A 273794-nucleotide genomic window follows, 5' to 3' on the forward strand; every position below is an offset into this window, starting at 1 on the left:
GGTGGCTCACACCTGTAATCCCAGCATGCTAGGAGGCCAAGGTGAGTGGATTGCTTGAGCTCTACTAAAAAAAGGAAAACTAGGCGGTTGTTTTGACAGCTGCCTATAGCACCAGCTACTCAGGAGGCTGAGGCAGAAGGATGGCTTGAGCCCAAGAGTTTGAGTTGCTGTGAGGTGTAACAGGGAACTCTACCCAGAGTGGGATAGAGTGAGACTCTGTCTCAAAAAGAAAAAAAGTCGTGGTGGCAGCAGCCTCTTTTTTTCCCCTGAAGCTCCACCTCCTGTCTCTAAGCTAAGCATTTTGAAGCTTTCAGCTCAGAGATACCAGGGAGATGCTTGACAAAGGCAGCACTTGCTATACAGATGAAGGTTTCAGAGGGCTGGGAGGGAGATGTCCTGGCACCCAGCCTCCCTTAGACCATGAAGCCTTTTTTGGTTGAGGTAAATGCTACCTAGCAGGCCTGCCTCCTCAGCCTGCCCCAGTAATCTTCATCTGTTTATTGTCCCCAAACACCATAAAAAAGGCCAATGTGATCTATACTGCAGAAAACTTGCCCTATCACAGAATGGAGCAGGGGCTAACATGTGACACTGCTGAGGGACTTGCCCCCTGGCCCCAGTGCCAGGGCCAAGCCACCTTTCTTCTCCCTGTGCTCCTGTGCCAGCCCCTGGATCCAGATGGATTTTTCTAGTCCTGACTGAAATGGAAGGCTGTGTGGGGCAAACATTTCTGCATTGTTCAGAGGCTACCCCAGGGTCACTGCCTGTCAGGGGCAGTTTTCCTGCTCCCGACTGTCCACACCAGCCTGACCAGCCTCCCTTGCTTGGGTAAGCAGCAGAAATAGCCCTGCAACCCACCTTAATATAAAACCTTTCCTGGGCGGCGCCTGTGGCTCAGTGAGTAGGGTGCCGGCCCCATATGCCAAGGGTGGCAGGTTCAAACCCAGCCCTGGCCAAACTGCAACAAAAAAATAGCTGGGCGTTGTGGCGGGCGCCTGTAGTCCCAGCTGCTCCGGAGGCTGAGGCAGGAGAATCACGTTAAGCCCAAGAGTTAGAGGTTGCTGTGAGCCGTGTGACGCCACGGCACTACCAAGGGCGGTACAGTGAGACTCTGTCTCTACAAAAAAAAAAAAAAAAAAAAACCTTTCCTAAATCCTTCCAAAATTTTTTTTTTTTGAGACAGAGCCTCAAGCTGTCACCCTGGGTAGAGTGCTTGACATCATAGCTCACAGCAACCTCCAACTCCTGGGCTCAATCGAGTCTCCTGTCTCCGCCTCCCAAGTAGCTGGGACTATAGGCGCCTGGGCTATTTTTTGGTTGCAGCCCTCGTTGTTTGGCAGGCCAGGACTGGATTCGAACCCACCAGCTCAGGCTTGAGCCAATCCTTCCAAATCTTGATCTTACTTGACCCAGCCCCCACAGAATCAAGTTTGAAATATTAAAAGTGGCAGGACTGGATCTACTCAGCCACTCCGCCTTCCCTGACCCAGGCACCAGGTTGTCTTGAAGGGCACTAAACCAGACCAGGCTGATACCAGGAGCCACACCCAGACTCTACAGAGCTACTATTTGATCCATTCAGTGACTGCCATATTCCTTAAAACCTTGTCTAAAAGCCATCTCCAATCCCACATGCAGCTCCCCAAGGCTCTTCTTGCTGGCAGCCAGCCTTCAAAAAATTGTCCCATTACTTGTGGACGTGCCTTTCCAGTCTGCGGCCCTGGTAACAAGCAGCTTTGTCAGCTAACAGTCCACTCATGAGCCCTTTGACAAATTAACAGCCAAACTGCCTGGGTCTCCTGGCTCTTCAGGTTGGTTTGGAGGAAACCAACTACTTGTCTGGTATTTTGAGGGACAGTTGTTCCACAATCCCTGAAACAAAGCTGAGCAGCACCAACCACGGAACATTTGCCTTTTCCAGGCCTTTCTATCCCACCCACGCTGCCACGCCCCCAAATAGGAGCCAGCCATTGTTTACTGCAGCACTTTATTTTCTTACACAATGACCGTGTTGCTGGGGCCTAATGTTTTCACATTAACAGTAGAAAACCAAAATTTGTCATCTCTTAAAGAATTGAGAATTGCGTACAAAAACCTTACATAAATTAAAAGAATGAATAAATTTACAGGTGTAAATGCAAACTGCTTCCAACTCAAGCCAAGTAATCACCCATGGTATTCCGACAGGAAGACATCAGGCAAGAAAGGAAACTGGGTCCCAAAGGCTTGGACTTTTCCAACCCTGTTAGACCGGCAAGACAGAAGTGACAAGTAGTCAGGAATCTTGCCAGCCCCTGGAGATCAGGAATGGTCAGCTCTGCCTTAATACCCTGCACAGATCGAGAGGATGTTGGCCACACATATTCACCAGGCCACAGATTTCTCTTCCAAAAGAACGTTCTCACACCTCAGCCAGAGGTGACTGAGCCACTTCTCAGGGGTTTAAATCAAAGACACGTACAGGGCATTAAACATCAAGGGAACAGTAAACTTGAATACAAGGTCAAAATCAGCAACAAGTTCTACAATCCAGTGCTGATACCAGATACAAGCTTCAAGGACAATTTCTTTTCAAAGGCGTATTCCAGTTTCTTGAGGCCAGCATGAGGTGTGCATTCACCGGAGCAGATCTGTATTTCTGAACCAACTCGTGCAGCAGGCGCTATACGTCTGCTTGCAGTCTGTTTAGAAGCATTTACGGTGGACAATGGAGGGCCCAGACTCATCGTACTCCTGCTTACTGATCCACATCTGCTGGAAGGTGGACAGTGAGGCCAGGATAGAGCCACCGATCCACACCGAGTATTTGCGCTCAGGGGGCGCGATGATCTGCAAAGATAATCACACCCGCTTCAGTTCACACTGCCTATCCAGCTAGACCCCCCCCCCAGGAGGCTGCCCAAGCAATTCACCTTAATCTTCATGGTGCTGGGCGCCAGGGCAGTGATCTCCTTCTGCATCCTGTCGGCGATGCCGGGGTACATGGTGGTGCCACCGGACAGCACTGTGTTGGCGTACAGGTCCTTACGGATGTCCACGTCACACTTCATGATGGAGTTGAAGGTAGTCTCGTGGATGCCACAGGATTCCATACCTAGGGAACAAAGCCTTCCCTTAGCGGTCCCGAATCACCTTAGTCTTCCCCTTACTGGCATGTTCTCTCTGGACACCTACCGAGGAAGGAGGGCTGAAAGAGCGCCTCTGGACACCGGAACCGCTCGTTGCCAATGGTGATCACCTGACCGTCGGGAAGCTCATAGCTCTTCTCCAAGGAAGAAGAAGATGCAGCAGTGGCCATCTCCTGCTCGAAGTCTAAGGCGACATAGCACAGCTTCTCCTTGATGTCTCGCACAATCTCACGCTCGGCTGTGGTGGTGAAGCTGTAACCACGCTCGGTGAGGATCTTCATGAGGTAGTCAGTCAGGTCCCGGCCAGCCAGGTCTAAACGCAGGATGGCATGGGGGAGGGCGTACCCCTCGTAGATGGGCACTGTGTGGGTGACCCCGTCTCCAGAGTCCATGACGATGCCAGTAGTTCGCCCAGAGGCGTATAGGGACAGTACAGCCTGAATGGCCACATACATGGCCGGGGTGTTGAAGGTCTCAAACATGATCTGGGAAGGACAAGGGAGGCGCAGTCAGAGGCAGAAGCCCACAGCCACCCCACGCCCACACTCACAACATGCTGGCATGCCACAACGTGATGTATGGAGAAAAGAAAAGAACGCAAGCAGAAACCAAATGAGAAACCTGGAAGCTTCAGGAAGGAAATGCCAGGAGAAGAACAGAACCCTGGAAACAGTGAAAGAAACACTTGAAATTTCAGAAAATAAAGCGGAATAGAAAATGACTTGTGAAATGCCAGGGTGTGTCACCAGCCAGCTTAGCCTCACCTGGGTCATCTTCTCTCTGTTGGCCTTGGGGTTCAGGGGGGCCTCCGTCAGCAGCACCGGGTGCTCCTCAGGGGCCACACGCAGCTCGTTGTAGAAGGTGTGGTGCCAAATTTTCTCCATGTCATCCCAGTTGGTGACAATGCCATGCTCAATAGGGTACTTTAGGGTCAAGATGCCACGCTTGCTCTGGGCCTCATCCCCCACGTACGAGTCCTTCTGGCCCATGCCCACCATTACGCCCTGCGGAGGAAGGCCATCAGGGTCAAGGTCCACTCAACGCGAGGATCGCGTCGGCGCCCAAGGACTCAGGAACACGCAGATGCCCTCTACTCACCTGGTGCCGGGGGCGCCCGACGATGGAGGGGAACACGGCTCGGGGAGCGTCATCCCCAGCAAAGCCAGCTTTGCACATGCCGGAACCATTATCAATAACGAGCGCAGCGATTTCCTCTTCCATTGCGATCTACGAGGAAAATGACTCATATGGAGCCCGAGGCGCGCCCCTCAAGAAGAAACACCCTCTACTCGGCCTCGAGGTCCCGCCACCTCTTACGAGAGTAACCGCATGGAACGACCACTGACCCTTTCCCGTAACGCCCCCCGCCCCCGTGCCACGGCGCCAGGCACTCCGCCCTGGGCGCCCGGCCCAGGCCCACCCCGCCGGACCATCCTTTGTTTCCGGGCCCGCCACCACCAGGCCTCTCGGAGCAAGAAGGAGGCCTCCGGGATCCGGGAGCGGCGGGCCGTGGCGTTTCGCTCATGTCGGAACCGAGACCCGGGTGGAGAGCGGCGCGGGGAACTTACCGGCGGAACAGCAAAACGGCAGAAGAACACACAGCACAAGCCAGCGGCAGCGAGTGAGACCGACCGCCGCCTCCCCCGCCGCTATTTAAGCGGCCGCGGCGCGCGCGCGCGCCCGGGCGGCGCGTGCGGCCCCAGAACGTGTCCATATATGGCGATCTTTCCGAAAGCCGGGCGCCCATTGGCCCGCCGGGCCGGACACGTGGGGCGGCGGCCCGCACCGCCCCCCCAACGGCCCCGCCCGCACCGCCCCCGCAGGCGCCGAAACCCTCTGCGGACCGGCGGGCGGGGCTGGCCAGCCAGTGTCTGGGGGTCGCCCGCAGAGTCGCAGGGCGACTGGTCGGGCCCCGCCTTGGGGCTGCTACACTGTAGGGAGCGCCGGACTGCGCCCCGAAACTACGTGGCCCGGGGCGGGTGGGCCTCGTGTTGGGGTGAGTCCCCGCGGCCCCGGCCCTGCTGGGGGGGCTTTGCTCCTCTAGATGCCCCCTGCGAGTGTTTCCTTCGGGCCCTGTAGGGTAATCCTGGCCGAACAGGCCGGAAATCGGCGGCGGTACAGAGCTGGGGGAGGGGCAGGGCTGGGGTCCCAGCTGGCCTTCCTCCGGGTGTCCTAAGGCCTGAGGCTTGAGGAGTCTTCACTTCTCCCCAGTGGCAATGGGAAGGAGTTGCCGGTCTCCCAGGGCCCGCTCAGGCCGTTACCTGGGAGGAGGGAACCCACAGCGGTGCGGAAACGGAGGCCCCACTCTATCCGGACACATCCTGTCCCTCAAACCACAGGCCCAATTATCCCCTGGTGCGGGCTGTCCTCTGGGTTTGGGGTGACCCCACTGCCTCCATCCAGAAGGAGCCGTGGGGCTGGGACTTTGTTTTGTTATGGTCACCTGGGGACATTGTAGGGAAACTGAGGTAGGGAAGGGGAATCCTGACTTTCCAAATGGCTATTCTTCTCGTCCTGAATGTGCTAAAAGGGGAGGACTCTCTTCTGTTCGCGATTCTAGGAAAGTGTCGGTTTATGGCGCACTGACCCCAGACTGTCCCCGGGCAGTGGATTTTCGTGATAGAGTGTAGAACATGTCTTCTGGAGTCTGCACTGGCACGATGGTTTCCTGGGGTTTGTGAGCTTCTGGAATTACTTAACATGGAACTTAAAATATCAGAAGGAGCGTATGGAAAGAGCGATGGCGGAGGACGCTTGGCAGTGAAGTGACAGACCCGTCCAAGGTAGCAGGGAACTCCGTTTTACCCTGGCACGTTGGGGGACTGGGCCAGGCAAGGTGTTATCGCCTTCCGGCCTGCAAGCTTAGCTGGAGACCCCACGTAGGAGAGTGATAACACTGGACACGTCCCAGGTCACCTGCCGGCTGCAGTCACCCCTAACGCCAAGACTGCGCCTGTGGCCGCTGTACCACTAGGCCTAGTTGGGAGGGTGCTGGGCCCCGAAACCCCCAGACTTTCCAGAGCCGCCGGTAAGGCTGGCTGTCAAGAATGTGCTCCCCGTGGGAGAACTGCAGACTAGGCTTCCAGAAAACCCACCCTGACTTGCGCCCCTGGGCAGAACCACAAGCCTTGTCCCTGGGCATGAGACATGAGGTGGCTTCCACTGGGGTGGGGCGATCCCAGAATAAGATGTCTCATGCCCAGAGACAAGGGCGGCAGAACGTATCCAACCCTTGTCCACCGCACCCCCCAAGTTCTTCTCAACTCCGGGCGGGGTCTGCCCCTCCTCGGACGCCGATTTTCTCTAAAACTCCTTTGTTCCAGCGGGTGCCGGGAGGGGCTACACGCGGCTTCCAGCACAGGCGGGGAGTGGACTGCGAGCCTGAGAAGCCTCGGTCCTCATCCCACCCTCCCCTCAGTTCCACGGCGCATTCCTGGGATCGCGGGGGCGGGGCGGCTGCTTCCCCTTCCGAGGCCGCGACTGCGGCCGGGGTCAGGTGCGGCCCAGGTGCGCGGGCGGCGGCGAGGCCATATTTGGTGATCTGGGCGCTGCTGCTGCCCCGACCGGGCCGCCGGGAAGCCGAGCCCAGGGCAGCGCCGTCCCGCCCGCCGCCGGCCTTGAGTCACGGCGGGCGGGGGGCGGAAGTAACGGGGGGGGGCGCCTGCCCAGGCTCCTAGCCTTATTTAGTCAAGGAGGCCACCGATTGGCCAGCGAAGCGCAGGGGCGGGGGCGGGCAAGGGTTGGGGGCACCGCCCTGGATACCGGACGGCGAGTCCTGGGGGCTCTCAGGTGGATTAAGGCCCAGAGCCTGGCGGGGTCTGGTGGGCACGGTATTGCCCGCTATGATTTTTCTCTTGTGCAGCTGGGCAGCTCAAGGCCGCGCGCCCAAGGTCACTTTGTGGCCTTCCTGGGAAACCGGTGCCATAGGGCCGCCCCCACTGCTCGTGGCACCAGAGCCGGAGGGAGTCTGGTGGCCTAGGCCTGGGAAGAGGAGAGTCAGCAGCTGCGCTGGTGCTTCCTTTTCATCTTAGGGAAGGAGTCTTCTGGCTCAGAGAAGTGATGTGATTTTTTTTTTTTTTTCTGATTTTGTGTTGGCTCTGGTAACTTTTTGTGACCTTGTTGGGTCTTGTTTCATACTCTGCCTGAGAAAACAGCGGCCCAGAGAAGTGGTGTCACCTTGGTAGAAAATGTGGCAGAGCTGAGCCCCCAGGCTCTGGCCCTCCCACCCTCCTAGTTGTGGCCCCCAGGGCTTTCACTGCCTTGTGGGTCCTGCCCTGTTCTGCTTGTGTACAGTGTCAGACTGTCTTCCCTCAACCTCCACCTCCAGAGTGTTCCTGGACTCTGGCCGGCTCCGCCTCCCACCTCTGCACTACCTCCCAACTGCACTGGGACGTTGGCCCCACTCCTGGCTGTGCCTATGTCATTTCACCTAGGAGGAATGTCTTTTTTTCCTCCTCCCACCAAATACAACTTGAGATCCTGAAAAGAGGACAGTGGCGCCTGGCGAGGGTGCTTGTGCCAATAGTCCCAATCACTCTGGGAGGCCCAGGTGGGAGGATCCCTTGAGCTCAGAGGTTCCAGACCAGCCTGAGCAAGAAATAGACCGTTGTCTTTACTAAAAACAGAAAAACTGGGTGTTGTGGTGGGCCCCTGTAGTCCCAGCTACACCGGAGGCTGAGGCAAGAGAATCACCTGAGCCTGTGAGTTTGAAGTTGCTGTGAGCTAAGACATCATGGCACTCTGTTTCAAAAATAAAAATAGAAAAATTAGGCGGCGCCTGTGGCTCAAAGGAGTAGGGTGCTGGCCCCATATGCCGGAGGTGGCAGGTTCAAACCCAGCCCCGGCAAAAACTGCAAAAAAAAAATAGAAAAATTAGCCAGGTGTGGTGGTGGCACCTTTAGTCCCAACTACTCAGGAGCCTGAGTCTAAGAATTCTCTACCCAGGGCAAGAGTGAGACTAAAAAGAAAAAAGACAGTAGTGAAGCTCAAATAGTGTGTGGAGTTGGTAGTAAGGGCCAAGGTGAACCTCTCAGTTATGACAATTGGCCCACGATTCTGTAAGATGTCAACATAAAGGGACACTGAGTGAAGTATGTATGGGAACTTTCCTATGGTAAGTCTAATATTGTCCCATAATAAAATACCAATTTGAAAAAATCCAAGGAGAGGCGGTGCCTGTGGCTCAGTCGATAAGGCGCCGGCCCCATATACCGAGGGTGGCGGGTTCAAACCCGGCCCCGGCCAAACTGCAACCAAAAAATAGCCGGGCGTTGTGGTGGGCACCTGTAGTCCCAGCTACTCAGGAGGCTGAGGCAAGAGAATCGCTTAGCTCAGGAGTTGGAGGTTGCTGTGAGCTGTGTGAGGCCACGGCAGTCTACCGAGGGCCATAAAGTGAGACTCTGTCTCTACAGAAAAAAGAAAAAATCCAAGGAAAACACTTTTTACCTACTTCCTCAGCCTGCTTTTCTCCTCTTTGCAGACAGATCAAATGAATTGTAATGAATTGTCCTGTTCTTTTTTTTTTTTTTTTTCTGACCTTGATGATCACATTTATTGGCAATGTTGGAGAAAAATAAAAATGACGTTTAGCTTTAGGAGTTGTGAGTTATCTACAAATTAACTCATTTCAGGAGTGGAAGAATCCTTGGTCATTTCTTAATATAGAAATGTACGCAGGTTTCTCCTTTGAATGTCTTTCACATTTAAAGCGGCACTTGGACAAAGTTTCCTTGATGATAAATTCTTTGTATCAGCCAACTCTCAATGGAGGGGCAACCAGGACAACGCCATCTCCTCGGACAAAAAGCATTGGAATATTCCGTTTTGTTGATTTATATATCTCTTCATATGTTTCTTCATCAATTTCTATAGTAGTTACAGTTTCTTCCACATCTCCCAATATCATATTTAAATGTTGATCATAAGCATGTAATCTGCCCCGAAGCTCTCGGTCATTTCTCATTTTCACATAAATTCGCTCATCCAGGCTGAGCCTGATAAGATCCAGAGGCTCCTCTACAGTGTTGGTAGTTTGTTGCTGGTCCACGTCGTCCGCCATGTTTCAAACCCTGCGCTCTTTCTGTCCTGTTCTTTAAAGCCTTTTCCAGGACACTGGGCTGGCTCCCATGGGCTAGGGCAGCCTTGGAGTAGTTTCTGTCTGTCTGGAACAGTGGGCCCAGGGGTTGCCCTGGTGAGCAAAGCCAGATTACTGTGGCTTGGCCTGGCCACCTCTTAAGTTTGACTTAAAAGAACAAGGTCAGAGTTGCACACCTCAGCCTCCTGCCTGCTGCCCATTCTGGTTGGATTCTGCCCACACTGCACAGACTAAAGACCAGAAGGTTGGGCTGGCTGGAGTCTCCTTGGGCTAGAGCGCCCCCCATGGAGTCTCTCAGGTGGTTGTGCTCCATCTAGTGCTGCAGGTTTATGCAGATGCATCAGACCAGGCCTCTGGGTGTGTCCTCCAGTTTTACAGATGGGGAAGCTGAGGCAGTCTCCTATGTCAGGGTAGTGAAACAAAATCAAGGCATGTTGCATCCTGGTAGGTCAGAAGGTTCTAGGGAGCAGTATGGGCACCCACATGAAGTTTGGGGGTGTTGGGTCCCTTGGCCCCACCCTATGGTGTCTCACACCTTTTTTTTTGGAGACGGAGTCTCACTTTGTCACCCTAGGTAGGGTGCTGTGGTGCCATAGCTCACGGCAACCTCAAACTCTTGGGTTCCTCAGCCTCCCAAGTAGCTGGAACTACAGGCACCCACCACAACACCTGGCTATTATTTAGAGATGGGGTCTCACTCTGGCTCAGGCTGGTCTCAAACTTGTGAGCTTAGACAATCCACCCGCCTTGGCCTCCCAAGTGCTGGGATTACAGGTGTGAGCCACTGCACCTCCACTTCTGGGAGTTCCTCTGAGGCCCCCCATCTCCTGTCTGAGTGTAGCAGAAACCAAGGAGGCCCTGGAAGAACCCTGAGGTGGGACGCTCTGGTTCTGGGCCAGACCCTGTTCCTGCTGTGCAGCCTCTTTGGACATCCCTTCTGTCAGAGAGAGGAGACGGGCCAGTGACATGAGGTAGGCGGTCCACCAGGGGCTCTGAGGGTGGCAGCTTCCTGCATGAACAACAGGTCTGGGGACAGAAAGCCATCAGGTCACCTCTTCCCAGGTAGGGAGTAGGAAGCCTGAACACCTGGATGTGTCAGGACAATGTCAGACACTCGGGGCTGCCCTCACTGCTCCTGGAGTCAGAGCCAGAGACTGAGGCTCAGTGGGCCAGGTGACTTCCTGGGTTTCCTTACTGGGCAGGGGCAGGGCTGAGACCCCTAGCTCTAGAAAACTTTGCTGGGGTGCAGTGTGATTCGAGTGCAGGCACAACTGTGCCCTCCTCCACAGACTCGGGCGTGCCTCACCCCAGGAGCACCCTGCTCCTCTCCCCACCCACCCCCTCCAGCAGTTATGGCGTGGAGTCTGTGTTTTCACCTCTGCACAGTTCTGACTCCCCGTGGAGCCTTTACAAATTGCATAGGTAAAGAAAGATTAAACCCAGCAGTCCCAGCCTCTGCGGTGGCTTCCCCACACAGCCCCCCTCCAAAGCCAGCCAGCTCTGACTGCCTTTCCACCCACACCTGCTCCTGGGTTTGGCCCTCCTCTCACCAGCCTGCACCTGCCTCTGGCTTCCCACAATTGATCCCCCCAGGTTGCAGATCATGTCCTGCAGCTGGCTCCCCAAGGCCACACCCACCTTATGATGGCAACTAAGCCCCTTACCCTGGTGCTTGCCTGCCCTTCCACCTTCACCTATGCACCCCTGCCTGCTGGCCCAGACCTTGACCGTGGCCTGGCTGTTCTCTGGCTGCCCACTCCCTGCAGGCCCTCACACCTTCCCCTGGCCACCATTGAGTCCCATTGATAATTCACTTGTTTTTCCCCACCCTCTGTCCCAGGGCATAGGTTCCTGGGACACAGCCTTGTCCTCCATGGTGAGGCTAGTGTTGTCATCTGTACCTGGAAGAGTGCCTGGCACCCACAGGTGGGTAGGAAATCAGAACGGAAGTGGAATGGAGAAGGTGGGGTTTCCAGCCCTGGAGGAGGAGAAGAGGAAGCCAAGAAAGCAGGGCAGGTTCTGACCCCCCTCCATCCTGATTACAAAATGCAGAAGAGGGGCTATGGGTGGGGGTTGGGAGGGAAGAGAGGCATCTTAGACGCCCTCTCTCTCCCCACAGTTGGTAGGCGTTTCTGGCTGTCCGGTACCCGCAGGGAAGGGGGAATCTGGGATGGGGGAGGTGAGATGAGAAGACCCACGGTTAATTCTTCTTGCACCTCCTGCTCTGGCCAGGGCTGCGGGGAGCTCTCAGGGAAGCTGTGCACAGTTTGACTAGACTAGGTATGACCCCCGCCCCCGTGACAGGTGTCCCCACCCTCCAGACGCCTGGAAACGAGATAAGGGCAGGACGCCACTGCTCTGGACACTCTGCCCCTTACCCACTGTCCCAAGGCCTGCAGCTGCTGCGCGCGAGTGGAGTGAGGTGGGGCCAGGCTCGGGACCACAGGGGCGGGAGCCGCACCTCCTTCGCCTGACTGTCCGCAGAGTGGGCGTGGCCTGGCCGGCTGTTGGGCGGGGCAAATTGGAGCCTGTGCTCGGCGCTCCTCAGTGGAGGGCTCCTGCTGAAACCTGTGGGTGGCACCGAGGCCTGGGGCGCTCTGGTCCTCCCAGCTCTGGAGATGCGAGCGGGGCCACCCCTGCCCTGCACGCCGCCGCTCCCTGGGAAGGGCAAGGCCTCGCGCTCTGCACGCACCTCCGCCGTGGTTCCCCCAGGCCACTAACTTGGAGATCTGGTCTAGAAGGTGGCGACGCGGCGTGGGCCTTGGGGAGGGCCCAGCCACTGTGGTTCCTGGGTGGGCGCCAGGTGGGCCCTGCTAGCGCCGCTGGGCCAAGAGAGCGGCCGATGAGTCCCAGCCGCCGGGGCAGGGCTTCCGCGGGTAGCGCGAGAAGCTGCACTGACCACAGCTAGTGCTGATGCGGATCGGGGGGTGCAGGATGGGGTCAGCCTGCATCCAGGGCAGGGCATGAGGGAGGGCCGGACAGGCCAGCTCGGTTCAGGGGCTGACAGCAGAGGAACCTCCAGCCGGGCAGCCTAGACCTGGTGTGTCTGTTGAATACAAGACTGGTGTTCCTAGAGGCTCAGCCACCGGTTCTGTGTGCTTACTGGGCACCACAGGATTTTTCCAGCCATTCTGCCACCTTTATTTTTATTTATTTTTTGAGACAGAGTCTCACTATGTCGCCCTGGGTAGAGTGCTGTGACGTTGCACCTCACAGCAACATCAAACCTCTTGGGCTTAAGCGATTCTCTCAACTTAGCACGCGCCACAATGCCCAGCTATTTTTTTGTTGCTGTAATTGTTTAGCAGGCTGGGGCCGGTTCAAACCCATCAGCCCCAGTGCATGTAGCATGTGCCCTAACCTCTTGAGTTCCTGGTGCAGAGTCCACTCTGCCACCTTTAATAACCATCATTTCCCAGAAAAGCAAAGGGAGGTTCAGAGGTGCTGAGAGACTGGTTCCAGGTCACACGGCAGGAAAATGTGCTGCTGGGGCTGAATGGGTGGGAACTCTGGGCGTCTTACTACTACACGCTCCTACTGGGGACACAGAGGGCTGTCCAGGGGTGAACTGTGTTAGGTGCTCCCCAGGCTGTGAGCTGTGGGCAAGGTTGTTTGGGGCTGGGCTGGGCCCAGGAAGGGAGGTGGGGACAAGACAAGATAGCACCCTCAGAAAACCTGAGTGTCACCAGGACAGCCACTTCTAAGGAAGTGGGGAAAGCAGAAGACTGGGAGGTGGCCCTGAAGGTGAAGAGACCCACCCTGAGAGAAGGACTGGTCAGCCCCTCACCTTTGTGACTGCAAGAAGGAGTCATCCCAGGAAGTCCCCATATGTGGCCCCTGCCCACAAGCACCTCAGGCTCTCTTGTTAACTGCTGGCACCTGAGGGAGCCTGTTTCCTGCAGACCTCACAGCAAGAATTGTCCTCTCATAGGGAGATTGAGGCTCAGAGGGCCATGTGACTCCCTGGGTCTGCTTACTGGGAAGGGGCAGGACTGAGACCCCCTAGCTAAAATTTTGAGTTTGCATATCTGCAAATGTCTTTATTTCACATTCCCCTGTATGGTTACTTTGGCCGCAGGGAATTTCAATTTGAAAATCAGCCTCAGGCCTACCATGGTGGCTCACACCTGTAATCTGCACTTTGGAAGGCTGAGGCAGGAGGATTGATTTTTTTTTTTTTTTTTTTTTTTTGTAGAGACAGTCTCACTGTACCGCCCTCGAGGCAGGAGGATTGTTTAAGGCCAGGAGTTTGAGACCAGTTTGGGCAAAATAGCAGGAATCCATCTCCATACCAAAAAATATATATATTTGGGTGAACTCTAGGGCAATACAGAATAAATAAAAATTTAAAAGTTAGGGCAGCATCCATAGCTCAGTGGGTAGGGCACCGGCCACATGCACCAGGGCTGGTGGGTTAGAACCCAGCCCAGGCCTACTAAAACAAAAGAAATAGCCGGGTGTTGTGGCAGACACCTATGGTCCCAGCTACTTGGGCAGCTGAGTAGCAGCACTTAAGCCCAAGAGGTTGAGGTTGCTATGTGCTGTGACGCCACGGCAGTCTATCGAGGGTGACATAGTGAGACTCTATCTTAATTTAAAAAACAAAAATTAGCAGGGCGTGGTACCTCATGCTTGAGCCCTGGAGTTCAAGGCTACAACGAGCTATGATTGCATCTCTGCACTTCAGCCTGAGCAATGACTTGAGGTCCTGTCTCTAAAAAATTAAAATTAAATAAGAAAGAAAAACTGGCCTCAAATGTTGAAGGCTTAGCCTACTTCTCTTGCTGGTACTGTGCTATTGAGAAATGAGTGCTATTGGATTCTCAGGCTGATGTACGCAATTGTTTTGTGTTTCCCTAAGAGCTTTTTCTTGTTGATGTACAATTTCTTTTTGTGTGTGTGTGTGTGTGTGTTTTTTTTTTTGGCCGGGGCTGGGTTTGAACCCGCCACCTCCGGCATATGGGACCGGCGCCCTACTCCTTGAGCCACAGGCACCTCCCGATGTACAATTTCTTGATGTAGTGGGTAAAGCTCTCTCATTCATCTGGTTGGCCACATCCCAGCCCCGGTTCTTGGGAATTTGCTTTCTTACTTCTTTTTTGAGACAAGAGTCTTAAGCTGTCCCCTGACCATGGCATCATAGCTCACAGCAACCTCCAACTCTTGGGCTCAAGCAATCCTCTTGCCTCATTTTTTTCTATTTTAGTAGAGAATGGGGTCTACTAAAGCAATCCACCTACCTCGACCTCCCAGAGTGCTGGGATTACAGGCGTGAGCCACTCCACCTCATCTGCTTTATTGTTTCTATTCTCTTTTTTTGAGACAGAGTCTCAAGCTGTCGCCCTGGTTAGAGTGCAGCTCACAGCAACCTCAAATTGTTGGGCTTAAGCGATTCTCTTGCCTCAGCCTCCCAAGTAGTTGGGACTACAGGCGCCCACCACAACGCCTGGCCATTTTTGTTGTTGTTGTAGTAGTCGTTGTTTTAGCTGGCCCAGCCGAGTTTGAACCCGCCAGCCTCAGTGTATGGCCAGTGCCCTACCCACTGAGCTCCGGTCGCCACCTACTTTATTATTTCTTTTTTTTTTTTTTTTTTTGCAAGTTTTAGCCAGCGCCAGGTTTGAACCTACCACCTCCGGCATATGGGGCCAGCGCCCTACTCCTTTGAGCCACAGGCGCCGCCCACTTTATTGTTTCTTTAATAGTTTTTCTTCTTACTTTTTGTGTTTTTTCACCTTGGGATTTCTATTAATTGGACCTTATGCTTCCTAAATTAATTCTCTAATATTATTTCTATGTTTGTTTTATTTTGAGACAGTTTCGTCACCTTCAGTAGAGTGTTGTGGCATCTAAGCTCACAGGAACCTCAAACTCTTGGGCTAAAGTAATTCTCTTGTCACAGCCTCCCAAGTAGCTGGGACTAAAGGTGCCCGCTGTAACACCTGGCTATTTTTAGAGATGAGGTCTTGCTGTGGCTCAAGCCTGTGAACTCAGGCAATCCACCCACCTCGGCCTCCCAAGTGCTAGGATTACAGGCGTGAGCCACCACACTTGGCCTCCAGCCCCCATTCTTATTATTTCTTCTACTTTTTAACTTTTTGAGACAGAACCTCACTTTGTTGCCCTCAGATTGAATGCTGAGACATCATAGCTCACAGTTCAAGCAATCCTCTTGCCTCAGCCTCCCAAGTAGCTAGGACTACAGTTGCCTGCAACAATGCCCAGCTATTTAAAAAAAAAGATTATATAATGTCCTCTTTTATTTTATTTTTGACACAGAGTCTCACTTTGGGTAGAGTGCTGTGGCATCATAGCTCACATCAACCTCAAATTCTTTTTTTTTTTTTTTTTTGTAGAGACAGAGTCTCACTTTATCACCCTTGGTAGAGTGCCGTGGCGTCACACAGCTCACAGCAACCTCCAACTCCTGGGCTTAAGCAATTCTCCTACTTCAGCCTCCCGAGTAGCTGGGATTACAGGCGCCCGCCACAACGCCTGGCTATTTTTTTGTTGCAGTTTGGCCGGGGCCGGGTTTGAACCCACCACCCTCAGCATGTGGGGCCGGCGCCCTACCCGCTGAGCCACAGGCGCCACCCCATCAACCTCAAATTCTTAGACTCAAGTGATTCTCTTGCTTCAGTCTCCCAAGTAGCTGGGATTACAGGTGTCCGCCCCAAGGCCTGGCTATTTTTAGAGATGGAGTCTTGCTCTTGCTCAGGCTGGTTTTGAACCTGTGAGCTCAAGCAATCCACCTGCCTTAGCTTCCCAGAGTGCTAGGATTACAGGCATGAGCCAGCACACCCAGCCAATTTCTTCTATCTTTTTTAAAAAAACTTTCTGGGATATTTTCTTTTTATTTTTCTTTTGTTTTAATTTCAAATTCATATGAGGGTACAGATTTTTAGGTTACATTGTTTTCACTTCCAGGATAACGTTCCAGTTGTAAAGAGTCCCCTAACCTAGAGGGCATGTTATATACACCCTCACAATGTACACATTAGGTGAGATCCCATCTCATGTCCTCCCCCAACCTCCCTCTACCCCCGTACTAGACTATATTTATGTTTTATTGTTCATCTGAGCATGTAATTGTTTATATTGGTTTCATATTAGTATGGAGTACATTGGATGTTTATTTTTTCATTCTTATGATACTTTACTAAGAAGAATGTATTTCGGGCGGCGCCTGTGGCTCAGTGTGTAGGGTGCCGGCCCCATATGCCGAGGGTGGCGGGTTCAAACCCAGCCCCAGCCAAACTGCAACAAAAAAATAGCTGGGCGTTGTGGCGGGCACCTGTAGTCCCAGCTGCTCGGGAAGCTGAGGCAAGAGAATCGCGTAAGCCCAAGAGTTAGAGGTTGCTATGAGCCATGTGACGTCATGGCACTCTACCCTAGGGCGGTACAGTGAGACTCTGTCTCTACAAAAAAAAGAAGAATGTAGGGGCGGCACCTGTGGCTCAGTTGGTAGGGCGCCAGCCCCATATACCAAGGGTGGCGGGTTCAAACCCAGCCCCGGCCAAACTGCAACCAAAAAATAGCCGGGCATTGTGGCGGGCGCCTGTAGTCCCAGCTGCTTGGGAGGCTGAGACAAGAGAATCACATAAGCCCAAGAGCTGGAGGTTGCTGTGAGCTGTGTGACGCCACGGCACTCTACCGAGGGCCATAAAGTGAGACTCTGTCTCTAAAAAAAAAAAAAAGAAGAATGTATTTCAGCTCCATCCAGGTAAATGTAAAAGATTTAAAATCTCTATCTTTTAATGGCTGCATAATATTCCATGGTCTACATATACCACAGTTTGTTGATCCATTCATGGGTTGATGGGCACTTAGGCTGCTTCTATGACTTGGTAATTATGAAATGAGCGGCAATAAACATGCTGGTGCAAATGTCTTTGTGGTAAAATGATTTTTGTTTTTGAGTTTTGAAATAATTTCAAGCTGGCCAGGCATGGTGATTCATGCCTATAATCCTAGCACTCTGGGATGCTGAGATGGGTAGATTGCTTTAGCTCAGGAGTCTGAGACCAGCCTGAACAAGAACAAGACCCTGTCTCTACTAAAATAGAAAAACTAGCCAGATGTTGTAGCAGGAACTTGTAGTCCCAGCTACTTGGAAGACGGCAGCAAGAGGATTGCAAAAAAAATTAGGAAATTTAGTACCCTGCCATCTACAATTCAGTAGACTGAATGATTTCAATAATGACACATATAGCCAGGTGAGGTGAGTCAAGCCTGTAATCCCAGCACTCTGGGAGGCTGGGACAGGCATATTGCCTGAGCTCACAGGTTCAAGACCAGCCTGAGCAAGACCGAGACCTCGTCTCTAAAAAATAGCCAGGCGTTGTGGGGGGCACCTGTAGTCCCAGCTACTTAGGAGGCTGAGGCAAGAGAATCGCTTAAGCCCAAGAGTTTGAGGTTGCTGTGAGCTGTGACGGCACAGCGCTCTACTGAGGGTGACAAAGTGAAACTGTCTCAAAAACAAAAAAACAACACATATCCGATGACATCCTCCACAGCAATTTTCCCTGAGTTAATCCAGGATCATGGATTGCATTCCGTTATAACGGTCATATTTTCAATTCCCAAGGTCTCTCTCTTACTCCATACAGTTTCATTAACTGTGAGTAATGAGACGCTTTTAGGAAGCAGAGCAGGATGAATCCCTGGAGCTGAGTGGTGTGACACTGCCCCCCACCCCACCCTTTGACCCCATGATGGTGGGCCTGTGTGCAGCCAGAATGAGGGTAAAACAGGAAACAGCCCATTTCTGGTTTGTCTCAGAAGTCTGAGATAGAGTTAATTCCTTTCTAGGTCCCCAGCAAGGTTTCTGGTCACAGTGGGTACTTACTAAGTGCTTGTGATTGTTTGATGTGGGAGGTCTGGTCCTTGCATGGGGCTGAACTTCTGCAGAGAGATGTGGCAGGGGGGTGCGTGCCAGTGTGTGTGTGTGTGTGTGTGTAAGAGAAGACACATGGACGGGGCTGGGCAGAGTCTGGGCTCATGGCTGTCCATACCAGGTGTTGACACATCTGGGCAGTTTACTTGCTTGTCTGTAGGCACATGTGGGCTGCAAACATGGTCTGCTTTCTGGAAGTTGATCTGGTCTCCAGTCTGAGCCCCATGCAGCCAGGACTCATACACAGATGCTTTTGTGAGCACTCCCCTCCTGTCTTGGCATATGCAAAGATCCTAGGCATCTGGGCTTGCTGAGATGCCCTCACTTCTGCCTTTGAAGTCTTTTCAGGGACTTAGAGCCACCTCTGGACTCTTCCTCCTCACCCATTGGCCTCCACCCACACTCTTCCTCCCTCCCTGTCCAGGAAACTGTACAGGTTAGCGGGGAGTGGCTGCTGAGCCGGGTGCTCCCAGGAGCAGGCAGGGGCCACACTATACTGCAGGGGGCCAGGAACCCTTCCCCAGCCCTTTATCCCAGCACTCCCCTGCCCTCACCTGGCCTAGTGGAGCCTGTCACCCTAAACCCAGGCCTGAGGCCTCAGTAAACCAACCCAGGCCAGAGTAAGAGAAGTGCGGGCCCCTCACCATGTAAGTGGAACTGCAGCGAAGAGAGAGCTCAGCCATGAAAAAATCATGAGGCAGCCAAGCTATGGGCAGCACCCTGGGCCCTGCCAATCTGGACCCTGGCTGGGGTCAGGTGACAGGTCCAAAGTGAGGGGACCAAGCCCTGGCCTGTGCCCAATAGCATCTCAGGAGCCTAGGCAGAGAGGCCCAGCAGGGACCAGGGAGAGTGGCTGGGTTTGGGGGTGGAGTTGGGGGCAGGGCACCTTCTGGGCACTGGGAGTGTCCTCTGGTCCCCACAGGGAGGGCTGGGGCACTGCTCAGAGCAGGGGGTCCTAGGCTGTGACTGTAAAGGGTGCAGGCCCCAGCCGCTGGGCTGCCCCGGCTCTGTTTCCCAGTTTCCAGGGCTCCAGGCCAGCTGAGGTGGGCAGGGAGCCACCTCTCCCAGCCTGCACACACAAGCCTGTGCCAGCTCACGCCACCAGCACCAGTCGCTGGGCACCCAGCCTGGAGCACACACCAGTCACCATAGCAGCAGGCAGCCTGCTGGCAGGAGCACAGGCTGGGCTCTAGCATCCAGGGCCAGCGGTCTAGACATGGTGGGCGGGGGAGGGCTGGGGCCTTTCCCCTCCTAGCCCTAGAGGGGCAAACTGGGTGGGGAGGAGAATCCTCTGCTGGCTAGGGAAGCCCATTCCCCAGCATCTCCAGAAAGGGAATAGTTTCCTGAGGGTTCTGGAGAGGACACCGGGGCCCTGGAGGCTTTCAAGGCTCTCTCTGCTCCTGGCCCTGGCTAGACCCTCGTGAAGGGGGTAGGGTGTGAGTCTCAGACTCTTGCCTTGTCTGCTGGCCTACAGCTGAGGCAATCTTGCCTTCCAGACCCAACTGTGGCTATGTCCTCTGCTGTTGTCTGCTCTCTGAAGAAGCAGGCTGGGGCTACCGCTCACCACAAGTCCCTCAGCGCCCATCAGGAAAAGGTGTGTTCTCAAGTTAAACGTACTTAAGTCGGTGCATCAAGTGGCCTGGTGTCTGTGCCCATGTCTGGTCCAGTGGCTGGAGATGGCAGCTTGGGCATCGGGCACACAATGTGCCCCTATTCCCCCCCACACTGGGCTCAGAGGTGGGCAGGGCGGGTGAATAGGACTTCAAGACTGCCGACAACTCAGGATGCCCCCATAGTGCAGCTTGTTTTTTTTTTTTTTTTTTTTTGGTAGAGACAGAGTTTCACTTTATGGCCCTGGGTAGAGTGCCGTGGCGTCACACAGCTCACAGCAACCTCCAACTCCTGGGCTTAGATGATTCTCCTGCCTCAGCCTCCCGAGTACCTAGGACTACAGGCGCCCGCCACAACGCCCGGCTATTTTCTTGTTGCAGTTTGGCCGGGGCTGGATTTGAACCCGCCACCCTCGGCATATGGGGCCAGTGCCCTACTCACTGAGCCACAGGCGCCGCCCAGTGCAGCTTGTTTTTATGTTTTGGTTTTTTTTTTTTTTGCAGTTTTTGGCCGGGGCTGGGTTTGAACCCACCACCTCCGGCATATGGGACTGGTGCCTCACTCCTTTGAGCCACAGGCACTGCTCCTCCCATAGTGCAGCTTGGACAGGCCAGAGTGGCAAACATGTTTGTATATCCCGAGTGGGTGGCTACATGGATGCCGTCGGCCAGGGGACTCTGTGCAAGAGGTGATCCCTGTCACCTAAGTAAACTGAAGGGGCTGGCACACCAAGCCACCAAGGGCTCTGTGAGCAGTGTACACCTATGGGTGAGTGGGACCCTGGGGCAGTGCATGAGCTGCCCTGCTGGGCAGTCACCACTGGGCTCTGAGGCTGGGATTTGGGACAACATCTTCAGGGGCCGGGCCAACCCAGCCGGTGTCTGTGCCAACTCCAGTCCAGTCTGGGACACGTGTACTCTCACTCCCACACACGTGTGTGCACAAACACACGTGCTCCACAGATGCGTGTGCACAATGCAGCATCTCTCTGCAGGAGCTCAGCCCATTACATAGGAACTATATCCCGCCCTTGGATAATCACAGGCACTTATTAAGTACCTATTGTGTTCCAGAAACCTTGCTAGGGACCTAGCAGGCAGCTGGGCAGGAGCAGGGGCCATGAGGTGGAGGCCAGGAGAGCACAGATCACTGGCAAACTGCTCCTTCCCAGGGTGCCTGGGCTTGTGGCCTTTCACCCCCCTTCCCTTGGCTCACACACCTGGGCCAGGGCCAGGCAGCCCACCCGCTCTGGGGGCGGTGGGGCTCCAGAGTTAAGAGGTGCTGCTGCTTCCGGCTCTGCTGCTGAGGGGCTGCCCAGCGCCAGCCCCAATTAGTGCCTGGCGACCAGGCTTCCTCCACTGCACACCTGATGCCAGTCTACACCCTGTCAGCACCAGGCAGTGCTAATGAGGTGTCATGCTAATCAGAGGGACAGGATGTCCCAGGCACCTTCACAGCCTGGCTAAGAGTTAGGGTGTGGAAGAGCAGCCAGTCCCCACACGCAGGTGCCAGCTCCCCACAGCACACACAGACCCACTGAGCTGTCCCAAGACCCAGCGAGCAACTGAGGTTCAGGCAGTATCACTGGCATTGAAACTAGGTCAGGACCCCCCTTCCCTGGGAATTGTAGGGAGATTATGTGGGTACCATGGCATCATCTCCTAGGGGGTATAACCACAGACTGCACCTCTGTGAGATGGTGCCTGGCACAGACTGGCCATGCAGAGCTGGGGCTTATAAATGTGTGTAGATCACAGAAGTGGGCAAGGCCTTTCCACAAGGCAAGCTCCCCACTGTGTGTGCATTTGCCTGGCACAGATGTTGCTCAGTGCTTAGAGAATGGGGGGGACTATGGACCCGTGCACTCCCCACTATGGACCCTGTGCGCATCTGCCTCTGCCTGTCCCGGGGCCCACATGTCCCAGCCACCATGGTCATCAGGGGATGGAGGGCTCACGATAATGGGGGTGCGACCTGAGGCTGTGGCCAGAAGTGCCCTGTGTCCCCCACTCCTGATCCCTGGGGGGTCTGAGGGTCACACACTGTGATGAGGAAGAAGACAATGAAGGTGGTCCCAGGCCCTCCTGGGCAGTTCTGGTTTCACTCCTTGTGTCCTGGCCATTGTGGCAGAGGCAGGAGATGAGCCAACAGGTACAGCTGAGCAAGGCCCACCGAGGTCCGCAGGCTGGGGCTAAGGGCCCCGGGGGTTGTGGTGTGTCAGCTTCTAGCCTCTCTCAGCCTGCTGGTCTCATCCTCTGCCAGATTCCAAGGGCCACCCAAGAACACAAGGTAGACTCTGTCCCACGGAATGGTCCCCAGGAATCCATAAAGCCCCAAAGCCAGGCCAGTTGCTCCAGCAATGGGAGCAGCAATTCCAGGGTCTCCAAGGTGACCCACTGAGCCCACCACAGGCCAAGTGAGGCTGGCTCCATCCCCAGCTTGCCATAGAGGAGGGAACACATGGGAGACTCACTCAGGGCACACAGGTGTGCTGGGGGCTGGCAGGACCCGGGTGACTGCCATGGGGGAGCTGCCCAGAGGACTGTGGGCTAGCCTCCTGCATGTGTGAGTGTCATTGTCCCCTGTACACATGGCTGCACTGCTGCATCCCAGCCAGGTCTCCAATGGGAGTCCATGGGATCCTGGCCCCCTCATTTCTAGCCCACAGCCCAAAGCCACCACCAGGGAAGGCCAGGCCTTAGGGCTGCAGGCTGGGGTAGGAGCAGAGAGCCAGCTGGGGGTGATCAGGACAAAGGCTGCAGGCTGCTGGGTGGGGGCCTTGCTGTGCTCCTGGCAGCAGGAATCAGAGAAGTGGTAACTAGATCCTGCTGGGGACCTGGCGGCCACCAAGGGTGGAGGGCTGCGATCGGGTTGCCGCTGTGAGTTTTCCACCCAGCAGCTTTTTCTGCATCGGGAAAGTGCTGTGCTGCTGTGCTGTGCTGGGGGTCTGCGTTGAGCATCTGGAGCCCTGAGGTGGTGGGCAGGAAGGAAACAGGCCAAGAGCTGTGGGGGCCCCAAGGCAGGGTTGGGCCCACACCAGGAGCACAAGGAGGGGTCCTCCTGCTTCCCAGCCCTGCAGTGCAATACGGGAGCAGCTGAAATCCAAGCTGGGGCAATGAAAGGGGCCGAGGCTCCTAAGCCGGCTCGTCTCTGATCCACCCTCCCCGCCCGCCCTCTGCTGCCCACTGCCCTGTGAGAGCGGCTCAGACAGCTACGGCTGCTGCTCAGAGGCAGCAGCAGAGTGAGCAGTGGGTCCATGACGCCAGCTGGATCTGGGGGCTGCGGGCCAGCTAAGCTGAGCTGGGCCTCTGGGGGGCCGCGGATGCCCTGAGGACTTAGAGAGAGTTCTCTAGACCCTTGAGGGGACCTGGCTAGTTCCAAAGATGCCGACCAATGGGCTGCGTCAGGTACTGAAGATCCAGTTTGGCCTTGTCAATGACACTGACCGCTACCTGACGGCTGAGAGCTTTGGCTTCAAAGTTAATGCTTCTGCGCCCAGCCTTAAGAGGAAGCAGACATGGGTGCTAGAGCCTGACCCGGGGCAGGGCGCAGCAGTGTTGTTCCGCAGCAGTTATCTAGGTCGATACCTGTCTGCCAAAGAGGATGGACGCGTGTCCTGCGAGGCGGAGCAGCCAGGCCAAGACTGCCATTTCCTGGTCCTGCCACAGCCTGATGGGCGCTGGGCACTGCAGTCGGAGCCGCACGGCCGCTTCTTCGGTGGCACCGAGGACCAGCTTTCCTGCTTTGCCACGGCCATCTCCCCAGCTGAGCTGTGGACCGTGCACCTGGCCCTGCACCCGCAGGTGCACCTGCTGAGTGTGAGCCGGCGGCGCTATGTCCACCTGTGCCCTGAGGAGGACGAGATGGCAGCTGACGGTGACATGCCATGGGGCGTGGACGCCCTCCTCACCCTCATCTTCCAGAGCCGACGCTACTGCCTCAAGACCTGTGACAGCCGCTACCTGTGCAGTGACGGCCGCCTCATCTGGGAGCCTGAGGCTCGTGCCTGCTACACACTTGAGTTCAAGGCAGGCAAGCTGGCCTTCAAGGACTGTGACGGCCGCTACCTTGCGCCCATGGGGCCTGCTGGCACGCTCAAGGCTGGCCGAAACACTCGGCCTGGCAAGGACGAGCTCTTTGATCTGGAGGAGAGTCACCCACAGGTGGTGCTGGTGGCAGCCAACCACCGCTATGTCTCTGTGCGGCAAGGTAATCTCAGAGGGGGGTGTGGGGCCTCCCAGGCCAGTGGCATCCTATCCGTGTGTTTGTCTGTTCTGGGCTCAGACGTTCATGTGGACTTGTGTCTGCTCACAGTGCAGGGTAGTGAGCCCTGGGCTGCGCCTGGGGCTCCCCACTGAGGACTGAAGCAATGGGTCCAGACCTTTCTCAGGACAGCTGGAGAACATCTCCAGTAAGCCCTGGGCTTGATGGGCAGCTATCTAATCTGAGATTGGGGACATGTAGGCTGGGGAGGCCACAGCCTGGCTTGATGTTGCCAGGGGAAGGTGGGGAGGAGGCCTCATTCCTCCCCTTCTCTTTCACCTGCTTTTTGGATTTTAAAGGAAGTTGGGAAGGAGGCCTGGGCCTCAGGAATAGGGGGCTTGCCATGGAGGCAGGCAGTCCTGTCCAGGGCCTGAGCTCACCATCTCTGTCACAGTAGGGCATGGCTTGTCTCTCCCCATTTCCCCAGGCATGGGTTACCTGCCTCTGCTAGCTCCCTCAGCAGCCTGTGGGGTAAATAGGCACTTCCTGCTTCTCCATGCAGGAGTTGAGGGTCCCAGGTGGCCCCAGGGGTAAGCTGAGGGGTAAGCCCTGGTCCAGTCACAGTTGCTACCCACTGGGCTCTTGGCTCCACATGCCCCAGAGTGCCCAGGCACACCCTGGCCCAGGGGCTCTGAGGTCAGGAGAAGACAAAAGGAGAGTATGTTGGCACCTAGAGCCCTTCCCTTGATTCTAGCTGGTCACCTCCCTAGTCAGGCCAACATCAGGCAAGGGCTAATACCGGCCAACATCAGGCAAGGGCTAATACCAGCTCACTCATCTCCTGGCAGTTCTCACACGTCTACAAAACACTGTCCCAATGGACAGCCAGCCTCCCAGGAATCTGGGCCCACTGTTGCCCCTGGTCCAGCTAGTGGAGGGTCACACTTGAGCACTGAGAGGGGTGCCAAGCCATGGCTATGGGGCCTGTGCCTGCAGTCAGGGTCCTTGGGCCAGTCCTGCAATGACAGGAATGTGAGTCACATTGTGAACACCTGTCCTGGCACATGGCCAGGTGCTAGGGCTCCATCATAGGCCACTTTCTGGCCTGGGCCAACGCCATATGCTTGGCAATCCTTAGTTGGTTAAAAGAGTGAAATGAGGCAATGATAGCAAGAAAGCTTCCTTTGTGCGAGTTGAAGATAATGGACACAGTATTTGTAAGTTGATAGTTTGCAAAAGAGACTCATGGCAGCGGTGATGGTAATGGTAGTGATTGTAGTAGCAACGATGATGGTGATGGTGCTAGTGCAGGAAGTGCTGGTGATCCTGGCGAAAGTGATGGTGGCAGTGGTGATGGGGATGGTGCTAGTGGAGGAAGTGCTGGTGGCAGTGGTTGTGATAATGGTGAAGGTGGTGGTGATGGGGATGGTGGTATAGTGGAGAATATGCAGGTGGTGATGCTGGAGAGGATGGTAGTGATGGTGATGGTAGTAGCGGTGATGAAGGTGACAGTGACATGGTGATGGTGGTTGTGACGTTGGCGATGTTGTTGTTGCAGGTGACGGTTATGGCGACAGAGGAGGTGGACAGAATGGTGGTGATGGTGGAGGGATAGTGACTGTGTGGTCCATTTTTCATTCTCCTCACCACCTTGCATCTAACTCTGTCCCTTCAATGGGAGAATCTCCTACTAAGGGCCCGTACTTGCTTCCCACTTTGGAAGCAGGAAGTACTAGACTCTCATCTCTCTGCCTCCCCTGCAACAAGGCTGAGGGCATGACCCAGCCCACCAGATGTTTCAGACTTTGACTTGCAAACCAGTGATATGAGAAAGTGGGACATAGCGTCTCAGTCAAAGAGGGGAGGCAGAGCTAGTGGAGGGGGGAGATGGAACCCCTTGATTCCAAGGCAGCTGGAGTGGTGGGTGTGGCCTCAGCTTCACCCCTGCACAGCATCTGTGGGGTGCAGGGTGGCAGTGCCATGATTCCAGTCACCTCCCTAGTCAGGCAGCCCATGAGCCTGTCTACTTCCCCCTGGGTGTCTGTGAGCATATAGGTTCGCCCGAGTTCTCCCAGGAACTTTCTTTGCTACCTTTATCAGCCAGTTTGCTTGTTTTTGCCTTCAGCAGTGAGGACGGAAAGCATAGTCAGCGTTTCTCCAGTAATAGAAAATTGGCCACAAGCAAGAAAGGATGCTGATTATTTCCTGTAAATGAGAGTCTGAGGTCCAGAGGTGGTAAGATCCCAGGCAGGACACCAGCACCAGCTCAGTGGCGTCACCAGGGCCTCTATTGTTACCCCTTGCTGAACTGCTCTACTAGGTCAGCTCTGACCTCAAGACGACACCCTCATGATCACAAAATGGCTGCTGCTGTTTTAGGCTTCACATCCAGGCAGGATTAAGTCCAGAGGAAAAAGAGGCTCTGTCTCTGATTATCTTCTCAGGAGTAAGAAGACTTCTCCCACATTCCAGCAGACGCTTCTCCATGCTCACTGCCAAAACAAAGGCACCCCCTCCTACTGCTCAACCGGCTCCCCTAGAACGGAGTAAAACCAGCCTTGCCCAGACCAGTCTGGATTCCTACCCCTGCCTCTGCAAGTCCAGTTCCCTAGAAGCAGGTGGCTGTATGAGGAGGACCTCCCTGATGGCATCCTGCCTGAAGGAAGTGTGTGTGGGAAGTCTTGGGGCTACACCGACAGCACAGCAGTGTGGGTGACGTGGCAGTGGCCAGAGCCGTGTGAGGTGCTGTGTGACCCATCCGGCCCAGGACCTCTGACCTTTCTTCTCTTCAGCTCCTGCAGGATAGTGCTGTCCCCCAGCTCCTGCCCTGTGAGGGCGCCCTGCCTTGGCCACTGCGCCATCAGCACTGAAGGCCTGTCTAGACTCCTCTGATGTCGTGTCTCCCGTGGACTCTAGGTGCTGTGTCTGTCTTGCTCACTGCTGGCTTCAGAGACATTCCAACTGCCACTTAGTTCAGTATTTGTTGGTGGGATGATGGAGTTGGCAGTGGTGGTCAAAACACTATGCCACCTTTCAGGGCACATGCGGCTACTTCAGGGAGACACCTCAGCCTGGGGGCTAGGAGGAGCAGCCTTGGGGAGCTGGTGAAAGGCAGCAGATCCCACCTCTCCACGGGAGGTCACTACCTGGTGCCCTCCTTCCTTTGAGGCAGCCCTGCGTTGGGTCTGGCCCCCACCCTCAGGCCTATTCCCCGGGCCAGACGCACCTGGAGCCCTGGCCTTATGGGAACTCTGCAATCTGCGACAGCACTCAGAGCGGCCAGCTGTTGTGCAAACAGGGATGTGGTTTGTGGGAGGGAGCCAGGGACTCAGGGTATGCCCCTGTGCCTGCTGCTCCACACCTGGGCACAGGTGCTCTCTGCCCCTGAGGAACTCTAGACAGAGCCCTGGGTGGCCTTGTCCTACCTTAGGGCTCCTGGGAGACCAAGCACAAATGAGTGAGAGGGCCACAGAGGTAAGAGGGGGCTATCCCCTGTTTGGTACTAGCCATGGAATGGGGAAGGACAGAGACCTTACTGTGCCCACCTAGCGGCTTAGGGGTGAGTTATAAATAGAAGCTCGTGTTAAGTCCTGGATCAAGAAAGGAGGAGCAGGCAGATTACCCGATTAGCAGAGAGTGGGGAATTTGCTGCACAGAAGGGCTGGTCCTGGGGCTGTGGGGAGAGCTAGGTCAAGGGTCCCTCAGGGCAGTGTGGAGGATCTACAAAGTGCACACGTGGTCCTGGGGACAGGGCTCCCAGGCTGAGGGGTGTCTTCCAAATGTTCTCAAGAGAGTCCTAGCTGAGACACCCTGGATTTAGGGGTGCCCCCAAAGCATGCTGCCCCATTCCTCGCTGCCCCCAGGAGGGGAGTGAGGGGCTTCCCCATATCCTCCCTCTAGGGGTCAACGTCTCAGCTAATCAGGACGAAGAACTGGACCATGAGACCTTCCTGATGCAAATTGATCAGGAGACCAAGAAGTGTACCTTCTATTGCAGCACTGGGGGCTACTGGATGCTGGTCACCCACGGGGGCATTCAGGCCACAGCCCCACAAGTGTGAGTGTACCTCCCTGCCTCTGCCACCACCTGCACCACTATCCACCATCACCCCTATCCTCACCCCCTTCACCCCCATCATCACCATTACCCCCAACCCCACCATCACTCCCACCTCTACCATCACTATCACCAACACTGTCCCCACCTCTGGGACCACCATAGCAGTACAGTCAGGAGTGGGGAGTGATTCTCAATGGTAGTGGGTGTGTCTGAAAGGCAGGCTCCTGCCTTATACCTTGGAACCTGAAGGGGCTGAGGGGTCAGACCCTGTACCCCACCTTCTGCTGCTCTGAGAGGACCCTGCCCTGCTCCCTCTAGCTCTGCCAACACCATGTTTGAGATGGAGTGGCGTGGCCGGAGGGTGGCACTCAGAGCCAGCAATGGGCGCTACGTGTGTATGAAGAAGAATGGGCAGCTGGCAGCCATCAGCGATTTTGTGGGTGAGCCCTACCTGCCTGCCTGGGGGCAGGGGCTGGGTTCTCCTCCCAAGGGCAATGCCCAGTGGGCTGGACACTCCCTCTCCCCACAGAACTACTGGCCTCATGGCAATAGTTGTGCTTGCTGGTCAAGATGATCAGCCTCAACATTTGGCGAGCAGTTAGATCCTACAACTTATGTCCCCACTGTACATCTGGGGATCCCCCAGGTTCTACAGCACCTTAACACACTAGGCAATGGCAGATCCTGGCCCCCAAGTCCAGGGCGTGGCTCTTCCTAGAGACTGGACAGGGAAGGTGGCGGGAGGGTGGCACCAGCAGCGCCTTCTCCCCCCAGGCAACGACGAGGAGTTCACCCTCAAGCTCATCAACCGGCCCATCTTGGTGCTGCGTGGCCTGGATGGCTTCGTCTGCCAGCGCCGTGGCTCCAACCAGCTGGACACCAACCGCTCTGTCTACGACGTCTTCCACCTGAGCTTCAGCGACGGCGCGTACCAGATTCGAGGTGTGCAGCGGGGCTGAGAGTGGGGGGTCGCGGAAATGGGTGCAACAGGGAGTGAGCGCCCCCGCAAACGCCCGGTGCCCCCGCAGGCCGCGGCGGGTTCTGGAACACCGGCAGCCACGGCAGCGTGTGCAGCGACGGCGAGGCCTCCGAGGACTTCCTCTTTGAGTTCCGCGAGCGCGGCCGGCTGGCCATCCGGGGCCGGAGCGGCAAATACCTGCGCGGCGGCGCCTCGGGGCTGCTGCGTGCCGACGCCGACACGCCGACGGGGGCCGCACTCTGGGAGTACTGAGGTCTCCTGGCCGCATTAAACCATGTCTGTCATGCAGTTGCTCATGGGCTCGGGGCGGCTGTTTGGGTTACACACGGGACACCCGCTTGTTTCCCCAAGCTCCTCCCAGCCCCCAGGCAGTACCACCAGGAAGGTGGCCTGCTGGGGGGCGGGGCCAGTGGTCTTGAGGACCGGGACAGAGGTGGCCAGTGGGTGGGAAGACAGCCAACAGGGATGCCCTCAAGCTACACCACCCCTGCCCTGGGAGCTGCTGCTAGTCTAGCCCTGGCAAAAGGGTCAATTTAGGGACAAAAGGCCAATGTGAATCACATGGGCTAGGCAGGTCCCAGTCAGCCCCGCCAGGACCAGTCACCTCTTACAGTGTGAGGGTATGAGGGATAGGTGGCCTGCAGAGCCCCCTGGTGGCGGCAAGGCTGAGACAGCAGGCAGAATCTTAGGGCTAGACTCTTGGACTCCAGGCTCCCTCATTCAGCAGGATCTCCAGGGGGCTGCCCTGTATGCCCTGCCAGCGGCTGGAGGCAGGGCTGACGTGCAGAGGGACTGCCCTCCCAGGGTGCCACTGGGGGTAACAGACCGCTGGGAATCAGGAAGAGGCCAGATGGGCAGGGAAGGGGCTGAGGTGGGTGGCCACTAAGTGCAGGAGGCAGCACTCAGGCCAGGGGTGTCTGCTGTCTGTGGGGCAGGATGAGAAGGGGTTGTTCATCCCATCTAGGGGCCACAGCACCAAGCCAGGACCTAAGCTGCAGCAGGTGACCAAGGATCCAAGCCTTTGCTGGGTTCCTCCTTGGCCAGCAGGCCCTGCCCACCTGGTCACCAGAGAGGGCCTCGCCTGAGCTTCAGGGCTAAGCATGCCCAGGAGGCTGGTGGCCCTGAGCTGCCATGCCATGGGGGTGAGGGTGTACCTTCCAGAAACAGCTTCACCTAGTTCCCCAACACTTCTGTGTCCCAGCTGAGTTGAAGTCCCCTGTGGCTCCCTTTCTGCCCCATCAGATTTCTTGCTCATCATTCCACATCACCTCCTCTCTTAGCTTTCTAGTGTACACATTGGCAACTTTTCCCTTCCTGGACACCAGTGTGCTGCCTCCACCTACAACTGTTCACCCAAGGTCACTCTCAGGTGCCCACAGGGGCAGGGAAGGCATCAGGCCAGCAGTAGGCATGACAGTCTCTTCTGTGATGCCTTACAGCTAGAAAGCAACTGCTTTTTAACCAGACCAGCACTAATGGCTCCATGCGTGATCCTGGAGACATCCTGACAGAGGTCAGGACAGCCAAGGCTGCCTCTGCCAGGGGCTGACTCCAACCTGGCTCTCAGACCCCCAGAGGGTCTGCACGTCCCTGTGCCCTGCTGGTGCCCCTTTCCCAGCTAAGGCCAACAGCACTGGGCAGCAGGTCAGATGGTGGCCCTGTGGAATGTTCCTGTCTGGTTCCCTGGCTCCTGAGACCTACTGGCATCCAGCTGGGGCCTGCATAGGTAAGTCATGCAGGCAACCCAGATCTGTCAGCTCTGGGACTACCCTGGTCTGCAATGGGGAGTGAAGGCAGGCATGTCAGGTTGCCAAGTCTGACGGAAGCCACCACACAGCCTTGGCCATGTCACCCTCCCAAGGTCGGAAGAAGCTGGCCCTGCAGATGTGGTCCTCTGCTAGCTCATCAAGGGCCTATCTGTTCTGAAGTCCCATGGGCTGGCCTGGCCACTCCATCTCCCCAACCTGTGCTACTGAGAGGAAGATGGGCATAAGGCCGGCCAGCGGATGGAGCCTAAAACTCAGTGCCCAGTCCCTCAGTCGTTCCTGTTTCCTCTGCTGTCCTCCCTTCCCTTCCTCCTGCCAGGACATAGCTCCTGGCCCGACAATACTTGAGGGAGAATTTCTACTGGGTTCCTCCCTGCTACTGCCTATCTCTTGCCTGTCCCCAAAGAGCCTCCCTCTGCTCAGATCCAGACTCACCCTGCCTGCTTCTCCCAGACCTGCCTTGGTGCTGCTGTGCAACTCTGGCAGGGCCTATGTGGAGTGTGTGGGCAGCTCTGCTCTCTGAGGAGCCCAGACAGCTCCCTGGGGTGGTAATGGTGGCCCTCAGGTGCAGCTGTGGATAGGCATGAGGGGTCGATACAGTAAACCACCCAGAGCTCTAGAGAAGGCAGCCCTCCTAGGGACACTAGATGCTGGCCCTTATTAAAAGAGCAGGTTTGGGGAAGTGGGCCCACTCCCTCCCAAGTACCCTGAGAGGGAGACAGACCTGACTCAGCACCTGCTGGCCCCTCCCTCCCTGGAGGTGAAGGTGTGGTGGGGACGGGCAGGTGGCTATGGTGGGAGCAACTGGGCGCTTCAGGGAGGCCTCTTTTTTTTGCACTGCCCCAGAGCTGGGGGGTCCCAAGCAGTGGTGGCTCTGTCCAGAGCCCAGGAGGGTGGATGGGGTTGCCAGCTGACTCAGGACAGTAAGGGGACAAACACAAGGCAAGGACTGAAGTTTAACAGACAGTTGTTGGTCACAGCAAAGAAGCGCCTCATGGCTCCCGCATCTATTACGGGGGCACTTACATAGGAATGGCGCCACAGCACCTTGGGGGGACACAAAGACATAGTTGTCCCTTCCCAAACAGTTAAAACACCAGCACCTGGGGAGGGAGGAGGCTAGGGCTAGGGCTGGGGCTGGGGCCCTCCACAGCCCCCCAAGGACTGTGAAGACAGTGCAGTGCTGAGTGCAGCCCTGGCCAGAGGCAACTAGTTCAGTTCTGGCCACAGGCCACCTGACAGCCCTCCTCGCCATGGCAGGACCTTTGGCACCCGTAGGAGCCCCTACGTGGGTGTTTGTGCTTTGGTTGCAGGGAGCCTCTCCTACATTTTACCTCAGAGTGGGCAGGCAGTGCTCTTGGTCTCGCGGTACCAACGACAGCAGCAACACAGATACTGAAACCCACCCAGAGCCCCAGGGCCAAAAAACCTGTTTCTTGTTGGCCTCCCTGGCTCAGAAGTCCATATGGGCCCTGGGACAGCCTTGTTGCTCTGGTGGGAGACTGCCCAGGAGTGACCAGGCCACACACTGCTGCTGGAGGAAAGGGTGATACAGAGAGGGCAGGGAGCTGGGGCAGGATGACCGGCGTGGTCCAGAATCCGCTTGGCACTCTTGTGTGCGTTCTGCTCCCAAGTGGCCAGAATTCACCTCCTCTGACCTTCCATAGCTCTGGCCAGGACTGAGTGCTTCTTGAGTCAGGAGCCGGGAAAGTAGCCTCTTCTGTCCAGTTTTTCTCTGTGAACCACAAAGGCACTGTGGCTGTCAGAAAAAACTGGGGAAATGCAGGGGGCGAGGGGCTGGGCGAGGGGCCGGGCCTACCTGGTCACAGCAGGATGAGGCTGGGGTTTCGCAGCTGTCTGTACACCTGCAGGAGCCTCTGGGCAGTGACACATGCGCTGGCTTCATCCTCCGTGCACAGCCGGTCACGCAGGGCTTGTACCTCCCGCAGCAGAGTCTGAAGATGGAGGCAGCCACAGTCAGGCCCTGGACCTCTCCTATGTTCATACTGGGGTCCTTCTAGGGGAACTGCCATTTGCAAAATTGTACTTGGGAGGTGGCTGGCAGTCCAAGGAAGAGTACTCATCTGTGACCTTAAAACAGAAGACATACCACCTGGCCCAGCACCCACCCCTCAGGTGGGAGAAGCAGGGCAAGAGACAAATGTGACCCATATCCTGAGACAGGCCTAGAACTGCACCCCCCAGGTGGCAGTGGCTGCAGGGCACTGAGTGCCTCACCTCGTGGTTGGTGTGGATCTCACGGAGATACTGTATGCGGAGGTCAGGTGGGCTGGAGCCTTGGGCAGCTTGCTGCTTGACCATGGTCTGCAGGGACATAGGGTGGGGGACACTAGAGAGGGCAGGAGGCTGGTAGGATCCTGGTGCTATCCTCTATACCCCTTGGAACAGGGTGACCCTCGTCCTCTATCTGCCCTGGACCTCTGCCTGGTCTTCATTAACACAGTGCCCACTCCCTCAGCCGTTCCTGTTTCTTCCGCTGTCCTCCCTCCTTTCCTCCTGCCAGGACATAGCTCCTGGCCCGACGGTACTTGAGTGGGAATTTTTACTGGGTTCCTTCCTGCTACTGCCTGACTCTTGCCTGTCCCCAAAGAGCCTCCCTCTGCCCAGATCCAGACTCACCCTGCCTGCTTCTCCCAGACCCGCCTTGGTGCTGCTGTACAACTCAGGCAGGGCCCACATGGAGGGTGTGGTGTCTGCTCTCTGAGGAGCCCAGACAGCTCCCTGGCCTTAGATCTAAATTCCCAGAGGAATCTAGACATCAAGGCCCCTGAGTGAGCACAGCTCCTCTGGGGCAAAGTGACTGAAAAAAAACCCTGGTACATCAAAAACTGCCCGACAGCAGCCTGCCTAGGACCCCAGCAAGTGCTGGTGTGAGGCAGACACTGCCCATCTGGCAGGATCCTGAAAACCTTGAGCTGTGGTCAGGGCTGACTGAGACACTCCTGCTACGTGGGGCTGGCCTCTCAGAGTGGGAGACACACAGGTCCACAGGCAATGAGATTCCCACATAAGAGATAGCAGCAGCACATGACTCCTGTGGCTGACCCGTGTCCCAGACTCCATGTGGAGGCCTCAGCCCACGCCACAGTGCAGGCGACTAGGATGTGGTCATTGGGGCAGCCTGGTCCTTGTAAGAGAGATGTGGACATAACATAAGGACTGTAGGGCGGCACCTGTGGCTCAAGGAGTAGGGCGCTGGTCCCATATGTCAGAGGTGGTGGGTTCAAACCTAGCCCCGGCCAAAAACCAAAAAAAAAAAAAAAACAAAACAGGACTGTAGCTCTGTTCTCAGCAGAGAACAGGAATTTCATGGGACCTGGTGGCCTGTGGGTGGAGCCTCCTCTAATGGGCAACATTGCTGCCAGCTCTGAATGGTCAAGAATAGACCCCTGGGCGGCGCCTGTGGCTCAAGGAGTAGGGTGCCGGTCCCATACGCCGGAGGTGGCGGGTTCAAACCTAGCCCTGGCCTAAAACCACACACACACAAAAAAAAGAATAGACCCCTGAACCCAGGCAGCACCATCCTGGTGCCACATGAGGGAGTCACTAGGATCATGGCACTGTGAGGTCACCAGGGCCATGGTGGAGTCATGGTGGATTGTAGCACTGTGTGACCTGATATGCTTATCGCAACCAAATATCTGAGCTCTCAAGTGGTACCCACATCCCTGAAGGTAGTTTAGTGCCACTCACCAGGGCTGGGGCAGAGCCACTGTTGCTGCCCACATGGGCATCTGGCAGCTCATGCAGCAATGGTCTCCCTGACCTTAGGAAGACCTGTCTAACTTCATAACTGCCTTTTTGTGGCCACTGTGGATGCCTCCACCAGGACCAGGGCCACGCCACAGTCCCAATGGGTGGGGTGGTGACAGCTGCCCTGCAGAGGGCTCAAGTTAGACTTTCACTCGGAACATGGGGAGTGTCGTCTCAGATCTGGTGGCTGTTGGCCCAAGCCAGCCCTGGGCAGAGCACAGAATCCCAGGGCTTTGAGGAAGGCTGGCTGCTAACTGCATTCTTAGCAGAGACACAGAGGCTCACTGCAAGGAGACTTCTTTGTCTTGGGAACCACACACAAGGCACAGCCTCTCCATGAGGGCTCTGCTTAGCTGGGGAAAATAAGGACACCTCTGGCTGAGCTTGGCAGATGAACAGAAATCTATTGGCCACAGGGGCTCAGATAGGCCTTGGACTTAGGGGTGCCCACTGGGGTCCAACAGCACAGCTGGAGAGCAGTATCCACCACTCAACTGCACAACACTAAACTGGGCAGCAGAGAGAAGGTGGCTCTTCCCCCAGCTACCTACAGGTGGCCAAAGTCCCTACTGCCAGCAGCCGCACAGCCCAACACCCTCAGAGTCTCCTTCCATGCAGGGCCACACTGGCCCACGTACCTGCATCCGCCTGATGACAGCATGGTGCACCCTGCACATGTCAGCCAGGGACGAGCTCTCCACTTGTATCTCCACGGCCTGGATGGGCCCTGCCAGGCACAGGTCAGTCACAGCCACCTGCGACACAGGAGGACCATCATGGTCTGCCCACAGCCCCGCCCACCAGCCATTGCCAGGCTACACGGGCACCTCCTACCACCAGTGCATGAGGCCCCATCCCAGTCCTAGGTCTTTCCACCTGAAGAACTGGCCGGCCCCTTTGGAGACAGATGTGTCCAAGACCCAAGGAGCTCACCTGGGGCTTTGAGCCACATCAAAGCCCACCTAGACAGAAGCAACCTCTATGCCCACATCTCCACGGACATCGTGACCTGCAGCCCTGCCCACGTCCTCAAAGGCTTGCAGGCCCAGATGCCTACCCCAAGCTGGGCAGCATGGATCGATCACCTGGCAGCAGGGCAGGGTTTTTGTGTGAGCTGCTGTGCCCATCTAAGGGCTGCGAAGCGTCCCTGGGAGGCTGTGACTGCTGAGCTGGACAACAAAACCTGGCCAGAAGCCCTGGCTCGTTCTCCACACACGGAACACAAGCAAGATCGGGCACCTGGAAGCTCAGGAAGGACTGACCACAGAGCCACTACCAGACCCCAGCATCAGGGTCCAAGGATGTCCAGACCTAGATGCTGACCTGGCCTGAAAAAGCTGGGGAGGGGGCGCAAAAGGCCAAGAAACTTGGCTCTAGGAGAGGGCCATGGCTTGCTCCAGATGCAGACCCAAAGCTGGGCAGGCTCATCCACTGGGGACACATATATGTCCTGGCAGCCTGGGATACTCTGTAGGAAGCTATGCCTGTGGGACACGAGGGTCTGCTGGAGGCGACCCTGGGCACCACAGCCAGAGGGCCACAGAAGGCAGGTGTGCAGAAGGTGGGGTTCAGCAGCACCCCCTGGTGGTGCAGGTTAGTGGGCCGTGGGCTGGGGACACACCCTTCCCCAGTGGCACCAAGGGAAGTCTCTTTGGTAGTGGGCCAGGGAAGGGAACCTTGTGGTATAGAGTTGGGCAGGGCAGTCCTCCCAGAGACCTGCCTGAGGGAGGTTTGCTCAGGTGCAGGTGGGTCCCACCACCCCAGAATCCTCTGGAGAGCTCACAGACAGGCCCTGGGCCCACGCCACAGCAAGCTGGTCTGTGTGGGGCCCAGGATCTGATTCCCCCTGAGCCAACCCAGGGAGTCCACTCTGATAACTGCTGGTGTCAAGGTGGGTCTCCCCACAGACAGGAGCGCTGACCCCTGCTTGCCTCACGGACGATGAGTTGGACGTCAGCACCGTCTGGGGCCATGCCCTGGATGGAGGACAGTGCTCGGGCCCTCACAATGTCCACAGCGGCATTCTCAGCAAGCAGCCACTGCAGGGTGGCACAGCACAGGGGCACACCTGGAGGAGGCAGCAGCCGAGAGCTCAGAAGGATCTCACCACACAGAATTGGGTGCTCACCCCACAGTGCCCCTCCAGGAGCCAGTGGCCCATAGCCCACCCTCGGCAAGCATCCTGGACAGCTAGCTGGGAGTCAGAGCGTGCCCTGACTCTCTCTGGGGAGGAGTTTACCGCAAGGTGGCCTTCTGATTAATCAAGGGGAGTGCTAATCCCCCTAGGAACGACCTGGCAGTGCTCCCCACAGGGTGGCTGCAGCTACCCTTTGTACAAACCCAAATCCATTAACTCCCCAAAGACATTTGTAGAACAATGACATTTGCAACTGGGACCCAATCCTGCCACAAGATGCATCAGTCACATAACACAACAGTCTCACACCTGGGAGAAAAAGCTAGCCACAAACAAGAGAGAGATGCTCACTGACCCCAGCCCAGTCCAAAACAGCGCTGCTGACCAGGCCCTGGGCTCAGGCGTGGCTGCACTGGCTTCCCAGGTACTCACATCATGGAAACTCACGGAGCCCACCCCTCCACACAGGTCTACTTCCCTGTATTTAGGTTACAATTCCATACTGGATTTAAAAAAACACAATTTGACTTAACGCCCGTAGCACAGTCACATGCATCGAGGCAGGTGAGTTAGAACCCGGCCCAGACCAGCCAAACAATAATGACAACTGCAACAAAAAACAGCCAGGCATTGTGGCAGGTGCCTGAAGTTCTGGCTACTTGGAAGGCTGAGGCAAGAGAATCGCTTAAGCCCAAGAGTTCCGAGATTGCTGTGAGCTGTGACGTGGATTCTACCGAGGGCAACATAGTGAGACTCTGTCTCTCCCCCAAAAAATAAATAAATAAATAAAAATTAAAAACAAAAAACAAAAAACAATTTAAAGTAAAAAGGTAGTGGGACAGCAACGTGAGCCCAGAGCCCAACAGACAGCACAATGCAGACGCAACTCCTTTCCTAACAGAGCACCGAGGACCCACACGAGAGGGAAGAACAACCCACATGAAGCCAGGAAGTGCCACCAACCTGAGCTGCCGTCCTCGAGAGCAGCCCTGAGTAGCTCCGCAGACACCTTGATGCAGGCTACTGATGGGGGCAGGTACGCGGCCCTCAGGGAGGAAGGTCCTGCCAGTTGGCTGCCTGGCTCTCGACAAGCTGCCAGGAAGGTATCCACGGGGTCCGTTGGGCTAAGCAGAGCAGAGGCCTGTGTGCAGGATGGGGCCAGGCCAGGAAAGCGGAGGGTCTGCAGCATGTCGACCGTGTGTCTGCTGAGGGGCAGGCAGACGCCCTCCTGCTCGGGTAAGAAGTCAGGGGGCTCCTCGTCCAAAAAGGGGTCCTCGAAAGAGTCTGAGGGGGCAAGGGCACCACCCACAACTTCCCGAAGGCTGTAGAAAAGTGTGCAGGACACGGTGGCAGGCAGGTCGAATGTGCCGTTCTCCCCTGGGCCCAGAGGCAGTGTCACCTCCCGCCAGCTGCCAGGGCCGAGCTGGTCCACGGGGATGGTGTAGGTGATGGCTGAGCCGGCAGAGTCCAGATCCAGGGCAGAGGAGCTGGTGAGCACCTCAATGCACAAGGCCCAGCCCTGGCCCAGGCTGAAGGTGCTGCTGTTCTCTAGCAGGCAGGTCACTGTCAGCACGTCCTGTAGCTGTAGGTGGCTCCAGTCTGTGGTGGTCGTGCAGGAGATGGGCTTGGGGCCCTCCCGGCTGGATAACAGTGCACAGCTCACATTCATGGCCTCGTTGAGGCTTGTCAGGGCCTTGTTCCGCTGGTCAACTGCTTTCTTCAGAAAAGACACTCTGCAAAGAACAGATGTGGCACCCAGGGGAGAGGGAAGAGATACCCAAGGCTGGAAAGAACAGGAACCCAGTCCCATAACAAGTATGAGGTGGGTGTGAGCCTCTCTGAGGAACGAGCCTCCCTCCCCGGCCCCAGGGGAGGACAAAGATGGGGCTGGTGCTGTGCCTGGTGGGCCTGGCTAGTCCACTGGGCTCCCTCAAATGTTCCCAGCTGGCATCTCTTCTTTGCAGACTCCACAGGGATGGTGGGGGTTGCAAAACTATGGAAACAGTTCCAACCATTGAGACCTAGAGTCTGCAGCACCTTTTTTTGCTCTTAGGACCATAGCAGCCAGATGAGGGGTCCCAGGGGAACCCACATGTTCTCTCTGTATAGCCCTTGTGGGCCAGCACTGAGGGAGGATACAGGGGCCTCTGAGGAGGGGGTGTCCAACAGGGAGGGTACAGAATCAGCAGGGGACGTGTCCCATGACCCTATTAGGGAGAGGGTATGGGGGTGCTCAGAAACGGTACCCCTTTCATCTTCCAGAGGCAGCAGCCTTGGGTGCAGCCTGTCACCAGGCAGTGCAATGTCTGAGACTCTCAAAAGGGATCAAAGAGGCAAGTGCCAGTCTGGCAGTGCCCACCACCTGAGGATGCCAGACACGGAACTGCCCTACCCACAGATGTCAAGACGAAAGGAAAGCCCCCGCAGAATGCTACCTCTTTTTTTTTTTTTTTTTGTAGAGACAGAGTCTCACTGTACCGCCCTCGGGTAGAGTGCCATGGCGTCACACGGCTCACAGCAACCTCTTTACTCTTGGGCTTACGCGATTCTCTTGCCTCAGCCTCCCGAGCAGCTGGGACTACAGGCACTCGCCATAACGCCCGGCTATTTTTTAGTTGCAGTTTGGCCGGGGCTGGGTTTGAACCCGGCACCCTCGGCATATGGGGCTGGCGCCCTACTCACTGAGCCACAGGCGCCGCCCAGAATGCTACCTCTTACAGACCACAGGACTAGCCTCTGCCCAGCCAGAGCCCGGCTACTTACCTCTCAGAGACATTGCCAATTCCAGAGAGCAGTTCCTTAATTTTCTGGCCTGTGCTGGCCCTGGTCATCCTGGGGCCAGGCGCCTCTGAATTTAGGTCCAGGCTGCAAATCATCAGGCGGCCTTTGGCAGACAGGGCCAGGAGCTCGGTGCCACCTGGTCATGGACACACATGGGTCCTGCTCAATACTTGGCAGGGTTTCCCCTGAGGCTCCAGGACAAATGTCCAAGTGAGGAAAAGAAGGTCCTTGAGACAAAGGCGCTGCTTTCCTGTCCCTGAGCCCAGGCTCCTACTGCCTCCCCAGTGTGGGCGATACCCATGTCCCTCTCCTCCTATGCTGGAAAGTCTGTCTTTTCCCTTCAAAGCATTTCTTTCTTGTTGATGTTTTCCATGGCAAGATGAGCAAACTCAGAGTCCATCCTAACAGGAAAATATGCTGGGGAAGGGTAGGTCTTTTCTGCTCACTCCCATATCTAAACCTCTCTGTCTCTGTCTAGGGAAAACATACAAAACTCAAGCTGTGTGCTGCCACCCACCTCTAGTCAAGGGTGGGCTCACAGGCAGGGCAGACAGGTGTTTTCCAGCCTTCAGAAAATGCATAAAAGGCTTGACCTGAACAGATCTGAGTTCTCCTGGACAATACACTGTGTAAGATGCTGGGTCACACAGACACAGGGAGCTTTGAGCCTAAGACCAGCCCAGGACCAGACCCCACCCAGGCTGAGCTGCATACCTCTCAACCCATGGAGGACATGCACAACCCCCCACACCAAAACAGGACGTGAGTTAACCACTAGGCTGTACCAGGTGTGGATAAGCCTGACCTGCCAGGTTTATAAAACAAGAACCAGCCCTGGAGAGAGGACAAGCCCATTCACAGAAGACAGCCAAAGGGAGGGGCCCCCCAAGCTTTCAGTTTCTCACGTTTAAACAGGAGCTTGTACCTTCAGAAGTCCTAGACACGAAGAGAGTGAGGACGCTGCAGACGCTCAGACTGGCTGGGCACAGCAGATGGGGCAGGCCTCCTGGGCCCCCATTAAGCTTTGTCGGGTCCAAGGGGGTGCTTCCTGGAGCAAGGTCCACCATACAGAGGTCTGAGGGGGTGCTGTGGTATAGGCGGCTGCCCTTGCCACAGGCAGCACAGAGCACGGGGCCTGGCAGGCAGTACTCCCGAAGCTCTGGCACCAGAATCCCAGACTTGTCCCAGCTGGCTTTGATGGCAAGTGTCCGGCCATGGTGACCAAGGGCCACCAGGCAGTCAGAGTGCACATCATCACCCAGTGGCGTCTCCTCCACAGTCTCCTCAGCTTGTGGATCTGTCTTCAAGGCCCCTATGAAGATGACAGGCTCTTCTAGGTGATGGAGGATCTTAACAAGGGCTTTAGGGTCACCTGGGGCTGACCTGGAGGTGACCAGGGCCTTCAGGACCATACAGCAGAGCTGGCCATCAGGGAGACCGCAAAGGATCACAGGTGACTCCAGGAGGGTGGCATCAGCTCCGAAGAGGAGCCCAAAGAGGGCCTCCTTCAATGTGAGACTCCCAGAGTCCCAGAGGCAGCTGTGTCGGAACCTAGAAGCTGGCAGTGACACACAGCACAGCACTGGGAGGAAGTGGGGGTCTGCGGGTTTCCCCAGGACCCCAGCTGGAGGGGTGTAGGTAGACAACTCCACCTCACCAATTTGGCCTCCCAGCTGGGGATCCTCCCCTAGACAGGAACACTCAAACAGCTGCATCTTCCACTGGGTGGGGCCCTGCACCAGGGTTATAAGTGTGCCGTCAAGCACAGTGAAAGCACACAGTGAGGCATCAGGGAGGATGCAGGCATCAGGGCCCACTGGGATCACAGAGGAAAGGAATTCACTGTCCTCACTGTCTCCGTCGACCTGGTTTATAGACCTTTGAAAACAAGGAAACCGCTGGTCAGGAGTGGGCAGTGTAGGACACACACATTCTTTTCATGATAATCTGGAATGGACCAAGATGGGTCAGAGGTCCTCATAGGGTCTGATTTTGAGACACTACAGTGACACTCACAGCCCATAACAGGCTCCCTGGACTCTGCCCAGCACCGGTCAATTGAAGACATACTGGACATGAAATACCCAGGTTTCCAAAAACAGCATTTCAACAGACAGTTCTGCACTGAGCATGGTGGTCTGAGGCTCAGACCACGAGGTGGACGTGCCACCTTTCTGCGGCTTAAGCTCACAGTCAACACATGCATAGTCTGAGCTTTGTGCTGAAGAGAGGGGCCCAGCTGCCCAGTGTTTGCTTCCTTCAGACCCAGATAGTCTTTGCCGATCTTTGACTCTGGTTCATAGCGCCTTTCCTGGGGCTACAACCACAGCCTCTCCTCCTTTTAGAGACCCTCCCCAGAAAGGTGTATTTCACCAGAGAGGACCAGGCCACCAGGGCCCAAGGGGCAGGATACTGTTCCCCCTGCACACTTAACCAGCTGCACTTTGCTTGTTAAGAGCTCTCTGAAAGCAGATCTTAGAGAAACAGTTACATCGCCTGGCGGACGGGGTGGGGGGTGGGCCGCAAATACAGCACGGATGGCGCTGGAGACTCGGGAGCCCACCCGCACCCCACGACCCCAAGTGCAACGACGGTGAGTTGCTCATTCTCAACCAATCCGGGGCGATCTCCCAAGCGTGGAGGTCAAAAGATGTTATCTGAGGAAGCCAGGGAAGGGGTGACAAAGGCCAGGGCGACCTCGGGGCGGCGGGCTGGGACGCGCATAGGGCACGCCCACGCCTCACCTGCTCAGGCGGTCCAGCGACAAGCAGTAAATGCCTTTCTGGGCGCACAGAACGTAGAGCGCCCGGCGGAGAGCCAAGAGCTCCATGTGCCACACCCGGCTGGGGAACCGGTACGCCACCTGGGTGCCAGGAGAGCGACGTCAGGAGGTCGGTGCGATCCTCCACCCTTTACTTTCCACAAATACGACTTCTCCCGCCTTCTCCCGTCCCCGCCCCGGCCCTGTCCCGTCCGTCCCGCCCCGCGGGCCCGGCGCTCACGGTCAGCAGCCCGCCCTCCTGGTCGGACACGTAGACAAACTCGCTCCCGGCGGACAGGAAGATCTCCGCCTCGTGGCGCAGCACTTGGGGCCTGCCCGCTGCCAGATCCCCGAGCGGGCAGCGGAAGCCCGCCAGGTACTGAACCCGAGCCACGGCGCCCGCCATCGTGGGGAAGGGCGGGCCAGACGGCCAAGCCTGGGCGGCGGAGCGCGGCGTCGCATCTGACCCTTTACAGCCACTCACCACGCGGCTCGGCCTCCGCCGTAAAGCGCTCGGCGGGGGCGGGGCGACAGCCAGGGCCGGGGGCGGGGCGGGAGGCGGGGGTGGGGCCCGGGCTGGAGCGGAGGGAAAACCGGATCCGACGCCCCTGCGCAGGAGTTCCTGGTTCCTCGCGGACAGACCGCGTCTCGCAGTGAGTGGACACAGCAGTTTCGCAGGAGTCCAACCTTTACAGAAAAACTCAGCAACGCCGAGGGTCGTCCTTGCCATCCTGCCTGCAGGACTCCCTCACCCAGCGTACTGCGCGTTTCAGGTCGGCCCAGGCCCAGGCCCACGTGAAACCTTTCGGCGGCTCCTTGGCTCTGGCCGCAGCAGAAACCCGCCAAAGGGGAGGGAGGAGGGCCCTGCTCTTGCAGAGTCTGATCTTGGGCTGGGCTGGAACCCGCTCCCTTCGGGGTGGCTTCCCAGAGCCCTCCTCAAGCTTTTGTGTAAGCACCTCAGTTCTCTGGGGTTCCAGAGAGGAGTTCACCTGAGGACGGGGTGCGGCAGTGCCGGCTCTTGTCACCCATGGCCGCGCCCACACGGCTCTGTGTCCAGGAGTTAGAAGTGCCCCTAGACATGCCTAAACATGTGGGGACGAGTAACCCAATGGGATTTGTGAGTTGGGGTCGGTCAGCGAACACAAAGAAGATGACTGGCTGCGCCCCAACGCTGAGCAGGGGCTAGGGGGCGAGGGTGAAGCCAGGGTGGGATATCTCCCCTTCTGGGAAGCTCTGTCTCCCCCCTGCTACAGAAGGCTAGAACCGGCAAGGCCCCTGGAGGTGGGTGCGTGTATAAAAGACCAAGAACCGGCTCCTACTTTCTGCCTTTAAGAAGCCACCCTGAAGTGGCGGGTTCAAACCCGGCCCCGGCCAAACTGCAACAAAAAAATAGCCGGGCGTTGTGGCGGGCGCCTGTAGTCCCAGCTACTTGGGAGGCTGAGGCAAGACAATTGCTTAAACCCAAGAGTCTGAGGTTGCTGTGAGCTGTGCCACTAGAGCACTCTACAGAGGGTGACAAAGTGAAACTGTCTCAAAAAAAAAAATCAGCAAGTGAGAACACAGTCCTCTTAAACAGCATCACTTTTGGGTGTCCGCCACAGGGCACAGGTATTCTCAGCTAGTCTTCTGACCACCAGTCTTAACCCTCCGAGAATGCCCCCAGTCCTTGAATCACAGGCTCATACACACATCTCACCTGATCCTCCCAGGTCACCTTCCAAAACTGAGGCCTAGACTGTCCTAGAGAAAATGACCATACAGGGGAGGAAGTGGATTTGGGAGGAGGCAGGCTGAGGCCTCAGCCTGTGGGTCACCCCTCTGTCCCACTCCGTTCTCCTGGGAGTTGGGGGCTGGCAGGTTCCACACTGTTACAGCCACACAGGGGACCATGAGCACAGACCCCTAGGGTGACTCAAGACACAAGGACCCAGATATTGTAATGTACCCAGCTGAGGCAAGACTTGGCTAAGGGGTGATAGGGAGTGAGCCCTTTGCCACAAATATGGAAGGTCCACCCTCCTAGCAGGGAGTCTGCCTGGCACATAGCAGGGTCAGTGTAACTCTAAAGCATGTTGGAGGTGGTATCATCCTCGCTAAGAACAAATTATATGGCGGGGGCTAATGCAGAGTCAGACTCCTGGTGTGTGTGTGGAGGGACTCCTGTATACAAGAAGCTGCAGGCTGAGGTCCTGAGGTCTCATCTGCAGGACCCCATCTCATCTGTAGCACCACAGCCAGGTAGGAAATACACGTGCAGGGTGGGGACCTGAGTCTTCTGTCCAAGTACAATTGGCGGGATTTGGGGGGTGGGGTGGAGGAGTGTCCAGAAGCTTATCATTTCATAGCACCTGGGAGCAGGAAAGGGGTTTTCTTCAAGGACTTGAAATGGCAAGAACCTACTCAGACTGGACCCAGGAGCAGCAGTGATGATGGACTACACTGCTGCCCAAACACAAGTCACGCTTGGGGGCAAGACAGCCCAGGCCCCCTTTTCACTGGCCTATGGGTCTGCCTCATCCCGCAGATGCTCTTCAGACTCAGTGGGATTTTTGTTTTTTTCTAATTGTTTAGGGAGCAATAGATCATCTGGTCCAAGGACAAGGCAGTGCTGGCGTACAGTGGGAAGGCTGGGGCCTGAGGGTCATGGTGCTCCCTGGCTGTCATGTGGGAAGGACTTAGGCACAGAAGGCAGCATGTGGCCACTAGGCCTCACTCCTGGACTCTTGTCCTTCACTGGGGTGCTTGGCCAGGTGCATCTGTCCAGTGATGCAGAGACCCAAGAGTAGCCACAGACCCCCAAACATTGAGAAGAACAGGCCCAAGGAGCCTAGGCAGGTGGGGGAAGTAGGGTCCCTACCCATAAATGATCCAAACACAGCTGCAAAGGACAAGTTGTTAAATCACCCTCACTGAGCAGATGCCAGACACGACTCACAGATAATGGAACAACACGCCAGGAGTAGGGCAGTTGATTCAGGCGCTTTATTAGGTTCCACTGCAGAGTTGGTCCAAACCCGGCCAGGGAACACCAGCCAGCCCAAGATGGAGCTAAAGCAGGAGCACCTGTATCCTGGGAGCACCTGCTCAGAGGTAAGCTGGAGTGCTGTGTCCCAGGAGCACCTGCTCAGAGGTGAGCCGAGGTGGGGCAGGGTGGGCGCCAGGGGACATGGCAGCTGCTGTGTGTTGATCTGGGCAGGTATGCTCTCACTCAACCCTCACTGGGTCATGGTACCTAGTAGCTTGAGGGTGTATCCACACCAAGGGCAGGAGAGAGAACTGGAGGTGTGGCTGAGGCCTGCACCCTGAAAAAGAGAAAGCTGAGCCTCCCAGAGCCCAGGCAGGGCAGGACTCACCCCCAGACTTTATGCTTAACTCTGACTCTCTTTGGACAATAAAATAAAGTGCATTACTGAACAAAGAGTACTCAAAACCAGAAGCAGAGAAATCACAACACTATTTCTTTAACTAAAAGACAAAAGAAAATATAAATTTTGTGAATGCCAAAACTTCACAGGAAGGGGACACTGCTGTGGGCGGAAAGGAAAGTAGCGTGGGGGGCAGAGACAGAGCGGGTGGAAGAGCAGCTTGGAAGCTGCAGCAGGGTCCCCAGAAGTTTGTGCTGTCCAGCCTGTGCGAGGGGGTGGGAGGGGAAGAAGTGTGGGCACGAATGGCTGGGAAACAGGCAAACAGGCATGCTGAGGTCACAGAGAGCCCAGGCCACCCAGCTTCCAGGATGACCATGGGCCCAGAAGCCTCAGCACCTTCTTGACAGCTGCAGGCCAACAAGCTGGGGTCCGCTCAGCTCAGATCTTCCCCACCGCCCTGCCCCCAGGAGAGCTGTGCTGCAACCGACCATCCCAATTGGACCTTGGTACCAAAAGCAGACAAACTGCCTGGGCCTTTCACTTGGTGTCCCCAGCCAGGTGGACCTGGAGGTGCTGGCCATGGCCCTAGTTACATAAGAGGCAATCACTCTCTGTCCACAGTGCCAAGGATGAGGGAGGGTCACACAGGCTTCCCCCCCAGGTGGACACAAAAGTCTCCAACCACAGTCTGTGGCTGAGCCAGCCTTGCCCAAAGGCATGGGGCAGCTCTGACACGACTATCTTTAAGGCAAAGCGGCACTGAGATGCCCACAGCTCCCTTGGTGGGGGCAAGCTGCAGCCCCCTACGGAGGAGATTTGGGAGGCCACAGAGCACACACATAAGATCCTACCACAAGTTTGCCTGGACCTCACTGTCTGTACAGTGTCAACTGTCCAATCCGCACAGAGGCCCTAAGTGGCCCTCACAAGAGGCCAAGCCCCTAACAGCCTCACCCAGGCCGGTCCTGGTGGCCATATGGCTGTACCAGAAGGCTGGGGCCAAGTGGCGCAATGGAATAGAGAACAGCAAGTGGGGAGGGGACCAGAAAATCTGGTCCCAGGTTGCCAAGCTATCCCCACCCGGGCCATATGGAGGGGCCGCCCACTAGGTGAGAACCACCATGCCACCCCGCCTCCCTTGAGTTCAGCCAGCAATGTCTATAGATGTCACAGATGTGTGGCTTGGTAGAAAAGTCTCAGGCACTGAGGTTTACTTCACAGGAGACCTGACTGTGGGGCCCCTGTCCACATGCCCACCCTCCACACACCCTCAAGGGGCTTTACTAGAGGAGGGATGGAAGTGGAAACTAGTCTCTCTCACTCCCCTTCTGTGCAGTTTTATCTTAAAAAAATAAATAAATAAAAGTCTTCCAGGTAGGAATTACTGGTAACTGTTATTGTAACCAACGCAGGCTTTAGATCCCAGCTGGATGTCGGACATAGGAGGAAAAAGGCAGGTGGCCAAGTAACCCGAAGCCCACAGGTCTCAGCAATGCCACTCGTGTTCCCCCAGGCAATGGCTGTCAGAGAGGAAAAGTGGCCCTCACAGGCAGGGTCTCTGCCCCAGAGCAACAGGGGACAAAGGCAATAAGCGCTCCCAACCAACCAATACAGGGTGGGAGACAAGGTCAGAAAGCGTCAGAAAGGAAGGAGAAAGCTGGGTGGTGGTAGCAGGCCCCACCCCTCATTCCAGGTGGCGATTTAGATATGCAGGTCCTCCTAACACAGCACGGGGGCTTGTCAACTGGGCCAGGCAGGTGGGGAATTCTTGGCTGGGGACCACTCTGCACTTCCAGTTTGGAGATTCATTTGACCTGCAGAACACCAACACCAGCTGTGGCTCCCTCTCCAGGGAAAAACGTGCTGAGAAGCTTCAGTGGGTCAGAAACCCAGTGCAGCCAGCCCCTGCCCTTCAGGGCTGCCCACTACAGGGCTGTCACAGGCAACATGTTGCACCACGCTCCTGGCTTCAGAGGGCTGGGCTGGGCCCAGTCCCACCCAGCAAGGGCTAGAGCCCTAGGTCCTGGGGAGGCTGCACATCTCGCAGTGGCCCGTGCCTGGCTGGTTCATGAAGGTGCAGTGCTGACAGGCCCACATGGCAGCAGTGGCCACGTGCACAGAGCCCCCAACAGCTCCATACTCCTGGAGGCCTGGGAGCTGCACTCCAACTGTGCCTGCAGGGCAGAAGAGACAGGGTGCTAGTCAGAGAACACATTTCAATAGGTAGGAGCTCCTGGACTGGGGGCGGGGGTGGGAATGGGGAAGGGCACAGAGAACCTGCCATGGGTCACTCTTTTTATATCTGGCACTCAAGCTGAAAGTATTCTTTCCAGACTTTAATGCCATCAGCTATGACAGACTCAGAGATGGCTCCCTGACCTCCACCTGCACTTGTCTGTCCCCTCTTACTGCTGAGGAGTGCCTCTAGCTCTGTGCCTCCAGAACAAGGCTGCCATGAGTATTTATTTATTTAGATCATTTTGTTGTTGGAGACAGAGTCTCACTTTGTAGCCCTCAGTAGAGTTCTGTGACATCACAGCTCACAGCAACCTCAATGTCTTGGGCTTAAGGGATCCTCTTGCCTCAGCCTCCCAAGTAGCTGGGACTACAGGCACCTGCCACAATTCCCAGCTATTTTTAGAGATGAGGCCTTGCTCTGGCTCAGGCTGGTCTCCAACCTGTGAACTCAGGCAATCCACCCGCCTCAGCCTCCCAGAGTGCTAGGATTACAGGTGTGAGCCACCGCACCTGGCCCCTTGAGCATTCTGGTACACTCTTTGGTGGGAGACCTGTGTTTTCATTTCCCTTAGGCAAAAATACTAGGAGTGGGCCACACTCCACACGTTGCTGGCTCACAAGTTAACTCTATGTTGAAATTTCTGAGAAACTGACAAACTGTTCTTCAGAGTAGGTATGCTGTCCAACACCCCAAGTGGGATATGAGGGTTCTGGGTGCTCCACATCCTCATCAGCACTTGACATTGTCAAGTTTTTATTTTTTTTTAGCCACTTTGATGAATGTTTAATAGTTTCTCACTTGTTTTTTTTTGTAGAGACAGAGTCTCACATACCGCCCTCAGGTAGAGTGCCGTGGCATCACACAGCTCACAGCAACCTCTAACTCTTGGGCTTACGAGATTCTCTTGCCTCAGCCTCCCGAGCAGCTGGGACTACAGGCGCCTGCCACAACGCCCGGCTATTTTTTTGTTGCAATTTTGCCGGGGCTGGGTTTGAACCCGCCACCCGCGGCATATGGGGCCGGCGCCTTACTCACTGAGCCACAGGCGCCGCCCAGTTTCTCACCTGTTTTAATTTGTGGCCAAATGTGGTTGCTCACACTTGTAATTACTCCCTGCACTCCAGGAGGTCTGGGTAAGAGGACTGCTTGAAGGCAGGATACTGCCTTTGATACTAGCCTAGGCCACATATCAAGACCTTATGTCTCTGAAAAATGAAAAAAATTAGCGAGGCATGGTGTACCTATAGTCCCAGGTACTCAGGAGCCTGAGATAGGAGGATGGCTTGAGCCCAGCAGTTAGAAGCTGCAGTGTAATTGCACCACTGCTCTCTAGCCTGGGTGAGAGAGCAAGACCTTATCTCAAAAAATCCCTCCAAAACCCCAAAAAGTTTGCATTTCTCTGGTGACTAATAATAGGACCTGTTCCTGTATTTCTTTTTGTAAAATGTTTCGGTCCTTTGCCCAGTTTATTATTCTTATGCTTTTATATGATTTTCAACAGGCAGAGCTCTCTGTGTGCTCAGACAAGCCTTGCGCTGTGTGCATGCACTCCCAATACGCCTCTCTACATTTCTCCTGGTGCCCTTTGATGAACAATGTCTCATTTTGATAAAACCCAATTTGTAATGGCCAGTATTTTTCTTCATCCTACTCCCAAATCATACTTCCTGGCTAAAAAAGTCTTTGCCTTGCCCAACGTCCTAAAGACATTCACTTAAAAAAAGGCATGGTGGCAGAAGGATCAGTTTAGCCCCCAAGTCTAAGGTTGCAGTGATCTATGATGATGTGCCATAGAGAACTAGAGTCCTCTAGCATAGGTAACATAGTGAGGCTGTTTCCAAAAAAAAAAGAAAAGAAAAGAAAGGCTCAGGACCTGTAGTAGCACAGTAGTTACAGAGCCAGCCACATACACACATACATTGAGGCTGGTGGGTTCGAACCTGGCCTGGACCTGCTAAACAACAATGACAACTGCAACAAAAATGTAGCTGGGCCTTGTGGCGGGTGCCTATAGTCCCAGCTACTTGGGAGGATGAGGCAAGAGAATCACTTAAGCGCAAGAGTGAGGTTGCTTTGAGCTGTGATGCCACAGCACTCTACCGAGGGCAACATAGTGAGACTATGTCAAAACAAACAAACAAAAAACAGAAAAAAAGAAAAGAAAGCTTTGCAGTTTCAGCTCTCACCATCGGGCCTATAGGCAACCCAAGCTGTCCTGCATCTGGGTGTCCAGCAGCTTTTTTTTTTCTGAGACAGAGTCTCACTTTTTCACCCTCAGTAGAGTGCTGTGGCATCATAGCTCTTAGCAACCTCAGACTCCTGGGCTCAAGCAATTCTCTTGCCTCAGCCTCCCAAGTAGCTGGGACTACAGGTGCCTGACACAATGCCCGGTTATTTTTAGAGACAGGGTCTTGCTCTTGCACAGGCTGATCTCGAACCTGTGAGCTCGGCCTCCCAAATGCTGGGATTACAGGTGTGAGCCACCTTGTTGGGCCTAATTACCCATTCTTGACTATCCATGGGGTCTATCTGGTTATCTATCCTAGGCCAACCTGACACTGGCTCAATCACTGAAGCTCTATGGTTTTGAAATCAAGCAGTACAATTTCTCCAACTTTATTCTTCTTTCCCAAGACTATTTCAGCTATTCTAGGCCCTTGACATTTCCAGACAAATTATAGTCTTGTTTGTTTTTATGAAGGAAAAATGTGCTGATCAATTTCGGAAAAAACACCATCTTTAAAATATATGGTGTTTCCATGCCATGCAAATAGTGTGCTTCCTGTTTCCTTATTCTTCCCTCGGTAGGGTGGTGGTGTGCTCAGCACAAAGTTGTCACCTAACTTTCATTTACACCATTCCTGGGCACCTTGTTTTCTGTGATGCTTTATAAATGCTACCCTACTACTAGTTCCATTACCAATCCTATGCATAGCTATTTAAGCATTGCGAGTATCTATATGGACAGGAATTGATAGTCACAGAATAAACTTTTCTGCAAAGTGAGTGTTGAGGAGCTCTGCACAAGCTGCAGTAGACAGGGAGCCTATCTGGGCCACTGCCTCCGTGCTACCCTTGGACTCACACAGGACTCACATAGGACTTCGCTTGGGTTTCTCTGCAGCCCATCCGAGTATGAGAGGTGAAGCGGGCATCTAATGGGGATGGCAAGACATGCTAAGTTGTCCTGACAAATGCACCCCTGGCTTTGGACCTTATCTCTCCAACTCAGGCCAGCCTCTTGGATGTCCTGCCCTCCTTTCAGGTCCAGGGAGGTGTCTCTGAACTCACTTGGCCACCCTGTCCAGTCTCTTGGAATCACTACAGATTGAGAGGGTGGGCTCCAAAATATCAAAGCTACTGCAATCAACGTTTCTGCATGAGGAATCCAAAAATCTAACCAGGGAGGAGACCAAGGAGATGGGACAGGGAAAAACACTCAAAGAGCCCACGGGCCCAAGGAACCCACAGGCCTCTGTGCTCCCAGGGCTCACGTAAAGTAAGTCCCTGTTTCTCTAAGACACTGATGGCTCAGAATACTCCTAGGGTACGTGGGGACTGGCATCCCTGGTGTTAGCATTTATAAAATCCACAGAGCTGTGAACCCAAGACCTGTGACCCACACAACACATATATCACATCATGAAAACAGCCCTGTGCCCAGCAGAGAGGCCTGGTCTACCCTAGTCCTATCCCACGGTGCCACCAGGCCATAGCTAGGGTAGGACCCAGGCACGATGTGCAGGGTAGCCTGTACAGGCATGTTCTCCCCAGTCCAAGCCATGGGGTGCGACACTTACTGCAGAGCTGCTCGATGGTGGCCCACTGCTCAGACCTCTTCCACGTCTGCGCAAGCTCTTCATCTCTAGTCTTTACCGCCTCCAGAAGCAAGCTGATGCTGTCCTGCAGGAAGCAAGAGGAAGGTTCCAGCCCACTGTCTCAGGTGAACAGATCCTTGCTAATAGGTTTCTTTCTTTTTTTTTTTTTTTTAATTTTTTTTTTTTATTGTTGCAGTTTGGCCAGGGTTGGGTCTGAACTCACCACCCTCAGTATATGGGACCAGCACCCTACTCACTGAGCCACAGGCACTACCCGCTAATAGGTTTCTTCTTCCTCAACATCAAAATATACTTCAGAGGAAATTTATAATCTTACAGGTTGTCACTATAAAATGTTAAGTGTTACAACATAGGTCTATAAATGTTAAGTGCTAAATTGAGCTAAAATTTAAATTCTTCCCAAATAGGCCAAGCACAGTGGCTCACACATGTGATCTGGGAGGCTGAGGCAGATGGATTGCCTAAGCTCAAGAGTTCAAGATCAGCCTAAGCAAGAGCGAGACTTGTCTAAATAGAAAAACTAACTGGGTGTTGTGGTGGGCACCTGTAGTCCTAGCTACTCCAGAGGCTAAGGCAAGAGGACTGCTTGAGCCCAAGAGTTTGAGGTTGCAGTGAGCTATGACAACAGGGCATTCTACCCAGGGTAACAGAGCTACATTCTATCTCAAAAGTAAACAAATAACTTTTTTTTTTTGAGACAGTCTTATTTTGTCACCCTTGGTAGAGTGCTGTGGCATCATAGCTCACAGCAACCTCAAACTCTTGGGCTCAAGCAATTCTCCTGCCTCAGCCTCTCAAGTAGCTGGGACTACAGGTACCCACCACAACACCCAACTATTTTTTTTTTTTTTTTTTAGAGACAGAGTTTCACTTTATTGTCCTTGGTAGAGTGCTGTGGTGTCACACAGCTCACAGCAACCTCCAACTCCTGGGCTTAGGCGATTCTCCTGCCTCAGCCTCCCGAGTAGCTGGGACTATGGGCGCCTGCCACAACGCCCAGCTATTTTTTTGTTGTTGTTGTTGCAGTTTGGCCGGGGCTGGGTTTGAACCCGCCACCCTCGGTATATGGAGCCGGCGCCCTACTCACTGAGCCACAGGCGCCGCCCAACACCCAACTATTTTTAAAGACAGGGTCTCGCTCTTGCTTAGGCTGATCTTGAACTCTTGAGCTCAAACCCTTGAGCTCAGACAATCCACCCACCTCTCCCTCCCAGAGTGCTGGGATTACAGGCATGAGCCACCATGCCCAGTCCTAAATAAATTTTAAACAATTAAAAATTCCCAAATAGCCCATCTGTGCCTTTCTCGGCTTGGGCTGACAAAGAGCCCAGAGAATAAAGCTGGCACCTTGTGTCCTGGTGGCTGAAAGACGGCAAGAGCCCTAGGTAGTGATCCCCTCTCTCCTCACACCTAAGCTTCTGCTTCACTCCTTCACCATGTCTGGAAAAATGCATACTACTCCCTAGGGTTCCCAGCCAACACGCAGAGAACTGACATCACGAGAGCCTTCTGGGACTTGTAGCACCCTGGGCAATGTCCCAGACAGTGTACGCTCACTAGAGAGGCAGCCCAATGGGCAGGGGCAAGCAGCTAAACCTGGGACCAGGAGTGCATGTCACCGACAGTGAAAAGAGGCACAGGTGCCTGATGTCAAATATCAGAGTAGGTGGTGTGCAGACAAAGTACAGACTTAAGGTAAACCTAACAAGACCCAGGAACAGCTATAGTTCACTTGACAGAGAAAAGTCTTTCTCTGGCTCGGTGCCTGTAGTTCAGTGGCTAGGGTGATACACCAGAGCTGGCAGGTTGGACTCCAGCCTGGGCCAATTACAACCAAAAAAACACAGCCGGGTGTTACGGTGGGTGCCTGTAGTCCCAGCTACTAAGGAGGCTGAGGCAAGAGAATTGCTTAAGACCAAGAGTTTGAGTTTGAGGTTGCTGTGAGCTGTGATGCCACGGCAGGCACCCTCTACCAAGGGTGACATAGTGAGACTCTGTCTCCAAAAAAAAAAAAAAAGGAGAAAGAAAAGAAAAGCTTTTCTCTGTTCTGTCACGTTCAGGGAAAGGTGTTGAGCCAGTGGTGTCAGCGGCTTAGAAAGAATTTGTTCCTTCCTCTGACTTTTCACTGAGTCTCAGGCAGAGAATAAAGGGCCCAGGTAGGGTACCCACAACATGGCACATGCAAGGGGCCTCCCAGCTGGACCTGCCATCCCTGCCCTGCCCTGTGTAGAGTGCAGCCACAGTCTGCAAAACACCTGCCCTCTTCTCCCCCAACAGAGTGTCTTAAAAATGCCAATTGTGCAGCCATGAACTTGGTGCCTGGAAGCTAGCCAAGCCTTCTGGGCCAGGGCTGTAAAACCAAAGCTGATTCGGGAGGAGAGTCATCAGTGAACAGCAGAGGCTGTGAATCTGAAAGTGTCAGGACAGGAAATTTTTGAATTGTGATTCACAGTACAGGAGAGTGCTTAATCACCTCTGCTTTCCATGAGATTATAACAAACAAAACCATCCTTCACCACGGAGGGCACACTTGGTGAAAAATTCATCTTTTTGTCAACAAGCTTCATATGAAAAGCCATGACTGCACACCCTCTGCCCTAGGCTATGACACAGTTTCTCAAGGACATTCTGGTTCATGAGAAAGAGAGTGAGACAAAGAGCATCTCTTTACAGCCAAAGCCCATCTGGGGACCACCAAAGCCAGGTGCTCAAGTGGATACCACATTAGGGCCTGTACCTGTAGGGGCATGACTTCATTGGTCACTAGAAACAGCAGGAGGTGGAAATCTGAGATGGTATCCAAGAACATGGACGAGGTATTCTGGGACAAATAGGTGGCCAAACTATGGAAGTCCTAGATGGAAGGAAATAAACATGAATATCCCATTACAATTCTCTAGTGCCAGATCCAGAAAAAGAGCTGTTTGCTACTGAGACAAATTAAATAAATTTAATGCTGAAAGAAGTCTCTTCCTCATTCTACACCCAACGATAGGCTCTGAGAAGGAAGCACACACAGCTGCAGGGCCAGCTCAGGACCCTCTTCCAGGAAGATGCTCTTAAACATTTGCCTTGCGGAGGTGCTTCCAAGTACATGAGAAGCACATCTATAAAGCTTGTGTCAAGGGGCATTTATTGTCTGTTGGGCAGTGTCTCTCTGGGTGTCTCTCCCTAGGGTTCCCAGCCAAAGCACATCTATAAAGACACCCAGAGAGACACTGCCCAACAGACAATAAATGCCCCTTGACCTCCTGGTGGACAGTGGGCTGTGGGAGGAGTGGAGTGACTCAACTGGCCTTTCTGTCTAGCCACCTTCTCAATCGAGGGCTGTGGGACAATACAAGGGGGACGTGGAGGGCAGCGTCACACACACAAACATCTCTAGCAGGAACAAACACAGGGTCTTCCAGAGTGTACCCCACAACTGGCTCTGTCCTCTGAAGGCACTCCATGTTCTAGTGCAGGTGGGCAGTGAGAGGACCAGGACATAGAGAGGCAGTATCAGCCACTTGAGAAAATCTCACGATAGACATCATTTAACAACCTGTTGTCTGAAATGTCTGCTAGAAAATCATGGCCTAAGAATAGACATGCTGCTCATGTGGTCTGCACAAGGCAGTAACAGTAATTTGGGTCTGGCTTGATTTGCTAGTGGGAGCAGAGGGTCAGATGGAGGCCATAATAAGTGAGCAGATCAATGCCACTTGCTCGAAGGCCCAGGGGACAGGCCATGTGGAGTCACTGAGGGTGCTGAGCAATGAAGCGGCATGACAGGCAGGGGGAACCAGATCATATCAACAATAAAAAAATTGTTTGGGCTGGAGCCGTGGCTCATGCTGGTGATCCCAGCACTCTGGGAGACCGAGGCAGGTGGATCACTTGAGCTCAGCAGTTCAGGACCAGCCTAAGCAAGAGTAAGACCCTGTCTCTACTAAAAATAGAAAAACTAGCTGGGCATGGGGGAGCCTGTAGTTCCAACTACTCGAGAGGGTGAGGCAGAAGGATCACCCAAGCCACAGAGTTTGAGGTTGCTGCGAGCTACGAGGCACGGCACTCTACCCAGGTCTACAAGGTGGGACTTTGTCTTAAGAAAAAGTTGCAGAAGACACAAAGTGACAAATTTTGGAAAAATTAAGCCAACTAAGAATGGTACTTGTAGCAAATCTGCAGGCCTGAGCACTTCCCAGGACTTGCTTCGCAGCGTCTCTCACCTGGCCAAAGAAGGTGTCTATGTGTGCAGCAGTGCCCTAGAACAGGGTAACAGCTGGACTTTTGTCACAAGAATAAATCAGGAGAGTTGGAAAACTTACTACTTTTTGGAAAAATAATACCAACACTAGATACTTGTAATCAGCAGTTACTTTATATCATGTTTCTAAAGACAAGAGCTTACCTGTGTCTCACCCAGCACATCCCGGTTTTCAATAGGAAATGGATTTTGCGAAATAGAAAAAGTATGAACTGGATCCTTGGGGAAAGTTGTTGTGATCTGACAAACGAAACAGAAACTTGTGAGGAACCAGGCTACACACAATATGAGTAGCTCCCAAGTAGCCCAGAGCACCCCTGAGCCTGAGCTAAACACAGCGATCCTCAGAGTCCTACAAAGTCTACATAAAAAGGAACAGTTAGTGTTAACAATCACTGTCGCCCCTAAATGAAAAATTTGAAACTTTGATATCTGAGAAGCAAAGCATAGAATTTGTTTTTGAAATTGCTCCTAATGGCTGGGCATGGTGGCTCACGCTAGTGATCTAGCACTCTGGGAGCCTGAGACAGGAGGATCCCTTGAGCTCAGTCTGAGCAAAACTGAGACCCTGTCTCTGCTAAAAATAGAAAAACTAACCAGGTATTGTGGTGGGTACCTATAGTCCCAGATACTTGGGAGACTGAGACAGACAGGAATTTGAGGTTGCTGTGAGCTATGACTCAATGGCACTCAACCCAGGGCAACAGAGAGAGATTCTGTCTCAAAAACAAAACAAAACAAAAAAGTTGCTCCTCATCTGGGCAGTTTCTGACTCTGTACACAGGCCTCCAGGACACCAGCTTCTTAGGACCACCTGTGCACAAGCCTCACCTGACAGGTGAACAAGCTGCTCTCCCTCTGCTGTGGGGAAACTAAAGAAGGACAGAGAAGAGAATGCAGGAGCTGAGTGTTCAGGGCGCAAAGTTCATGGCCCTGGGTTTTGAGGGCATGTGCAGAGTTAGCCAGTGATGGTTTTAAAAAAAAAAAACAGTAGCTCAGTACCTGTAGCTCAGTGGGTAGGGTGCCAGCCACGTACACCATGGCTGGCAGGTTCAAACCCAGCCCAGGCCAGCTAAAACAACAATGACAACTGCAACAACAACAACAAAATAGCTGGGCGTTGTGGCAGATGCCTGTAGTCCCAACTATTTGAGAGGCTGAAGCGAGAGAATTGCTTAAGCCCAAGAGTTTGAGGTTGCTATGAGCTGTGATGCCATAGCACTCTACCAAGAGCAACAAAGTGAAACTCTGTCTCAAAAAAAAAAAAAAAAAAAAAAAAAGACAACTACAACAAAAAAAATAGCTGGGCATTATGGCAGGTGCCTGTAGTCCCAGCTACTTGGGAGGCTGAGGCAAGAGAATTGCTTAAGCCCAAGAGTTTAAAGTTGCTGTGAGCAACTTCCCAGGACACACCACTCTACCAAAGGTGACATAGTAAGACTCTGCCTCAAACAAAAAAAATAAAACAATTTAAGAAAGACACAAAACAGCCTGGAGACAGCCTGCTAAGCCCCCTTTTGAACACTAGGGAGCTGCTCCATGTAGCCTGTGGGCTCCTCCAGGCACGGACTGGTGAGGAGCACAGGGCACTGCCCTCTGTGGAGCCAAGAGCTTATGTAGAAATATGAGCTTAGTCCTAGGCCCAGACATGCTATAACAGCAACAGAGAGCATTTTAAATCTAACAGAGTCAACAGGAGATACAGGGACAGTGGCAACTGTGCAAGAGTCGATGCAGATACACACTTCCTTCGTCTGGGCAGATGCCCCTCCCCACAAAAGCACCCACTTTGGAGCCAGCAGCCACCTTTTGGTTGACCCAGCTGTCCTCTGCATATAACACTAGCAGCAGCTGACCATACCTCTTATAAATCTAGGACAGCAATTCTGGCTCCTTTGGGACTATCTCTAAAAGAATGACTATTATTCATTGGTGTATTTTCCACGTCAGCAGAGGCAGTGAGCTGTTAACCGGCCCAGGGCTGCTATGCCAGTGCTGGCCACTCTGGAAGGCCAAGCTGAGCCACAGGGAATATCCCTGACCCAGGCCAGCAGGTCCTACTAAAGTGCCACATCCCAGCACAGCACTGTGCACTGCAGCACAGCCCTCACAGTCAGAGACTCAGGCCTGGCTTTGCTCATTCAAGATAAAGAACAGAGCACTAGGCTGGTGTGAGGAGGCAGCGCACCACATGCAGGGCACTCTGGCCCATGGCAGAACACTAGCTGGGTTGGGGTTCTGACAACAGCAGTGGTGCTGACCACACTGAAGAGATAGGACCCAGGGTATGGCTCAGCCCCTCCTCCAGGGAGGGCAGAAACAGGAATGGAACCGCAGCTATCAAACACTCATTGCCAGCCGGGAACAGTGGCTCATGCCTGTAACCCTAGCACTCCGGGAGGCCAAGGTGGGTGGACTGCCTGAGCTCATGGAATTGAGATGAGCCTGAGCCCGAGCAAGACTTCTTTGTCTCAAAAAAAGGCACCAGCCACATACACCAGAGCTGGCAGGTTTGAATCCAGCCTAGACCTGCCAAAAAACAATGACAGCTGCTACCAAAAAGCAGCCAGGAGTTGTGGCAGGTGCCTATGGTCCCAGCTACTTGGGAGGCTGAGGCAAGAGAATCGCTTAAGCCCAGGAGTTTGAGGTTGCTGTGAGCTGTGATGCCATGCACTCTACCCAAGGCGACAGCTTGAGGCTCTGTCTCAAAACAAACAAACAACAACAACAACAAAAAACAGCCAGGCAACAAAGTGAGACTCTGTCTCAAACAAAAAAAAAACAACAAAAAACCCATTCATTGCCAAGTGTACTACAGAGTTAAGGACTTCTGCACTGGTCTTATTAATTGTTCTGTAGCAAACGACAGAACCAAAGTTCTCATGGCCCCAGGGAACCATCCCAGATGCCCCAAGGGAGGGGACCTCGGGCGCAGGGCCTTGTCTCAGGCTGAACCACTCTCCCTATTCACATGTATCAGCTGGACAATGCCTGACACCTCTACAGAACCCCAGCCTGCAGCTGCTACTCCATCAAGGCTTGAGAACATCAGAGAGCCCCTTTGGGCTGCTAGGCAAGGAGCTGAACATACTTCTCTGGGTGCCTACTCTCAAGGGACTTCCAAGCCTCACCTTTACGAGGATAGAGAACTTGGGTATCACAGGACAGAATGCTCCCCTGGCAGCCAAGTACTGCTGACAAAACCACACCAAGGCAAAAAACTTAACTTCCTTTAAAATAGGAAGAAAGGGGTGGCCACTGCAGGGCAAAGACCTGAGAAGGCTGGTGTTAAATCAAACTGACTCCTCCTGAGTGTATTCTCCATCAATCTGCTTGCATCTTAATTACACTCTAGGTAGTCTAAAAAACAGATGCCTTTACAGCTTCAGTAATAAATATGTTCTTGGGAGCTGTCAATTGGAAAAGAGCATCGATAGGCTTGGCTCATGGGGACCCGCTGCTCCAAATGCAATATTTCACTGCCTAAATCGCATGCCTACCCAGGTCCAAATGCAGCCTGAACAGATCCTGGCCTGGCAGCAGTGCAGGAAACAAGGTCTCCTGCCCTTCTGGACAGAGCTACGACAGCAATGGCTGCTTCAAATGCATCGTGCTCTTGTCCTGCCACACAGGCTGCCCTTGGCGACAGCACAGCCACAGACCACCTCCAGAAGGGACCTGAGACTGTGGGAAGATGCAGTGGAGCAGGGCCCCTACTGGGCTCTCAGAGTTCCACTCAAGGACACTGAGGCATAGCACCTACAGGAGCCTGGCGGCTCTAGTAGCCACAGACCAAGCACAGCATACCTGGTGAGGCTGCCTGGATATTCATGTGACCCAGGACCCAAGGACTGAGGCTGATTGCCTTCTAGTTGCTGATTGGCCTAGAGTTCGGGGTCCTTAGAACTAATATGGGAAAAGGTCACCCCTAGGTCGATTTCAAGGAAAACTGAAAGAGTCCTTATAATTGTGAGCTTTATCAGGAAGGCTGGGTGTGTGATGATGTGAAAGATGTTCATGGCCACCTGCTCTATGTGGGCACTGCAGCAGGCGAGGGCTGTGACACTTACACCTCCCCAAGCCACCGCCTCCTCCCTCGAGCAGCCACCACCCAGCATCCTGATCTCCACACGCCTGACTCGTCAGCCTGCTAGGCTGAGAGGGAGCAGCACTTACATCTATGATCAGATACTCCACGGGCAGGGGCCGGGCCAGTTGGGTGATCTCGTTACCAAACTTGTCTATGTCCTGAAACAATCAAAAGTGAATAGAGGTGAGTGAAGGTGACCAGTGATAATGTTTTGTTGTTCACAATTTAAATTATTCTAATTCTTTTTTTTTTTTTTTTTTATAGTTTTTGGCTGGGGTTGGGTTTTTTTTTTTTTTTTTGTAGAGACAGAGTCTCACTATTTATGGCCCTCGGTAGAGTGCCGTGGCCTCACACAGCTCACAGCAACCTCCAACTCCTGGGCCCAAGCGATTCTCTTGCCTCAGCCTCCCGAGCAGCTGGGACTACAGGCGTGGGGTTGGGTTTGAACCTGTCACCTCTGGCATATGGGGCCGGTGCCCTACCCTTTCGAGCCACAGGTGCCGCTCAAATTATTATAATTCTTGTTGGGGTCTGTGACCAGCAGAGAGGAAAATACATGCAGAGAATACACCCCCTCCATTTCTTGGAGCTCTTTAACTACAACCACAGTCTGAGAAAGCAGCTGTGCTCCTGGCACCGGGGATTCCCTGTAGAGATGCACCAAAGCCTCCAGCCCTCTACCCCTGGTGCTCGGCCTGGCACAGCCCTCTGAGAGGCAGAGGAAGAGGCTCTATGCTCCCCTCAGGCTAAAACCTGTGCCCCTTCTAGCCCCTATAGACACCTTAAGTCTCACAGTCTGAACGCTAATTCTTAAAGATCTTATACTCTGAAAACCCGACTTTAGGGAAATTTAGTACTTGTATATTAATAAAATAAGGACATGCACTCTCATACACACACACACCCAGACGTGGAAAACCCCCACTCCCAATCTGTCAAAGTCTAAACTTGTTTTGCTTTGTCAGATGCATGGAACATAAAGTTTAATTATGGGGAAAAACGGCCAGCATATGTTCATTAATCATAAAATGACAATTAGACCTGATTTATGTCAAACAAGCTGAGTTCAAACAGAGCCTTAGAAATAAATTCATAAGAACCGACGCTTTTCATTAAAGATTCTGCAAGAGGGGGTCATATTTTCTATCTAAATCATCACTTAACATCATATAAATCATTCATGGAGTCATGTATAAATTATACATCCATAATTTCCAATTATACGGCTTTACATAAAAGTTTACATTTATCGAAGCCCTAAGAACCAACCTGGTGGCCAAGCACATCTCCCTGAGGTGTGTGAGGTGCCATGGGGCCACCCCAAGTACATCTACACCTCACTGGGACATCAGAGAGAATCACTACAAGCTTTTCCTAAGTCAAACCAAGTATTCCATCCTAAAGAGACACCCACAGGCCCCCTCTGGTCCTGGTTCCTTGCTTAAAGATTAAAATTTCTAATCTGAAAGACATCTCAATTTTCCCCATATCCTGCCTTCCTTTTCTCTACTCACATTTTAGGGAGCTGCCCATAACAGCTTGCCTCTTTGCCCTCTCAGAAAAAATAGTCCAGAGGTATCTAACCAACTGGCTACCAAGGGAGCATGGATTTGACTACTTTCACTTCAGGTATTGGGTCTGCCCAACCACCAATCACCAGGATTCTTCAAACACATGGCTTTGTTCTGTCTACCTTCCTTTGAAGTTAAAATTACTTTACACCCAATTCCGGGGAAGGATCATTTGTCCTTCCATATGACAAGTGGCTGTTGCAATTAGGACAGCTCCACATTCTGTGGCTCTGGCGGAGATTCCAAAGACATGGGGCTGCCAAGTGATCCTGGGACCCCAGTAGAAGCGAGTTCTCAATGGAGGAGGTTTTTAGGCAGTGAGAATCAATATGTTGAACCTAAATCACCATTTCCAAAAATATATGCTTGCCCTTATACAAAATAACCTGCAACAACTCACACATAATTAGCCCATCTGGAATTCATCTTCCAATCTAATTAAGCTCTAATATGCAGAAACATTTTTCTAGCACCTGTTCACTTTAATCTTCCCCTCTGGGGATTTTCCTTGTTAAATGCCCCTCTCTTTTTGTGTGTCATGCTATTCTCTTTCAAATTTAACTACCCAACTGTACCTTTTCTGTTCCCCAAGAAAATAAAGGTGTTGCATCCTCATTTCCTCCCTGTGGGGAAAAACAGGTAACTTAGATCTCTCCCTCATACCTTCACTCAAATGTTTTTGCCAGCCAATCCCTAGCCCTATGCACCATTTTAAAAGGCAATTACTTTTTATGGGTTTTAGCAAATGTCAGACAGAGCACGCTAGGAGGAAGAGTCTTAATTCCAAGTTTGGCAGCTGCCAAAGTGTCAGCAGTTTTATCTCCAGCTGGAGCAAGACACTGGGAGAGTCAGAAATTGTGGTCCCTAATGCCTCACTACCCGTGACAGGCCATGTCTGAAAGCAGCACCAAGGTCTTGACAGCAAAGAGAAACCCAGATTACTGCCTCTGTTAGCTCGAAGGCACAAGGGCTTCATGCGAGGGCAATAGCAAATTCCACTGATTGTATGGCATAACATTGCTTTCAAAAAGGTAAATAAAATCCTGAATGTGTTGCTCTTCTCTTCTAAGAACTGGGTGTAAGAAGGACAGCAAGCAACAACAGGATCTGAAATTTCACAAGATAACATGGGAAAAAAAAGAAGCTCTCAGAAAGTTTCGTAAAGAACCACTGCTTGGGAACATCTACAAAGCGCCTGTCAGATGCAAACAGAACCCACAGCTGGCCTTTCTCAGGGGGTTGCAATGTGCACATAACAACATGGACCTCACCTGCCACAGGCATGACCGTAGTCCCCCCCACAGAGTGAGCAGCAATACACTAGTTGACCTCCCTGGGACCTGTCAGAGACCCAGCACACCTGCACTGAAAGCTCATCTCCTGGCCTCCCCCAGTACTGGCACTGTGGGGTCAGGGCACACTCAGACCAACTCTATCTCGGGAAGCCTCCAAGTCTGGTGCTAAAGGAAACTTGCCCTGAGCAGGACTCGCCCTTGACCACATGGGGAAGAATGAAAAGCATGCTCAGGGATTTCAGGGACCACAAATCCTTCTCCTAGACTGGGCATGTGCCAATGTTATTCAGAATCTCATCTCCTGTTGGCAATTTCTTTATTTTTCTTTCTTTCTTTGAGACAGAGTCTCACTGTGTCACCCTCGGTAGACTGCCATGGTGTCACAGCTCACAACAACCTCAAACTCTTGGGCTTAAGCGATTCTCTTGCCTCAGCCTCTTAAGTAGTTGGGACTATAGGCGCCAGCCACAACACCTGGGTATTTTTGTTGTTGTTGTTGCAGTTGTCATTGTTGTTTTAGCTGGCCCAGGCCAGGTCAAACCCACCTACCTCCGTGTATGTGGCCAGCACCATAACCACTGCACTATGGGCACCAAGCCGTGTTGGCAATTTCTTAATTAATTGATATGATGCTGGAAGGAAACACAATCTTCTATGATTGAAAATGTTGACCAAAGATGCATAGTAAGGGGTATTGCCCTAACAAATACAAAGATGTGTCATTAAGTTTCAATAAACAGAGTAGTTTGATAACAACAAAGGAACAGATGGTCAGATAAGTGGCACAGGGAATGAGGTCCAGGAGTAAGACATAAGGGGAGACAGGGATACCCTGGTCTACAGTAATGGGAATGGCGGGGTGGTGCCTGTGGCTCAAAGGAGTAGGGCACCAGCCCCATATACCAGAGGTGGTGGGTTCAAACCCAGCCCTGGCCAAAAACTGCAAAATAATAATAATAATAATGGGAATGGATCAACAGATCAAACATAAAACTAGATCCCTCCCTGTGCCAATATACTGCATAAACAGTTCACGGGTCTCTAAGTAAAATTAAACCACAAAAACACTAAAAATATATGTAGATAAATATATACCTTGGGGGTTAAAGACCCTTGTGCAAAATGGGTCCATTTACAATATGATTTCTCTTAACCAAATACAAATTGAAAATACAGTGTTTGGGCTCAGCGCCTGTGGCTCAAGTGGCTAAGGCGCCACCCACATACACCTGAGCTAGCGGGTTCGAATCCAGCCTGGGCCCACCAAGCAACAATGACGGCTGCAACCAAAAGTAGCTGGGCGTTGTGGCGGGGGCCTGTAGTCCTAGCTACTTGGGAGGGTGAGGCAGACGAACTGCTTGAGCCCAGGAGTTGGAGGCTGCTGTGAGCTGTGATGCCACAGCACTCTACCCAGGGCAATAGCTTGAGGCTCTGTCTCAAAAAAAAAAAAAAGAAAGAAAGAAAAAGAAAATACAGTGTTTGTAGGATGCCAAATTCAAATACTGAGGGTCGGCTTTGGGACTTGAGCATGTAACGACTTGGGCACACCTGCACAAATGGAACTGAGAGGCCACTGCATGATGACAAAGGCAGAAACTGTAACAAAACAAGACTAAAGTATCTTTGAAATCAGAAACTACTTTCCCCCCTCTGTACAAGGAAATGAAAGCTTCCATGTGTTTGCAACATGTGCCAAAGGGGAGAACAGTCAACAAACACAGGCCACTCTTGTGGTGGGACGGGGGCCCTGGCCCTGGAGTTCAGAGGCAGCTGAGGCAGGCAAGGCACCACAGTGCCACCCGCCACAGCACTCCTCGGAGGGGACCTAGGTGAACTCAGAGAGCACAAAACACACACGCATCCTCTGACAAGTGATCCCTGCTTGGGGACATCATCCCAAATAATGCAGAGCGCAAAGAGCTAGTCATAGGGTAGGCCACAAAGCCAGAGCCTGAGAATGAGGCCCAGCACCACATAGTCCTTGCCAAGGCTGTCAGCACAGGGGTCAGGACAGCCAGCAACCCCCATCCCACCATCGCCTGTCACTGGCTGTTCCTTCCTGGGCCCTCGTCCTGCACTGGCCTCTTCGAAGCAGTGCTCCTTGGCACTGCAGATGGTCTCATCTAATTCCAGGGCTTCGATTTAGGCTTTCCCTGCAGATGGTCCTAAAAGGGCATCATAGGCCTGGGTTTCTTGCCTAAGTACCAGGACCTGACCACTAGCTACTCACTGGCCATCACCTATCTCGGTCAGTCATGACACTCTGAACGTCAGCATTAGGACTCAGCAGCCTCCCACGTCACCCCACTGCTCTTATACCTGGAGCCAGCTCCAAGTTGTTGACTCAGCACCTTCCAGGAGATCCCCATGTCCCTCCAAATAGTCCCCAACTCTCCCCCAGCACACATGCCACTGTGCCAACCAGCGTCTTCCCCACCCTGTGGAAAGTCCACCCTCCACCCTCCCAACCTACCACCACACCCCACTGGCCTCCACAAACATGGAGCACCCTCACCATTCAATGTACCCTGAGAACCCCACATGGCCTGAGTGCTCATTGTGTCCCCCAAACACTGGTGGAGGGACACACGAGAGCACCTGAGGAGGGAGAGGGAGCAGGTTCAGTGACAATGCACACCTCCCTCAGCACCGTGTACAGGACCACCCTGCACATTCACCCTGAATGCTACTCCCTGCGGTGGCACAGCAGACACTGTCATGAGGTGACACGGTACACACTCTTTTGACATGCTTGTGTGCATTTCAGCTGAAATTTGTCTGAAACTTACCTTCCTAATTTTTTTTTTTTGCAGTTTTTGGCCGAGGCTGGGTTTGAACCCACCACCTCCGGCATATGGGGTTGACGCCTTACTCCTTTGAGCCACAGGCGCTGCCCAACCTTCCTAATTGTAAGAGATACTAGTGTGACTTTTTGGAGGGCAAGCTGGGAATATTTGTCAAAACTCAAAGACCTGCCCAGTACTTCTGCTGTGAGGATGTGCTGGAGTGCTGTGTGCAGCAAAAACAACCAAAGCGGTTGTTCGGCCACTGACACCAGCCTGCCTGAGCTCATCCTGACCTGGCCACAGAGTTAGTAAATGAACTCATTTGTCCTGTATGATTACAATTGTATTTTTAAACTTATTTTTTTTTGGTTTTTGGCCGGGGCTAGGTTCGAACCTGCCACCTCCGGCATATGGGACCGGCACCCTACTCCTTGAGCCACAGGCGCCGCCCTTAATTTTCTTTTTTATTCTTTTTATTTCCTTGTGTTTTTTTTTTTTATTTTTATTTTATTTATTTATTTTTTAGACAGAGTCTCAACTGTCGCCCTGGGTAGAGTACCGTGGTGTCACAACTCACAGCAACCTCAAATTCTTGGGCTTAAGCAATTCTCTTGCCTCAGTCTCCCAAATAGCTGGGACTACAAGCGTCCGCCGCAATGCCCGGCTATTTTTTTGTTGTAGTTGTTGTTTAGAAGGTCTGGGCGGAGTTCGAACCTGCCAACTCCAGGATATGTGACAGGCGCCCTAACCAATAAGCTATGGGCACAGAGCCTGCTGTTGTTGTTGTTAAGACAAAGTCCCACCCTATGCCCTGAGCAGAGTTCAATGGGATCACAGCTCACTGAAACCTCAGCCTCCAGAAGCCACTGGGACTACAGGCATTTGCCTTGGTGCCCAGCTGGGTTTTTCATTTCTTTTACGAGTTGGGATCTCACTCTCACTCAGACAAATCTTGAACTCCTGAGCTCAGGCGATCCAACCGCCTCAGCCTCCCACAGTGCTGGGATTACATGAGCCACCATGCCCAGCTGTATTTTTTTAATTTAAAAGAACAGAAACTACCCTGTCCAGGGGTTCTCAAACTACGGTCCATGGGCTACATGAGGCAGTGTGATTGTATTTGTTCCCATTTTTGTTTTTTTACTTCAAAATAAGATATGTGCAGGGTACATAGGAATTTGTTCATAGTTTTTTTTTTTTTTTTTTTTGTAGAGACAGAGTCTCACTGTACCGCCCTCGGGTAGAGTGCCGTGGCGTCACACAGCTCACAGCAAGCTCTAACTCTTGGGCTTACGCGATTCTCTTGCCTCAGCCTCCTGAGCAGCTGGAACTACAGGCGCCCGCCACAACGCCCGGCTATTTTTTTGTTGCAGTTTGGCCGGGGCTGGGTTTGCACCTGCTACCCTCGGCATATGGGGCCGGCGCCCCACTCACTGAGCCACAGGCGCCGCCCCATAGTTTTTTTTTTTTTAAACTATAGTCCGGCCCTCCAACGGTCTGAGGGACAGTGAACTGGCCCCCTGTTTAAAAAGTTTGAGGACCCTAAACACTGGTTCTCATGCAATACGTTGTCTTCATCTTTTTCTGCAGGGAACAAGTGTGCTACAACAAACAAATTTAACATGTTTTAAATCATAAAAGGTTAATTCACGTGGTGTGACAGTAGCACATAAAGACAAAAAGGTAGAAGCCTCCACCAAGGGCCCACCAGAATGCCCCAGGGACAAGCATGGCAGGCTCCCTTGAAAAAAGCATCCTGCCCTCACACAGCCATATATATGCACCTAAACTCTTTTACACACACGTGGAGGCAGGGCGTGGTGGCTCATACCTGTAATCCCAACACTGGGAGGTCAAGGCAGGTGGATTGCTTGAGCTCTGAAGTTCAAGACCACCCTGAGCAAAAAAGAGTAAAATCCCATCTCTACTAAAAATAAAAAAACTAGCTGGGCTTTTTGCTAGGTGCCTGTAGTCCCAGCTACTCAGGAGGTTGAGGCAAGAGGATCACTCAAGTCCAAGAGTCTGAGGTTGCTGTGAGTTATGCTGAGGCCACCTCACTTTATCTGGAGGACAGAGTGAGGCTCTGTCTCAAAGCAAAAACAAACAAACAAAAAAAACTTATTTTTTTAAAGAAAAAGGAGGCGGTGCCTGTGGCTCAAAGAAGTAGGGCACTGGCCCCATATACTGGAGGTGGCGGATTCAAACCCGGCCCTGGCCAAAAACTGCAAAAAAAAAAAACAAAAACAAAAAAGGAAGTAGGGCGGCACCTGTGGCTCAGTGGGTAGGGTGCCAGCCCCATATACTGAGGGTGGCGGGTTTGAACCTGGCCCTGGACAAACTGCAACAAAAAATAGCTGGGCATTGTGGCGGGTGCTCCAGCTACTCTGGAGGCTGAGGCAAGAGAATCGCCTAAGCCCAAGAGCTGGAGATTGGTATGAGCTGTGATGCCATGCCACAGCACTTTACCGAGGGCGACAAAGTGAGACTGTGTCTCTAAAAAAAAAAAATGGAAATAAAACAAAAATAACTGGATTATACTCTCTATATTGGTGCACTTTCGATTTATCTCAGCAAACACAAGACATTAGTGATCACATACTATTCCGCCATACAGATTTATTATATATTTAATACCTCTTGTTACTGGACTGTTCAACTATTTCCAATTTTTATTACCACAGACAACACCCATGACAAACAATAGTCTTAGACAAATACCGGTGCAGGTCTTGTTTACAAGGCACATTTTAAATTCAACCACAGTGTCCACAGGAAGACTAAAAGGATTACTTAAACGTTTGCTTTTATATTTCTCTTTGCTCAAACTGGTATTTTCCTGAAACATGAAAAATGACTGTCTCAAATTCCACAGGGCTATAAATAATTTGGAAAGTACTTCTAGCCTGTTCTAACAGAGGGCAAATAAACAATCAACCACAGAATGATTAAGGAAATATCACACATTTCATGACAAAAGGAAGCTTGATTCATAGATCCAAGAAAATTACAATCAGACCTAGAAATAAAAAGGTAAATCTCCAACCTGTCAAAGAGTATCTAAAAATACCCCCAGCACCACAGAGTCCCACTGAGGGCCCAGGGAACCAGGGGCAGGTCGCCATAGTACCCCAGCAACATTGGGACAAAACATGCCAGTGATGTTGCCTCTGGCAAGTGTTGGCCAAAAGTGGAAACCAAACTAAAATCAGACCAAACAAACAAAAAAATAAGACCCTCCACTGACTGAATGGACCCCTCTCAACCAAGAGAACTCCAGAGAAGCTTTAAAACTCAATTTGGGCTCAGCACCTGTAGCATAGTGCTTATGGTACCAGCCATATACATCAAAGGTGGTGGGTTCAAACCCGGCCTGGGCCAGCTAAACAACTGCAATGACAACAAAAAATTGCCAGACATTGTGGTGGGTGCATATAGTCCCAGCTACTCGGGAAGCTGAGGCAAGATAATCACTTAAGTATAAAAGTTCGAGGTTGCTGTGAGCCGTGACGCCACAGCACTCTACTGAGGGTGACATAGTAAGACTCTGTCTCAACAAAAAAACTCAATTTGAAGCCCTAATGGGATAGGAGATCAAAAAAGCATCATTCTACCCACCCACCCCCAAAGGCTACTCAGGCTTTACTTTTTTTTTTTGTTTGTTTATTTTTTTGTTTGTTTGTTTGTTTGTTTTTGGCCGGGGCTGGGTTTGAACCCACCACCTCCGGCATATGTGACCAGCGCCCTACTCCTTGAGCCACAGGCGCCACCCACTTTTTTTTTTTTTAGATGGAGTCTCAAGCTGTTGCCCTGGGTAAAGTTCCGTGGCGTCACAGCTCACAGCAACCTCCAACCCTTGGGTTCAAGTGATCCTCTTGCCTCAGTTTTTCTATTTCATTTTTATTTTTTTTTTTTTGAGACAGAGCCTCAAGCTGTTGCCCTGGGTAGAGTGCCATGGCATCACAGCTCACAGCAACCTCCAACTCCTGGGCTTAAGCGATTCTCCTGCCTCTGCCTCCCAAATAGCTGGGACTACAGGCGCCTGCCACAACGCCCGGCTATTTTTTGGTTGCAGCCATCATTGTTGCTTGGCAGGCCTGGGCTGGATTCAAACCTGCCAGCTCAGGTGTATGTGGCTGGCGCCTTTATACAGCCTCTTTGGAAAGAAGTAGGGAGAATCCTCAAAGAACTCAAAATAGACCTTCCATTTGATGCTGCGAACCCATTACTAGGAATCTACCCAGAAGAAATAAAATCATTTTATCATAAAGACATTTGTACTAGATTGTTTATCACAGCTCAATTTATAATCACCGAGCTGTGGAAACAACCTAAGTGCCCATCAACCAGCGAATGGACTAATAAACTATGGTCTATATAAACGATGGCGTATGTATTTTGGCTAATAATGGAAAGGAAGAAATATGTATTTTTAATAGAGATGAGGTCTCACTCTTGCTGAGGCTAGTCTTAAACTCATGAGCGCAAGCAATCCACCCGTCTCGGCCTCCTAGGGTGCTAGGATTATAGGCGTGAGCCACCAAGCCTGGCCTTAGGCTTTCCTTCCTAAGCACCAGGTCAGCATTCCTTCCTGATGAAAGACCACCAACCACGAGTGGTTTTACCCTCCCCAGTACACAAACACAGAATGTTCCCTGAGCTGCTTCCCCTGAGAGAGGGTGGCCATTTCTAACCACAGCCCCTTCAACACCGTCTGTGGCTCAAGTAGTAGGGCACTGGCCCCATATACCAGGGGTAGCGAGTTTGAGCCCAGCCCTGGCCAAAAACTGCAATAAAATAAAATAAAATAAACCTGACTCCACTGCATGGGCACACAGTCCCCTTTCATACAAACTCACAACTCCTCCTGTAACTTGTAAAGACCTTTAGCCAGCCACCTTGCTCTGTATGAATTCTTGTTCCCATTGTCCCTTCCTCGAAGTACACTTTCCTGGCTATGGTCAGGACCCCTGTCTCCCAGCCTGCCTGAATGGCCACCATGGACTGAAAACCTTTATGAGAAATAAAGATCTCCTTTCCTAAATTAAAAAAAAGGAAAACTACAACAAACTTATAATTAATGACGAATTTAAAAACCACTTCTTTTATGGCCAGAAAAAAAAGATTCTGGTAGCCTCTACTGTCATCAGCATCATTTGGGAAACTCCAGCCAGCACAGCAAGCCAGAAAAGAAAGGGCTAATAATGGAAAGAAAGAAATAGAATGATTATTCATGGATAACACAAGTGTATAGTAAACCCGAAAGACTATAAACACAGATTAGAAGAATAAATACCAGAAGCAAAGTTTCTGGACAAAGATTTTACTTGTTTCAAATAGTAGAAATTTGGAATGTAATTTTAAAATGACGCTAATACCAAAAATAAAGATAAAATTCCTAACAAATGACATCATAGCCCTCAGTGGGAGACATGAAGGAACCCTAGGAAATGGCAGCACCAGACCCATTCACAGGAGGAAGACTCAGCCCTGAAAAGCTCTCAGTGAAATATAAACACAATTGTCTCATTTTGGTGCAACGTGAAAAGCTGACTCTAAAATTCAATTGGAAGAGGAAAAGGCCAAGGACAGTCAGTGCTCCTGAAGAAAAGCAAAGTAGGGCTGTGACTCAGTAGGTATAAAGAATAATTACATGGCCAGGCCCAGTGGCTCATGCCTGTAGTCCCAACACTTTGAGAAGTCAAGGTGGAAGGATTGCTTAAGGCCAAGAGTTAGACACCAGCCTATGCAACATAGTGAGACCTGTCTCTACAAACAACAGAAAAATTAGCTGGGTATGGTGGTCCCAATAGTCCTAGCTAGTTGAAAGGCTACAGAGGCTGAGGTAGGAGGATTGCCTGACTCCAGTTGAAGGCTGCAGTGAATGGTAATGATGCCACACAACTTTAGCCTGAACAGAGCAAGACTCTGTCTAAACAACAACAAAAAGAACCACAGTGATAGTATCTAAGAAAGTACGATGTTCACAATTACAAGAGGGACTTTATCTAACAAATGCAATCAATGTAACCTGGTTTCCTGTACCCTCAATGAATCCAACAATAAATAAATAAATAAATAAATAAAATTAAGTTAAAAAAAAAAAGAAAAGTATGATGTTGGCATGAGTTTAGGAAAACTGGCCAACAGAATAGAACAGAGGCCACAAACGACACCCACAATTTACAGAGATGGGTGATGACAGTGATGCATCACAGATTATCAGGCCTAAAGAGATTTTTGCTGCAGTGACAAAGTCAGAGATCCAGGAATTTCACAAGTGCAACCACTCTCTCAGATATTTGCAAAAATTCTAAGGTGCACAGGAAAGGAGGTCCACTTTTTTTTTTTTTTTTTTGAGACAGGCCTCAAGCTGTCACCCTGGGTAGAGTGCTGGAGCATCAGAGCTCACAGTAACCATCAACTCCTAGGCTCAAGCCACTCTCCTTCCTCAGCCTCCCAAGTAGCTGGGACTACAGGTGCCCGCCACGACGCCTGGCTATTTTTGGTTGTACTTGTCATGGTTATTTGGCAGGCCCGGGCTAGATTCAAACCTGCCAGCTCTGGTGTATGTGGCTGGCACCTTAGCCACTTGCGCCACAGGCACCAAGCCAAAGAGGCCCACATATTTAAGCTGCATGAGGCAGGAGCAAAATCAGAAGCTTATGAAGGACAGATTGTATCTCTTGGTCTGCTTTAGAGCCAAGTGGACAAAGACTGAAGGTGGGCTATCACTTTACAAAGAGCTCTGCCAGGCTTTCAACCCTGGAGAATTGCAGTCTGGAGATGCAGCAGAGTGAGTCTCACCAATACCCATATCAGACCCGACTAGCTCACTAGCTGTGGGGGTGCAGGTGAGCAGCCCAGCCTACCTCCCCACCGGGGAAAAGAAAGCCCTCTCTGGCAAGAAAAGACCTCCTGGAGTCAGAAGTCTCCTGGTCTCTAGCCTTCTATATGCAACACACATACAACACAACACACCTGTGCAGACAGAAGACAGGCAGCAGCAGCACACAACAGTTGCAGACCCACACATGACATAAATACCGCATGCAAGGATGAAAAATAGCACAAAGAAAAGTCGTAATTAGGAGAAAAATCAATCAAAACTGATCCAAAAATGGCCAGTGATACGAGTTAGCAGATAAGAACATTAAAGCAGTTATTACAACTGTAGCCTCTATGTTAAAAGAATTAAGTAGAAACATGGGATAGAAAAATGACAAATTAAACTTCTAACAATGAAAACTACAGTGTCCGAGACATACAATGTGCTACATAGGATTAATAGCAGATTGGATGTTACAGAAGAAATAAAACAGAGAAAAAGACTGAGGCTGAGTACAGTGGCTCATGTCTGTAACCCCTGAGCTTTGAGAGGATAAAAGGAGAAGATCGCTTAAGGACAGGAGTTAAAGACCAGTCTGGGCAACAAAGAGAAGCCCCGCCTTTTTTTTTTTTTTTTTTTTGTAGAGACAGAGTCTCACTGTACCGCCCTCAGGTAGAGTGCCGTGGCATCACACGGCTCACAGCAACCTCTTAACTCTTGGGCTTACGCGATTCTCTTGCCTTAGCCTCCCGAGCAGCTGGGACTACAGGCGCCCGCCACAACGCCCGGCTATTTTTTGGTTGCAGTTTGGCTGGGGCTGGGTTTGAACCCGCCACCCTCGGCATATGGGGCTGGCGCCCTACTCACTGAGCCACAGGCGCCGCCCGAGAAGCCCCATCTTTACAAAAACATTAAAAAAAAAAAAAGAAGAAGAAATTAGCTGGCACCGTGCATGTCTATCTATAGTCGCAGAAGGACTTCAAGTCTGCAGTGATCTGCGTCAGGCCACTGCACTCGAGTCTGGGCACAGAGCAAAACCTATCTTTGTTTTTTGTTTGTTTGTTTGTTTGTTTGTTTAAAAAAAGGGTGGCGCCTGTGGCTCAGTGAGTAGGACGCCCACCCCATATACCAAGGGTGGCAGGTTCTAACTGGCCCCAGCCAAACTGCAACAAAAAAATAGCTGGGCATTGTGGCGGCCGCCTGTAGTCCCAGCTACTCGGGAGGCCGAGGCAAGAGAATCGCCTAAGCCCAAGAGCTGGAGGTTACTGTGAGCTGTGACACCAGGGCACTCTACCAACAACAACAACAAAAAAGGCTAGATGTGGACGCTCATGCCTGTAACCCCAGCACCCTGGGAAGCCAAGGCAGGAGGATCCCTTGAGCTCAGGAGTTCGAGAACAGGCTGAGCAACAGCACAACAGTGTCTCTACTAAAAATAAAAAAACTAGCCAGGTGTAGAGGTGCCTATAGTCCCAACTATTTGGGAGGCTGAGGCAGGAGGATCCCTTGAACCCAAGAGTCCTTGAGGTTGCTGTGAGTTATGATATCATAGCACTCTACTCAGAGTATTAGAGTGAGACTCTGTCTCAAAAAAAAAAAAAGAAAAAAAAGAAAAAGAAAAGAGACTAATGAACTGTGGGAATAGCTTCAAGTAGCCAAACATGCATTTAATTTGAACTGCCAAAGGAGAATTAACAATTAAAAATAGGAAGACAGCTGTATTAAGCAGAATTCTAAACATGGTCCCAAAATAGCTCCCACCAAATCCTTGTCTTCAGAAGTGGAATTACCTATGCTGTGTTGGTTGTATTTCAAACCTGGCGTCTCACAGCACAAACCCACCCAGCTAGCCCCATGTCCAAGGATTAGCCCTGCTTTATTCATAAGCAGGGCTCTGACCACCACAGCTGACAAACAGTTAATCTGGGCAGAATGCACTGATATGAGAAAGGCCCATGACATATTCACCGCATAATTCTTTTTATTTTTCACTGTATTTTTACCTTATAAAACACATCAGGCACATACTGCTCACTGCTGGACTCTTTGGCGTAGCCGAGCTCTGGAGCATCCTTGCATGGCAGCAGACACTCATCACGGACTAGGGCCATGCACTGATTGGACACCTGGTACCCTTCAAAGTGGACCTGGTTGTCGGGACCACCTGCAAGAGAGAGGCCTTCAGATGGAATCCAACAAAGGACATTCAAAAGCAGTCAGTATCTGTTACTCTTCACTTTTGACACACAGAGAAAGATCTACAAGTGTTTGTCTTGATGGAGTATTATGCAGCTGTAAAAAGCAATGAGTTAATCTCTTTTGTACCAAGTAGAGGTACCTGAGACCATTATCCTAAGTGAAGTAACTCAAGATTGAAAAAACAAATTCTACATGAACTCTAACAATTTGGAACTAACTGATGGGCACACATGGGCACGGAGAAAAGTAAAACTCATTGGAAATCAAGAAAGGGGGTGGGGAGAAAAAGGAAAGGGTAAACGCCTACCTAACAGGTACAGTGAACACTATGCAGGGCTCGGTGCCTATAGCTTAAGCAGCTAAGGCGCCAGCCACATACATCAGAGCTGGAGGGTCCAAATCCAGCCTGGGCCTGCCAAACAACAATGACAACTACAACCAAAAACTAGCTGGGTATTATGGTAGGTGCCTGTAGTCCCAACTACTTGGGAGGCTGAGGCAAGAGACTCACTTAAGGCCAGGAGTTAAACAAAAGGTGACAGGCACATTTACAGCCCTTACGCATCTTTTTTTTTTTTTTTTTTTGAGACAATCTCACTTTTTCACCTCCAGTAGAGTGCCGGGGTATCACAGCTCACAGCAACCTCAAACTCTTGGGCTTAAGCAACACTCTTGCCTCAGCCTCCCAAATAACTGGAACTACAGGCGCCCATCACAATGCCTGGCTGTATTTTTGTTATTGTTGTCATTATGGTTTAGCAGGCCCTGGCTGGGTTCAAACCCAACAGCCCTAGTGCATGTAGCCAGCACTGTAACCTCTGAGTGCTGGGCGCCAAGCCAACTTATGCATTATAAAAGCTATCCATGTAACAAAAACATATGTACCTCTTAGTATTTTGAAATTTAAAAAAATAACAAATAGTTTATCTTGGATAATAATTCAAAAATGTTCTGTGGACATCTGACCTGAGTCCAGACTCACTGAAGCTCCACACACCCTCCCAGCTCCACAGACAGGTGCTGGATTGCTACATGCTCCATCAGAATCAAAAAATTGAGATGTGGCTCGGCGCCTGTAGCTCAAGCAGCTAGGGCACCAGTCACATACACCAGAGCTGGCAGGTTCGAATCCAGCCCAAGCCTGCCAAATAACAATGACAACTACAACTTAAAAATAGCCGAGCATTGGGTGGTGCCTGTGGCTCAAGGAGTAGGGCACCAGCCCCATATACCAGAGGTGGTGGGTTCAAATCCAGCCCCAGCCAAAAACTGCAAAAAAAAAAAAAAAAAAATAGCTGAGCATGGGCAGCGCCTGTGCCTCAGTGAGTAGAGCAGCAGCCCCATATATGGAGGGTTGTGGGTTCCAACCTGGCCCCAGCCAAATTGCAACAAAAAATAGCCGGGTGTTGTGGCTGGCATCTGTAGTCCTAGCTACTTGGGAGGCTGAGGCAAGAGGACTGCTTAAGCCCAAGAGTTTGAGGTTGCTGTGAGCAGTGATGTTACGGCACTCTACCCATGGCAACAGCTTGAGACTCTGTCTATAAAATAAATAAATAATAAAAATGCAAAAGAAAATTGAGACATTAAACATTCTCTAACCTCCATCCTCAAAGCTATGCTTATTTCATTAAGCACTCAGGCTCTTGGTTTTTAGTAACACCAAGGGTCTAAACAACAAACACCATATTACAGCAAACCTTTGTTCTTAAGGGAATGGTGGTGAAGCTGGGTAGATAAATTCATCTGGACACAGCGACAGGGAACAAGAGTGGGTGGTAGAAGAGTAAGACAAATGATTAACAAAAATAGTAGTCAGCTGGCTGGGTGCGGTGGCTCAGGCCTGTAACCGTACCACTCTGGGAGGCCGAGGCGGGATGGGGTCAGGTACCTATAGTCCCAGCTACGTGGGAGGCTGAGGCAAAAGGATCACCTGAACCCAAGAGACTGAGGTTGCTGTGAGCTATAAGACCACGGCACTCTACCCAGGGCAACAGAGTGAGACTCTATCTCTAAATAAATAAATGGTTAAAAAATAAATAAACAAATAAAAATACTAGTGGTTGTATTGTACTCACAAGTCTCTACCTTACAGAAACCTGCACAGGCACCGCATGCAGTCATTGTCACCCGGCACTGGCCCTGATGGTGTGGAGGTGCCGCCCACGCAGAGCAGTGGGGACATGTTGGGGCCTGGCTGGCACCACATACCTGCCACAATTCCATCATGTGGTAAGATACGCCTGCACCCTAAAATGAGGAGGGTGGGCAAAGCTGGGCAGGGCAGCCTGAACCTTCAGAGGAGCTAATACAAGACAGGGAACATGGCCACAGCCATCACTGCGCAATGTGCGTCCAGCATCAGGATGACAGCATGACAACTCCATTTTCATTATTTACTATGGCTCTTGAGAGAAAAAATAACCTTCAATATCTTTATTTCAAAACTGAATCATTTACTGACCATGACACAGAAATTTAGTCCATATGACTTTCAAACACATATCAGAAATGAGACCTGATGGCCAAGCCACCACCAAAGGTGAAGGAGGGGATGAGCCAACTTCTAAGAGGACAAGGCAGGGTCAATGGCTGGCTGCCAAGACCCTGTTTACTAGTCAAGTATATTCTCTGTGGCCCCATTTTGGTGCTCCCAAGAGACGCTGGTCCCATATACCAAGGTTGGCAGGTTCGAACCTGGCCCTGGCCAAAACTGCAAAAAAAAAAAAATCCCCCCTCACACTCTAACACTCAGGAAATTTCAACAGTTTTAAGAGCTCTATGAAAGGAACCTAAAAGCCTGGGCCACTTCACAGTGTGGAGTGGCAGTCACCTAGACAACCTAAACACCCACAGAGACAGAAAGGGGTTGTGATTCGTCAGATACACAAGGATCCTTGAGTCCATGAGGCTTCTAAAGCATTAACTAATTTAAATAGAAGGGTTGGGAAAGTTCTTTGCCAGAATAATAGAAATTGCCAAAGTCAGTGATCACAGATCAGGGAAGTCATCAGCAGGACCTGTGGGTGGAGGGTACAGGGAACTGAGGATCATGCACACATCTTGGAGAACAGCCCGGCCCCGCAAATTACTGACCCATGACAAAGAACCAGTAGAGAGATATTGCAGACACTACCTTAACCCAAGAGTCAAAGTTTAAATCCCCCCTAGTGTGGCAAATTGCACATTCAGGTGCCCCCTTAAAGGGGACATCATTACTGGTGTGGGGGTCCTGCCAAAAACGCAGATCCCAAATCCAGGGACACAGATACACATGCACATAGAAAAGAGATGAAAGCAAATGCGGCAACTGTGCAAATTAGAGATTCTGGGGGAAATCGGTTCATTGAATTAATGCTGAAACTTTGGGAAAAGTATACATCTTTCAAAATAAAACAATGGGCTAAAAAACTTATATTTATTGAATGCTCGCCCCTTAGGCAAGCTACTTACCTTCCTGGGCCTCAGTTTTCTGAACAATATGGGGATAGTATCAGTGCCCATCCCACTCAATTGTAAGAATACAACTGGGAACTTATGAGTAATGGCTCAGTTCACAGCTCAGTAAATGTTAGGTACTTGAAATAAACTAACAGGAGATGACATGCAATTCTACTTATTCCTTTTACCACGTATACACAAGCTTTAAGGAAATGCTAACATGGCTCATCACAGGGTGATACCACAGACCCTACTAGGGGTATTTTGCACTCTAAGGGTTTTGGATACAGTTAGGATGTGTACTGCACTAATGATTATCCTTGCCACACTAATGCAAATAGAGCTGGTTCAAAATCAAGAAAGATTGGGGGGGGCAGGGACAGGGATGAGTAGGAGAGTGAAGAGTGGTACAGTGATACAGAGCTAGCTGGAAATGTCCTAGCTATGGCCGAGTCAATGACCTACTCTCAAGTCTTGGCTTCCCATACATTCTGGCGATACCATCTTTTCAAATCAGGTTTGTCCAGTTGGCTCAACCAGCATCTGGGTCAAATCCTCCATCATTGCATGGGTGCTCACGTCCTGAAGAGGTGGAGACCCCACTGAAGTTATCCTTTGTTTGGGCAACAGGGTCACAGACAGGCTCAGACCCAAAGACCCTGAGATATTTCTGGGGTGCCAGGCTGTGCCCTCATATCTAGTGGCAAAGATGACATGGTTTTTCCTGAGGAATGGGATCTAAGACTAGGAATACCTTCCCGTTAGCTGGAGACTTCAGCCAAAGGTTAGTGACTAGCTGAGGAGAGATGCTGAGGAATAGTTAGGGCGAGAGGAAGGCTGAAGCAAGCCATACCCAGGGACAGGAGGCCTCCCATGCTGCCTCAGACGCCACTTCTGCGGTGACCATGCAGCTGGGGGTAACCTAAAAACCGACCCATCTGCTGGTCTCAGACCACATCCTGCTAACAGGTGACAGCCATAGGGAGGGAACCAAAAGTCTGTGCTTCCCCAAACCCAGGACCCTACCTTACTGGGACATTTCCCAACAGCTCCACAGACCCCACAAGCCCCCTGAGGGGCAGGAAATGCTGAGCACCATGGGAAACCACACCACTAATGGCAAAGCTCTCTGAGTGACCTGCTACCAGCGCTGCATGGAACCCACACCCACACAGCAATGGCCCTTCACAGCGCTGTCCTCACCATGAGTCAGACCCCAGGCCTTCATACATAAAAACGTACACCTTCATTATACAGTTTTGCTATTATTTTTCCGTTATATAGTGACGCTACAACTTGGCTTACTTTTTAGAAATACATGTGTAGGCTATATTATCAAGACATCTTTTTTTCCTTTTTAATCTATACATCTTATCTACATGGTAAAGTAAGGGATGTCACAAAAGGTTCTGAATAGACTTTTTTTTCTTAAGCATACTCATGCTGGGTTCAAACCTGCCACCCCTGGTACTCAGGGCTGGTGCTCTAACCACTGAGATACAGGTGCCCAGCCCACAAAATGTTCTAAAAGGGCGGACTAAGTCTGTTGGTTTCAGACTTAATTAGCCACCTAACCTACTATACCAAGACTTATCAGCTTAAACGAGAGGGCTCTCATGTGATACAAGAAATACACAACCCCCCTCCCTTTTCAAAACAGTGCTGGTTTGGCAAAATTCTGAATTTCATAAAATGTCCTTCTCCTCTGCTCCTCCTGGTGTCCAGGGTCCCCACACTGATATTCTCCAGATACCTGCTGGCCCAGTCAGCTCTCGGCCAAGGATGCCAGGATACAAAATCACTGCCTCCTCCAATCCAAGTCTAAACTTCAACCATTCCCCTGCAAACCTGATCTAAACAACAGTTTAGGAAAAATAAATTTGACTTAACTAATGCATATGTGAAATAAATAACATGTATTATTTTTTTATTTTTGAGCCCAACAGACGCTTGAGATTGCTGTGAGCTGATACCACGGCATTCTACAAAGGGTAACAGAGTAAGAGTGTCTCAAAAAAAAAAAAAAAAAAATTCTCACCAAATAGATTACGTTTTTTTTTTTTTTTTGTAGAGACAGAGTCTCACTGCACCACCCTCCGATAGAGTGCCGTGGTGTCACACGGCTCACAGCAACCTCTAACTCTTGGGCCTACGCGATTCTCTTGCCTCAGCCTCCCAAGCAGCTGGGACTACAGGCGCCCGCCACAACGCCCGGCTATTTTTTGTTGCAGTTTAGCCAGGGCTGGGTTTGAACCCGCCACCCTCGGCATATGGGGCCGGCGCCCTACTCACTGAGCCACAGGTGCCGCCCCTAGATTACGTTTTTATAAATTGGTTCTCCAACTTATAACTTCTTATTCCTTGCTCTGTGCCTGTAGCTCAGTGGCAAGGGCGCAGGCCCCATACACCAGGGCTAGTGGGTTCGAACCCAGCCCAGGCCTGCTAAACAACAATGACAACTACAACAAAAAAATACCTGGGCATTCTGGAGGATGCCTGTAGTCCCAGCTACTTGGGAGACAGAGGCAAGAGAATCATTTAAGCCCAGGATTTAGAGGTTGTTGTGAGCTGTGATGCCATGGCACTTTACCCAAGGCGACAGCTTGAAGCTCTATCTCCAAAAAAAAAAAAAAAATCAAACAAAAGAAAAAACAATATAAATAGGCTGGGTGCAGTGGTTCACACCTATAATCTCAGCACTCTGGGAGGCCGAGGTGAGTGGATCACTTGAGCTAATAGGTTTGAGACCAGCAAGAGCCCATCTTTTTTTTTGTTGTTGTTGCAGTTTGGCCAGGGCCGGGTTTGAACCCGCCACCCTCGGCACATGGGGCCGGCGCCCTGCTCACTGAGCCACAGGCGCCACCCAAGAGCCCATCTTTTAAAAAAAAAAAAAATAGCCAGGCGTTGTGGTGGGCACCTGTAGTTCCAGCTACTTGGGAGGCTAAGAAGAGAATCACTTGAACCCAAGAATTTGAGGGTGCTGCAAGCTGTGACGCCCCGGCACTCTACCAAGGTTGACAACAAAAGACTCAAAGTAAAAAAAAAGATAGTTCTATTCATGATGTCAAAAACATGTAATTTACAGAAAAAATAAATAAAATAAATAAGTTATAGAAACATTAAATCCCTCTTCTCCTGCACAGAGAGACATCAGAGTCATCTCTGATTATTGGAAAAGCCCGTAGGCAGACCCCCGAGCTCAGATTAAAAGCCCTAAGTATTCACTTGGACTTGGGACAGGAGCACCAAGTGTGAGGAGCATTAAGCTGAGGTCAATTCTGGTGATGATGCTGGTTAGTTCAGAATTCTACCATAAAACAGAAGGAAGAATCCATATCCCACACACCCATGGAGAAAATGCAATATAATTAAGTTAAAGATAAAAAGCTACAGAAAAAGGAAGAAAAAAAAAAAAAAATCTCACTTTGTCACCCTTGGTAGAGTGCCATGGAGTCATAGCTCATAGCAACCTCAAACTCTTGGGCTCAAGCAATTCTCATGTCTTAGCCTCCCGAGCAGCTGGGACTACAGGCACCCGCCACAACGCCCGGCTATTATTAGAGACAAGGTCTCACTCTGGCTCAGGCTGGTCTCAAACCTATGAGCTCAGGCAATCCACTCACCCCGGCCTCCCAGAGTGCTGGGATTACAGGTGTAAGCCACTGCACATGGCCTAAGAACAGAAAAAAAAAAAAAAATTTTTTTTTTGCAGTTTTGGCCAGAGGTGGACTTGGAACCCCCCCACCCTCCAGGTATATGGGGCTAGCACCCTACTCCTTGAGCCACAGGCGCCGCCCAGGAACAGAAAATATTAACAAAGTGGTAACTCTCCCTATTTATACCTGTAGCCACTGCAGTAACAAACTTGGATCCAAAATGTCCATCTGGAGAGAGACGACAAATGTTGGGATGCTTGTTCTGGAAGTCCCCTGCAGTGATGCACTCTTCTGAACTCAGGAAGTAGGTGTCCTACAACGAGAAGTAGCAAATCAGATTTTACAGCATCATGTCAAAAGATGCTCCTATTTCTTCTTTGGAAAATAAGAACTAAATTATAATGCCCTCAAAATCACATTGAAACAAAGACCTATAATTCCTTGCCATCACAGATTCTCATCTAAAACCACCCACAAATAGATACCAGAATCATGACGCAAACCACCCTGCCCACCTCCAGCATAACGTCTGGAAATCACTGGTCTGTAAAGGTGAGGTGGGTTTTGTTCTGCAAGAAACAGCAAACAGACCCATCCTCAATTTACTGATAAGAATGTCTTAAAAATTAATTTGGACAATTTGTGTACAAGCTGAGCAGAGAGACCCACAGAAGTGAGTCAACACTGACTGTGCCCAAGCTGCAGGGCTGAGCCTACGCGTGTGTCTCCAGCTCACCTTATTCCGACTGTACCGGACTGTACCCTTTCGGGTGTCTTCTGAGACGAGGTCAGTAAATATCCAGCCAACCTTAATAAAAAAAGAAAGTATCTTTTGATTATCTCCCTGAAAGAGATAACAAATGATTTCTAGCTCTGCCCAGAAAGCTTAAGAAGAACATTTTCAGTCAAGGACTGCTCAAGTAAAGATGCCACACCAGGGGGCGGCGCCTGTGGCTCAGTTGTAAGGCGCCGGCCCCATATACCGAGGGTGGCGGGTTCAAACCCGGCCCCGGCTGAACTGCAACCAAAAAATAGCCGGGCGTTGTGGCGGGCGCCTATAGTCCCAGCTTCTCGGGAGGCTGAGGCAAGAGAATCGCTTAAGCCCAGGAGTTGGAGGTTGCTGTGAGCTGTGTGAGGCCAGGGCACTCTACCGAGGGCCATAAAGTGAGACTCTGTCTCTACAAAAAAAAAAAAAAAAAAGATGCCACACCAGGGCTTTCCAATTCTGCTCAATAGCAACTGACCAACACTCCCCATGATGCTGTGCTGCTGGATTGGAAATGAACTTTTCTCAGCACCGTCCCTGGGCCCAGGACTGTGGTGGATGAAAGATACCAATGGGGCACAGGTGAGAAGGGTACTAAAGCTACATGAGGAAGACAAGATGCAACCAGGCAAATAAATAGTTTAGATGCTGGGTCTTTCTCCACAAGGTAAGGAAAAGGATTCCCCAGGAAGAGGTACTTATATATAAAGGGACTTCACATGGCTGCCCCTCAGAACTCTTGTGCAGGGCGGGACAGTAGCATATGAGAACACAAGGCTCTGAACCCATCGGCCCAGTCCCAGAGGCCTGGCCTCCTGTGCATGCCCAGCTGTGACAGCAACTGTGTGTTCTGTGGTTTCTGGACCTCCCTCTGCCCGTGAATTCTACAGAAAGCTACATTTTTTTATTAGAAGCCTGCCAAGCTGGGAGCAATGGCTCATGCCTATAATCCCAGCACTCCAGAAGGCTGAGGCAAGAGGGTTGCCTAAGCTCAGAAGTTCAAGCCAGCCTGAGCAAAAGTTAGACCCCATCTACTAAAAACGTAGAAAAATGAGCTGGGTATCATGATGGATACCTGTAGTCCCAACTATTCAGGAGACTGAGGTTAAGAGGATCACTTTTTTTTTTTGAGACAGAGTCTCATTTTGTCATCCTTGGGAGAGTGCTATGGCATCACAGCTCACAACAACCTGAAACTCTTGAGCTCAAGTGATCCTCCTGAATCACCCTCCTGAGTAGCTGGGACTACAGGCACCCACTACAACGCCTGGCTAATTTAAAAGATAGGGTCTCGCTCTTGCTCAGGCCAGTCATGAACTGCTGAGCTCAGGCAATCCACCTGCCTCGTCCTCCCAGAGTGCTGAGATTATAGATGTGACCACTGCTCCCAGCTTGCAGGAGGATCACTTGAGCCCAGGAGTTTGAGGTTGCTGTGATCTATGACACCATAGCACTCTATCAAGGGTGACGAAATGAGACTCTGTATCAAAACAAATAAACAAACAAAAAAAAAACCAGGCAGTCTCTACTCCTGCCCTCAGAGGTTGGGGCAACTGGAGGCTGTCACCCTCCTGAGCTCAACGTGACACACAATGCCCCACATCCACCTCTTGCTGACATGACCAGGCATATTGCTAAGACCTTTGTTGTCTTTAGAAATGCCCAGGTGAACAAAAAGCCCAAAGAGGATGGCAACAGAGAAAAAAAAGACTTAAAGGATAAATGTAATTAAGCAAATAAATAAATAAAGCAAATTAAGCTGAGATAAATAAGAGCTTAGTAACTAGTATTTTAGAGAAAGGCTATAACTATCCTTGAGACCTTCTATTATAATTATGATTATTGTAAACTGTAAGTTTATAATAATTATAAGTCAAAATTGGACCAATTTCTCTTTTGAGTAAGAGAACTTCCAGAATTTGAATCCTCAATCAATCAAGATGCTCACTCCTTGTTGAAAACAATAGGACACTTTTTCAGACAGGTTAGACTGCGCTCAGCAGCATTCCTAAGTTAGACATCACGTTTCCAGCTCCCTTCACTTCATCTGTAGAGAAATAAAATAAAATAATCTATAGAGATTATTTTTCACTGTCTAAATTGATTAGAAAATAAAGGATAAAACCTACATAACTATTAATATTGAACTTCTAGGCTCGGCGCCCGTAGCACAGTGGTTATGGCACCAGCCACATACACAGAGGTGGTGGGTTCAAACCCAGCCCAGGCCAGCTAAACAACTGCAACAACCACAACAAAAAATAGCCAGGTGTTGTGGAGGGCCCTTGTAGTCCCAGCTACTTGGGAGGCTGAGGCAAGAGAATCACTTGAGCCCAAGAGCTGGAGGTTGCTGTGAGCTGTGACGCCATGGCACTCTACCAAGGGCAACATAGTTGAGACTGCCTCAAAAATAAATAAATAAATAAATAAACATTGAACTTCTAAGATGTGTTCAATTCATAGCTCAACACTGATCTGTAAAAACCTTTTTTTGGGGGGTGGGGGGGTGTCAAGGAGATAGGTCTCCGTCTGTCACCCAGGATGGAATATAGTGGGTGCTCACCTAGCTCCCTAAGGTCTCAACCTCCCGAGCTCAAGCCATCTCCCCAACTTGGCCTCCCAAGTAAGTGGGACTACAGGCATTCACAACACCAGACTAATTTTTTTATTGTTTTTTTTTGTACAGTCAGTCTTGCTATGTTGCCCAAGCCGGTCTTAAACTCCTGATGATTCTCCCATCTCAGCCTCCCAAGGTGCTAGGTTTATAGGCATGAGCCACCGTGTCTAGCCTAAAAGCCTATCTTTAACATTCCTGAGAACTTGAGCAAAGATCTGAGATACACCAGATCAACAGATCAAAAGAAAATTCTCCTGGCTCAGACACCTCAACTATAAATGGGAAATTCTACGATGACTGATAAGGAAACACCAGAAGCTCCGAGTGCCTGGCACAGAAAATGAACTGTCAACGGGACTCCAACATGGGCCATCCTCAGCCTCCAAGCTGCATGAAGAGTGCGCAGGGAACAGGCACAGTGTGGCTGGCACCACAGGCCCCTGACACCCCATCTGCCTTCCCTTCTGTACTGGGATCATTTTTTTATAAGGTCAGGAAAATGCTCTCATTTTACTTTAAGTCAGAGGAATGTAAAAGCTATCAGCACAAGAAACACAAGCAAAGTTTCAAAATGTGTGAAGCCAGCACCTGACCTATGCAGATGGGGAAGCTAGTCCCAGGCGATGCCACACCACCCGCCTGGATGCCACCAGAGCCAGGATCCCCCAAAGGCTGCCCACTGATGCCTCAGTACCTTCCTCAGGCCAAGTTTGGCAGCGATTTCATCGACCACTTCAGCTTTTGGATCTTCGAGAAGCTCCAAGCTGTTCTGTGTCCCAATCTGTCAAGAATCAAAGTAGGAATGTGGACTTAGAGGGGAAGGCTCAGAGCACAGCACCTACCCTCCCCACATCCATCTCTGGGGCCAGGGGGGCACATCTCCACCTGTCAGAAAGAAAAATTACAGCCACAGATAAAATATAACCCATATCCCTCCAGGCTTTTCTCTTTGTCAGGGTGCAATGCATTTTTAGTAGCAAATCTAAGACATTGTGAAGATGCAGAATCCAGGACGCACACGTCACAAAGCTCTGTAGCAGCTGTGTTCAGGACTAAGTTTTTACACTGTGTCTGATTCTTTCTTTTAAAGGTTCCTTCACTGGGGAATGAAGTTATTTTCAAACTTCCTTGGATAAGTAGTTTCATTCCAAATACGTCTGGATAGATTAAGCAAGATTAAAGCCACAAGGTAATGATTTATTCCAAAGAAAAAGCCTTGCAAGATTCATGTGCTGCTCCTGCAGGGACTATATTGGCTTCTTAGCCAAAAGACTGACTTAGGGAGAGTAAACTCCACAGAGCAAGTGGTAAACACACACCCTACGTAAACAAAAAGGCATCTACAATCAGGGACATGCTTGCGAGGAAGCAGTGTGCATGGATGGGGCAGCTGGCAGCCTCTGGTGATTAATGGCTGATGTGGAACCTACAACCAAGATGTCACATCCAGCAGTGAACAGTCTTTGCCAACATATTTAAGCTTCACTTACAGGCAACTTGTGGGTCACCGATGACATTCCAACAGAAACCCTGGCCATAAGAACAAGAAAAGTGAAGATAAAGGCAAAATGAGTTTTTTATATGTATGTATGTATTTTTTTTTCTTTTTTTTTTTTGAGACAGAGTCCCACTATGTTGCCTTTAGTAGAGTACCGTGGTGTCTCAGCTCACAGCAACCTCAAACTCTTGGCCTTAAGCGATTCTCTTGTCTCAGCTTCCCAAGTAGCTGGGACTACGGGTGCCTGCCACAACACCTGGCTATTTTTTTGTTACAGTCATCGTTGTTTCTTTTTTTTTTTTTTTTTTTGTAGAGACAGAGTCTCACTTTATGGCCCTCAGTAGAGTGCCGTGGCTTCACACAGCTCACAGCAACCTCCAACTCCTGGGCTTAACCGATTCTCTTGCCTCAGCCTCCCGAGTAGCTGGGACTAGAGGCGCCCGCCACAACGCCCGGCTATATTTTGGTTGCAGTTTGGCCGGGGCTGGGTCTGAACCCGCCACCCTCGGTATATGGGGCCGGCGCCCCACCGACTGAGCCACAGGCGCCGCCCGTCATCGTTGTTTCTTTATCTGGCCAGGGCTGAGTTCGAACCTGCCAACTTTGGTGTATGTGGCTGGTGCTGTAACCACTGTGCTACGGGCGCCAAGCCTTGAGTTATATTAATTCGATCTATCCTTATAAATTAGTAAAAATCTGGCAAAACAAAGAGCTTTACATTTGCTGTTATCACCCACATGGAGGCTCCCAGATACAGACCTAATCACAAACTCTAAACAAATCTAAGGAAAAAAATTTATTTATTTATTTATTTGAGACAGTTTCACTCTGTCGCCCCTGGTAGAGTGCCTTGGCATCATAGCTCACAACAACCTCAAACTCCTGGACTCAAATGATTCTCTTGCCTCAGCCTCCTGAGTAGCTGGGACTACAGGTGTCCATCACAATGCCCAACTATTTTTATAGACGAGGTCTCATTCAGGCTCAGGCTGGTTTCGAACCTGTGAGCTCAGGCAATCCACCAGCCTCAAACTCCCAGAGTGCTGGATTACAGGCATGAGCCACTGCATCCAGCCCAGAAAATGACTCATTTAATGACATGTGGCACCATGAACTTCAACTTCTATGAAGCCACAGGTTATTGGAGGTCAACCGTTTCCACTGCCAGGATCCTCAATTTGGGAGCCTTGATGCTGCTGCTTGTAGCATGGACACAAGAGGTTTCTGTACAAACTTTTTTAAAATTATACTTTTAATACAACTGTTAAACTCCCCATGAAAGAGAACCTGTACAGAACTGGACACAGGCACGCTGTGCTTCCAGCAGCATCCTCATCACACAGCACACTGGTGCCAAGTGTCAGGGAATCCACACTCCTCTACTGCCATCTACTGTCCCTTTTTTACACAAATCATCACAAAAAACCTCCAGGAATACAAATGTCAAGGAGATGTAGAAGACATTTAAAATCTGTATAAATCCAGCTGATCAGGAAAGACAGTGCATCTGTGCAGGGCCACAAAAGAACTTGCTGCCACTGGTATCAGCCCAGAGCCTGCAATCCTAGATCCTGCTGAGCAGACTGAAAATGCCCCACCACTAAGGGAGGCTAAATAAATAGCAGGCCAGCCAGAGTGACCTCTGGAGCTCAGTGCAAGGTAGAAGAGAATGTGCATGGCATAGGTCAGTAAGACACACAACAAAATTAAGAGCTATATGGCGCCTGTGGCTCAGTGAGTACGACGCCAGCCCCATATACAGAGGGTGGCGGGTTCGAACCCAGCCCCGGACAAACTGCAACAAAAACAGCCGGGCCTTGTGGGGGGTGCCTGTAATCCCAGCTACTTGGGAAGCTGAGGCAAGAGAATTGCCTGAGCCCAAGAGCTGGAGGTTGCTGTGAGCTGTGATGGCACAGCACTCTACCGAGGGTAACAGAGTGAGATTCTGTCTCTAAAAAAAAAAAAAGAAAAGAAAATTAAGAGCAAGGAGTATAAATCTGTGCATGTGTGTAGGCACCTGCCTACATTAAAATCAAACTTTAGAAGTCAAACCAAAAATTCTTTAAAAAAAAACAAACCATGAAGTTCTTAAATATGAGGCCAACTGCACAGGAGAGCAGGGGACAGGGTGAAGGGGTTAAATATACCAGCTTTATAAATCTGACTCTGAACTATGCGAATATTTTTTCTTTTCCAACTTTTTTCTTTTTCTTTTTTTTTTTGAGATAAGAGTCTCACTTTGTTGCCCTTGGTAGAGGGCTGTGACATCACAGCTCACAGCACCTCAAACTCTTGGCCTCAAGCAATCTTCCTGCTTGAGCTAGCTTTTATATTTTTAGCAGAGACAGTTTCACTCTTGCTCAGGCTTGTTTCCAACTCCTGAATTCAAGAAATCCACTTGTGGCTCAGCACCAGTAGCACAGTGGTTATGGCGCTGGCCACATATACCGAGGCTGGCGAGTTCAAACCCAGCTCAGGCCAGCTAAGCAACAATGACAACTCCAACAGAAAAATAGCTGGGCGTTGTGGTGGGCACCTGTATTTTGGGTGGCTGAGGCAAGAGAATCACTTGAGCCCAAGAGTTTGAGGTTGCTGTGAACTGTGATGTGGTATGTCACTCTACCCAGGGTAACATAGTGAGACTCTGTCTCGAAAAAAAACAAAAAAGAGAGTGGTGCCTGTGGCTCAGTGAGTAGGGCACCGGCCCCATATACTGAGGGTGGCGGGTTCAAACCCAGCCCCAGCCGAACCACAACAAAAAAATAGCCGGGTGTTGTGAGGGGCGCCTGTGGTCCCAGTTACTCGGGAGGCTGAGGCAACAGAATCGCCTAAGCCCAGGAGCTGCATGTTGCTGTGAGCTGTGTGACACCATGGCACTCTACCAAGGGCGATAAAGTGAGACTCTATCTCTACAAAAAAAAAGAAAAAAATCCATTTGCCTCGGCTTCCCAGGGTGCTAGGATTATATACACAAGCCACTACACCCAGCTTTTTCCAAGTTTTCTTTTTTTTTTTTTTATTAAATCATAACTGTATACAATGACATGATTATGGGGCATCATACACTCACTTCATAAACTTTTTCCAAGTTTTCTTATAAAAAATTTCCAACATATACCAAAGGGTAACGAATGAATTTTACAGGGAACACCCATATCCCCACCACCTCATTCAGGCTGAACATTCACTATGCTCTGTCGGTCCCTATAGTCACCCACCAACCCATCTTATTTTTCTGTTAGATTTCAAAGTAGATACAAGTATACTTCCCCCTCTACAGTTCACCATGCACAGTATCAACTACAATTCAAAAGTTATATAGAATTTTTGCTTTTGTAGTGCAATTTATATAATGAGAAATACATCATAAAAATATTTCATATAAATATAAAACAAATTAAAATGTATAGGTTTATACACACACACCCAATTCCTAAAAACCAAAAATAAAGTACATAACTAGTTGGTGGCACAATTACACAGAGGCCCTTCTAACGATTTCTCAGCATCGTTGACTGTACAGACACCCCTAGTGGGTGAGACAAACCCTAAAGACCCTTCTCCTCACCTGTAAAGTATCACAAGAATGGACAAGCAAATATCCAATGTACTCAATATTAATATGAAGTCAGCAGACAATCTAATTCACATCCACATAGGAAAAAAACTCATTTCAATTCAAGCTGTGGTGAGGAAGAATGAAGGAGAGAGACTGGTGTGCCCCCACTGAATGGGCACAATGTCGGGTGTACAGCACTTTTGGGTGCAGGACATAACTACAAGAGGGACTCTACCTAACAAATTCAAATTTTGCGACTTGGTTATTTGTACCCTCATATTAACCTGAAATTTAAAAAAATAAATTTAACTAAAAAAATAAATCTTGGGCAGCGCCTATGGCTCAGGGAGTAGGGCCCTGGCCCCATATGCCTGAGGTGGCAGGTTCAAACCCAGCCCCGGCCAAAAACTGCAAAAAATATTAATAATAATAAAATTAATTTTAAAAAATCTTAAGACTATTTCCAGTCCTACTTTGGTAGCAGTTTTCGTCACTCTGTGACACTGTTACTCTGACAATGCAGTGTGAGTGGCATATGATGAGTAATGAGATGACGCTGTGGCATCTAACTTGGTGCTTGCTAGGACCATGACTGCCGTGTGGGGAGGACGGGAAGAGTTGAACGAAGCAACCCTCAACACTTCAGAGGCAAGTGCCACACTTGGGACCTATGACAGACAGAATGCTCTAACAGTCTTTGTTCAATTTACTTAAGTCAATAAATGTGCTAGTTATGTAAGAAAATATCCTTATTCTTAGGAAATACACACTGAAAAATAAATAATAATAAAAATAAAAAAATAAAAAAGATAAAATAAATAAATAAATAAAACAAGGAAATACACACTGAGGTATTTAGGGGCCATGTTCTCGCTCTCCCGACTCAGAACATAAGCATCGTGCAGAAGGAGCCAAGTGGAGAGAATATGTCGTGACAGTACAAGGCCAGATGCAATCTGCAAAAGGCCACAGACAGACAGACGTCACCTGTGGACCCTGAGACGGTTACCTGAGGGGGTTCATAAATCGCAGCCACTTCTGCCCTGATGCCAAGAGGGATGTCCTTGTGCTCTGTGTACCGACCATACAAGTACCCGAAGTGCTGGTTCCCTGTCTTTCTCCAGAAGTCAAGGAAGCGGTCAGCTACTGTGTGGTTCTCAAACATGATATTGTCCACGTGCCTGTATTTCTGTAAAAAATGAAACCATTTCATCAGAAACAAATCATTTAAGGGGCCAGATGTGGTAGCTCACACCTGTAATCCCAGCATTACGGGAGGCTGAGGTGGAAGGATGGCTTTAGCACAGGAGTTCAGATCAGCCTGGGTAACACAGCGAAACCTCATCTCTACAATATAAAATTTAAAAAGAAGAGAAGAGGAAAGAGGAATCATGGCAGCTATGGTTTGCAGTGGTTTAGGGAGGAAAAAGCTGACTAGCTTGTTAAAGGCTTCTATCTATTTCACATACCCTGGCACTCCCTCAGTGCTGTGGAGCAGAGGTTCTTCATAATATTAAACAGGCAACCAGCAACGAGAACATGCCTGCTGCAATGGAAAATCCTCATAAGAAACCTCTTAAGAAATATTATCTTGGCTCGGCACCTATAGCTCAGCAGCTAGGGCACCAGCCACATACACCAGAGCTTGATCTTACTCTCCATGAATCCACCATGTTATTTGGGCCTGCCAAATAACGACTACAACCAAAGAATAGCCGGGTGTTCTGGCAGGCGCCTATAGTCCCAGCTACGTGGGATGCTGAGGCAAGAGAATCACTTGAGTCCAAGAGTTTGAGGTTGCTATGAGCTGTGATGCCACGGCATTCTACTGAGGGCAATAAAGTGAGACTCTGTCTCAAAAAAAAAAAAAAAAAAAAAATGTTATCATGGCTCAACACCTGTAGCTCAAGCAGCTAAGGTGCCAGCCACATACACTAGAGCTAGCGGTTCAAATCCAGCCCGGGCCTGTCAAACAACAATGACAACTACAACCAAGAAATAGCTGGGTGTTATGGTGGGCACCTGTAATCCTAGCTACTTGGGAGGCTGAGGCAAGAAAATCATTTAAGCCCAAAGAGTTGGAGGTTGCTGTGAGCTGTGACTCCATGGCACTCTACCTAGGGCAACAGCTTGAGACTCTGTCTCAAAAAACAAAAGAAACAAACAAAAAAAAAGAAATGCTATCTTTTGTGGAAAACATGTAGATTATGAGAATGTACAGCTTTTGTCCCAGTTTATTTCTCCATTTACTAGATGCATTTACGGAAGCACATAACAGAAAAAATATAAAGAAATCACAGAAGTAATTAAAAGAGCTCAAATAATGAGGTTTATGCCAGTTACATATAATAATCCTGCATATTTCAAAGTCCCTAAAGTTTACAACATCAAGTATGTTATCACTAATAAACTTACTTTACAAGCCAGGCGCAGTGGCTCACGCCTGTAATCCTAGCACTCTGGGATGCCAAGGCAGGTGGATTGCCAGAGCTCACGGGTTCAAGACCAGCCTGAGCCAGAGCAAGACCTCATCTCTTAAACTAGCCAGGCATTGTGGTGGGTACCTGTAGTCCCAGCTACTCAGGAGGCTGATGCAAGAGAATCGCTTGAGCCCAAGAGTTTAAGGTTGCTGTGAGCTGTGCCGTCACAGCACTCTACCAAGGGCGAAAAAGTAAAAATAAAAATAACTAAAATTGGGCGGTGCCTATGGCTCAAAGGAGTAGGGCACTGGCCCCATATGCTGGAGGTGGTGGGCTCAAACCCAGCCCCGGCCAAAATAAATAAATAAATAACTGAAATTGGCTGGACGCCTGTAGCTCAAGTGGCTAAGGCGCCAGCCGTATGTACCAGAGCTGGTGGGTACAAACCCAGCCCGGGGCTGCCAAACAACAATGACGACTACAACCAAAAACTAGTCAGGCATTGTGGTGGGCGCCTGTAGTCCCAGCTACTTGGGAGGCTGAGGCAAAAGAATCACTTAAGCCCAGGACATGGAGGTTGCTGTGAGCTGTAATGCCAGAGCACTCTATCCAGGGTGACAGCTTGAGGCTGTCTCAAAAACAAACAAACAAAAAAAAAAATCTGAAATTAATCTCACTGTGGTTTAACCTAAAATACAGATTTTCACAATCTCTAAGGTTAAAAACTTGTTTTCAAGAACAAAGACATGGAAGGAAGGTGGAAGGTTGGTTTCCATAATAGCCAAGGAGGACTCAGAATTCTCTCTGAGGACCTGGGCCAGACAGTAGCAGGGGGATGAAAGGGCTCCTCCTGTGGGCCAGCAACAAAGGCAGCAAAAGCCATCAATTCCCTCCTTCCCAAGCCAAGTTCTTCTCCTTAAGCAGATTCTTAAAGGCAAGGCCATAAGCACTGGGCATTTTAAATAACTACCAAGAACATTCTCCATAGGAGCTGACAGAATAGAAATCTGAAGGCTCCCACTCTGTTAGAGCTAGAAAACTGAAAAATGCTGTCTTCGGTTTATGACCTCCATAAAAGGTCAACTAATCCATCAACAACCTCCATTACCTGGCCAAGGAGGGGCTTTTCTGGAAATTTCCACATCTCGGCCGTGAAAACAAACCTAGGCAGACACAGGGAACATCTCACCTGTCTATTCAGTGTGATAGCACTCGGCTGGCACTTGGTACAGATGCCGTTGGGCCACGGAAGGTGTCCCTCACACCCTGATTTAATCTTGCAACTGATGTTCTCCAAGGCAACAAACTTTCCCCTGAATAAGAAGAGAACCAACAGTCAAATATCACAATGATGAAATGTTTAGCAAACATCTTATATCTTCTAACACCATTCTAAGAAGCTAAGTGTGCAGTAAACAGCTGTAATAGTTCTAGCACATTCAAACTTCTAGCTTCTATCACATACAAATAGACTATACAGAAACACACAACTATCTTTCTTCAGAATTCAGTTTTTATTTTCACCATCTATCACAAACATCCACAAAGGTTTTCAAGAATACTGTAGAACATCTATTGATCCAGCTGGTGCCACTGAGAGGAACTAAGGCTCTTTTAAGTTTCATTAATTTGCCAGAAACTTTGACATTATTAGCCCAGTGCTTTTGTAAAAAGTACTTTACATTTGAAAAAAAATTATTCTCAATGACTTAAGTTGTGCTTTAAAAAAATAAAACTTTTTTTTTGGAGATGAAAGTCTCGTTTTGTCACCCTTAATAAAGTGCCATGGCATCACAGCTCACAGCAACCTCATACTCCTGGGTTCAAGCTATTCTCTTGCCTCAGCCTCCTGAGTAGCTGGGACTATAGGTGCTCACCACAAGGCCTGGCTATTTTTAAGACAAGGTCTCGCTCTGGCTTAGGCTGGTCTCGAACCCGTGAGCTCAGGCAATCCACCCATCTTGGCCTCCCAGAGTGCTGGGATTACAGGGATGAGCCACTGTGCCTGGCCTAAAATTCTTATTCATATGAAAAGCCTAATTAGGATATACAACAAAGATATCATCACTCTACTTTCAGCTAAATTAAAAACTACTGTTATAAGATGGTCAATGAAAATATCCTAGAACCCTCTGTGAAGATGAGATTAATCTGTATAAGTAATTTCAGCTTTCTCATTCACCGAACAGTATAACAATTCCATTTTTTCTTTTTTTCTAGCTTTACTGAAGTATAATTGACAAGTTTTAAAAAACTATGTATTTGGGCGGTGCCTATGGCTCAAAGGGGTGGGGTGCTGGCCCCATATGCCAGAGGTGGCAGGTTAAAACCCAGCCTCGGCCAAAAACTGCAAAAAAAAAAAAAAAACTCTATGTATTTAAGATATACAACATGATGTCTGCTTTTCAAATAAAAGTTGTATGTATTTACAGTACACAGCATGATGGGTTTGTTTTTTTTTTTTTTTTTGGAGACAGTCTCGCTTTGTCACCTTTTGTAGAGTGCCGTGGAGTTGCAGCTCACAGCAACCCCCCAAACTCTTGGGCTTAAGCGGTTCTTGCTTCAGCCTCCCAAGTAACTGGGACTACAGGCACTGGCCACAATGCCCAGCCTTTTTTTTTTTTTTTTTTTTTGAGACAGGGTCTCGCTCTTGCTCAGGCAATCCACCCAGCTCAGCCTCCCAAATTCTGGGATTACAGGTGTGAGCCACCGCAATCAGCATTATGTTTTGAAATATGTACACAGGGCAGAATGGCCAAATTGAGCTAATGAACCTATCATCCCACACACATATCATTTTCTGTGGCGAGCCATCCTTGGTATCATGGCATCAAGGAAGTAGCAGCTGCCGCCAACCCTGTGTTAATGGCATCTATAAACAAGCCCCTGCAGAAGACTGTGTTCTCTGACCTGGACTGACAAAGGGCTGAGCAAATCTCCTTCACCACAATAAATCTCCACTCACGCCTTAGCCCAGAAAGTTCCATAGCTTTCCCCACTGACAGGCAAGAGTAGATTTCTGGTGGCTTTTTCCTCCTGGTCTAACATTTTTAAAAAGTCATTTTAGGACGTCAGCAGATTGTCAGAGAAAAGCTATAATCAGGCAGATCTGACATTCTTCACAAAATATTGCTGACTTGAGTTCCATCACCATCTCCTCTTTTTTGCACTGACAGGATTTACAAAACAACGGCTGGAGTGGGCTACTTTCTGGTAAGGTGGATAGAGAGCCAACAGGAAGACAAGTACAGGATATGGAGTAAAAGAAATCAAAATGCTCTCAGTCTACCCATTCTGGCCACTGCTACCACCTATGTGCCAGAGTGGAGGGAAAGCTGCCCTCATAACTGACCTCACCAAGCCTGTGGGCTCCAACTTTAGCAGCACCATGAGCCCAGGCCGTGACCAAGCCCCTGCTACAGCTCCTGCCATAACTGTGAAGTCCCCCAGACAGAGACAGGCTGCAATGGATGGGCTGAGATGATCACGGGGGGGCTGCTTCTTCAAAAGAAGACACACTCAGACTCCCACACCACAGACTACCATTACATACGCTAACTCTGGGGGTCAGCATGTGTGGGGAAAGTCAGTGACTACATGCATCAACCACAGGGTGCAGGTTCAACACTCTGAGGGCAGGGGCATGAATTCAGTGCTGTGCCCCCACTGTGATCTTTACATTTTTCATTCATGTGTCCATTGCAATATTCAACAACTGCCAGACACACGAAAAGTAATTATGCATTCAAGGCTACAGCAAACTGCTTACTTGTCGGCCCCGCCAGTCAGCTTGCGGATGTAGGCATGGAAGGACATATGCTTCACGGGAGGTTCAAGGTGGTTTAGGTAGTCTTCGTCGAATGGCTGCCAAAACACACACAATCAGCAAGTACAGTCACACACCTGCCAGGGTACTCACAGCACAGAGGTCCTGCCGCGCATAGGGAGAAAGAAAACAGGCAGCTTGGCCTCAACCAGTCAGGGCCCACAGGGCAAAACAAGTGCTGGGGTCTCAAAGATCCCTCTAGGTCAGAACAGAATGTTTCCTTGTGTACCATCTATCTTTTCACGATATGAATCTCTATTAAATATAAAACACCCTCAGTCAACTAAGTTTCAGGAAAATGTTACAAAAAGAAATGCCACAAGACAAGAGAATCACGTAAGCCCAAGAGTTAGAGGTTGCTGTGAGCCGTGTAACGCCACGGCACTCTACCCGAGGGTGGTACAGTGAGGCTCTGTCTCTACAAAAAAAAAAAAGAAATGCCACAAGAAGAAGCGAGAGGAACCGTGTGCAGAAAATCAAGCCGGCCTTGCTGTCATCAAGTCAGCATTAAACAGTTCCCAGTCAGCATTATCATGGCAATGCTCAATCTCATCAGGACAAATCCGTGGAGATGTGAGATTTCAGGCAAAGTAAATCACAACAGTGATGAGCACAAAAACTGACAGCTTAGTGTCAGATCTTAAAAGGATTGTCTAGGCAGCCACTATAAATGCTGCCCCTTTGTCAAAGCCACACGAGTGCTTTAACCATTCATAATCTACCAAGAAGGTCACTCCCATAAATACAGGCTTGTCCTCTTGGTGCAGTTTGCACCAGTGGGAATACAAGGCCCAGGGCAATAAATAGATGATTTTAGTTTTCTTTTTTGAGACAAGGTCTTACTCTGTTGCCGGGGCTGGAGTGCGAGGGTATCCTCCATCATAGCTCACAGCAACCTCAGACTCCTAGCCTCAAGTGATCCACCTATCTCAGCCTGAGTAGCTGGGATTACAAGCATACACCATGTGTAGCTAATTTTTGTATTTTTGGTAAAGATAAAAGTCTTGCTATCGCCCAGGCCAAGATCCACCTTCTGGGTTCTAGTGATCCTTCTGCCTCCCAAAGTGTTAGGATTACAGGCCTGAGCCACTTCAACAGATAAGTTCTTTTAACCACCACAACCAAGTACAGGGACTCAGAGATAGTATGGGGAGAGCTCTGCTGTCAGCAGCCCACCACATGAATCCCAGGATTTACGCCACAGAGACACTCACCTCTAGCGGGACACAATGCACACATTTCCCCAAAGGGCCATGGCGGCATCTGAAAAGAGCACAAGGTAAAGAAACACACAGAGCTAAGTAGATCACTTTATCTGCTGCTACCTCCCAACGTTTCTGATATTTAAACTGTACAGCATGCTTTAATAGTTTTCCCTACTCATGTGGAATTATTTCAGGTGGTATGTAGATGAATATTTTTATTTCAATAAATATTTTTATTTTTGTTAAAAGAAGCAGGGGTCTTATTATATCACCCAGGTTGGAATGCAGTGGCTGTTCACAGACACAATCATGGTTCACCATAGCCCTAACTTCTATCACAAAGTGATCTCCCTGCCTCAGCTTCCTGAGGAACTGGGACTAGAAGTGTGCACCTCCATGACCAGTAGTCTACTATGTTGATCTGTATTCCAAAAAAATGACCAGCCAGACGTGGTGGTTCATGCCTGTAATCCCAGCACTATAGGAGGCTGAGGCGAAAGAACTGCTTGAGCTCAGAAGTTCAAGATTTGTCTGAGCGAGAGTGAGACCCCAACTCAAATGCAAAACCCAGCTGGGTGCCTTTGAGAAGCTAAGACAGCAGGATGTCCACAGCCCAAATCTGAGGTTGCAGTGAGCTATGACACCATTGCACCTCTGCTCAGGGCATAGGGTGGGAATCTGTCTCAGTAACAACAAAAAAAGACCAGCACTCGGGGCAATGCCTATGGCTCAATGGGTAGGGCGCCGGCCCCATATACAGAGGGTGGCGGGTTAGAACCCAGCTCTGGACAAACTGCAACAAAAAATAGCCAAGCGTTGTGGTGGGTGCCTGTAGTCCCAGCTACTCGGGAAGCTGAGGCAAAAGAATCACCTAAGCTTGAGTTGGAGGTTGCTGTGAGCTGTGATGCCACAGTACTCTACTGAAGGCAATAAAGTGACACTCTGTCTCAAAAAATAAAAATAAAAAAAGACCAGCACATTAAATCTATAATGTGATGGATATTAAAATGACACTAAAAAAAAGTGAATGGACTTAATAAAGTCAATTGAAATAAAAGGTTTAAGTAAATAACAAGAAAGCTAGCATGAGGATATGGCAAAAACACCAAGAGTGGTGCATAAAAAAAATCAAATTTAGAAAACCACCTACTTAAAAAAAAAAAAAAAAAGAAAACCACCTACTTTTTTTTAGGGGGTGGCACCTATGGCTCAAAGGAATAGGGCACCGGCCCTATATGCCGGAGGTGGCGGGTTCAAACCCAGACCCAGCCAAAACCCACAAAAGATAAAAATAAAAACACCTACTTTTTGGGGTTTTTGTTTGTTTTGGTTTTTTGTGAGACAGAAGCGTGTCACACTGTCACCCAGGCTAGAGTGCAATGGTGTCACCACAACTTGCTATAATCTCAAACTCCTGGACTCCCTACCTGTCTCCCAAGTAGCTGAGACAACAGGCATGCACCACCAAACCCAACGAATTTTTTTTTCTCTAGAAAGAGAGTCTTTCCATGTTGCTCAGGTGAGTCTCAACCCCTGGCCTCAAATGATACTCCTAACTCAGCCTCCCAAAGTGCTAGGATTACAGGCATGAACCACCATGCACAGGCCTTCATGTGCATTTTGGGAAAAAACATAAAGGATTACTTGTCTGTATGGATTTCAGACATTTTCAGTCACAGAAACCTTGAGAGCAGCCGGGTGAGGTGGCTCACGTCTGTAATCCCAGCACTCTGGGAGGTCAAGGCAGGTGGATTGCCTCAAGACCAGCCTGAGCCAGAGCAAGATCCTGTCTCCTAAAAAAAAAAAAAAAAAGAAAAGAAACAGCCAGGCGTTGTGGCAGGTGCCTGTAGTCCCAGCTACTCACGAGGCTGAGGGAAAAGAATGAGCCTAAGAGTCTGACGTTGCTGTGGGCTGTGACGCCATGGCACTCTAGCAGGGGTGAAAAAGATCGTCTCAAAAAGAAACCTTGAGCTCTCAACATGCACAATATAAACGAGGAATGTGCTTGATTTATGAGGACAGGGGAAGGGTTGGTAAGAAAGCCAAGTGGTGGTCCCTCTGGGGCTCAAGCAGATCCCTTCTTAAATGGGGTCAGAATTCTTTTTTTTTGAGACTGAGTCTCACTTTGTCGCCCTCTATAGAGTGCTGTAACGTCACAGCTCACAGCAACCTCAAACTCTTGGGCTCAAGGGATTCTCTTGCAGCAGCCTCCCAAGTAGATGGGGTTACAGGCGCCCACCACAACACCCAGCTATGTTTAGAAATGAGGTCTCTCTCTTGCTCTGGCTGGTCTCTGACATGTGAGCTCAGGCAATCCACTCGCCTCAGCCTCCCAGAGTGCTAGGATTATAGGCATGAGCCAAGGCATCTGGCCCCAGGGTCAGAATACTTATATGCACGTGAATTCTATAGTTTAGAAGGGAGACAGCCTGTGTATCTTCTAATTAGCAGGCTGTAACCGATGATAGGTCAGAAGTAACACACACACAAAACACACACGTACACTCTCTAAAAGGCTGCTAATGAGGCAAAAAAGACACAGATTATGCAAGGGGGCTAACACAGGGTCCCTGGGAAGAACAACAAATGGAAGAGGCGTGCCAGCTAATGGCTATTGCTACGTGGTGGCTGCATGCCAACTGCAGCTGAGCACCATTTGTGGCTCTTTAAGACATAAAAGTTGCTAATGCAGCATTTGGAATCCCAATATCTCAATGTCAGCACCCAACGTATTTCCAAAGTGACGCATTTAAAAAAAGACTCCACTGCAGAGACAACCTCCGCTCAGATTCAAATCACAGAGTATAAATTCAGATATTTCTGACTGATTTCTTTGGTAAGAACTGCCAAAAATCTAAAATAAATAAACACACACACACCTAGGTGGGAGGTGATTAGCCAAAGGTGTACCATCTGATGCACACGAAAAGCTCACTGAAGGTATGAAAAGAACATGCTAGCACAGCATGTCAAACTCATTTTGTAGGCAGCCCCTGTGGCTCAATTGGTAGGGCACCGGCCCCATGTACCAAGGGTGGTGGGTTTGGGCCCAGCCCCAGCCAAACTGCAACAAAAAAATAGCCGGGCATTGTGGCAGGCACCTGTAGTCCCAGCTACTCGGGAGGCTGAGGCAAGAGAATCGCCTAAGCCCAGGAGTTATAGGTTGCTGTGAGCTGTGTGACACCACAGCACTCTACTAAGGGCGATAAAGTGGAAACTCTGTCTCTACAAAAAAAAAAAAAAAAAATCATTTTGCTTTTTATTTTTCTTTGAGACAGGGTTTCAATCTGTTGACCTAGAGTGCAGTACCATCATCTGCTGGCTGGAGTACAGTAGCATCATCACAGCTCCCTGCAGCCTCGAACTCCTACGCTCAAGGGAATCACCCTGACTGCGGCTGGGCCTGAACCCGCCACCCTTGGTACATGGGGCTGGCGCCCTACCTACTAAGCAACAAGTAGTTGAGACTATAGATGTGCATAACCATGTCTGGCTAATTTTTAAAAAGTTTTTGTAAAAAAAAAATAATAAAAGTTTTTGTAGAGATAGGATCTTGCTATTTTGCCCAGGCTGGTCTGGAACCTTGAGTCCAAGCAATCCTCCCAAAGTGCAGGGATTACAGGAATGACACCTCACCTGGCCTCTGTTGTTATTAAAGAAGAGAAGAAGAATATGCTCCTCCTGGCAGCCCATAGCTCAGTGAGTAGGGCGCCAGCCACACACACTAAGGCTGGTGGGTTCGCACATGGTCCAGGCCTGCTAAACAATGACAACTGCAACCAAAAAACAGACGGGCGTCATGGTGGGCGCCTGTAGTCTCAGCTACTCAGGAAGCTAAGCCAAGATAATCGCTTAAGCCCAAGAGCTAGAGGTTGCTGTGACACCTCAGCACTCTACCAAGGGTGACACTGTAAGACTCTGTCTCAAAAAAAAATATATATATATGCTCCTCCCACTGGCAGACATCCAACCATCAGCCCCTCTGACTCTCCCTTTTTCTTGTCCTTGTGTTCTAAAGCCTGCTTTGCCACAGGGGAATCAGCACGCCCAAGGAACATCATAGTAAGACTTGGTTTAAGTTCCCTACCCCCTCCTATATTTGGTTCAAGTCTCTTAGTATCTAAACATTTGCCCAGGCATGGTAGCTCACACCTGTAATCCCAGCACTCTAGAAGGTCGAGGTGGCTGGATTGCCTGAGTTCACAGTTTGAAACCAGCCTGAGTAAGAGAGAGACCCCATCTCTAAAAATAGCTGGGAATTTTGGCAGGCACCTGTAATCCCATTTACTTGGGAAGCTGAGACAAGAGAATCGCTTAAGCCCAAGAGTTCGAGGTTTCTGTGAGCGATGACACTACAGCACTCTACCCAGAGTGACAGTTTGAGACTCTGTCTCAAAAAAAACAAAAAACTTTTTATGTGGAACATGTTTGAGAATCAAACTGACAAAAAGCTAACAAGATAAATTCGAGTGAAATTTAACCTGAAAATAGATGGTCCATCTCAAAACTTACATTTCTTCATAAATACTTACTAAAGCAGGAGATGTTATAAATATGTCCCCCTTTCACTCTTTAAGATCACCACAGATAGGACCATGGAATTCCTCAGAAGCACTTACAGCTGTGGGTCACGGCTTCTGTAAATCTTCCCATCCTGTTTGCTGAGGTACTGATCGATCTCATCTTCTACCACATTGAGAGCACCAAAGGCCTTCACCCCCTGCTGTGGGGCCGATGTCTCCATTTCAGATGAGGGCCCAGCAATACTTGAGGGAAACAGGAACAACAAATCGCCATGCCTGTTCAGATGACAAACACAAGTTGTTGCCCTCCTTTACAGAAGACCAACTTGGATACATCCATTTTGAAATCCACAAAAAAGCAAACACCACCCATCCTGAAGACCTAAAGAATAAGGTTTTGGGCAACTCACTCACCCCTGGCTCAGTGAGTAGGGTGCTGGACCCATATACCAAGGGTGGCAGGTTCAAACCAAGCCCTGGCCAAACTGCAACAAAAAATAGCCGGGCGTTGTGGCGGGCGCCTGTAGTCCCAGCTACTCGGGAGGCTGAGGCAAGAGAATCGCCTAAGCCCAAGAGCTGGTGGTTGCTGTGAACTGTGGCGCCACAGCACTCTACCATGGGCAATAAAGCAAGACTCTGTCTCTAAAAAAAAAATAAAAAAGGTTTCCAGGGAGGATCACCTACCATCATGAATGACTCAGTAACTATCCAGACCAGGAAGTTCACAACCAACTGAGTACTTCAGAAGAAACAATCATTGACGACTTTCAAAGGCAACAGTACCAAAACCAGAAATTAGGGAAAAACTAGCCAAAATGTACAAGACCACACCTGATGACTATCTGTATATGTGGATTCAGAACTCACTTTGGTGATGGCAAGATAGCAGGCTTTGGCATGATTTATGATTCCTTGGATTATGCAAAGAAAAATGAACCCAAACATAAACTTGCAAGGCATGGCCTGTATGAAAAGAAAAACAGCTCAAGAAAGCAGAAAGGGCGGGGGAGGAAAAGCAGAAAGAGGGACAGAGGGAGGTGGGTGGGGCCTTGGTGTGTGTCACACTTTATGGGGGCAAGACATGATTGCAAGAGGGACTTTACCTAACAATTGCAATCAGTGTAACCTGGCTTATTGTACCCTCAATGAATCCCCAACAATAAAAAAAAAAAAAAGGAAAAAAAAGAAAGCAGAAAGGAATGCAAGAACAGAATGAAGAAAGTCAGGGGAACCGCAAAGACTAATGTTGGCGCTGGCAAAAAGCCGAAGGAGTAAAGACTCTACAGTGACGTTATCGGCAACCTTTGTACAGATTTTTCACAAGAAGATTAATAAAGACTTTTCATGTGAAAAAAATAAAAGTAATAAGGTTTCTTTTTTTTTTTTTTGTAGAGACAGAGTCTCACTTTATGGCCCTCGGTAGAGTGCCGTGGCATCACACAGCTCACAGCAACCTCCAACTCCTGGGCTTAAGTGATTCTCTTGCCTCAGCCTCCCGAGTAGCTGGGACTACAGGTGCCTGCCCACAACGCCCGGCTATTTTTTGGTGCAGTTCAGCCGGGGCTGGGTTTGAACCCACCACCCTCGGTATATGGGGCCAGCGCCTTATTGACTGAGCCACAGGTGCCGCCCAGTAATAAGGTTTCTAATTCTAAGAAAGGAGAACTCTTCTGACATCTCACTGAGATTTCCTGGCATTATAAAGAGGAGCAGCAAGTCCTTAGTAGTTTAATTTCTATTAAAATTTTATGGGTAGCGCCTGTGGCTCAGTGAGTAGGGCGCCGGATCCATATACCGAGTGTGGCATGTTCGAACCCAGCGCCGGCCAAACTGCAACCAAAAACAGCCAGGCATGGGCGGCGCCTGTGGCTTAGTGAGCAGGGCGCTGGCCCCATATACCGAGAGTGGCGGGTTCGCGCCCAGCCCCGGCCAAACTGCACAAAAAAATAGCTGGGTGTTGTGGCGGGCGCCTATAGTCCCAGCTACTCGGGAGGCTGAGGCAGGAGAATCTCCTAAGCCCAGGAGTTGGAGGTTGCTGTGAGCTGTGTGACGCCATGGCACTCTACCGAGGGCAATAAAGTGAAACTCTCTCTACAAAAAAAAATAGCCAGGCATGCCGGGTGCGGTGGCTCACGCCTGTAATCCCAGCACTGTGGGAGGCTAAGGAGGGAGAATTGCTCGAGCTCAGGAGTTCAGGACTCATCTGAGCGAGAGTGAGACCCCAACTCCTAAAAAAATGAAAAAACCCAGCCGGGCGTGTGGCGAGCACCTGTAATCCCAGTGGCTTCTGGAGGCTGAGGCAGCGGGGTGCCCACAGCCCCAAGTCTGAGGTTGCAATGAGCTACCACGCCCACTGCACTCTGCTCAGGGGCATAGGGTGGGACCCTGTCTCAACAACAACAAAAAAAAATAGCCAGGCATTGTGGCAGGCACCTGTAGTCCCAGCTACTCAGAGAACGCTGAGGCAAGAGAATCGCCTAAGCCCGAAAGCTGTGGTTGCTGTGACACCATGGCACTCTACCAAGGGCCATAAAGTAAGACTCTGTCTCTAAAAATAAATACATAAATAAAATTTTGTGGTTCAGTGGGTAGAGCGCCGGTCCCATATACCAAGGGTGGCAGGTTGGAACTAGCCCTGGCCTAACTACAACAAAAAAATAGCCAGACATTATGGTGGGCACCTGTAGTCCCAGCTAGTTGGGAGGCTGAGGCAAGAGAATCGCCTCAGCCCAGGAATTGGAGATTGCTATGAGCTATGACACCATGGCACTCTACCGAGGGCGACATAATAAGACTCTGTCTCAAAAGTAAAATTTTACTTTTTTTTTTCTTTGAAACAAAGTTTAACTCAGCTGCAGCTGCCCTGGGATTGAATACTGTGGCATCACAGCACACAGCAACCTCAAACTCTTGGGCTCAAGTGATCCTCTTGCCTCAGCCTCCCAAGTAACTAAGACTACAGGTGCCCACCACAACACCCAGCTATTTTTTGGAGACAGGGTCTCGCTCTGGCTAAGGCTGGTCTCAAACTCCTGAGCTCAAGTGATCCACCCATCTTGGCCACCCAGAGTGCTGGGACGACAGGCATGAGTCATTTCACCTAGCTTACAATCTTATTTTAAAATCTGATTTTGGGGCAGCGCCTGTAGCTGAGTGAGTAGAGCGCCGGCCCCATATGCCGAGGGTGGCGGGTTCAAACCCAGCCCCGGCCAAACCACAACAAAAAAATAGCCGGGCGTTGTGGCGGGCGCCTGTAGTCCCAGCTGCTCGGGAGGCTGAGGCAAGAAAATCACATAAGCCCAGGAGTTGGAGGTTGCTGTGAGCCGTGTGACGTCATGGCACTCTACCAAACAGTGAGACTCTGTCTCTACAAAAAAAGAAAAAAAAATTCTGATTTTGAGGAACTGTGCTTACTGGGTCCTAGAGGCCCGCCTTCTCTTCCTCTTCCTCCTCACTCTATGCTTGGCCCTCACCTCCCTCTGTCCTTCCTTTGCCCTCTGGACAGCTCCTCCCACGCCCCACACTCCATAGACCTAGTGTCTATCTTTCCATGTCCTTCTCTGCGCTCACATACACATAGGTACACACAGACATGTATAGAGGCTGCCAATGCTTTACAAAAACGTGATTACCAGAGATTACCTTTTCCCTTCAACAGCCCCTCATAAAATCCTCCAAATACAATGGGTCCATGTCTAACTGCTCCTTCTAATGGCTGGGATCTTCCCCTGTGAGATTGTCTTATGGTTCCTTTGAAACATTGCAAAGGGGCTTATGTCCTGTCCACTTGTTTCTCCACCATGAACAACATCCGCACACACCCAGGTACAGATATCCATAGTTTCACTTCTGCAGGGCAGATTGCTAGGAGTGACCCTATCACACTGAAGAGCTTTTGGTTCAGAAGCTGCTGATGTGCTACCTTCCAAAAGGCTGACACAAGTCACAATTCCAATGGTAATATCTGGTTTTTCATCACTTCCAACATAAAGGGTGTTTTTCCTAGGATAAGTCTTACATTTCAACTTGTTGCTGGGCCTAACTCGTGGGGCAAACTGCTGTCACCTGAAACAAGTATCCACTCATGAGCAGCACACAAGACACTCCCGGGGTCCCTCGAGACCAGAGACAGCTCATAACACTAAAACTCAATGTAACTCTGGAGAAGGCGGAAGCACGCCCCTTGGTATTCGCTCAACTGCTGGCCCACACCAAACACACACAGGAAGAAGCAACTGGAAGGAGAGCCTGTCGGGCACTAATCTAACAAATGGAAAGAACACAGGCCAGAAGGACAAATGCTGCAAGAACACACAACAGTTGCAGCCTGTGGCAGCTCTTTGGTAGGTCTGCTCTTTTTCCTTCCATAACTTAGGAGGATAAAATTGCCAAAGTGCCATCAGAGACTTCTCCTTCTAGAACTGGATTAGATATTCCCAAACACCCCCCAGCTATAAAAAACTTACCTCAAATGCTAGATCAATATAACAAATATATTCTATTCTAGATTGCTGAGATCTAATGAAAGTAAAGGAAATCTTCATGGGTCTAAAGATCCAGCAACACAGACAAGAACACCAAGGCGACAAGAGCTCAGAGCTGCCTCTGGGCCAAGACTACTCTCAGGAGCTCACCCTGAGCTCGGCCCTAGTTGTTCCCTAGGTATCTTCCTGCCCAAAGTGGTTTCCTAAGCCCAATGCTTCACCTAAAGCCAGATGGATCTGCACATCATCAATATTCCAGGTGAAAACAGAAATGGAAGAAGAATCCCGTCTACCTCTATCTACTACATAACGAAAGAGAAAGTCACCTCTCGGTCTCTGCGGCAAAAGGTCTGCCTAGAACATCCAGGTATAGAGCTGAGGCCACCACTTAGCTCAGGCAGTATAAAGACAGTCACTGCAAGCCTCTGCAAGAAAGCCTTGAAATCCAGGTCTCTTAGGATTCCCCAAGACCAAGTATGTATCCATTTTTTTTCTTTTTTCTTTTATTAAATCATAGCTGTGTACATTGATATGATCATGGGGCATCATTCACTAGCTTCACAGGCCGTTTACCAAGTTCCACATATACCCTTGTAAGATGCACCGCTGGTGTAAACCCACCAATCCCCTTCCCTCTACCCACCTCCCTCCTCCCTCCCCTCCCTTTCCCCTATTCTTAGGTTGTAACTGGGTTATAGCTTTCATGTGAAAACCCTAAATTAGTCTCATAGTAGGGCCGAGTACATTGGGTACTTTCTCTTCCATTCTTGAGATACTTTACTAAGAAGAATATGTTCCAGCTCCATCCATGTAAACATGAAAGAGGTAAAGTCTCCATCTTTCTTTAAGGCTGCATAATATTCCATGGTGTACATATACCACAATTTATTAATCCATTCGTGGATCGATGGGCACCTGGGCTTCTTCCATGACTTAGCAATTATGAATTGGGCTGCAATAAACATTCTGGTACAAATATCTTTGTTATGATGTGATTTTTGGTCTTCTGGGTATATGCCCAGTAGAGGAATTACAGGATTGAATGGCAGATCTATTTTTAGATCTCTAAGTGTTCTCCCTATCTCTTTCCAAAAGGAATGTATTAATTTGCATTCCCACCAGCAGTGCAAAAATGTTCCCTTTTCTCCACATCCGCGCCAACATCTCTGGTCTTGGGATTTTGTGATATAGGCTAGTCTCACTGGAGTTAGATGGTATCTCAAAGTAGTTTTGATTTGCATTTCTCTGATGATTAAAGATGATGAGCATATGTCTGAAGGCCGCATGCCTGTCTTCTTCAGAGAAGTTTCTCTTCAAATCCCTTGCACAGCCTGCAATGGGATCCCTTGTTCTTTTCTTGCTAATGCGTTTGAGTTCTCTGTGGATTGTGGTTATTAAACCTTTGTCGGAGACATAACCTGCAAATATCTTCTCCCATTCTGAGGGCTGTTTGCTTGCTTTACTTACTGTGTTCTTGGCTGTGCAGAAGCTTTTTAGTTTGATCAAGTCCCAGTAGTGTATTTTTGAAGCTGCTTCAATTGCCCGGGGGGGTCCTCCTCATAAAATACTCGCCCAGACCGATCTCTTCAAGGGTTTTCCCTGCACTCTCCTCTAGTATTTTCTTTTTTTTTTTTTTTGAGACAGAGTCTTAGTACGTTGCCCTTGGCAGTGTGCCATGACATCATAGCTCACAGAAACCTCCAACTCTTGGCCATAAGCGATTCTCTTGCCTTAGCCTCCCAAGTAGCTAGGACTAAAGGCACCTGCCACAATGCCCAGCTATTTTTTTTTTTTTTTTATAGAGACAAGGTCTCACTCTCGCTCAGGCTGGTCTCGACTCCTGAGCTCAGGGCAATCCACCTGCCTTGGTTGCTAGAGGGCTAGGATTATAAGCGTGAGCCACCATGCCTGGCCAAGACTCTGTCTCTAAAAACTAAATAAATCATGGTTTTTTTTTAGGTTACTTTTTTTTTTTTTTTTTTTTTGTAGAGACAGAGTCTCACTGTACTGCCCTTGGTAGAGTACCGTGGCGTCACACGGCTCACAGCAGCCTCTAACTCTTGGATTTACACGATTCTCTTGCCTCAGCCTCCCGAGCAGCTGGGACTACAGGCGCCCGCCACAACGCCTGGCTATTTTTTTGTTGCAGTTTGGCCGGGGCTGGGTTTGAACCCGCCACCCTCGGCATATGGGGCCGGCGCCCTACTCACTGAGCCACAGGCGCCGCCCAATCATGGTTTTTTTTTTAATGGCCATCCAGGGCTCGGCACCTATAGCTCAGTGATTAGGGCGCCAGCCATGTACACGAGAGCTGGCAGGTTCGAACCCAGCCCAACCCTGCTAAAAACAACAACAAAACAAAAACATAACCAGGCATCACTGTGGGAACCTATAGTCCCAGCTACTTGGGAGGCTGAGGCAAGAGAATCACTTGGGCCCAGGAGTTTGAGGTTGCTGTGAGCTATAACACCATGGCACTCTGCCAAGGATGACGTAGTGAGACTCTGTCTCAAGTAAAAAAAAAAAAAAAAAAAAAAGAACCAGCTATCAGGAAGCTGAGGCAAGAGAATCACCCAAGCCCAAAAGCTGGAGGGTGCTGTGAGCTGTGACACCAAGGCAAGGCACTCCACTGAGGGCAACAAAACAAAACTCTGTCTCTTAAAAAAAAAAAAAAGGAGGGGGGGAGAGGGGAGAGGTGGGCGTAGGGAGGGTGATTGGTGGGATTACACCTGCGGTGCATCTTACAAGGGTATATATGAAACTTAGTAAATGTAGAATGTAAATGTCTTAACACAATAACTAAGAAAATGCCAGGAAGGCCATGTTAACCAATGTGACGAAAATGTGTCAAATGGTCTATAAAACCAGTGTATAGTGCCCCATGATGGCATTAATGTACACAGCTATGATTTAATCAAAAAAAAAAAAAAAAAAAATTGGGTGGTGCCTGTGGCTCAAGGAGTAGGGTGCCGGCCCCATATAGCAGAGCTGGCAGGTTCAAACTCGGCCCTGGCCAAAAACTGCAAATAAATAAAATAAATAAATAAAAATAAATAAAAAAAAAAAAGTTACTGTTGGCTTGGTGCCCGTAGCACAGTGGTTACAGCACTAGCCATATACACTGAAGTTGGTGGGTTCGAACCCAGCCTGGGCCAGCTAAAATCACAATGACAACTACACCAAAAAATAGCCAGGCACTGGGCGGCGCCTGTGGCTCAGTGAGTAGGGCGCCAGACCCATATACCGAGGGTGGCGGGTTCAAACCCAGCCCCGGCCAAACTGCAACCAAAAAATAGCTGGGCGTTGTGGCGGGCGCCTGTAGTCCCAGCTGCTCGGGAGGCTGAGGCAAGAGAATCGCATAAGCCCAAGAGTTAGAGGTTACTGTGAGCCATGTGACGCCACGGCACTCTACCCGAGGGCGGTACAGTGAGACTCTGTCTCTACAAAAAAAAAAAAAAATAGCCAGGCATTGTGGCAGGTGCCTGTAGTCCCAGCTACTTAGGAGGCTTAGGCAAGAGAATTGCTTAAGCCCAAAAGTTTGAGGTTGCTGTAAGCTATGATGCCACAGCACTGTACTGAGGGCAACATAATGGGACATCTCAACAACAACAACAAAATGCTATTGTTGAAATAATAGAATGGGAAAGAGGTGGAAGTTAAAGAGATAATGCCAATAATTTTTCCAGAAGTGACAAGCAGGGCGGCGCCTGTGGCTCAAGGAGTAGGGCACCGGTCCCATATGCTGTAGGTGGTGGGCTCAAACCCAGCCCTGGCCTAAAAAAAAAATTGCTCAGAAGTGACAAGCAGAGCTGCAGTTCAAAATCTGCAGATATAGGGCGGCGCCTGTGGCTCAGTGAGTAGGGCGCCGGCCCCATATGCCAAGGGTGGCGGGTTCGGACCCAGCTCCGGCCAAACGGCAACAAAAAAAAAATAGCCGGGCGTTGTGGCGGGCGCCTGTAGTCCCACCTGCTCGGGAGGCTGAGGCAAGAGAATCGCGTAAGCCCAAGAGTTAAGAGGTTGCTGTGAGCCGTGTGACCCCACGGCACTCTACCCGAGGGCGGTACAGTGAGACTCTGTCTCTATAAAAAAAAAAAAAAAAATCTGCAGATATAGAAAGCATAGTTCAGCCTGGGCACTAAAGCTCATGCCTGTAAACCTAGCACTCTGGGAGACCAAGGGAGTGGACTGCTTGAGCTCACAAGTTCAAGACAAGCCTGAGCAAAATTGAGACCCCGTCTCTACTAAAAATAAAAAAACTGAGGCAAGAGAATCACTTGAGCCCAAGAGTTGGAGGTTGCTGTGAGCTATGATATCACAGTACTCTACACTCTACCCAGGGCAACAGCTTGAGACTCTGGGGGAAAAAAAAAAAAAAAGGAAAGCACAGTTTACATCAAGTAGGATTAAATGAACGAACAAACCACAAATCCACACCTGAGCAACTCAAACAGAAACTATAGGCCCCAAAATAAACAGACATCTTAAAAGTAGCCAGAGAAGGGGAGGGCGAGGGCAGGTAACCTACAAAGAAACACTTAGAATTACAACTGACTGTAGAACAGTGACAATGGAAGCCAAAGACAGTGGACTAGATCTCTAGAGAGCACAAAGAAAGTAAGTATCACTTAAAAATATGGATTAGGCACGGCGCCTGTGGCTCAAGCTGCTAAGGCGCCAGCCACATACACCTGAGCTGGCGGGTTCGAATCCAGGCCGGGCCTGCCAAACAACAATGACAGTTGCAACCAAAAAATAGACAGGCGTTGTGGTGGGCGCCTATAGTCCCAGGTACTTGGGAGTCGGAGGCAGGAGAATCGCTTGAGCCCAGGAGTTGGAGGTTGCTGTGAGCTGTGATGCCACAGCACTCTACCCAGGGCAACAGCTTGAGGCTCTGTCTCAAAAAAATAAAATAAAAAATAAAAATAAATAAAAATAAAAATATGGATTAAGTAATCCTAACAATCTGGGACACGGAGGCAGATGGATCGCCTGAGCATGACCAACAGCAAGACCCTGTCTCTAAAAAAAAAATAGCTAAGCACTGTGGCAGGCGCCTGTAGTCCCAGCTACTTGGAAGGCTGAGACAGGAGGATCACTTTAGCCAAAGAATCTGAGGTTGCTGTGACCTATGATGCCACAGTACTCTACCGAGAACAACAAAGTGAGATTCTGTCTCAAAACAAATAAAAAATAAATAAATAAAAAGAAAAGAAAAATATGGAAGAAACTGGCTGGGCATGGTGGCTCACGTCTGTAATCCCAACACTCTGAGAGGCTCAGGCAAATAGATCACCTGCGCTCGGGAATTTGAGACCAACCTGAGCAAGAGCGAAACTATCTCTATTAAAACAACGACAACTACAACACTGAAATAACTGGGTGCTGTGGTGGGCACCTGTAGTCCCAGCTACTTGGGAGGCTGAAGCAAGAGAATCTATTTAAGCCCAAGAGTTTGAGGTTGCTGTGAGCTGTGACGCCAGGGCACTCTACTCAACATAGTGAGACTCTCTCTCAAAAAAATAAAATGAGGGTGGCACCTGTGGCTCAGTGAGTAGGGCGCCAGCCCCATATGCCGAGGGTGGCAGGTTCAAACCCAGCCCTAGACAAACTGCAACAAAAAAATAGCCGGGCGTTGTGGTGGGCGCCTGTAGTCCCAGCTGCTCGGGAGGCTGAGGAAGGAGAATCGCATAAGCCCAAGAGTTAGAGGTTGCTGTGAGCCGTGTGACGCCACGGCACTCTACCCGAGGGCAGTACAGTGAGACTCTATGTCTCTACAAAAGAAAAAAAATAAAAATAAATAAAATGAAATAAAAAGATGTTTCAGGGTGGTGCCCATAGCTCAGAAGGTTGGGCACCGGCCACATACACTGAGGCCCTGGTCAGCTAAACAATGATAACTACAACAAAAAAATAGCCAGGTGTTGTGGTAGGTGCCTGTAGTTCCAGATACTTGGGAAGCTGAGGTAAGAGAATCACTTAAGCCTAAGAGTTGGAGGTTGCTGTGAGCTGTGACACATAGCAGTCTACCAAGGGCAACATAATAAGACTCTGTCTCAAAAAAAAAAAAAGTTTCAAATAATTCTTGATCAGTGATAGAACTTAGTTCTCACAGTCTATATCCATATTGGTCAGTAAATATTACAAGTCTCATTGAAAAGACACACTCTAAGTTAATTCTGAGAAACATACTCTAAGTGCTACCTCTGGGATTACTCAACTGTTCTTGTACTTCTAGAACAGCACTGGTATACCAACACAACAGTACTCATGTTTGCTTCACAGGTGTTTCACTCTGTGGCCTCCCTCTAAAAATAGCATAGCTATTGGGCAGCGCCTGTGGCTCAAGGAGTAGGACGCTGCCCCATGTACTGGAGATGGCAGATTCAAACATGGTCCCAGCCAAAAACTGCAACAACAACAACAAAAAAAAACAGATATTGTGATGGCGCCCATAGTTCAGGGGGTAGGGCACCAGTCACATACACCAAGGCTGGCAGGTTTGAACCCAGCCCAAGCCAACTAAACAACGATAACTGCAACAACAATAAAAAATAAATAGGGTGCAGGCAGCACCTGTGGCTCAAAGGGGTAGGGCGCCGGCCCCATATGCTGGAGGTGGTGGGTTCAAACCCAGCCCCGGCCAAAAACTGCAAAATAAATAAATAAATAAATAAGTAAAAGAAAAAAATAAAATAAATAGGGTGGCACTGGTAGCTCAATTGGCAAGGGTGGCGGGTTCGAACCCAGCCCGAGCCTGCCAAACCACAATGACAACTATAACCAAAAAATAGCCGGGCGTTGTGGCAGGTGCCTGTAGTCCCAGCTACTTGGGAGGCTAAGGCAAGAGAATCACTTAAGCCTAAGGGCTGGAGTTTGCTGTGAGCTGTGATACCATGGCACCCTACCAAGGGTGACATAGTGAGACTCTGTCTCAAAAAACAGGTCCTGTGCCTGGGCTCAAGCGGCTAAGGCACCAGCCACATACTCTGAGCTGGCGGGTTCAAATCCAGCCCAGGCCCGCCAAACAACAATAACGGCTGCAACCAAAATATAGCTGGGTGTTGTGGCAGGCACCTGTAGTCCCAGCTACTTGGGAGGCAGAGGCAGGAAAATCGCTTAAGCCCAGGAGTTGGAGGTTGCTGTGAACTGTGATGCCACAGCACTCTACCCAGGGAGACAGCTTGAGACTGTCTCAAAAAATAAATAAATAAAATAAAACAAACAAACAAACAAATAAACCACAGCTATTGTTTTCCCAGTGCCCACCATATATGCAGATGGTATGCAAGCCAAGAAGGCACTGCTACCCAACACACACAAGGACAGTGTGGCCCAGGGAGGTTAGGTGGCTCCCAGCTCACGGCCAACAAGCAGTGGATTGTGAATCCAAACTTGCAGAACATTCTTGAGAAATGGTTCTCAAGACACAAAAGCCCCTCTGGGAGGTCAAGAGGGGTGGATTGCCTGAGCTCAGGAGTTAAGAGACCAGCCTGAGCAAGAGTGAGACCCAGTTTCTAAAAATCACTGGGTGCTGTGGTGGGTGCCAATAGTCCCAGCTACTGGGGAGGCTGAGGATCGCTTGAGCCCAGGAGTTTAAGGTAGCAATGAGCTATGACTCTGGTACTCTATGGAGGGCAACAAAGTGAAATTCTGTCTCATAAGAAAAAAAAAAAAGACACAAAAGCCCTTTTACAAGCTGGAGAAAAGATGACCCTTGACTAGTCTGAAATGGATATAAACAATAAAAAGGCTTAATCTAATACAGGAGTAGGCAAATGGTAGGTCCCCAGTAATCTTTGTTGAAAAGCAAGTAAGTGAATGCTATAATTGCTATGAACCTTAAAATGACCAAATTGCCACAACAGCCTCTGGCTGGTAAATAGGCACATGGCTAACTGCCAGCAAGGCCAGCCCCATCCCTCAATGAGTGCCCACAGCTCTGTGCTGCTGGCAGCCCAAGGTGAAAACTGACCACCTACCCTAAGGGCTGAACTCACAGATATATAAGCAGGTGACAGACAGCTGAGATAGGAGTCAGCATATGTGTTTTGTAAAAGGCCAAAAAGGAGGGCAGCACCTGTGGCTCAGTGAGTAGGGCGCCGGCCCCATATACCGAGGGTGGTAGGTTCAAACCCAGCCCCGGCCAAACTGCAAAAAATAGCCAGGCGTTGTGGTGGGCGCCTGTAGTCCCAGCTACTCGGGAGGCTGAGGCAAGAGAATCATGTAAGCCCAAGAGCTGAGGTTGCTGTGAGCCGTGTGATGCCATGGCACTCTACCGAGGGTGGTAAGGTGAGACTCTATCTCTACAAAAAAAAAAAAAAGGCCAAAAAGTAAATATTTCAGCCTGGCAGGCACATGGTCTGTTACTACTTCTCTCTGCCCTTGTAACGTGAGCATAAACGTGGACAACTCAATGTGGCTGCATTCTAGTAATAACTCACAACAGACAGTAGGCTAACAGTCAGAGGTTTCTGTGTACTGGAAGCCCTACCAACACATCTAACTGATCAACTCCAAGGGGTGGACAATGGGCCAATGCACTCCTGGCCCCTCCCACCTAAGCAAGCAGGGCTGATGAGATTTCCTTTCCCAGAGCTGTAGCCAAATGTGCAACTTTCCCCAGCACCCACAAGGACCTGTGCCTCTCCCTCTTTATTGACACATACTCTAGGATTCTGCAATCAGTCAAATCTGCTTAACAGCAACTGCAGATTCAATGTAACTGCTGAACAACAGAAAAGCAATATGATGCATATATATATATATATATATTTTTTTTTTTTTTTTTTTTTTTTTTTGTGGTTTTTGGCCGAGGCTAGGTTTGAACCTGCAACCTCCGGCATATGGGACCAGCGCCCTACTCCTTGAGCCACAGGCGCCGCCCTTTTTGTTTTTTTTTTTTTTTGAGACAGAGCTTCAAGCTGTCACCCTCGGAAGAGTGCCGTGGCATCACAGCTCACAGCAACCTCCAACTCCTGGGATTAAGCGATTCTCCTGCCTCCGCCTCCCAAGTAGCTGGGACTACAGGCACCTGCCACAATGCTCAGCTATTTTTTGGTTGCAGCCGTCATTGTTGTTTGGCAAGCCTGGGCTGGATTTGAACCTGCCAGCTCAGGTGTATGTGGCTGGCGCCTTAGCTACTTCAGCCATAGGCACCAAGCCACAATGCCTATATGTTGGTCACCTAACAAGACTATCATCTAAGTGGCATGAGGAGGAAACAGGACAAAACTGGGCAAACTCAGTGAAATCATGTGGCCATCACTCCCCCCATTCCCTGCTTTCTCCCTGCAGGACACTTACTTGATTTTTAGCAAGTTGAGGGATTTGTTGGATGATGCTGTTATCTCTCCAGTCTTGTTTCTATTGATGTAAACTGAGAAGCCATTATTTTGGAAGCCAAACTCCTTTGCGACCTGAAACAAGCCCCAACAACCAAGGTTTAATAAAATATTTAAGAAACACTCACTAGGTTTAAAACTTCTCATCAGCCAAATTCCTCTTGTTATTCGGTTTTGAGGAAATTAGCACTGCTAATCCAGATAGTCAATTAAAATGAGAAAAGCATCATTTACAGATGCCACCAATTCAGCTAGACGCTGGACGTACCCATTCGCTCATTAAATAAACTTTAATCAGTCTTACATGCCAGGCCCCATTCTGGACACTCAGAACACAACAGTCACTTAAGTTAAAAGACAGGGTTCTGGGCAGCACCTGTGGCTCAGTGGGTAGGGAGCTGGCCCCATATACGGGCCTCTGCCAAACTGCAACAAAAAAATAGCCAGGCATTGTGGTGGGCGCCTGTAGTCCCAGCTACTCGGGAGGCTGAGGCAAAGAATCGCCCAACCCCAGGAGTTGGAGATTGCTGTGAGCTATGACGCCACCACGCTCTACCAAGGGTGATAAAGTGAGACTCTGTCTCAAAAAAAAAAAAAAGAAGATGAAAAAGGAAAAGCAAGGAACGCAGAAGACAAAGCCACTCCAGAGGGGAGTCAAGTTAGCCTGCCACACATGCTCTGAGAGACGGCCACGGGTAAGAGGAGCCGGGATGAAGGAAGGACACTGGGAGCCAGAGGCCAGAGCCTAGTAAGCAAACAGGAAAATGGAAGAGGAGGCTGGAGAGGCCAACGGAGCCCAGAAACAGGGCTCATGTTTGCTAAGGAGTGTGGACACCACTACAACAGCCCTGGAAAGCCACAGGCTGAGGCAGGAGGCATCAAGCCCTGTTGAACATCATTATGCAAGAAGAAGCAAGAGAATCGGTCACCCAAATGAAAGCTGGGGGCTGAGATGGGCCAGGAGCATGGAGATAGGATGGAGCACACTGTCCAGCTGAGATCCTCATAGCTCTTGCTAGCAGTAGCGTGAGAAGGCAGGAATTGAATGGAAGAAGGGAAGGTTATCAGCGTAAGGTTCAGATTTCTGGCTTGGGTAAATTGGTGAAGGTGACACCTGTGAGGGAACCAGCAAGGGGAAGCCTGAAGGAAAACTGGAAGGAAGTCAGAAATGACTGAGACAGCCCAGCAAAGCCCTCTAGCAAGTAGGGGGTATCCGATCTAGGCCTGAAGAGGGGGCCAGAGCGAGAGCTCTGCATTCAGGAGTCATCAGTGAAGAGTTCAACAAATGAAGGGACAGGAAATCTCAACAGAGCAACACCAATTATAAAGAAAAATTGAAAGGAAGTTTTCAAAGTAAAAAGTAAAACTGAAATGAAAAACTGGATGAAGTTATCAGCAGAAGGAAATAGGAAAAGGTTAACTTGCTAACCTAAAAGCAAGTTAATAAAAACTATACAATCTGTCAAACCCAGCCCCGGCCAAAAAAAAAAAAAAAAACTATACAATCTGAAGATAAATTTGAATGAAAAATGAACAAAGCTATAGGAACTCATGAACCTTGGGAGAAAAGAGTAATGACAGGGCAGGAAAATGTTTGAAGAGTGACCAAAACCCCCAAATTTGATGAAAAAAATCAAATAAATCCTGGAAGTTCGGCAAACTATCCCAAAGCAGGATAAATACAAAGAAAACCACCAGTAAACACATCAGAGTCTAACTTCTAAAGCCAGAGGTCAATGACAACACTCCACAATGACAACATGACCAGAGCTATACACTTTATACAGAGTGGTCAGCAGGAATGAGATGCAGGTGTTTTGAAATATGACAGGCACCCCTAGTACTTTGTATGTTAACACTCACGTACAGAGATGTTTTTCTATGATACTCTTATGAAAATAATTGCTTCCGTGAACACTGTCATTCTTTCTCTGATATAATAATCTAATACAAAGCAGTTGGCATTCAAAAAAAAATACCTGGCCGGGTGCAGTGCTTCACGCCTGTAATCCCAGAATGTTGGAAGGCTGAGGCCAGTGGACCGCCTGAGCTCAAAGGTTCGAGACCAGCCTGAGCCAGAGCCAGAGCAAGAGCAAGACCTCATCTCTAAAAAAAATAGCCAGCATTGTGGTGAGCACCTCTGGTCTCAGCTACTTGGGAGGCTGAGGCAAGAGAATTGCTTAAGCACAGGAGTTGGAGGTTGTTGTGAGCTATGACAAAACAGCACTCTACCGAGGGTGACAAATGAAACTCTGTCTCAAAAAATAAACAAACAGGCCCACGCCTGTGACTCAAGGAGTAGGGCGCCGGTCCCATATGCAGGAGATGGTGGGTTCAAACCTAACCCGGGCCAAAAACCACAAAAAAATAAATAAATAAACAAACAAATAAATAAAAATACCTAAGCAGAGTCTTAGACGAACATAATTAAAATCTTTTTTTGTTTGTTTTTTAAAGACAGAGTCTCGTCTCAGCGCCTGTGGCTCAAGTGGCTAAGGGCCAGCACATATACCTGAGCTGGCAGGTTCGAATCCAGCCCGGGCCCACCAAACAACAATGATGGCTGCAACCAAAAAATAGCCAATTGTTGTGACAGGCACCTGTAGTCCCAGCTACTTGGGAGACTGAGACAAGAGAATCGCTTAAGCCCAGGAGTTGGAGGCTGCTGTGAGCTGTAATGCCATGGCACTCTACCCAGGGTGACAGCTTGAGGTTCTCTCTCAAAAAAAAAAAATAATAAATAAATAAATAAATAAATAAAAAAGACAGAGTCTCACTTTGTCACCCTCAAGAGAGTGCCATGGCAGGGCAGCACCTGTGGCTCAGTGAGTAGGGCGCCGGCCCCATATACCAGAGGTAGTAGGTTCAAAACTGGCCCCGGTCAAAAACTGCAAAAAAAATAAATAAAAAGAGAGCACCATGGCATTACAGCTCATGGCAACCTCAAGACTCCTAGGCTCGACCAATTCTCTTGCTTCAGCCTCCCAATAGCTGGGACTCCAGGCACCTGCCACAATGCCCAGCTATTTTTATTTTTATTTTTTTTTGAGACAGAATATTAAAACTTAGGCACTGTGGCAGGCACCTATAATCCCAGCTACTTGGGAGGCTAAAGCAAGATTGCTTGAACCCAGGAGTTTGAAGTTGCTGTGAGCTATGATGCCAAAGCACTCTTTTCCTTATAACCATGAAATAAAACATGTACTAAGAAATGCTTGGAAGGTATGGACAGTCAGTTGACTTCCAATAAACCAGATGCCCAGGTCAAAGTGAGGAGCAGAGCCAGTGCTGCAGAAGCCACTGATGCCACCTTCCAGTTTCAGGCCCCCACTGTCTTATAGATTCTGTCTCAAAAAAAAAAAAAAAAAAATTCTTGGCCTGCACAGTGATTCGTGCCTATAATCTAACACTCTGGAAGGCTGATGCAGGTGGATACCTTGAGCTCAGGGGTTCAAAACCAGCATGAGTAATGCCAAGCCCCTGTCACTACTAAAAATAAAAAAACTACCCTGGTGTGGTAGGTACCTGTAGCCCCAGCCACTCAGGAGGCTAAGGCAGGAGGATCACTTGACCCCAAGAGTTTGAGGTGACTATGAGGTATGATGCCACAGCACTCTACCAAGGGCAACAGAGACTCTGTCTCAAAAAAATCTTAAAAATCTTTAATTCAGGCTTGGCGCCTACTTACGGCGCCAGCCACATACACCAAAGCTGGCAGGTTTGAACCCAGCCAGGGCCAGCTAAACAACAATGACAACTGCAATAAAAAATAGCCAGGCAATGGGGCGGCGCCTGTGGCTCAGTCGGTAAGGCGCCGGCCCCATATACCGAGGGTGGCGGGTTCAAACCCGACCCCGGCCAAACTGCAACCAAAAAATAGCTGGGCGTTGTGGCAGGCGCCTGTAGTCCCAGCTACTCGGGAGGCTGAGGCAGGAGGATCACTTAAGCCCAGGAGTTGGAGGTTGCTGTGAGCTGTTTGATGCCAAGGCACTCTACTGAGGGTCATAAAGTAGTGAGACTCTGTCTCTACAAAAAAAAAAAAAAAAAAATAGCCAGGCACTGTGGCAGGTACCTATAGTCCCAGCTACTTGAGAGGGTGAGGCAAGAGAATCACTTAAGCCCGAGAGTTTGAGGTTGCTGTGAGCTGCGACATGGGCGACATAATGAGACTCTATTTCAAAAAAACAAAACAAACAAAAAAAACCTTTAGGCTCAGCACCTATAGCACAAGCTGCTAAGGCTACAGCCAAGGCGCCTGCCATATACACCAGAGCTGGTGGGTTTCAATCTAGCCCAGGCCTGCCAAACAACAATGACAACTACAACCAAAAAATAGCTGGGGGAGTGGCATCTGTAGCTCAAAGGGGTAGGGCGCCGGCCCCATATGCCAGAGGTGGCAGGTTCAAACCCAACCCCAGCCAAAAACTGGAAAAAGAAAATAGCTGGGCATTGTGGCGGGCGCCTGAAGTCCCAGCTACTTGGGAGGCTGAAGCAAGAGAATCACTTAAGCCCAGGAGCTGTGATGCCAGAGCACTCTACCCAGAGTGACAGCTTGAGGCTCTTCTCAAAAAAAAAAACAAACAAAAAAACTTTATATTCATACCTAATGTAACCCTAATGTGTAATTACTATAACAAGAAACTTGGCTTGAAAAAGAAACAAATATAACCATTTATAATTGAATGTAACAAAAAACAATACATAGCATGATTCCATTTATATTAAATTCAAAAACAAGAAAATTTGAACTTAAAGTTTAGAGACACATACTGCAGTGGTAAAACATAAAAAAGGAGGAGGCAGGGCACAGTGGCTCACACCTATAATCCTAGCACTCTGGGAGGCTGACACGGGTGCATTGCCTAAGCTCACAGGTTTAAGACCTGAGCAAAATCGAGACCCTATCTCTACTAAAAATAGAAAATCTGAGGCAAGAGGATCACTTGAGCCTGAGTTGGAGGTTGCTGTGAGCTATGATGCCTCACCACTATACCCATAGAAACAGCTTGAGACGCTCCCAAAAAGAAAAAAAAAAGGCGGGGAGGGCTTGGCACACATAGCTCAGTGATTAGGACACCAGCCACACACACCAGGTCTGGTGGGTTCAAACCCGGCCTGGGCCTGCTAAACAACAATGCCAAGTACAAAAAAAAAAGCCAGGTGTTGTGGCAGGCCCCTGTAGTCCCAGCTACTGGGGAGGCTAAAGCAAGAGAATCGCTTGAGCCCAGGAGTTGGAGGCTGCTGTGAGATGTGATGCCACAACACTCTACCCAGGGCCACAGGTGAGACTCTGTCTCAAAAAAAAAAAAAAAAAAAAAAAAAGTGGGGGGGACAATCTCCATACAGTCAGTGGGGGGCTGAAACTGGAAGGTGGTATCAGTGGCTTCTGCAGCACTGGCTCTGCTCCTCACTATGACCTGGGCATCTGCTTTAATACAAGTCAACTGGCTGCCCATACCTTCTTTTTTTTTTTTTTTTTTTTTTTTTTTTTTTTGTGGAGACAGAGTCTCACTTTATGGCCCTTGGTAGAGTGCCGTGGCCTCACACACTCACAGCAACCTCCAACTCCTGGGCTTAAGCGATTCTCTTGCCTCAGCCTCCCAAGTAGCTGGGACTACAGGCGCCCACCACAACGCCCGGCTATTTTTTTTTTTTTTTTGGTTGCAGTTTGGCCAGGGCCGGGTTTGAACCCGCCACCCTCGGCATATGGGGCCGGCGCCCTGCTCACTGAGCCACAGGCGCTGCCCCATACCTTCTAAGCATTTCTTTTTTTTTTTTAATTTTGCTTTCAATTTCAGCTGGTTTTCACCCATCTTAGTTTGAAGTTTTATTTATTTATGTTTTTTTCCTTTCTTCCTTTAGCGATTCTCTTGCCCTTTGCCTCCCAAGTAGCTGGGATTACAGGCATCTGCCACAACGCCCAGTTTTTGTTTTTGTTTTTGTAGAGACAGAGTCTCACTTTACCGCCCTCGGTAGAGTGCCATGACGTCACAGGACTCAGCAACCTCCAGCTCTTGGGCTTCTGCAATTTTCCTGCCTCAGCCTCCCAAGCAGCTGGGACTATAGGCACCTGCCACAACACCCGGCTATTTTTTTGCTGCAGTTCGGCCGGGGCTGGGTTTGAACCCGCCACCCTTGGTATATGGGGCCGGCACCCCACTCACTGAGCCACAAGTGCCACCCCCAGCTTTTTTTTTTTTTTTTTTTTTGGTAGAGACAGGGTCTCACTCTGGCTCACTCCAGCTCATGCTGGTCTCAAACCTCTGAGCTAAGGCAATCCACCCACCTCGGCCTCCCATAGCACTAGGACTACAGGAGTGAGCCACCATGCCCAGCCCCAAGCATTTCTTAGTATAGGTATTATTTCATTGTTATAAAGAGAAAACAAAATAGGCTCTGCGCCTGTGGCTCAAGCGGCTAAGGCGCCAGCCACATACACCTGAGCTGGCAGGTTCGAATCCAGCCTGGGCCCACCAAACAACAATGATGGCTGTAACCAAAATATAGCCGGTCGTTGTAGCGGGCACCTGTAGTCCCAGCTACTTAGGAGGGTGAGGCAGGAGAATCGCTTGAGCCCAGGAGTTGGGGGTTGCTGTGAGCTGTGATGCCACAGCACTCTTCCGAAGGTGACAGCTTGAGGCTCTGTCTCAAAAAAAAAAAGAAGAAAAGAGGGGCGGCGCCTGTGGCTCAGTGAGTAGGGCACCGGCCCCATATGCCGAGGGTGGCGGGTTCAAACCCAGCCCCGGCCAAACTGCAACAAAAAAATAGCCGGGCGTTGTGGCGGGCGCCTGTAGTCCCAGCTGCCTGGGAGGCTGAGGCAAGAGAATCGCGTAAGCCCAAGAGTTAGAGGTTGCTGTGAGCCGTGTGACGCCACGGCACTCTACCGAGGGCGATACAGTGAGACTCTGTCTCTACAAAAAAAAAAAAAGAAAAGAAAAAGAAAAAACAAAAAGAAAATAAAATGTAAATGTTAAGGAGAAGGCTCATATCACACACTCCTAAGAGGTTAATGAAGATCAGGATGTTAAGGCCACTTCACACAGAGCATGCAAGACCTGAGGTAACTGGGAAAGGGCAGTTTCAGGGGAACAAGCCCAAGAGCACTGGAGGTGAGGAAGGGCATCAGTGAGACAGACACTTTGCTCTACAGTGAACCTGCCCCCATGGGCATTACATTCTAATGATTCATAGAGAAGGGATTTTTTCCTTTTTTTTTTGAGAAGAGTCTCACTCTGCTGCCCTTGGTAGATTGGCTCACATCAACCTCAAACTCTTAGGCTCAAGTGATCCTCTTGCCTCAGCTTCCCAACTAGCTGGCACTATAGTCACCCACCACAACTTCTGGCTTTTTTTTTTTTTTTTTTTTTTGAGAAGAGTCTCAAGCTATCGCCCTGGGTAGAGTGCTACAGACTCACAGCAACCTCTAACTCTTGGGCTTAAGCAATTCTCTTGCCTCAGCCTCCCAAGTAGCTGAGGCTACAGGTGCCCACCACAACACACAGCTATTTTGTTGTTGTTGTACTTGTCATTGTTGTTTTAGCTAGCCCTGGCCAGGTTCAACCCCCAGCCTCAGTGTATGGGTCGGCCTACTGAGCTACAGGTGCCACCTTTTTTTTTTTTTTTTTTTTTTTTAAGACACAGTATCAAGCTGTTGCCGTGGGTAGAATGCCGTGGCATCATAACTCACAGCAACCTCCAACTCTTGGGTTCAAGAGATTCTCTTGCCTCAGTTATTCTATTTTTAGTTGAGACGAGGGGTTTCTCTTTTGCTCAGGCTGGTCTCGAACTCGTGAGCTCAAGCTATCCACCTGCCTAGGCCTTCCAGAGTATTGGGATTACAGGCGAGAGCCACCTTGCCTTGCTGAGAAGGGATTCTTAAGTGAGATGCACTAGATGATCTCAAAGGAACTAAGAACTCTAAAAACATCCTATGTAGCCAGGCGTTGTGGCGGGCGCCTGTAGTCCCAGCTGCTCGGGAGGCTGAGGCAAGAGAATCGCGTAAGCCCAAGAGTTAGAGGTTGCTGTGAGCCGTGTGACGCCACGGCATTCTACCCGAGGGCAGTACAGTGAGACTCTGTCTCTACAAAAAATAAAAAATAAATAAATAAAAAAAAACATCCTATGACATAGTTTCAACACAAACTATCTCACCACACTTGCGAATATCAATTTCCATAGAGACCACAGCCCACATCAGTTATCAAGCCTGCCCAGCACAGGAACAACAAGCTCAGTGAACCAATGTTCAGAGAAGTCACAAAACACTTCTCAGGGCTTGGCGCCTATAGCTCAGTGGTTATGGCGCCAGCTACATACACAGAGGTTGGAGGGTTTGAAGGAGAGTGGCTTTTGCTTTATACTTCATATCAGAGGTAGGGCCAGCCTTCTAGTTCTGTAAATAAAATTTTATGGAACAAAGATATACTCATTGTGTTACATATTGGCTATCACTGCTTTTGGTGTTTAGCATGGCCTGATAAACACCAACAACTGCAACAAAAACAATAGCCAGGCACTGTAGTGAGCGCCTGTAATCCCAGCTACTTGGGAGGCTGAGGCAAGAGAATCACTTAAGCCCAAGAGTTTTGCTGTGAGCTGTGACACCACAACACTCTACCCTGGGTGACACAGTGAGACTCTGTCTCAAAAAAAAAAAAAAAAAATCTACATCTAAATCTCCATTTACTGACATACAACCAGATCCATAAACAACTGTGAAGTGGAGAAATGTAGGTAACATATCATCAGATATTAAGATGTTACCATCTTTGAAATTGGTTGACAGTGTCTTACAGTCTTGGCCTGCCTGGCAACAGTACTGACATCTCTATCTTCATCCAGGCTTAAGAATACTTGTCACTTCAGGTAGTATAGCTGGACAATGTCATCCCAAACAAGCTATCTAATGATCAATCAAGGAAGTGTTTGAGGTTGTTGTGAGCTATAACACCACGGCACTCTAGCCAGGGCGAAAAAGTGAGACTCAGGTTCAAAAAAAAAAGCAAGGTGCAGTGGCTCACACCTGTGATCCCAGCACTCTGGGAGGCCGAGGCAGGTGGATATCTTGAGCGTATGAGTTCGAGATAAACCTGAGCAAAACTGAGACCCCCATCTCTACTAAAATAGAAAAACTGAGACAAGAGGATTGCTTGAGCCCGAGTTGGAAGTTGCTATGACCTATGATCCCACGGCACTCTACCCCAGGCAACAGCTCCAGAATCTGTCCCCAAAAAGAAAAAAAAAAAACACATGTAAGGTAAAGGTGGGCAAACTTTCTCTTTGATGGGCCAGATGGTAAATACTTTGTTTTTCAGACGATATCTCTGTCACAACTATTCACCTCTACCATTACAGCCCCAAAGCGGCGATAGCCAGTATGTAACATAGTGAGTATATCTTTGTTTGATAAAATTTTATTTACAGGGCGGCGCCTGTGGCTCAGTGAGTAGGGCGCCGGCCCCATATGCCGAGGGTGGTGGGTTCAAACCCAGCCCCGGCCAAACTGCAACAAAAAAAAAAAAATAGCCGGGCGTTGTGGCAGGCGCCTGTGGTCCCAGCTGCTCGGGAGGCTGAGGCAGGAGAATCGCGTAAGCCCAGGAGTTAGAGGTTGCTGTGAGCCGTGTGACACCACGGCACTCTACCCGAGGGCAGTACAGTGAGACTCTGTCTCTACAAAAAAAAAAAAAAAATTTTATTTACAGAAATAGAAGGCTGGCCCAACCTCTGATATGAAGTATAAAGCAAAAGCCACTCTTCCTTACTACAGGCCCTCTTCCTGGGATTGCCCATTTTCCATTTCGAATTTTGGTTGTACCCTTTCGCTTCAGTTTCTGTTCTCACACAGACGTGTTTATGCAGTTTTTAATATTTTTAAACACCCAGTGGATCATTCTGCATGTTTTGTTTTTTTTTTTTTTTTTTTGAGACAGAGCCTCAAGCTCTCACCCTGGGTAGAGTGCTGTAACATCACAGCTCACAGCAACCTCCAACTCCTGGGCTCAAGCGATTCTCCTGCCTCCGCCTCCCAAGTAGCTGGGACCACAGGCGCCCGCCACAACGCCTGGCTATTTTTTGGTTGCAGCTGTCATTGTTTGGCAGGCCCAGGCTGGATTCGAACCTTCCAGCTCAGGTGTTATGTGGCTGGCGCCTTAGCCACTTGAGCCACAGGCGCCGAGCCAATTCTGCATGTTTTTTATTTATTTATTTTTTTTGGCGGGGCTGGGTTTGAACCCGCCACCTTCGGCATATGGGGTCAGCATCCTACCTCTTTGAGCCACAGGCGCCACCCCATTCTGCATGTTTTTAACAATTCCCCTTTGATGGAAAACTGAAATTTTCTCCAAATTTTCACTCTTATAAATATTACTCCTATGAAACAACTTTTATACTTACCTTTGAGCTCTTGATCCTATAATTTTTTTTTTTTGAGATAGAGTCTCACTTCGTCGCCCTTGACAGGGTATCATGGCATCATAGCTCACAGCAACCTCAAACTTTTGGGCACCAGTGATTCTCTTGCCTCAGCCTCCTGAGTAGCTGGGATTACAGGCAACCACCACAGCGCCCAGCTATTTTTTTTAGAGATGAGGTCTCACTCTTGCTCAGGCTGGTCTTGAACTCCTGAGCTCAGGCAATCTGCCTGTGCCATGGCCTCCCAGAGTGCTAGGATTACAGACATGAGCCACTGTGCCTGGCTTGATCATATAATTTTGAGCAGTGATCATCTGTGACAAACATCTAACCCAACCATGATATAGGAAAGCAATATAAAAGACAACTTGGGAGCGCGAAAACTTAGTAAATGAGGAAAAGAAAAAAGGTGTAGATAGGAACAGCACTGGAAGATAAAGAGAGGTAAACACCCCAGTCACAGATACCTTTTTTAAAAATGTTGCAGCTGTTTCTCTCTTTGTTGTTGTGATCCGCTTCACTCCATCCGGAGACTGGACACGAATTATCTGTTGCAAATGAAACAAGATAGTTAAGTGTACAACCTGGCAAGGTCCTGCTTTATTAAGACTTACATCTTGGGCAGCGCCTGTGGCTCAGCGGGTAGGGCGCCAGCCCCATATGCCGAGGGTGGCAGGTTCAAACCCAGCCCCGGCCAAACTGCAACAAAAAAAAAAAAAAATAGCCGGGCGTTATGGCGGGCACCTGTAGTCCCAGATACTTGGGAGGCTGAGTCAAGAGAATCGCCTAAGCTCAAGGATTTGGAGGTTGCTGTGAGCTATGTGATGCCACGGCACTCTACCGAGGGCGATAAGGTGAGACTCTGTCTCTACAAAAAAAAAAAAAAAAAAAGACTTACATCTTCAGGGCAGCGCCTGTGGCTCAGTGAGTAGGGCGCCGGCCCCATATACCGAGGGTGGCGTGTTCAAACCCAGCCCCGGCCAAACTGCAACAAAAATAAAATAGCTGGGCGTTGTGGCGAGCACCTGTAGTCCCAGCTACTCGGGAGGCTGAGGCAGGAGAATGGCGTAAGCCCAAGAGTTGGAGGTTGCTGTGAGCTGTGTGACACCACGGCACTACCCGAGGGCAGTACAGTGAGACTCTGTCTCTACAAAAAAAAAAAAACAAAGACTTACATCTTCAGCCTTTCAGTACCTGAGTCACTGAAACTTAAAGCCGATCCTCACCCTTTACCTTTCAACATCTGACTCAATCCTTCAAGGAGGAGAAGCAGCCTGGTGAGATTCATCAACACATGGTGTGTGTGTATGGGGGTATATTAGAAGAGTACTGTCCTGGTGGCACCAGTAGCTCAGTGGGCAGGATGCGGGCCATATTCACCTAGGGTGGCAGATTCGAACCTGGTCCAGGCCTGCTAAGCAACAATGACAACTGCAACACCCCCAAAAAAACAGCCAGGCATTGTGGCGGGCACCTGTAATCCCAGGTACTTGGGACACTGAGGCAAAAGAAATGCTTAAGCCCGTGAGTTTGAGGTTGCTGTGAGCTGTGATCCCACAGCATTCTACCGAGGACAACAAAGTAAAACTCTATCTCCCAAAAAAAAAAAAAAAAGGCTCGGCACGCCTCCCTCAGTAAGTAGGGTACTGGCCACCATACACTGAGGCTGGCAGGTTCGAGCCTGGCCCAGGCCTGCTAAACAACAATGACAACTGCAACAAAAAAATAGCTGGCTGTGTGGCAGGCACCTGTAGTCCCAGCCAATTGGGAGGCTGAGGTAAGAGAGCACTTAAGCCCAAGAGTTTGAGGTTGCTGTGAGTTGCGATGCCACAGCACTCTACCAAAGGCGACATAGTGTGACTCTATCTCCAAAAAAAAAAAAAAAAAAAAAACACAGGCCCAGAGCACTGCTCAGGGGAATTGAATTGGTGGTATACAACCCCATAAAAATCTTTTTAAAAGATTCTAAATTCTGGGCAGTGCCTGTAACTCAGTGAGTAGGGTGCCGGCCTCATATACCAAGGGGGGGCAGGTTAAAATCCAGCCCCGGCCAAACTGCAACACCAAAAATATAGCTGGGCATTGTGGTGGGTACCTATAGTCCCAGCTACTTGGGAGCCTAAGGCAAGAGAATCACCTAAGCCCAAGAGCTGGAGGTTGCTGTGAGCTGTGACGCCACAGCACTCTACCAAGGGTGACAAAGTGAGACTCTGTCTCTAAAAAAATAAATAAATAAAAATATTCTAAATTCTAGGGCGGCGCCTGTGGCTCAGTCCGTAGGGCGCCGGCCCCATATACCGAGGGTGGCGGGTTCAAACCCGGCCCCGGCCAAACTGCAACCAAAAAAATAATAGCCGGGCGTTGTGGCAGGCGCCTGTAGTCCCAGCTACTCGGGAGGCTGAGGCAAGAGAATCGCTTAAGCCCAGGAGTTGGAGGTTGCTGTGAGCTGTGTGAGGCCACGGCACTCTACTGAGGGCCATAAAGTGAGACTCTGTCTCTACAAAAAAAAAAATTCTAAATTCTAAATTCAAAACAAGAAAGGTTGTAATTCTTCACAATCTGAGAAATTCAACAAGAGATCTAACAGTATCATCAATGAGAGCCTAGCCTTGCATATACCAGTGGAAAAAAATGGTCGTCTGAAATAACTCACTTGAACATGGTGAGTTTAACTTAGCTAAATTATCATAGTACTGACTGATAAATGAGTGGCAAAATATACAGCACATTTTAAAACAAGTTTGATAGGTGGGCATTGTGGCAGGTGCCTGCAGTCTCAGCTACTAGGGGGGCTGAGGTAAGAGAATCACTTAAGACAGCTGTTCTCAACCTATGGGTCACAACTCATAGGAATGGTACTAAGGGGCCATGGCATTAGGAAGGTTGAGAACCACTGACTTAAGACCAAGAGTTTGAGGTTACTGTAAGCTATGATGCCTCCGCATTTTATGGAGGGTGACAAAGTGAGACTCTGTCTTAAGAAAAAAAAAAACAGGTTTGAGTGCCATTAGAGAGAAAAACCTTAAATTCAAGAGTTATGTTTTCCCAAAGATCTATTCTGGACACCTGGTAAACCTGCAGAGGCTGTTACAGTGCTAAAGCATGAATAGTATTTGTCACCCAATCCTGCTTCGCTTCCCCCAGAAATCCCAATGTTAGCCAAAATCCTTCTATCTAATTGGTCTGTTATTTTTTTTCTGCTGTCATGTTTACTACTGAGGAGTAACTATCCACAAGTTAACGAAAGACTGGTTTTCTCTGATTTTTTTCACTGACTTTTTTGACTTTGAGAGTGTGACGATTCCTAATTTAAGATAAAAAGTGGAAATCAACCTTTTTTATGATATTCCTTTTAAACAGGTAGTTGTCAAGTTTTCCCTGAAACCGACCGGTGACAACCGTCAAGTTACTGTGGTTTCCATTTCATTGCTTACTCTCTTGGGCGGGAGTTCTGCTACGCTACGATTTTCAGAAACTGCCCTCCTTTTAGTGACTCATGACAAGGCACTTATCGGGACCGGGGAGAGGAGGCAGAAAGAATCGGAAAGAGATTAGGGAGGGTCGGAACCCTGGCTTTAAGAGGCATGGCTGAGAGGTCCCTCAAAGAAGACCAAGAAGTCTCCTGGAGACCGGGGAAGGGTGGGAAAGGAGGGCGGTTTCTCTGAGGCACAGTCCACACTCCCCGCAGAAAGGCTGGCGGGGAAGCGGGGTCTCAAATCGTCCAGTTAGGGACAAGCGCAGAAAGAAACCAAGGGAGGAGTGAAAGTCGGGAGGGAAGCCCAGCCAATGCGGAGAAAGACAGGGCGAAAAAGGGGAAGGGACCGGGCGGCGGGACCCGCCTGCCCGCCTCCCCCGCAGGCCGTGGCCGGTAAATCTGCTGCCTCATCCCGGCTTCCCCGCTCCCGCCCGGCCATCGCACTCACGATGCTCTCGGCCATGGCGACCGCTCCTGCCTCCGGACTCAAGCCCCGGGCTGCCACCGCCTGCCGCCCCAAGGGCCTCGCAGCCCCGGCCCCGGCCTCAGCCGCGGCCTCCCCCCGCCGCCGCCACCGCCGCTCCAGCTTCGCCCGCCCGGCTCAGCCAGCCGCCGACGTCCGGGTGCAGCGCTCAACACATTCCCCCGTACGCGCAACCCGGAAATCAGGTTCCGGCCCCGCGACGGCCCCGCGCATGCGTGCACCTGAGGCGCTTGCTCGGCGCCTGCGCGGCGGCACTTCGGGCGGGGAGAGGCGGGAGGAACCGAAGCGGGGAGAGGAACCGAGGCGGGGGTGGGGGGGGAGGAGGAGGTGTCGGTGCTCGCAGAGGACAACCCAGGAGAGGCCACAAGGTCCAAAGCGGACGCAAAGAGAAGCACACAGAATCTCTGACAACTACCTGTTTAAAAGGAATATGATGATCAAGGTTGACTTCACTTTTTTTTTTTGGTCGGGGCCAGGTTTGAACCCACCACCTCCGGTATATGGGGCCGGCACCCTACTCCTTGAACCACAGGTGCCGCCGGGACTTCAGGTTTTTTTTTTTCTGAGACAATCTCTGTCACCAGTGTAGCGTGCCTTGGAGTTACGGTTCACAACAACCTCAAATTCCCGGGCTTAAGTGATCCTCCTGCCTTAGCCTCTTGAGTAGGTGGGACTAAAGGTGCCTGCCAGATAAAAAGTGGAGATCAACCTTTTGTATGCTATTCCTTTAAACAGATAGTTGTCAAGTTGGAGACCAGCCTCAGCCAGAGTAGACCACCTGGCTAATTTTTCTATTTTAGTAGAGACAGGGTCTCACCGTTGCTCAGGCTGGTCTTGAAGTTGTGAGCTCACAGGATCCTCTGACCTTGGCCTCCTAGACTGCTGAGATTACAGATGTGAGCCACCACACCCAGTGAGAAAAAAGAATTCTTAGAGGTAACAAGTTAAACCATAGGCGTTTTATTTCCTATTTATTTATTTTGAGACACAGTCCCACTAAGTGGCCCTTGGTAGAATGCTATGGTGTCACAGCTCACAGCAACCTCAAACTCTTGGGCACCAGCTACAACGCTGGGATATTTTTATTGTTGTTGTAGTTGTCATTATTTGGCAGGCCCAAGCCGGTTCAAACCTGTGAGCCCTAGCATATGTGGCTACCACCCTACCCGCTGAGCTACAGGAGCTCAGTGTATTAATTAAATAAAACGAAGGGGGTTGGGGTGGTGCCTGTGGCTCAACAGAGTAGGGCGTAGGTCCCATATGCTGGAGGTGGCAGGTTCAAACCCAGCCCTGGCCAAAAAAACTGCAAAAAAAAAAAAAGGGGTAGTTGGTGAGTTTTCTCTTCATAGAGGCAATCGTGTGCTGTGATTTTATTTCTTCTACCTTCTGTTTGGTATGTATTTTCATCTGTTAGGCAGATTATTAGTAAAGCCACCTTTCTTTTTTTTATTATTATTATTTTATTTTTATTTTTTGTAGAGACAGAGTCTCACTTTATGGCCCTCGGTAGAGTGCTGTGGCCTCACACAGCTCACAGCAACCTCCAACTCCTGGGCTCAAGCAATTCTCTTGCCTCAGCCTCCCGAGTAGCTGGGACTACAGGCGCCCGCTACAACGCCCTGCTATTTTTTGGTTGCAGTTTGGCCAGGGCCGGGTTTGAACCTGCCACCCTCGGTATATGGGCCGGCGCCTTACCGACTGAGCCACAGGCACCGCCCGTAAAGCCACCTTTCAAAACCCCCCAACTCTCTTTATGTTTCTGATCTTGCTTTATAAGGTTTATGGCCACTTAACATAGTACATACTATTTGCTTATCTATTATATTTGCTTGTTTTATGCCATCTCCCTGTACTAGCATGACAAAGACTTGTTAGTTTCTTTCACTACTGTACTACCAGAGGTCAGAACAACCCCTAATATATATAACAAATCCTAGTATCAATTATCTATTGTCACAATAATGCTGTGTAGGGACCGGGTGTGGGGGCTTATGCCTATAATCCCAGCATTTGGGAGGCCAAGGCAGGTGAGCTCTCAACTTGGAGATCAGCCTGAGCCAGAGCAAGACCCCCGTCTCTAAGAAATAGCTGGGTGTTGGCTCCGTGCCTGTGGCTCAAGTGGCTAAGGCGCCAGCCACATACACCTGAGCTGGCAGGTTCGAATCCAGCCTGGGCCCGCCAAACAACAATGATGGCTACAACCAAAAAATAGCCAGGCGTTGTGGCGGGCACCTGTAGTCCCAGCTACTTGGGAGGCAGAGCCGGAGACTCGCTTGAGCCCAGGAGTTGGAGGTTGCTGTGAGCTGTGATGCCACAGCACTCTACCCAGGGCAACAGCTTGAGGCTCTGTCTCAAAAAAAAAAAAAAAAAAGAAATAGCAGGGTGTTGAGGTGGGCACCTGTAGTCCCAGCTACTCAGGAGGCTGAGGCAAAAGAATCGCTTAAGCCCAAGAGTTTGAGGTTGCTGTGAGCTGTGACTCCATGGCATTCTAGCAAGGGTGACAAAGTGAAACGCTCTCTCAAAAAACAAACTTGGCTTGGCGCCTGTTGCTCAGTGGTTAGGGTGCTGGCCACATACACCAGGGGTTGGCAGTTCAAACCCAGCCCTGGCCTGCTAAAAACAACAATAACAACAACAAAAAAAGGGCGGGTCCTGTGGCTCAGCAGGTAGGGTGCCAGCCCCATATACAGAGGGTGGTGGGTTTGAATACGGCCCCGGCCTAACTGCAGCAACAACAAAAAAAAAATAGCTGGGCGTTGTGGTGCATGCTTGTAGTCCCAGCAAGAGAATTGCCTAAGCCCAGGAGTTGGAGGTTGCTGTGTGCTGTGACGCCACATCACTCTACCGAGGATGATAAAGTGAGACTCTGTCTCAAAAAAAAAAAGCCAGGTGTTATGGCTGGCACGTGTAGTCCCAACTACTTGGGAGGCTGAGGCAAAGAGAATTGCTTGAGCCCAAGAGATTGAAGTTGCTGTGAGCTATGACACCACAGCACTCTACCGAGGATGACAAAGTAAGACTCTGTCTCAAAAAAAATAATAAGGGCGGTGCCTATGGCTCAAAGGAATAGGGCACCGGCCCCATATACCGGAGGTGGCAGGTTCAAACCTGGCCTGGGACAAAAAAAAAAAAACTGCAAAAAATAAATAAATAAATAATAAAATAACAAGAAGAATGCTGTGGAGCGGTGCCTGTGGCTCAAGGAATAGGGCGCTGGCCCCATATACTGGAGGTGGCGAGTTTTTTTTGCAGCCAAAAAAAAAACTGCAGTAAAAAAAATAAATAAAATAAATAAAAAATTATAAAAGAAGAATGCTGTGAAACAAACTTAGTAGCTTAAGGCTCACCGCCTATAGCTCAGCGTCTAGGGCACCAGCCACATACACTGAAGCTAGCAGGTTCGAATCCAGCCCGGGCCCGCCAAACAACAATGACAACTACAACCAAAAAATAGCCGGGCATTGCTGTAATAGTGGGCGCCTGTAATCCCAGCTACTTGGGAGGCTGAGGCAAGAGAATCACTTAAGCCCAAGAGTTGGAGGGTTGCTGTGAGCTGTGACACCATAGCACTCTACTGAGGGCAACACAGTGAGAATCTGTCTCAAAAAAAAAAAGACTTTAGGCTGGCCAGGCATCGTGGCTTCCACCTGTAATCCCAGCACTCCAGGAGGCCAAAGTGGATGGATTGCTTGTGCTCACGAGTTTGAGACCAGTCTAAGCAAAAGCAAGACTCTGTCTCTACTAAAAATAGAAAAACTAAGGCAAAAGGATTGCTGATCCTGAGTTTGAGATTGCTGTGAGCTATGATGCCACAACACTCTACCCAGAGCAATAACTTGAGACTCTGTCTCAAAAAAAAACAAAAAAAAGGGCGGCGCCTGTGGCTCAGCGGGTAGGGTGCCGGTCCCATATGCCGGAGGTGGTGGGTTCAAACCCAGCCCCGGCCAAAAAAAAAATAAAGAACTTTAGGCTGTGTGCCCTGCTGGGTGGTTGTTCTGAGGGAAACTAGTAGAGGGGTAACCAAGAACACAAAGAACTACTGAGAAATGGGCGGCGCCTGTGGCTCATTGGGCGGGGAGCCAGCCCCATATACCGAGGGTGGCAGGTTCAAACACGGCCCCGGCCTAACTGCAACAAAAAAATAGCCGGGCACTGTGGCGGGCGCCTATAGTCCCAGTTACTAGGGAGGCTGAGGCAAGAGAATCGCTTAAGTCCAAGAGTTTGAGGTTGCTGTGAGCTATAATGTCACAGCACTGTACCAAGGGCGACATAGTGAGACTCTGCCTCAAAAAAAAAAAAAAAAAACAACAATAGCTGGGCGTTGTGGTGGACGCCAGTAGTCCCAGCTACTCCAGAGGCTGAGGCAAGAGAATCGCCTAAGCCAAGGAGTTGGAGATTGCTCTGAGCTGTGATGCCACAGCACTCTACCAAGGGTGACAAAGTAAAACTCTGTCTTAAAAAAAAGAAAGAAAGAAAAACTGAGGCAAGAGGATTGCTTGAGCCTGAGTTGGAGGTTAGAGATTGCTGTGAGCTATGATGCCATTGCACTCTACCCAGGGAGACAGCTTAAGACTCTGTCTCAAAAAAAAAAAGTCGTGAGCAAGAGCAGGGGTGAATAAAGCTAAGAGAGGGACTGGAATGTCAAAAGGAGATGGCACCAGTAGGGGGAGGGCAACAGTGGAAAGGGGATGTGACATGTGGCAGATCCCAGAGATGATGCCATAAAAACACATATGTTGGGCGGCGCCTATGGCTCAAAGGAGTAGGGCACCAGCCCCATATGCAGGTGGTGGCGGGTTCAAACCCAGCCCTGGCCAGAAACTGCAAAAAAAATAAAACAAACACATATGTTTAGCAAGGTGTAGTAGCATGCACCTACAGTCCCAACTACTTTTAGAAGGCTGAGGCAGGAGGACTGAAGAGCCTAAGGGTTCAAGGCCAGCCTAAGCAGCATAGCAAGACCCTGTCTCTACCATAAATAGAGTAAAAAAAATTTTTTTTTTGTAGAGACAGTCTCACTGTACCGCCCTCGGGTAGAATGCCATGACGTCACACGGCTCACAGCAACCTCCAACTCCTGGGCTTACGCGATTCTCTTGCCTCAGCCTCCTGAGTAGCTGGGACTACAGGCGCCCACCACAACGCCTGGCTATTTTTTTGTTGCAGTTTGGCTGGGGCCGGGTTTGAACCTGCCACCCTCAGTACATGGGGCCGGCGCCCTATTCACTGAGCCAAAGGTGCCGCCTAATAGAGTAAAATTTAAAAAAACACAAATGTGCAAAGGGCCTCTTCTCAAAATCTCTTCCCCTTGAATCATCCCAAGGTCCTATAAGCACACAACAACTTTGACATACATATCTATACCCATCCCAAATGGAGCCAGTGAGGGTGCATGCCTAAGGTGGCACAATATTGTTGAAGGGTAGGAGTTCATGGTTACAGAACCTGGGAACACACTTTCTGTCCAGGAATGAGGATGCAATAGTGACCCCAGCAAAGTCCTGGTTCTGAGAAGCTCAGAAGGTAGGGGAGCCCCCAGCCCAAGTAACTTAAAACCAGGAAGGAGGGCGGCGCCTGTGGCTCAGTGAGTAGGGCGCCGGCCCCATATGCCGAGGGTGGTGGGTTCAAACCCAGCCCCGGCCAAACTGCAACAAAAAAAGAAAAAAATAGCCGGGCGTTGTGGCGGGCGCCTGTAGTCCCAGCTGCTCGGGAGGCTGAGGCAAGAGAATCGCGTAAGCCCAAGAGTTAGAGGTTGCTGTGAGCCGTGTGACGCCACAGCTCTCTACCGGAGGGCAGTACAGTGAGACTCTGTCTCTACAAAAAAAAAAAAAAAAACAGGAAGGATAAGATGTGGCAGGGGGGCTCAGCGCTCATAGTTCAGTGGTTAGGCACCAGCCACACACACCAGGTCTGGCAGGTTTGAATCCGGCCTGGGCCTGCTAAACAAAATGACAATTACAACAACTACAACAAAAATAGCCAGGTGTTGTGGCAGATGCCTGTAGTCCCAGTTACTTGGGAGGCTGAGGTAAGAGAATCAGCCCAAGAGTTTGAGGCTCAATCTCAAAAAAAAAAAAAAAAGATAGGCGGCGCCTGTGGCTCAGTGAGCAGGGCGCCGGCCCCGTATACCGAGGGTGGTGGGTTCAAACCCAGCCCCGGCCAAACTGCAACCAAAAAATAGCCGGGCGTTGTGGCAGGCGCCTGTAGTCCCAGCTGCTCGGGAGGATGAGGCAGGAGAATCTTCTAAGCCCAGGAGTTGGAGGTTGCTGTGAGCTGTGTGACGCCACAGCACTCTACTGAGGGCAATAAAGTGAAACTCTGTCTCTACAAAAAAAAAAAAGATGTGGCAGGGGGACACTGTGTGTCACTCTTTTTTGTTTTGTTTTGTGGCCAGGGCCAGGTTTGAACTGGCCACTTCTGGTATATGGGGCTGGCACCCTACTCCTTGAGCCGCAGGCATCGCCCACTGTGTTTCACTCTTGCTGTGAACAAACTGGGAGAATAAATGGGCAAGTAGGCTGCCCTGGAATTGTTACTCTGGACCAACTTGCAGAGCTCTCATTCCCCTGGGGGGGCTGAGGGTACAAGGCTTAAGCCTACACTGGGACCCTGCAGAGAGGGTCACGAGACCAGAACCCACAACCCTGCCAGGTTTGCTCCTGCACAGAGTTCAACAGCCAAGAATTTGGGGCCAAGAAAAAAAAAATCAGGTCTCAACAAGCAGAGGCTGCATTAAGCTGCAAAATGTGACTCTTCACATGATCCAACTATGACTTCGGCATCTGGGTGGGGCTTACAGCTCCCCTGCTCTCTCAGCTACAGACTTCAGAGCAGCTTGGGGACACAGCACCAGCTCCAGCAGCCCAGCCAGAGGGACCAGCACACTTTTCCTAGTGTCTGTGCCAAGGGGTATTCCCTCCCAGCATCGAGATGGAGGATGGGGAAAGAAGCCCCTTGCTGTCCCAGGTAAGACAGAGCCCAGTGACCTCACTCCAGGCTTGGAGATGGTCCCCAGCTTTGAAGTGCCAAGGAGGTCCCCGCTGCAACCTCAAGCCTTGTGGTGTACTGGAGCCGACTATAGGATAGAGCACCTTGCAGGAGCTACTATACTTGGGGTTGGAGATTTTACTAATTAAGTGCCACCCCTTCCCCACCCTGCAGGTCTCCCAGCCCCATCTGGCTCCTGGTCAGGGGATTGGGCAGGTCTGCCTATGATCTGCACGGAATCTCTGGCTCAGGGAGCAGGAGGGGGCAAAAGCAACATCCCACATAGCCAGCTGTGGATACCCCTAGCCTCTGAGAGCCCCCGTCTGGCCAACATGGTGCCCACAACCTATACTTCTGCTCCTACTGGCTTGTTGAGGCCTGGAGGGCTGATAAATAACCTTCCTCTCCGCTGTTCCAAGTTCAAAATTAACAAGCCATCCATGCAGAGTCAGACAGGTGGGAGTCCAAGGGACAGCTTCTTTCTGCTGAGACTGGATTGGAATGGGATCCTTGAAGGGCACCTGGCCTCAGAGTCTTAATTCTACTCTTTAACCAAACTTGTCACTGGCAGAACTGAGCACTTATAGGGCTGATCTCCCACCACAGGCTAACTGAAAGGCGCACCCCATGCCCCCTGCCTGTTTGGCTGGCCCTGCATCCTATGGCTGGTGCTCCTCAGTGCCAGCCACACTTCCCCCTGGGAGCCTGTGAGGCAGGGCCCAGCACAATGTCCACGCTCAGGCAGACCCTGGGGCACTGAAACTGGTTTCAGAGAGGAGGCAGGAAGGGTACTGTGTGGACACTGTTTTAAACTCAGGGAAAGCAGCCCACCTGCCACATGCCTGCACCAACGGAAGTCAGGGCCCTCGCTTGCATAGGTTAGCCCCTCCATCATAGGCAGGGGTGCCTTGTACATGGATGCGGTCATTACCTGTTCTAAAGGCTGGACCCACACATCAGCAGGTGGCAGAGCTGGGACCCTCACTCCCCACCCTTGGCTCTCCCAGTCTCTGACCCCCCCTTCCCCTTCCACCATCAGCTCCCCCAATCTTTGTGAGCTCTGCCTAATCTTCCCCAACCCTTGCTAGTGAGGTTTCAGCCCTGGCCCACTGTCATGTGGTCTCAGAGACTGAAGTCTCGGGGCGGCGCCTGTAGCTTAGGGAGTAGGGCGCCGGCCCCATATGCCAAGGGTGGCAGATTCAAACCCAGCCCTGGCCAAACTGCAACCAAAAAAATAGCCGGGCGTTGTGGTGGGCGCCTGTAGTCCCAGCTGCTCCGGAGGCTGAGGCAGGAAAATCACGGAAGCTCAAGAGTTAGAGGTTGCTGTGAGCTTTGTGACGTCATGGCACTCTACCTGGCTAAAAAAGAGACTGAGGTCTCACCAGGGGGTTTCCCTGCTCCTATTCCCTCTGCAGGACACTGAAGGCCAGAAGCCAGCCCTCTCCATGAACAATTCACCCACTTCAAGCCACTCAGATCCAGCACTTCAGGAGGGCCAGGTGAGGGCCTGGGGCTGCAGCTGCTATCCTCCTGGGGCCAAGCACAGGGCCTGGACAGAAGACCCAGCGCTTTCCCTCCCTGCAGGGAGCAGCTGCATCAAGTATCTCACCTTCCTCTCCAACTTCCTCTTCTCCCTGCTGGGCCTGTTGGTCCTGGCGATTGGGCTATGGGGCCTGGCTGTCAAGGGATCTCTGGGGAGTGATTGGGGAGGGCCTCTACCTGTAGACCCCATGCTGGGGCTGGCCTTGGGGGGGCTGGTGGTCAGCTCAGTGAGCCTGGCCGGCTGCCTGGGCGCCCTCTGTGAGAACACCTGTCTGCTGTGCTGCTTCTCTGGGAGCACCCTTGCCATCCTGGTGCTTGAGACTGTGGCAGGGGCCCTAATGGTGGCCCTCTGGGGGCCACTGCAGGACAGCCTGGAGCATATCCTGCATATGGCCATCACCCACTACCAGGATGACCTGGACCTGAGTTTCCTGATGGACCAAGTCCAACTTGGCCTGCAGTGTTGTGGGGCGGTGTCCTACCAGGACTGGCAGCAGAACCTGTGAGTCACAGCTGAGGGAAGGGGGTAGTCCTGGGTGGCCAGCAGGGTCCCTGGGGCTGGAGGGGAGATTGGCCACACACAGGTTCATATGTGTGTACACACACTCATATGTACAGGCTCACATGCACATGCTCACATATGGGCACACACTTGTGCATACAAATACACACATATATGCACACTTACCCAGACACATCTCATGGGTTTCACATGTGTGCACTCACATGTGTATACTCATGCATGCACACCCACGTACACACACAAAATAGCCTCACACAGGGCGGCACCTGTGGCTCAGTGGGTAGGATGCCAGCCCCATATACCGAGGGTTGTGGGTTCGAACCCGGTCCCAGCCAGCTAAAACAGCAACAAAAAGAAAGCTGGGTGTTGTGGCGGGCGCCTGTAGTTCCAGCTACTTGGGATGCTGAGGCAAGAGAATTACTTAAGCCCAGGAGTTGGAGGTTGCTGTGAGCTGTGATGCCACAGCACCCTACTGAGGGCAACAAAGTGAGACTCTGTCTCCAAAAAAAAAAAGAAGAAATAGCCTCACCCTCAAGCACATACACACAAACATGTTCACACAAGTACTCACAGACACAGATCTCTCACACATATGTGCAAACACACAAGAAGTGCAGGGGCACTTGGTCGTCTCAGTGCATGGGCTCAGGGCCAAAAAAAATCAGGCCCTCAGGCAGCCCCCCAGCCCAGGCCCTCCCTCAAGCGCCAGTGAATGAGACTGCTCCTGCTGGACAGGAGAAGATGGATGCAGAAGCTGAGCCCACAGACTTAAAAAGTCACTTTTCTATTCTCTAAATAATACATCCCAGTGTGAAATAAAGATCTCCTTTAGGCTGGGTGAGGTGGCTTATGCCTGTAATCCTAGCACTCTGGGATGCTGAGATGGGTGGATTGCCTGAGCTCACAGGTTCGAGACCAGCCTTAGCCAGAGTGAGACCCAGTCTCTAAAAATAGCAGGGTATTGTGGAGGGCGCCTGTACTCTGTCTGAGCTACTCAGGAGGCTGAGGCAAGAGAATCACTTGAGCCCAAGAGTTTGAGGTTGCTGGGAGCTATGATGCCATGACATTCTACGGAGAGCAACAAAATGAGACTCTGTCTCCAAAAAAAAAACCTCTTTTAGATTAATTCAGGACATCATTGTGGATTGTGACTCCACAATTTTCCCACCACTCTGTGTATGTATAAGAGAGAGTTTAAACAATTATCTACTCAGGGATACAATGAAGTATTTTTTAAAGTTCTGCTGGAGGACATCTGTTTTCAATTATCCCCAGTGATGGAAACCCAAGCAACACTTGTTCTGGCATCCGAGGGAACTGATAGGAGGTCCAGCAAACTGGCCTTTGAGCTGGGCTCACACCTGGCGTCCCAGCTACTGAGGAGCCTGAGACAGGAGGATCGCTTGAGCCCAGGAGTATAAGGTTGCAGGGACCAAAGATTGCCTCACTGCCCTCTAGCCTGCAAAAAAATGCCCAGCCTCTAAAATAAAAAAATTTTTTTGAGACAGTCTCAGTTTGTTGCCCTTGGTAGAGTGCCATAGCGTCATAGCTCACACCAACCTCAAACTCTTGGGCTCAAGCAATTCTCTTGCCTCAGCCTCCTGAATAGCAGGGACTACAGATGTCTGCCACAATCCCAGGTTATTTTTTTTTTTTTTGGCCAGGGCTGGGTTTGAACCCGCCATCTCCAGCATATGGGACCGGCACCCTACCCGCTGAGCCACAGGCGCCACCCACCCCAGGCTATTTTTTTTAGAGACAAGGTCTCGCTCTGGCTCAGGCTGGTATCAAACCTGTGAGTTCAGGCAATCCACCCACCTTGGCCTCCCAAGTGCTAGGATTACAGGCCCTAAAATATTACCCCCCCCCCATGGCCATTTGTAAGCAACAGTTGCTAAAATGTGTTGGGCCCTTCCATGCCCCAAGCACTCTTACACAGGATATACACGGGTTGCTTGAAGGCCACATGTGACTTTGGGTTGATGGCAGTCCTCTGAGGTGTCTTGGTATTACCTGCCTAGCCTTGAGCCCCTCCTCTGCCTTAAAGAGGAACACAGGGCATGAAGTTGCAGGCCAGCTGGGTAGGGTTCAGAAAGAGGATGTCCAGGCCACCCACAAAGCCTAGGCCTGTGTGCAGGGCCCAGGACACCTAGGGGCCTTATGGTGTAGGGGCTGTGATAATATCCAAACTCCTGGGCAGCGCCTGTGGCTCAGTGGGTAGGGCGCCGGCCCCATATACCGAGGGTGGCGGGTTCAAACTCAGCCCTGGCCAAACTGCAACAACAAAAACAACAAAAATAGCCGGGCATTGTGGTGGGTGCCTGTAGTCCCAGCTACTCAGGAGGCTGAGGCAAGAGAATCGCTTAAGCCCGGGAGTTGGAGGTTGCTGTGAGCAGTGTAATGCCACGGCACTCTACCGAGGGCAATAAAGTCAGACTGTGTCTCTAAAAAAAAAAAAAAAAAAAAGGCTGGGCGCCTGTGGCTCAAGCAGCTAAGGCGCCAGCCACATACACCTGAGCTGGTGAGTTCAAATCCAGCCCAAGCCTGCCAAACAACAATGACGGCTGCAACCAAAATTAGCCAGGTGTTGTAGGTGGAGCCTATAGTCCCAGCTACTTGGGAGGTGGAGGCAGGAGAATAGCTTGAGCCCAGGAATTGGAGGTTGCTGTGAGCTGTGATGCCACAGCACTCTACCCAGGGTGACAGCTTGAGGCTCTGTCTCAAAAGAAAAAAAAAAAAAAAAAAGATCCAAACTCCTGGCTCGGAGTTTGTAGCTCAACAGCTAGGGCCACCAGCCACATATACTGGAGTTGGCGGGTGGGCATCCAGCCCCCGCCGGCCAAAAGATGATAACTACAAACAAAAAATAGCCGAAGTTGTGGTGGGCACCTGTAGTCCCAGCTACTTGGGAGGCTGAGGCAAGAAAATCGCTTAAGCCAGTGGTTCTCAACCTTCCTAATGCTGCGGCCCTTTAATACAGTTCCTGTGGGTGGCAACCCATAGGTTGAGACTAGCTGGTTTAAGCCCAAGTATTTGAGGTTGCTGTGAGCTGTGACGCCATAGCACTCTACCCAAGGCGACAGCCTGAGACTCCATCTCAAAAAAAAAAAAAAAAAAAAAAATAGGGCGGCGCCTGTGGCTCAAGGAGTAGGGCGCCGGTTCCATAAGCCGGAAGTGGCAAGTTCAAACCTAGCCCCGGACAAAAAAAACAATAAGATCCAAACTCCCTAGACCCCTGGGAGCTCCTCCCAGCCCCCACCTTTTGCCACTGCCCAGTACTGTTTCTCACGCCCTTGCTTTTCCCAGTATGACCTGCAGACCATTCTAGAAGCCTCTGACAATCCACCTTGTTCCACTCCAACTCTGCTCAAAAGAACTCAGCAGCATCTGTTGAGCAAAGGTCTTCTTTCTTCCACCCTTCTTCATACTTGTCTCCTTTTCAATTAACTCACTAAACATTTCCCTGTTCGAGACACCCCACTACATCAGCCTGCAAATGCAGAGAGCTACCATGCACAGGGATAAATCACATAAAGTGTTGCATTTATGTCCGTGTGTTGGTATCTGTGTATGTGCATGCATGCTTATATGGCATGTGCAAGTGTTTATGTGTGTGTATGCATATGACTGTGCACGAATGACTATGGAGGTGTGGAGATGGATAGGGGACACTGGGCTCAGCTCCTGGCCCTCTGGTCAGGAACTGACCCTCTGTGTGCCCTTGCAGGTACTTTAATTGTAGCTCTCCTGGGGTACAGGCCTGCAGTCTTCCTGCCTCCTGCTGCATCGACCCCCGGGAGGATGGAGCCTCCGTCAACTACCAGTGCGGCTTCGGGGCCCTGCGCCTGGGTGCGGACGCCGCTGGGAGAGTGGTGTACCTGGAAGGCTGTGGCCCCCCGCTGCGGCGCTGGCTGCGACGTCAACTCCCTGCCGTGGGCGTTTCCGCGATAGTGGCTGCGGGCGTCCAGGGGGCGGAGCTCCTGCTGGCCACCCAGCTGATTCGGGCCCTCACTGTCCGAAAGGGGGCAACCAAGGATCCCGGAACCGACAAGGAGCGTGGAGCTGACCCCCGGAGGCGCCTGACTCCCAGCTAAGCAGGCCGCGCCCGCTCTGCTCTTCCCTGAATCTGGCAAGCGGGATACCGGCCGTGCTGCTGGGGAGGGAGGCCTCTCCTCGCCCAGGGACGGCCTCGGAGGGACCCACTGTGGTTGCTTGTGGACGCGCACGCCAGACACCGGACCTCTTCCACCTGTAGTGCCACCGGCACCCAGGGTCCGCTTCCTGGAGGCCCGTGCTGCCCTGCCCGCCTCCACCCAATGGTGCCATTTCCCCAAGGCCCAGCTAGCTTGGTCTTGGCGCTGCCGCCTGGTTTCGCTTCGGCTTCCGCATCCACCTACCCCGCCCCTGACACTCGCTCGGCCTGAGTGTCTGGCCGCGCCTGCCCACCACAGAGAGGACCAGGCCAAGTAGCCCGGACCTCTAGAAGAGCACGCAGGGACGCCTGCAGTGTATCCTGATGCCTAAACCACCCTGCGAGCCCTCCTTCGGGAGCCCTGCCCCGTCACGGAGCCCCGCCCCTGAAACCCTCCCCTTCGTCTGAGCCTCACCTTTTCCTTTGGGCCGCCCTCACTTTTCTGGTCCTGGGCGCTCCAGGTCCGGTCTAAGCCCCTCCCTCCAGAGAGCGTTCTGGGGGAAAGTAGAAGTTGCACTCAGGTGTATCTCTCGCGCATAAAGCTCATGACCTTCAGGGGGCAGCGTGAGTTCTTCCCTTCCTAGTTCCCCACCTGGAGCCCCGGGAACCACCGCAGGTCCCGTGAGGGTATCGCCCTGCCCAGGCTGGCTACTGGCCAGCATGGCAGCATTTGGCTTTCACACAGTGGAACGCCGTGGCGCTTCCGGGCAGGTTGCTGTGTGGATAGCCTCCACGCCCGCCGGGACCACGTGCACGGGCGCCCATTGTGAAGGCCCTGATGCTGAGACGGTTTCCACAGGTGTGTGCAGGTGTGCACGCGCTTCCTCTGGGTGTGGGGTCGCCAGTAGAATCCCCGGGTCACGAGTGGGCGCACACCCGTCTTTAGTGTGCCCTGGGAGAATTGCCCAATCTCTCTGCGCCTCAGTTACCTTCCCTGTGAAGTGGGAATAAGGTTTGCTCTGGCCACTTGCCCACCTTGCTAACTCCAGGCCCTGATGTGGCCTGTGCGGGCCCCAGGGCCATGCAGCAGCAACCCTGCGCAAGTGTGACCCAGGGCAGACAGACTTATCTATCAACCCGTCCGCCCTTCTGCCCCGCCCACCTCCGTGCACCCCACCCAGTCCTCTGACTGCTGCTGAAGGGTCCCACCCACTGGCCCTACTCCCAAGCACAAACACATCCCGTACAAGCGAGGGCACACTAATTTTATTTTGCAACAGGGACAGCAAAGGTGGGCCGAATTGAAAGATGAGCTCCTGGCTACTGCCATGGGTATAGAGGGGGCCTCATCCTCTTGCCACCTGCCCCCAGCATCCTAGCACCCATGACATGACGTCTGCCCCAGTGCAGGGAGGGGAGCTTCTTAACCTCAGACAGGCAGGACCCAGCCATGAGGAAGAGACAGTCTGGGGTCCAGCAGGCTCATGGGTTGGGGTCCACCTCCCCCTCTCCCTTGGAAGGGGACTTCCAGACCCTCCCTGAGGACAGACTTCTGGGTGGGCCAGTGGCTCTGGAAGTTAAGCAGGGCATGGCCAGCCTTGAGGGGGCATCCTGGGAAGAAGTGGGGGGCTTCTGGTAGCTGTCAGGAAGCCCCACCCTGGTGTCCAGGTGCAATCTGGGCTGTGGGGCATAGGTCTTCTCAGCAGGAATTCTGAGCAGGGTTCAGAGTGCAGTGTGTGTGTCCGGGGGATGTGTCCCAGGACCCTAGGCAGGGGTCTTGCTCTAGATGATGCCATATTGGGCCAGCTCATGCAGCTCCAGGTGGTTGAAGGCCTCCCAGGGGCAGATGACCGTGATGTCTGCAGGAAAAGTGGACTTGAGTTGAGGAGAGCCTATGCCTCAGGGCCCCATCCCCTGTGGCCCTGTCTCCCACACCCCAGGTGAGAGTGCAGACCTTGATGTGGAGCATCCCCACCATACACACCAGCTGTGAAGGAAGAGTAGGGTACAGCAGGCCCAAGGGAGGGGACCAGAAAGGGTAGGCCTTGTTGAAGGGGGATAGGCATCAAGGGGTTCTGTTCTTTTCCAGACCCCTCCTCCTCACCTGGTGAACCCCAACAGCCCATGTGGTAGGATCTGAAGCTCCATGGTGGGAGAAGAAGTGAAGGGCATGGCAAGGGGTACCCTCAGTACAGAGCAGGTACAGCTGGGGCTATTGGGACTGCAGGGGGCCCTAGGCGCCTCAGAGGAGGACGTAGGCAGGGGCCGCAGGTATTTCTGAGGGGGACCTAGGAGCCTCCTATTAGTGGCAGTCGTACCTGTTCCCAGGCCTTCCATTCCAGGGATGTCATCTCCAAACCTGCAAGATGGAAGTGGTCAGGGCCAGTGGCCAAGGCACAGCCCTCCTAGGAGACCACTCTTCTCCCTACCCCTTGCCCCTTGGGTGGGCCTGACATGGGGATTTCTTTCCACAGACCCAGGGTAAGTCTGCTTCCTAGAAAATCATGGGTATGGGGCTGAGGCCCAGAAGGGGGACCTGGCCCAGGTATGCATGGGCAGGTGAGTGCCTAGGGAGGAAAGAGCACAGTGTGGTTTTCTGAGAGGGTGGCGTGTCTGTGGGTGTGCCTCTGGGTGTGTGTGTGCATGGGAGTGCTGTGTGTGTGGACATACCTCTGTGTAGGGTCTGTGGTTGGGTCTCCAGTGGAAGTGGGTGTGTTTTCTGAGCATGTTTAGTAGCAGCAACTGCAGCCTCCAGCCTCCAGCTCTGCTTTCCCCTCCTCCAGGTAGGATGGGACCACCCTCAGCCAAGAAAGTGGCCTCAGCCCCTCCCAGCCCCCCTTCTTGTGCAGCTTGGGAGAAGGCTGCCCTGTCCCCTTCTCAGTGGCTCCCCTCCCACCAGCTCTGCTTACCCTTGGACGCCTTTCTTGGGGGGCTTGCTCTTGAACTGCCTGGTTTGTCGCTGCTTAAATTTGGGGGGCCCTTTCCTGGGGGTGACAGGTCCTCCGACCACCCTGGTGGCAGATCGGAAATCTGCCTTGGGTGGCTCCAGATTCATGGTGAGGCTGGCAGAGGTGCTGCGGCGACACTTGGCTTCTGGACTCTCACTCTGCGGGCTGCAGAGAGACCAGGTTGGGCTCCTAGTCAGCTTTCTTGCTTCTGACCCCCATGGGGGTTCCAACTCCCCAGAGCCAAGGAGCTGAGACATGAGGCCCAGCTCCCCTTAGGTCCACCAGGCTCCTCCTTCCCCCCCACATGGCCCTGTCCTCCTTGTAGACACTCCCACCCCTACTAGCCACACTGAGTCAGGCTTTGCTCTGCACCTCTGTCCTTCCTCACTGCTGTCCCACACAGGCAGTCTGCACCACACCCATCCTTTCAGCCCAGAACACATCCTAGACCAGGACTCCTTCCCTCCAAGGTGGCCACTGATGACCCCTGATCCCTGCACCCCTCCTGCCCTTTCTCCTGTGTAGTTTCCTACCCTAAGGTAGCATAACTAGTCTAAATCCTACTGGTTACTGTTTTTTTTTTTTTTTTTGTAGAGACAGAGTCTCACTTTATGGCCCTCGGTAGTGTGCCATGGCATCACACAGCTCACAGCAACCTCCAACTCCTGGGCTTAAGCGATTCTCTTGCCTCAGCCTCCCGAGTAGCTGGGACTACAGGCGTCCACCACAACGCCCAGCTATTTTTTGGTTGCAGTTCAGCCAGGGCTGGGTTTGAACCCACCACCCTCAGTATATGGGAGCGGCGCCTTACTGACTGAGCCACAGGCGCCGCCCTTCTGTTTTTGTTTTTTAAGACAGAATCTCACTCTGCTACCCAGGCAAGCTAGAGTACCAAGATGTCATTGTAGCTCACAGCAACCTCAAACTCCTGGGCTCAAGTGATCCTTCTGCTTCAGCCTCCTGAGTAGCTGAGACTACAGGTGCTCACCATAATGCCTTTGGGGTGGGATTACTGTCAATACCAGCCATCAGCTAGGGAAGCACTGGGGGCTCTTGGCACCCATGCCAGGTACCCAGCAGTGCTAATGAACAATGATCTCATTTAATGGGGAGGCAGGGTGCCTCAAGAAGGGGCCTCAGTGTGAGACGCTGTGCAGCCCCCACCCTCCCAACTCTTTTTACAGAGGGTCAAGTTCATGCTGGGGAGACATCCAGCGTGCACCTTCCCTCTATTGGGCACCCTCTCCCCCACTGTGCTTACAGCCTGCTCTGGGTACAGAGTGGCCTGCAGGTGTGGGGGTGGCCTCACTGTTCTGGATGAGGCCAGTGTCCTTGCACCCACTGCACAGGTGACCTCTCTGCCTCTCTCCTTGGAGCTACTTTCCAGATGCTCTAAGCCCCAGTGACCTTGGCCAAAGGCAGATACCTTTCCTCTAAGCCTATTAGCTGGAGGGAGACTCCTAATCTCCCCGGGACCTGTTGTAAACCCACACTCTGCCAGAAGGTTCTGACGCTAAACACATGGCATAGGCAGGAGGGGCCACCCCCACCACTGAATGCCCTAGGAACCCTCTCCTGGGGTCCCCTTTCCTGCCCCCTGGTCTTGTGGGCTGGGATGCCTGGCTCCAGCCTTGGGTCAACCAAGGTCTCCATCCCTGAGACTTCCAGGAGGCAAATATAGGTGGACCCATTCCAGGGAGGAGGCTCTGTATTGGGTATTGGGGCATCTGGGATAGGGCAGACCCTGCCATGCTGCCTTCCCCCACCAATGTTCAGTCTGTCCCTGGGACCAGCTCCAGCCTGGGAGAAACCAGGGCTCAGGAGCCCGGTGGTCCTGACTGCTCAGACCCCACGGCATCCACCCCACACACCATAGATGGTATAGCTTCTACAACCCTGGCCATGGGTCGCTGTGGGCAGCTGTGGGTCCTGATGGTGTTCTTGCCATCAGATGCTGTCCACATGGAAACTGCTGCCTGAGCTTCCCTGGCCCTGGTCCATCATTAAACTGGTGCCTACTCAAGTTGGTTGTGTGTGTGGACCTCAGCCACAGTAGTAACTCCCACCTCTAGTCAGATGGCAGGTGCTCACTGACACACCCAGGGAAGCGGCTGCCAGTAAAGGCAGTAGGAATGGTCACTACTCACCAAGTGCTGGAGCAGGTCTCAAGTAGTGATAGTGTGAGTGGCTGGACCTCCCTCAGCAGAGAGTTGGCCCAGGCATTTATCCCTCTGCTGGTGAGCTGATTAGGATGCTTGTCTCTGATGCCTCGCTAATGAGATTGGTGGGCCCCGAGGGAGGGCACCAATGCTGAGGGTTCTGGGAGTGGGTGCAGTCAAGAACATGAAGGAAGGACACTTGGCAGATGGGGTGGGACATGGAGGAGATGTGTGATCTAGAAAAAGAGAAAGAGCCCGGGCTGCCATCTGGGGCCACCCCCTCCCTTTCATCCCTCTGATCTCTTAAGATCCTTCCTTTATGGCCCCAAACCCCTGTGCACCTGGGTCCTCATAGGTTGGTGAGGGCTGCAGGAGGTGCAATGCCAACCTGTACCTGCTTCCTTTGATTTTTTTTTTTTTTTTTTTTGGTTTTTTTTTTTTTTTTTGTAGAGACAGAGTCTCACTTTATGGCCCTTGGTAGAGTGCAGTGGCCTCACCCAGCTCACAGCAACCTCCAACTCCTGGGCTTACGCGATTCTCTTGCCTCAGACCTGCTTCCTTTGAAGACACAACACAGGCCTTATGGACATCAGTACAAAAGCTTATTAAACCACCACAGCGAAAAAAAAACATTAAAAAAAAGAGAGAGAGAGAATAAACCACCACAGATAATTTATTTTCTCTCAGGTAAAGTCAATAATTCTTCCCATTCCCATTGGACACAATGCACTCATATTGGGTATGAATGAAGTAGGCCGATGCTCCCTGAGCAGATGCTGCTCGGCTGGAGTCTCTGTCCAGGGTGAGAGTGTGCCTGCCTGCTGCTTAGCCTTCCCACCTTGCCCGGAGCCGAATCTCCATCCTGAGGAAGGCCTTGAGATTCTCATCGGCTACATGCTCTTCCAGGGAGGCCAGGGCCCGCTCACCACCATCCTGATAGTGCTGCAGCAGTGCCTCAGCATACTCCACCCACACACAGTTGGAGCATCCACTCATGCAGCAGTTTGTTGGGGGCTGGAGCTCAGGTGGCAGAGGGCGCTGGAGGTCTGAGGGACCCTGGCTGGGCAGGGAGGCCTTGGGATGCTTGGTGCCACTTTGGGTGCCCATCTTCATGTGGTCTGTTCCAAAGTCTCTACAGCCATCAGGGGCTCCTGGCCAGGGATGGTGCCAGTGAAGAACCCTGCTGCCTCCAGGAAGCCTCTGGCAGCAGGCCCAGCTGGAGAGCCAGCGTGCCCCCTAATGATGAAGAGAAACATGTAGGACTGTCTGGGAAGCTGGGAAAGCCTTGCCTGCCCCCAGTATGGGGAAATTTCAGTCCTGTCACTGGGCACGTGGCTGCCTGTCCTCAGCTTTTCCACTTAGTTTGCCCATCTGTAAAATGGACGGTGTGAGGGTAATATGGCATAAGAAGTGCTGGGTTCCAGGCCTACAGCTGGGTGTGCACTCCAGCAGAAGCGGGGGGGGGGGGGGGAGGAGCTTGACCCCGGCAGCAAAATGCTCTCCAAACAGGAAAGGGGGCGGGCCCCTGTGAGCTCAAACCGGTACAGCCCAAGTCCTGCCCTCCTGTTCTGATAGACCATCCCAACTGTTTATCTCCGGCACATGAGAAGCCCAGACTTCTAGGGCCATCTCATCCTCACACATTAATTCCCCAAAAGGCCCTATGGGCAGCCTCCCCTCCCTGCCCCAGCCTTCGGTCCCTGACCCTCCTCTGACACACTACGAACTTCATTTATTTGTCTAACGTCTCCTCGGCCAATCTCCAAAGCGTAGGAGGGCACACAGCAGGGGCTCAAAAGATGCTGTGGAAGGAAAACGTTTTTGTTCACCCCGAGTTGTTGCCATCCCGGGGCTACATGGCCCCTCCACGGTGACAGGCTGGCCCGCCGCGGCGGCCAGCACGCGGTGCCCCCGATCCGCCCCGCGTGGGCGCACGGAGGTCAGGGCGCCTCTTGGCGACTGCACCCTACGGGGGTCTGTCGGCTCCTGCCGGGACGCGCAGCCTGTGACAGGGCGCCCCCTTCGGTCTGTTCCGCTCCCCGCCGGGTACTTGCCGAGATGTGGACCGCGGCGGCCCCCACTCGGCCTCCTTCGGTCATGGTCCGCAGCAACATTGCCGGATACCCAAGGCCCGGAACGTGACCAGCGACCGCCCGGGCCAACCGCGACCCGAAGTCAGCCGAGTCACCCCAATGACGGTACTGCTGGGCACCGGAAGCGGAAGTGGCGATGGGGCGGACCGCGCACAAGGGCGGAAGTGGCTTTGCTGGGGAAGCGCAGGGTTTGTAGATGGCAGGAGGTGGTATCGGACGAGGGGCGCCCGCTGGGCCGGCTGGACCCCGGAGCTCCGGCCGACCTCAGGTACAACGGCGGCGTCAACAGGAGCTGCGGGGAAAGCAGAGCTCGACCTCACGGCCAGGGCAGCGCAGGTGTGTACCAGGAAGAGGGGACCCTCGGAAGGGTGTGCTCGGACCCGCTTCGGGGACCTTTCCCTTATACATCCCGCCAGGCCGGGCTTAGTGCCCTTACTCTGGGCTCGTGGCTCACGCTCCGCGAAGATCGAGTGAATACATAAATGGGGGCGAGTGAGCCTCTGCCAGTCCCAGCTGTCCCATATTCGCTGCTCTGAGAGTGACCGGCCCCCTGGGCTTTCGGAGCGCCTTTCTCCCCAGCGTCCTGCGAGGAAGAGTTCAGGGACAGTCTCTGAGTGAGGATAAGAGCAAAGGTCCTGCTTGCTCCCTGGACTGGCTCGCACCACGGCAGCAAGAGGTGGTTTCTTTCTCCAGGCCCGGCTTCTGTTTTCTCTGACTTTGCTTAAGCTTTGTTTGAGATGGGTTTCGCCCCTGTGTTCTCTTTACTAGCAAAGACAAGAAGAAAGTGAATTGCAAGCCCAAGAACCAGGACGAACAGGAAATCCCTTTCCGGCTCCGGGAAATTATGAGGAGCCGCCAGGAGATGAAAAACCCTATCAGTAACAAGAAGAGGAAGAAAGAGGGTATGTGCAGGCCCACGCTGGGCGGCAAGGTTTTCTTTGTGTCTGAATCCGCCTACTTTGCCCAAATATTTGAGGGTGTCTCAGGCAGTGCAGGAGCATAGAAAAGTCACTTGTGGCTGTCTGGTGGCAGGTGGTGCTGTGGTTCCACATGAGGTTTGAAAGGAACCCGGGGCCGTGCCTGTGGCTCAAAGGACTAGGGCACCCGCCCCATATGCCGGAGGTGGCAGGTTCAAACCCAGCTCCGGCCAAAAACTGCAAAAAAAAAAAAAAAGGAAAGGAGGGCGGCACCTATGGCTCAGTCGGTAAGGCGCCGGCCCCATATACCGAGGGTGGCGGGTTCAAACCCGGCCCCAGCCAAACTGCAACCAAAAAATAGCCGGGCGTTGTGGCGGGCGCCTGTAGTCCCAGCTACTCAGGAGGCTGAGGCAAGAGAATCGCTTAAGCCCAGGAGTTGGAGGTTGCTGTGAGCTGTGTGAGGCCAGGCACTCTACCGAGGGCCATAAAGTAAGACTCTGTCTCTACAAAAAAAAAAAAAAGAAAAGAAAGGAACCCGTGGGCCTGGGGCCACGGTAAGGAGCGCTGGGTTTTGTCCCCCAAGAGTAGTGAGAATCCATCAGAGGTTTTTTTTTCTTTTTTAAATTAAAAATTTTTTTTAATTGTTTGGGATCCATTGAAGGTACAAGAAATCAGGTTACAGTGATTGCATTTGTTAGGTAAAGTCCCTCTTAGAATCGTGTCTTGACCCCCAAAGGTGTGTCACACACCAAGACCCCACCCCACCTCCCTTCTTCCCTCTCTCTGTTCTTCCTTTCCCCAACCCTTCCCTCCTTCTCTTTCTGCTGTCCTCCCATCAGAGGTTTTTAGAAGTTTATTTATTTATTTATTTAATTTTTGCAGTTTTTGACTGGGGCCAGGTTTGAACCCACCTCCAGTATATGGGGCCGGCACCCTACTCTTTGAGCCACAGGTACCACCCTCCATCAGAGGTTTTAAGCAGGGAGTGGCCAGTTTAGATTTCATTTGAGAGAAAAAAAGATCACTGTTTTGTGATGGAAGGAGAGAGAATGGACCTGCCAGGCCAGGAGGGCTGTTGCCAGTAAGAATTGATAATTCCTTGGACCAGAGTACTGAACCTATGGCTGAGAGAAGTGGATGAATTGGGTAGCTTTTGAAGGAAAATGGACCAGACCCCACTGAAGCTTGCTTTTCTTTTTTTTTTTTGTAAGACACGTATACACATACAATTTATTTCTAGATAAAATATGATCTCTAGGATTTGCTTTCAGATTATCTAGGGGGAAGGGTGGTAGTTAGAAATGAAATGGATTGGTTGTTTGTGGACAACTGTTGAAGCTAGGTGGTGGGTAGACAGGAGTTGTTTATTATACTGTTTTCATATGTTCAAAAATTACACATATGACAAGGAAAAAGAATATATGCAGATGGTAAGGGCAGGGAACAGATCAACTGCAAAACTTGGGGCTATTCTGTATATCCACCCACTCTACTGTTTGGCACAGAGGAAGTAGTTAAAGTTTTTTTTTTGTAGAGACAGAGTTTCACTTTATTGCCCTCGGTAGAGTATATATAGCCGTGGCGTCACATAGCTCACAGCAACCTCCAACTCCTGGGCTTAGGCGATTCTCCTGCCTCAGCCTCCCGAGTAGCTGGGACTACAGGCGCCCGCCACAACGCCCGGCTATTTTTTCTTATTGTTGCAGTTTGGCCTGGGCTGGGTTTGAACCCGCCCCCCTTGGTATATGGGGCCGGCGCCCTACTCACTGAGCCACAGGCGCCACCCGGAAGTAGTTAAAGTTTAACAAAATAAAATTAAGTAAGGGAAAACAAAACAAAAAAGGTGATCACTCTGAGCCCTCTTTCTGGTTAGGGTACTGGTTCCACCCCCGGCTTCTTGCCCAACTGTCCAGCTCTTTTACATACACATAGTCCTATACTTTTTCATCGAGTTTTTATTAGTAGTTAAGTCATGATTCAGAATCATCAGGCACCCACGTCCCCCTCTACTATCCTGGAATAAGGAAGAAGGATGAAGGACAGAGGAGGTGAGGTACAGCCACTTCAAATCTTCCCAGGAAACGTGCCTTCTGCCGGACGGTCATCCCAGGCCGAGACCCAGGACACGGGACAGAGCGACTTGTGCACACGGTGGTCCCATTCACACACAGAGACATCACCTCCTGTTGCCGTCATTGCCTTCTGGCAGCCGTGGTAGTCTAGGTAGCTCTGCCAGCAGTGTCTGGTCTGCTTCTGGTCGGGGAAGCGGCTGTCAAAGGGGCAGTCTTGTAGTTCTTGATTTTGGTCTTGATGTCTTCTGCCATGGTGCTGACCCGAAAGACACCCCGGATGCACCTCAAAGCTCAATGTGACCCTCAGCAAAGCCTGAAGCTTGCTTTTCTCCTACTCTTTCACGTTTGGGTGAGGTGCTCACCCAGAGGTAACACTCTGGGCCTGTTGGGGAATGGTGTCCAGTGTATTTTCTCATATATGCCATTTGTTTTCCCAAATGTGGGGCTGGTTTTTCTTTTTCTTTTCTTTTCTTTTTTTTTTTTTTTTTTTTTTTTGGTTTTTGGCCGGGGCTGGGTTTGAACCCGCCACCTCCGGCATATGGGACCGGTGCCCTACTCCTTGAGCCACAGGCACCACCCTTTTCTTTTTTTTTTTTTTCTCAAGCTGTCACCCTGGGTAACATGCTTTACTGTCATAGCTCACAGCAACCTCCAACTCTTGGGCTCAAGCAATCCTCTTGCCTCAGTTTTTCTATTGTAGTAGAGCTAAGGTCTTGCTTTTTGCTCAGGCTGAGCTCTAACTCGTGAGCTCAAGCTATCCACCTGTTTCGGTCTCCCAAAGTGCTAGGATTACAGGCGTGAGCCAGTGGGCCTGGCTGGGACTGATTTTTCTTTTTTTTTTTTTTTTTGTAGAGACAGAGTCTCACTTTATGGCCCTCTGTAGAGTGCCGTGGCATCACACAGCTCACAGCAACCTCCAACTCCTGGGCTTAAGCGATTCTCTTGCCTCAGTCTCCCGAGTAGCTGGGACTACAGGCACCTGCCTACAACGCCCGGCTATTTTTTGGTTGCAGTTCAGCCGGGGCCGGGTTTGAACCCACCACCCTCGGTATATGGGGCCGGCGCCTTACCGACTGAGCCACAGGCGCCGCCCCTACAATGGATTTTTTATTTATTTTTTTAGAGACAGAGTCTCACTCCGTCTCCCTCGGTAGAACGTGGCATCACAGCTCATAGCAACCTCCAGTTCTTGGGCTTAGACGATTCCCTTGCCTCAGCCTCCTGAGTAGCTAAGACCACAGGCGCCGACCACAATGCCCAGCTATTCCTCTGTTGCAGTTTGGCTGGGGCCGGATTAAAACCTGCCATCCTCAGTATATGGAGCTGGCGCCCTACTCACTGAGCCATAGGCGCCACCCTGGATTTTTTGTTTTTTTATTATTTATTGATTTATTTTTTGAGACAGAGTCTCACTTTGTCACCCTTGGTAGAGTGCTGTGGCATCATAGCTCACAGCAACCTCAAATTCTTGGGCTTGAGTGATTCTCTTGCCTCAAGCCTTCGGAGAAGCTGGGACTACAGGTGCCCACCAAACACCCGGCTGTTTTTAGAGACGGGTCTTGCTCTGGCTCAGGCTGGTCTCGAACTTGTGAGCTACAATGGATTTTGTTTTCTATTTTTTTTTTTCTTTTTTTTTGTAGAGACTTAGTTTCACTTTACTGCCCTTGGTAGAGTGCCGTGGCGTCACACAGCTCACAGCAACCTCCAACTCCTGGGCTTAAGTGATTCTCCTGCCTCAGCCTCCCGAGTAGCTGGGACTACAGGCGCCCGCCACAACGCCCGGCTATTTTTTTGTTGCAGTTTGGCCGGGGTTGGGCTTGAACCCGCCACCCTCGGTATATGGGGCCGGCGCCCTGCTCACTGAGCCACAGGCGCCGCCCTTGTTTTCTATTTTTTTTTTTTTTTTTTGGAATTTTTTCATAGTTTTTTTTTTTTTTTTTTGTAGAGACAGAGTCTCACTTTATGGCCCTTGGTAGAGTGCCGTGGCATCACACAGCTCACAGCAACCTCCCAACTCCTGGGCTTAAGCGATTCTCTTGCCTCAGCCTCCCGAGTAGCTGGGACTACAGGCGCCCGCCACAACGCCCAGCTATTTTTTTGGTTGCAGTTCAGCCGGGGCTGGGTTTGAACCCGCCACCCTCGGTATATGGGGCCGGCGCCTTACCAACTGAGCCACAGGCGTTGCCCTTGTTTTCTATTTTTTTTTTTTAATTTATTTTTATTTTTATTTTTTTTATGTTTTTTTATTTATTTATTTTTTTTTTGGCCAGGGCTGGGTTTGAACCCACCACCTCTGGCATATGGGACCGGCGCCCTACTCCTTGAGCCACAGGCGCCGCCCTTGTTTTCTATTTTTTTTTTTTTTTTTTTTTTTTTTTTTTAGAGACAGAGTCTCACTGTACCGCCCTTGGTAGAGTGCCGTGGCGTCACACAGCTCACAGCAACCTCCAGCTCCTGGGCTTACGAGATTCTCTTGCCTCAGCCTCCCGAGCAGCCGGGACTACAGGCGCCCGCCACAACGCCCAGCTATTTTTTGGTTGCAGTTTGGCCGGGGCTGGGTCTGAACCCGCCACCCTCGGCATATGGGGCCAGCGCCCTACTCACTGAGCCACAGACGCCGCCCCTTGTTTTCTATTTTTTAAGTAAGTGTCTCAAGCTGTCGCCCTGAGTAGAGTGTTGTAGTGTCATATCTCACAGCAACCTCCAACTGTTGGGCTCAAGTGATCTTCTTTTTTTTTTTTTTTTGGTTTTTTGGCCGGGGCTGGGTTTGAACCCACCACCTCCGGCATGTGGGACTGGCGCCCTACTCCTTGAGCCACAGGCGCCACCCCTCAAGTGATCTTCTTGCTTCAGTTTTTCTTTTTTTTTTTTTTGTAGAGACAGAGTCTCACTTTATCACCCTTGGTAGAGTGCCGTGGTATCACACAGCTCACAGCAACCTCCAACTCCTGGGCTTAGGCAATTCTCTTGTCTCAACCTCCCGAGTAGCTGGGACTACAGGAGCCCACCACAACCCCGCCTATTTTTGTTGTTGTTGTTGCCATTTGGCTTGGGCCAGGTTTGAACCCTCCACCCTCTGTATATGGGGCCTGCACCCTATGGACTGAGCCATAGGTGCCACCCTTGCTTCAGTTTTTCTATTTTTAGTAGAGACAGGGGTCTTGCTTTTGCTCAGTCTGGTCTCGAATTTATAAGCTCAAGCAATCCACCCACCTCCCAGAGTGCTAGGGTCACAGGTGTGAGCCACGGCGCCCAGCGGTACAATGGATTTTATAGGTCTCTGTAAATTTCCAAGTTCTACCAGGCTTCCTTGAGCAACTGTGCAGTGTTGCAGAACCGAATTTTAGCCAGTCATCTGTTGACCTCTCGGTGGTCTTGACCTCCCCCTTCAGTCAGGTTGCAGTGGGTGTTTTTGACACATACCAGTGGGCTACGGGGATCACGTCCCCAGGTATACCCTGAACTGGGCATTTTAGATCCTCTTTTGCTATTGCAGTTGGGCTGCTTCCAGCTGCCTGGTCCTTCCTTCCTGGGTCCTTGGAACAAGACCCAAGATGTCGGGCACCATCTTCCCTCTCACGCCTCTCACTTGACAGCTCCTCTGAGGCCTCCCCTTGTCCTCAGCCCAGGTGGCCTTCAGAAGCACACTGGAGAAGGAAGCTAAGGGAGTAGAGCCAGATATTGCCATCCCTAAGTTCAAGCAGAGGAAGTGGGAGTCTGACAGGGCCTACGTCCAGCGAATGGAGCAAGAAGCCCAGCACGTGCTGTTCCTCAGCAAGAACCAGGCCAGCCGGCAGCCAGAGGCACAGGTAGCTCCCAAGAAGGAGAAGTCTGAACAGAAGAAAGCGTGAGTAGAGAGCAAGGAGGATTGGGATCTGCTCCTGGGGGCAGTGGGCTGTGGGTTTGGATAGTTGTCTTCTGTAATGACAGCATTGTGTGGCTGTGGGGCAGCTCCTACCCACCCTGGCCTGTAATGCAGGGGAAAGGTAGAGAACAAGTGTTGTCCTTCAGAGATTCTTTTTTTTTTTTTTTTTTTTGAGATAGAGTCTCACTTTGTCACCCTTGTTCGAATGCTCTGGCATCATAGCTCACAGCAACCTCAAATTCTTGGGCTCAAGTGATTCTAAGCCCTCAGCCTCCCAAGTAGCTGGGACCTACGTGCCCGCTACAGCGCCTGGCTATTTTTTAGAGACAGGGTCTCCCTTTTGCTCTGGCTGGTCTTGAACCTGTAAGCTCAAGCAATCCACCCAAGTCAGCTTCCCAGAGTGCTGGGATTATAGGCATGAGCCACCACACCGGGCCTTACATCAGAGATTCTTACCTAAGGTTTCAGGGAGGCTGTGAAAACTCAAAAGTCTGTGAAGACCTTGCTTTGTCTTTGCAGACAAACGCGTTAGATGAATGAGGTCAAGGACCAGTCCACCCAGGGCCAGCTGTTATAGGAAAGTGCCTGCTCTGTAGGAGCAGCACCACTGGGGTTGGGGTGAGGGTGGCATGCACTTGCCTGCTTGGGCCTGCACTGCAGTTCTATTTTCATTGTTCCCCTTCCTGGTTCAAAAGAGATTCAAGAACCGGGCGGTATCCGTGGCTCAGTCGGTAAGGCGCCGGCCCCATATAACGAGGGTGGCGGGTTCAAACCCAGCCCCGGCCAAACTGCAACCAAAAAATAGCTGGGCGTTGTGGCGGGCTCCTGTAGTCCCAGCTACTCTGGAGGCTGAGGCAGGAGAATCGCCTGAGTCCAGGAGTTGGAGGTTGCTGTGAGCTGTGTGACGCCACAGCACTCTACTGAGGGCGGTATAGTGAGACTCTGTCTCTACAAAAAAAAAAAAAAAGAGAGAGAGAGATTCAAGAACCTTTAGTTGTGTTGTTTATGTGAGTTCTGTGACCTCTCTCAGCCCTGTTTCCTTATCTGTGGAGATAGCACTGCTATTGTGGGGATTACATGGGTCCTGTGCCCAGTATCAGCAGTGAGCCCACTGCGAGACTAGTGCCCTGCTCTTTCTGCTACCTCCTGCCTACGCACCATCTCTCTGGCCCATGGCAAGTGGGGAGCAGTTTCAGCAAACAAGGGATTTTTTTTTTTTTTTTTTTTTTTTTTTGTCTGTGTCGCCCTTGGTAGAGTGCTATAGCGTCACAGCTCACAGCAACCTCAAACTCTTGGGCTTAAGCAATTCTTTTGCCTCAGCCTCCCAAGTATCTGGGACTATAGGTAAGCGATCCTTCTTGCCTCAGCCTACCCAGTAGCTGAGACTACAGGTGCCTGTCACCACACCTAACTAGTTTTTCTATTTTTAGTAGAGATGGAGTCTTGCTCCTACTCAGGCTGGTCTCAAATTCCTGAGCTTAAGCTTTGCCCTCCTCAGCCTCCTAGAGTGCTAGGATTACAGGCGTGCCCAGCTAAACAATGCCTTTTTTTCTTTGTTGAGACTAAGTTTTACTTTGTAATCCTTGGTAAAATGCCTTGGCATCATATATCTCATAGCAACCTCAAACTCTTGGGCTCAAGTGATCTCTTCCCTCAGCCTCCCAAGTAGCTGGGACTATAGGTGCCTGCCACACTGCCCGACTAGATTCAGCAGCATTTTATTTATTTTTTTATAGAGACAGAGTCTCACTTTATTGCCCTCAGTAGAGTGCCATGGTGTCACACAGTTCACAGCAACCTCCAACTCTTGGGCTTAGGTGATTCTCTTGCCTCAGCCTTCCAAGTAGCTGGGACTACAGGTGCCTGCCACAGCACCGGCTATTTTTTTAATTGCAGTTTGGCTGGGGCCAGGTTTAAACCCGCCACCCTTGGTATATGGGGTGGGTGCCCTACCCACTGAGCCACAGGCACCGCCCAATTCAGCAGCATTTTAAAGAGAGTATACACTATGACCAAATGGGATTTATTCCCGGAATGCAATGAAAATCAATGCAATAGCCAGGTGCAGTAGCTCCATTTTACGGTGTGCATGAGTTTATCTTTTAATGATTTAACAACAAAAAAGGTGCCAATTCAATGCAGCATGGTTTTAAAACCTGCCTTCTAGGGCAGTGCCTGTGGCTCAAGGAGTAGGGCGCCGGTCCCATATGCCAGAGATGGCGGGTTCAAACCCAGCCCCGGCCAAAAACCAAAAAAAAAAAAAAAAAAAAACCTGCCTTCTAGACCAGACGCAGTGACTCACACCTATAATCCTAGTGCTTTGGGCAGCCCAGGAGGGTGGATTGCCTGAGCTAGAGCAAGACCCCCTCTCTAAAAATAGCTGGGTGTTGTGTTGGGCGCCTGTAGTCCCAGCTACTCAGGAGGCTGAGGCAAGAGAATTGCTTAAGCCCACAAGTTTGAGGTTGCTGTGAGCTGTGATGCCATGGCACTCTGCTGAGGGCAACAAAGTAAGACTGTCTCCAAAAAAAAAAAGAGAGAAAGAAAAAGTGGGGTCTTGCTCAGGAATCCAGACTAGAGTGGGACAGCATGATCATAGGTTCCTGTAGCCCCTGTTTCCTGGGCTCAATTGTTCTTCCTACTTCAGCCCTTAGCCTTCTGTAGCTGGAATTACTAGTGTGTACCACCATGCCTGGCTAATTTCTTTAATTTTTTTGAGACAGGGTCTCATTCTGTGGCCCTGGGTAGAGTGCGGTGGCATCGTAGCTCACAGTAACCTCAAACCCCTGGGTTCAAGCTGTCCTTCTGCCCCAGCCTCCTGACTACAGGCACCTGCCACAGTGCCCAGCTAATTTTTCCTGTTTTTAGTAGAGATGGGGTTTTACTCTTGCTCAGGCTGGTGTTGAACTCCCAAGTTTAAGTAGTCCACCCATCTTGGCCTCCCAGAGTGCCTGGCTGATAATTTCTTTTACAAAAGGTTTTTTAGCTTTTGGCTTTCGGGTTGGAGGAGGCCAAGGTGCAACTTTCTTCGGTCATCCCGAATCCGGGTTCATTCGACACCAGCTGCCTGTGTCATGCCGCCTAAGTTCGATCCCACGAGATCAAAGTCGTTTACCTGAGGTGCACCAGTGGCAAAGTCGGTGCCACGTCTGCCTTGGCCCCCAAGATCGGCCCCCTGGGTTTGTGTATAAAAAAAGGTTGGTGATGACATCGCCAAGGCAACTGGTGACTGGAAGGGTCTGAGGATTACAGTGAAACTGACTCTCCAGAACAGACAGGCCCAGACTGAAGTGGTACCTTCTGCCTCTGCCCTCATCATCAAAGCCCTCAAGGAACCGCCGAGAGACAGAAACAGAAAAACAGAACCATTAAAGAGATCCTGGGGACAGCCCAGTCTGGGGGCTGCAATGTTGATGGCCGCCACCCTCATGTGGCGGAATGCCCAGCTAGTTGAAAAGTACAAAGGAAAATGTTTTAATAAAGGATCATTTGATACCCTCCCCCCCAAAAAAAAAGGTTTTTTAGAGATGGGGGTCTCACTATGTTGGTTGCCCAGGCTGGTCTCAAACTTCTCACCTCAAGCAATCCTCAAACAAGGGCTTTTTGAGATATCTTAATCAGAGCTTCAGATGAGGGAGCCCCATCTTTCACTGGAAGTTAAGAAAAATTGTTGACATAAAGAGGATACATTTTTTTTTTTTCTTTGTAGAGACAGAGTCTCACTTTATGGCCCTGGGTAGAGTGCCATGGCATCACACAGCTCACAGCAACCTCCAACTTCTGGGCTTAAGCGATTCTCTTGCCTCAGCCTCCCGGGTAGCTGGGACTACAGGCGCCCGCCACAATGCCCAGTTATTTTTTGGTTGCAGTTTGGCCGGGGCTGGGTTTGAACCTGCCACCCTCGGTATATGGGGCCGGCGCCGGGTTTGAACCTGCCACCCTTGGTATATGGGGCCGGCGCCTTACTGACTGAGCCACAGGCGCCGCCCTAGAGGATACATATTTTTTTTTTTTTTTTTGGCCGGGGCTGGGTTTGAACCCGCCACCTCCGGCATATGGGACCGGAGCCCTACTCCTTGAGCCACAGGCGCCACCCGAGGATACATATTTTTAATCTTGCAAAAGCTCTGAAGTTTGGAGAGGTTTTAGCTCTGCAGAGTACCTTGTTTCTGAATTGTTGTATTACTTGTAGCCAATGAGAATTATATCACAGAGAACCCAGCCCAGATGCGGCCTAAAGCCACAGTAATCTCCAGAACTGCTGTCAATAGAAGATTACAAAGTCACATTAAAGGTGCATTGTCATGTGTAAGACTTTGGTAGGCCCTTTAGACACAATAGCACAGTGGACACTGCCGATGACTTTGTAGGCATTGTAGGCATTCAGCGGCATTGCAGCTTGGACCACCAAATCTAATAACCTACACTGATGTGACAGCCCACATGTCTGTGGACATTGTCAAATGTTGCCTGGCGGGTAGTCATTTCTCACTTGGGAACTTCAGAGAGGCCTGTTGGGTTTGGAGTCCTCTCTAGTGAGCCATGGTGGGCTTTGTAGTAATGCAAGGAGTGGGTTGGAGGCAGCTGCCTGGGTCTGTTAAGGGTGTCCCTAGTACTAGGCCCAGGTGGCCTCTCCCTTCTCCTTGGTGAAGAGACAATTCAAGGATCTGAACAGCTTGGTGCTTTTTCCTTCAGGTTCCAGAAGCGGCGACTGGCTAAGATCCGGCAGAGAAAAGAGGAAAAGGCAGCAGAAAGGCTGGAGCAGGAGCTCCTCCAAGGTAGCTGTTCCCACAGCAATGGGAACTCGCAGTCTCCCCTGGGGTCCATACCAGTGGACAGGGGAAGGTTCTTTGTCCTGGCCCTTGGCGGAGGGTGGACAGGCTCGTGGGCAGATTGTGGCTCCAGGTACCGGGGCTGTGGCTGCTGGGTGGACAGCAGGCCTCAGTTGTGCACGTGCTTTGTCCCCTCAGACACGGTGAAGTTTGGTGAAGTTGCCCTACAGCCTCCAGAGCTGACTGCCAAGCCCAGGAGGAGCATAGACAGGGACCAGGTAGGCCAGGGGATGGTGGTAAGAGACCCACTGAGTTTGTCCCCCTGTGCTGCTGCCAGGAAACAAATGCCTTGGCCAGCGTGTGACTGTCTGCTGTAGGGCCTGGTGCAGAGCAGCTGTGGCTGCAGGAGCCAGGAGCAGTTTTCTCACTGGATGCAGAGCTGCTGGCCCATGAGCTATTCGTTCACCTCCTCTCCAAGCCTGTGCCTCTCTCTTCCTTAGCCTGGCAAGAGATTGCTGATGCTGAGGATGCTCGTGAGCCCTGGTGGTGCACCCCAGCCTCCAACAACCTCCCTGGCCCGACAACGGATTGTGGAGGTGGAGAGAGAGCGGGCCATGCAGGCCTACCGAGCACTGAAGAAGCAGAAGCTGCAGCAGCAAGGGGTGCAGCCACCAAGGCCTCCCCATCCCCCCTCTGGGAGGAAGCCAGAGACACAGCTTTGAGGGAGAGACCTGGGAGCTGGGCCCACACTCTGGGGAATGGTGCTGGGGTTGTCTCACCTGGGTGGGGTGGGGCAGGGCGGGCACATCCTTTTCCTTGGACGTGTCCTTTTCTTTCTTTTTTTTTCGTGTTTTTTGGCCGGGGCTAGGTTTGAACCCGCCACCTCCGGCATATGGGACCGGCGCCTTACTCCTTGAGCCACAGGTGCCGCCCTCTTTTTTTTTTTTTTTTAGAGACAGTGTCTTACTTTGTCGCCCTTGGCAGAGTTGCGTGGCGTCACAGCTCACAGCAACCTCCGGCTCTTGGGCTTAGACGATTCTCTTGCCTGAGCCTCCTGAGTAGCTGGGGCTACAGGCACCCACCACAATGCCCGGCTATTTTTTTTTTTTTTTATTTTTGTTGCAGTTTAGCCAGGGCCAGGTTTGAACCCACCACCCTCAGTCTATGGGGCCGTGCCCTACTCGCTGAGCCATAGACGCCGCCCTTTGGACGTGTTCTTAATGCCAGAGTTGTTCTACGGTCTTGGTCTCCCTTGTGTTTTCCCATCAGGGCTGCTCTTTCTGAGTGACCATCACTGGCCTGTGTTCCACATGGGGAGAGTGGTGCCCTTGGACTGGGGCCGGGGTCTAGCTGTGATACAGCCAGTGGGTCAGTTTCTGGTTGTTCCCTGAGCCTGGCTTCACTCACACCTTTTTTTTTTGTTTTTTAAGATAAAAGTCTCAACCTGTTGCCCTGGGTAGAGTGCTGTGGTGTCACAACTCACGGCAACTTCCAACTCTTGGGCTCAAGTGATTCTCTTGACTGTTTTTTTCTATTTTAGTAGAGATAGGGTCTCACTTTTGCTGAGTCTGGTCTTGAACTTGTGAGCTCAAGCAATCCATCCGCCTCGGCCTCCCAGAGTGCTGGGATTATAAGGCGTGAGCTACCGTGCCCGGCTGATTGCTTTGTTTCTTCATGAAAGAAAAATCTGGGCTGAGAAAGAACCCAGTACCAGTTCTGGGAGGCCCAATCCCATAATCCTGTCACTACACAAGTAACGATCTAGACTGCTGATTCAGGTCCCATCCCCCATGTGGGCCTGTACAAGGGACTGTGGCAACAAGCCAGTTGTTCACCCCACCCAGGGTTTGGTTGGATGGAGACAGGTGGCAGTGTTTATACTTAGGGTAGGAGAAGGTTGTCCCCACAGAGCAGCCCTCAGTAAGCCTGAGATGGCACGGGTAGGAGCCTGGGCTGGGACTTCTGTGGGGCCCTTGCCAGGTTTGCTTGGGGCAGCCAGAGGAGGGCAGAAGGAGGGGCAAGGCTCCAAAGGAAATCCAAGCAGTGGGCTCCATTTGCCCTGGGCCCTGCACATGCCACCTGCCTACTGAGCACTCTACCTGCTGGGTAGTCCTGGAGGGTCCCAGGCTATGTGGCCCTGGAGGATGCATGAAGTGGTGGAATTGTGCGTGATCTTTGTAGGTCCTTACCCCAACTTTGCATTTTCTAGAGTGAAGTTTATTTTAATATTAAAACATTTGGGTTGGGGAAGTTACACCTGTGGCCATGTTTCCATGTAATGAATGGTTCCATCACTTTGTGGTGCACTGATGGTGGTCCCAGCCTGTTAGGATGATGTTGGTGACAGTGACTATAGTAGCCAGAACTTACTCCTGGGCCACATTTGCAGCAGTTGGGGTGAACAGTGGCAGGTGAAGGGGTAGGGATAGGAGTGGTAAGTGGGCAGGGCTCCCACTTGTCCAGTGATCGTGGTCTCTGATGGTTGGTTTTGGATGTCAACTGATTGGATGGAGGGGCACCCACACAGCTGGTAAAGCATTGCTTATACTGTTTCAGTATGTCTGAGACTGACTTTTTATTTATTTATTCAAGACATAGTCTTGAGGTGTCTCCTCCTGTAATCCCAGTGCTCTGGCAGGCTGGGCATGAGGATTGCCTGAGCTCAGGAGTTTGAGAGCAGCAAGACCCTGTCTCCCCTAAAAATAAAACTAACCTGGCATTGTGGTGGACACCTGTAGTCCCACCTACTAAGAAGGATAAGGCAAGAGGATCACTTAAACACAAGAGTTTGAGATTACTGTGAGCTATGATGCCATGGTACTCTACCCACGGTGTCCCGTAAGATTCTCAGCATTGATTTATTTTTGAGATGGTCTCAAGCTGTTGCCCTGGGTAGAGTGCCATGGCGTCACGACTCACAGCAACCTCAAACTCTTGGGCTTAAGTGATTCTCTTGCCTCAGCCTCCCAAGCAGCTGGGACTACAGGTATCTGCCACAACGCCTGGCTATTTTTGATTGCAGTTGCCATTGTTGCTTAGCAGACCCAGTACAGGTTCGAACCCACCACCCTAGGTACATGTGGCTGGTGCCCTGACTGAGCTATGGGCACCACCCTTTGGCTATTTTTGTTGCATTTGTTTACCTGGCCCGGGCAGGGTCTGAACCCGTCACCATTGGTGCATGTGGCTGGCACTGTAACCACTGTGCTATGGGCGTCAAGCCTCTTTTTTTTTTTTTTTTTTTAAGACAGTCTAACTACGTTGTCCTTGGTAGAGTGCTATGGTGTCATAGCTCACAGCAACCTCAAACTCTTGGGTTTTAGCCATTCTCTTGCCTCAGCCTCCCAAGTAGCGAGGACTATAGATGCTCACCAGAACACCTCGCCTGCTCGGCCTTTTTGTTGTTGTTGCCATTGTTTAGCAGGCCTGCCCAGGCAGAGTTCAAACCCGCCTGCCTTGGTGTATGTGGCTGGCGCCCTAATCACTGAACTACGAGGGCTGAGCCTCTTAAAATTTAAAAAAGATAGTCTTGTTCTGTTGCCCAGGCTAGAGTTAGGTTTAACCCATGAAGCCTGCCCACCCACCTTCCTTCCTCCAGGCTGCTTCTCAGCTGGCTCGTTCCTTTCTAAAACTTTCCTTTCTTTGGCATCTAAGAGGTTTCCCTCTACCCCAGGAACCTTGGAGAGGGGCTGCCAAATGCAGCAGAGCCTGAGTTTCTATCCTTTTTAGCCTGGGCAGAGGAGGCACACAAATTGAACCTGTCAAACTCAGTGGGGGGTGGAGGACCAGCCGTGGTAAAGGGGCCTGCTGACATGCTGAGGGGCTCTGACATCACCCGCAGCTTCCACCCCAGCCCCCTTCCCTTCCTCACCTTGGATTTCTAGGGTCTTTAGGAGAAGCAGGTGTGGATACAAGTCAGCCCAAACAGATGTTTCTTTTGAGAGGTGAAGCTTCCCCAGCCTTGGAGCCCCTGCAGCGTTAAGTCTTTCCAAATAAAGAGAGCTGAATTTGCACAAAAACGTGGACACGCCACTGGTCCCAGTGGGGTCACTTGTACATACAGCTCTCACATACTGAGGCTGTGAACCTCAGGTGGAAGATTTTCCCCAAACAAGCCAAATTTTCTTCCAGCAGCCAACTCTGTCAGAAGTTTTGAGTGTTATATTGCTTTTATCTTTTTTTTTTTTCTTCTGAGACAGTCACCCAGGCTGGAGTGCAGAGGCAAGGACACTTACCCTCCTGTATCCTCCACCTCTCACCACCTCAGCCTCCCAAGTAACTGGGACTGCAGGTGCACACCAGGCCAGTTTATTTTTTTGATAGTGCCTTTGTTGCCCCCCCGTAGAGTGCTGTGGTGACATAGCTCACAGCAACCTCAGACTCCAGGGCTCAAGCAGTCCTGCCAGAGTGTCCTGAGTAACTAGGACTATAGGTGCCTACCACATCACCTGGCTATTTTTAGAGACAGGGTCTCAACAGTTGCTCAGGCTGGTCTCCAATCTTGGACTCAAGTGATTCTCCTACCTCAACCTCCCAGTGTGATGAGATTACAGGTGTGAGTCACTGAGCCCCATCAAAAATGTTATAACTTACAGTTATAATGATGCCATCCTTCGATTAAGGTTGAATTTGATGGGAACTGCTGAAATTCATTCGTCAAATTGCTATAGATGTGTAGAGTCCAGTGGTAGAGAGGAATCCTGGGAACAGTGGTGTCCTCAGCAGTGTCAGTCCTGAGATTCAGGACTGGTTGCAGGGGAGGGCACAGGAATGTGAATTGTCACGCCCAGAGTGCCTAGACCCACAGCAAAACCAGAGTACAAGACCCAAAAGGCAGGGGTGAGGCCTGGGGCCCCTCCCTTGGGGGACAGGTCAAGAGAACAGCCAGCACCTCTGTCCCCCACAGGACACTCTAGGTGGCAAGTATACAGACAAGTCAGGCCTGAGGGTTTTATGAACATGGCTCATTTGAGATGACTTCCAGCACACAGCCTGTCAGGGAGTGAGGAAGTCACCCTTGCAAACCTATTGAGTGTCAGAGGAGCAGGCCTGGGCTTCGGCAGCAGTAGCTCTACTGAAGGGGATCACCTCCAGATGGAAATCCCAAGTTCAACAAAATCTCCACTGCCCTCTGCACCATGCTGCCTCAAGCCTAGGTGCTGTGCGCCCTACCCGTCTCCCTTTACCCACTTTGCTCAGAGGTACAGACTCCAGGGTGTCAGTGGAGGATATAAAAAGAGGGAAGGTCAGTGCCACATGCTGGCAGTTTGAAGCAGAGCTTGAAGCAGCCTGGAGCCCAGTGAACTGGGGTGGAGGTGGGAGGAACCCCTGTGGGAGTGAATGAGCCTTGCTAGGAGGGTGCCAACCAGGAGCTGGTAGGGCCTGAAATGTGACTGCTAGGGAACTTGTTGGAAACTGAACACAGGGGCACAGGGTAGGCTGGTCTAGACTATAATCAAAAGTGAAGGTCCCTGTCCGGACAGCTCAGGTGTAACACCAGGGCTCCCATGAGGCTAACATAGGCCAGGTGTGACTTCAAAAGGCCCTCAGTAATTCTACCTGCACCAGCTTCATTTTGAAAATGCTGCAACACAGCTATACTGAGCCAAGAAGGGTGGCTTGGGCATTGGGTGTCCTGGGATTCTGAGCAAACCAAAGAGCTTCCGGCTGCTGGAGCTCGGGCACAAGGCCACAAGGGGAGGAACCCAGAGCTCACAGTAGTGCCAGCCCATGCCTCAGCTAAAGAATGTGATGAATTTCAACACTGAAGAGATTCCTCTGTGATTTCTGAGTCTTAGTGCGCCGCACTCGGTAGAGTGCCATGACGTCACAACTCACAGCAACCTCAAACTCTTGGGCTTACGCAATTCTCTTGCCTCAGCCTCCCAAGTAGCTGGGACTACAGGTGCTCACCACAATTACCAGCTACCTCTAACTGCAATTTTAACCAGGCTTTGCTCAAGTCCCCTGGAGTTGGACTAAGAGCCCTACTGTAAAGTAAATAGCACCTTGGCATGCTGAGCACTTTGAAAGGAGTCTAGATGGCCTCAGAAGCTGGTCTCTGCTCTTCTGTCCTCCTTTCTACCCCAAAGCAACACACAAGAAATCATCTTCCCCAAGGCAGGTGAGAAACTAGGAATCTTCTCTCCAAAGCAAGCTCTGAAACCTAGAAAGGTTACACTCCTCCCTTGAACACTCATTCTGAGGGATCCTCACCCATACCCATGGGAAGGAAAGTTACAGAGAGGCCCTGCTGGGTTTTCCCCGTTAGTCTGTCATCATTAGGTCATATATACACACGGGGTGTCCATAAAGTTTTTGCAATTTAAAACAGCCAACTTCAGCTCGGCACCTGTGGCTCAAGTGGCTAAGGCGCCAGCTACATACACCTGAGCTGGCGGGTTTGAATTCAGCCTGGGCCCCCGAAACAACGATGGCTGCAACAAAAAATAGCCAGGCGTTGTGGTAGGCACCTGTAGTCCCAGCTACTTGGGAGGCAGAGGCAGGAAAATCACTTGAGCCTAGGAGTTAGAGGTTACTGTGAGCTGTGATGCCACTGCACTCTACCCAGGGTGACAGCTTGAGGCTGTCTCAAAAAAAATAAATAGAACAGCCAACTTGGCTCGGCACCTGCAGCACAGTGGTTATGGCACCAGCCACATACACCAAGGCTAGTGGGTTTGAATCCAGCCTGGACCAGCTAAACAATAATGACAACTGCAATACAAAATAGCCGGGTGGGTGCCTGTAGTCCCAGCTACGTGGGAGGCTGAGGCAAGAGAATTGCGTAAGCCCAAGAGTTTGAGGTTGCTCTGAGCTGTGATGCTACAGCACTCTACCGAGGGCAACATACTGAGACTCTGTCTCAACTTTATGGATACCCTGTGTGTGTATATTTTCATTTTTTTGGAGAGTCTCACTCTGGCGCCTGGGGTAGAGTGCTGTGGCATCATCATAGTTCATGACAGCCTCTAACTCCTGGGCTCGTGATCCTCCTGCGTCAGCCTCCCAAGTAGCTGGGAGTGCAAGTGTCTGCCACAATGCCTGGTTAACTTTTTCTAATTTTAGTACAGACAGAGTCTTTCTTGAACTTCTGAGCTCAAGCAATCCTCCTGCCTCAGGTCCCAGAGTGCTGGGATGCATGAGCCACCCTGCCCAGCCCAGATCATATCCTTTTGACTAATGATCTATCTACACAGCTGTCCCTTCTTTACCAAACCTAAGAATAACAGTCTTCCCTAGGTCTGTAGGTCTTCATTTCCAGGTACTTCCATGTCATATAAAACTTTAATTATTAGCACTCTGGGAGGTCAGAGTGGGAGATCCAATGAGTTCAGGTGTTTGAGGCCAGCCTATCCAAGAGGGTAAGACTTTGTCTCGATACTTAAAAACAAAGAAACAAAAAAGCTTTAATTAAATTTATCGTGCTTCTCACTTGCTAACCTGTCACTCCCTGTGCTTCTGAGCCTCTCCTCCCACACTAGTGGGAGCCCATGCACCCTTGGGCACCTCATGGCAGGAAATGTTTACCAAATGAGAGAAACAATGAAGACTCTGGATCTCGTTTCTAACTTGAGGTGTGGTTCTTATACATATGTCACACTGACCTCATCTACCTCACACCTGTAGGGACATGTAGTCACAGTACTGGAAACTCAAACACATTGGAGTGTATACTACAGGCCAGAGGGCAGGCCTCAATGGTGCCATGCAGTCACATACACATGGGGCAAACTCCTGTGTGTCTCCTGGCAGGAGGGAACAAACCCTGGAGCACCACTCCATGATGGCATGACATTCAGCCACCTGCAGGCCTGTCCTCCTCTCCCAGCCGTGGGGACAGTTTTATTGCTCAGATGCTAGATGTGAGGAGCTTCCATATTCGGGGTGCCTCAGTCCACCCATTACTGCAACTCATCTAGAGTGATGTTGTATCATTCTGTCCCTTTAAGGATAAACCACTGGAAGCCAAGCAATGCCACCCTTTGCCTCTTCTCCACAATGTGGGCAAGCCACATTTCTCTGCCTTGTAGTCAACTGTTCGTTCTATGCGTGTCCTGGAGCCAGCGTAGCACCGCAGCCAAGCCAGTGCCTTTCCAGGCGCTGATTTCTGCCATGGTGATGTTCTGCTTGGCACAGGCAATGATGTCTGGAAGCTTCATTAATGACTTAATCTCCTCTATGGTCATGTAGCAAGGTAGGTCACTAGAGTTAAAGAAGTGCCCTGTCAGTGGGGTAGCTGCCATAATCTTGCCCCTGTCCCCCAGCCATACCTCCTCCCTAAGGAGCCATGCTCCTGGACCTCTAAGGGAGCTCCTCCCTGGGCCCCCCCTCCCCATGTCTCCTCTTGGCTCATTACCCATACATTTTATTGAAGAGTATCAAGACTGATGCTTTTGCAAGTTGTTCTGCAGAAAGGAGACCCAAGAGGTGCATACAGGACACAGAGAGCTGGGTGGGGTTAGAGACATCTATCATGAACTGGAGGAGAAGAAAAAGACATCAGTAACAGCCTGCTATGAAAGATTGTGCTTGTCGGGGCGGCACCTGTGGCTCAGTCGGTAAGGCGCCGGCCCCATGTGCCAAGGGTGGCGGGTTCAAACCCGGCCCCGCCCAAACTGCAGCCAAAAAATGGCCGGGCTTTGTGGCGGGCGCCTGTGGTCCCGGCTGCTTGGGAGGCTGAGGCAAGAGAATCACTTGGGCCCAGGAGTTGGAGGTTGCTGTGAGCTGTGTGAGGCCATGGCACTCTACCCAGGGCCATAAAGTAAAACTCTGTCTCTACAAAAAAATAAAAAAAAAAAAAAGAAAGATTGTGCTTGTCAAATCTGCTCCCCCGCTCCCCGGGGCATTACAGAACTGGCTAAAGAAGAATGAAACGATGTTGAGCGTAGGACTTTGGAACAGGCACAAGTAAAGACAGATGCACTGGGTGAGGATGGCCTGGGGTCACCTGTGTCTGTTCCCACCTACATAGTCTGTGCTCACACAGGCATCATTCTCCACGCTGGGGTTTGGGCACAGGCCTTGTCAAGATGGGACCCAGAGGGATATAGAAATCAAACATCAATGTGAAGACATACCCAGGGGAACAACACAGAACAAACTCTGCCCTTAGCAAGCCTTCTGTGAGCACTCACCCGTGGGAGCACAAACACCAGAAATCAGATTTGGTGCCCTGCAGGAAACAACTCTAGTGTGGGCTCTGTTTCCTTGCATAGCACTAAAGAATCCCAGCTCCATCCTACAATGAGGTCTGAGACTAGACAGCATAGGAACATGGACATACATCCTTGAATAAGGTTCATTGGATTATAACCTACCAGGAGAGAATGGCAGTTTCCATAGTAACTGGACCAGATGGGGCCCATGCAGCCACCCAGCTCCCGGATGGTGATTTTTCTCTGAACCGTGATGTCAGTAAGATTGGTCCCCACCTGTCAGAAACCCCGAGAGGCAAAAAGAGAATGCAAGCTCTGTCCTGTTTTGAACCCCTGGGCAGCAGTGCGCCTGCCCACACTCTACACTGTGCCCTGAAGCCCCGCGGGGCCGTTCTTCCAGGGCGCAAGACCTAAGGCAGGACTGGTTTAAAGATGCTTCCCGGGATCCAGGAGCCTAACCTTCAGGGCTGGCTTTGGCCAGGGCACAAGTGATATGCGCCCTAGGGGCCACCTGCGAAATGAATCCCTTGGGAGCGGAGAAGAAAAGTATCTACAGGAGGGCGGCGGGCTCCGGATGTCCCTCCCGACATCCGCCGCCGCAGCTCTGTCCAGCGGAGGCTCCCGCTCACCCCTCCCGAGGATGTCCTTACACGCTGGCCGGATGCATCCCAGCGTCCCTCAGAGGAGCCTGAGTCTCTCTTTTTTGTTGTTGAGGCAGAGTCCCATCCTATGCCCCTGAGCAGTGTGCAGTGGCGTCGTAGCTCACTGCAACCTCAGACTCGGGCTGTGGGCACCCCGCTGCCTCAGCCTCCGGAAGCCGCTAGGATTACAGGCGCTCACCACCACGCCCGGCTGGGTTTTTCCATTTTTTTCATGAGTCGGGGTCTCACTCTCGCTCAAGCGAGTCACGAACTCCTGAGCTCAAGCAATTCTCCCTCCGTACCCTCCCACAGGGCTGGGATTACAGGCGTGAGCCACCGCGCCCGGCGAGCCTGAGTCTCTTTACAAACCAAACAGGTTACCCATTGTAGTGAAACCGTGACAGGAGGACACTGACCGTGGGCCGCGTCGGGGGCGGCTCCCCCAGGTCGCCAGTCCCATCCCGAGAGCTCAGCTGTGCGGGACAGTCAAGGACTCGCCCGAGCAGAGTGGTAGGGCGAAGTCCACGCCCCGGCACCCCGCCCGCGGGCCCCAGGCACCCGCTGCCCGCCCGTCCCGGCGAGGAAGGATATTCTGGAGGCGCTTTACCAGCAGCGTCTTCCCCACGCCTGTGGGCCCCAGGAGCAGACACATCGCGTCCTCCCAGTCCACCGGCACCCGTAGCTCTGCGACGTGACGCGCTGCAAGGCCCGCCCTGTGCCCCGCCCTGGTGGGTAGGTCTCACTTCCGGACTGCTCATTGGTTCCAGGGTTTACCGTCCAATAGGCGCACAGCGTCGGGGGCGAGCGGAAGGCCTCGCCTCCTCGCGGCTCTGGGATCGGTGCGCGAGTTGCGCGCGCGGGGCGGGTGGGGAAGAAGGCGGAAGCGGAAGTCGGGGGCGCGCCACCTCGGAGCTAGGGAGAGCCCGCTTCGTTGGGTCCGGGTCCCAAGTGGCCATGGGGCGAGGCAGCGGCACCTTCGAGCGTCTCCTAGGTAACGCGCCCCCGCCCGCCGGCTGCGGCCATCGTCCGCCCTGCGGCCTGTCCGGCGCTGAGTCAGCGCTGTCCCCCGGGTCAGAGGGGCTCAGGCCGGACGCCCTGCCCGTCCGCAACCCGGGCCCGCCGTCCCCTGGCGCGGGGTCGCCGATTCCGCGGCCCGCTTGTGGCTGGCCGAGCCGTGGGGCCGTGTCCGTAGGGTGTTAGGAGGCCCGGGCGCTGGGGTCGGCGCAGCACCAGGCCGCCCTCGGGTTCTGCGGGGCCGCGCCGTCGATCGACTTGCCCCGGCCGGTGGGCCGCAAGTCCTGGTTCATGAAAGGCTGGCTGATTCAGACATTGAAGTCTCCCCGGCGCTCCGAACGCCGACGTCGGACCCCGAAGGGCGGAGCCGGTCGCGTTCCTGCCTGGGCCCTTTGAGGTCCCCTGAGGGCTGCTTCCACGGGGACCCACGCTGGCTCCCGGGCGTTTTCTCTCTGTATTGGAGGTGGGCGGTGATCCTGAGCCTCCTGGAGTTCACACACTTGCGGAGGGAGGGAAAGTGGACGTTTATATGCTTGTCACCCCCGCCCTTATGAAGGCACACTCTTGCATTTGGGGATGAGCACTCTGCAATCTGCTTTTTTCCTAGTATGGTTTCCCAACAGCTCAGGTGAGACGCTTTTCTTGCTCTGGAAACTTAAAGGCTTAGCTCTCAGCCTTACTGGGTGCTTCTGCACTTCAGGGATCAACCCAGAAATTAACTACTCCAGTTCAGTTTGTGGATAGAGCTCATTAGCTCCCAGGAAGATGGTGTGGAGCTGGAGTAGCGGCCCCTTAGAGCCCATTTGTGGGAGGTGACAGTGATGTGGGAGGATGGGTGTTAGCTGGGGAGGCCTTTCTGGGAAGAGGTTCTGCCTTGGTCCCCTGTAGCACTAAGAGCAGCAGACTGGAATCACCTTCAAACCTTGCCTTCCCTAAGGTCTAATGGAAGGGCTGAAACAGCTGGGTGATTAGGCTCAGAGGTACCAGGTGGCAGAGTTCTTTGTTCAGAAGCAGCTGAGTGTGGTGTTTAAGAGCAAATCGCGCTCTGTCTACAAGAAACTGTAGGACTTAGGGCAGTGACCTCACTCCTTGGCTCAGTTATTTGCAAAGAGGATGAAAGCAGTACCTAACTCATAAACCCATAAAAACTAAGTGAGTTAATTCACACAAAGCATTCCGTTTGGCACCTGGTGCATGATTTTTTTCTCTCTGTCTTGCCTTTGGGAAGGGTGGTGCTTCCTTGGTTGTCAGCATGCTTCAGGAGGATCTTCTGTGCAGTTTTCCTTCAGTCCAAATAGGGGCTGCCTAGGGAATTGCAGACCAAGATGCGCCTTCTTAATGGCATTTTCTCCCTCAGACAAAGCAACCAGCCAGCTTCTTCTGGAGACAGACTGGGAGTCCATCCTGCAGATCTGTGACCTGATCCGCCAGGGGGACACACAGTAAGTGAGGGGTGTGCTGGTGTCACTTGCTGCACACTGACCCTCGAGGATTCAGCTGCTTATGCAAGGCCCTGTGTGAAGAATTGTGTGGTCTCTATGCTGGAATTGTTGTTGTTGTTTTTGAGACAGTGTCACTGTGTGTGCTGGCTAGAATGCCATGGTGTCATAGCTCATAGCAACCTCAAACTCTTGGGCTCAAGCGATTCTCCTGCCTCAGCCTCCTGAGTAGCTATGACTATAGGCACCCACCACAACACCTGGCTAGTTTTTCTATTTTTAGTAGAGACAGGGTCTCATTCTTGTTCAGGCTGGTCTGGAACTCCTGAGCTCAGGCCATCTACCCGCCACCTCCCAGAGCGCTGGCATTACAGGTGTGTGCCTGCCCTATATTGGGATTCATTTTTAACAGATTTTTCTCCGAGCAGCTTATCGATACCTTGGTTATGTTAGTATTTGCTCGTGGGTTCTTAAGGGCCAAGTGGGGGAACAGACTTGTCATCTCTGCTGCTGAGACTGCTGTCTTTTTTCCCTTTTCTCTTTGCTCTTATCGGTACTGATTCTCAGAGCAAAATATGCTGTGAATTCCATCAAGAAGAAAGTCAATGACAAGAACCCACATGTGGCCTTGTATGCCCTGGAGGTAACTAGAGCCCTTACTTTAGCGGTCTCCAGCCGCAAGGGTCCCCATCCCACGTAGTCGGGGTGGCACAGAAATGAGTCTGGCCTCTGGCTTTGCCCACATGCCTGGTCATACTGCAAGCAAGAGGTGCCTTCTCGGTCTCGGAGGCAGGTGTCAGCAGTGCTGCCTAGGAGTGGGGTCACTCTGCAGGTGAGACGGGGAGCAGCACAGGTTCCAGCTGTCTCAGATGCTGCATTTGGGCAGGGTCCCCACATGCTGAGTGGGCTGATGGGCCTGTCGGAGACCTGCCTCAAGGGAAAGTGGATCTGACTGGGAGGAGGAGGGCCCTGCCCTAACCATTTGCCTGATCCTTCCCTTCCTTGGGGCCTACAGGTAATGGAGTCTGTGGTGAAGAACTGTGGTCAGACAGTCCATGACGAGGTGGCCAACAAACAGACCATGGAGGAGCTGAAGGATCTGCTGAAGGTGAGTGCTCCAGCAGGGGTACTGGGACAGGGCGGGATAGGGGCAGCCACACAGGCTGGCTCCTTCGCTTTTCCAAATGTTTATCAGGCACCCACAACAAGCACAGCACTGGGTACGGCAGAGGACAGGAAGGCAGGTGTGGGTAGCCTCCTGTGGGTGAGCTCGTGCTCAGGCCTAGGGAGCGTCCCAGTCAAATGAGGGAGGCCTCTCTGGCCTGTGGTGCTGTGTCTGGAACACGGAAGAGATACTGATCTTCTTGGGGATTTAGAGGGCTTCTAGGAAAGAGGACTCAGAGCTAAATCTTCAAGGGCAGTGGACGCCCCCTGAGTGGGCAGAGCAGGTGGCAGAGTGGGAGGGAGACCCAGAGGGCTGGGGCCAGGTCCCACAGGCAGGGTCTGAGAGAGCAGAGGTGGCAGATGTGTCAAATCAGGTCTTGGGGCCATTTTGGAGGGAAGGTGGCAGAGCAAGGAGGTGCTAGGGAGAGTGGGCTTCACGCCCCCCTTTGGCTGAGGAGGAAGAGCGCTCCAGATCTGCAGCGACTATCCCCAGGGCATCTGCAGTGATTGTGATGTGGGTGCTGATGCAGCTGGGATATTGGAAGGGCACAGGTGACAGGGTGAGCCACCAGGTGAGGCTGCTTCCCTGACCTGTGGGCCAGACCTTGTTCTCATAGGAGACTCTACCCTGGACCCACACTGCTAAGAGCCCAACTTGGGATCCCCACTGACATCTGGGCCTCTCACAGGCCCTAACTGGTGACCTTGGCCTGTCATTTGGCATGGCTAAAAGGCAGAAGGTACTGGAGCCTGGCTCTTTTCTTCTGTGGACATGCTTGTGTCTGGGTCATGCTGTGAAGTCTCTAAGCTAATTCGTTCCTCTGAGCGTAGAAAAGGAACTGAGTAATGGACACAGGCGGGTTATAGACGTGAACTCAGCCCCAGTGTGAGGGCTGCTGGTGGTGTCTCCTTGAAGCAGCCTCTTGTGCCATCTGTGCTCAGCACTGCATGTGGATGGCATCCCTGAGCGCTCTGGCTCCAGGGTGTCTGCTCTGCTCTGGAGGTGTCTCAGGGGCGCTGCTCTCTAGGCTCTCCCAGGCTGTGACTGGAAGGAGGGTGGGTGGCCTTGACTGGTGCTCCTGTGGTTGGGCCTGGTTGGCTCTGCCTTGTCAGAGGCTGGAGGGGCCTGTAGGGAGAGGGAGGAAGAGGCTCATAGCTGTGACCAGAGACTTGGCAGTGTCTGGCTCCAGGGGCCTTTTGGTTGCTTGCAGGGTTTAGAGAAGAGTTAAGGCCCCGAGCAAGTGTAGATAGGCATGAGTGATTAATCCCAAGAGGTCCATGAATGGTTTGGTACTTGGCCCCCTCATCCCAGTTGTGGATTCCCCTGCCCTCACCAGCCTCATGGGGTCTTACCAGCCACTTCTCATGCTGAGGCCTCCTCCATGCCCCTCACCTCTCACTATTCTGTAGAGACAAGTGGAAGTAAACGTCCGGAACAAAATCCTGTACTTGATCCAGGCCTGGGCACATGCCTTCCGGAATGAGCCCAAGTACAAGGTGGTCCAGGATACCTACCAGATCATGAAGGTGGAGGGTGAGTCAGGGCAGAGGTGAGGGGTGCATTACGAGGCTGGTGGCTGCTGGGCAGAGAGAAACCAGGTTGGCAAACTGATGTGGGGCCAGGGAGGTTTGGGTGGTCCTCACCGAGTGAGCAGCAGTGAGAGCAGGCTGGGTGATGGTCCAGGAGCCGGGGAAGGCTGGGCTCAGACTCGTTCCTGCCTTTGGGACCTTGCAGCCCCTGGGGCGGGGACAGATGACAGACATTCCTGCCTTAGAGCATGGCCCAGCCCCTGGGAGTGCTCAGCAAACAACTCTTAAGGGGGTGCCCTGAATGCCAAGACCAGAACATAAGCAGGAAATGACATGAGCACCTGGGCCAGCATCCCACTTGGAAGTCAGGTTCCAAAGCCCAGGGGCCACATGCCCAGGGAGAGTGGGTACTCACCGAGGCCTCTTAAGCTGTGGGCAAAGTTTAGCATTGCTCTGAGCCCAACAGGAAGTCATGGGCGGGTGTTAGTCTAGGCTGAGCTGTGTGTAGGGCCTATGTCTCCCCTGCCTGTCATGGCCATGGAGAGCTGGTGGCGTGGGGATGGGGGGCAATGGGCTCAGGGTATATTTGAGGGTCTTTGCAGGTGCTCTGGCCCTGGGCAGTGAACAAGACAAGGGCCAGGGCTTCTTCCCCTCATGCAATTCCTCCATGGCCAAGAGTGTCCTGTAGTAGGGGGGACAGGGTGGGCTCTGCTGGGCAGCACGTCCCCACTGTGGTGGATTGGGACTTGCCTGTGGCTGAGAGTGGGCAGGGCCAGCGTTTGGAACCCTGCGAATGTTCTTGGGCCCTAACCCCAGGGTATTAGATGTAGAGGTTGTGCATGCTCATGACCACTTTCTTGGGCGTGGGTCCACCGTTTTATGGGATTTATAAGAGGTCTGTGCCTCAAGAAAAGCTCAGGGCCCCTGTCCTCAGGAGCAAGGGAGCTCTGGCTGGAGAGCAGAGGGCAAGGGCTGAGCTGGCAAGGCCTTGAGGAGGTGCTGTGTCACCCCATGGGGGTGGGGGCAATGTCTTAAGGAAGAGAGCAGTGTGGCCTGGCTCTTTTTGTTTGTTTGTTTTTGAGACAGAGCCTCAGTTTGTCACCCTCATTTGAGTGTTGTGGTGTCACAGCTCATAGCAACCTTTAACTCTTGGCTTAAGCGAGTCTCTTGTAGAGGCAAGAGAATCACTTAAGTAGCTGGGACTACAAGTACCCGCCACAATGCCTGGCTATTTTCCTATTATTGTTGTCATTGTTGTTTAGCAAGCCCTGGCTGGGTTTGAACCTGCCAGAGTGAGGTTATCTCAGGACATCTGGCAGCCTTGCATCATGCTGGTCCCCCAGGGCTGTGTCTTTGGTGTCACAGCAAACAAGAGCCAGGCCATGGCTTGGTGCCTGTAGCTTGGTGTTTAGGGGCGCTCACTTAAGAACACAGACACTCTGCTGTCATATCAAGCGCCTCCTAGCCCCAGGGGCTGTAGGTGCCTTTTCATGGGTTTGAGAGGGGAGGCAGGTGCCAGCAGTCAGAAAAGGGCTCCCAAAGGTGTCACGTGCCCGCTAGGGCACAACCGAGTGGTAACTGTGGCCCACTTTCCAGGACATGTCTTCCCAGAATTCAAGGAAAGCGACGCCATGTTTGCGGCTGAGAGAGTGAGTGTTGTGGTGGGCTGGGGGACCTCAGGTCCAGCTGTTCTGAGGAAGCAAGAAGGGAAGCCCCTGGGGTCTGGTGTGTTGGAGTTAGTGGTCTCTCTGAATGGAGCGTCTGACACTTACCGAGTAGCAGCTGCAGGGCCTCAGGTCGAGGTGGACACACAGCTTGAGCTGCCTTTGGGCTGTGTCTAGTGGGTTCTAACAATTAAACATTTACATGTCCCCTAAACCATGGGAACTGGAAAGAGTAACTTAACACCTTAGACAGGAGAGGAAGTGTGGTGAAGGCTCTATCTCAGATCTGAACAGCTAGACCCCGGAAGCCACACAGTTGGGCCACTGGGGAGGGCTGGGCCTGGGGCAGCATCTCTCCCCTGTTCTGGGGTCTCCTGGGTATCACTCCCATCTGTGGGACATGGGAGGAGGTCTGGAGCTGGGAGTTGGGGTTGGGGCCCTGCAGTCCTGACTCTGCCCACCCCTAGGCCCCGGACTGGGTGGATGCCGAGGAATGCCATCGATGCAGAGTGCAGTTTGGGGTGGTCACCCGCAAGGTGAGTGCCCTCCCTAGGGGTGGGCGTGCTACTCTGTGGGCCAGCTCCTGCCACCATCACACACAGCTGGGCAGATGCCTAGTTCCCTCCTGTCACTGAGGCCACCTCCCCCTCTGCATGGTCCCGCCCCTTTCTGGTGGTTCATGTAAGTCTTCCAGCCCTGTGACATGGTGTGGTGGCATTGTAACTCCAGATAACCTGTTGGTGATGGTTAGTGCCCTCACCTGAAGTTGTCCTGATAGCACTGCCTTGGGTGGGATCCAGCCTCACTCCAGGGATTGTGATACTACAAACATGGGCTCAAGGTCCTTGCCAGAGTCCCTCTTGTGTGTTGCCATGGCCAAGTGACCTGCTTCTTCAGGGACTTGGCTTGCCTGGACTCTGACCCCTTGAGTCATTGTCTTGCTTCCCACAAAGCACCTGAAGGCTTAGCAGTTGGGAGTGGGAGTGCAGAGCTCCTTGGCACTGTGTGAGAGACTCACTGGGACCTGCTGCGCACAGTGAAATTTGCACGTTGTTTCCTGACTTTCCTTTTGAATTTACCCTCTTTTCCCAACACGGTGGCCACGGTTGAGACTCCCGGACATGTGTCCAGGTTCCCCAGGCCACCGCTCCTTCTGGGGTCTATGCCACCCACACCCCCGCCCAAGGTGTCTGGGGCAGCTCTGGGCTGAGTGAGCATGTCAGGGTCACCCCCAGCACCTATGACCAGACCTCCCCCTACCTGTCTCAGCACCACTGCCGGGCATGCGGGCAGATCTTCTGTGGGAAGTGCTCCTCCCGGTACTCCACCATCCCCAAGTTCGGCATTGAGAAGGAGGTGCGTGTGTGTGAGCCCTGCTACGAGCAGCTGAACAAGTGAGTCCTTTTCGGGGCCCTGGCACAGGAGGGTGGGACACTGTCCATGAGGCCGCCTTCCTGTCTCCTGCCATACACGGAGGTCTGCAGACACAGCAAGGCCCTTGGCACATCAGCAAAAGAGGCTGAGGGAAGCCCAAGGCAGCAGTGGCCTCGCCTGGTGCCCAGACTGCAGGGTAGTGGGTGGGTGAGACTGGGCATGGCGGCTTGGGGACTGACTGCTCTCGGCAAGCCAGTTGTTTGGGCTTGTTTTTTTTTGTTTGTTTATATTTTAACTTTTGGGAATAAAAAAGAATGTTACAAAAGTGGTACAAACAACCCACGTGCATGGGACTTCACTGGTTGGTGTTGGGCCACATTTGTGTAGCTTCACATCCTCCCCCACATCCGTGTGTCCCCATGTACAGTGCAGTCCCAGCAGTGTCCCCGGTGGGGCTGTCCTGAGCTGGGTGCTTTTCTGTTGTGCTGCCATCCCTCCACATCCTCCTACACCTAGAAGGTGCTCTCAGTTTACCCTTCGTGACTTGGACATGTCTGAAGAGTCTAGGCCCCAGGGCGCATGCCCGGCATGAGCCTGTCTCAGGTTCTCTCATGCTCAGGTTCAAGTGCTGCTGTTTTTTGTGGGAACCCCAGGGTTGAGGCCGTGTCCTCTGGTGTGGCCCATCTGGAGTCCGGCTGTGCTGATCACATGGTGATAGGCTGCTCCCTGAAGTTCCTTTTTGTATGTAGTAAGAACTTGATTTGTTTTTGTTTTTGTTTTTGAGACATAGTCTCACTTTGTTACCATTGGTAAAGTGCTGTGGTATCATAGATCACAGCAACCTCAGACTCTTGGACTCAAGAGATTCTCTTGCCTCAGCCTCCCAAGTAGCTGGGACTAGAGGTGCCCGCTACAACACCTGGGTATTTTAGAGACGGGGTCTCACGCTTGCTCAGGCTGGACTCAAACTCGTAAACTCAGGGGATCCATCCACCTTAGCCTCCCAGAGTGCTGGGATTACAGGCGTGAGCAACCGTGCCCAGCCTGCTTTTGCTTGTTTGTTTGTTTGTTTTTGAGACAGTCTCACTCTGTCGTCCTGGGTAGAGTGTGGTGTGTCATAGACCACAGCAACCTCAGACTCTTGGGCTCCAGCGATCTCCTGCCTCAGCCTCCTAAGTAGTTGGGACTATAGGTGCCCACCAAAGTGCCTGGCTAGTTTTTCTATTTTTAGTAGAGACAGGATTTTGCTCTTGCTGAGGCTGGTCTTGAACTCCTGAGCTCAAGTGATCCTCCCGCCTCGGCCTCCCAGGGTGCTACAATTACAGGCATGAGCCACTGCACCCAGATAATATTTGTCCAATTCTTTGTCTTGGGTGCGCCACACATTTTCCCATCCAAGGGATGCTTGGTTGTGACTAGATAGTTCCATGACAGCATCCCCTAGTCTTCCATTCCCTCTGCATGTGATGTCACCTCCCCCACCCCCTGCCTGTCTTGTATAGATCTGTGGATGTATGGTGGCGCCTGTAGCTCAAGTGGCTAAAGCGCCAGCCACATACACCTGAGCTGGCGGGTTCGAATCTGGCCCAGGCCTGCTAAACAAAATGACAACTACAACCAAAAAATAGCCAGGTGTTGTGGAAGGTGCCTGTAGTCCCAGCTACTTGGGAGGCTGAGTCAAGAAAATCACTTAAACCCCTGAGTTTGAGATTGCCATGAACTGTGATGCCACGGCACTCTACCTAAGGCAATAGCTTGAGGCTCTGTCTCAAAAAGAAAAGAAAAATGGAGTTCAGCACACTGGGGCTGCAGTTCTGGCCTCTGGCTGAGTGCGTAGCTGCAGTGGTCTGCTGCTCTTTCATCTCCAGTGGCTGTGGGGCTCTCTAGCAGTAACCTATGTGGGCTATGTGGAACTCTAGAAAACACTTAACTTCATAATTATAAAAAAGGCATCACTGCCCTTGGCAGCACCTCCTCAGGGTAGACCTGCAGTGGTCACGTAGGATGCTGTGGTCTTTGTGATTCTCTTTGAATCTCTTTTTTTTTTTTTTTTTTTTGTGATTTTTGGTCGGGGCTGGGTTTGAATCCGCCACCTCTGGCATATTGGACTGGCGCCCTACTCCTTGAGCCACAGGCGCCACCCTGAATCTCTTTTTTTAAGAGAGAGACAGCAACTTAGGCCAAGTGGCTCACCCTAGCCATGTGGCTGGTTTGAGTGTCCAGCGTCCCTCCTGTTCCTTTCAGGGGCATGGCCTCGGAAGCCCTGCCATTGCTCTATGGGGACAGTTAGAGGGAATCCCTGGGTGGCATCCCTTGCATTGTCCTGTTGCATCTCCAGGAAAGCAGAAGGGAAGGCCGCCTCCACCAGTGAGCTGCCCCCGGAGTACCTGACCAGCCCCCTGTCTCAGCAGTCCCAGGTACCCAAACCCCATACCATGGTGCCTCTTCCTGGGGCCCTCCTCATCTGTGCTCACCCACCCTGTTGTTCTTCAGCTGCCCCCCAAGAGGGATGAGACAGCTCTACAAGAGGAAGAGGAGCTGCAGCTGGCCCTGGCCCTGTCGCAGTCTGAAGCTGAGGAGAAGGAGAGGCTGGTGAGCCTGGTGGGGCTTCCCTGGAGGTGTTGGGGGCAGAGGCTCTGCCCTTGTTATAACTCAGGCACTCTTTCCGTGATGCCCCTTTGTGATTTCTGCTTCAGAGACAGAAGTCAACATACACTGTGTACCCCAAGGCAGACCCCACACCCACAGCCTCGTCAGCACCACCCGCCAGCAGCCTATATTCATCCCCTGTGGTGAGCCCCCTCTGTCTTGGCCAGACTGGCTTGAACACCTCCTGTGGGAGCCGTGAGGGCACATGGGAAGACATGTCTCCTGGGCAGATGGCAAGGCACAGCCTGTTGGTTCCAGGCCGTGTGGCTCTTAGCTCCCCTGGGACTAAGGACACTGGGAAAGGCTGGATGGGAGCCTTTCCAGCCTCCACTGAGACCTCTTCTTCCACAGCTAGTCTACCCTGAAGGCGTTGAAGGCCTTGCTTTCTAGGGATCTGCCTCAGTCCCAGTCTGTCAACAGAGGTGCAGACATAGCTTGTTTCATAGATGATAGTGCCAAGGGTGGAAGTTTTTTTGTTTGTTTGTTTGTTTTGTTTTGTAGAGACAGAGTCTCACTTTATCACCCTCGGTAGAGTGCCGTGGTGTCACACAGCTCACAACAACCTCTAACTCCTGGGCTTAGGCGATTCTTTTGCCTCAGCCTCTTGAGTAGCTGAGACTACAGGTGCCTGCCACAATGCCTGGCTATTTTTTTGTTGCAGTTTGGCTGGGGCCAGGCCTGAACCCGCCATCCTTGGTATATGGGGCCGGCACCCTACCCGCTGAGCCACAGGTGCCACCCCAGGGATGGAAGTTTTGAAAGTCATTTCTGAGCTCTGGAGCTTGGAACAGCCCCGCCACCACTGGCCAGGCGTTGGTCCTGGGCCTCATTTAGCAAAGTTAGGAGCCTTGTTAGTACAATGTTGCCATGGGTGTGGCCTCTCTGGGATCTTGACACACCATCTGAAAGAGGGAAGGTGCTGGCTTAGGTATCTGCAGCAAGAGGAAATGGTGGGACAAGGCAGGTGCCCAGGCAGGCTGGCTGGGCCATGCTGCCACTCCTCTCAGCCTGCACCCTTCAGATCCTCCTGTCTTCTCAGAACTCATCTGCACCTCTGCCTGAGGACGTCGACCCTGAGGTAAGGGCCCCAGCCTGTGGTGCTGTCTTCTCGCTGCCTCGGCCTCGGGAATGACCTCCTTGTTGCTGTGCAGCTCGCAAGGTACCTCAACCGCAACTACTGGGAGAAGAAGCAGGAGGAGGCCCGGAAGAGCCCCACACCATCCGCACCCGTGCCTCTGGTGGAGCCAGGCACACAGCCCACGGAGGGGCACACAGCCCCTACCAGCCTGGTGGAGGTGAGGGGGCCATTCTCAGTGCCCCTGGACCACTGACCCCCAGGGATCAGATGTAAGACAGGCTAATACCCACTTACCCTTTGGTCTCTTACAGACGCCCCTCCCGGAGGCTGACTGTCAGCCCGGCGCTCCCCCTGGGGGTCCTTTCAGTGAGGTAAGCAGGGCTCCCTCCAGGGGAGAAGACAGCATCTTTGCCAGGGCGGCCCTCTGGCCAGAGGCCCTGCCATTCCTGTGGTGGCCTCTCTCAGTAGAACCTGTATAGGTTGGGCTGTGGTTCAGGGCTTGGACTACTCTTTGACCACTATGGACCCAAATGTGGCCCAGACTGTCTGGATAAGTCCTTAGCCTTTCCTGGGGCTTCTGGGCTTTGGTGGCTATCAGAGTCAGATTAGGGCCTTGGAGGGGGAAGCAGGCCCCCCCACAGCACCAGGCGTAGTGCCTTTGAGCCAGTGCCCTCTAGGCCAGTGCTGTACCTGTGGACAAGAGCTCCACTTCCAGGGCCTTGGTTTCCTTATTTGTAGATTAGGGTGCTCATGTGCCTCCCGGGGAGCTGATCCCAGGCTCTGAGCATCACCCCTCATGTGCTGAGGGGGCTTGTCAGGGTGGTCCCCACCCAAAGAGGCTGGCTTATCCGGGGATCTGGCCATGCTCAGCCCACCTGCTTGGCTTCTCCAGCAGCAGTACCAGAATGGGGAGCCAGAGGAAAGTCATGATCAGTTCCTCAAGGCACTGCAGAATGCTGTCACCACCTTCGTCAACCGCATGAAGAGCAACCACATGCGAGGGCGCAGCATCACCAATGACTCAGCGGTGCTCTCGCTCTTCCAGTCCATCAACAGCATGCACCCACAGCTACTGGAGCTGCTCAACCAGCTGGACGAGCGCAGGTGTAGGTGGCCTGCAGGCAGTGGGGTTCTGCGAGCCCCTATCCACATAATGCCCTGGCCTCCTCAGAGGGAGCCAGGCTCCTAGGGGTCCCTCCCGGAGGCCATGGGCTCCTCTGGAGTGTCTCAGCGAAACCCGGTCCCAGTGACGGCCATGCCCTGCCAAGCCCAGGACTGTGTGGCACCTCCCCAGTGCCGCAAGGCCAGCAAGCCAAGAGCTTCCTGGCACCATGCTGGATGGTCAGGGCCACTCTGCCCTCTGTCCACAGTGCACTACGAGGGTCTGCAGGACAAGCTGGCACAGATCCGTGATGCCCGGGGGGCCCTGAGTGCCCTTCGTGAAGAGCACCGGGAGAAGCTCCGCCGGGCAGCTGAGGAGGCTGAGCGCCAGCGCCAGATCCAACTGGCCCAGAAGCTCGAGATCATGCGGCAGAAGAAGCAGGTGTGGTGACTAGGCCACCCTTAGGCGGGGCACAGCTGGGGAGACAGTGCTGGCCTGACTACCACCTTGTGTCTGAGCAGGAATACCTGGAGGTGCAGAGGCAGCTGGCTATCCAGCGCCTGCAGGAGCAGGAGAAGGAGCGGCAAATGCGGCTGGAGCAGCAGAAGCAGACTGTGCAGATGCGCGCCCAGATGCCCGCCTTCCCCCTGCCCTACGCCCAGGCATGAGCTGTCTGCCCCACCTGCCCTGGGACTTCAGGCTGACACCCTCGCTCACCACCATCTCCCCTTTGTCTCTAGCTCCAGGCCGTGCCCACAGCCGGAGGCGTGCTCTATCAGCCCTCAGGCCCAGCCAGCTTCCCCAGCACCTTCAGCCCCGCAGGCTCAGTGGAGGGCTCCCCCATGCACAGTGTGTACATGACCCAGCCGGCCCCCGCCACTGGCACGTACCCCAGCATGCCTGGCACCACAGCAGGTAACATTTGGCAAGGTGGAGAGGTGGCATTAGCCAAGATGAGCCCAAGACCACTGCTTTTTAATTTTTTTTTTTTTTTTTGTAGAGACAGAGTCTCACTTTATCACCCTTGATAGAGTGCCATGGCATCACACAGCTCATAGCAACCTCCAACTCCTGGGCTTAAGCGATTCTCTTGCCTCAGCCTCCCGAGTAGCTGGGACTACAGGCGCCCGCCACAGCGCCCAGCTATTTTTTGGTTTGCAGTTCAGCCGGGGCCGGGTTTGAACCCACCACCCTCGGTATATGGGGCCGGCCTGCTTTTTAATTTTTAATTTACAGAAAAGCTTTTGCTGGAGTGGCGCCTGTGGCTCAGTCGGTAAGGCACTGGCCCCATATACCGAGGGTGGTGAGTTCAAACCCGGCCCCGGCTGAACTGCAACCAAAAAATAGCCGGGTGTTGTGGCGGGCGCCTGTAGTCCCAGCTACTCGGGAGGCTGAGGCAAGAGAATCGTTTAAGCCCAGGAGTTGGAGGTTGCTGTGAGCTGTGTGATGCCACGGCACTCTACCGAGGGCCATAAAGTGATACTGTCTCTACAAAAAAAAAAAAAAAGAAAGAAAGAAAAGCTTTTGCTACAAAAAGCTTTCCTAATTCCCTAAAACCGAGCATGTATTTGCTTTCTCCTGTCACTTGAACAAACTTCCTTGCCTGCACTGTTGTAAGTGGCAGGGGAGGGCCTTCCCCCTGAATGCTTTAGTAAATTACATCCTAAAACCATGAGGTGCCTAGACTGTCCCAGTGCTGCCCCCATACTGACAGCAAACCCTGTTGCAGGCTGGGTGTGGTGGCTCACCCCTATAATCCTAGCACTCTTGGAGGCTGAGCCAGGTGGATTGCCTAAGCTAACAAATTCGAGACCAGCCTGAGCCACAGCAAGACCTCTTCTCCCCTCTCACCCCCACCCAAAAAATAGCTGGACAGTGGGGTAGGCACCGGTAGTCCCAGCTACTTGGGAGACTGAGACAAGAGAATCACTTCACGTCACAGCACTCTACCAAGGGTGACAAAAAAAAAAGCCTTTTGTATATGTACCATTCTGCTGGCCTGCCTGGTTGTATCCTTTAAAACTTTCCTCAGTCTGTCTTTATGTATTATGATGCTGGACACTGCTCAGAGCAGTGGCCATTAGCCAGCCCTCCCTCGGTTCACATTTGTCTGGTATTACCACTCACCGCTCTGGGGTTTTCCTTTTTGTCAGTGGCCCAAATGATGCCATGTGCCTTGGGGAGCCACGTGGTGTCCCTGAGTCCTGATACTGGGGGTATGGTTGAGATGAGGTCTGCCTAGCATCTTCACTGGGTTTTCTTTGTTTTTTGTTTTATGGAAATAAGAGTCTCATTCTTTTGCCTTGGGTAGAATGTCATGGCACCATAGCTCACAGCAACCTCAAACTCTTGTGCTCAAGTGATCCTTTTGCCTCAGCCTCCCAAGTAGTTGGGACTCTAGGCGCCTGCCACAACACGCAGGGTTTTTTTTGTAGAGACAGAGTCTCAATTTATAGCCCTCGGTAGAGTGCTATGGCATCACACAGCTCATAGCAACCTCCAACTCCTGGGCTTCAGCGATTCTCTTGCCTCAGCCTCCCGAGTAGCTGGGACTACACGCGCCCGCCACAACGCCCGGCTATTTTTTGGTTGCAGTTCAGCCGGGGCCAGGTTTGAACCCGCCACTCTCGGTATATGGGGCCGGCGCCTTACCGACTGAGCCACAGGCGCCGCCCAACACACAAGTTTTTTAGAGACAGAGTCTCACTCTCGCTCAGGCTGGTCTCAAACTTCTGACCTCAGGCAATCCACCCCCTCAGCCTCCCAGAGTTATCGTCACTGTTAAGTGACAGTCTTTCCCTTTATCTACAAGCATCTTTGGGAGGAGACCTGGAGACACTGGGTATTCTAGCACTCCTAAAGCCCTCGCCCGCTGGCCTTTGCTTTTTTTTGAGACAGAGTTTCACTATGTTGCCCTTGGTAGAGTGCTGTGGTGTCACAGCTTACAGCAACCTCAGACTCTCAGGTGTAAGCGAGTCTCTTGCCTCAACCTCCTGAATAGCTGGGAATATAGGCACCCGCCACAATGCCCAGCTATATTTGGTTGTAGTTGTCATTGTTGTTCAGCAGGCCTGGGCTGGGCTCTGTGTATGTGGCTGGCACCCTAACCACTGAGCTACAGATGCCAAGCCTGGCCTTTGCCTTTTTTTTTTTTTTTTTTTTGCTATACATTTCTTGGCTTATTTACAGTGTTTGCTGAGCAGCATCTTCCTGGGTCTGCCATTCTCTGTCCCCTGGAAGGAGACGTTTTTCCTTCCGTGTATCACCATGTTGACATGGGCTCATGGTTCTTCATTTTGTTCAAAAGATTACAATCTTTTTTTTTTTTTTGAAACAAGAGTTTCACTTTGTCACCCTCAGAAGAGTGCTGTGGCGTCACAGCTCACAACCACCTCAAACTCTTAGGCTTAAGCGATTTTCTTGTCTCAGTCTCCTAAGTAGCTAGTACTACAGAGGCCCGCCACAACGCCTGGCTATTTTTTGTTGCAGTTGTCATTGTTGTTTAGCAGGCCTGGGCTGGGTTTACCTTGGTATGTGTGGCTGGTGCCCTAACCACTGAGCTATGGGTGCCTAGCCAAAGGTCACAATCTTTTACCATCATTGTTCTGAAGCTCGCATCATGCCAGGGATGGCCCGTGGGAGCCCTGTCACTGGCTCCTGTGCCTTACTTAGCACAGCCTCACATCTTTTGGGTGCTGCTTACTTTCCTGGTGGGCAGGTACTCTCTGCCCACCACACAGGCACTCAGCCCTGGAATCAGACCTCTCTCCAGGGAGCCCTGGTTCCTTTTTTTTTCTTTTGAGATAGAGTCTCACTTTGTCACCTTTGGTAGAGTGCTGTGGCGTCATAGCTCACAGCAACCTCAGACTCCTGGGCTCATGCAATTTTCTTGCCTCAGTCTCCCAAGTAACTGGGACTATAGGAGCCTACTGTAAGACTTGGCTATTTTTAGAGGCAGGATCTCGCCCTAGCTCAGGCTGGTGTCTTAACTTGTGTGCTTAGGCAATCCACCTATACCTCAGCCTCCCAGAGTGCTGGGATTATAGGCGTGAGCCACCGCACCAGGCTCCTGGTTCCTTTAGAAAAGGGTGGTGTTTTGAAGCCACTATCTAGGTTCTAGGTGTGCTCATGTCTTGTCCTTAGCAGAGAGATTGAAAACACATGAGTATACAAGTCCTCATAAATTGAGCGCATACACCATACGCTCATGTTAGTTTCGAGTCAGCTGAGTCTACTCTTACGCTGCATTTGTGGTCCAGCCATGCAAGTCCTTTCCTTGGTGTGTTTGGTGCTGACCTGGGTGTCTGTGACAAAGGCGCCTTAACTAGTTCCTGTTAGTCTGTGGCCTGAGGCCGTGAAGTCCAGTCCAGTTTGGAAGTTACTGGGATTGGCTCTGTCACCCTGCAGTGTGAATGCGTCACTCATTTGGAACACAGTGGGTTCATTTTCCCCAATTTCATTCCATTTTAGGATCTTCCTTCATCCTTGTTTTTCTTTTTTGTGAAGTGACATATGAACTTAATTCCAAAAGTCACAACCAAAAGGAAAACTCAGGGCTCCCCCTTCTTCCCATTCCCCCATGTGCTCAACCATCTCATCTGTCTTGCCCGGCACAGATCCCAGCATGGTGAGCGCCTACATGTACCAAGCAGGGGCTGCTGGGGCGCAGGCAGCTCCCCAGGCCCAGGCTGGGCCCACCGCCAGCCCTGCTTACTCATCCTACCAGCCCACTCCCACACCGGGCTACCAGGTATGTGGGCAAGGCTGCTCCTGCCTGCCGGGTGGCCCCAGCCCCCTTCTCACTGCACCCATTCTCTCTGCAGAACGTGGTTTCCCAGGCCCCACAGAGCCTCCCAGCCATCTCACAGCCCCCACAGTCTGGCACCATGAGCTACCTGGGCAGCCAGTCAGTCTCCATGGGCTACCAGCCCTACAACATGCAGGTGAGACCTGGGGGGCCTACTGGGCCCAGAAGGGCAGCCCTACCCCTTCCCCTCTTCAGGTGGTCAGCTGTTGGTCCTGTAAGCCAGAAATGGCCTCACCTGTCTGGGCACAGAACGGCCGCCTCACATGGGGTTCCACTGTATCCACAGAATCTCATGACCACCCTCCCAAGCCAGGACACAGCCTTGCCGCCCCCACAACCCTACGTCCCAGGGCAGCAGCCTGTGTATCAGCAGGTGAGCTGTCCAGGTGCCCCCACCATGGCTCCTACTGAGCAGCCTCAGGCCTTGTGGTTATGGCTGGGTCCCCAACCCCAGTAGGCACCAGTTCATGTGGGGAGATATTTAAACCTGAAGCCCCCTCTGCAAACATAACTAGGATGCTGAAGTCTTTTGGTCTCACTATGTTGTCCAGGCTGGCCTCAAACTCCTGGGCTCAAGAGAGCCTCCCAGCTCAGCCTCCCAGGTAGGTGAGATTATAGGTGGGCCAACTTTGGTCATAGAAACCTGTTTTTGTTTGTTTTTTAAGGGACAGTTTCACTTTATTGCCCTCAGTAGAGTGCTGTGGTGTCACAGTTCACAGCACCTCCAATTCCTGGGCTTAGGCGATTCTCTTGCCTTGGCCTCCCAAGTAGCTGGTACTACAGGCACCTAACACAACACCTGGCTATTTTTTTTGTTGCAGTTTGGCCAGGGCTGGGTTTGAACCTACCACCCTCTATATACGGGGCTGGTGCCCTACCTACTGAGCCACAGGTGCTGCCTAAAGCCCTTTTTTTTGTGTGGAGATAGTTTCACTTTGACACACTTGGTAGAATGCCCCAGTGTCATAGCTCACAGCACCTCAAATTCCTGTACTCAAGTGATCCTCCGGCCTCAACCTCCTGAGTAGCTGGGACCACAGGTGCCTGCCACAAAGCCAAGCTACTTGTATTATTTTTTATTCATTTATTTTTTGAGACAGTCTCACTTTGTCACCCTTGGTAGAGTCCTGTAGCCTTGTAGCTCACAGCAACCTCAGACTCTTGGGCTGAAGCAATTTTCTTCTTTTGAGACAATCTCACTGTGTCGCCTTCAGTAGAGTGCTGTGGCATCACAGCTCACAACAACCTCCAACACTTGGGCTTAAGTGATTTTCTTGCCTCAGCCTCCCAAGCAGCTGGGACTACAGGCACCCATCACAACGCCCAGCTATTTTTTTGTTGTAGTTGTCCCTGTTTGGCAGACCGGGGCTGGGTTCAAACCCACCAGCCCCGGTGTATGTGGCCGGCGCCCTAACCCACTGAGTTACAGGCACCAAGCGGAAGAAGCAATTCTCCTGTCTCAGCCTCTGGAGTAGCTAGGACTGCAGGTGCCCACCACAACGCCTGGCTATTTTTTGAGACGGGGTCTCATCAGGCTGGTCTGGAACCTGTGAGCTCAGGCAATCCACTCGCCTCAGTCTCCCAGAGTGCTGGGATTACAGGCGACTGCGCCGCAGCGCTCACGCACACACCTGTAGCTAGTATACAGATTTATCTGAAAGCCAAAGGCCGTGGGAGTTCTTCTCAGTGGGTGTTGGAGTCACAAATGTGGCGGTACAGAGCGGTGAGGCTGGGGAAAGGAGAACCAGTGGCCGAGCCTGCTTTCCCTCCCGCAGATGGCCGCCCCTGGCGGTACCCCCCAGCAGCAGGCCCCCGTCGCCCAGCAACCGTCTGCGCAGGGGCCCGTGGCACCGGGCAGCGAGGCCCAGCTCATCTCATTCGACTGAGCCAGACGGGGAACTCACGTCCAGAGTAACACTAGGTCCACCCAAACCGCTTCTGTCTCTAACTAGGTGTCGTGTCCGCCTCTCTCTTTCCTACTCCCATAGCCTCCCTTCTCCGCCGCACCGAGCCGCCTCTCTTCCTGTCCCCAGTCTGCAGCTTTCCCAGAACATCTCTAATTTCTATCCCCAGAGCTTGGCCTCGGGGAGGGAGGGAGGGTGGGAGGAGAGGACCATCCCAGAAGGCACAACCCCCAGCCCGTGCCTCGGGTCTGTACCAGTGGTTGGAGCGGGACCCTAGCCCCCACTGCCGGCTGCTGTGCGGTGTCCAAGCGCGGCCCCCGCCCCTCCCGGCCCCTTCACAGCCCGGAGGGGGCGAGGCCCTGCGTCTCCAGCTTTTCTGCTTCTCAGCTGTCATCTCCAGTGCCCCAGAACCGAACAGTGATAATAAAAAGTATTTAAAGTACCGGTGTTTGCTTGGAAAGGGGACCGTGGGGCGCTCTCCCCCTCAGGCGGAGGATGGGAAGCCGGCCCGGCAACGACGGATGGGCTGGAATGAGTGGGCGAGTAGCGGCCGGGGCCAAAGGCGGGTACTGGCGAGGTGACTTAGACCGACCTGGCCCGTATTCCCCGGAAAACCGCCTGTGGGTTTAGGACTTCGGCTGAGAAAGGGAGCCGTGCCGCTGCCGGCACTGGGAGGGGGAGGATCGGGGAAGGCGCTGGAGGGAGTGGGGGCCCAGTTCCGCGCCCGGGCCAACAGCCTACAGCCATTGCTGGCCTGCGCAGCACCCTACCACCGGCTGAAAGGCGATTCTGCTCATCCTCACTGCGTCTGCGCGGCGTACGACCTCGTGAACAGGGACGGAAGGAGAGGAAACGAGTGCGAGGAGTGGCTAGAGTGTCTTCCTTCCCCCTTATTGGCTCCGCGGCATCAACGGCTAGAGCGTCTTCCACCACTCGAATGCCCGGCACCGTGGTGGATAGAGCGTCGCCTCCTCCGGGGGAGCCGCGTGTGACCTTCCAGCGGCGCACAGATGCTGCAGTTGACCGCTCGCCCCCTGTTGGGGCAGTGTCTCGGGTTTCGGGGCGCTGCGCTCCGTCTCGCCAGGTACCCTGGGCTCCTGGGGCTCCAGGACTGGCTAGTGGGCAGGTTAGGGACGTGGGACCGTTCTGGAGTTCGGTGGCGGGCCGGCCCGCTCGTAGGTTCCGGCTGGCTGTATGGGCGGGAATCCCCCGGTACGCACTCTGGTCTTGCGCGGCATGGACGCGGCGAGTACTGGAGTCGGCCTCGCATGACCTTGGACGAGGAGTACTTGGAGTCCTGCCCCTCTCTGGGCTGCAGTTCTTTTCGTAGCAGGGCCCCGTCAGTGCGGGCCCCGCGTTCGGAAGGCGCTGGGCAACACATTGCGCCCAAGCTGTGGCTTTTCCGCGCGGGATTGGCGTTTGGGATGGTATTACTTCAAATGACCGTGTGGGTTTCTCAGGATCCTTGGAGAATTTAACTGGGAACCTCTTTATCCTCTTGGACCCTCTGGAAGTCTGAGAACCCTGGCCAGGTCACTCCCATTCCTAGTGACCATGAGCTGAGCTCGTGGCAGCCAATTGTTTCCCTGGTCTCTGGGTCTCGGGGTCTCTCTGCACTCCCCTGCCCTCAAGGGCTGACGGCTCTGTTTGAATTGGGGGGCTAGGCAACAGGTGCCAGGTGTTTGTGCAGTGCGACAGATGAGGAGCAGCAGCCAAAGGAAGGGTGAGGCCCTGGCAAGTGCTCCACTGGATAATGCCCCCAAGGAGTATCCCCCCAAAATCCAGCAGCTGGTCCAGGACATTGCCAGCCTCACGCTCCTGGAGATCTCAGACCTCAATGAACTTCTGAAGGTATCAAAAGGGAGCAGGGAAAAAAAAAAGAGGGAGCACAGGGGCTGGGGGCTGCTGTCTTTTCTTCCTGGTATATTTTGGGAGTTTGGTAAATTGTCAAAAGTGTGCTTCCCCAGGTGCAAAGATCATAGCCTACTTGTTCTTTGTCAGTCCATTCTGGGTGTGATGGCCAGCTGTCGGCAATATTCTCTGTCTTTGCAGAAAACATTGAAGATCCAGGATGTGGGCCTCATGCCGACGGGTGGGATGGTGCCTGGTACTATCCCCACTGCAACAGCCCCTGAGGTGAGCTGGGCCAGGGTCTCAGGCAGAAAGGCATCTCTGTGGTGCCCACATACCTCTTGCTATCCCTCACTTTAGGTTCTCTGCTGTCACTCTGTGACCAGGACATCTGTGTATGCTTTCCATGGCAGGCTCTGCCACAGCCTCCTAGGACCTCTCCCTGCCAAGGACGCAGGAGTCTCCACAGTGTGGAGAGTTTCTAACAAGGGAGCAGACAAAAGAAAGGAAGAAATAAACAGTTGAATTATATCAGATATCAGAAAAATGAAGGGGCGGCACCTGCAGCTTAAGCAGCTAAAATGCCAGCCACATACACCAGAGATGGCAGGTTCAAATCTGGCCCAGGCCTGTCAAACAACAATGACAACTATGACCAAAAATAGCCGGGCATCGTGGTGGGCACCTGTAGTCCCAGCTACTTGGGAGGCTGAGGCAAGAGGATTGCTTAAACCCAAGAGTTTCAGGTTGATGTGAGTAGTGACACCATGGCACTCTACCCAGGGGGAAAGCTTGAGACTCTGTCTCAAAAAAAAAAAAAAAAGGGGGCAGCGCCTGTGGCTCAAAGGAGTGAGGCACCGGTCCCATATGCCGGAGGTGGTGTGTTCAAACCCAGCCCCAGCCAAAAACTGCAAAAAAAAAAAAAAAATGGAGGGAAGAAGCTTAAGGATGGGGGGATGCAGTCTCAAGGAAGGCCACAACAAGGTTAAAGGTGAGGAAAACTGGGAGAGTGGGACAGCCAGCCACTAGCCCTGACACAATGTCTGCCTGGTGTCCGAGGTTCGAGGAGGTGGAAGAGCCCACATAGGTGAGGACAGGGAAAAGTGATGGGCAGGTCCATGCTCTGGACTGCTGGGAGCATATTTGGTTCTCTTCAAGGAAACCAGTAGGCCCAAAACGACATTGTCCAATCCCTGCCTTCAACTGTGACCCCTACTGGGGGAGCCAGTCAGGTTGTAGAGGGTCCCACATTCCAGAGGCAATGTGCTCCCATGGGACATTACCACTGTGCCCCCAAGAACTGGGGTAGGTTCAGGCTGCATATTTAGGCCAAGACTAGGCAGGATTGCTCTTTCAACCTACTGTATACACTGGATTGTCACTGAGAACGAGTTGGGTGTGCTGACCAGGAAACAAGTCCATACTGGCTGGCCTAGGGTGGTTCAGACAGCTCCTCTTCCTGGCTCATGCTGGGTCAGGTGACAGCACGCCCATCCGGCCCATCGTAGGTCACTTGCAAGGGTAGAGTCTAAAGTGGCCATTGATTTTTCATTGATATGTTCATTTGGCCTTGGTTAAGGACAAGAGTGGGTACCGTTTTTTCTGTTAATCTTTTTTTTTCTTTTGAGACAGTCTCACTTTGTTGCCCCTGGTAAAGTGCCGTGGTATCAAAGCTCACAGCAACCTCAAACTCTTGGGCTCAAGTGATTCTCTTGCCTGAGCCTCCCAGAGTGCTAGGACTATAGGCGTGAGACACTGTGCCCAACCCGCAACCTCAAACTCTTGAGCTCAAGCGATCCTTTTGTCTAAGCTCAGCTTCCCAAGTAGCTGGGACTATAGGTGCCTGCCACAATGCTGGGCTAGTTTTTCTCTTTGGAGAGGCCAAGTCTCGCTTTTCCTTAGGCTAGTTTCAAGCAGAGTCTTGGGGGAAGGAGTGCACATTCACAAGCATATCTGAGTGGTAGATTCAGGTCTGATCTGTGACTAGCAGAAGGGAGAAAAGGCACTGGTTTGTTGAGGGACATAGCTGAGAAACTTGCCTTCCATCCAACTCCAGGCTTCGCTGGGCCATCAGCTTGGGCCATAGGTTGAGCTAGGAGTCAACCTATGCTTTGCCTCATGTTCCTGTGGGGCTCCAGGATAGGGCAGCCCAGCAAGAGTGTTGGCTTCACGCCACCTCTTTCTTACTCATTCTTTTTTGTTCCCCAAGGTGGTAGAAGAAGATATCCCCAAACAAAAAGAACGTACACATTTCACTGTCCGCCTGACAGAAGCAAAGCCAGTAGACAAAGTGAAGCTGATCAAAGAAATCAAGAACTACATCCAGGGCATAAACCTTGTCCAGGTATGCACAGAGGCCTCTCCCTAGTGGTAGGCGAATGTGATGCTTCTTGGTGCTAGTCCCTCTCAGGGCCTTTTTGGTTGTGCCAATCCAGGGCCCCACAGTTCTGACTTTGCTTTCTGACACAGGCAAAGAAGCTGGTAGAGTCACTGCCCCAGGAAATCAAAGCCAACGTTGCCAAAGCAGAGGCTGAGAAGATCAAGGCTGCCCTGGAAGCTGTGGGTGGCACCGTTGTTCTGGAGTAGCCTCTGGCTTTGAGGACTTGTGTTCAGGGTCCCTGGGACCCTGGTGGGGCCCTGCCTACTATCTATGCCGCCTGCTCTTACCCCCAGCACCAGGGAGTGGAGGAGTGACAGCTGCTGGTTCCAGGTGGCCAGGTCAGCCTGGTCAGGCAGATGGACCTACTATGACCAGAGAGAGGGACAGCTGCTGCCTGCGTGAGGCACCGGGAGAATGATGTGAGGACACCCAAGAGACATTGTCCTCTGGTGGCTGCTGAGAAAAATACAGTGTGCAGCTTGCAGTGTGTGGAGTGCTGGCTTTCTGGCAATTGGGGAGGCCCCCAGGGCCAGGTAGTTTGAGCCTTGGAGAGGCTTCTTTCTCAGCAGGATCTGACCCATGTGCAGAAGCCCCGTTGAAGCAGGCAGTGAACACAGGCATTGGGGCCTGGTGTGAGGCCACTGACTCCAGTACTGGGCTGGACAGCTCCTGTCGTGCTTATAGGGGTGAGATTTCTATATGAAACCTCTGAATTTTCAGAATTTCAGCCCTCATCTTAGGCTGGTGGAGGTGGGACCACCCCTAAACCAGCACAGGAGGGGGAGGGAGGGTGCATTTTGCACTAGCAGGGCTGAGACAACAGCCACTCCTCAGGCTTTGGGGCACTCTGGGGCCTGAGCAAAGTGACAGGGTGGGGTGAGCACAAAGGGAGTGGGTGTATCTGACCCAGGCTCAGAGTGGTAGTCACCCCATGGCAGAGGTGAAGAGTGTCCTGGTGCTGGGTAGGCCTGGAGCCCACACTGGTGCAGGGCCCTTGATTCCTTGCTCTCAGGGCAGCAGAGCATAGAGGGACAGTGGAATCCTGCCTTGGTTGGCGCTTGACCTGAGGCCAACTCTAGGAGCTTCAGGCTGAGCCTGAGGGCAGGAGACCACAGGGGGTTTTGAGCACCCACTTAGGAAACCTGCCTGGTTCATAGAACCTGTTCTGAGGTACACCCCTCTGGCGTCAATTTCCCTGTTGGAATGACACTTAAGCACTGCCCCTCTGTGGGGCCAGGAAGGGCCACTGCATGTCTGGAGCACTGCCCACAGCCTGAGGCTGCCCGTGGGGAAGGCTTGCAGCTGGCCCAGGACCTTGAGCAGAGTGTCCCTGACCAACCTGTGGCATGGGAGAGACCGTGTCCTAACCCTGGAAGTGCCCATTGGTCACAGTAGTTGTTCCTTGGGGTTAATGATTCTCCAGCCTTGGGTCATCCTGACCTTTCCCATCAGGGAAGTGACACCATCACCTGCACCTCAGTCTAGGCATGGCCTGCCTGGCACCCTGCCTGCACCCCAAGGCAATGAACTCTGACCTTAGGGCCAAGTCCTGCTTTGTCCCGGGACCAGGCAAGTTGCAGTGTCTTTATCCAAGTTGACAGAGCAAACCCCACAGCTAGCTCAAGTCACTCTTGCCCCCCAGGGACTCCTTGGTACCTGTCCTCGTTCAGGCTTCTGCCAGGCCACTCTGTTCTCCCTGCTGGCAACCCAAGGTGATGTCTACATACTGACCCAGAGGCCTCAACAGGCAGCCCTGTTTTGGTGATCTTGCCCTGCCAGAGCCTTGGACATATGGCCAAGTCTCCATGGCACATTTGGGAATTCAGCTAGTAATCCCTGTGTGCCCCTGACCTGCTATTTACAAACCCACTGTTTCACAGAGAAGCTCCACTGTGTGCAGTAGCTCACCCCTGTTGGTTTGCTTGTGTGTGTGTGCCTGTGTGGCCAGTCATCTTATGCCTCTGGGCACCCAGGATTCCTTCACTGTATCAGAGGCTTAGGTTGTGTTAACTAAAAGAAACTTAATGAGGTTTATATTTTGGGAAAAGGAGAGCTTTAATTCTTATAAAGGGTAGCAGCCTGCCGGGTGGCCATTCCAACAGGTTGGGAAGCAGAGCCCCAACCAGAAGCCAGGCACACATGCTTCAAAGGACAGAGGAACGAGATTTTATGCTGAGGGCAACGCCTGTAGCTCAAGGAGTAGGGTGCCGATCCCATATGCCGGAGGTGGCGGGTTCAAACCCAGCCCCGGCCAAACTGCAACAAAAAAATAGCCGGGTGCTGTGGCGGGCGCCTGTAGTCCCAGCTGCTCTGGAGGCTGAGGCAAGAGAATCACGTAAGCCCAAGTTAGAGGTTGCTGTGAACCGTGTGACGCCACGGCACTCTACCGAGGGCGGTACAGTGAGACTCTGTCTCTACAAAAAAAACATTTTATGCTGAGTGAGTGGTGGGATACACACATTCAACCAGATACAGGTATAGGCGCAGTCACCAATATTTCTAAAGGAAAATATGAATTTGTAACTGCTTTCTATCCTTCTCATCCTTTCATGGCTGGGGACTCGGTTCCAGATTTTTTTTTTCCTCTCAAAAGAGTCTTGCTCTAGGGCGGCGCCTGTGGCTCAGTGAGTAGGGCGCCGGCCCCATATGCCGAGGGTGGTGGGTTCAAACCCAGCCCCGGCCAACTGCAACAAAAAAATAGCCGGGCGTTGTGGCGGGCGCCTGTAGTCCCAGCTGCTCGGGAGGCTGAGGCAAGAGAATGGCGTAAACCCAAGAGTTAGAGGTTGCTGTGAGCCGTGTGACGCCACGACACTCTACCCGAGGGCGGTACAGTGAGACTCTGTCTCCACAAAAAAAAAAAAAAAAAGAGTCTTGCTCTAGCTTAGGCTAGAGTGCAGTAGCCTCAGTCCAACTCACAGCAACTCAGACCCCTGAGCTCAAGATCCTTCTGCCTCAGCTTCCAGAGTGCTGGGATGACAGGCCGTGAGGCACCATGGGAACTCAGTTTTAAGATGTTCCTGGTGTCCCCTTGGCTGAGAAGGGTCCATTCAGTTAGCAGATGCAAACCACATGGTGTACAAACCCAATATTAGGGTCTTGGTAGGTTCTGAGGATGAGGAGCTGTTTTCCCAGCGCCCTTCACCTTTGGCCATATTGTGGATGGGACAGCAGCTGGCAGGCTGAGACTAAGGACACAAGTCCCTCCTCTGTGTAGACCAGCCCTACATTGGCCTTGGGGACTTGGATTTCACTTTGCCCAGCAATGCACCCTTGGGTCCCGAGTGCACCAGTACTTCCGAGGAGTGCAGCACAGACCTGGCAGGCCACTGCCTGAGCCTGAACCCCGCGACCCTGAGGCTTCCAACAGCGCAGCCCCTCCCGCTGCCTGGTGCCTCTTGGTCAGAGCTGAACCGGACTTGGCTGGGACCTCCGGGGAGTCTGTTTGTGCCCGCACCAGGCCAATCTTCTTTAAGTGCCTTTAGTCTCTGATTTTCTCGTAAAGTACAAGCTGACTCCAGAGGTTTTCGATGCCCTCGGGGGCGGGGAGCGCGTGGACTCAAGTCTGCAGCAGCTGGCGAGATCCGACCTGCGGCGGGGTGGCCCGGGGAGGTGCGAGTTCAGGGCCCGGCCTGGAGGCTGACAGGGAGCCCCGCGCGGCACCGCGGGAGCCGGGCCGATTCTGGTACAAGGAGGACGAGGGCCGTGGGGAGCGGGGCACACAGCGCCCGACCGGGCCCACCGGGCTAGGCTCCCGTGGGCCGCTTTAAGGCGCAGGCCTGAGGCCGTTGGGGGCGTGGTTCAGAGCCCCGCCCCCGTGCCGCGCGGGCGCATAGGCTGTGCGGGGCGCGGGCGCGTGGCTGCTCTTTGAACCGGCGCGGGCGCTGTAGCTGGGCCGGGGTCTTCCAGGGGTCTTCCAGGGTCCTTCGGGCCATGGCGGCCGAGGCGCGAGTGTCGCGCTGGTACTTCGGAGGCCTGGCCTCCTGCGGGGCCGCCTGCTGCACGCACCCACTGGACCTGCTCAAGGTGAGGCCGGCCGGGGCCCACAGCCGAGGGCTCGGGGCAGGCAGGGCCGGGGTGAGCGGAGCGTGGGCGAGGGGGCAGGGCGGAGTATAGATTCTTGGGAGGGGAGTGGGGGCTGGGACGGTGGTGGAGGGGCACAGGGCCTTGTGGGGGCGGGGAGGGGGACAAGGAAGGGGCTGGGCCGGGTAGCGAGGGTGAGCAGGGGCGCAGGGGCGCAGGGAGGGGCTGCCCCGGACTCTGGAACCGCCCGGGACATCCGCTCCGGCCGCAGCTCCGGCGTGCTGTGTAATTACTGCGCCCGCGGGCTCCCCACCCCTCCCTGCGCTACCTGGTGGCCTGGACCCTCAGGGTCGCCGCTCGGTGGTCCTGCTTGGAGAGCCTGCGGTGGAGCGACCGAGGCGCCGCCGCCCATTTGCAGGAGGCTTGAGACTCTCCCCAGGTGGTAGCGGAACCTGGAGTGTGCCCCCTATCTCCCTGCTGCTGCCAATTTCTGGCAGGTACCAGTGAGGCCCCAGCACCTGTGACCTTGTAGGAGTCCCTCACTCTCTTGGGACAACTCTCCCCTGTTTGCATTCGTGAACACTTTCTGTGCCTGGTTAAAAGTTGAGGGTCAGGATCTCGGTGGGGCACACTGGTATTGGCACCTAGAGACCCAGATCTAGCATACCCAGGGCTTGAGGGGTCAGCACACTGTGAGAGTGACCTGGGCAAGTGAGTGACCTAGGCATGTCTGCTCTGGACTGCTTCCTCAGGAGGGCGTGCGAGGATCAGTGGGCGTGGGCATTTCCCAGCATGAGCAGTAAGTCACACTTTATTATGCTTATGGGGCAAAATGAGACAAAGGTCCACTTGTTTCCCAGGGCTAGCTAGAGCGGGTTGTTTTCTGGCCCTGTCTCACCACAAAGAAGAGAGGGGCTTGCAGCTTTGCACAGGCTACCTAGGGATCTGTGGGCCTGGGCTGTGTCCCGGGGGTGGTCTGCAGACCAGGAGCAGCCTGCCTGGGCCTGAACAGGCTGACCCTGACTGAGCAGGCTAATCTAGCCCTGGGGCTGACCCTGGGACTGTGACCTGACCTGGAACCCACCTTCCTTCTCCTAAAGCAGTGGTTCTCAACCTTCCTAATGCTGCGGCCCTTTAATATAGTTACTGTGGGCTCAGCGCCTGTGGCTCAAGCGGCTAAGGTGCCAGCCACATACACCTGAGCTGGTGGGTTCGAATCCAGCCCGGGCCCACCAAAAAACGACTGCTGCAACCAAAAAATAGCTGGGTGTTGTGGTGGGTGCCTGTAGTCCCAGCTACTTGGGAGGCGGAGGCAGGAGAATCGCTTGAGCCTGGAAGTTGGAGGTTGCTGCGAGCTGTGATGCTACAGCACTCTACCCAGGGAGACAGCTTGAGACTCTGTCTCAAAAAAAAAAAAAATACAGGTTGGGAACCGCTGTCCAAAAGGGTGAGAATTAGCTTTTCTAATCAGTAAAAGTGCTAGTTGTTGACAGTAAAGGCAAGTTGAGTAGGTGTGGGTTTCGTTGGGGGCACCCGAGACCTCGCTTGTTGGGGAGAGGCCCTCACAGCTCCCAGCAGCCAGGGTTGGGGGTACCTTGGACCTGGAGAGGTGCTGTAGCAGCATCCAGGAAAGTTGTCATCTTTAGTTTGGGGTCCATTTCCCTGCTTCTCACTTAGTGCTCAGCAGCCCCTCACCCAGCCCCAGCAGCTGGCCTCTCACTGTGGCCCTCTGTTTGTCGGGCAGGCTGTGACCCGGAGTTGCCTATTTTGTCCATTGTGAAAGGCTCCTCTGGACACCACTGCCCCCCAGCCCCCACTCTCACCCAGATGCTCTTTGGCTGCAGCCACTTAACTGGAGGGGGTCAGGGAAGGTGGCCACCACAGAAGCTTAGCCCTGTGCCAGGGTGGACAGTGCCTGGCAGCCAGGGGGCTGTGACTGTTTGGAAGATTATTTCAAAGCTCCTGGGTCACTTTGCCCTACAGCCATGCCTAGCCTATACAGGGACTGCTGCCCACGTGGCCACGGCGTGTTTTCATGCGTGGGGGGGTGACTCTGGTGCTGCATCCCCAATCCCCACTAGTTTTGCTCCCCCCTGCCCCTTGAGGGGCTCCCCTAGGCATATTTGAAGGTGGCCATGCATGTGGGGCGGGCACTTAGCTGTGGATGAGCTTGCTTGGAGCCCATGCCGAGGTGGGGACTTTGGGGGACAGATTCTGGCCTCCTCCATCTGATCCTATCAGGCCCTGGTCCACTCTTCTGCCTGGAGTTCTCTCCTTGCCTAGGAGGTGGAGGAGGTGCCATGAGTGGGGACACCAGCCGGTGGGGGAGGTTGAGAAGTGGATAGCCCACACACACCCTAGGCACGTCCCTTGGCTCAGGCCAACCAAGACCACTGTGCCCTGCCCTGGCCGTGGCCTCATGGCATCCCCCCTGCTGAGTCCCCTGCCCCTCTGGGCCCTCTTGGGCTGCCTGTTCTGGCTGCCCCGTTGTCTGGGCTCCCTGGCCATCTGAGTCCTCATAGATCTTTGTCCTTCATGAGACATGCTGGTGGGAAGGGAGAGTCTTGGAGCCACCCTACCAGGCCCAAGTCCTAACGGCAACAGGGGTGTTCGCCTCTCTGTGCCTCAGTTTCCTCATCTGCAAGGCGGGGATGGGGAACCCCTGTGGCAGGAGCATGAGTACTCAGAGCTGGCGTACCTCGGGTGTTTCTCAGGGCCTGGCAGGCTTGCCTGGGCTCCCAAGGCAGCTGTTGCTGTTCTTAAGCAATCGTGTGGAGAAGCATCCAGGCTGTGAAGTCGGGGCCGGGGGGGGGGGGGGAGTGCTGTCCCCTGCCTCAGTTTCCTTTCTCTAGCACTGAGCCCACCGGACCATCTCAGGGTCTGAGAGCACCCCTCCCTGTAGGTGCACCTACAGACCCAGCAGGAGGTGCGGCTCCGCATGACAGGCATGGCGCTGCGGGTGGTACGCTCAGACGGCATCCTGGCGCTCTACAATGGCCTGAGTGCCTCGCTGTGCAGACAGGTGAGCAGTGCAGGTGGCTGCTACCTCCCAGCCCTGGACCGAGGCCCACTGTGGTCGTCTGGACTACTGCCACCTCCTTCCCCAAATGTCTCACAAGGAAGGACCCCTGAGGCCAGAGGGCCTGTTACCCCATGGTGGGTATGGGGCATGGCTTTGCCTTCCATGAGCATTAGTTTAGTTTCTTATGTTGGGCCAAAGACTTCCACTTATAGATGGGGAAACTGAGTCCTAGGAGGGAGAGAAGAGATGTAGACTTGAATTTGTGAGTTGGCTCAGCTGCTTGTTGGCCAAGTGCCCTTAGAAAAGCCTCTGTGTGTCCCTGTGGTCCATAGACCAATGGCTATGCACTGCTTAGGTCTGGGGTGGAGGGCCTGTCCCTCTGAGCTGGGCCCTTCACCCCCAGATGACCTACTCCCTGACTCGGTTTGCCATCTATGAGACTGTGCGGGACGGCATAGCCAAGGGCAGCGAGGGGCCTCTCCCCTTCCACACCAAGGTGTTGCTGGGCTCTGTCAGCGGTGAGTGGCCAGGAGGGAGGGGCACAAGGTGATGGGAGGGGCACCAAAGGTGATCATTTGTTGGCTCTGGGGCTTATGTTACCCCAGGTTTAACTGGAGGCTTCGTGGGGACTCCTGCGGACTTGGTCAACGTCAGGTTGGTGCTCCTGCCCCCCAAGGTTGGGGCTTTCCTGTCCCCAGATGGGCCAGGGCTGGCCAGGGCTGCTCATAGCGCCTGTAGCATGTTCAGCCAAGGTTGAGCCACTTGGGCCTTGGAGTCCCAAGTGTGGGAGGGGCTGGAGCTGCCAGACCCTGGCACACCTGCCCTCCCTGTGGGTACAGCTGCCCACTGGGCGAACTCACCTACCACACACACCCCCACTTTCAGGATGCAGAACGACATGAAGCTGCCCCAGGGTCAGCGGCGCAAGTGAGTCCGAGGCTGGGCTGTGCCCTAGGGGGCCACTGGAGGTGCAGGAGGCCTGGGGGGTGGGGGGGAACCTCAGGGACTCTGCTATGACCTAGCCCCCGCTACAGCAGGCCACGTTTCTTGTGGGCTGACATGGAGTGGTAGAGGGAGTCCTGAGAGCATGTCTGTTCTGGAGTCATTAGAAGTTTCACGGGTCCCCTGGGACATTTGGACCTTTCTGTGTGGGAAGACTTGTTGGATTGAGCTAGCCTGGGGACCAGGTCCCCTGAGCCTGGGTGCTTGAGAGTGGTCTTGAGGGGTTGGGTGCCCCAGTGTGGTGTGAGTTCAGAGGTGTTGAGGTTGTGGACGTCCAGAGGGGCCTCCAGATGCATGGACGGGGTCCCTGCCTACCATCTTTCAGTGTCCAGCATCTAATCTGACCACAGTGAGAGTTGTTTTACCTGCCCCTTGCAAGGAGCCCAGGAGTTTCTGTTTCTGTCTGTGTGGGCAGTAGTGTGCCTGGAGCTCAGACAAACCGGGTGGTTTGGACACAGCCAGCTGTTTGGGGCAGTCGGGCCAGAGTGAGTGGGGTAGGGTTAACTCCCAAAGGGGCTGTCACCAGGTATTCCCTTGGGGTAGGATCTTTGGGGCCTGTGATGGGACATGGTTCTTCTGGGCCCAGGAGGGTCTTCCTGTGGGACCTGAGGGTCAGGAAGGGCCTTATGTGGCCCATTCCATGTTTCCGGCAGCTACGCCCATGCCCTGGATGGACTGTACCGAGTGGCTCGAGAAGGTGAGGTGGGCAGGGATGTTGTGCAGGACTGGGGGGCTGTAGGGATGTGGCCAGCTGTGCAACCTCACTCCTTCCTTGTGCAGAGGGTCTGAAGAAGCTGTTCTCGGGCGCCACCATGGCATCTAGCCGTGGGGCATTGGTCACCGTGGGCCAGGTAGGCTCCTGTGCAGGGTGGGGCTTGGGCAGTGACAACAGTCGCTGCATCTGTCTTCAGAGGGGTTCCAGAGCAGGGCAGTGGGCGCTGAGAGCCCTTGTGGGGAGGTTGGCACAGTGGGTCAGGGCCATGGCCTGCGTGAGATCTGGGGCAAGCTCCTCCCCTTTCTGCCACTGCCATGGACAAAGCACATACTGTCACTGCAGGGCCCTGTCTGCCTTCTACAGAGCTGGGGGATGTCCACAGCCCTGACCATCCCTGTCTTGCCTGCAGCTGTCCTGCTATGACCAGGCTAAACAGCTGGTCCTCAGCACCGGATACCTATCTGACAACATTTTCACTCACTTTGTCGCCAGCTTCATTGCGGTCAGTGACTGGCATGGCTGGGCTGGGGGTGGGGAGGGCCCTGAATTGGTTTTGGGAGCTAAGGACACCTGGGTACAATGAGGGCTCAAGGATGCAGGGGGCCTTGGTGAGTCTGGTGGTGCCTCTCAGAGGCCCAGATGTGGCCACTGGGGACATGGGAACTCACGAGTCAGCCCAGTGCCTGGTGCCTCCTGTGGGTGGGAATAGGGGTGGCGTGGGTGGTGCCTGCAGGCCCACTGCTGACAAACCCCTCTCCAGGGAGGATGTGCCACGTTCCTGTGCCAGCCCCTGGACGTGCTGAAAACTCGCCTTATGAACGCCAAGGGGGAGTATCAGGTGCATGGCCAGCAGGGTGCCGGGGATGGGGTATCACTGTGGTGTGTTGCCTGGGCTGGAGTTCAGTGGCACAGTCACAGCTCACTGCAGCCTCCCAGGGAGGATTACAGGGGATGCCAGGCATGAGCCACTGCTCACTGCCCTGACCCAGGAGGGAGTTTAATGGTTTATGTGTGCCTTTTCATGAGAAGTAGCTTCTTTCTTTATTGCTTCACTGTGTTTTCTACAGGGTGTTTTCCACTGTGCAGTGGAGACAGCAAAGCTTGGGCCACTGGCTTTCTACAAGGTGCGGCAGCTGGGGGTGGGGTGGGGGCGGGTCCCCCAGCTCCTGGCATCTTGGTCTCTCATGTGTCTGTGTCTCCTTCCAGGGCCTCTTTCCTGCTGGCATCCGTCTCATCCCTCACACTGTGCTCACCTTCGTGTTTCTGGAGCAGCTCCGCAAACACTTTGGCATCAGAGTGCCTTCCTGACTGGGACATGGGTACAGGCTGGGCCACCAGGGCCAGATTCTTCCAAAAGGTCCCAGGGTGGGCACCGGAGCCTCACACCTGCTCCTGGAGTCCTGGCCCCTCCTTCCTGGCCCCGCCCTACTCACTGGCTTGCTGGCTGAGCTCATTCCAGTGACCTTTGTCCCCTCCTTGGCCCTCCCTGCCCCACCCCCATGATGGCCGATGGCCGGCCCCCCTTTTGGGCTGATCTGGCTGGTGGGCAGGAACCACTTCTCTCATGGACTTGATGCTTGAGCCCACAACAGTTTCTGTCTAGCACTTGGGGGACATTGCGTATGTGCACCTGCACCTTCTATCTCCCGAGAGAAACATGCTTTTATGTCCTATGAGGAGCTGCAGCTCCCAAGGTACCGTTTCCAGCTGAGGTGAACAAAACGCAGATCAGGAACCAGTGTCAGGAAGGAGGGGCTTCAGAGCAGACAAGCCTGGTCCCCAAGGTCCCTGCCCACCCCCAGCCGCCATCCCCCGATTGCTTTAATGGGTAGTTTTGCCAAAACCTCTCAATGCTAAAAGGCTGCTGCTGTCTTCAAGGACTGTGCCCATGTCCCTCATGCCACCTTTGTTCTTTCCTCCTGGTTCCTTGGGGGAACAGGACCCACACTGGGCTCAGGGGCCTGAGGCAAGCAGTAGGTTGCATCTTGGGGGCCCTTCTTGCCCATGTGGGTGACTGCTGACCCACAGCCCGCTGCTCTGGTTCCGCTGCCAGAGCAGCCTGTCCCCTGGAAACAGAGTTGGCTTCTGCATCCAGCTGCTTCCCCGGTCCCCTGGAAGGGCTGCAGCCCACCCAGCTTTGCAGTGGCTGCTAATAAAGATGGGAGCCATCTGGGGATGATGACCTTTGGCTGCTGGTGGGCAGAGGAATCGGGGGAGTAGGGGCTAGAGGTACAGGGGTGCCCCTTGATTCCTTTAGGGATTGTCCCTCAAGTCCCCTGGCTGTCAGGCCCTGGCCAGTTGTCTACCAAGCCCAGAACAGACTGATGGCCTTGTGATGTCTCAGGACAGTCAGGGAAAGGGGAGGGGCTGGTGGTCACACTGAGACCCTGCCCTAGTCCTGAAAGGGAGACTTAGGAAGGTTTCAGGGGTGTCGAGATTGTGATGTTTGCCAGCTCTGAGAAGAGCTGAAAACTATGTCTGGCCAAAGCTAGTGTTGAGGGCAAAGACCCACACCATCTTCTTGTCCCAGCTTCAGCTGTGACCATATAGGGCCGCTCTCTGTGTGGGTTCCCCCAATCCCACAAGCCCTCCGTGCTCACTGGGTTAATTGGAAGCAAATCTCAGACATGGTGACATTTATATATAAATACTAAAGCCCATGTCTAAAGACATTTAAAAAAATATATATGTATATATATATATATATATTTTTTTTTTTTTTTTTTTTTTTTTTTTTGTGGCTTGGCACCTGTGGCTCAAGCAGCTAAAGTGCCAGCCACATACACCTGAGCTGGCAAGTTCAAATCCAGCCCGGGCCTGCCAAACAACAATGACGGCTACAACCAAAAAAATAGCTGGGCGTCGTGATGGGCACCTGTAGTACCAGCTACTTGGGAAGCAGAGGCAAGAGAATCACTTGAGCTAGGGGTTGGAGATTGCTATGAGCTGTGATGCGAGGTGAGGATGAGAGCTTGAGGCTGTTTCTCAAAAAAAAAAAAAATTGGGGGGGGGCGGCGCCTGTGGCTCAGTGAGTAGGGCGCTGGCCCCATATGCCGAGAGTGGCGGGTTCAAACCCAGCCCCGGCCAAATAGCTGGGTGCTGTGGCCGGCGCCTGTAGTCCCAGCTACTCAGGAGGCTGAGGCAAGAGAATCGCTTAAGCCCAGGAGTTGGAGGTTGCTGTGAGCTGTGTGATGCCACGGCACTCTACCAAGGGCCATAAAGTGAGACTCTGTCTCTACAAAAAAAAAAAAATTTGGGGGGGGCGGCGCCTGTGGCTCAAGGAGTAGGGTGCCGGTCCCATATGCCGGAGGTGGCAGGTTCAAACCCAGCCCCAGCCAAAAAAAGAAAAAAAATTCTTTTTTTTTTTGCAAAAAATGGTCCCCACCTGGCCTTCTCACCAGGAAAAATAATTACAGTAGTAATTCCTTACATGTAAATCTCCAATGTCCTCAAATATACCTTCAGTGCCCAAATTTTCCCAGTTAACTGGGAAGTTAAGAGTTTATTTGAGGGCGGTGTCTGTGGCTCAGTGAGTAGGGCGCTGGCCTAACTGCAACAACAAAAAATAGCCAGGTGTTGTGGCCTGTACCTGTAACCCAGCTACTTGGGAGGCTGAGGCAAGAGACTCGCCTAAGCCCAAGAGCTGGAGGTTGCTGTGAGCTGTGATGCTACAGCACTACCGAGGGCGACAAAATAAGACTCTGTCTCAAAAAAAAAAAAAAAAAGTTTATTTGAATCAGAGTTCAACCAGAGCTTGCAGGTTTTCATAGGAACACTGAACACCCAGGTTGGAAACTCCTAACTGATCCAGAGTTGGTGGGGGTGGGGGAACTAGGCAAATTCCCCCAGGGCCAGCCTAATGGTGAGTCCCAGCAGCTGTACATTAACTCATGGACCATCAGTTCTTGGAGCTGCTTTGACTTGGGGAGTGCATAGTCCTCTCACCCAGCCTGCTTGGAAAGTGCTTGCTTGGGGCAAGGGTTTGGCAGGGCCAGAGCAAGGCAGGGTGCAGGGGTGGATGGGAGGACAGGCAGACTGGGCAGGGCTTCCACCCACAGAAGCCACTCCTAGGAGGCAACAGGGACCAGGGCAGAGGGCAGCCCCTCCCTGGAGAGTTTGCATCCCAGAGGCCCCACTCAACCTGGGGGGCCGTCCCCCAACACTCAGTCCTGAGGTTCCACGGCCTTCACCTAGTCACATGACCCTAAGCCAGAAGCCAATTGACTGCCCACTTGGGCCATGGGGACTTTCTAAACCCTGCACTCAGCATTTCATTAATCAGCCTCAGCTCTTTTTTTCTTAATGTAGTCTTACCAGGGCCGTACCTGTGGCTCAGTGGGTAGGGCAAGGGCCCCATATACCAAGGGTGGTGGGTTCGACCCCGGCCACAGCCAAACTGCAACAAAAAAATAGCCGGGCATTGTGGTGGCTGCCTATGGTCCCTGCTACTAGGGAGGCTAAGGCAAGAGAATCACCAAAGCCCAGGAGTTGGAGGTTGCTATGAGCTGTAACGGCACAGCCCTCTACTGAGTAAAGTGAGACTGTCTCTGGGCGGCGGCTGTGGCTCAACGGAGTAGGGCGCCCGCCTCATATGGCCGAGGTGGTGGGTTCAAACCCAGCCCTGGCCAAAAACTAAAAAATAAATAAATAAAGTGAGACTGTCTCTAAAAAACAAAACAAAAATTTACCACAGGCCAGGCCTGGTGGCTCACGCCTGTAGTCCTAGCACCATAGGAGGCCGAGGTGGGTGGATTTCCTGAGCTCAGAGGTTCGAGACTATCCTGAGCTAGAGTGAGACCCCCATCTCTACCATAAAAAAGCCGGACATTGTAGCAGACACCTGTAGTCCCAGCTACTTGGGAGGCAAAGGGCAAGAGAATCGCTAAAGGAAGAAAGGAAAAAAACATAAATAAAACTTCAAACTAAGATGAGTGAAAACCAGCTGAAATTGAAAGCAAAATTAAAAAAAAAAACTTAACAGCAATAATTTATCATCAAGACATCTCAACAAGGATGCCAAAGAATTCCACTGGGGAGGGCGGCGCCTGTGGCTCAGTCTGTAGGGCACCGGCCCCATATACCGAGGGTGGCGGGTTCATACCCGGCCCCGGCCAAAACTGCAACCAAAAAGCTGGGTGTTGTGGCAGGCACCTGTAGTCCCAGCTACTCGGGAGGCTGAGGCAAGAGAATCGCTTGGGCCCAGGAGTTGGAGGTTGCTGTGAGCTGGGTGAGGCCACAGCACTCTACCAAGGGCCATAAAGTGAGACTCTGTCTCTACAAAAAAAAAAGAATTCCACTGGGGAAAGGGTTGTCACCCAGATTGGAGTGCTGGGGTGTCAGCCTAGCTCAGCAACCTCAACTCCAGGGCACCAGACATTGCCTCCATGACCCTATCAGCTGTAGGTCCCCAAAATGGGACACCTTGCAGAATACCACACTCCTTCCAGGAGCCTCTCTGAGCTCAGCTCCCCCAGCCCTGGGCTGAGTGAAGAGGCCCCTGACTTCCCACTAAGCCACACACTGTCCTTTCCTCATGCACCCTCACTACTGGCCTGGCGGGCTGGTGAAGCTACTGCTCCAGGGCTGACCTGTGAGACCTGGGCCTGTGGCCTCTACAGTCCCCAGCTGCAGCTTCCTGCCCCGCTGGGTGAGTGGCAGGACAGGGCCTTCTTGTTTTCTTCTTTTTTGGAAATAAAGTGTTGGTTTGTGCCCTCACTAGAGTGCCTTGGCATAGCAGCTCACAGCAACCTCAAACTCTTGGGTACAAGCAATCCTCTTTCCTCAGTCTCCTGAGTAGCTGTGACGACAAAGCCTACAAACCTGCCAGCCTTGTGTATGTGGCTGGCACCCTAACTACTGAGCTATGGGCATGAGCCAACACCTGGCTATTTTTAGAGATGGGGATCTTGCTCTTCGTCAGGCTGATCTTGAACTTGTGAACTTAAGTGATCTACCTGCCTCGGCCTCTCAGAGTGCTAGGATTATAGGTGGGAGCTGCTGCACCTGGCAGGGCCTTTTCTTTTTCTTTTTTTCTTTTTTCTTTTTTTTTTTTTTTTTGGTTGTAGTTCCCATTGTTTGGCAGGCCCGGGCCAGATTTGAACCTGCTTAAGCTACAGGTGCCCAGCCTGATTAATTTTCTTACCAAGAACAAGGTGTGTCCTCAGGTAAATTAGTTCTTCCCTGATTTGGAACAAATTTCAGTGACCCCCAAACATGTTTTTTATAATCTCTCCCTTAACTACTTGGCCTTTGGGTTGTTTCCCAGATACGGTGGGTTTTCTGTTGGGTTTTCTGCAGGACAAAGGAGCTGAGATTCTGATTTCCGGACACCAGCAATCTCATTCCCTCTGGACCTGCCCCAAGGCATGAGCTCCCTCTTTAAAAGCCTAGCGCCTGTAATCCTAGCACTCTGGGAGGCCAAGGTGGGTGCATTGCCTGAGCTCAGTAGTTATAGATCAGCCTGAGCTAGAGGGAGACCCCCATCTCTACTAAAAATAGCCCCAGGCGCCTGTGGTCCTAGCTACTTGAGAGGCTGAGACAAAAGAATCACATGTGCCCAAGAGTTTGAGATCACTGCGGTCTATGATGCCAGGCACTCTACCGAGGGCGACAAAATAACACCGTCTCAAACAAATAAAAGCCCAGGACCTACATGTGGGACCAGCGCCTTACTCCTCTGATCCACAGATGCTGCCCAGTGACTAAGCTTTCCACAACAAGCTCTTGGGCCTAGGCTGAACCCCCGTTTTTCTGACATTACCCTGAGACATTGGCTCCTATTCATCCCCAACACTCTTCTGTTTCATTGCAAGGGGATCTGCCCCAGAAACATTTCCTGCTGGGTTCCTGGGTCCCCATGCCGGGCCTCCTCCCTGACTGCACCAATCTCCCCTCAGTCTCAGACTTGATTCTCCTGATGTCTCTATCTTATCTTAGGGCTCCCCCTCTGCTACTCTTCAGCCTTGCAGCTCCTGTGACCGCCATCTGCACCTTCTCTGGTAGCTTTGTCACTTGCTCTTTTTTTTAGAGACAAAGTGTCGCTTTGTCACCTGATTAGAATTTGGTGGCATAACTCACAGCAACTTCAAACTTGGGCTCAAACTCCTGATTCAACCTCCCAAGTAACTGGGACTACAGTCACCTGCCACCATACCCAGCTGTTTTTTAGAGATGGGTCTCACTCTTGCTCAGGGTCAACGTTATTTCCTCTGGTTCACCCTGTGGTCCTTCTCTCATCTCTTGTGGTTAATCCCTGGCTCTCAGACCGGACATGTCCCTGGGGCCACTGCCCCTGCCCCCAGGGCTCAGCCATCAGAGCCTGCCTGGAGGCCCCAGAAGTACCACTTTAAACCTTATAGAACAGCTTCCTTGAGGAGTAATTGACATGAAATATACTGTGTATGTTTACAATGACAAAACTGTATAGTGTCCGCTGGGCACCTGTAGCTCTGTGGTTAGGACGCCGGCCCCATACACTGGGGCTAGTGGGTTCCAACCCAGCCTAGTGGGAAACAACAATGACAACTACAACCAAAAAATAGCCAGGTGTTGTGGTGGGCGCCTGTAGTCCCAGCTACTCCAGAGGCTAAGGCAAGAGAATCACCCAAGAGTTTGAGGTTGCTGTGAGCTGTGACGCCACGGTACTCTACCGAGGGTGACATAGTGAGACTATCTCAAAAAAAAAAAAAAAAAGGCTCAGCACCTGTGGCTCAAGCAGCTAAGGCATCAGCTACATACACCTGAGCTGGCAGGTTTGAATCCAGCCCGTGCCCACCAAACAACGATGACGGCTGCAACCAAAAAATAGCCAGGCATTGTGGCAGGCACCTGTAGTCCCAGCTACTTGGGAGGCAGAGGCAGGAGAATCGCTTGAGCCCAGGAGTTGGAGGTTACTGTGAGCTGTGACTCCACAGCACTCTACTGATGGTGACAAAGTGAGACTCTGTCTCAAAAAAACACCAAAAAAAAAAAAACCAATCCGGATGCGGGGTCTAACACCTATACTCCTAGCACTCTGGGAGGCTGAGGCAGGTGGATTCCCTTGAGCTCACAGGTTCGAGGCCAGCCTGAGCCAGAAAGAGACCCCATCTCTATAAATATCTGGGTGTAGTGGTAGGCGCCTATAGGCCCAGCTACTTGGGAGGCTGAGGAAAGCGGACTGCTTGAGACCAAGAGTTGGAGGTTGTAAGCTATGATGCCATAGCACTCTAGAGTGTGACAAAGTGAGACTCTGTCTCAGAGAAAAAACTGTATAGTGTGGACGACGTTCACATGCATCCAGGAACCTGCCCATCAGGAGAGTGGCATGTCCTCGCCCTAAAAGCCTCCCCACCCTCCTTCTACAATCCCTGGTATGCTTTTATTACTACAGATTGGGTTTCATTTCCTACAGTTTTACATAAATGGGATCACACAGTGTGTACTCTTTTCTTGTCTGGCTTCTTCATAGGATATGATTGTATTTTTCTGAGATTCCTTCAGAGGGTGTGGGTAGAGAGTTCACAAACTGCATAGCAGTTCCCAGGTGGCTGCACCGCTGGTTTCCTCATCACTGAGGGGCTGACTTGTTTCTAGCTGGGGATGATTACAAACAAAGCTACCTTAATTTCTCTCAGCTAATACCCAGAAAGTGAAAAGGTACTTTTTTTTTTAAGTGATAGGGTCCTGCTCTGTCACCTAGGATGGTCTCAAACTCCTGACCTCAAAAGATCCTCCTGCCTCAGCTTCCCCAAGCACTGGGGTTACTGGTGTGAGCCACCACTCCAAGCCTGGAATGGTATTTTTAAAACACCATTAAGAACCTACCAAACTCAATGAGTAGGCCCCATATACAGAAGCTGGCGGGTTCAAACCTGGGCCCGGCCAAACTGCAACAAAAAAGTAGCCGGGCATTGTGGTGGGTGCCTGTAGTCCCAGCTACTTGGGAGGCTGAGGCAAGAGAATTGCTTAAGCCCAAGAGTGAGGGGTTGCTGTGAGCTGTGACACCATAGCACTCTACCAAGGGTGACGTAGTGAGACTCTGTCTCAAAAAAAAAAAAAAATGATCAAGGATGTAGTAGATTTGACCAAGACATGAGCTTGAGCTCTGGATGCATCCAGGACCTGTCCCCAGTAGCAAGGACTTGTGTTTAGGGGCAGAGGGTGTGAGCAACAGCTATCTCTGTCTAAAGATCACTGAGTTGGCTCAGCACCTGTAGCTCAAGTGGCTAAGGCCCCAGCCGCATACACCAGAGCTGGCAGGTTCGAATCTGGCCCGGGCCCACCAAACAACAGTGACAACTACAACTAAAAATAGCTGGCGTTGTGGTGGGCGCCTGGAGTCCCAGCTGCTTGGGAGGCTGAGGCAAGGGACTCGCTTAAGCAACAGGGTTGCTGTGAGCTGTGACACCATGGCCCTCTACTCAGAGCAACAGCTTAAGACTCTGTCTCAAAAAAAATAAATAAATAATAAACACCACTGAGTTAACAATCAACAGGAAAAAAAGAGTTTCTTTTTAAAGAATGTCATATGCTTGGAAGCTAAAATATACATTTCTTATCTTTTTTTTTTTTTTTGGCCAGGGCTGGGTTTGAACCCACCACCCTCAGCATATGGGGCTGGCGCCCTACTCCTTGAGCCACAGGTGCCGCCCTAAAATATACATTTCTTTTTTTTTTTTTTTTTTTTTTTTTTGTGATTTTTGGCCGGGGCTGCGTTTGAACCCGCCACCTCCGGCATATGGGACCAGCGCCCTACTCCTTGAGCCACAGGCGCCGCCCAAAATATACATTTCTAAATATCCAAGCTGCTAATGTGACCATCACAACGAAATTGTGAACTATTTAGAACTGATGAACAGTAAAAACAGAACATATCAGAATTCATGAGATGTAGCATTAAAGTGGGGCCCATAGCCTCAAGTACATTTGTTACAATCTGAGAGGGCTAACATTCAACATAAGGAATTATATGGGTAAACCCCCCAAAAAGAGAAGGAATAGGTGGGGCGAGGTAGCTCATACCTGTAATCCCAGTGCTCTGGGAGGCAGAGGAGGGCAGATCACCTAAGCTCAGGAGTTAGAGACCAGCCTGAGCATGAGAAAGACCCAGTCTCTAAAAAAAAATAGCCGGGGAAGGCGTGGCACTTATAGCTCAGTGGTTAGGGGCCCAGCCACATACACCAGGGTTGGTGGGTTGGAACCTGGCCAGGAACTGCCAAACAACAATGACAACCATAGCAACAACAAAAACATAGCTGGGCACTGTGGCAGGCACCTGTAGTCCCAGCTACTTGGGAGGCTGAGGCAAGAGAATCGCTTAAGCCCAAGAGTTTGAGGTTGCTGTGAGCTGTTATGCCATAGCACTCTACTGAGGGCGACATTGTGAGATTCTGTCTCAAAAAATAAATGAAGAAAAATAAGTAAAGAATAAAAATAAAAATAGCCGAGCGTTGTGGCAAGTGCCTGTAATCCCAGCTACTCAGGAGGCTGAGGCAAGAGCATCAGTTGAGCCCAGGAGTCTGAGGTTGCTGTGAGTTATGACAACACAGCACTCTACCAGGTGTGACAAAGTGAGACTCTGTCTCAAAAAAAATAAGTAAAAATAAAGAAAAAAGGAATAATACCAAAGATAAGAATAGAAATTAGGGCGGGGCCCGTAGCTCAGAGGGTAGGGGGCCGGCCACATACATGGGGCTAGCAGGTTTGAACCTGGCCCAGGCCAGCTAAAACAATGACAACTGCAACGACAACAACAACAAAAATAGCCGGGCATTGTGGCAGGTGCCTGTAGTTCCAGCTACTTGGGAGGCTGATGCAAGAGAATCACTTAAGCCCAAGAGTTTTAGGTTGCTGTGAGCTATGATGCCAGCGCTCTACCCAGGGCAACAGCTTGAGACTCTGTCTCAAAAAGAAAAAAGAAAGAATAGAAATTAATGAAATAGGGTGGCACCTGTGGCTCAGTGAGTAGGGCACCGGTCCCACATACCAAGGGTGGCGTGTTCGAACCCAGCCCTGCAGGTGGCGCCTGTGGCTCAAAGGAGTGGGGCACTGGCACCATATGCCGGAGGTGGCGGGTTCAGGCCCAGCCCTGGCCAAAAACTGCAAAAAAAAAAAAAAAACCCAGCCCTGGCCAAACTGTAACCAAAAATTGCCGGGCACATGTAGTCCCAGCTTCTTGGGAGGCTGAGGCAAGAGAATCACCTAAGCCAGGAGTTGGAGGTTGCTGTGAGCAGTGTGACGCCACGGCATTCTACTAAGGTGATAAAGTGAGACTCTGTCTCTAAAAAAAAGAAAAAAAAAGAAATTAATGAAATAGAAATTAACACTGCCCCAAAGGTGATACTTTAAAAAGATATATAGGGGGGCACCTATGGCTCAAAGGAGTAAGGAGCTGGCCCCATATGCCAGAGGTAGCGGGTTCAAACCCAGCCCCCGCCGAAAAAAAGTAAAGTAATGATTACCACAGTGTCATCATAATTTCCCTCAGAAATAAAGCTTGGTACAACATGTGAATTATAAAAATTAAAAAAAAGATATATTAAAAAGAAACCTTCTAGCATGAGCACCCAAAAATAGGTAACATAAATCATCAACGAAAGAGCAGTCTAAGGAAATGTGTATTAAAGATTAAATGAGAGGGTGGTGCCCGTGGCTCAGCGGGTAGGGTGCTGGCCCCATATCCAAGGGTGGTGGGTTTAAACCTGGCCCCGGCCAAACTGCAACCAAAAAATAGCCGGGCGTTGTGGCGGGCGCCTGTAGTCCCAGCTACTGGGGAGGCTGAGGCAAGAGAATTGCCTAAGCCCAGGAGTTGGAGGTTGCTGTGAGCTGTGTGAGGCCACGGCACTCTACCAAGGGCCATAAAGTGAGACTCTGTCTATACAAAAAAAAAAAAAGATTAAACGAGAGAATACTACAAAAACTTCATGCCAATTTGAATGGCAACAGGAAATGGATAATGTTCTAGAAAAATATTGAGATTGAATACACAAACAGTAAACAAATAGCAGCCAGATATGAGGACAGAAATCTCACGTTCAGCCTCTGCAGCAGCTGGCCCAGGCCAGGCCACAGCCTCTGCAGCAGCTGGCCCAGGCCAGGCCACAGCCTCTGCAGCAGCTGGCCCAGGCCAGGCCACAGCCTCTGCAGCAGCTGGCCCAGGCCAAACCACAGCCTCTGCAGCAGTTGGCCCAGAACGGTCAGCACTTGGTCAATAGCTGCCAGCTTCCCTAATTTTTGTCCTCATTTCCAACTCAGGACCAGGCAGAGAAACCCAAATGTACACCCAAATGCTCATCATGTAGAACCCCACTGGTGGGGACCCCTGGCTGCAGCTCCTGTCAGCCTCCAGCAGGCACAACTGAAGCCCTGCCTTTTCCTAAGTTCCCTCCCTGCCAAAGTAAACGATGGTGGCTGATTTCTCTAGCTGTAGTAAGCTCTGAATAACTCTCTGTTCTCATTTGGGTGGTTTTGTTTATATGCAGAATTTGAGTTAACCAAAATTTACTCACTCTCCGCCCCAACACCAGATCTAGGTAGTTTTTATTTTTATTTTTTATTTTTTTTGCAGTTTTTGGCCAGGGCTGGGTTTGAACCCGCCACCTCCAGCATGTGGGGCTGGCACCCCACCCCTTTGAGCCACAGGCACCACCCTAGGTGGTTTTTATTATTACTATTATTTTTTTGTAGAGTCAGAGTCTCACTTTATCACCCTGGGTGGAGTGCCGTGGCATCACACAGCTCACAGCAACCTCCAACACCTGGGCTTAGGTGAGTCTCTTGCCTCAGCCTCCCGAGTAGCTGGGACTACAGGGGCCCACCACAACGCCGGGCTATATTTTTTTGTTGCAGTTTGGCCGGGGCCGAGTTTGAACCCGCCATCCTTGGTATATGGGGCTGGCGCCCTACTCACTGAGCCACAGGCACTGCCCCAGATCTAGGTGGTTTTACGGGTAAGTTTTTCATGGAACAGAAAAATCTATCTCTTAAAATTTTCACAGAAGGCTAGCATGATCTTAACTCCAAAATGAAAATGAAGAGCCAATCTATTTCATGATTATAGATACAGAAAGCCTAAATAAACTACTCATAAATTGAATGTTGGGCGGTGCCTGTGGCTCGGTGAGTAGGGCGCTGGCCCCATATACCGAGGGTGGCGGGTTCAAACTCAGCCCGGCCAAACTGCAACCAAAAAATAGCCAGGCATTGTGGCGGGCGCCTGTAGTCCCAGCTACTCTGGAGGCTGAGACAAGAGAATCGCCTAAGCCCAGGAGTTGGAGGTTGCTGTGAGCTGTGTGACGCCACGGCACTCTACCGAGGGCAATAAAGTGAGACTCTGTCTCTACAAATAAATAAATAAATAAAATAAATTGAATGTGGCTGCATGTAAGAAAGAACTGTTAGGCCTCATGATCAAGTTGGGTTTATATCATCATTTCAACACCAGGAAGCGTTAATGTAATCTGCATTACTCAGTAAGGTTAAAGGGGAAAAATTAGTAATTGTCTTACTTGGAACAAATGCAGGAAGAGTATTTGAAACAATTGGATACTTATTTGAGATTAAAAGAAAATATATATTTTTTGTTTTTTTTTCAGCTTGCTTGGTCATCATTCTTCTTCGTTTGAAGTACTCTTTTTTTTTTGTTGTTCATTTTCTTTCTTCTTTTTTTTCAATGATTCCTCTGGCGATGCTCTGTCCCGTTGTCTCCCCAGTAGCTGGGATTACAGACGCCCACCACAACGTCTGGCTAGTTTTGATGTTAGTAGAGACGGGGTCTTACTCTGGCTCACTGCTGTTACATACAGGTCTCGAACTTGTGAGCTCAGGCAATCCACCCGCCTCGGCCTCCCACAGCGCTGGGACTACAGGCGTGAGCCACCACGCCCGGCCTAAAAGAAAATATTTTAGCAACCTAGGAGTAGAGCAGTTCTCTGATCTGATAAAGGGCATTAACTTGGCCAGGTGCAGTGGCTCACACATGTAATCCTAGCATTCTGGGAGGTCAAGGCGGGTGGCCCCAGCCAAAAAACTGAAAAAAAAAAAAAAAAAAAGGACATTAACTTAAAAAGATATAGCAAAATCAAAAATCCATAAATTATAGAAAAGAGGGCGGCGCCTGTGGCTCAGTAGGTAGGGTGCCGGCCCCATATGCCGAGGGTGGCGGGTTCAGACCCAGCCTCAGTGGGTGCCAGCCACATACATGGACACAGGGAGGTTTGAACCCTGGACTGGGCCTGCTAAACAACAATGACAACTAGGACAAAAAAATAGCTGGGCGCTGTGGCAGGCACCCTAGCTAGTCTGGAGGCTGAGGCAAGAGAATCACTTAAGCCCAAGAGTTTGAGGTTGCTGTGAAGAGTGATGCCACTGCACTCTACTGAGGTCTACGTAGTGACACTCTGTCTCATAAAAAAAAAAAGGCTCAGCACCCATAGCACAGTGGTTACGGCGCCAGCCACATGCACCGAAGGTGGTGGGTTCGAACCCAACCCGGGCCAGCTAAACAACTGCAACAAAAATATAGTCAGGCGTGGCAGGTGCCTATAGTCCCAGCTACTTGGGAGGCTGAGGCAAGAAAATCGCGTAAGTCCAAAGGTTGAAGTTGCTGTGAGCTATGACACCATAGCACTCTACCAAGGGTGACATAGTAAGATTCTGTCTCAAAAAAAAAAAAAAAAGACCCCAGTCTTTATTTATTTTTTTGAGACAGAGTCTCACCATGTCGCCCTTGGCAGAGTGCTGTGGCGTCACACCTCACAGCAACCTCCAACTCTTGGGCTCGGATTCTCTTGCCTCAGCCTCCCAAGTAGTTAGGACTATAGGCACCCGCCACAACGACCTGCTATTTTTTTGTTGCAGTTGTCATTGTTGTTTTAGCTGGCCCAGGCCGGGTTTGAACCCACCAGCTTGGGTGTATGTGGCCGGCGCCCTACCCACCACACACAGGACCCGCCATTTCTAATTTTTTTTTTGAGACAGAGTCTCACTTGGTCACACTCGGTAGAGTGCCGTGGCCTCATACCTCACAGCAACCTCAAACTCTTGGGCTCAAGCCATTATCTTGCCTCAATCTCCCAAGTAGCTGGGACTACAGATACCTACCACAATGCCCAGCTATTTTTATTTTATTATTATTATTTTTTTCTCTTTTGAGACAGAGCCTCGAGCTGTCGCCCTGGGTAGAGTGCTGTAGCATCACAGCTCACAGCAACCTCCAACTCCTGGGCTCAAGCAATTCTCTTGCCTCTGCCACCAAAGTAGCTGGGACTACAGGCGCCCGCCACAACACCTGGCTATTTTTTTTTTTTTTTTGGTTGCAGCCATCATTGTTGTTTGGTGGGCCTGGGCTGGATTTGAACCCGCAGGCTCAGGTTTATGTGACTGGTGCCTTAGCCACTTGAGCCACAGGCTCCGAGCCTATTTTATTTTATTTTGAGACAGAGTCTCAAGCTGTTGTCCTGGGTAGAGTGCTGCTGTGGCATCATAGCTCACAGCAACCTCCAACTCGGGCTCAAGTGATTCTCTTGCCTCAATTTTTCTATTTTTACTAGAGATGGGGGTCTCACTCATGCTCAGGTTGGTCTTGAACCTGTGAGCTCAAGCAATCTACCGGCCTGGGCCTCCCAGAGTGCTAGGATTATAGGAGTGAGCCACCGCACCCGGCCTTAACCCCATCTCTATTAAAAATTAAAAAGTTGGCTCGGTGTCTGTGGCTCAAGCAGCTAAGGCGCCAGCCACATACACCTGAGCTGGTGGGTTCGAATCCAGCCTGGGCCACCAATGACGGCTGCAACCAAAAAATAGCCGGGCATTGTGGTAGGTGCCTGTAGTCCCAGCTACTTGGGAGGCGGAGGCAGGAGAATCACTTGAGCCCAGGAGGTTGCTGTGAGCTGTGATGCCACAGCGCTCTACCCAGGGCGACAACTTGAGGCTCTGTCAAAAAAAAAAAAAAAACCCGGGCATTGTGGCAGGCGCCTGTACTCCCAGCTACTTGTACGGGAATCGCCTAAGCCCAGGAGTTGGAGGTTGCTATGAGCTGTGACGCCACAGCAACCTGTCTAAAACCTTTAGAGACTCTGTCTAAAAAAAAAAAGACAGGAAACTCAGCGGAGTTTAGTAATAACTGCAAAACCCCAGCTTCCCCTTGAAAGGACCTCCCTTACCAGGTGTTGATTCTTGTCAAATTCGGCTTGCATTAAGGATTCCCCCTCCCCTACCGAAAATCCCTTATAAAAGGTCTCCACCCCTGCTTCTTGGGGTGGAGAGAGAGTTTGAGGCGTGAACTCGCTCTCGCCGGCCATCAATAAAGGAGCTTTGCTTAATTTGGACTCGGTGTGCTGGCTTTTCTCTATTCCACTCGCTTTGGGTGTAACTTTAGGACTGAGAACTGAAGGGAGAGATTTGTGGAACGCCCACCCCAGCACAGGTGGGCCATCCAGACCACGCCCACGCCCCCACCTGCCCTAGACCGCGCCCACTTCCGACAGCCCGTCCCCTCGCCCATCCCTCTGTCTGCACAGGCCACGCCCTCCGCCACCGCCCAGGTCACGCCCACCCCCACCGCAGGCAGGCCCCAAGCCGCCCTGCCCTCTCCCCTGAGCGACCAGGCTATCCTGCCCCTGGTTCCTTCCACCTATTTTTTTTTTTTTTTTGTAGAGACAGAGTCTCACTTTATGGCCCTCGGTAGAGTGCCGTAGCCTCACACAGCTCACAGCAACCTCCAACTCCTGGGCTTAAGCGATTCTCCTGCCTCAGCCTCCCGAGTAGCTGGGACTACAGGCGCCCGCCACAACGCCCGGCTATTTTTTGGTTGCAGTTTGGCCGGGGCCGGGTTTGAACCCGTCACCCTCGGTATATGGAGCCGGCGCCTTACCGACTGAGCCACAGGCGCCGCCCCCTTCCACCTATTTACCAAAGACCTACTGTGTGCCAGGCTCTGTGCCCTCCTCTGAGCACAGGTGGGAGCCTGAGGATAAGGTCCTTCTCTCCTGCAGATACTTTCTGGGGTAGAGACTGAGAAATAAAGACGTGTTTCCCCCGCCTGCTGTATCAGCTACCTCCTCCCTGAAGCCTCAGAGAAAGCACTCTGGGGGTGTGGCCAACCTCTCTCTTCCCTAGCTCTGCCGGTCCTCCAGTAGACCCAGAATCTGTCGGCATAGCGGGACCGCTCACCCTGCAGGCACCAGCCCGCGTGCCCGCGTCCCTGCAGCCACGCAGCCCCGCAGCCCCGCTGCTCAGACGCCCTTGCCCCTCCACCCTCCTACTCCCGTGGGCCCTCTGTCTGCCCGGTCCCCACAAGTCCGATGAGATTTGTTTCCTCCAGTGGCCTTTCCCTTCCGTGACATTATCTGACCTTTTAATTACATGTATCTTGGCTGTGTCTCCTACGAAGTGAACCCATAGGGAGCAGGGCCAGGTGTGTCTTCAGACAAAGGGGTCCTTCCTCCGTGTCTTGCCCACCACACTGACCTTAGCAGAGCTCACAGGCATTTGCCGAGTGAAGGAGGAATGAACAAATAAATGAAAGAATTAGTGCTTGAGCAGATGAATCACGAAAAGCTGGGAGAGGTGGGTTGGAGTGGGTCCCCTGGCTGGTCAGCGCCAAACGAAAGCCTGTCACTCCTTGAATAGCCTCTGGGTGGCAGCCATGCGGCGCCAACAGGCCAGGAGTGCTTAGTGCTCTGCAGACCAGCCAGGGCAAGCAGAATTTGGGGCCCACTCTCCCTTCCTGTAAGTGAGCTCCCTATGCCAGGAGGTGGGGTCTGGGCTCACCCTGCTGGACCTACTGAGGGGTGCCAGGGAGGCCTGCACTTTGACTGGACACCTGCCACGGCCCCTATCTTGGGGTGAGTCTTGTGGTGGGCCAGGCACCCAGAAGAGCAGCTCTGTGCCCTCTGAGTCACCCACTCCAGCCTACATCATCCCAACCTCAGTAAGGTGGGGCCTGGGAGTCTCCAGGGACAGAATTCCCTGGATCCTCCCCTCCCTGGCAAGACACCCCAATACTCTGAATTTGTACATGCAGCCCCACATGCAGGCTTGCTCAGGGCCTGGAATCACCCACCTCTTAGGACTTTTGCTTGATGGTTGGGAGAGAGACAAATCTCTCTTGGTGGTTGGGGCGTGTGTGGCCAGTGGTGCAGATGACAAGGCAGATGCCTGAGGACAAAGGCAGCACACAGTGGGCAGAACACAGAGTCCCTGGAAGACAGAGCCAGAGCTCTGATCAAGCCTCTCCTGTACCCCAAATCACTTAGTGTCATGATCCGGCTACCTTCCAGCCAGTCTGAGCTGAATTTCCAATGAGTCAAAACCAAAAATATCTTCATGGTGTTTGGTTTTCAAGCTGAAGAACTGTCAGGGACAGCAAGAACATGGTACTGCAGCCTGAGCCAGGTGCAGGCCAGCCACCCCCCTCCTGGTGAGAACCAAGAAGGTCATGTGCAATCTGCATGCCAGAGGCTGCACAGCTCAGTTCCAAGAAGATGCACTGCCCACCCTTGGCGTCTGCCAGGATCCATCTGCCTTTTGTGGGACTCATGCCCATGATTTGAAAAGGGCTATTATGGGCACCACCACCTCTGTGTCGCCATCCCCTTGAGAATGAACTGGTCTCACCACCAGTGAATAGTGATGCCTGCCACTCTCAAGACACAGTCACACCAAGACTTTGCTTCTCTCCTCCCCTCTCTCTTTCTTTCTTTCTTTCCTTCACTCCCTCCCTCTCTCATGCTCTGCGCAGAGCTGACTGCTGGGCTTGGGGCTGCCCTGTGCAGAGGCCCTTGTGGTGACGGACGGTTGTCTCCACCAGGAGCCAATAAGGACGTAGGGCCTGCAAAGGCCAGAGAGCTAGCTTGGAAGGGGATGCCCACAGCTGGGCCTTGAGACACCATGGCCCAGAAAATACCTTGATTGCATCCTTAAGAGGACCCTGAGCAGAGGGCCCTGACTCATCCACAGAAACTCAGGCAATACGCATCTGCTATCTGATGGCTCTTGGTTTCAGGGTGTTTGTTACACAGCAGTAGATGGCTAACACACGCCCCTAGAACTCTCAGTCTGGTCTCCGGTGTTCCAGGCTGCCTATCTACCTATCGTGTGGTCACACTTACCTTGCCGTCACCATTCTGGGGCCCTGTCTCCTCACAGACACTCTAGGAACCGGTTCTGGGACAGGACATCCTCCCAGCAGGCCTGGTCTCAGGACAACACAGAGCTTCCCATCGATGCTGACGGCCCCTCAGCACACTCCTGAGTGACCTCCTTGGTGATCTCCCAGTGAATCTCCTCCACTGTGGAGTCTCTGGTCTTACAAAATCACCCTGTCCAGCACCCCATGCCTCAGAGTCTTCGGGCCCCTCCCTCTATATTCCACCAAGACCACTTGTTCACCACAGGTTACAGTCACCCCCAGCTTCGGGGAGCAGGTCCAGCAGCACATTAGGATGGGCTTTGGACGTCCATAGCAGGATTTGGAGGGGCCCTTATATTGACAAACGCCCCTCCTAGCCCCACTGCGCCTCCCCTCCAACATCCTCCATAGCTCTCTCCACTGTTCTCCTGAGTCCTGCCTGGCTTGAGGCTCCCTGGAGAATAATCCCAGTCCTCCTGTCCAGCGATAGCATGACCCCACTCAAGACTGAGTTACTGGTCTAGAAGCTAAGGTGAGTAGGGCACACCTGCAGGACACCTGTTGTCCTGACAAAGTTGCCCCTCAGTGTGGGTCCCCATCTCTCCTTCTATGGGAACAGCAGACAAATGGATTAAGACCTGGCCTGCTGGATGACCTCATTTTAACTTAACAACCTCTTTAAAGGGTCTGTCATTAAGTACATTCTAAAGGACTACAGGTCAAGGCTTCATTTCAACACACATTTTTTTGTGTGTGTTTTTCTTTTTTTTTTTTTAAATATATGTATATATATATATATTTTTTTTTGTAGAGACAGAGTCTCACTTTATGGTCCTCAGTAGAGTGCCGTGGCCTCACACAGCTCACAGCAACCTCCAACTCCTGGGCTTAAGCGATTCTCTTGCCTCAGCCTCCCGAGTAGCTGGGACTACAGGTGCCCGCCACAACGCCCAGCTATTTTTTGGTTGCAGTTTGGCTGGGGCCAGGTTTGAACCCCCCACCCTCGGTATATGGGGCCAGCGCCTTACTGACTGAGCCACAGGCACCGCCCAATATATATATATATATTTTTAGAGATAGAGTCTCACTTTGTCACCCTCAGTAGAGTGCCGTGGCGTCACACAGCTCACAGCAACCTCCAATTCCTGGGCTTAGGCGATTCTCTTGCCTCAGCCTCCCAAGTAGCAGGGACTACGGGCACCCGCCACAATGCCCGGCTATTTTTTGGTTGCAGTTTGGCTGGGGCCGGATTTGAACCTGCCACCCTTGGTATATGGGGCGGGCGCCCTACTCACTGAGCCACAGGCACCACCCCTTGTGTGTGTTTTTCAATACAGAGTCTCACTTTCTCGCCCTCAGTAGAGTGCTATGGCGTCACAGCTCACAGCAACCTCCAACTCCTGAGCTTAGGCGATTTTATTGCCTCAGCCTTCTGAGTAGCTGGGACTACAGGTGCCCACCACAACACCCGGCTATTTTTTGTTGCAGTTTGGCCGGGGCCGGGTTTGAACCCGCCACCCTTTGTATATAGGCCTGGCACCCTACTGAGCCACAGGCAGTGCCCCATTTATTTATTTATTTATTTTTTGTTGTTGTTGTTTTTTTGTAGAGACAGAGTCTCACTTTACTGCCCTCGGTAGAGTGCCGTGGCATCACACAGCTCACAGCAACCTCCAGCTCTTGGGCTTACGTGATTCTCTTGCCTCAGCCTCCTGAGTAGCTGGGACTACAGGCGCCCGCCACAATGCCCAGCTATTTTTTTTTTTTGGTTTTTGGCCAGGGCTGGGTTTGAACCCGCCACCTCCGGCATATGGGACCGGCGCCCTACTCCTTGAGCCACAGGCGCCACCAACGCCCGGCTATTTTTTTGTTGCAGTTTGGCCGGGGCTGGGTTTGAACCCGCCACCCTTGGCATATGGGGCCGGCGCCCTACTCACTGAGCCACAGGCGCCGCCCGCCCCATTTATTTTTTTAGAGACAGGATCTTGCTCTGCCACCCAGGCTAGAGAGCAGTGGCATCATCACAGTTCACTGCAGCTTGAATTCCTGAGCTCAAGTGATCCTCCCACCTCAGCATCCTGAATAATTGGGACTACAGGTGCCACCACCGCACTAGATTAATTTTTTGTTTTTTGAGACAGTCTCACTTTGTCGCCCTTGGTAGAGTGCCGCAGAATCATACCTCACAGCAACCTCCAACTCTTGGGCTCAAGCGGTTCACTTGCTTCAGCCTCCCGAGTAGCTGGGACTACAGGTGCCCCCCACAATTCCTGGCTATTTTTAGAGACGGGGTCTCACTCTTCCTCAGGCTGGTCTTAAACCTGTGATCTCAGAGCAATACACCCACCTCGGCCTCCCTGAGTGCTAGGATTACAGGCGCGAGCCACTGTTCCCAGCCCAGACTAATTTTCAAATTGTTTTGTTGAGACAGGATCTTACTATGTTGCCCAGGCTAGTCTCAAACTCCTGGCCTCAGACAATCCTTCAGCCTTGGAGTTTTCTGTGACTGGAATTATAGGTGTGAGCCACCACTCTGGGCCAACATGCAAATTTTAAGGGGACAAATTCAGCGCATGCCAGGGTCCTCTGGGTGTCACCACAGGCCCTAAGTGGCGCAGCTGACCTAGGCTTTCCACCTTTGGGGCAGCCGACCCCCAATCTTTAGGTAGCCATTGTCCCTCCATCCCTGAAATGCTGGAGATATGACTTGGCCAGTGAGTCCTCATCCAGCTAAGTCCAGCCAGACCACCCAGGTGAACAGTCCACCCACGGGGAGCAGATGGAAAACACCCCACTTGAGGGTAGTGGTGTGGTGGGCTAGGTAGGAATAGTGCATGTGTGCTGGGGGCTCCAGGCAAGTCTGGCTCACCCACAATCCAGGCTTAACTCCTTCAGAGGTCCCTGAAAGGCTCTCCAGGGCTTCCTAAATACTCTGTCCCTTTTCCCCTCCCTTCCCTGTGGCCCGGCTCCAGCCACAGAGAAGGGATAGAAGGATAGCAATGTCTGTTCCCCCAGGGCTGGCTTGTTCTCTGGTGCCCAGGGCTGCCTGCAGAAGTATCAGGTCATTGAGTCCTCCCTGCCACCTGCTCCCTTAGTCTCCCTTTCCTGCTGGCTGCAGACAGCCCCATCCAGGCTGGTGGCCCCGGGGCCCCTTCCTGCTGCCTCCGCCTGCCGCCCAGTGGGCTGATTTGATTGAGCTTCAATGGATGGCAACTAATGTGACTTTGTAGAGCCTAATGACCTGAACAGTGGCTTGGGGCGAGAGTGGCTGGCTGGGCAGGGGCCGAGGCACAGGCACCCTCTGCCTGCACAGGGAGTGGATGGGTGGCCTTGGGAGGAGGATGGCACTCCCCCGGGAGCAACCTTGCTCCCTGCAAGCTGGGACCAGGCTAGGCAGCACCTCCCAGCCTTCCCCTAGGACCAGGCTCCAAGGGCTGAGGGTGACCCTCATCAAGCCACTTCACCCATCTGCCAAATGGGTAGGAACCTGGCCATCCGCAGGGACTGGCCACTGGGCACAGTGTCCACCCTGGCCAAACACGCAGGCTCTGGCCTCCAGCTCCCCCCACCTGAGCTGAGGGTCCTTGGGCAACCTTGAGTTACTCAACTTCTCTATGCCTTGGTTTCCCTTCCCTCAACAGAGCCTGACCAGCCTCTGACCACTTGTCCACAAGACTCCAAGAGGACTAGCAGGAGGGGCTGGCCTAGGCCTGAATATTTTGTAAAAACAAAAGTACATTTAGTGAGCAGTGCCTGTGGCTCAGTGAGTAGGGCCTGGTCCCATATACCAAGGGTGGTGGGTTCGAACAAAAGTACATTTAGCAGGCAGTGCATGTGGCTCAGTAGTTTTGGCCCCCAGCTGCAGCCTGCAACAAAAAAAAAATAGCTGGGTATTGTGGCAGGCACCTGTAGTCCCAGCTGCTTGGGAGGCTGAGGCAAGAGAATCGCCTAAGCTTAAGAGCTGGAGGTTGCTGTGAGTTTTGATGCCATGGCACTCTACCAAGAGTGACTCTGTCTCTAAAGTGAGACTGTCTCTAAAAAAAAAAAAAAAAAAAAAGTACATTTAGGGTGGTGCCTAAGGCTCAGTGGGTAGGGTGCCAGCCCCGTATAACGAGTGCAGGGGGTTCAAACTTGGCTCTGGCCAAACTGCAACAAAAAAAATAGCTGGGTGTTGTGGCGGGCACCAGTAGTCCCAGCTTCTCAGGAGGCTGAGGCAAGAGAATCGCTTAAGCCCAGGAATTGGAGGTTGCTCTGAGCTGTCATGCCACAGCACTCTACCAAGAGCAATAAAGTGAGACTCTGTCTCAAAAGAAAAAAAGTACATTTAGCTACAATTTCCCATTCTCCCTGTGTATGGTGACTTTTGGGATACCCTGTAGTATCCATTCTACACAAACTTCCAGAAAATAGAAAAAGAGGGAGCACTTCCACTCATTGCTACCCTGTTACTAAGATCAGATGATTTCCTTATTATGAGACATAAAATTAGGGCAGTGCCTGTGGCTCAAAGGAGTAGGGTGTTGGCCCCATATGCTGGACATAAAATTACAGAAATATCATTAATGGGTTCAGAACCTGTAGCTCAATGGTTAGGGCGCTAGCCATATACACTGAGGCAGGCAGGTTTGAACCGGGCCCGGGCCAGCTAAACAGCAGTAACAACTGCAGACCAGCCTGAGCCAGAGTGAGACCTGGTCTCTAAAAATTAGCCAGGTGTTGTGGCAAGGACCTGTAGTCCCAGCTACTTAGGAGGCTGAGGCAAGAGAATCAATCATTTAAGCCCAAGAGTTTGAGGTTGCTGTGAGCTGAGATGGCACAGCACTCTACTGAGGGCGACAGGGTAAGACGCTGTCTCAAAAAAAAAAAAAAGGCGGCACCTGTGGCTCAGTGGGTAGGGCGCCAGGCCCACATACCAAGGGTGGCGGGTTTGAACCTGATGCCGGCCAAACTTCAATAGCCGGGCATTGTGGCAGGCTCATGTAGTCCCAGCAAGAGAATTGCCTAAGCCCAGGAGTTGGAGGTTGCTGTGAGCTATGACACCATGGCACTGTACTGAGGGCAGTAAAATGAGACTCCGTCTCTAAAAGAAAAAAAAAAGGGTGGCGCCTGTGGCTCAGCGGGTGGGGTGCCGGCCCCATATGCCGAGGGTGGCGGGTTCAGGCCCAGCGCCGGCCAAACTGCAACAAAAGAATAGCCGGGCGTTGTGGCGGGCGCCTGTGGTCCCAGCTACTTGGGAGGCTGAGTCAAGAGAATCGCCTAAGCCCAAGGATTTGGAGGTTGCTGTGAGCTGTGTGAGGCCTGGGCACTCTACCGAGGGCGATAAGATGAGACTCTGTCTCTACAGAAAAAAAAAAAAAAAAAAGAAAGAAAGAAAAAGAAAAAGAATTCTTCATACATTCTGGATATAAGTCCTTTTTTTTTTTTAATTTTATTTTATTATTATTTTTTTTTTGTAGAGACAGAGTCTCACTTTATGGCCTTCAGTAGAGTGCCATGGCCTTACCCAGCTCACAGCAACCTCCAACTCCTGGGCTTAAGCGATTCTCTTGCCTCAGCCTCCCGAGTAGCCGGGACCACAGGCGCCCGCCACAACGCCCGGCCATTTGTCGGTTGCAGTTTGGCTGGGGCCGGGATTGAACCCGCCACCCTCGGTATATGGGGCCGGCGCCCTACCCACTGAGCCACAGGCACCGCCCTTTTTTTTTTTTTTAATTTTAAAGTTGTCATTGTTGTTTAACTGGCCAGGGCCGCTGGATTTGAACCTGCAGCCCTTGGTGTATGTGGCTGGCATCTTTTTTCTTTTTTTTTTAATTATTTTTATTTTTTGCAGTTTTTGGCCGGGGCTGGGTTTGAACCCTCCACATCTGGCATATGGGGCTGGCGCCCTACCCTTTTGAGCCACAGGCGCCACCCATGGCTGGCATCTTAACTACTGCGCTATGGGTGCCGAGCCCAGATGTAATCCTTACCTGATACTTGTTTTATAAGTATTTTCTCCCATTCAGTGGCTTTCTCTTTCATTTTCTTTTTTTTTTTTTGGCTGGGGCTGGGTTTGAACCCATCACCTCCAGCATATGGGGCCAGCACCCTACTCCTTTGAGCCACAGGTGCCGCCAGACTCTCATTTTCTTAAGAGTTTTTCAGTGAGTCGTTTTTTGTTTTGTTTTGTTTTTGTTTGTCGATATGGTTTTGTAACTGGCTTTTCTCCCCCAAACTGACAATGTGAGCATTTCCTGCATTCACAAGGAGGCCTCTCAACATCACCATGAGGACCCTCGTAATGCTCAGGTGTGCAGCTCTGCTGCCTTTTAGTCCACCATCACAGGCTGCAGGACAGGAAAAGTGCAAATTCTGAGCCAAGGTGGAGGGGCACCCTGGTGCCTTGCCCTTATATGAATGAGCAACGGAGCATGCGGGACACACAAGAGACCCCAAAAATGCCCAGAAAAGAGGACATGGCAGGACACAGAGCTAACACAGGGCAGAGGAAAACATCAAGAACATTCTGACTACTCTGAGTATCCTTATGGAGATGCACCCATGAAAACAGAAGGTGACATTTGGGAAAACAAGCAGAGAAAGAAAGGGCCCTTGCCAGTTACAAATAAGAGTATTGGAAATTTCTAAAGTCTGATAGAATTGAAAGACTAAATTGAGGAAATCTCTCAGAAGACAGATGTCAGCTGGATGTGGCAGGTGCCTGTAGTCCCAGCTACTCTGGAGGCTGAAGCAGGAGGATCACTTGAGTCCAGGAGTGTGAGGTTGCTGTGAGCCTAGACTGAGATCATGGCACTCTAGCTGAGGCAACAGAGCAAGACTCAATCTCAAAACAAGACAAGAAGGCTGGGCGTGGTGGCTCACCCCTGTAATCCTAGCACTCTGAGAGGCCAAGAAGAGCGGGTTGCCTGAACTCACAGGTTCAAGCCAGCCTAAACAAATTCATGACCCCATCTCTTAAAAAAAAAAAATAGCCAGGCATTTGTGGTGGGCGCCTGTATTCCCAGCTACTTGGGAGACTGAGACAAGAGAAACACTTGTGCCCAAGAGTTTGAGGTTGATGTGAGCTGTGACACCACAGCACTCTACCAAGGGCAACAAAATGAGACTCTAGGGCGGCGCCTGTGGCTCAACGGGTAGGGCGCCGGTCCCATATGCCGGAGGTGGCGGGTTCAAGCCCAGCCCCGGCCAAAAAAAAAAAAAAAAACAAAATGAGACTCTATCCCAAAAAAAGACAACAAAATAAAAGTGACAATATATTAACAGGCAGTGATGGGACCTGGAAGGAAATGCCCCAGTGCTTAGCTACTCAGTTGGCTCTCCCTGGGGACAGCCCCCACCCAATCCCTGAGTGCCACGTTATCTATGTCCTGACACAGCCTCCCACCCATGATCCCTCCACTCCAGGTTGATGACCACCTCTCTTATTCCAACTTAGCACCAACCCCCATTAGAATTTGAAAGTGTGGTGTCTGATGCACCCTGGCTCCATCCAGTGTGGGGACACCTGGGTTAAGACCTGCTGGAGTTGTCCTCAGAGTCCCCGGTAGAAGCTCACACTGGGGGGAACAGGCCATCATCCCACTGCAGCACAGGGGACCCTGGGACACTCAAGGGGAGGCCCCCCTACTGCTACATGGGGAGGTCCAACCCCGTAATGCCAACTCCTGTTTATCTCTGACTCATCAGTGTCAGAGAAAACCGGAGTTGGGCAGTAGTCAGAGCAGTAAAAACAGACTTTATTCAGGATCATTAAATAGGGAGAAGAGACCTCAGCAGAGATCCCATGGAGAAGGAGCAGGTAGAGTCGGTAATGGAAAATCTCTCCAGGAAACATCCCTCAGGGGGTTCTGGGTAAACCCACCGGGTAGGTTAGGTTCCCGCTAAAGGCAGGACTAGAGCCCTGCCAGTGCCTGGGGGCAGTGGAGGATGAAGGCCTGATCAGATATTGGGGTGAGCAGATATGGAAGGAGAGACTTGCTACACTGATTAGCAGGGTTCTTGCTACAGCTGGATTTTACAAAGCAGTAGGCAAATGGACCTCAGAGAAAGCTTAGAAGCCAGACAGAGGCCAGGCACAGTGGTACACGCCTGTAATCCTAACACTCTGGGAGGCTGAAGTGGGCGCATTGCCTGAGCTCAGGAGTTCAAGCCAGCTTTAGCAAGAGCACGACCCCGTCTCTAAAAATAGCCAGGTGTTGCAGTTGACACCTGTAGTTGGAACTACTCTGGAGGATAAGGCAAGGGGATTGCTTGTACCCTAGAGTTTGAGGTTGCTGTGAGCTGAGATGCCATAGCACTCTACTACCGTACTACCAAGGGTGACAAAGTGAGACTCTGTCTCAAAAAAAAAAAAGTGGGACTCAGTCTGATTGAGCAGAGTCTTTGTCTGGAATTCAGCTGGGCTGAGGGAGGTGGCCCCCATACCTGCACCTGACACCTGGACTAATTCTTCCACATGTCCACCTGCTGCTTCCAGACTCCTGCCAGCCAGAACCCATCCAGGACTGTCTGGCAAGGAACGGTCTTCAGGAAAACAGGGATTCTGGGATACTCCCTTCCCTATCCCTACCTCTAGGAGGTGCCTGTCCTTTACCTTGAAATTTGTGAGATGTGGGAGGCCTGAGGGCTAGAGGCACTTCACCTGTGCAGAGCCCAGCCACCCTCACCCTGTTTGTAGCAGGTGACAGAGGATGAAGGACCCAAGAACAAAACCCTGTCTGTGCCACCAGAGATGGGGGGAGGTGCTGTGAGTGGGGGCAGGTGGAGGCAAGAGAGGTGATGGGGACAGCTCACACTCAGGCAGAGACAGACTTTTATGTCCTTTGCCTTCTGACCTTTGCCTCTGACCAGTGCCTGAACCAAAACAGAAGAGATGCCCCCCTGGGGCAGGATTTCAGGTGGGCTGTTGTGAGTTACAAAGGCACCACTCTTCTGGAGTCCTGAGGGTGTGGGTGGCAGTGGAGGGACCAGGGGGCAGGAAGGCCTGGGAGCTGCCTGCTGACTCCCCCGGGCAGCAAGACCAGCTTCAGCTCTGCCCTGGAGGCTTGAGGGTGAGAGGCCCAAGGGTGGGGCAAGGGGGGGGTCCTGAAAAGGAAGGGACGGCATCTAGGGAGCAGGCAGGCAGTGGTTGGCAGGGGGGAGGAGAAAGGCAGGAGCAGGACTGGGGGGCTGGGGGCCAGCAGGAGGAAGAGTGGGCTGGACAGCTGGATGAAAGACTAGGGGTGGTGCAGCAGCTCTCTCCAGGAAGACCAGAGGGGAGTAGGGAAAAGGGGAGGAGAGTGTCCATTTGGAAGTCACATTCCCAGGGAGAACTTTCTAGAAGGAGGGCAGGATGCTGAGAGGCCAGGAAAGATGAGGCTCCAAAGCATCCATGGGGTTTTGTGGCACAGAGCTGGGCTTGGGTGGGGAGATGATGAGGCAGTGAGGGGCTGGCTGAGGTTCTGCTGGGTTGTGGGCTATAGGGCGAGGGAGGAGGGAGTGTCTTTCTGAGGGTGGCTCAGGCTTGCTGGTCCTCTGGGAAGGGATGGACAGCAGATGCCAGCTGTGGAGGAAAAGTGGCAGGGGTTGGAGCAGATAGCCAGCTGGGGGTGGGGCGGGGGTGTTGCACGGGCATGCTGGAAGGGGATCACCAGACCCTGGAATGTGGCACAGAGAGGGCTAAATGGCTTCCCAGGGGGCCATCCTGGGAAGGGCCAGTCAGACCTCAAGCTGCCCGCACACCTGGGCCTGCAGCCCAGCCACCACTGGGTCAGCTCTGGCAGGCATAGTGTCACCCAGGAGCTGCAGGGGGTGGGTAGGGGTGTCAGTCCTTCCTAAACATCTGGGAGGCAATAGGCTGGAGGAGAAGAAACAGAAACAAGGAGGGAGCAAGGGGAAGGGGCGTTGAGTCGCAGATCCTACCCTCAGCGGGCGCCGGCTCCACACACCTCAACGCGTCCCTGCGGGGAGCCGAGGCCCACGTGACCACCATCTGCCCGGACGGAGGTCCACGGACGAGGGTCCATGGGTCGGGGCTGCGGGGCAAGGGTCCACGGGACAGGATCCGCAGGGTAGGAGTTTCGAGACCGGCTCTGCGCGCGTATTGGGGACGACCGTGCGGGGCTGTGCGGGACTCCGCGGAGCTGGGGCGCTAGCGAAGGCTCCCCGCTGGGGGTCGGCAGGGCCGCGGCGAGGCCGGGAGTTGGGGGGATGCTGCGTGCAGGGGCGGGCGGGACCCCCGGCTGCCTCCCCGCGGGGCCGCCCCCGCGCCCGTCCCTCCCCCTCCGCCTCCGCTCCGCCGCCCTGCGTCGCCGCCGGGAAGTTTGCGTGCGGCTAGGCGGGCGCGGGCGCGGGCGCGGAGCCGGCGCCGACCCCGACCGGCAGCGCCGCGGAGGCCAGCGGCCCGACCCGAACGTGCCCCGAGGACGGCGGGAGCAGAGCCGAAGCCCGGATCGGCACCGCGCGGTGAGCACCTGGGCTGCGGCCCGAGTGGACGTTCTCGAGCGGATCCAGGAACCGGGAGCGGGGAGCCGGCCGGTGGGGGCCCCAGCACTGTGCGGACAGGTTCGTGGACCGCAAGTCGCCGTCCTCACCCCTTCCGACACTTTCGTTCCCAGCCCTGCGATGTCCCCTCCTGGCTCGGACGATCACCTGGTCCCGCACGTCGGGCAGGCTCGGGGTCTCAGCCCTTCCCCCCATCCTCTTGCCCCCTCGGAGCGCGGCCTCGGCAGGGCGGTGTCGGTGGCAACTGCCGCCACACTCTGCGCCGGACTCGCTGCTCCCTCCGGGACCCCTCCGGCCGCCCTTCCCCGTGGGCGCGCAGGCGGCACCGCGGGTGCACCCCTGGGGCGCCTGCCCCAGCTCTGACGGGCCCTGCGCCCCAGGACCCCACTGTAGTAGCCGAGTTTGCCCGGGCTGGGTGAGGGGCGTCTGCACCCCGTGTAGCCTGCTCTTCTTCCGCGGTCCACACTTGTGACTTTGACCCGCAGCGGGCACTGGTCACTGCCCTGCCTTGCTCCGGCCTCTCACAGCGCCCCCCACCCTTGGCCGCGGGATTTGCGTCCCGGCCCCTGAACCGACTGACCCCTGACCTTCCTGCTCGCATCCTTTGATGACCGGTCTGGCCAGGGCTGGGCTGTTTTTCTGTTCTCTCGTGTTAGGGACATGAGGGCTGAGGGGGTCGGAGCACACCCTGGCCCGCATCCCAGGCCTGCCCGCCCCCTTGAGGGGAGGGCCGGGAATCAGGCTTTGTCAACAGCCTGTGGCCCCATCCAGGCCCTGGGGCAGTGACCTTCCCTGCCTGCTCTCTTTCACATAAACAGCCCGCTCCCACCTCAGTAACCCTCAGAGGCTCCCCAAGGCATCTGAGAGGCCCCTTCCCCACTCAAGCTGAGGGAGCCCCACCCTGCCTGCCTTGGCCAACAGTCCATCCACCTGTCCTGGCGGCCCCTCCCCAGTTTAGGTCTGTGGCCCTGGCTGACCCTCAAGCACCCAAGAGCCATGGGTTCTGCCAGGGCGGCAATGGCACCAGCCAGCAAGTGGCCTCGCTGCCCCTACATGTGCTCCCTCTGGGCTGGGCATAGAGAGGATGGTGTGTGGTAGGGGGCCCTCACTATGGCCTCCAAGGGCAATAAGGCAGAAAGAGGCTGGGACAGTGGAGCTGGGAGTGAGTCCAGCACACTGGCTGCCTCTTATCCCAGGGTTCCAGTCACCTCCCTCAACAAAGATCTATCCTGAGGTTGGGCATGGTGACTCATGCAGGTAATCCCAGCACTCTGGGACCCTGAGGTGGGAAGATCAGTTAAGCTCTGGGAGTTTGAGGTTGCTGTGTACTCAGAGTAACAGAGTGAGACTCTGTGTCAAAAAAAAAAAATAAATAAAAGGAAAGAAAAGAAAAGAAAATCTATCCCCTGGGTGAGCAGGCTGAGCATGGTTATTTCTTCCCGTGGGGTGGCAAAACCCTCTCCTCAGTGATAGGACTTGGGGGTCTCCAGCTGGGAAGTTGAATTTGCCCAGTCCCTCTTCTTCTCAGGTCAGACTTGTGCCCGGGTGCTCCCACAGGGACCCTGGGCCCTCAGCCTTGCATGCACCTATAACTCAGTGCCCCAGACTCATCCCCCATTCAGAAAGTGCCTAGAGGGTGGCACCTGTGGCTCAAGGAGTAGGGCGCTGGTCCCATATGCCAGAGGTGGCGGGTTCAAACCCAGCCTTGGCCAAAAATCACAAAAAAAAAAAAAAAAAAAAAGAAAGTGCCTAGAAGTTTTCTTGCTCACACTCACCTGATGCACACTAGGGACAGGGCTCCCTGCTCCCACCATGCCCAGCCTCTTCTGAGGAGGGGCCTGACTTGGAGGGACCTGGGGTGAGGTGTGCCCTGACTCCTGTCCAGCCTGTGGGCACTGGGCTCTGTGGGAAGCTCCTAGCTGCCCTGCTGGGGGGACATAGAGAGTCTCTTCCTCCCCTCAGCCCCCTGCTTCTCTCTGGGGTCCTCAGATTGGCTGAGCCCCGCTGGAAGGCAGGCCCTGGTCTGTGTGTCCACCCCTTCTCTTCTCCACACTGTTCACTGGGCTCAGTGAGGCCAGCATCAAAGGTCCCCATTTCCCGACAGAGATGTTGCACTGGCCTGAGCACGCATTCCCCCCAGGCCTGGCTGCAGGCCCCAGACAGGGACAGCTTATCAGCAGTGTGCTTCCTCTGCATGCCCCTGCCTGCATCTGCACTATGCACCCTATTCTGGCCACCCCTCATCCTACTCCCCCTCTCCTGCACCCCTGAGCCTGTCTGCTCATAACCCTCCTCTGGCTCAGGCATCCCCCTGGCTGGGGGCCGGCACCCCTACTCCTCCCCCGCCAGCCCATGGCCTGAGCCATGAGGGCAGCACAGCAGATGGAGCTGTTTGATCAGAATCAGAAAAGATAAGGCCCCTTGGTTGACCCCAAGGTTGGGGACACCTAAACTGCTCCCCAACCCTCACCTGCCTGCTGCCTTCTCCTCTGAAGAGGAACCTCCACTCTGAAGGTCCTTAATTGAAGCTCCAAGCCTGGGTGGCTTTTCCACTGGGGAGGTCCACGAGGCAGGTGTCTGCTGGGTCTCTGGGCTATCTGTGCAGGAAGCCTCCTCCCACTCGCCGGGTCTCTTCCAGCACTGCCTTCCATCTGGACAGCCAGCAGTCTGTCTAGCCATCTGGCCACACTTCTAACCCCATTTGAGGGTGCCCAGAAGAAGGGCCTGTCACATCCCTGTAGGCTCTTGGGGTTCCTAGCGTGCCCTATAAAGTCACCCTAGAGCTCCTCCTACTTTCCCCATGGGTTCTGTTGGAGCAAAATACTCTGTGAAATGCCCCATCCCAGCTGCTGGCTCTGGCCTGGGACCAGGCCCAACCAACCTGGGCAGGCGTGTCCTCACCTGAGTCAGCATGGGCAGTGCTGATCTCAAAGGAATGCACTGCCCATCAGCCTGCTGGCCAGGGCCCTGGGGCACCTGGATCCCCCAGTGCTGGGAGGGGGGGCATGCATGTGATACAGACCATTCTAAGTGTATACCCCATACACCTGACCCCTGGCACAGCTGTGAACTGGCCTGGCCATCTCAGTCATTGTGGTACTGGGGGTCCAGTGGTCCCAGCACCACCACCCTCACCCTTGGCACACTGGGTCAGGTCTGCCTGGCAAGCCAGCTTTGTTAGGGGCTAGGAATAGACGGGGAGGCTGGCCCCGCTCTGTGCGCTTTGGATAGGTGACCAGGCAGGAGGGTAGCTGCCTCCAGCACAGAGGAGAGGGGCCACCAGACAGACGGCCCTAGGTGGCAGGAGAGAACCCCACCCGGAGCAGACGTGCAGCTCCTATGTCCCAGACAGGACCTGCCAGCACATGAAGCTGGCCGGGCCCCCTAGCCTCACACTGGTAAAGAGCGACCACTCCGGTGTCTCCTGCCCTCAGCTCCTGCTTTGTCAGGAGGACTCTGCAGCTCTGGGCCGGGTCTAGGGCAGTAGGATACTCTTCTGGTCAGGACTCTCCATACTCTGCTGCTCTGCCACTCAGCAACCTGTGGAGGAGGACCCACACCTGCGAGGACCCATGTGCCCTAGACGTGCAGCCCTTGCCAGATGTGGGAGACAGCTGCCTGGAAGCATGTCCCCCACCTGGCCACGACACCCCTATCTGCTGCTGCTGCTGCTGCTGGCCTACAAGGTGAGTGCTTCTGCATGGACGGGCCCTGTGCACATAGCCTGCACTGACTGGCACTGTCCTGTCTGTCTCTTGGCCCCTCTACCTGCCCCCAGCTGCAGGCCACCTCTGCTCAGGTGATGGACTTCCTGTTTGAGAAGTGGAAGCTGTACAGGGACCAGTGTTACCACAACCTGAGCCTGCTGCCCCACCCCACTGGTAAGCCCCCAACAGGGCCTTCCAGCCTCCCGGCCCTGTGTTCCCCCCACAGGAGGGCTGTCTCCTCAAAGCGGCCTACAGGGCTGGGAGTACCTGTCACTCCCCAGGTCCCACCCTGCCTTTATAGGCAACCTTACTATGGTCAGTGAGCACTGAGAGGCCAGAACTTGCATGGCCAAGAAGTGGTTATAGAAAGAGTAGAGCTGCCCCGGCTGGCTGCCTGAGCCTGGGGACCCATCCTTGCCCCCCACGGAGCCCAGAATGCGCAGGCAATTGATGGGAGACACGGGACCTAGGAGGCTGGCAGTGTACACAGGCTGGGCAGGGCTCAGGCTGGACCTCATGATCTGGACTGTCAGTGCAGAGAGACAGGCAGAGGGACACCCCCCCGGCCCTGTGAGGCCACCAGGCTGAGCAAAGGGAGCCATAGCGTTGGCCCTGGACCAAAGATGGATGCCAATAGCATCGGGCTTCAGCCCCCAGAGTGGAGACCCTAGGATGGGTTTGGGATACATTTGAGATACGTGGTCTCCCAGGGGAGGTGCCCTGGGGGAAGCTGGCACTCAGAGATAAGCTAGGCTGGAGGTGGGGGTAGGCACAGTCGGTCTGGGAAGGCAGATGGCCAGGGGAACCTGGCTCCAGACCCAGGTCGGGGGAGAACAGCCCTGGCAATAGTCTGGGAGAGGAGATGAGCCACCAGCACCCCAGCTTCCAGAAGAGGGTTCTTTCAGGCCAGGCCCTGCTAAGGGAGCCCCTCCTCCCACCCCCACCCCGGGCCCTGCCTCTGCAGAGCTGGTCTGTAACAGAACCTTCGACAAGTATTCCTGCTGGCCCGACACCCACCCTAACACCACAGCCAACATCTCCTGCCCCTGGTACCTGCCTTGGCATCACAAAGGTAACCACAGGGGATGGGGTGACCAAGGGGCCAGGCCTGGGCTTGGCGCTGACAGAGCCTGTCTGCACCCCCAGTGCAGCACCGCCTCGTGTTCAAGAGATGCGGCCCTGATGGGCAGTGGGTACGTGGGCCCCGGGGACAGCCATGGCGCAATGCCTCCCAGTGCCAGATGGACGATGAGGAGCTGGAGGTCCAGGTCAGCCTGTGGCAGATGCGGCAAGGCTGTGTGGAGGTGCAGGAGGCAGCCTTGCCCTGCCCTGACCAGCCACTGTGGTTTGCAGAAGGAGGTGGTCAAGATGTACAGCAGCTTCCAGGGGGTGTACACGGTGGGCTACAGCCTGTCCCTGGGGGCCCTGGTCCTGGCCCTGGCCACCCTACTGGGCTTCAGGTAGGTGCCACAAGTTCACAGGCAGCCAGGCAGGGAGGAAGGCAGTGGGGCTGATTCGCTGTCTTTGCAGAAAGCTGCACTGCACCCGGAACTACGTTCACGCCAACTTGTTTGCATCCTTCATGCTGAAGGCCTGCTCTGTGCTGGTCATTGACCGGCTACTCAAAACCCGCTACAGCCAGAAGATTGGTGACGACCTCAGCGTGAGCATCTGGCTCAGTGACGGGGTAAGCGCTTTGCCATCCCCCCGGCCAGGCCTGGACCTGGTGGGCAGGTGGCAGTGTGACCCTGCTCACACTGCACCCTGTGCTAGGCAATGGCTGGCTGCCGGGTGGCCTCTGTGTTCATGCAGTATGGTGTGGTGGCCAACTACTGCTGGCTGCTGGTAGAGGGCGTGCACCTGCACAGCCTACTTGGCCGTGCCACCCTTCCTGAGAGGAGCTGCTTCACCCTCTACCTGGGCATCGGCTGGGGTAAGTGGGCTGGTGCTGCGGAGGGGCACGCTGGCCAGGGCCTTGGGACAACAGCTGCTGCCCTCTGCAGGTGCACCCATGCTGTTTGTTATCCCTTGGGCAGTGATCAAATGTCTGTTTGAGAACGTCCAGTGAGTATGAGCTGAGTGGGGAGAGAAGCCTTGAGGGCAGCAGGTGGTAGGTGGGGGACTCTGGCCAAAGGCAGCCCAAGGGAGTGGCAAACCTGGAGCTTAGATGGGATGGGGTCATTGGTGACCTTGTGCCTTCCCTTCTGGAGACATCATGGGATCCTGGAAGAGCCATTGTGGGGCTGAGGGGTGGGTGGACTGTGCCCCAGGGTATGAGTGCCCCACCTGCAGGTGCTGGACCAGCAATGACAACATGGGCTTCTGGTGGATCCTCCGCTTCCCTGTCTTCCTGGCCATCCTGGTGAGATCCCCAGGGGAAGGTCTGGCAGGCAGTACACCCAGGCACGCCTTAGGCAGCCCAGTGACAGACAGCATCCTGCCTGGTCTAGAAGGACAGGGAGGGAGGCTCCAGCACTCCCTGTCCAGCGCCCTGGACAGCAGGCCAGGTGGCCCCTCCAGCCCCAAGGCCCATCTGGCTGCCAGGCACACCTGCAGGAGGGACACATGGGGTTAGCCAGGGACACAGAGCTGGGCCTGGGGCTTGAGGGTTGCCCCAACCTGTGCCCTCCTCAAACAGATCAATTTCATCATCTTTGTCCGCATAATTCACCTCCTCATGGCCAAGCTGCAAGCCCGTCAGATGCACTACACAGACTACAAGTTCCGGTGGGTGTGGGCGGGGCCAGCTACCTGGAGACCTTGAGGGCCAGAGAGTGCCTGGGATGTGACACCAAAGCTGGTGTGGGCAGGCACAGGGTGGCTCAGGCCCTTCCCCTGCAGGCTGGCCAAGTCCACGCTGACCCTTATTCCCCTGCTGGGGGTCCATGAGGTGGTCTTCGCCTTTGTGACCGATGAGCACGCCCAGGGCACCCTGCGCTCCACCAAGCTCTTCTTCGACCTCTTCCTCAGCTCCTTCCAGGTGCCTGCCTGACCCCTACCCTCACCCCTACCCCAGGGCCTAGGGCACTGCCACTGACACACTCTCTCTCTCTCCAGGGCCTGCTGGTGGCTGTCCTCTACTGTTTCCTCAATAAGGAGGTGGGTGGGAGTCTGAGGCCATCATCCCTGCCCTGGGCGTCCGTGAGGACACCCAGCCCACCCTCAACTGGGGTTGAGCTCAGGCCACTCCTGTCCCTTGTACCTGCATGATCTGAGCACAGTTGCCACAGCACTGGGTGTCAGCGTCCCCAAGATGCATCAGCCCTGTCCAACTCAGAGTGCACAGTGGTGGGGTGGGGGCATCCCAGCATCTGGTGCGGGGGCAGCACTACTGTGCCTAGCTTGCAGCTTTCATGACTCTGAGGAACACCACAGCAGGGGACTGGGGAGGCCAGGGCAGGACAGAAAGGCCCAGGGACTGGCCCTAGCCTCCACATACCCCCAGGTGCAGTCAGAATTGCGGCGGTACTGGCGCCGCTGGCTCCTGGGCAAAGCACTGCGGCAGGAGCTGCGCACCAGCAGCCATGTGGCATCGACTGGGCCCAGCCACAGCACCCCCAGCGAGAAGCTGCAGCTTGTAAGGGGAGGTGGCAGCAATGGGGCTGGCCAGGATACCTCTGGAGAGCCCCCTTTGGCCGGTGGCCTCCCTGGGTTGGCTGAAAACACCTTCTGAATCCCTGGCTGGGGTTGGACTCAGACTCCCAGAGAGGACATCACTGGACAGCCCAGAACTGGACACACTGCTGAGGCTGGAGGGCCCTGCCGTCCGTCTCTCCCACAGTGTGGAGGTCTGTGGCGGAGGCTGCCCCTCCCCACACCTGCCCTGTCCCTGAGGGCAGGATCTGGGGTTGGGGAGTGTACGGTAAACTGCATGCCTATGACCCCGTGTGTTGGCATGTCCCATGTGTGTGCCCTCCTACAATAAAGAGCAAGTAATGGCCACAGTGCACATCTGGGAGAGTGGGGCTGGGGATGGCCTGGGGAGGGTGGCTGGTGCCGGCTGTGGGTGGTGCCAGAGGGAGCATCTGCTTCCCAGAGAGTTAGAGCTGGATCCCCCAGTGGGTCCCTGGGTGGACAGCAGTGCCTGTCCCTGCTTGAGCAGGTTCTGGCCACCTGGTTCAGGTGGGTGGTCCTCCAGGAGCTTTGGCCCCCAGCCTCCCAGAGGATCAATATTTGCCAGCAGAGAGATGTGAAAGGGCACGGTGTCTAAGAGAGGGCCTGATGCCATAGTCCTACCAACACCCAGGAACATCAGATGTACCCACAGGGTATCTCTAGAAGCCCTCTCCCTGGAAGTAGCCTGGACTGGGATGCATGGCAGGACTGCCCTCCATCGCAGCTCCAGCCACCCTGGCAGTTCGCAGGCTACATAGCAGGTTGAAGCACCAAGAATGGATTCCAAAAACTGCCTTGAGTCTAGTTAAAAGCTGCAGCACAGCCCCTCTATCTGCATAGCCCCCAGCACATATCAGAGGAGCTCTGCCCTACCCACTGTGGGCATCCTTGCTTGGCTGGCAGGAGAGGTGGCATCAGCCTGCAAGGAGCTGCCTCCTAAGTGTTGGACCCAGGAAGAGTCAGGGGTGCTTTGGAGTGGCTGCCCTAATTGTCTAGGGCACAGTATATCTGATGCATGTGTTAAGTCCTGGGTTTAGACGTGCCTCTGAGGACCAGGCAGGGGTAGAGACAAGTCCAGGAGTGGAGCCCAAAGCTGCCCCTCTAGGCGGTGGGAGGAGGATGCCCACAGCCCCCTTAGCCACGTGGGCTGGAGCCACTCAGGCACAGCCAGGCTAATTGGAGCAAATGAGAGGACACTAGGCCTCTCAGGAAAGGTAAATAGAATTACTCACCAAGTGCTGGGGCCCTCTTGGGGAGCCCCCACCCTGCTGCCCACTGCAGGGCCTGTGCACAGCAGGGAGGGGAGAGGGGACAGGCAGAAAGCCTGTGAGGCAAGGCTGGGCCCTTCTGGGTTGCTAGGGTTCCTGTGATTGGGGGACCACAGGCCAGGAGATAGTCCAGCCAGCTGTACCCGCTGGAGGCCCCAGGCGCCTGACCTTGAGGCTTGGGTCAGCTCTTGTCCCAGGCCCTAGCTTCTGGGTCTCCAAACTCTGGATGCCCAGATGCCTATGTGGGCACGGGCTGCTCTGAGTTAGCAACAGGAGAGTGTAAATTCTCCTTCACGCCAGCTGAGCTCAGGGTTGGTGACTGCCCCAAGGTATGCCACTCACCTGGGGCCTCCTGACAGCCCTCCCCATCTTGAGTCCCTCTGCCCTTGTCCTCCCCCACTCCTGGGAACTGGAGCAGGCTGGTGGAGCTGGGTGGTGCTGGGGCCCGGCAGGGGCTGGACTCAGCCAGCCAATAGCACTGGCCCTGCCCAGGCCTGCAGGTGAATAGAGGAGCCACTTTCTAAGGCAGCCCACACAGAATCCTCCACAACATTCAGATGCTCTGTCCCTTCCCTATTGTGACCTCCCTCCCATCTCTACTTCAGGCCTGATCTTCTGACCCTTTCCCCCAAAGGACCTCCTGGGTTCTGCCTAGCAGAGTGTGTGTGTGCCCTGAGGGGAGAGCAGCCTGCATGTGATTATGGAAGATGGGAAATGCACACCCATGTGCGTTAGATGGAATGTGTGGGAACATTCAGTGCAAAAGAGTGGTGCGTGTGGATGGCTGGGAGTGAGATGACTTCTGTGACACACATACTATTAAAATAAGGGTAGAGAATGAGAGAAAAGAAGATGGGGACTACAACATCCAGCAACACTCTCAGACTTTGGAGAGCCCAAAGCTGGACCATTGGGTAGGGACCTAGGCAGGCAAAAGGTTCAGGAGAGGTCCCCTTAGTGGGTGAAGGTGACTGGACACAGTGGAGATTGGGGTAACCTGGTGGAGAGCTCAAGACTTAATTAGTGGCTAGTACATAAAAAACTAAGTAAGTGAAAAAGGCAGGCAATTAACAACTCCAAAGAAAACAAAAAGTTGGGTAGAAAAGATAATGACAGGATTCAGTTCTATATACAAACAGACACATGAACACTCAATGTGACCAAAATCGCAGGAGAAAACAGGACTATGTGGGGAGCACAGCGGACAGGGACAGGTGTGTGTGTGTGGGGGGAGGGATGGTGGGGATAAAATGAGAAAATCAAGGGTGGCGCCTGTGGCTCAGTCGGTAAGGCGCCAGCCCCATATACCGAGGGTGGCGGGTTCAAACCCGGCCCCGGCCAAACTGCAACTAAAAAATAGCCGGGCGTTGTGGCGGGTGCCTGTGGTCCCAGCTACTCGGGAGGCTGAGGCAAGAGAATCGCTTAAGCCCAGGAGTTGGAGGTTGCTGTGAGCTGTGTGAGGCCACGGCACTCTACCTGAGGGCGGTACAGTGAGACTCTGTCTCTACAAAAAAAAAAAAAAAAAAGAGAAAATCAAGAAGTTACAACTCAACGTTATTTAGAAATAAAAACACAAACCAAAGAATCAGCTGAGTAATTGAAAGCAACTACCTCCAGGCAAAGTGGATGGGAAAAGCTGGGGGCTGCTGGGTCACTCAGAGCTGGCTCAGCCCCCTGAACACCATGGCCACCCTGCACCCCAGGACCTGCCCTTGCCTGCTCCTCCTCTGACCCTGCTCTCTGTGGTTCTGGGTCTTCCTGCTTTCTCCTCCTCTGCTGCTGTGGCCAGAAATCAGGCCTTACCCTACTCCGAGCTTTATCTTTTTTTTTTTTTTTGAGATAGAGTCTCAAGGTGTCGCCTTGGGTAGAGTACCATGGTGTTATAGCTCACAGCAATCTCCAACTCTTGGGTTCAAACAATCCTCTTGCCTCAGTTTTTCTGTTTTTAGTGGAGATGGAGTCTTGCTTTGCTCAGGCTGGTCTCAAACCTGTGACCTCAAACTATCCACCCGCCTCGGCCTCCCAGAGTGCTAGGAATACAGGTGTTAGCCATGTAACTCCTAATTCTATCCACAGCCCCTGTGGCCCTCCCAAACCCACACTTTTATTTATTTAAAGATGGGTCTCGCTGTGTCACCCTGGCTATAGTATGCTATGGCATCATCACAGCTCACAGCAACTTCAAACTCCTGGGCTCAAGCAATCCTCCTGCCTCAGCCTCCTGAGTAGCTTGGACTACAGGTGTCATCACCTTGCCTGGCTACAAACCTACACGGCAAAACCCACTTCCAGTTCCACATGTACACTTGGATGTGCAATGGAGTCTCCAACTCCACACCTCCAGGCAGAGCTTCTCCCACGCGTTCCTTGCTCCCATGTGCACTTCAGGGCCTACCAGGTCTCCCTTCTGTCCCAGGCCCTGCAGCCCAGTGCACATACCATAGCCAGACTTCCTGACATTAGAGGCCTCCTGTGACTCTGATTAACTCAATATCTCATCGCAGTTTACAGAAAAACAGGGGACAGAGAAGTGCATTAACAGTAGACATACGTAACCACACAAATGCAGAATGTCCACGAGATGACCTGGAGTGTTTGATGTGAGAGTGGGAGGAAAAGAGGCAACTCTCATGGAGAGGCATGAGCCACCTCACCCAGCTAAGATAAAATTTTGATTAAAAAATAAAAGCTGGGGCGGCACCAGTGGCTCAGAGGAGTAGGGCACCAGCCCCATATACCGGAGGTGATGCGTTCAAACCCGACCCTGGCCAAAAAAAATAGTAATAAAAGCCTGGGGCGGTGCCTGGGGCTCAGTGAGTGGAGCACCAGCCCCATATACGGAGAGTGGCTGGTTTGAGCCTGGCCTGGGCCAAACTGCAACAGCAAAAAAATAGCCGGGCGTTGTGGCGGGCGCCTGTAGCTACTCAGGAGGCCGAGGCAAGAGAATCGCCTAAGCCTGAGAACTGGAGATTGCTGTGAGCTGTGATGCCAAAGCACTCCACCAAAGGTGACAAAGTGAGACTCTGTCTCTAAAAAAAAAATAAAAAAAAAAGAAAAAGAAAAAAAATAAAAGCCTGGCTCGGCGCTTGTAGCTCAAGTGGCTAAGGCGTCAGCCACATACACCAGAGCTGGCAGGTTTGAATCCAGCCCAGGCCTGCCAAACAATAACTACAAAAAAAAAAAAAAAAAAATGCCGGCTCTTCCTCCCTGGCTGCCCAAGGATTGCCAGCCATCATGAACGACACAGTAACTATCTGGACCAGGAAGTTCATGACTAACCGACTACTTCAGAGGAAACAAATGGTCATTGATGTCCTTCATCCCGGGAAGGCAACAGTACCAAAGACAGAAATTAGAGAAAAACTAGCCAAAATGTACAAGACCACACCTGATGTCATCTTCATATTTGGATTCAGAACTCACTTTGGTGGTATTGGAAGACAACGGGCTTTGCATGATTTACGATTCTTTGGATTATGCAAAGAAAAATGAACCCAGGGCGGCGCCTGTGGCTCAGTGAGTAGGGCGCCGGCCCCATATGCCGAGGGTGGCGGGTTCAAACCCAGCCCCGGCCAAACTGCAACAACAAAAAAAATAGCCGGGTGCTGTGGCGGGCACCTGTAGTCCCAGCTACTCGGGAGGCTGAGGCAAGAGAATCACTTAAGCCCAGGAGCTGGAGGTTGCTGTGAGCTGTGTGATGCCACGGCACTCTACCAAGGGCCATAAAGCGAGACTCTGTCTCTACAAAAAAAAAAAAAAAAAAGAAAAATGAACCCAAACATAGACTTGGCCTGTATGAGAAGAAAAAGACGTCAAGAAAGCAGTGAACGGAACGCAAGAACAGAATGAAGAAAGTCAGGGGGACTGCAAAGGCTAATGTTGGTGCCGGCGAGAAGGCGAAGGACTAAAGACTCTACAGTGATGTTATCTGCAGACATTGTATAGATTTTTCACAAGAGGATTAATAAAGACTTTTCATGTGTAAAAAAAAAAAAAAAAAATGCCGGGCGTTGTGGTGGGTGACTGTAGTCCCAGCTGCTTGGGAGGCCGAGGCAAAAGAATTGCTTAAGCTCAGGAGTTGGAGGTTGCTGTGAGGCATGACGCCAGGGCACTCTACCAAGGGAGACAAAGATACTTTGTCTTTAAAAAAAAAACAAAAAAGGGCAGTGCCTGTGGCTCAGTCGGTAGGGCACTGGCCCCATATACCGAGGGTGGCGGGTTCAAACCCGGCCCCGGCCAAACTGCAACCAAAAAATAGCCGGGCGTTGTGGCGGGTGCCTGTAGTCCCAGCTACTCGGGAGGCTGAGGCAAGAGAATCGCTTAAGCCCAGGAGTTGGAGGTTGCTGTGAGCTGTGTGAGGCCACGGCACTCTACCAAGGGCCATAAAGTGAGACTCTGTCTCTACCAAAAAAAAAAAAAAAAAAACAACTTGGCCCTCCCTTTCTGCTGCAGGCCCTGGGGTTGCTGTGGAAATGGGCAAGTCTGTGAGACCCAGGAAAGTGGTGCTGGTGCACACTACTCTGGACGCAAAGCTGTCATTGTGGAGACCACTGGTGGTGGCACCTCGACGGCCCTGCCAGCCATGCTCTGTGGCTGAAATTGACCACTATCCCTGGAAAGGGACAGCTGCCATGGGTAAGAAATATTGCCAAACAATCACAGATCAAGTTTTTCATAAAAGTTTATGCCCAGTCACCTTGTGCGCACAAGGTGCTCTGTGGGCAACCCTTTGGACAAAACTGTGGTCGACAAGGGTGTTCTCAGATCCTGCTTCAAATACAAGGCCAGATAGGAAGCCAAGGCCAAGTTTGAAGAGGGGTACAAGGAACAAATGGTTCTTCCAGAAGCTGCACTTTTAGGTGTTTTTTGTTTTAGTCATTATTTATTTATTTATTTTTTTTTTGTAGAGACAGAGTTTCACTGTACCACCCTCGGTAGAGTGCCGTGGCGTCATACGGCTCACAGCAACCTCTAACTCTTGGGCTTACGCGATTCTCTTGCCTCAGCCTCCCGAGCAGCTGGGACTACAGGCGCCCGCCACAACGCCTGGCTATTTTTTTGTTGCAGTTTGGCCGGGGCTGGGTTTGAACCCACCACCCTCGGCATATGGGGCCGGCGCCCTACTCACTGAGCCACAGGCGCAGCCCGTCATTAAAGTATTTTACAAGACAAAATTAGAACCAAATAAAAGCTTAGATATCCCTTGAAAGAGGTCACTGTCTCATTGTAAACTGGGTTGTAAAACCCACAAGAGCTGCCAATACTGAATGGAAGCAAGCAACAACCAGGGCATGGGTGGGGAGCGCTCGGGGCGGGGAGTGTCTCCAGCAGCCAGCCAGCAGGTACCAGGGCTTGGTGCCCACACTGCAGCATCCTCCTCTTTGTTGAGTCCAGCTCCATGGGTAGGAGGCACTGGCCCCACAAGGCTGACCATTCCGGAGTCCACCTCAAGGAAGGGGTGGTGCGCTACACCCTCTCCCAGCCCTTCCCTTGCCCTCCTGCACTCTAGGTCCCTGAACCTACCTCTCTCCCAGCAAGGGGCCTAACCAGGCCATCCCCTCCTCTATGGTTTCTTGGCAGACAGACCCCCTAAGCCAAGAGCCTTTGGCAGGAAGAGGGGGTGAAGAGCCTCAAGCAGTGTCTCATACCCACCCAGGCCAGAAGGCATGGGATACGCAGGCCCAGGGGGCCATGGTGACAGTAGGCAGGGAAGGGTCCAGATTCCAGGGCCCAGTATAAGAATGACCCATAAAGGATTGGAGCCAAAATCAACCCCCTTTTTTTTTTTTTTTTGCAGTTTTTGGCTGGGGCTGGGTTTGAACCTGCCACCTCTGGCATATGGGGCTGGCACCTTACTCCTTTGAGCCACAGGCGCTGTCCATCAATCCCTTTTTTTTTTGAGACAGTCACACTATGTCGCCCTAGGTAGAGTGCCAACTCACAGCAACCTCCAACTCTTGGGCTTAAGCAATTCTCTTGCCTAAGCCTCCCAAGTAGCTGGGACTACAGGCGCTTGCAACAATGCCCAGCTATTTTTTCTTTTTTTTGCAGCTTTTGGTCGGGGCTGGGTTTGAACCCACCACCTCCGGCATATGGGGCCAGTGCCCTACTCCTTTGAGCCACAGGCACCATCCCCCAGCTATTTTTTTGTTGCAGGTGTCATTGTTGTTTACCTGGCCCAGGTTGGGTGCAAACCTGCCACCCTCCATGTGCAAGTGGCCCGTGCCATAACCATTGTGCTAGGGGCACCGAGCCTTTCCTTTTTTTTCCTTTCTTGAGACAGGATCTTACTCTGTCACCCAGGCTAGAGTACAGTGGTGTCACCATAGCTCACTGTAGCCTCAAACTCCTGAGGTGATCCTCCTGCCTTGGCCTCCAGGAGTGGTGAGTTGCTGTGAGCCCCATGCAGGGCCCTTGAGTCCCTTTCTTTGCTTTTTTTTTTTTGAGACAGAGCCTCAAGCTGTCACCCTGGGTAGAGTGCTGTGACATCACAGCTCACAGCAACCTCCAACTCTTGTGCTCAAGCAATTCTCCTGCCTCCGCCTCCCAAGTAGCTGGGACTACAGGTGCCCACCTTAACACCCAGCTACTTTTTGGTTGCAGCAGTCATTGTTGTTCGGCAGGCCCGGGCTGGATTTGAACCCGCCAGCTCAGGTGTATGGGGCTGGTGCCTTAGCCACTTGAGCCACATGTGCCGAGCCTCGAGTCCTTTTCTTAACTTAGCTTCTTCTGGGTATCTCCAGGTGCTGCGTAGGGGGTCCCTGCAGCCCTGTAAGGAAGATGCCTTTAGACCACCATGGCCCACACCCTCACTTTACAGATAGGGAAACCAAGTCAAGCCAGTGTGTCGTGTGCCCCAGGGGCTCACACCAACGGCGTGACAATAGCCACCAGACCACAGAGTCCAGGCTCCCATCTGAGGATTCTTGGATAGGTCTAACTTGTAGGAGACTGAGCACCCTGTCAAGAGTTTCCACGAGGCTCTTACCACACGAAGTAACAGGCTCAGAAAACATGACTTGCTTAGTCATACATGTGCTCTGGCGGCTGGCACTTGAGCCCATCCCTTGCATCCTGTCTGGGAAGCCCAAGTACAGGTGGGCCTCACCTTGCAGAGCTGCTTTTGGCCCCCGGTGCCTGGTAGCCATTACTGGGCAGGTCTTAGCAAGGACATGTGCCAGAGAGGAGCACACACAGGCCTAGCGCCCTGTTGACTGTCCCAGTGATATTCAAGTTGCAGCTGCCTGTACCTCACTAGGCCTCCCCCACCCCCACGTCCCCAGACAACATGAAGCAGCTTGGGTGACCCCACCTGGTGGGCACACAAACCCCTCAAAAAGACCGTATGTCCAAAAGGAGCTGGCTCCCATCCAGACACCAGCAAGTGTTCACTGCTCCAACAATGGCTGTTTTATTGCAGGAACAGCCCTTCCTGCCCCTCCTTCCCTGGGCAGTCTTGTCCCAAGTGAGCATCTCCTGCCCCAACTCTTCCACCAGGAGGCACTTGTGGGGCCACGGAGCCCTGGAACACTCTCCTGGGAAAGGGTGTTCCTGGAACAAGTTCTGGTTTCGTTTCTGAGCGGCTCAATGCCAAGGCTGCTTCCAGGTTTGAAAGTCAAGTATAATCGTGTCTCTGCCACCCTCTTTATCAGGACAGCAAAGGAACTAACTCTCCAGAGGGTCCACAGTTGGTGCCCCAGAGGATGGGTTCGGGGGCCCGGCCCACCCCCCCACAGAGGGACAAGAGCAGCCTCAGCCTCTCCCACCCAGGATGCCTCTGCTCCACCACCATCCTGCCCCTGGAGGCCCAGGCTCCCTGTGGGGTCCAGGCCCTTGAACAGAGAACTGCTGGGCTTGATGAACCACATCTGGGAATGGGGGTATGCAGGCCTTGGGGCAGGGCATGAGAAACTGCCATGAGGCCTACACAGAGCCACCGCCTTTATTCATGGACCTCCAGGCTCCAGATCCACACAGACACTTGGCTTTCAGAGGGCACAGGGAGAAAAGGGACCCTGGTGACCCTGCTAGCAACCCCCCAGAGAGCCAGGACAGACTCGTCAGCATCATCACCTCATGGTCACCTCGGTGCCCTGCCCAAGGGGCTACAGCGCCAGATGCTAGGAGGCCAGGCCTTGCACTGGGGACCCCTCCAGGGGCTAGGCCACAGGAGCAGCAGCCTCTGCAGAGACTGAAACTACTAGGCCAGGGGGCGGGGGGCTGGCCTTGTCCTGTGTCTTGGCCACCTTAAGGACAAAACTAGCCCAATGCCACAAGCCAGGGTGACAAGAGGTACCATCTATTCCCTCCTGACTCTGAGGCCAGGGTGGGGGCAGAGGTGAGGAGGACAGGGAAAGAAGGGGGCCAGGTAGCTCCACAGATGCAGCCAGGCCTGGAGGAGGACAGGGCTGGCAGGTCCACAATCCCTAGTGACAGAGGCAGCTTGAGACACCCCAGAGAGGAAAGGAGGGGCTTGGAGAGAAGGGGCTGCCCTAGCCATCAATCACACGGTCCTGGGGGCCTAGGTTTGCTGCCTGCTGGGGCAAGGCCCCTCCCCTCCAGGAGTGGCCCACAAGACAGGAGGTAACCAAGGTCAAGTGCACCCTGGTCTTCCAGAGGCGGGGAGGGCTGGGTGCTCTAAGATTTCTTGGTGTCCTGCGTGTTCCGGCGCTTCAGGTCACTCAGGTCGATGGGTTTGAAGGCTGCCAAGAGACAGTGTGGTCAATCGTGGTCACGGGGCTCCATCCAGTCCCCACCTCTGGCCCTGGGACCAAGCTGTCTTAGAACAGGACACCAGGAAGTAAGCAAGAAGTGGGGCCCTTCCTGTCCCCCAAGGGCACCCCACTCACTCTTCAGGCTGGGGTTAGGGACCTTTTCCACATACTCCTCCACCAGGCCACGCTCACTGCCCGATATCTGGCTCCGCAGGTCTCGCTCCACACCCTGCCAGGCTGCGGGCAAACAGAGGGCGGGTGTGGTTAGAGTCCTGACCTGGGGTCAGTGTCCAGCAGGGTCCTAGCTAGCCACTGTCCAAGCCAGAGAGCATCTGTCTTCAGTGCCTGCGCCCCATGGCACAGCCTCTCTGCCCTGCCCAGCAGGCCCTCTCCTGCACAAATGACCAGGGCCACAGTCAGAAGCCTCTGGGTAGCCCTGCTTCTTGGGGTCCTCACCCCTGGCATACATCTCCTGCTCCTGGCCACTTCTGCTCCATGCTGTGCCCAAGGCTGGGCATACCCTCTGTCCCCTACCCCCGCCTCCCTCTCCCCAGAAATCCCCCAGTGCCAGGGTCAGACTCTAACCACTGCCTCCCTCCTGAGGCTGCCCAGCCTCCTGCTCTGCTCTCCCACTATCAGAACCAGGTCTCCCCACCAAACAGGGTCTCCTTGGTCAGCCCAGCCCTCCTGGGCCCCAAGAGGCTGTGGAAGGGCTGATTGGGCTCTGCCCTGGAAGGGCCAGGAAGGCAGGCAAGGGGCTCCAGGAAGTTCCCTGGGCTTGCAGCAGATACACCCACCTTCGTAAATAAAGCGTACATTCTCCTCATGGGCTGGGGTGAAGATCTCACTGCTGCTGGTGGGAGAGCGGGGGCTGCTATTCCTCTTGCCGTTGTAGACGACTCTGGAGACAGGGGAGCTAGGGAGGCCAGCGCATGAGGATGGGGCTAAGACCCACACCCCACCCCCAGGCGGAGGCCACCCTGTCTGCCTAAGACCCACCTGGTCATTGCTGGGGCGTCTGGTCCCAGTCCTCCGCTGCCAGGTCCCCTCTGCTTCTGAAATGCAAGATCACACAGGAGTGGTATGGAGAACCATGCTCTGCAGCAGAGGGCTGCAGAGGAGGCACACTTGCCTCCTCCCTAGAATCTGTGAACAACCCTGTGACTGCACTGCCCACTGCCCATAGGCAGGTAGCTGTGGGCCCTGCATGACCCCATGCAGCTAAGGATGACACAGGGGTAAGAGGTGGAGGTGAGCCAGGGCATACACGGGCCCAAGCCCATGAACTTGTCCAGTGTCCTCACTGACAGCACCTGGACCAGTGCTGCCCAGAGTCCCTTCCTTACACACATCAGGCAACAGCTCTGTTGACATTCCTGCTGGCCGCCTCTGGAGATCTAGTGTCCCTGGAGAGCCTAGCTCTGTCCTTGGGGGTTACGGGGCTGGGCTTGCTTCTCCTGAGTTGTACTCTCCTTTCTGTGAAATAGGACAAGCTTCCCAATGGTCACATAGGCTCCCCAGCACAGGCCCCTGTCCCAGCTCCCTGCTCCCCTGGTGTGGACACGAGCCCAAGTCAGTGCCCTGGAGAGATAGGAGCAGAGCAGGCAGGGTGCCTTGGAACGTGGCCTGCTTACCACTGCACTCTCCGCCCAGAGGACTCTGTAGCTCTGGGGGAGGAAGTGACCTGTGAGGCTCAGGTTCTGCATTGGCCAGCTGAGGACACACAGCACTAAGGTAAGGAAGCTGGCTACACTGGGATGGTCAAGAGGGGCACTCGCCAGGTGCTGTGGGCAGGAGAATCCCAGAGAACTATTAGTACAAGCTCCGTCCCTGCCCATTCCTATTTCTGGGGTCCTGGGGCTCACTCTGTTAGCCCTGCTAGAGTGCTGGGGTGTCAGCCTAGCTCACAGCAACCTCAAACTCCTAGGCTCAAAGAGATCCTCCTGCCTCGGCCTTCCCAGTAGGTGAGACTACAACCATCTGCCATATAACACCCAGCTAATCTTTCTAGTTTTAGAGACAGGATCCCATTCTTGCTCAGCCTGGTCTCAAACCCCTAAGTTCAGGCAATCCTCCTGTCTCAGCCTCCCAGAGTTCTGGGATTACAGGGGTGAGCTACCACAGTCTGCTTATGTAAATGTTTTTCATTCTTTTATTTATCCTTATTCATTAAAAGTGTAACTCTAGAAAGCAATAATGACATCCATATGCAATACCCTCGAATATACTAATCGGTTTTGTTGAATTTAGAACAAACATGCAGTGAAAGCATTTTCAGCCAACAAAGAATAACATATTTCTCTTTGTACCTTTTGGTGGGGGCAGCAATCTAGCTGGTATTTTTACAAAAATTATTGGAAAATCCCTTGGAAAAATGTTGAAACGGTTTTTGCACACTGCAACCTTTAAGCTAATGCTTGGCACCCATAGCTGAGTGGTTAGGGTGCTGGCCACATACTGGGGCTGGTGGGTTCAAACCTGGCCAGCGCCTGCTAAACAACGACAACTACAATAAAAAAAAAAAAAATAGCCAGGTGTTGTGACGGGCGCCTATAGTCCCAGCTACTTGGGAGACTGAGACAAGAGAATTGCTTAAGCCCAAGAGTTTGAGGTTGCTGTGAGCTATGACACCATATCACTCTACCAAGGGCAACAATAGCAAGACTCTGTCACAAAAAAAAAAAAAAAAAATAGGCTGCTTCAGCAATGCTATGTATGGAATTGATGATGAAATTTACTGAGATGAGGAAAATGACTCTTGAGAAGACACCTGTGATGTAGAAACTGGAGAAGACTATACTTAGCCTGGGCAAGATGGCTCATGCCTGTAGTCCCGGTTCTCTGAGAGGCTGAGGCAGGATGATTGCCTGAGCTCAGGAGTTCAAGACTGGTGTGAGCAAGAGTGAGACCCCATCTCTCCTAAAAACAGAAAAACTAGCCAGGCATTGTGGTGGGTGCCAGTAGTCCCAGCTACTTGGGAGTCTGAGGCAAGATGAATGCTTGAGTCCAAGAGTTTAAGATTAGTGCAAGCTATGACACCACAGGGTTCTACCCAGGGCAAATGAGTGAGATTCTGTCTCAAAAAAAAAAAAAAAAAAAAGACAACGACTATGATGTTGACATAGTTGATGTCTGATGTTGACAAGCAGAAGAACTCCTCGCCTTCTATGATGTACAAATGTCGTAATTTGTTACCAGTACATAAAACCTGGTATCTGTTTTTGTATTTTATAATAATAATTTTATTTTTTTTTTTTTTAGAAACAGTCTCACTTTATCACTCTCAGTAGCGTGCGGTAGCATCATAGCAACCTCAAACTCCTGGGCTTAGGCAATTCTCGTCTCAGCCTCCCAAGTAGGTGGGACTACAGGTGCCCGCCACAACGCCTGGCTATTTTTTGTTGCAGTCTGGCCGGGGTTGGGTTTGAACCCACTACCTTCAGAATATGGGGCTGGCGCCTTCCTCACTGAGCCAAAGTCACCACCATATTTTGTAATTATTATTATTTTTTTTAATTTATTTTATTTTGTTGTTGTTGTTGCAGTTTGGCCAGGGTTGGGTTTGAACCCACCACCCTCGGCATATGGGGCTGGCGCCCTACTCACTGAGCCACAGGCGCCACCCTATTTTGTAATTATTTTTAACATAAAATTTCTTGTACCATGTTAAAAAATAAACAATAAAATTTTTACTGAATAGACAAAAAAATTGGGTACACTTTAATCATGGGAGTGTGTTACGCTTGTCAAAATATGGGCATTCTGTGGCTGGAAGTCGTGTACACTATCCTGCTGACACCAGGCAACCCCCTCTAAGAGTCAGGGCATCCACACCCTCACTTCTCTGGAGGCACCCCCAACAATGCCGACCTACTCTACTAAGGTTGAAATCACAGCCACGAAAGTCACATCTCAGGGAGGTCTCTGTGGTTCCTAATCCAAAATGACAAGAGACAGAGCCATTGTTGTATGTTGTCTTTTTCTTTCTTTCTTTTTGAGTCTTATTTTGTCACCCTCGGTAGAGTGCTGTGGCATCTTATAGCTCACAGCAATCTCAAATTCTTAGGCTCAAGCAATCCTCTTCCCTCAGCCTCCTGAGTAGCTGGGACAGGTGCCCGCCACAATGCCTGGCTATTTTTAGAGATGGGGACTCACTCTTGCTCAGGCTGGTCTCAAGCTTATGAAATCAGGTAATCGTCTTGCCTTGGTCTCCCAAAGTGCTGGAATTACAGGCGTGAGCCATCACACCTAGCCTCATATGTTGTGTCTTTCAACTGAACACTTTTATTTTTTTATTTTATTTGTTGTTTTTTTTTTTTTTTTCAGACAGAGGCTTAAGCTGTCGCCCTGGGTGGCATCACAGCTCACAGCAACCTCAATTGGGCTTAAGTGAATTCTTTTGCCTCAGCCTTCCAAGTAGCTGGGACTACAGGTGCCCAACACAATGCCTGGCTATTAAATGGACACTTTTTTTTTTTTTTTGTAGAGACAGAGTCTCACTGTACCGCTCTCAGGTAGAGTGCCATGATGTCACACAGCTCACAGCAACCTCTCTAACTCTTGGGCTTACGCGATTCTCTTGTCTCAGCCTCCCGAACAGCTGGGACTCTGGGTGCCCGCCACAACACCCGGCTATTTTTTTGTTACAGTTTGGCTGGGGCTGGGTTTGAACCTGCCACCCTTGGCATATGGGGCTGGCCACCCCCTACTCACTGAGCCACAGGCGCTGCCCTAAATGGACACTTTTTTTTTTTTTTTTTGTAGAGACAGAGTCTCACTGTACCGCCCTCGGGTAGAGTGCCGTGGCGTCACACAGCTCACAGCAACCTCTAACTCTTGGGCTTACGCGATTCTCTTGCCTCAGCCTCCCGAGCAGCTGGGACTACAGGCGCCCGCCACAACGCCCGGCTATTTTTCTGTTGCAGTTTGGCCGGGGCTGGGTCCGAACCCGCCACCCTCGGCATATGGGGTCGGTGCCCTACTCACTGAGCCATAGGCGCCGCCCCCTAAATGGACACTTTTAAAAATGAAAGGGATCCTGTTATTTACTAAGCATGAAACAGAGAAGTCCAGGCAAAGTGTGTGTAGAGCAGTGAGAATACAGGAAAACACAGGATGGAGAGAAAAGACCTCTGCCAGCCACAGCAAACAGGGGCAGCTGATCTGCCAGGCCATTTACACACACTGCAAGAGTCCCCACAGCTAAGCCAAGAAGGCACCCTGACAAACCCATTTCAGAGAGTGAGGAGCCCAGTGCAGGTGGCTCCCAAGTGACTCCAAATCCTTGCCCCTCCTACAGCTTCCAGGGCTATGGCAGCTGAGGCTGGGCCCAAATGCTCCAGCTGGCCTGAACCACTCCAGGGCCTGCCTCAGCTCTTGCCTGCACATTACCACAGGTCTTTAGACTCCCTGAAACACCCACTCCCCACACTCATAAGATAGGGAGGGGGAGTCTCATTAGATGGATCTTTGTAGAACCTTCCTTGTCCATGAGACACAGGGCTTCAAAGACTTCCTAGGGGAGGTAGGGGTGCGTGACAGCACAAAGTGCAGGGTGGGTCAGAACCCCAGTCTCTAGCTTCCTAGTCTCAAACTTCCCCCCACACAGCCATATGCCTAGGGACATGACGTGAAGTGATACTGTTCTCCAACGAAGTGATAATGGATATTCCGGAATCAATGACGCCACTGCTATTCATTCTATGTTCCTTTGGAGTTTGTGACATTTAATTTCCCTTTCTTTCTTGTTGTTGTTGTTTTTTTTTTTTTTTTGCAGTTTTTGGCTGAGGTTGGGCTTGAACTCACCACCTCCTACCCCTTTGAGCCACAGGCGCCACCCTCTTTCTTGTTTTTTGGAACAGAGTCTTACTTTGTCACCCTAGTAGAGTGCCATGGTGTCATAACTCACAGCAACCTCAAACTCTTGGGCTCTAGTGATTCTCTTGCTTCAGCCTCCTTATAGGCACCCACCAAAACATCCCGCTAATTTTTTTTTTTTTTTGGTGACAGTCTTACTTGGTCACCCTTGGTAGAGTGCTGTGATATCTTAGCTCACAGCAACCTCAAACTCTTGGGTTCAAGTGATCCTCTTGCCTCAGCCTTCCACGTAGTTGGGACTACAGGAGCCGGCCACAACACCTGGCTATTTTTAGAGATGAGGTCTCGCTCTGGCTGAGGCTGGTCTTGAACCTGTGAGCTCAGGCAATCCTGAGCTGGGATTACTTACAGGCATGAGCTACTGGGCCTGGTCTGCCTGGCTATTTTTTAGAAACGGGGGTCTCGCACTTGCTCAGGCTGGTCTCGAACCTGTGACTCAGGCTATCCACCCGCCTCTGCCTCCCACAGTGCTAGAATTACAGGCGTAAATCTGGGAAAATATTTACATTTTCTTTTTTTTTTTTGTAGAGACAGATTCTCACTTTATGGCCCTTGGTAGAGTGCTGTGGCCTCACACAGCTCACAGCAACCTCCAACTCCTGGGCTTACACGATTCTCTTGCCTCAGCCTCCCGAGTAGCTGGGACTACAGGCGCCCGCCACAATGCCCGGCTATTTTTTGGTTGCAGTTTGGCTGGGGCTGGGTTTGAACCCGCCACCCTCGGTATATGGGGCCGGTGCCTTACCGACTGAGCCACAGGCGCCGCCCTCTTAAAGTCCATTTTCCCTTCACATTCTATCTTTTTCAGCCAATGAGGCTTATGAAAAAATGTTCTACTACCCAAGCAGATACCAGTAGGTTACTGCATTACCGCCCCAAACAGAGGCCTGCTGGTCCTTAGAGACACCCAGGCAAGGATTTCTGCCCTGCTCCACCTGTCACCCTCCTTCCTGGGTGATGGCCTGGCCGCACAGCAGCAGACCTGAGCCTTTGTACCCACCTCTGCATCTCTGTCCTACTCAGAAACCTCAACATCCTCTGAATCACCCCGATTCCAAGCCACATCCTTTAGAAAGACTCAGCTCCTGGGCAGCGCCTGTGGCTAAGTGAGTAGGGCGCCGGCCCCATATGCCGAGGGTGGTGGGTTCAAACCCAGCCCCGGCCAAACTGCAACAAAAAAATAGCCAGGTGTTGTGGCGGGCGCCTGTAGTCCCAGCTGCTTGGGAGGCTGAGGCAAGAGAATCGCGTAAGCCCAAGAGTTAGAGGTTGCTGTGAGCCGTGTGACGCCACGGCACTCTACCGGAGGGCGGTACAGTGAGACTCTATGTCTCTACAAAAAAAAAAAAAAAAAAAAACTAGAAAGACTCAGCTCCTAAAACTCACCTTCTCCAAACGTTCCCAACATTTTACACTCAGTGACTCCCCGTTTACATGTCTGGGCTGTTGCTCAAGCTGTCCCCTCTGCCCAAAACTACCCTACTCATCTTCGGGAGTCCAGATGAAAGACCATCTTCTCCGGGCAGTCTACTCCGGGGCAATGCAGAGGAGCAGGATCCGGACAGCTGGTAACCACAGACATGCTGTGGAGCCCGCCATCCTGTGCGGCCCTGTGCTCCTTGCCGTGGTCTGGGTCAGTAGCCACTGCCCAGTGAGGTCCTCAGAGCAGAGCAGGAGCCGGTCCCACCCCGTTTACGTCGCGGACCCAGCGTGGCGTCCCGCAAGGGGAGCCCACTAACGCGCGGAAAGCGGGGTGACAGACGGAAAGGAAGAACTGAGGAGCCTGGATGGCGCGCTCCAGGGCTCAGGAGGCATCCTCGGAAACGTCCCCTTGGGAAAATGAGGACAGGAGGACGTTTGTCAATCTGAGCAACAGCAGCTTCAGACAGCTAGTGTCCGGCAGGGGCCGGTCCCTGGCTCGTCTCTGCGGAGTTCCATGTCCTGCCCGCGCGGACCGGGAAGCAGCGGCGCTGCCCGCAGACGCGGGAGTCCGGGCGACGCCCTCCCAGCGCCGGGCACCGGGCAGCCGCGCAGGAGGGAGGCGGGGCGCGGGGCGGCCCCGGGGCCCACAGCGGGCGCGGCCCTCCCGCCCGGCCCCTCCCCTCGCGGCGGCCCCGCCCGGCCCAGCTGGGCACCCGCGGCCGCGGCGACAACAGGGCGGGGCTCAGCCGCGCCCGCCTCAGCCCGCCCCGACCCACTGCTCGGCGCCGCGCCCGCCTCACCTCACCCCGAATCGCCGCCGCCGCCTCTTCCAGCTGGGAGGCCCCGCCGGAAGTGACGCCACAGACTCTCAGCCGGCGCGCAGGCGCAGGCGGAGAGCGAGCACGTGACTGCCCGGCGCGCGCGGGGGCGGGGGAGTGGCGGGAGGGCTGGGGGCTCTGGCTACCTGCGCGGCGGGAGAGACTGGGGGTTCGGGGGCAGGGCTGCGAGGCTGTGGCCGCCGCGCTTCTCCAACCTGACCTGAGTGGACTACGAGGCCCGTCGACCCTCGGAAGCGGCTGCAGCCGAGTACAGTAATAGGGCCACCACCGCGGACTTGGGAATCACTTTTATTGAAAAAGTAAAAAGTGTCACAATAAAAATTCACCTGGAGAAAAAGCCAGGTCTGAAGGGGGTGGGGCAGGTTGTGACCGCGCCAGGCGCCCTGAGGCAGACCTGGCTCAGTCCATCCTGGTTCTTTTGAGGAGCTCGACCAGGTCCTTGAAGTTCGGGTCGATGAGGTCGGAGGGCAGGTCGCCGTCGTCGTTGGCTGCGCCTCTGTCCGCCCCCAGGGAGATGAGGTACCTGGGCAGAGGACAGCTGGCTGCAGCGGGGGCGGCCTGGGGTCACCTGTTCGCTTTTTCCAGGGAGTGTGAGGAGGAAGAAACCTGACCCTCTGGAAGTGGTGGCCAGGTTTCCACTGTGCTCTAATGAGGGCAATAGGGCAGAAACCCTCCAGAAGCCTTCTGAGTTCTTGCCAACACTGCCTCTGTCACCTTTTGGGGGGCCACATCCTGGAGGCTAGTCTCAACAGGCTAGCCTTGGAGCGGTGAGGAGAAAGCCTGGGCAGCCCCGGCCCACCCTCTCACCTGGCTATATTAGGGTACCCATCACTGCAGGCGATGTGCAGGGGCGTCCAGCCTGTCTCATCCCGCTGGTGAATGTCGGCCCCATATTTGACCAGCAGCTTCACGCAGTCCAGGTTTCCAGAGAGCACAGCTTCGTGCAGGGCGGCCAGGCCTGGGTAGGGAAGGGGACAGGGGTCAAGGTCGAGGCAGAGGTCTGACGCCCTTAATGGCCTTCCCCTCCCCCCACAGACCCTCAGCCAGTTCCTCTAGTGTCAGCTTACCTGAGGGGTGGATGGTGTCCAGGGAGACCTTCTGGGCCCGGAGGAAGCGCCTCACCTGCTCCAGGTCACCCTGGCGGATGTGGTCCAGGAACAAAACATCATTGGGGAAACGTACACTGCGATTGGCCAACAGCCTCCGGCGCCGCTGCCTCGGACTGTAGCGGGCATAGCGGGCAGTTCTGCTGGGCATCCTGTGGGCTGTGGGGTGGGCTGTCCCTCTGGGACCTCTACTGCCCTAGGGTGAGGAAGGAGCCCGGCCCAGCCCAGATCAGCAGGAGAGTTCTGTCTGAGGAGACCTCACTCGTAATTTATATAGAGCATAGAGAGCTATATAAAGCTTCGAGGTCACGCCTGCCCTCAAAGGGGCTGAAACTGAGCTGCTCCCTACCCCCTGCGGCCAAGATCATGTTTAGTGACTCATCTTTCAGCCCACCTGTCACCCTGCCCAGCCCAAAGGGGTCAGATCCTTTCTGGCTCCTACTCCCTGTCACACAGCTGGACTTAGAAGGTACCTTACTTACAGAGGGCAGGTCGAAGAGGCACCAGGACAGAGCCCCTGAGGACAACCAGGAGTGAGGGCCTGCTGTCTACTTCCTGGAAAGCCAGGAGTCTCTCCCCACCCCACCCCCATGTCTGAAGCAGCACAGGTCTACCAAGGTATGGAGGAGGCTGGAGCCTCTCCACCCCACGCCTGGCAGTTTCTGCCTCCAGCTTCCATCTTCCAGTATGCTTGCATCAGTCTCAGCAGTTTCTCTAAACTGCCTTGAGGGCACTGCCTCTTGCTCAGCCAGTCCCCAGGGGTCCCCAAGTACTCATGCTCCCACCCTCCACAGTATCTCTGGGTTGTGGATTGTAGACACCTGCTCATACAGGGCAGTGCCCATTGTATTCCCAAAGATAGGGACTGTACTCCCAGGGTGGGTGCACTCCCTCTGCCTCAGCCTGTAGGGACACAACCAATGAACTTTTAAGAAAACCATGTTCTATCAGGCTCATCTTTGTAGGACATGACAAGAGCCAGGCAAAGGGGATAAGGAGATGGGTACTGAGGCAGAGCTGGGCCAGGGGTTGACACAGGAACATATCTTTGGGGTCAGAGATGGCCATTGGTGGTACAGAGCTCCCTGAAGCACTGGAAGCTGGCTGCATGAGTCTGCTCAGGCCCCAGAACAGGGACAGAGTGGGGACTTAAACTACTACATGAAGGGGACTACTACTACCACATGAAGGCTGCCTCTTTTCATGTGGCAGAAAGTTCTGCCTGCCCTCCCTGTCAGAACTCCCTCACAGTTCTACAGGCTGGAAGTCCTCATGAGGTCATGGTGTCAAGGTGTCAGGGGCCGTTCCTTCTAAGGCTCTGAGGGAGGTTGGTACCAGGCTTCTCTCCAGCATCTGGTGGTTGCCCCCGGCTCTGGTGTCCCTTGGCTAATAGCATCACCCTGAGCTCTGCCTTTGTCTTTACATGGCATTCTTCTGTTTGTGTCTAAGTTTCCTCTTATTATGAAGACTGGCACACAGGCGATGGCTCCACCTGCTCCAGGATTGTAACCTGTTTCCAAACAAGGTCTTGTTCTGAAGTACTGGGGGTTACAACTTCCGTGTGACTCTGGAGGGACACAATTCAGTCCATAACACTGGTAGCACCCTCTGGGTGGTCACAAAAGGCCTGAGTGAGGGCAAAACCAAGAACTGGCCAGCAACCCCCTGCAGGAATGTGGAGGTAGCAAGGTCACCAGCAGGCCACTCTGGATCTTTCAAAATCAAACCAGCAACTGTCAGACACTCTAGGTGCCCACAAAGCCTCAGGCCAAATGCTACAAGAGAAATGACATCACCTGCGGCTCCCTGCCTGCCTCAGGTCCTTTCAACCTGCCCAAGGCAAGCCCCTCAGGCCTTGGAGTGGGCACAATGCCTCTCTGTGCTCCTTTCCCTGGCCACTTATTGTGGCACCTGGAGCCTCAGACCAGGTCACACCTGCAGGGACCCTGCTGGGGATGATTCCCAGCATCCCTGCATTTTCAGAACTCAGGGTAAGAGGCTAGTCAGTTAGGACTCCTGGCCATTTGGGAGGAAATGGATAGTTTTTTCGGTTGTTTACAGGAAGCTCAGAGACTGACTTTCTGCACAACAGGGAGGATGGAGAAGCCACCTACCACATGAAGACTGCCTCTTTTCATGTGGTGGAAAGTTCTGCTTGCTGTCCCTGTCAGAGGATCAGGTGAAAGAGCACTGGATGAAGCTGCCACCAGCAGTGTGGACAGGAGGATCAGAAGGCCAGCCCTTTCCAGGAGTGACTAGACCTGGCTCGAGCCAGGTGAGCCCAATCAGGGTCCTCTGTCCATCTGGAGGTGAGCTGAGCTGAGAGAGTTTGGAGTTTTTGGCTTTGAAGTTTCCACTGGATGAGAGCAAGGACTGGTGCCCAAAGCCTTCCCAGCCACAACAGGTCGCCTTTATTCTAGCAAGGACGCGGGGAACTCCGTGTTCCAGGCCATGGACACTACCTGACAGCCATCTCCCCTGTGAAGGCCTCATGCCTGACCTGCTGAACAGTCGGTAAAGTGTCCTATTGCATGGATGACATAAGAACAAAACCTGTGGCTTGGCGCCTATAGCTCAGCTGCTAGGGCACCGGCCACATACACCAGGGCTGGCGGGTGTGAATCAGGCCCAGGGCCTACCAAACAACAATGACAACTACAACAAAAAGATAGTTGGGTGTTATGGCAGATGCCTGTAGTCCCAGTGCTTGGGAGGCTGAGGCAAGAGAATCACTTAAGCCCAAGAGTTGGAGGTTGCTGTGAGCTGTGACACTATGGCAGTCTACCTAGGGTGATAAAGTGAGACTCTGTCTTAAAAACAAAAAACAAAACCACAAGAAAACTCTGTATTTATGTAGTTTTGTCCGTGATTCTTTTCAGTCTGTGTGAAATTGTGGTTGACTTGATTTGCAGAAAGTTCACCATCCAACCTCTTAATGTCCGACAAATGCAAGCAGCAGCGCTCTGCACAAAGCAGGAGACCAGAGGACTGTTGGGAGAGCCGGCTGGAGGCCAGCCCAGGGCAGGACAGCCTGAGGGGATGGTGCCCTGGCCCAGCAGCTGCTCCTTTAGGTTCCAGTCCAGTGGCTTCCTGGCACCTGCAGAAAGGGGACAGTGAGAGATTGGGAAACCCAGGCTGCTAAGCCTTCGCCTCCCCCATGGGCTGTAGAGCTGCCTCATTAATCCTCCAGCCAGGCCAGAGAGGCTTTGGACATGCACCACAGCCTCCCGCCAAACCCCAGTCCTGGAATGTGCTTGTCTGCTGCCTCTACAGAAAGGCACTGGTACCTCTGCCTCAGGAGCACATGATGGCCTTGCTCAGGGCAGTTCCCAGAACAGCTGGTCAGCAGGGAGCCTGGGGTGGGCACAGCCCACCTCTCCTCACTGTGGCTGGAGACCCCCTGTGCTCAGCCAGTTGGCTTCCCTTATCAGAGACCCTGGCAGAGCCCCAGCCCTTGCTCCTCAGCTCACTTTGGGGAGCAGAGCTAACACTCTCCCATCTTCTGATGCCCAAGCCTTTTCCATGAATACATGTTTCGCCAGGCATAGAGGCTCACCTGTGATCCCAGCATTCTGGGAGGCAGGTAGATTGCTTGAGCTCTCAAGTTTGAGACCAGCCGGAGCAAGAGCAAGACCCCCATCTCTAAAAAATAGCGGGGTGTGGCTCGGCACCTGTGGCTCAAGCAGCTAAGGCGCCAGCCACATACACCTGAGCTGGCGGGTTGGAATCCAGCCTGGGCCCACCAAACAACGACGGCTGCAACCAAAAAATAGCTGGGCGTTGTGGCGGGCACCTGTAGTCCCAATTACTTGGGAGGCGGAGGCAGGAGACTCGCTTGAGCCCAGGAGTTGGAGGTTGCTGTGAGCTGTGACGCCACAGCACTCTACCCAGGGTGACAGCTTGAGGCTCTGTCTCAATAAAAATAAAATTAAAAAAAACTGGCGGGGTGTTGGGGCAGGCGCCTGTAGTCCCAGCTACTTGGGAGGCTGAGGCAAGAGAACTGCTTGAGCCCAAGAGTTTGAAGTTGTTGTGAGCTGTGATGCCACAGCACTCTACTGAGGGCGACAAAGTGAGACAGAGTCTCTCAAAAAAAACAAAACAATCACAACTGCAACAAAAAATAGCTGAGTGGGCAGCGCCTATGGCTCAGTCGGTAAGGCGCCGGCCCCATATACGGAGGGTGGCGGGTTCAAACCCGGCCCCAGCCAAACTGCAACCAAAAAATAGCCGGACGTTGTGGCAGGCGCCTGTAGTCCCAGCTACTTGGAAGACTGAGGCCAGGGAATCGCTTAAGCCCAAGAGTTTGAGTTGCTATGGGCTGTAATGCCACAGCACTCTACTGAGGGCGACAGTGAAACTGTCTCAAAAAAAGAAAAAAAAGGTGCATTCCCTTCCTGAACTGGGGCTAACACAGTCACATGGAAAGCCAGGTAGCTTCCTCTCCAGCGTTGTCATTCTTCACAGAAGGCTCAGTAACAAGCACAGCTGGCTCATTTCATCCACACAGAAAGCCTGCATCTCCCTGCTTTCTGCCAGCCCCGGCAATGACCAAAAGGGAATGGCCTAGAGCCCTGTTGCTGTGGCTGGAGCAACTCCAGATATGTCCACACTCAGGCTCAATGCAGTGACAATTAGATTTCCAAGGACATTACTGCCAGCAGTTTCAGCAGGTACAGATAAGGCAGCACCCCACAGCACACACCGGGATCTCTCTGCCACCTGGGAACCGAGTCTGCACATGGCAGGCCCTGTTTGCAGCAGGCTGTGTGCAATGAGCCTGTCAGACCATCCGCCTGGTGCTTCAGCAGAGCAGACTCCCTGACAACAGCGCCAGCACCTGCCGAGTCACAGTGAAGATCAAAGGACAGGCAGTAAAATCAACTTTATTTGGCCAATGTGTCCAATTCCATATTGTGATAGAAATGCCTGAAGAGCTAGCCAACGTTTGAGCCAGCTCCATCCCCCAGCCTGGGTCAGGGTCCTAGTTCCTGGAACAGACCCTGGACCATGCTGGGAAGAGTCCAGCGGCCATCGAGCAGTGAACCCTGGACAGGATGAAGAACCCGACTTGAAGAGGGGAGGGGAATGCCCAGGCCTGTCCCAGGCCCTGGAGCTAGCTGTCACCTGGCCTCCTCCAAATGGGGGCCTCCTTGATAGGACCTGCAAGTCTCTATCTAACCCAGGAATGAAGAACCGTGCTCAGTTGTGGCAACGCTGGTGTGAGGTGCAGAGCAACTGTGTCCAGACTGGCCTCATCCCTCTCTGCACAGTGGACAGGTATTTCCAAGGAGGCCCAGCCAAGGTGGAACAAACACCCTGATGTCAGAAAATGTCTAAAAATCCCACAGATGGAATTATTTTAAGTAATAGTAGAGACCTCTCTAGCAGGAAGGGACATTACCAGTGTGAGATTCTGAAACATTTTAGCGAGCACTCTGGACAAAGCCGTGTACAAAAAAGGTCACAATTGGAAAAAAAACAAAAAAAACACTAGCCCACCAAGATGGGCTGGTCTGGAGATAAATCCCTTTCCAAAAATTGAAAAGCAAAAGGAGGACACAGGGCTAAGTTTACAGGTGTCAGGATGAATATTTCTTCAGGAAGATTCCCTGGATCTCCGGTGATGCCCTCCTACGGGTGAGGTCCACAGCTTCTGGAAGCACGTGCTGCTGGGAGTGCAGCCCCGAGAGGTGCCATGTTGGGCACCCAGGTCTGTCCCGGTCACAGTTCATCTTTCACAGCTCTCTGATCATCATCTTCCTCCAAGTCTGGCTCTTCTGCTTCTTCCAGATCCTCGAGATCCTGGAGTGCAGGAAGCGGGACGAGGGTAGGTATGCTCCCGTGTCAGGATCCCCAGGAATCCAGCCCAGCCCTCAGCCTCTTCCATGAGTACGACTGGGGTGTCCCCCAGCTTGATACCAGAAAGCTTGCAGAGGGGGCCCCCTGTGTGAAGTCCGAGTAAAGTAACCACTGGCTGTGATATTTGTGTATGCTGCTCCCTAGCTTGTCTGGCTAGTGTCAGGCCACCTCCCTGGATCTGGGCTTGTCTCTACTTTCCACTTCTCTGCAGGCCTCGCTGGCCCAAAGTGTTTCTTCCACTCTCTGCCTCAAGTGTCCCGCTGTGGTCACCCCACCCCAGCATGATCATCAGCCCCATCTCTGGCCACAAGCTGCCCTGAGGGTGTGCCTGCTCTTGCGCCAGGGCCCAATAGGGTGGAGATGGACGTGCAAGTCCAGGCTGGCCTGGACATGAGGCCCTGTGGGGTATGTCTCAGATTTCCTAAGCTAACTGCAGTTTGCAAAGATACCTTCTAAGTCACCCCTGCAGAAGTGCTGATGAGGGAGAGCCACCTCCACAGAGATTGGACGGCACATCCCTGAATGCACAGATGGGCCTCCAGTGGTGCCCACCCCGCCGCCAGCTCAGACCCCAGCCAGAGGTCTGTAAGGCTGCCACTTACATCGTCATCCCCTGCCCCATCCTGGCCACCACTCTCCAGGAACTTCTTAAAACCCTCCAGCGTCCGCTCTCCATTGTAATCGATGACCTGTGGGAGACAGGATGAGAGCCTAGGGCTGGCTACAGCACGACCAGACCCCTGAGAGCAGCTTCTCCTCCCTTGCACAGAGGCAGAAGCTTCTGAAGAGGGGCTCCTGGCCCTACTACTTTCTGGCCCTAGGCTCTTCTGAGATAAAGTGGCCCCCCCCAGCTGGTGTGGGGTGATGGCTCTACACAGTGCCTGCCCCAGCCCTGCCCAAGGGCGCACCGTTCTGTCCTGGCTGGCAGGGAAGAACTTCAGCGTGGGGAAGCTGTGCACTTTGACGGCCTCCACCTCGTTGGCTGTGGAATCCATCTTGGCAATGATGATGTTCTCATGATCCTTGTAGGTCTCTCCCAGCTTATCCCAAATGGGAGCCAGCTGTTTACAGTGACCACACCATGGGGCATCTGAAAAGAGAGCAGCTCTAAGGGTCTGATGTGGACCTCACAGTGCCACACGGATGGCTTCCCGCGTGCCACAAGCTCCTCTAGCCACCCTAGTGGGCCAGCTGAGACCAGGAAGCCGAGGGTGGCTCCACTTACAGAATTCCACAAAAACGTTCTTCTTCTCATCAAAAGCAACCTCTTCAAAGTTCTTCCCAACTAGCACCTTGACGGGCTGCTTGTCCCAGTCCTCAGGCAGCTCCTGGCTCATTAGGTGGGGCTGGACAGACAGAGCGCGGTGAGGACGGCGCTGTGCGGGGGGCCTGCAGAGCCCCAGCCCCCTCCCTAGTGGGGGCTGAGACACACGGCTGCCCACACCTTGATCTTGCCATCCAGGAAACGACGGCAGAAGTCTGTGATGGCCTCTGCCGTGAGTGCATCGGACTCGGGCTTGTACTTTGTCATTTCCTCCTCCAGAGTGATGAGACGCACAGCCGGGCACTCCTCCTTCCTCAGGCCGAAGAACTCAAGGATGCGCTGGTTGTCAGCATGGTCGCTGTCGATGAAGATAAACAGGATCTTGGGGAGAAAAGGCACACTGAGATGGGCCCTGGGAGGCCGCTCAACACTGCCCCCTGAAATCCCTTTCTCCTCCAACTCAGGCTCAGGACAGCCCAACCAGCCCTGGGGATGACCAGGAGCAGATAGTTTGGTGATCTGGGAGTGCCTCAGGAAGGTGTGGCTCTTCCACCACCATGGGAAGAGCTGCATTCCCCGCCCACACGCCATCACAGGAGGGAAAACAGCTCACCTTGCCCTTGAAACTCTCAGCTGCTTTCTTGAAGTTACTCAGTTTGCTGTCATAGTCTGACACACTCTTGGGCAGGAACAGCAGGATGTGCGTCTTGATTTCACCTCCAAAGATCTTTGGGGCTGTCTGTTACAAACATGAGTTACTTGGGCTGAGCCACAGACTAAGCTGTTAACGCAGAAATGTTCTGCCAGTGGTCTCAGTGCCACCTGATGCTTAAATGACAGTGGTGACTAGGGCCCCTCCCACACAATCTCCCACCTGGGCTGCAGAACAGTACCTGCTCAGTGAACTCAATGACCAGTGGCAGCTGGTTGTGCTTGATGAAGTCCAGCAAGTTTTCCTTGGTGACCTCTCCTTCAAAGTTATTCCGGCCTTCATCAAACTGTGGGCAAGAAAGGGGTCCATGAGTCTTACTTCCACAAGCACAGCTCCCTAGATGTGGCCAGGAACTGAGGCCTGCAGCACCAGGCCCTCCTACCTGGGGACTGTGACCCACAGGTGCCTGGTTCTTGACAACTTGGGCAGCTTTGGGCTTGGCGCTTGTAGCTCAAGCAGCTAAGGCACCAGCCATATACACCAGAGCTGGCGGGTTCGAATCCAGCCTGGGCCTGCCAAACAATGACAACTGTAACCAAAAAATAGCCGGGCATTGTGGTAGGCGCCTATAGTCCCAGCTTAAGGGGAGGCAAGAGAATCACTGAAGCCCAAGAGTTGGAGGTTGCTGTGAGCTGTGACACCATGGCACTCTACCCAGGGCAACAGCTTGAGGCTCCGTTTAAAAAAAAAAAAAAAAAAAGTATATATATATATATATATACACACACACACACACACACACACACACACACATATATATATAAAAATAGGGTGGCACCTGTGGCTCAAAGGAGTAGGGCACTGGCCCCATATGCCGGAGGTGGCGGGTTCAAACCCAGCCCCAGCCAAAAATTGCAAAAAAAAAAAAATAAAAGGGGCGGCGCCTGTGGCTCAGTTGGTAGGGCACCAGCCCCATATACTGAGGGTGGCGGGTTCAAACCTGGCCCTGGCCAAACTGCAACCAAAAAAATAGCCGGGCGTTGTGGCAGGTGCCTGTAGTCCCAGCTACTCGGGAGGCTGAGGCAAGAGAATCGCTTAAGCCCAGGAGCTGGAGGTTGCTGTGAGCTGTGTGAGGCCACGGCACTCTACCGAGGGCCATAAAGTGAGACTCCGTCTCTACAAAAAAAAAAAAAAAAAAAAAAGATACCACGGATGGCACCCATAACTCAGTGAGTAGGGCACCAGTCCCATATACTGAGGGTGGCAGGTTCAAACCCAGGCCCAGCCAAACTGCAACAAGAAAAAAATAAATAAAATAAACAAAAATAATAAAATAATAAATAAATAAATAAATAAAAATATAAAAAAAAGAAAAAAAATAGCTGGGCATTGTGGCAGATGCTGGTGGTCCCAGCTACTTGGGAGGCTGAAGTGACAGAATCTCCTAAGCCCAGGAGCTGGAGGTTGCTGTGAGATGTGAGGTCACGGCACTTTACCAAGGGTGACAAAGTGAGACTCTGTCTCTAAAAAAAAAAAAATAAAGCCCAGGAGTTGGAGGTTGCTGTGAGCTGTGATGCCACAGCACTCTACCCAGGACGACAGCTTGAGGCTCTGTCTCTAAATAAAAATAAAAAAAAAAGTGATTTACGGGGGCGGTGCCTGTGGCTCAGTGAGCAGGGCGCAGGCCCCATATACCGAGGGTGGCGGGTTTAAACCCGGCCCTGGCCAAACTGCAACAAAAAAATAGCCGGGCGTTGTGGCGGGCGCCTGTAGTCCCAGCTATTCAGGAGGTTGAGGCTAGGAGAATCGCCTAAGCCCAGGAGTTGGAGGTTGCTGTGAGCTGTGTGACGCCACAGTACTCTACCGAGGGCAATAAAGTGAAACTCTGTCTCTACAAAAAAAAAAAAAAAAAAAATGATTTACAGCTCGGCGCCTATGGCTCAAGTGGCTAAGGCGCCAGCCACATACACCTGAGCTGGCAGGTTTCAATCCAGCGCAGGGCCTGCCAAACAACAATGACAGCTGCAGCCAAAAAATAGCTGGGCATTGTGATGGGCACCTGTAGTCCCAGCTACTTAGGAGGTGGAGGTGGAGAATCACTTGAGCCCAGGAGTTGGAGGTTGTTGTGATGTCATGGTACTCTACCCAGGGTGACAGCTTGAGACTGTCTCAAAAAAAAAGAAAAAGAAGAAGAAAAAAAAGTGATTTTATGTGCACAATGGAGGCATAGTACGCCCATTGCCCTGTGTACCCCCATCTCGTTGCCACCTCAGCCCCGAGCTCAGCCAGACAGGGTAGGCATAGGGCAGTGAGGTCACATGGGGCAGCCCCATGCACGTGTACCAGGCCTGAGACTCCGACAGGGCACACCAGTTTTTGTCACCATCAACACCATCCTCTGCCTGCAGGCTTGAGTGCCTCCGCTCCCATGTGCCAGGGAAGCATCTCGGTTCCATATAAATCTTTCCCCTCTTCTCCACATTCCTAAAACAGCAGCCCTCAAAGTGTGGTCCATAATGTGGGACCTCAGACCACTCAAGGCATCCACATGGTCAAAGCTATCTGTGTCATACTTGGGAGGATGGCATCTTTCTCTCAGAACACTGCAGTGCTACAGCCAGACAGCAGCAGAGGAGCAGAACACAGCTGCCTCCCATTAAGCCAGACATGAGACTGCAGTAATTTAAAGCGTCCTTATCACTAATTACTAGTATTTATCTGAGAAAAATTAATTTTCCTAAAGTTTTTTTTTTTTTTCAACCTCCAACTCCTGGGCTCAAGCTATTCTCCTGCCTCTGCCTCCCAAGTAGCTGGGACTATAGGCACCTGCCACAATACCCGGCTATTTTTTGGTTGCAGCCAGCAATGTTTGGCAGGTCCGGGCAAGATTCAAACCCACCAGCTCAGGTGTATGTGGCTGGCACCTCAGCGGCTTGAGCCACAGGCGCCGAGCCTCCTAAAGATGTTCTAATAACATGCAGTGGGATTGTTATTTTTATATGAATGCTTTTATGTTATTGGTCTGATTTCTTTTTTTTTTTTGGAGACAGGGTCTCACTATGTTGCCCTCAGTAGAGTGCATGATGTCACAGCTTACAGCAACCCCAAACTCATGGCCTTAAGCAATTCTCTTGCCTCAGCTGCCCAAGTATCTGGGAATACAGACGCCTGCCACAATGCCTGGCTATTTTGTTGTTGTTGTTATTCTTGTCATTGTTGTTTAGCAGATCCTTTCCGGTTTCAAACCCACCAGCTCTGGTGCATGTGGCCAGCACCCTAACCATTAGCTACAGGCACCAAGCCATATCGGTCTGTTTTCTAATAAAATAAATAAGGCCGGGTGGCACCTGTGGGTCAAAGGAATAGGGTGCCGGCCCCATATGCCAGAGGTGGTGGGTTCAAACCCAGCCTTGGCCAGAAAACTTCAAAAAAAAAAAAAAAGAAAAAGAAAAAATAAATAAATAAGGCCAGGCACAGTGGCTCACACCTGTAATCCCAGCACTCTGGGAGGCTGAGGCAGGTGGGTCATTTGAGCCCAGGAGTTTGAGGTTGCTGTGAGCTAGGCTGACGCCATAGGACTCTAGCCTGGGCAAGAGAGAGATTCTCCAAAAAACAAATAATGAAATAAATAAATATTGATAGATCTAACCTGTAACTTTTTTTTTTTTTTTTGAGACAAGAGTCTCACTATGTCGTCCTGGGTAGGGCTGTGGCATCACAGCTCACAGCAACTTCCAACTCTTGGGCTTAAGCGATTCTCTCACCTCAGCCTCCCAAGTAGCTGGGACTACAGGCGCCCACCACAATGCCTGGCTATTTTTTGTTGTTCTTGTTGTTGTAGTTGTCATTGTTGTTTGGAAGGCCCAGGCTGGATTCGAACCCACCAGCTCCGGTGTATGCGGCCGGCGCCCTAACTGCTGAGCTATAGGCACCGAGCGGATAGATCTAATCTATACCCACAAGCTCTTTGGGATCCCTAACGTGGGACCAGTTGAGCCGGGGAGACCACGAAGGCTTAGGGGCTGCAGCAGCCTTCTTTTTTTTTCTTTTGAGAGATAGGGTCTTGCTCTGTTGCCCAAGCTGGAGCATGATGACGCTGGCTTAGCTCACTGCACCCCTGAACTCTAGCTCCTGAGTAGCTGAGACTACAGTGTCTGCACCACACTCTGCTAATTTTTAATTTTTTTGTAGAGACAGGGTCTTGCCCTTGTTCAGGTTGATCTTGAACTACTGGCCTCATAGACTCCTCCTACCTTGGCCTCCCAGAGTGCTGAGATTATAGGAGTGAGCCATCGCGCCCAGCCCCCTTAAACGTCTTAAATGAGAATTGGAGAAAGAATCACTCATCTCTTTTACTGGCCACTTCCCCTTGTGCATACTGCTCCTGGTAGGGTGCCTGGGCCAGCCTGATGCTCCAGCTCACCCCACATAGACCTGATGCTAAAATCAGGCCAAGAGCAGCTGCCACTGTGAGCGACACCCTACCTGAGCCCACTCCTAAGACTGCTCCTTTGTCCCTGCATAAATACATGTGGAGGGCGGCACCTGTGGCTCAAGGAGTAGGGTGCCAGCCCCATATACCAGAGGTGGTGGGTTCAAACCCAGCCCTGGCCAAAAACTGCAAAAAAAATAAATACATACATACATGTGGAGACCATAGAAAGGAAAATGGGGCAGATGCCAAGGCCAGGAGCCCCATGGAGAAAGTCATTTGGAAAATGAGCTGCTGTTGTGGCCTAGTTCCATCAGGCACAATGCTGAGCCATGATTACAGGTGGCCAGAGTAGCCACCCCTCCCTCTGGGACTGCGAGCACTATCTGTATAGTCCCATGCTGAGAAACCCAAGAACACTGTGGCCACACCTGTCTCAGGGCAGCAATCTTTGGTAGTGTTACCATGTCCCTCTGATTCATTATGTACTTTGGTAAAAAGCAGACAACCCTACTGAGCTGGGGCAGCTGCAGGAGGCCTAGAGCCTTGGGCAGAGATCACCACTGTCTCAGGACACAGA

The 273794-nt window shown here is 52.2% G+C and overlaps 17 protein-coding genes and 2 pseudogenes across 31 annotated transcripts in view; 8 read left to right on the plus strand and 11 right to left on the minus strand.

Moving 5' to 3' along the window:
• Positions 1-1973: 1973 nt before the first annotated feature.
• On the minus strand, positions 1974-4823 carry ACTG1 (actin gamma 1). Its single transcript, XM_053568075.1, has 6 exons — positions 4697-4823; positions 4227-4355; positions 3893-4132; positions 3175-3613; positions 2913-3094; positions 1974-2829 (listed from the first exon to the last, which is right to left on the minus strand). The coding sequence occupies exons 2-6, from the start codon at positions 4347-4349 to the stop codon at positions 2686-2688; spliced, it is 1128 nt and encodes a 375-aa protein (XP_053424050.1). The 5' UTR covers positions 4350-4355; positions 4697-4823; the 3' UTR covers positions 1974-2685.
• A 3841-nt stretch (positions 4824-8664) lies between these two features.
• Positions 8665-11502, minus strand: LOC128569710 (U6 snRNA-associated Sm-like protein LSm3). The gene has a single exon (XM_053568076.1). The coding sequence runs from the start codon at positions 9184-9186 to the stop codon at positions 8878-8880; it is 309 nt and encodes a 102-aa protein (XP_053424051.1). The 5' UTR covers positions 9187-11502; the 3' UTR covers positions 8665-8877.
• Positions 11503-22952: 11450 nt separating this feature from the next.
• FSCN2 (fascin actin-bundling protein 2, retinal) lies at positions 22953-29251 on the plus strand. Of its 2 annotated transcripts, none has more exons than XM_053568074.1 (5): positions 22953-23935; positions 27830-27986; positions 28308-28429; positions 28764-28931; positions 29018-29251. In XM_053568074.1, the coding sequence occupies exons 1-5, from the start codon at positions 23110-23112 to the stop codon at positions 29218-29220; spliced, it is 1476 nt and encodes a 491-aa protein (XP_053424049.1). In that variant the 5' UTR covers positions 22953-23109; the 3' UTR covers positions 29221-29251. The 2 variants fall into 2 exon arrangements, with proteins under 2 accessions (XP_053424049.1, XP_053424048.1); XM_053568073.1 differs by having other exon boundaries at positions 23110-23935; positions 28308-28465; positions 28710-28931.
• A 3302-nt stretch (positions 29252-32553) lies between these two features.
• FAAP100 (FA core complex associated protein 100) lies at positions 32554-42695 on the minus strand. Its single transcript, XM_053568072.1, has 9 exons — positions 42429-42695; positions 42171-42289; positions 40352-41304; positions 39409-39562; positions 37609-38378; positions 36440-36576; positions 35147-35263; positions 32973-33059; positions 32554-32689 (listed from the first exon to the last, which is right to left on the minus strand). The coding sequence occupies exons 1-9, from the start codon at positions 42591-42593 to the stop codon at positions 32558-32560; spliced, it is 2634 nt and encodes an 877-aa protein (XP_053424047.1). The 5' UTR covers positions 42594-42695; the 3' UTR covers positions 32554-32557.
• Positions 42696-45121: 2426 nt separating this feature from the next.
• Positions 45122-130536, minus strand: NPLOC4 (NPL4 homolog, ubiquitin recognition factor). Its single transcript, XM_053568082.1, has 17 exons — positions 130313-130536; positions 126857-126937; positions 115942-116054; positions 102251-102430; positions 97641-97689; positions 96370-96464; positions 93790-93913; positions 91190-91369; positions 85818-85904; positions 82477-82548; positions 81927-82053; positions 74451-74611; positions 60056-60127; positions 56024-56119; positions 54368-54484; positions 51592-51694; positions 45122-47726 (listed from the first exon to the last, which is right to left on the minus strand). The coding sequence occupies exons 1-17, from the start codon at positions 130325-130327 to the stop codon at positions 47569-47571; spliced, it is 1830 nt and encodes a 609-aa protein (XP_053424057.1). The 5' UTR covers positions 130328-130536; the 3' UTR covers positions 45122-47568.
• On the plus strand, positions 91572-93595 carry LOC128570193 (28S ribosomal protein S18c, mitochondrial-like; annotated as a pseudogene).
• Positions 130537-137153: 6617 nt separating the features above from the next.
• Positions 137154-145836, plus strand: TSPAN10 (tetraspanin 10). Its single transcript, XM_053568083.1, has 4 exons — positions 137154-137314; positions 138751-139379; positions 143128-144401; positions 145622-145836. Exons 1-3 carry the CDS (start codon positions 137279-137281, stop codon positions 143492-143494), a joined length of 1032 nt encoding a protein of 343 aa, XP_053424058.1. The 5' UTR covers positions 137154-137278; the 3' UTR covers positions 143495-144401; positions 145622-145836.
• Positions 144793-149269, minus strand: PDE6G (phosphodiesterase 6G). 2 transcript variants are annotated; one of them, XM_053568093.1, is made up of 5 exons: positions 149191-149269; positions 148628-149033; positions 146442-146645; positions 145851-145891; positions 144793-145391 (listed from the first exon to the last, which is right to left on the minus strand). In XM_053568093.1, exons 3-5 carry the CDS (start codon positions 146585-146587, stop codon positions 145315-145317), a joined length of 264 nt encoding a protein of 87 aa, XP_053424068.1. In that variant the 5' UTR covers positions 146588-146645; positions 148628-149033; positions 149191-149269; the 3' UTR covers positions 144793-145314. The 2 variants fall into 2 exon arrangements, with proteins under 2 accessions (XP_053424068.1, XP_053424067.1); XM_053568092.1 differs by lacking the exons at positions 148628-149033; positions 149191-149269 and having other exon boundaries at positions 146442-147061.
• Positions 149270-149300: 31 nt separating this feature from the next.
• On the minus strand, positions 149301-150852 carry OXLD1 (oxidoreductase like domain containing 1). The gene is made up of 2 exons (XM_053568091.1): positions 150694-150852; positions 149301-149875 (listed from the first exon to the last, which is right to left on the minus strand). Exons 1-2 carry the CDS (start codon positions 150751-150753, stop codon positions 149465-149467), a joined length of 471 nt encoding a protein of 156 aa, XP_053424066.1. The 5' UTR covers positions 150754-150852; the 3' UTR covers positions 149301-149464.
• Positions 150853-150902: 50 nt separating this feature from the next.
• On the plus strand, positions 150903-164609 carry CCDC137 (coiled-coil domain containing 137). The gene is made up of 6 exons (XM_053568084.1): positions 150903-151068; positions 151501-151634; positions 157346-157568; positions 162279-162361; positions 162554-162633; positions 162856-164609. Exons 1-6 carry the CDS (start codon positions 150929-150931, stop codon positions 163075-163077), a joined length of 882 nt encoding a protein of 293 aa, XP_053424059.1. The 5' UTR covers positions 150903-150928; the 3' UTR covers positions 163078-164609.
• Positions 153707-154121, minus strand: LOC128569721 (cytochrome c oxidase subunit 6B1-like; annotated as a pseudogene).
• A 4662-nt stretch (positions 164610-169271) lies between the features above and the next one.
• ARL16 (ADP ribosylation factor like GTPase 16) lies at positions 169272-172836 on the minus strand. 3 transcript variants are annotated; one of them, XM_053568090.1, is made up of 5 exons: positions 172745-172836; positions 172571-172628; positions 171676-171789; positions 170721-170836; positions 169272-170560 (listed from the first exon to the last, which is right to left on the minus strand). In XM_053568090.1, the coding sequence occupies exons 1-5, from the start codon at positions 172804-172806 to the stop codon at positions 170389-170391; spliced, it is 522 nt and encodes a 173-aa protein (XP_053424065.1). In that variant the 5' UTR covers positions 172807-172836; the 3' UTR covers positions 169272-170388. The 3 variants fall into 3 exon arrangements, with proteins under 3 accessions (XP_053424065.1, XP_053424063.1, XP_053424064.1); XM_053568088.1 differs by having other exon boundaries at positions 170721-170806; positions 172745-172827; XM_053568089.1 differs by lacking the exon at positions 172571-172628 and having other exon boundaries at positions 172762-172819.
• Positions 172837-172998: 162 nt separating this feature from the next.
• On the plus strand, positions 172999-192038 carry HGS (hepatocyte growth factor-regulated tyrosine kinase substrate). 5 transcript variants are annotated; one of them, XM_053568079.1, is made up of 22 exons: positions 173016-173145; positions 174526-174610; positions 175175-175250; positions 175623-175715; positions 177182-177305; positions 178898-178950; positions 179433-179501; positions 180235-180359; positions 182678-182756; positions 182833-182931; positions 183036-183131; positions 184028-184066; positions 184140-184283; positions 184378-184437; positions 184959-185172; positions 185437-185609; positions 185690-185830; positions 185909-186083; positions 189785-189918; positions 189992-190111; positions 190262-190348; positions 191751-191996. In XM_053568079.1, exons 1-22 carry the CDS (start codon positions 173109-173111, stop codon positions 191859-191861), a joined length of 2334 nt encoding a protein of 777 aa, XP_053424054.1. In that variant the 5' UTR covers positions 173016-173108; the 3' UTR covers positions 191862-191996. The 5 variants fall into 5 exon arrangements, with proteins under 5 accessions (XP_053424052.1, XP_053424054.1, XP_053424055.1 ...); XM_053568080.1 differs by having other exon boundaries at positions 184962-185172; XM_053568077.1 differs by having other exon boundaries at positions 172999-173145; positions 189785-190111; positions 191751-192038.
• A 767-nt stretch (positions 192039-192805) lies between these two features.
• On the plus strand, positions 192806-196594 carry MRPL12 (mitochondrial ribosomal protein L12). 2 transcript variants are annotated; one of them, XM_053568086.1, is made up of 5 exons: positions 192806-192963; positions 193544-193730; positions 193932-194015; positions 195940-196074; positions 196200-196594. In XM_053568086.1, the coding sequence occupies exons 1-5, from the start codon at positions 192890-192892 to the stop codon at positions 196314-196316; spliced, it is 597 nt and encodes a 198-aa protein (XP_053424061.1). In that variant the 5' UTR covers positions 192806-192889; the 3' UTR covers positions 196317-196594. The 2 variants fall into 2 exon arrangements, with proteins under 2 accessions (XP_053424061.1, XP_053424062.1); XM_053568087.1 differs by lacking the exon at positions 192806-192963 and adding an exon at positions 193096-193411.
• Positions 196595-199378: 2784 nt separating this feature from the next.
• SLC25A10 (solute carrier family 25 member 10) lies at positions 199379-207043 on the plus strand. Its single transcript, XM_053568085.1, has 11 exons — positions 199379-200133; positions 203033-203152; positions 203556-203670; positions 203758-203806; positions 204038-204079; positions 204808-204851; positions 204935-205005; positions 205279-205371; positions 205630-205707; positions 205937-205993; positions 206076-207043. Exons 1-11 carry the CDS (start codon positions 200041-200043, stop codon positions 206175-206177), a joined length of 864 nt encoding a protein of 287 aa, XP_053424060.1. The 5' UTR covers positions 199379-200040; the 3' UTR covers positions 206178-207043.
• A 26924-nt stretch (positions 207044-233967) lies between these two features.
• GCGR (glucagon receptor) lies at positions 233968-242111 on the plus strand. Its single transcript, XM_053568094.1, has 14 exons — positions 233968-234522; positions 237999-238148; positions 238241-238343; positions 239134-239241; positions 239316-239437; positions 239523-239629; positions 239700-239856; positions 239943-240102; positions 240173-240233; positions 240462-240531; positions 240808-240896; positions 241011-241149; positions 241227-241268; positions 241615-242111. The coding sequence occupies exons 1-14, from the start codon at positions 234169-234171 to the stop codon at positions 241840-241842; spliced, it is 1890 nt and encodes a 629-aa protein (XP_053424069.1). The 5' UTR covers positions 233968-234168; the 3' UTR covers positions 241843-242111.
• An 8808-nt stretch (positions 242112-250919) lies between these two features.
• On the minus strand, positions 250920-259930 carry MCRIP1 (MAPK regulated corepressor interacting protein 1). 5 transcript variants are annotated; one of them, XM_053568096.1, is made up of 6 exons: positions 259868-259901; positions 259119-259205; positions 252766-252821; positions 252564-252682; positions 251902-252003; positions 250920-251754 (listed from the first exon to the last, which is right to left on the minus strand). In XM_053568096.1, exons 2-6 carry the CDS (start codon positions 259125-259127, stop codon positions 251690-251692), a joined length of 351 nt encoding a protein of 116 aa, XP_053424071.1. In that variant the 5' UTR covers positions 259128-259205; positions 259868-259901; the 3' UTR covers positions 250920-251689. The 5 variants fall into 5 exon arrangements, with proteins under 5 accessions (XP_053424071.1, XP_053424070.1, XP_053424072.1 ...); XM_053568095.1 differs by having other exon boundaries at positions 259863-259901; XM_053568097.1 differs by lacking the exon at positions 259119-259205 and having other exon boundaries at positions 259863-259930.
• Positions 259931-260179: 249 nt separating this feature from the next.
• Positions 260180-261267, minus strand: PPP1R27 (protein phosphatase 1 regulatory subunit 27). Its single transcript, XM_053568100.1, has 3 exons — positions 260969-261267; positions 260709-260859; positions 260180-260424 (listed from the first exon to the last, which is right to left on the minus strand). Exons 1-3 carry the CDS (start codon positions 261156-261158, stop codon positions 260301-260303), a joined length of 465 nt encoding a protein of 154 aa, XP_053424075.1. The 5' UTR covers positions 261159-261267; the 3' UTR covers positions 260180-260300.
• A 4607-nt stretch (positions 261268-265874) lies between these two features.
• P4HB (prolyl 4-hydroxylase subunit beta) overlaps positions 265875-273794 on the minus strand; it is a 14885-nt gene continuing 6965 nt past the window's right edge. Inside the window, exons 5-11 of one of the 2 annotated variants that reach the window (XM_053568102.1) lie at positions 269024-269128; positions 268744-268869; positions 268311-268511; positions 268092-268212; positions 267775-267956; positions 267469-267555; positions 265875-266809 (exon numbers count right to left, since the gene is read on the minus strand). In XM_053568102.1, the coding sequence (XP_053424077.1) occupies positions 266729-266809; positions 267469-267555; positions 267775-267956; positions 268092-268212; positions 268311-268511; positions 268744-268869; positions 269024-269128 (903 nt within the window). In that variant the 3' untranslated portion in view covers positions 265875-266728. The remainder of the gene's footprint in view (positions 266810-267468; positions 267556-267774; positions 267957-268091; positions 268213-268310; positions 268512-268743; positions 268870-269023; positions 269129-273794) is intronic. The other variant, XM_053568103.1, reaches the window with a different exon arrangement.

This window comes from Nycticebus coucang, chromosome 18, assembly GCF_027406575.1.
Source record: "Nycticebus coucang isolate mNycCou1 chromosome 18, mNycCou1.pri, whole genome shotgun sequence".
Taxonomy (NCBI): Eukaryota; Metazoa; Chordata; class Mammalia; order Primates; family Lorisidae; genus Nycticebus; species Nycticebus coucang.

What these genes read in the sequence shown, in the direction of transcription:
- MCRIP1 (XM_053568096.1), bottom strand. An exon ending in GACGCCCCAGCAATGACCAG is followed by an intron (nt 252,683 to 252,765) that starts GTGGGTCTTAGG and finishes TGGCCTCCCTAG; the next exon opens with CTCCCCTGTCTCCAGAGTCG. An exon ending in CCCTAACCCCAGCCTGAAGA is followed by an intron (nt 251,755 to 251,901) that starts GTGAGTGGGGTG and finishes GTCTCTTGGCAG; the next exon opens with CCTTCAAACCCATCGACCTG.
- SLC25A10 (XM_053568085.1), top strand. Translation starts at nt 200,041, where the DNA reads ATGGCGGCCGAGGCGCGAGTGTCGCGCTGGTACTTCGGAGGCCTGGCC. An exon ending in GTACCGAGTGGCTCGAGAAG is followed by an intron (nt 204,852 to 204,934) that starts GTGAGGTGGGCA and finishes TTCCTTGTGCAG; the next exon opens with AGGGTCTGAAGAAGCTGTTC. An exon ending in TTGTCGCCAGCTTCATTGCG is followed by an intron (nt 205,372 to 205,629) that starts GTCAGTGACTGG and finishes ACCCCTCTCCAG; the next exon opens with GGAGGATGTGCCACGTTCCT.
- PDE6G (XM_053568092.1), bottom strand. Translation starts at nt 146,737, where the DNA reads ATGTCTCAGCTCCTTGGCTCTGGGGAGTTGGAACCCCCATGGGGGTCA. An exon ending in CCCAAGAAAGGCGTCCAAGG is followed by an intron (nt 145,892 to 146,441) that starts GTAAGCAGAGCT and finishes TCCATCTTGCAG; the next exon opens with GTTTGGAGATGACATCCCTG. An exon ending in AATGGAAGGCCTGGGAACAG is followed by an intron (nt 145,392 to 145,850) that starts GTACGACTGCCA and finishes CTTTTCCTGCAG; the next exon opens with ACATCACGGTCATCTGCCCC.
- OXLD1 (XM_053568091.1), bottom strand. Translation starts at nt 150,753, where the DNA reads ATGTTGCTGCGGACCATGACCGAAGGAGGCCGAGTGGGGGCCGCCGCG. An exon ending in CCGCCGCGGTCCACATCTCG is followed by an intron (nt 149,876 to 150,693) that starts GCAAGTACCCGG and finishes CTTCATCATTAG; the next exon opens with GGGGCACGCTGGCTCTCCAG.
- PPP1R27 (XM_053568100.1), bottom strand. Translation starts at nt 261,158, where the DNA reads ATGCCCAGCAGAACTGCCCGCTATGCCCGCTACAGTCCGAGGCAGCGG. An exon ending in GGACACCATCCACCCCTCAG is followed by an intron (nt 260,860 to 260,968) that starts GTAAGCTGACAC and finishes TTCCCTACCCAG; the next exon opens with GCCTGGCCGCCCTGCACGAA. An exon ending in GGGTACCCTAATATAGCCAG is followed by an intron (nt 260,425 to 260,708) that starts GTGAGAGGGTGG and finishes TCCTCTGCCCAG; the next exon opens with GTACCTCATCTCCCTGGGGG.
- CCDC137 (XM_053568084.1), top strand. Translation starts at nt 150,929, where the DNA reads ATGGCAGGAGGTGGTATCGGACGAGGGGCGCCCGCTGGGCCGGCTGGA. An exon ending in TCACGGCCAGGGCAGCGCAG is followed by an intron (nt 151,069 to 151,500) that starts GTGTGTACCAGG and finishes TCTCTTTACTAG; the next exon opens with CAAAGACAAGAAGAAAGTGA. An exon ending in AAGTCTGAACAGAAGAAAGC is followed by an intron (nt 157,569 to 162,278) that starts GTGAGTAGAGAG and finishes TTTTTCCTTCAG; the next exon opens with GTTCCAGAAGCGGCGACTGG.
- GCGR (XM_053568094.1), top strand. Translation starts at nt 234,169, where the DNA reads ATGCTGCGTGCAGGGGCGGGCGGGACCCCCGGCTGCCTCCCCGCGGGG. An exon ending in TGCTGCTGCTGGCCTACAAG is followed by an intron (nt 238,149 to 238,240) that starts GTGAGTGCTTCT and finishes ACCTGCCCCCAG; the next exon opens with CTGCAGGCCACCTCTGCTCA. An exon ending in CTACCTGGGCATCGGCTGGG is followed by an intron (nt 240,103 to 240,172) that starts GTAAGTGGGCTG and finishes TGCCCTCTGCAG; the next exon opens with GTGCACCCATGCTGTTTGTT.
- ARL16 (XM_053568090.1), bottom strand. Translation starts at nt 172,806, where the DNA reads ATGTGTCTGCTCCTGGGGCCCACAGGCGTGGGGAAGACGCTGCTGGTA. An exon ending in CGCCCCCGACGCGGCCCACG is followed by an intron (nt 171,790 to 172,570) that starts GTCAGTGTCCTC and finishes GGTTTCTGACAG; the next exon opens with GTGGGGACCAATCTTACTGA. An exon ending in GAAACTGCCATTCTCTCCTG is followed by an intron (nt 170,837 to 171,675) that starts GTAGGTTATAAT and finishes CTTCTCCTCCAG; the next exon opens with TTCATGATAGATGTCTCTAA.
- NPLOC4 (XM_053568082.1), bottom strand. An exon ending in CTATCACACTGAATAGACAG is followed by an intron (nt 91,370 to 93,789) that starts GTGAGATGTTCC and finishes CATTTTTTACAG; the next exon opens with AAATACAGGCACGTGGACAA. An exon ending in ATGAAGTCATGCCCCTACAG is followed by an intron (nt 51,695 to 54,367) that starts GTACAGGCCCTA and finishes TGCTTCCTGCAG; the next exon opens with GACAGCATCAGCTTGCTTCT.
- ACTG1 (XM_053568075.1), bottom strand. Translation starts at nt 4,349, where the DNA reads ATGGAAGAGGAAATCGCTGCGCTCGTTATTGATAATGGTTCCGGCATG. An exon ending in ACAGAGAGAAGATGACCCAG is followed by an intron (nt 3,614 to 3,892) that starts GTGAGGCTAAGC and finishes TGTCCTTCCCAG; the next exon opens with ATCATGTTTGAGACCTTCAA. An exon ending in CTTTCAGCCCTCCTTCCTCG is followed by an intron (nt 3,095 to 3,174) that starts GTAGGTGTCCAG and finishes TTTGTTCCCTAG; the next exon opens with GTATGGAATCCTGTGGCATC.
- FAAP100 (XM_053568072.1), bottom strand. Translation starts at nt 42,593, where the DNA reads ATGGCGGGCGCCGTGGCTCGGGTTCAGTACCTGGCGGGCTTCCGCTGC. An exon ending in AGGAGGGCGGGCTGCTGACC is followed by an intron (nt 42,290 to 42,428) that starts GTGAGCGCCGGG and finishes CCTGGCACCCAG; the next exon opens with GTGGCGTACCGGTTCCCCAG. An exon ending in TCCAACTCATCGTCCGTGAG is followed by an intron (nt 35,264 to 36,439) that starts GCAAGCAGGGGT and finishes CCTGTGTCGCAG; the next exon opens with GTGGCTGTGACTGACCTGTG.
- HGS (XM_053568077.1), top strand. Translation starts at nt 173,109, where the DNA reads ATGGGGCGAGGCAGCGGCACCTTCGAGCGTCTCCTAG. An exon ending in CTGAGGACGTCGACCCTGAG is followed by an intron (nt 184,067 to 184,139) that starts GTAAGGGCCCCA and finishes GTTGCTGTGCAG; the next exon opens with CTCGCAAGGTACCTCAACCG. An exon ending in CCCCTACCAGCCTGGTGGAG is followed by an intron (nt 184,284 to 184,377) that starts GTGAGGGGGCCA and finishes GGTCTCTTACAG; the next exon opens with ACGCCCCTCCCGGAGGCTGA.
- FSCN2 (XM_053568073.1), top strand. Translation starts at nt 23,110, where the DNA reads ATGCCGACCAATGGGCTGCGTCAGGTACTGAAGATCCAGTTTGGCCTT. An exon ending in CTATGTCTCTGTGCGGCAAG is followed by an intron (nt 23,936 to 27,829) that starts GTAATCTCAGAG and finishes TCCTCCCTCTAG; the next exon opens with GGGTCAACGTCTCAGCTAAT. An exon ending in TGCCTGGGGGCAGGGGCTGG is followed by an intron (nt 28,466 to 28,709) that starts GTTCTCCTCCCA and finishes CTCTTCCTAGAG; the next exon opens with ACTGGACAGGGAAGGTGGCG.
- TSPAN10 (XM_053568083.1), top strand. Translation starts at nt 137,279, where the DNA reads ATGGAGGATGGGGAAAGAAGCCCCTTGCTGTCCCAG. An exon ending in GAAGCCCCTTGCTGTCCCAG is followed by an intron (nt 137,315 to 138,750) that starts GTAAGACAGAGC and finishes TTCCCTCTGCAG; the next exon opens with GACACTGAAGGCCAGAAGCC. An exon ending in CAGGACTGGCAGCAGAACCT is followed by an intron (nt 139,380 to 143,127) that starts GTGAGTCACAGC and finishes GTGCCCTTGCAG; the next exon opens with GTACTTTAATTGTAGCTCTC.
- LOC128569710 (XM_053568076.1), bottom strand. Translation starts at nt 9,186, where the DNA reads ATGGCGGACGACGTGGACCAGCAACAAACTACCAACACTGTAGAGGAG.
- MRPL12 (XM_053568086.1), top strand. Translation starts at nt 192,890, where the DNA reads ATGCTGCAGTTGACCGCTCGCCCCCTGTTGGGGCAGTGTCTCGGGTTT. An exon ending in GCTGCGCTCCGTCTCGCCAG is followed by an intron (nt 192,964 to 193,543) that starts GTACCCTGGGCT and finishes TTGGGGGGCTAG; the next exon opens with GCAACAGGTGCCAGGTGTTT. An exon ending in AGGGCATAAACCTTGTCCAG is followed by an intron (nt 196,075 to 196,199) that starts GTATGCACAGAG and finishes TTTCTGACACAG; the next exon opens with GCAAAGAAGCTGGTAGAGTC.